Source organism: Bombina bombina, chromosome 7, assembly GCF_027579735.1.
Source record: "Bombina bombina isolate aBomBom1 chromosome 7, aBomBom1.pri, whole genome shotgun sequence".
Lineage (NCBI taxonomy): Eukaryota > Metazoa > Chordata > Amphibia > Anura > Bombinatoridae > Bombina > Bombina bombina.
In genome coordinates this window covers 89,901,744-90,190,101 of record NC_069505.1, presented here as the reverse complement: position 1 = coordinate 90,190,101, position 288,358 = coordinate 89,901,744, and the positions used below count along the sequence as shown (strand labels likewise).

General features: G+C 37.8%; 1 protein-coding gene across 2 annotated transcripts; it reads right to left on the bottom strand.

The window, feature by feature from the left end:
* Positions 1-96,610: 96,610 nt before the first annotated feature.
* Positions 96,611-247,089, bottom strand: LOC128665906 (synaptotagmin-A-like). Of its 2 annotated transcripts, none has more exons than XM_053720154.1 (8): positions 247,001-247,089; positions 166,390-166,462; positions 159,307-159,480; positions 140,587-140,699; positions 137,785-138,174; positions 108,826-108,945; positions 103,078-103,189; positions 96,611-98,582 (listed from the first exon to the last, which is right to left on the bottom strand). In XM_053720154.1, the coding sequence occupies exons 3-8, from the start codon at positions 159,473-159,475 to the stop codon at positions 98,281-98,283; spliced, it is 1,206 nt and encodes a 401-aa protein (XP_053576129.1). In that variant the 5' UTR covers positions 159,476-159,480; positions 166,390-166,462; positions 247,001-247,089; the 3' UTR covers positions 96,611-98,280. The 2 variants fall into 2 exon arrangements, with proteins under 2 accessions (XP_053576129.1, XP_053576130.1); XM_053720155.1 differs by lacking the exon at positions 247,001-247,089 and adding an exon at positions 172,696-172,714.
* Positions 247,090-288,358: the final 41,269 nt, after the last annotated feature.

The window sequence follows — 288,358 nt, the reverse complement described above, 5'->3', positions numbered from 1 at the left end:
TTCTTGGGCACAGACAGCAGCCATGGTTTTACAATTGTCCCTCACATACAAATGAAATGGTTTACAATAATCAGGTAGTCCTAAAGCAGGGGCACTAATAATACTGGTTTTAAGTGCAATGTAGGATCTAGTCATGTCTGTGGTCCATTGTATGCTTTCTGGGCTATCGCCTTTTTGTGGCTTGTCTTAGTATGGAATCATGATGGGAGCACTCAGGAATCCATTGTCTGCAATAGTTTATTATGTCTAAAAAAAGTGAGCATGTCTTTTCTAGTGTTAGGTTTGGGGACCCTTTGGATTGCTTCTATACGTTTAAAACTAATGGACCTGTGGCCCTGGGAAAGTACAAAACCCAAGTATTCTACTTCTTTCACTCCTACTTGTAACTTGTGTTTAGCTATTTTGTGACCTTCAGCAGCGAGGAGTTTAAGCAGACTGATAGTGTCTGCTGTATTTGCCTCCTGATTAGGACTACACAACTGTAGGTCATCGACGTACTGAAGGAGGATGGAACCTTGGCTGGGTGTCCATGATTGCAAGTGATGTTGGAGCACCAGCGAATAAACTGCAGTGATGAGACATAGCCTTGAGGAAGGCGAGCCCACATTAGTTGACACCCAACGTAACAAAAAGCCATAAGTAGTTGTGTCTCAGGGTTCAACGAGACCGAGAAAAATGCATTAGCTAAATCAATTACTGTAAATATATGGCCATTGTATGTTATGTTTGGGGGCATCCAAAGGCTGTCTGTTATACTGTTGGGGATTGTAAGGGGGGGGCCTGAATTACTGGGGGGGGGTTGGGCATTCATTTTTCCAGTGACCCTGCTCCCCACAATTAAAACATTGTGTCCTGTTTGAGTTATAATTACCCCATCCACATACCCTTCCTCTACCTCGTCCTCTCCCATACATTCTATGACCTCCTGCATTGTCTCTTTCTCTGGCTTGGAATGGGTCACAGTGCTGCAACCCTTGCTTTTAAAAAAGCAAATTTTTTTCCCTCCAGTTTCTTGATGTCAAAACAGCCTGCCCCCTCTTTTTCATGAATTCTCTTCAAGAATTCACCGGGTTTTAACTCCGGCCATTCAGAGACAAGCTGTTTCACCAACAAAGAAAGTTGAGGCTGCATATTGCCTATGCAAGTCTGGACCTTTAACAAGCCCATTCCATTGTCTGACTCCATTCCAGCCTCCTCCTTCCAGCATTTATAAAAGCGTTTAACAAATTTAACCAATGTTTCCTACTGACCTTGTTTGCAACTTAAGGCAATGGACATACTTTGCTTATCTTTCCATACTTTATGCATTTCTACAGACAATTCTTCCCACATCTCTGCCCTTTTTGCAGGATTATTTAATGAATAATTTGTAGAGGTATCTGTATCACTGTCACAAATGGTTTTAACCTTGCCCCAGCCCCCCACCGATTCAGTGTCATGATCTAATAGTGCGTCTATAATAATACATATGTCTGTTTGTGTCATATTCTGTCCTTCTAACATGCATTTCAAATATTGGATGCATGTGGACGGGTGCTGGTGGGGGTTAGGTGCTCCTTTAGTAATTTTGCGCAACTCACTAGGTGTCAAAGGTTTAATTATGAGTTGGTCACCCACAGTAATGAAAGGAAGTAATTCTTCATCTTCATCTTCTATTTTAATATCCTTTCCTTGTCTTTCATATCTCCTAAACCCTGTAGCCTGTGCTCCTGTTAAAGGCATCAGAGGGGGTGATATGGCAGGGCATGGGGGAGATGTGGGGTGGGGCATGGTTGGTGGGGACATAGGTGGTAAATTTGGTGAAAGGAGGGAACTACTTGAATCAGAGGGAAGGGGTGGGTAAAGGCCTGGGCTAGAGGAGACAGAGGGTATTGGCATTAAGGGTGTAGAGAGGTGATATGGGAGGGTAGAGGGAGTAGATGGATCAGACATTACTGAAGTACTTGAATAATTTTGATTTTGTCTTGGTTGGAGGGATGCTACTGCAATAGTCTGTAGTTCATCATCTGGGGGGGGTCACTAAACTAGTATATAACTTATTATATGATGGTAATGGAGGATGGGACTGGGGTGGGGCCGAGGGTCTTAAATACACTACTTTCCTCTGTTTATCCTTGTTCCACTTCTTCTTCCCTTTTATATCAGTATACTGCCAATGTGGGGCAACTGTTAACCAATTCTCACCACCCTTTCTCATATATTCCATATCCCAGCCGGGAACAGCCTTATACCAAGGAAATGCCTCTACATCACCTAGACACAACCCTTTTATCATATTCATATGAAATTTATCATTATCCCCATCTCTAGGGAATGGATCAGAGCTTCTCATGGCCTCCGTCCATCCCGCTATATTGTCCACCCAGGGAACGACATATATGTATCCCTCAGGCGATACTCTTCCCACATAATCTTTACAAGTTACCCCTGGCCTAGGTGATGGAAAGTCTTTAGACTGGGATTTGCCCATACTCAACTCTTAACTTGTCAACTCTTATGTTATCGTATAGGTAACAACATTTTAATACACAACAACTAAATGACAACAGCAAGGTTAGTAATCTATCCTTTTGCAAAAAAAAACAAAATATATTTAGCTCGGCTGTACTGAACCGTCAAGGCTCCGACAAGATACCGTAACCAAATATTGGGCTAAATGCTTAATTGTGCAAAAGGGTACATTTTTATAACAGTTAATCTATCTTCCATTCAGTAACCACCATGCTTTCGATTTTACTTGGTGCATCTTGAAACGTCACAGAAGATTTCATAACTTTATTCTATATATTACATATAAACAGTTTTATGAAAAATATGGCAGTGAATGCTAAGTATGCAGTATTAGAGATATAAATATAATACATCAACCAGACAACTTAGTATCCATAAAAGAATGATACACCATATATACAAAAAAAGCCTCAAATCCGGTTACCAGTCTCCCAGTCAGTACCCCATATTTTCCCTATGTTTCTACCCAAGAAACTTTTTAAAACCTCAAAAAAACATGGGTCTTACCAAAAAGACTAAGTCTACCTTAGACTACAATACAAATTATTTTACCCCTAAATTTAAGTAGGATGGGATATTTGTGGATCCCGGAATAAGTGAAGGGATTATATATATAAAAAATAATAACACCATTCAACTTACCTCACAGGGTCACGTATCCCATCCCTCCGCTGCTGCCAAGTTTGTAGGGGTATTTCCTCCGGCCAGGGGGTCCCTGACTGAGACTTAGCTGGTACCTTCCTTCCCAGAGCCCTGGAGAGACCACCAAGAAACATGACGCATACACAAAATAATTTCTTAGCAGCTCTGATTTATTTGTAGCAACACAAAGGTTTTATAGTATAACAAAAAGCAGAAGTAAGTCTGATTTTGCCATATATGGTTGTATCACATTTGGATATATCATGTGAGCTTGTCAGCAGTACATAATATCATTGTCAGCAGTAAACAATATATTCTTCTCATCAGCACCTGACATACAATTAGTAATATGTGGTTGTCAGCAGAACAGATCATTTAGCAATACATATGCAAATACAAGCACAATGGATATGATACAGAAAAGTTACAGTAATAGTGAAGTAAGACAATGTGGGGTTGCAGTAATACAAATATGAACCTGTAACAGCATACAGTAATATACCATAGGAGTAAGGCACAGTACAGGGCATAAATAATATAGCCCTACAATTCTCTGTTAAAGTAAGATTGTCTGTTTAAGTATAATAGTTAGCTAACCAAGGTAGTTAGGCAAACAAGGATTTGGAGTAAAAAAGGGGAAATATAATTATTTTATATTTTTAAGTTAAACATTTTATTAAGAATGTGTGAGAATCTCATTCAGTGTACAGCTTGCCACATGCTTGCATCACTGGAGCAGCCACTTCTGGGATTATATGTTTATGGTAAGTGTGAGCATATTGTCTCTTTAGAAACTCGTATTGGAGTTCTGGAGGAACGAATTGCAACACTGCATGAAATTCAGACACTTTAAAGGGAAATGAATAGGACTGAGCTGGCTGTTAATGGTTCTAGCAGTGGGAATGGGGAGGATTCAGATGAGGAGACTTCAGGATGTAGCTGGGTCACAGTTATAGGGCAAAGTAAAGGTAAGCGGAAGAGACAGGCCAGTTCTGAGCTGGTACACCCCAATAGATTTGCCAGATTAAGTGAAGATGTTGGGGATATCATTTCGGGGGTGGCAGTCTCAGAGAGGGCTGTTTTGCCTAGTATAGTGAACAGTCCTTTAGTTGTGGAAGAGCAGCATACTATGGTGAGCAGTCCTTCAGACATGGTAGAGGGGCATACTATAGTTAAAAGTCCTTCAGTTATGGAAGAGGGGCATACAAGTCAGGGCCTGAGGCAGATGTTGGTGGTAGGAGACTCTATTATTAGGGAGGTTGATAGGGTAATTTGTAATCCAGACCATTTAAATAGAACAGTTTGCTGTCTTCCAGGGGCTTGTGTTAGGCATATTGTGGAGCGTATTGATAGATTGTTAGAGGGATGTGGGTCTAATCCTGCAGTCATGGTGCATATTGGTACTAATGAAGGAATTGGCGGGAGATGGAGAGTCCTAAAAAATTACTTCAGGGAGTTAGGTAGCAAGCTTAACCCCTTAACGACCGAGGACGTGCAGGGTACGTCCTCTTAAAAAAGTCACTTAACGACCAAGAACGTACCCTGCACGTCCTCGGTTTGGAAAGCAGCTGGAAGCGATCCTGATCACTTCCAGCTGCTTTCCGGTTATTGCAGGATGCCTCGATATCGAGGCATCCTGCAATAACAATTTTTGCCCCTCCGGTGCAGAGAGAGCCACTCTGTGGCCCTCTCTACACCGGACATCGATGGCCGCATTCGTTGGTGGGTGGGAGCGTAAATGGGAGGTGGGTGGGCGGCCATCGATGGCTTCTTAGTCAGAGAGGGGGGCGGGATCGGGGGCGGGATCGCCGGGGGCGCGCACGGGTGCGCGCGTGTGCACAGGGGGCGGCGGGAGGGCGCGTGCACGGGGAGGGAGCGGGTGGGAACCGCTTACACTACAGAAACTATTTTGGATATTATTGTAAAAAATAATTAAAAAAAAACCTAATGGAAATCATCTAAGGGATCTGGGAGGGGGTGGGGGATTGATCTGGGGGGGGGAGAGCTACACTACAGAAAAAACTAAAATAAATTGTAAAAAAAACATTTTTATATGCAAACTGGGTACTGGCAGACAGCTGCCAGTACCCAAGATGGCCCCCAATAAGGCAGTGGGGGGGGGAGTAGAGAGCTGTTTTGGGGGGGATCAGAGAGGTTGGGGGCTAAGGGGGGATCCTACACAGCAGCATATGTAAATATGCTTAAAAAAAAAAAAAGTAAAAAAAAAAAAAACTTTTATTTTAGTACTGGCAGACTTTCTGCCAGTACTTAAGATGGCGGGGACAATTGTGGGGTGGGGGAGGGAAGAGAGCTCTATGGGAGGGATCAGGGGGTCTGATGTGTCAGGTGGGAAGCTGATCTCTACACTAAAGCTAAAATTAACCCTGCAAGCTCCCTACAAGCTACCTAATTAACCCCTTCACTGCTGGGCATAATTCACGTTTTGTGCGCAGTGGCATTTAGCGGCCTTTTAATTACCAAAAAGCAACACCAAAGCCATATATGTCTGCTATTTCTGAACAAAGGGGATCCCAGAGAATCATTTACAACCATTTGTACCATAATTGCACAAGTTGTTTCTAAATAATTTCAGTGAGAAACCTAAAGTTTGTGAAAAAGTTGACTATTTTTTTTAATTTAATCGTATTTGGCGGTGAAATGGTGGCCTGAAATATACCAAAATGGGCCTAGATCAATACTTGGGGTTGTCTACTACACTACACTAAAGCTAAAATTAACCCTACAAGCTCCCTACAAGTTCCCTAAGTAACCCCTGCACTGCTGAGCATAATACACTTGTGGTGTGCAGCAGCATTTAGCGGACTTCTAATTACTTAAAAACAATGCCAAAGCGATATATGTCTGCTATTTCTGAACAAAGGGGATCCCAGAGAAGCATTTACAACCATTTGTGCCATAATTGCACAAGTTGTTTCTAAATAATTTCAGTGAGAAACCTAAAATTTGGAAAAATTTTACTTTTTTTTTTATTTGATCGCATTTGGCGGTGAAATGGTGGCATGAAATATACCAAAATGGGCCTAGATCAATACTTTGGGATGTCTTCTAAAAAAATATATATACATGTCAAGGGATATTCAGGGATTCCTGAAAGATATCAGTGTTCCAATGTAACTAGCGCTAATTTTGAAAAAAAGTGGTTTGGAAATAGCAAAGTGCTACTTATATTTATGGCCCTATAACTTGCAAAAAAAGCAAAGAACATGTAAACATTGGGTATTTATAAACTCTGGACAAAATTTAGAAACTATTTAGCATGGGTGTTTTTTGGTGGTTGTAGATGTGTAACAGATTTTGGGGGTCAAAGTTAGAAAAAGTGTGTTTTTTTCCATTTTTTCCTCATATTTTATAATTTTTTTTATAGTAAATTATAAGATATGATGAAAATAATGGTATCTTTAGAAAGTCCATTTAATGGCGAAAAAAACGGTATATAATATAAGTGGGTACAGTAAATGAGTAAGAGGGAAATTACAGCTAAACACAAAGACCGCAAAAATGTAAAAATAGCCTTGGTCCCAAACGGACAGAAAATGGAAAAGTGCTGTGGTCATTAAGGGGTTAAAGCAAGGACCTCCAAAGCAATATTTTCTGAGATATTACCAGTGCCGTGTGCTAACTCAGTAAGGCAAACGGAGCTAAGGTCTGTTAATTCATGGTTTAAAACATGGTGTAAAAAAGAGGGGTTTGACTTTTTAGAGCACTGGGCTGTTAGAACACAATAGAACAGAGATCAGTCTGTGAATATGTCACTCCCTCAAGGAAGGGATGTTTTAAGAAATGTCACATTAGAAAGTATAGAGGAAAGCATACCAAGTAGCAGCAGAAAGCACATGAAAATTAAATGTATGACAACAGAAGCATGACAGGTAAAATCGGGGAGCTGACGCTCTTAGTTGCAGAAGAGGACTATGATGTTATCAGTATAACTGAAACTTGGTGGGATGATTCACATGACTGGGCAGTTAACTTAGAGGGGTATACTTTATTTAAGAGGGACAGGAATAATAAAAGGGGTGGAGGAATCTGAATTTATATTAAACCTAACCTTAAACCTACAATAAGGGAAGATATTTATGATACAAGTGACAATGTAGAGACCCTGTGGGTTGAAATAAAGAGTGGGGGGAAAAATCCTAAAAAAATATTACTAGGAACATGCTACAAGCCCCCCAACATTAGTGACCTGGAGGAAACTCAACTACTTATCCAAATAGGTAAGGCTGCTAATAACAGTGCTGTACTTATGGGAGATTTTATCTACCCTGATATAAACTGGGCCAATGAAACTAGTAATTCAGCTAAGGGGGATAGATTTTAAATGTTCTCAGGGATAACTTCTTGTCACAATTAATAGAGGAGCCAACTAGGAGTAAAGCTATATTGGATTTAGTGCTATCAAACAATACAGATATAGGGCTCTAGTTATTAGGCTCCGTATTTTTCTGCATTCGCCGGCCCAATACACTTACCTAAGCTCGCCTAACATCGCCGCCAAGGACCTGAATACACTCGCCAAAGTTATCAATAAAGCTGTTAAAAAGCCGACTTCCGGTGGGCGGGCCAGCAAAGCAGACGCACTCAGGCAGAGCTCCGCTGGTTGGAGTGCATATACCACAAAAATTACTTTATTTCTGCTGGGCCCCGCATGACAGACTTATTGGGCTAACGCTGCATAGTGCCAGTTGTCTACCTAAGTGCGCGGAGCATTTGCCATCAGCTCTGGCAACCGGAGGACACTATCTGTTAGAGCGGTCACATACCGCCAGCGCCATCTTGGATCCTGTCCGTCCTTGGGGAGGAAGGAGAGAGGGGGAGGATTCCGACCTGAAGGGGCTGAAAAGGTGGAGGGGACATTGACTGCATGTTGCTTACCTGTGGGTATACAACCAGCACACCGTGGGCAGCTGTAAGTAAACTTCTTTGAAAAGGCTGGGAACAGTGTTTGAAAGGGGACAGACCGCAGTGAAAAGTATAACTCAGGGAAAGAAGGGGGAAACACAGCAGGGTGAACCACAATACAGAAAGGTCAAAAAGTACAACGTAATTGTGCAGGCAGTATATCACTCTCTCTCTGGGGAAAGGTTTAAAAGGACTGTTATTAGAGAAGAAACCTGTGCAGCAACGCATGTCCTTTTTTTTTGTGTGACTTTCACTTTCACTAACAGCTCATTCTGACTGCGCCACGCTGCCCTGGAGCGGGAAAAGTGTTGCTCACATCTTAGCAAGAGCCTGCAAATTCCATGACCATATTAAAGGCCCCCTAAGACCCCTACATTTAACGGCTTCAGGCATCTCCCACACCTCACAAAGTGCACAACATAAAGACACAGCTACAGATATACTTGTGCCTGTATTGATTCTGGCTTTGCCATTTCCATCTATGGCAGATTATAACAAGACAGGACATACCACTTAAATAGTCAAATAGAAGCTGCATAACAACAGGGAGGGTCTGATCGCACACCTTTGCCCATTACTATACATCCAGGGTACCCTCCTGTATTGTCTACAAGTGGCACCTGCCAGAATATCTGAATATTCCACCATCTAATTTGATTGCTCTGCACTCAGAAGATTTTATACCCTACTCTAATGAAAGTGGACAAATACTTTCACAAACTGTCTCCCTCCACCAAACCAGATATGTCTCACAGATCAAAGACCAGTGAAAAGAGACTTAAACACCTGCAGAGGGCTCAGTTATGCTGGACCCAGCAGGGGTCTCAGACCCAGTTTCACACTCTGCTCTTCTACAAGAACTAAAATCCTTCTTCCTCCCAAGGATGGATTCCCTGCAAACAGGGGTGGATACGCTAACAAGTGAAGTACAGCAGTTCTCCACACGATTAAACACAGCCGAAACCCGCATCTCTGAAGTAGAGGATAGGCAATTTGCCTCGGATACCACAGTCAAGCAATTAGTGAAGAAAACTCAAATACTCCAAGACTGCATAGATGATCTGGAGAACAGAAGGAATTTGCACCGCTTTGCTCCCAACTCCACGAGCAAGGATGTCAAGTAGCACTCCTCTTTCCTGCGAAACTTTGTCTACAAACACCATATGGTGTTAAATTCTTCCACTCACCACAAGCGGTGAAAAGTTATCTGGCAACAGAAAACCAGCACCCCCCAACCTGAAGATCGTATGCTCAAATTGGGGAGGTCCTCTCCTTTTGGCTCCTTCTTTTGCTCTTTTAGGCCATAGAAGATAAAAGATGGCTGAACCTTTTTGCTACTTTTTCAGGAATGGAAGTAACCTTGTTCCCAAAGGTTTGATGGACTCCAAAGAGAGGCGGGACAATGCCTCTAGGGTAATATTGAAAAGTAATCTGTTTTTTATGTTCTATTTGTTCTACTTGTTTTTCTTATTGTTCTGTTTGTTTTTAATTTGTTTACAGTTCTCATTAGGTTCTAACATAGGGTCAATAATGCAATCAATCTCTCTCGGGGGTGAGGAGTCACAACATGTTGGGTTACTTACTGGTCATGATAATGTTGAATCACCTAACATAGGCCATAATGTATACACATATCTAAATGCTTTGATAACGTATGTTGACAGTTATATTGAGGCATGCACAGAGATAGACACAGACATCCCACTTAGGAGGGAAACCAAACAGGAAGATCCAAACCCAGAAAGGTTTTTCAGTCATCTGAGAGGCAATAGAGAAAATCCAGATTGTAATATACGACACCCCAAACGTATTGCCTATAGAGACCCATACCGCCTTAACCTAGTCTTAATTTCATCCTCTCCCGAAGGGAATGCTCCTTCTACCTGCACCCCTACAACTGCTAATTCCGCAGAAGCCCCCACTGCTTGTATGTACCTAACAGGCAAAAGACATATCACTGAGGTGTCCTGTTCACCTCTCATCCAAAGGGCACCCCTTATATTCAAATCAGGGAGTCAGGCAGGCACAAACCCATCAGCAATTGTATCTATCTCTCCTAGGGGTAAGGGCATGAATCAATTGTGCTTGGTTAAAGTTAGAACTGATATACTTGTAGCCATGGCTGCCAATGCCTATGTTGGGAATACACCATGTATATGGTTCAACTGTGTATACGCTAAAGTTAATCTGTACTCATTGAATGTAAATGACTCTGCTGAAGGCCCGGAATGTCTAGCATTTAATGTTAGTTGTATTAAAATAACTCAAGGGATTGTCTTACCCTTTCAGTGTCCCTTCCCGCTCCCTCTTTCTTTTCTCCCCCCCCTTTTTTTTCTCCTATCTATCCTATGTAACTGGGAATGTCGCTTAAGATAGTGACCTGGAACGTGGTTGGAATACACTCGCCCATAAAACGTAAATTGATACTCACTCATCTTAGGAAACTGGGCACAGACATAGCTTTATTGCAGGAGACGCATATGACAGACCCAGAACACCAGAAACTGCAGAGGGATTGGGTGGGACAAGTGGTCTTTCTATCTTATACAAGCGCCAGCCGGGGTTTAGCTATTGCATTTGGGAAAAGGTTAACAGCTAGGGTAGACACCACCTATCTAGACAAAGACGGACGGTTCATGATAGTGCAAGCTACGGTAAATTTCGTGAAATATGTGTTCTGCAACCTGTATGCCCCCAACCATAGAACAGCAGGTTTTTGGTCAGATAGGCTCAAACTTAATAATTGGTGGAGATTTTAATATCTCACCCACACACATTCTGGATAGGCTCTGGTTGGCACCTCACTCTATTAGGGACCCAAAGGTAAACTATAAAGCTAGATTTGAAACAAAAATCTTTAATATGTTGGAAGCAGATCTAGGGGTCTGGAAGCAGATCTAGGGGTCTGTGATATCTGGAGGTTGCAGAATCCAGAGGGGAAGGACTATACCTGCCTGTCCAAAGCCAAGCATACCCTTTCCAGAATCAATTTATTTATGATTGCTGGGGAATTAACCACGCAGGTACACCATTGCAGGATACACAATATTCTGAGAGCAGATCACGCACCAGTAGAATTGTCACTTGGAACTCAGAGAAGGTACACCAACAGAAACACTCTTAGATTTCCGACTTACCTGACCACCTCAGAGGCATTTACTAAATATCTACAACACACTTGGACGGACTTTCTCACTGACAACGCAGTACATACTGAAAACACCCAACTCCTATGGAAACGGCTAAGACAGTGTTCGCTGGCTCTATAATCTCATACGTCTCTAAGTTAAGACACAAGACGCAATATAAATTAAAGAACCTACAAAAACAGCTGGGACTAACATACCAAACCTATCTACAGGTTAGGATGAAAACAAGCTATGAGACCTATTTAGCGGCAAAAGCAAAGCTTGAGGCTTTTATGAAACAACAAACGACTGCTGGGCTGTTAAAGACAGCAGGAAAATTTTATAGATTTGGTGGAAAGGCAGGCAAGATGTTGGCTACTTTGTCAAAACCCCAGACAGCAAGAGCCAACATAACAGCAATTAGAGCGCATGGCCTAACGTACACTAAGCCAGAGGACATAGCACAGTGCTTTGCACAGTACTATGCGAAACTCTATACCCAACAGGACGTGGCTCCGGAAGGAGCCAAGACGCAATTCTGGCACTCACTGGGCTAACCTCCCTTTGGGCTTGTCGGGTCGTATTGGTCTGATCAAGATGACAATACTGGCCAAAATTTTATATCCACTGCTTATGCTACCGTTTCTGATGTCCAGAAGGGACCTGAAGATGCTCGCACGTGCCATGTCGCTATTTATCTGGAAGGGAGGAAAATCCCGAATAGTAGTGGACAAATTACATCTCCCATACTTGGGAGTGGGTCTGGGCTTGCCAAACCTCAAATTATACAACTGGGTGGTCTTAGCCAGATTGGTCACCGACTGGCAGCTGAATACGAAACATTTCACCGACACGACACTTGAAGAGGTGATCATTGCACCTCTGGCGCCAGCCTATCTCCCCTACACGAAATTAGCATCCCTACCACCTATAATTACCAACAGTGTACTATACCGTGACCCACTGAAGGCGTGGCAACTGATTCACAAATTCTTGAAAAAAGATAGCCCCCCCCAAGATATATAACCATCCGTGGGAACGCAGACTTCCCAGCAGGTAATGAGCATGCGCCATTCCACATATGGGAAACCCTTGGTATCAGGGCAGTGGAAGACATCCTGGACCCGTTGCTCCACACAATACACTCTTTCCAGGAGCTAAAGATGAAATACCAGCTCCCGAATCAACATTTTTATGCTTACCTTCAGTTGAGGCATTATGTGGTGTCTCTGCAGGCATCCCATGACAGCTTCTGGGACAAATCACCCTTTGCTATCGCCCAGACATTATTTCTAGTGGGACGGTTCTCTCTCACACATTTCTATACACAACTAATAAGGCATACTGAGGCTACAATACAAACTAACATGCTGACAAGATTAGCTACAGACATCCCTATTGCGGTGTCGGTACAAGATTTGAAAGACAGCCTGGACAGCACAAAACAAGCAACTCTCGCAATAACTTACAGGGAGGCCCAAACTAGACTATTACACAAGGATTATATTACTCCCAATAGATTAGCAAAATGGAACAACTCACACCCCAACCAATGTATTAAGTGCAGCAGTGCAGCCCCCTCTTTCCTGCATTATTTCTATGCCTGTCCAACTGTCAGACGTTTTTGGGGTCATTTCCAATATTGGGTAAAAATCACGTTTAAGGTTGAAATAGAGCTCACTACGGCCGAGATCTATCTCTTCAAGTGGGAAGATACACACCAACGGCATCATAGGATACTTACGATGTGCACCATACTAGCAAGACACTGTATTCTAACAAGGTGGATATCTAAACACCCCCCCAACAATAGCACAATTTAAACACTTACTGATAAAACAACTTTATATAGAACAATATGACGTGAGGTTGGATGTGACTCGACGATTGAGGCCCTTCTGGAAAAAGTGGTGCTCTCTTATTAATACGTTCAACATAGATCTGAAATAGCAGATCATGAGACCATTTCTTCAGTCTGAGGTAATGCCCCAGCTTAATCTTAACTTTAATCTCAGTGAGACTGACCACTCTTTAGAAGACCAAAGGGATACCCTTAATAATATCAAATACCCGACTGAGGAAATGCTTTTCTAGGCAACGGGACCCAATCTACCCCCCTCCTTTTTTTTTTTTTCTTTTTTCTCTCTCTTCTGTCTTTTCCCCCTTCCCTTCCCCCGCTCCCCTCCCCCGCTCCCCTCCCCCGCCTCAAACCCCATCCTATTATTACAATGTTAGTATGTTATAGTTACTGTTATTGTTGTATGTAATGTTATACAGTTATTTATAAAGTGGAGACAGATGTGGCATACAAAGCTTGCTGGACGGACTCTACTGCGCTACTGAATCACAGGTCACAACTTGTAAAGATGCCATTTAGCCCTCACTTCTTATGGACTAATCTGGACACTTGGCATTGACAGGCCATCTGCAGTGTTGTAATCAATATGGATGTGCAATACTCTTGCAATTTCTATGTTATCTATTGTAATGCCTGATTTTCTGTTGTGTCATATTTGTTTCCAGTAATAAAAAAAGAATTTAAAAAAAAAAAAAAAAAGCTGTTAAAAAGCCGCCCACCAAGTATAGGGCGATGAGCAGTGGACTGTGATAGTTATCACTCATCAATCTCGCTGCTCTTCGGCTTTTTTACAGCTTTATTGATATCCCTGTCACTAAGCACTCACACTATACTATACTGTTATACCCCCTATACCGGCGCCCCCGGAGCCCCCACAACTAAATAAAGTTATTAACCCCTAAACTGCCGCTCCAAGACCCCGCCGCAAATATAATAAATATATTAACCCATAAACTGCCGCTCCCGGACCCCGCCGCTACCTACATTATACCTATAAACCCCTAATCTAACGCCCCTATACCGCCGCCACCTACATAAACTTATTAACCCCTATCCTGCCGCTCCCGGACCCCGCCGCCACCTACATAATATCTATTAACCCCTATCCTGCCCCCCTATACCGCCGCCACCTATAATAAATGTATTAACCCCTATCCTGCCCCCCCTACACCGCCACCACTATAATAAAATTATTAACCCCTAAACCTAAGTCTAACACTAACCCTAACACCCCCCTAACTTAAAGGGGCAGTCTAGTCAAAATTAAACTTTCATGATTCAGATAGGGCATGTAATTTTAAACAACTTTCCAATTTACTTCTATTATCTAATTTGCTCAATTCTTTAGATATCCTTTGTTGAAGAAATAGCAATGCACATGTGTGAGCCAATCACAGGAGGCCTCTATGTGCAGCAACCAATCAGCAGCTACTGAGCATATCTAGATATGCTTTTCAGCAAGTGATATCAAGAGAATGAAGCAAATGAGATAATAGAAGTAAATTAGAAAGTTGTTTAAAATGACATGCTCTTTCTAAATCACGAAAGAAAACATTTGGGTTTCATATCCCTTTAAATATTAATAAAATAAATCTAAATAATATAACTCTTATTAACTAAATTAATCCTATATAAAACTAAATACTTACCTATAAAATAAACCATAATATAGCTACAATATAACTAATAGTTACATTGTAGCTATTTTAGGATTTATTTTTTATTTTACAGGCAACTTTGTATTTATTTTAACTAGGTACAATAGTTATTAAATAGTTATTAACTATTTAATAACTACGTAGTTAAAATAAAGAGAAATTTACCTGTAAAATAAAAACTAACCTAAGTTACAATAACACCTAACACTACACTATCATTAAATAAATTATTCCTACTTAAAACTAAATACTTACCTGTAAAATAAACCCTAAGATAGCTACATTGTAATTAATAATTACATTGTAGCTATTTTAGGATTTATTTTTATTTCACAGGTAACTTTGTATTTATTTTAAATAGGTACAATAGTTATTAAATAGTTATTAAATATTTAATAACTACCTTGCTAAAAGAAATACAAAATTACCTGTAAAATAAATCCTAACCTAAGTTACAATTAAACCTAACACTACACTATCATTAAATTAATTAAATAAATTAGCTACAAATAACTACAATTAAATACAATTTAATAAACTAATCTAAATTAAAAAAAACCACTAAATTACAGAAAATAAAAAAAAATATTACAAGAATTTTATCTAATTACACCTAATCTAAGCCCCCTAATAAAAAAAATAATAATAAAAAAATAATAAAAGTCCCTACCCTATTCTACATTACAAAGTAATTAGCTCTTTTATCTGCCCTTAAAAGGACTTTTTGCGGGGCATTGCCCCAAAGTAATCAGCTCTTTTACCTGTAAAAAACAAATACAAACCCCAACATTACAACCCACCACCCACATACCCTTACTATAACCCACCCAAACCCCCCTTAAAAAAACCTAACACTAACCCCCTGAAGATCTCCCTACCTTTAGCCGTCTTCACCCAGCTGGGCCGAAGTCTTCATCCAAGGGGCTCTGAAGAGGTCCTTCATCCGGGAGAAGTCTTCATCCAGGCGGCGTCTTCAATCTTCATCCATCCGGAGCAGAGCCATCTTCAAAGGAGCTGACACAGAGCCATCCTTTTCAACCGACGCCTTCCCTATGAATGAAGGTTACTTTAAGTGACGTCATCCAAGATGGCGTCCCTTCAATTCCGATTGGCTGATAGGATTCTATCAGCCAATCGGAATTAAGGTAAGAAAAATCTGATTGGCTGATTCAATCAGCCAATCAGATTGAGCTCGCATTCTATTGGCTGATCGGAACAGCCAATAGAATGCAAGCTCAATCTGATTGGCTTATCCAATCAGCCAATCGTATTGAACTTCAATCTGATTGGCTGATTCCATCAGCCAATCAGAATTTTCCTACTTTAATTCCGATTGGCTGATAGAATCCTATCAGCCAATCGGAATTCGAGGGACGCCATCTTGGATGACGTCCCTTAAAGGAACCTTCATTCTGTTTTAGGACGTCGGAAGAAGAGGATGGATCCGTGCTGGAGGTCTTGAAGATGGAGCCGCTCGTCATCGGATGGAAGAACATAGAAGATGCGGCTTGGATGAAGATGTTTGCCGGTCCGGATCTACTCTTCTGCCCAGATAGGATGAAGACTTCTGCCCGAAGATGGGATTCTTCAGCCGCCACTTGGATCAAGACTTCAGCTGGAGGATGGACATCACTCTTCAGCCCCTGCTTGGGCTTGGATGAAGACTTCGGGAGGGTCCTCTGGACCGATCGTGAACCCGGTGTGGTGAAGATAAGGTAGGGAGATCTTCAGGGGCTTAGTGTTAGGTTTATTTAAGGGGGGTTTGGGTTAGATTATGGGTATGTGGCTGGTGGGTTTTAATGTTGGGGGGGTACTGTATATTTTTTTATTTACAGGCAAAAGAGCTGAATTCTTTGGGGCATGCCACGCAAAGAGCCCTTTTAAGGGCTGGTAAGGTAAAAGAGCTTTTCTATTTTAATTTTAGAATAGGGTAGGGCATTTTTTTATTTTGGGGTCTTTGTTATTTTATTTGGGGGCTTAGAGTACATGTAATTAGCTTAAAATTGTTGTAATATTTTTCTAATGTTTGTAAATATTTTTTTTATTTTTTGTAACTTAGTTCTTTTTTATTTTTTGTAATTTAGTTTAGTTTATTTAATTGTATTTATTTGTAGGTATTTGTATTTAATTAATTTATTGATAGTGTAGTGTTAGATTTAATTGTAGATAATTGTAGGTATTTTATTTAATTAATTTATTGATAGTGTAGTGTTAGGTTTAATTGTAACTTAGTTTAGGATTTATTTTACAGGTAATTTTGTAATTATTTTAACTAGGTAGCTATTAAATAGTTATTAACTATTTAATAGCTATTGTACCTGGTTAAAATAATTACAAAGTTGCCTGTATAATAAATATTAATCCTAAAATAGCTACAATATAATTATAATTTATATTGTAGCTATATTAGGGTTTATTTTACAGGTAAGTATTTAGTTTTAAATAGGAATAATTTATTTAATAAGAGTTAATTTATTTTGTTAGATTTAAATTATATTTAATTTAGGGGGGTGTTAGTGTTAGGGTTAGACTTAGCTTTAGGGGTTAATACATTTATTAGAGTAGCGGTGAGGTCCGGTCGGCAGATTAGGGGTTAATACTTGAGGTTAGGTGTCAGCGATGTTAGGGAGGGCAGATTAGGGGTTAATACTGTCAGCCGCTCTGGAATCAATCCGGGATGTAACCCAACTGCTAGCGTGAATTGAAAAGCACACGCTAGCACACTGAGAAATATCCAGGACGTGACCCACTCAGGAAGCAGATTAGAAGATAACAAAAATGAATATTGTTCCAGAATGCAGGAAAGCCACAAAGGATAAAACGTCCCTTTAAGTAGTAAAAAGAACAAAAAGGAAATGCTCTTACTTGAAGCTTCTGAAACAGGTCCTCTTTAACAGGCTTGTAAAACAAAGGAAAAGTTCTCTTTTGCAGCTTGTAAAAGTAAAAGTTCCTTTTAAGCAGGTGTATAACAAACAGAAAGGTAAAGTTCTCTTTTGCAGCTTGTAAAAGTAAATGTCCCTTTTAAGCAGGTGTATAACAAACAGAAAGGCAAAGTTCTCTTTTGCAGCTTGTAAAAGTAAAATGTCCCTTTAAGCAGGTTTATAACAAACAGAAAGGCAAAGTTCTCTTGTGCAGCTTGTAAAAGTAAAATGTCCCTTTAAGCAGGTTTATAACAAACAGAAAGGCAAAGTTCTCTTTTGCAGCTTGTAATAGTAGAATGTCCCTTTAAGCAGGTTTTGTTTATCAAAGATAAGGTTTAAAGGTAAAGGCAAAAGCAAGGTCAGGCAGGCAGAAGTCGGCATCCAAATATCAGCAAAAGGTATAGGCAAAAGGCAAGGTCAGGCAAGCAGAAGTCGGCATCCAAGTATCAGCAAAAGGGTAAAAGCTACAGGCAAGGTCAGGCAGGCAGAAGTCTATGTCCAAATATCAGCAAGTAGGGATTAGGCAAGAGGCTTGGTCAGGCAGGCAGAAAATCGGTACACAAAAGATCAGAAAGATACGGTACTCACAATCCAAAGGTAGCAAACAAACGGGCCCAGATTCAGATCTCCCGCCGTTGTTTAAAGGGCAGGAGCGTAACCGTCATCAGAGGGGTGTGTTGAGAAAGCGTCATGTTGCTAAGCAACATGACGTCAGACACACAGAGCAGTTCCGGGAGCCGCGGCGACACGGCGATGAACGGATGCAAACATGACAGCACCCCCCTCCTCAAGGACCCCTCCGGGGGACAGGACCAGGTCTATCAGGATGAGTCTTGTGGAAGGTCTTGACCAAAACAGGAGCATTTACTTGATGAGCAGGTTCCCAAGAACGTTCCGTGACTGGATAACCCTTCCAATGAATGAGATAATACAATTTCTTGCCCCGCAACTTGGAATCTAGAATATGGCTGATTTCAAACTCAGGATGTCCATGCACCAATAACGGTGGAGGTTTAGAAAAAGGCTTAGAATACCTGTTAACCATCACAGGTTTTAAAAGAGAAACATGGAATACCGGATGGACTTTGAGAGACTTGGGTAAAGCTACCCGATAAGCAGTGGAACACACCTGACCCAGTATTCGGAAAGGACCCACATATCGTGGTCCCAATTTGTTAGAAGGTTGTTTCAGGCGAAGAAATCGAGAGGAAATCCAAACTTTATCACCAGGGCGATATTTGGGAGCCTTCTTCCGTCGAAGATCTGAAAAGAACTTGTAACGTCTAGAAGTTACAGAAAGAATACGATGTATCTTCTGCCAATGTCGAGTTAATCTTCGGGCTGTAAGATCAGAAGCAGGATTCACTGTGGAGGAAGTATGCAAAGGGAATGTCCTAGGCTGATATCCGTAAGCTGCATAAAAAGGAGAAGTCTGAAGGGAGGAATTGTACCGGGCATTATGAGCCAGTTCAGCCAAAGGAAGGTAAGAAGTCCAGTTAGAGTGATAATGATCCACATAATGTCTAAGATATGTTTCAAGACACTGGTTTACTCTTTCAGTCTGACCATTCGATTGTGGGTGGTGAGAAGTAGAGAGAGATATAGTAGTACCAAAATGTTTACAAAGTGACCTCCAAAATCGAGAAACGAATTGTACCCCTCTATCTGACACAATATCTAGAGGAAATCCATGGATTCTTACAATATGTAGAATAAAAAGTTCAGAGAGTCTTTTGGCAGATGGTAATCCTGGCAAGGGTACAAAATGAGCCGTCTTAGTGAACCTGTCGACCACCACCCAGATAGTATTGTTCCCAGTGGACAAGGGAAGATCAGTAATAAAGTCCATGGATACATGAGTCCAAGGCTGGTGAGGTATAGGCAATGGTTGGAGTAATCCTGAAGGAAGTTGTCGTGGAGTTTTGTTCATGGCACATTGTGTGCATACTGAGACGTAATCCTTCACATCTTGAGAGAGTGTAGGCCACCAGACATGTTGTTTGAGGTTTCGAGTGGTAATACTGATGCCAGGATGTCCAGAAAGGGGACTATCATGAGCCCAAAATAAAATCTTGGAACGAAGGCGTTCAGGAACAAAGAGTAAACCATAGGGAGGTTTACAGGACAAAGGAAGATGCTTTTGAGCGGACTGTAATTCTTGTAACCAAGAAGTTGTTAACTGGGCAATGACTTCATGAGGTTGGAGAATGGTACCAGACTCAGGAACTGGGGTATCTTGAAATTGTCTGGAAAGTGCGTCTGCTTTAATATTTTTTGAACCAGGTATGTAAGACAAATTATAGTGAAACCGAGAGAAGAATAATGACCAGCGTGTTTGCCTGGAATTTAATCGTTTGGCTGTTTGGAGATACAGAAGGTTCTTATGATCAGTAAGTATAGTAAATGGCAAAGAAGTACCTTCCAGCCAATGTCTCCATTCATCCAATGCCATTTTGATGGCAAGCAGCTCTTTATTCCCTACGTCATAGTTAAATTCGGAAGGAGTGAATTTTTTAGAGAAAAAAGCAACAGGATGAATCCTTCCAGTCTCTGGTATTCGTTGAGACAGAACAGCTCCAGCAGCAACAGAGGAAGCATCTACCTCCAGAATAAATTGAAACTCAGGATTTGGATGACGAAGGATAGGAGCTGAGGAAAAAGCTTCTTTGAGAGATTCAAAAGCTTCTATAGCCTCAGACGGCCATACTTTACAGTTTTGTCCTTTTCTAGTGAGAGAAGTAAGAGGAGAAGTAATAGTAGCAAAATTCTTGATGAACTTTCTGTAATAATTGGCGAAGCCTAGGAAACGTTGTAAAGCCTTCAAAGAATCAGGTCTAGGCCAATCCAATATGGCAGAAAGTTTAGTAGGGTCCATTTCGAATCCAGATGCCGATATTACATAACCCAGAAAGGGTATGGATTTTTGATGGAAGGAACATTTCTCCAGTTTAGCAAACAGATGGAATTCTCTTAGACGTTGAAGTACTTTCTTGACGTGGTGCACATGATCTTGGAGGTTCTGAGAAAAAATTAAGATGTCGTCCAGGTATATGATAACAAATATATTCAAAAAATCACGAAAGATCTCGTTTACAAAATGCTGGAAAACCGCCGGAGCATTGCATAGCCCGAAGGGCATGACCAAATATTCATAATGCCCAAATCGAGTGTTAAAGGCAGTCTTCCACTCATCTCCTTCGCGTATACGGATCAAGTTGTATGCACCACGTAGGTCGAGTTTGGTGAAAATGGTGGCTCCCTGAAGATAAGTAAAAAGTTCAGGAATAAGGGGCAGAGGATAACTGTTCTTGATGGTAATCTGATTCAATCCACGATAATCAATACAGGGTCTTAATCCGCCATCCTTTTTTCCCACAAAAAAGAAACCAGCCCCTACGGGGGAAGAAGAGGGTCGAATAAATCCTCTAGCCAGATTGTCTTTTATATATTCTTCCAGAGCCATGTTTTCTGGTTTAGAAAGTGGATATGTCTTGCCACGAGGATAGGCAGCCCCAGGAAGGAGATCAATGGGACAATCAAAAGGGCGATGAGGAGGAAGACGTTCAGCTTCTTTTTTGGAGAAAACATCCACAAAGTCATGGTAATGCATAGGTAAGGATTCCGGAGTTTCAACTGTGAGAGCAATAGTGAGTGGTAACTTAGTAATCTTTTGAAGACATTTAGTCTGGCATGTAGATCCCCAGGAAGTGAGTTCACCGAAAGTCCAAGAAAAAATGGGATTGTGAATCTGGAGCCAGGGTAATCCCAAGATAATGGGAAATTGTGGAGTGGGAATGACATCGAAACAAATTGTCTCGGAATGAAGTATTCCTACGGTGAAGAGTAAGGGTTGAGTAGAAAACTGAATGTATCCAGAACCCAAAGGATCTCCACTGACCGTAGAAACTGAAATGGAATACTCCTTCTTTAGTAAGGGTATAGAATGAGTAGAAACAAATGTAGAGTCAATGAACACACCTCCAGCACCAGAATCAATTAGAGCTTGGGTATAGATCTTCTTATGTCCAATTAGAAGAGTTACTGGAACAAAGAGTTTCTTGTATAGGGAATGACCACTATTTTGGCTTAACTCAGTTCCCTGGACTAGAGTTAAGCCCTGGCTTTTACTGGCCTAGTAGGACAATCCCTTAATAAATGCCCTTTAAGGCCACAGTACAGACATAAGCCAAGAGTCCGTCTTCTCAAGCGTTCAGTCTCAGTTAATTTTATACTTCCTACTTCCATGGGTTCAGCCTGATCAGTAGTAGGAGAGGCTGGAGTGACTGGATTAGAAAAACGAGGAGCCAAACGAAAAGGAGTTCGAGTTGAAGTCCTCTGTGTTCTATCCTTTTCTTGTTGGCGTTCACGAAACCTGGCGTCGAGACAGATACAGAGATTTATTAAGGCTTCTAAGGACTCTGGAAGTTCACGATACACCAATTCATCCTTGAGACGCTCAGAAAGTCCTTTACGGAAAGCGGCTCTGAGTGCTCCCTGATTCCAAGTGGTTTCAGAGGCAAGGGTGCGGAACTCAATAGCATATTGAGAGACTGGTTGATTTCCTTGACGTAAATCCAGGAGAGTAGCTTCAGCAGCGGATGACCTTCCAGGTTTATCGAATACGTTTGAGAATGTAGATAAAAATGTATCAACATCCAACAGTATAGGATCATTCTTTTCTAGCAAAGGTGATACCCAAGCCAAGGCTTTTCCTTTCATTAAGGAAATAAGAAATGTGATTCTAGAAGAGGCAGTAGCAAAGAGAGTAGGGCTATTTCGGAAATGAAGACGGCATTGATTCAGAAAGCCTCTACATTCTTCAGGATTCCCATCATATTTATCGGGAAGAGGTATCCTGGGACTTAGTTGTACCTGAGACTGATTGTTAGGAATCGGAGGAGGTAATGCCTCAATCGGATTTGGATTGGGAGGTGCGGTAGCAACCAAATTTTGTAATAGAGCAGTAATTTGATCAAGTTTAGTGTCCAGAGACTGCAAGTGAGTGGCATGAGAACCCAAGAGCTGTCCCTGGTGAGCCACGGCCATAGATAATTCAGTGGGGTCCATTTTAGTGGCCCGTTTGTAATGTCAGCCGCTCTGGAATCAATCCGGGATGTAACCCAACTGCTAGCGTGAATTGAAAAGCACACGCTAGCACACTGAGAAATATCCAGGACGTGACCCACTCAGGAAGCAGATTAGAAGATAACAAAAATGAATATTGTTCCAGAATGCAGGAAAGCCACAAAGGATAAAACGTCCCTTTAAGTAGTAAAAAGAACAAAAAGGAAATGCTCTTACTTGAAGCTTCTGAAACAGGTCCTCTTTAACAGGCTTGTAAAACAAAGGAAAAGTTCTCTTTTGCAGCTTGTAAAAGTAAAAGTTCCTTTTAAGCAGGTGTATAACAAACAGAAAGGTAAAGTTCTCTTTTGCAGCTTGTAAAAGTAAATGTCCCTTTTAAGCAGGTGTATAACAAACAGAAAGGCAAAGTTCTCTTTTGCAGCTTGTAAAAGTAAAATGTCCCTTTAAGCAGGTTTATAACAAACAGAAAGGCAAAGTTCTCTTGTGCAGCTTGTAAAAGTAAAATGTCCCTTTAAGCAGGTTTATAACAAACAGAAAGGCAAAGTTCTCTTTTGCAGCTTGTAAAAGTAGAATGTCCCTTTAAGCAGGTTTTGTTTATCAAAGATAAGGTTTAAAGGTAAAGGCAAAAGCAAGGTCAGGCAGGCAGAAGTCGGCATCCAAATATCAGCAAAAGGTATAGGCAAAAGGCAAGGTCAGGCAAGCAGAAGTCGGCATCCAAGTATCAGCAAAAGGGTAAAAGCTACAGGCAAGGTCAGGCAGGCAGAAGTCTATGTCCAAATATCAGCAAGTAGGGATTAGGCAAGAGGCTTGGTCAGGCAGGCAGAAAATCGGTACACAAAAGATCAGAAAGATACGGTACTCACAATCCAAAGGTAGCAAACAAACGGGCCCAGATTCAGATCTCCCGCCGTTGTTTAAAGGGCAGGAGCGTAACCGTCATCAGAGGGGTGTGTTGAGAAAGCGTCATGTTGCTAAGCAACATGACGTCAGACACACAGAGCAGTTCCGGGAGCCGCGGCGACACGGCGATGAACGGATGCAAACATGACAAATACTATTTATTATAGGTTTATTGAGGCGGGAGTGAGGCGGATTAGGGTTTAATACATTTATTATAGTGGCGGTGAGGTCCAGTCGGCAGATTAGGGGTTAATAATTGTAGATACGTGGAGGCGACGTTGGGGGCGGCAGATTAGGGGTTAATAAATATAATGTAGGGGTCGGCGGTGTTAGGGGCAGCAGATTAGGGGTTCATAGGGATAACGTAGGTGTCGGCGGTGTGCATTTGGCAGATTAGGGGTTAAAAAATTGTATTAGAGTGGCGGCGATGTGGGGGGACCTCGGTTTAGGGGTACATAGGTAGTGTATGGGTGTTAGTGTACTTTAGAGCACAGTAGTTAAGAGCTTCATGAACCGGCATTAGCCCAGAAAGCTCTTAACTCCTGACTTTTTCTGCGGCTGGAGTTTTGTCATTAGATTCCTAACGCTCACTTCAGCCACGACTCTAAATACCAGCGGTAGAAAGATCCCATTGAAAAGATAGGATACGCAAATGGCGTAGGGGGATCTGCGGTATGGAAAAGTCGCGGCTGGAAAGTGAGCGTTAGACCCTTACCTACAAGACTCTAAATACCAGCGGTAGCCCAAAACCAGCGTTAGGAGCCTCTAACGCTGGTTTTGAAGGCTAACACCAAACTCTAAATCTAGCCGAATATTTATAAGGAATGTAACAATACATGCAAAAAAAGCAATCAAATTAGCCAAAATTGAAAATGAAAAATTAATTGCAAAGGATTCTAAGTCTAACCCTAAAAGGTTCTTTAAGTACATAAATAGCAAAAAATCTAAGAAGGATAATATAGGTACATTAAAATGTGTGGAGGGTAGCATGATAAATAATGACAGGGAGAAGGCTGAGGTACTAAACCAGTTTTTTTCTTCAGTATACACAATAGAGGAACCATTTGATGATACTTTGGAACAAAATAGAACATGCCAGTCCATACAATTAACTGGGTTATGTTTAGAGGATATCAAAAACTGGATAATATTAAGGTAAATAAAACTCCAGGCCCAGATAGAATACACCCAAGGGTGTTAAAACAAACCTCTACTCTTAATTTTTCAAGACTCATAATCCTCAGGCATGGTACCCCAGGATTGGCGTAAAGCTGATGTGGTGCCACTCTTCAAAAAGGAAATCAGGGATGATCCAGGAAGCTATAGACCAGTTAGTCTGACATCAATAGTGGGGAAGATATTTGAAGGGATTATAAGGGATTATATTGATGAGCATATTCATGTAAACAAGATTATGAGTTCTAATCAGCATGTTTTTAGGAGAAATAGATCATGTCAAACTAATCTAATTAGATTCTACGAGGAAGTAAGTAAAAATATAGATAAAGGGGAATCAGTTGATGTGATATACTTAGATTTTACAAAGGCATTTGATACAGTGCCACGTGAGAGATTAATGCACAAAATTAAGGGACTGGGAATAGCTGAAAATGTTAGCTCATGGATAAATAACTGGATAAAAGATAGGGAGCAAAGAGTAGTAGTAAATGGATCATACTCAGATTGGACAAAGGTAATCAGTACTGGGCCCTGTTATTTTAAATATTTTTATAAATGACTTGGAGCAAGGGTTAAATAGCGACATCTCTATTTTTGCAGATGATACTAAGTTAAGTAAGGTTATTAGGTCAGAGCAGGATGAACTTTCATTACAAAGGGATCTGCAAAAATTAGAAGTATGGGCAAGTAAATGGAAAACGAGGTTTAATACGGGAAAAATGCAAGGTTCTACATTTTGGAAGTAAAAATAAGCAGGCAACGTATTTTTTAAATCAGACAAGACTTAGCCAAACAGAGAAGGAAAGGGATTTGAGAGTAGTAATAGATAACAAGCTAAAGATGGGTGCACAATGCAGGGCAGCGGCTTCAAAGGCTAATAAGATACTAGCATGTATTAAAAGAGGCATTGATTCAAGGGAGGAAAGCATAATTCTTTCACTATATAAAGCCCTGGTAATACCTCACCTTGAGTATGGAGTGCAGTTCTGGGGACCGATTGCAAAAAAAGATATTGCAGAACTAGAAAAAGTTCAGAGAAGGGCCACAAAGCTAATAAGGCGATGAGAAATTAGCCTGCGAGGAGAGGCTAGCCAAACTGGGTCTGTTTTCCTTAGAAAAAAAGGCGCTTGAGAGGTGACATGATTACTTTATATAAATATATTCAAGGCCCATATACAGAGATGGCAGAAGCTCTGTTTATTCCAAGAAAATTGTTTCTGACAAGAGGTCACAATTTAAGGTTGGAGGAAAGGAGATTTAATCTCCTGCAACGGAAATGTTTTTTCACTGTAAGAGCAATACAATTGTGGAACTCATTACCAAAGGAAGTCGTGAATACCAATACCCTAGATACATTTAAAAATAGTCTGGATACATTTCTGTATATAAACAAAATTCATGGATATGATTGCTAGTATTAAATGGGCCACCTTTTAGTGGGGTTATTTAAGCTTAACTGGAGCTTTTTGTAAGTACTTTAGATTTGTATAGGTTGAACTCGATGGACTTCAGTCTTTTTTCAACCTTATCTACTATGTTACTTTGTTACTTTTGCCGCTTCGTTGAGGATAGATGTCCGGTCTTCAAAACTGTAAGTGGATCTTCGGGGGTTAGTATTAGGTTTTCGTAAGGGTTTATTAGGTGGGTTTGAATTTTAGATTAGGGGTTTGGGCTGAAAAAGAGCTAAATGCCCTTTTAAGGGCAATGCCAATCAAAATGCCCTTTTCAGGACAATGGGGAGCTTAGGTTTTTTAGATTAGGTTTTTATTTGGGGGGTTGGTTGTGTGGGTGGTGGGTTTTACTGTTGGGGGGGTATTTGTATTTTTTTTACAGGTAAAAGAGCTGATTTCTTTGGGGCAATGCCATGCAAAAGGCCCTTTTAAGGGCCATTGGTAGTTTATTGTAGGCTAGGGTTTTTTATTTTGGGGGGGCTTTTTTATTTTCATAGGGGTCTTAGATTAGGTGTAATTAGTTTAAATATTTGATCATTTCTTTTTTATTTTGTGTAACTTAGTGTTTATTTTTTTTAACTTAGGCCTAGATTTGGAGTTTGGAGGTAGCCGTGAAAACCAGCGTTAGAGACTCCTAATGCTGGTTTTAGGCTACCTCCGGTATTTGGAGTCACTCAAAAAAGGGTCTAACGCTCACTTTTCAGCCGCGACTTTTCCATACCGCAGATCCCCTTACGTCATTTGCGTATCCTATCTTTTCAATAGATACAAACTCCAGCCGCAGAAAAAAGAGCTTTCTGGGCTAATGCCGGTTCATAAAGCTCTTAACTACTGTACTCTAAAGTACACTAACACCCTAAACTACCTATGTACCCCTAAACCGAGGCCCCCCACATCGCCGCCACTCGATTTAATTTTTTAACCCCTAATCTGCCGACTGCCACCTACGTTATCCTTATGTACCCCTAATCTGCTGCCCTAACATCGCGACCCCTATATTATATTTAATAACCCCTAACCTGCCCCCCACAACGTCGCAGCCAGCTACCTACAATAATTAACCCCTAATCTGCCGACCGCAAAGAGCCGCCACCTACATTATAGCTATGTACCCCTAATCTGCTGCCCCTAACACTGCCGACCCCTATATTATATTTATTAACCCCTAATCTGTCCCCCTCAACGTCGCCTCCACCTGCCTACACTTATTAACCCCTAATCTGCCGAGCGGACCTGAGCGCTACTATAATAAATTTATTAACCCCTAATCCGCCTCACTAACCCTATAATAAATAGTATTAACCCCTAATCTGCCCTCCCTAACATCGCCGACACCTAACTTCAATTATTAACCCTTAATCTGACGACTGGAGCTCACCGCTATTCTAATAAATGTATTAACCCCTAAAGCTAAGTCTAACCCTAACACTAACACCCCCCTAAGTTAAATATAATTTTAATCTAACGAAATTAATTAACTCTTATTAAATAAATTATTACTATTTAAAGATAAATACTTACCTGTAAAATAAACCCTAATATAGCTACAATATAAATTATATTTATATTATAGCTATTTTAGGATTAATATTTATTTTACAGGTAACTTTGTAATTATTTTAACCAGGTACAATAGCTATTAAATAGTTAAGAACTATTTAATAGCTAAAATAGTTAAAATAATTAAAAATTTACCTGTAAAATAAATCCTAACCTAAGTTACAATTAAACCTAACACTACACTATCAATAAATTAATTAAATAAAATACCTATAATTATCTACAATTAAACCTAACACTACACTATCAATACATAAATTAAATACAATTCCTACAAATAAATACAATGAATTAAACTAACTAAAGTACAAAAAATAAAAAAGAACTAAGTTACAAAAAATAAAAAAATATTTACAAACATTAGAAATATATTACAACAATTTTAAACTAATTACACCTACTCTAAGCCCCCTAATAAAATAACAAAGCCCCCCAAAATAAAAAAAATGCCCTACCCTATTCTAAATGACTAAAGTTCAAAGCTCTTTTACCTTACCAGCCCTGAACAGGGCCCTTTGCGGGGCATGCCCCAAGAAGTTCAGCTCTTTTGCCTGTAAAAAAAAAACATACAATACCCCCCCAACATTACAACCCACCACCTACATACCCCTAATCTAACCCAAACCCCCCCCTTAAATAAACCTAACACTAAGCCCCTGAAGATCTCCCTACCTTGAGTCGTCTTCACCCAGCCGAGCCAAATTCTTCATCCAAGCGGAGCAAGAAGAGGTCCTCCATCTGGTAGAAGACTTCATCCAAGCGGGGCAGAAGAGGTCTTCCATCCGATTGAAGTCTTCATCCAAGAGGCATCTTCTATCATCATCCATCCGGAGTGGAGCGGCAGCATCCTGAAGACCTCCGACGCGGAACATCCATCCTGGCCGACGACTGAACGACGAATGACGGTTCCTTTAAATGACGTCATCCAAGATGGCGTCCCTCGAATTCCGATTGGCTGATAGGATTCTATCAGCCAATCGAAATTAAGGTAGGAATATTCTGATTGGCTGATGGAATCAGCCAATCATATTGAGCTTGCATTCTATTGGCTGATCGGAACAGCCAATAGAATGCGAGCTCAATCTGATTGGCTGATTGGATCAGCCAATCGGATTGAACTTGATTCTGATTGGCTGATTCCATCAGCCAATCAGAATATTCCTACCTTAATTCCGATTGGCTGATAGAATCCTATCAGCCAATCGGAATTCGAGGGATGTCATCTTGGATGACGTCATTTAAAGGAACCGTCATTCGTCGTTCAGTCGTCGGCCAGGATAGATGTTCCGCGTCGGAGGTCTTCAGGATGCTGCCGCTACGCTCCGGATGGATGACGATAGAAGATGCCTCTTGGATGAAGACTTCAATCGGATGGAAGACCTCTTCTGCCCCGCTTGGATGAAGACTTCTACCGGATGGAGGACCTCTTCTTGCTCCACTTGGATGAAGAATTTGGCTCGGCTGGGTGAAGAGTAGGGAGATCTTCAGGGGCTTAGTGTTAGGTTTATTTAAGGGGGGTTTGGGTTAGATTAGGGGTATGTGGGTGGTGGGTTGTAATGTTGGGGGGGGGTATTGTATGGGTTTTTTTACAGGCAAAAGAGTTGAACTGCTTGGGGCATGCCCCGCAAAGGGCCCTGTTCAGGGCTGGTAAGGTAAAAGAGCTTTGAACTTTAGTAATTTAGAATAGGGTAGGGCATTTTTTATTTTGGGGGGCTTTGTTATTTTATTAGGGGGCATAGAGTAGGTGTAATTAGTTTAAAATTGTTGTAATATATTTCTAATGTTTGTAAATATTTTTTTATTTTTTGTAACTTAGTTCTTTTTTATTTTTTGTACTTTAGTTAGTTTATTTCATTGTATTTATTTGTAGGAATTGTATTTAATTTATTTATTGATAGTGTAGTGTTAGGTTTAATTGTAGATAATTATAGGTATTTTATTTAATTAATTTATTGATAGTGTAGTGTTAGGTTTAATTGTAACTTAGGTTAGGATTTATTTTACAGGTAAATTTGTAATTATTTTAACTATTTTAGCTATTAAATAGTTCTTAACTATTTAATAGCTATTGTACCTGGTTAAAATAATTGCAAAATTACCTGTAAAATAAATATTAATCCTAAAATAGCTATAATATAAATATAATTTATATTGTAGCTATATTAGGGTTTATTTTACAGGTAAGTATTTATCTTTAAATAGTAATAATTTATTTAATAAGAGTTAATTAATTTCGTTAGATTAAAATTATATTTAATTTAGGGGGGTGTTAGTGTTAGGGTTAGATTTAGCTTTAGGGGTTAATACATTTATTTGAATAGCGGTGAGCTCCAGTCGACAGATTAGGGGTTAATGTTTGAAGTTAGGTGTCGGCGATGTTAGGGAGGGCAGATTAGGGGTTAATACTATTTATTATAGGGTTAGTGAGGCAGATTAGGGGTTAATAACTTTATTATAGTAGCGCTCAGGTCCGGTCGGCAGATTAGGGGTTAATAAGTGTAGGCAGGTGGAGGCAACGTTGTGGGGGGCAGATTAGGGGTTAATAAATGTAATATAGGGGTCGGCGGTGTTAGGGGCAGCAGATTAGGGGTACATAGGGATAATGTAAGTAGCGGCGGTGTACGGAGCGGCAGATTAGGGGTTAATAATAATATGCAGGGGTCAGCGATAGCGGGGGCGGCAGATTAGGGGTTAATAAGTGTAAGGCTAGGGGTGTTTAGACTCGGGGTACATGTTAGAGTGTTAGGTGCAGACGTAGGAAGTGTTTCCCCATAGCAAACAATGGGGCTGCGTTAGGAGCTGAACGCGGCTTTTTTGCAGGTGTTAGGTTTTTTTTTCAGCTCAAACAGCCCCATTGTTTCCTATGGGGGAATCATGCACGAGCCCGTTTTTGAGGCTGGCCGCGTCCGTAAGCAACTCTGGTATCGAGAGTTGCAGTTGCGTTAAATATGCTCTATGCTCCTTTTTTGGAGCCTAACGCTGACATTCTGTGGACTCTCAATACCAGAGTTATTTTAAAGGTGCGGCCAGAAAAAAGCTAGCGTTAGCTACGCTGGTCCTTACCGACAAAACTCTAAATCTAGCCGTTAGTGTTTTAACTATATAACATATTTAATTTAATTTGTAGTTTAATGTAATTTTACTATAATAGGGTAGATTAATTATTAGTTTAATATAGTTTAATGTACTTTTAGTATAAGATTTAGGGTAGGTTAATTAATAGTTTAATATAGTTTATTTTAATTCTAAAGGTAAGTTTAAATTTATTATAACATTGGAATGAGTTAATATTTAATATAAAGTTAGCGGGTTGTTAGGTTTAGCTTAATTTAGTTTTGGCGATGTGGGGGGCTGGCGGTTTATTTGTTAATAGGTTTAGTAAGTGGTAGTGATGTGGGAGGCCAGGGGTTAATACCTTTATTAGAGTTGCGGTGGGCTCCGGGAGCAGAGGGATAGGGGTTAATACATTAAGTTAGTTGCTGCTGTGTCGGGGAGTGGTGGAATAGTGGTTAATAAGTTTATTAGAGTTGTGGGGAGCAGCGGGATAGGGGTTAATAACTTTATTTAGTTGCGGCGGAGTCCGGGAGTGGCGGGATAGGGGTTAAACAGTTTAGTATAGTGGCAATGTTTAGTGACAGGGTATAAATAAAGCTTTGAAAAAGCCGAATAGCAGCGAGATCGAAGGCTGTTAGTTAACAACAGTCTGCTGCTCATCGCCTCGTACTTGGTGTGCGGCTTTTTGACAGCTTTTTTAATAAATAAGGAGAGCGTATTCTGGTCCACAGCCGCGATGTTAGGCGATGTCAGGCGAGTGTATAATGCAAGAAAGTTGACAGCTTGATAAGTAGGCCTCAACATGTGATTTTAAACAACTTTCCAAGTTGCTTCTATTATCTAAATTTCTTCAGTCTATAGTTATCCTTAGTTAAAAAGCATATCTAGGTAGACTCAGGAGCAGCAATGCATTACTGGGAGTAACCTGCTGATTGGTTGTTGAACAAAATTGCCTATTTTCAATTGGTTCAACAGATGTCTTCAAATAACTCCCAGTAGTGCATAGTTGCTCCTTTAAAAAAAGATTCAAAGGGGGGGGGGGGCGGGGCTGGCCAGCAACAGAGCCGGTCGCACGATCTGGGAGCTCTGTTAACATAACAACTAAGAAAGCTCAAAACTGTGAATATACCCCAAAAAAAGAAATGCTGAACTACTGAATGATCATACTAGGTGCAGTCCTGGATATGCTGATGAGGGCCTAATAACTTGTTGTCCTACACTGAGCTGAAATCTGTTTAGGACTGGGCCGCGACACCAAGCGGCGCCATCTTGGCATGTTGTTGCACCCGGTTGGGATATTGCTCACTACACTCTGAACCACCTAACAGTTCTTTAAACGTGTGGACTATTCTACGCCTGAGGTGTGTCACAGCAAGAGCCACTATGGGATCGCAGCTATTGTACTCCGCTGTCAAAGATCTCTTAGAAGAGTATGGGAGTAAGCTCTGCAAGAGACTGGATGCCCTTATATATAGGTCTCAAGCCATCCATACAAACAGTCACAGCCTCAAAGTGGAGCGCAGGATGGTGCAAGAACCGCGGTGCAACATGGCCCTGGCAGTTCCTCAAGTGCGCTCTTCTCCGCTACTGCCATCAGTCACAAGCCCGGGGATTCCGTCTCTTTCAACTAGCTTCCATTTGCGGCCACAAGCAGCTTACCCCACGGAGGAGGAGAACTGCGCGATGAGAGTCACAGAGATTTCAGTACTGCAGTGCGCCATGCTCCTCATGGCTCTCCACGCAGGCCTCCCTCAGCCGCCGGCTCGCCCGGCTCTCAGGGTGCCTGTGAGGTTGGACTGTACACATTCGTTCCGACTAGACAGCTGTGTGAGCTGGCGGATCCTACAGACTCTCCTTGTCAGAGCACTATGGCATTACGCTTCCCAGGGACCCCGAGCAGGCATTGGATAGGTGATGGGTTATAACTCTTGGGATGTGATGTAGACTGAGGGGATTGCTGTTGATCAGTCGCTCTCTATTTGTATATCGCAGCGGTCCCCAAATAAATAAATTAAGATGTCCGTTGCAGCTTGTTATGATGGCCCTAAGGCCTGTTACTTGGACTCCCACACTGTATTTGCTTATTTACCCAGATTATGCTATTATGCTATATAATTGTATTGTTATTGTTACCATGTTTTTCAATTTTATATGTCTTGTTCTCAGTGGATTATGATCTTCACTGTTGGGAACTCTTATTAAGAAAGCAACTGCTACTGTATGTAATTTTTTCCCACTCCCGCTTTTTTGCTGCAGTTTATTTACACCCTGTTAGGGGAGGAATGGGCTTTGCTCTAGGGAACTACCTGACTAACTCATTTCCCTATCGGAAACCCCAATAGCTTATTAATATATAGTACCTGCAGAAACCTTAATGCATGGGGTATTAATCTGAATCAGGATCCATTGTCTATGATTTTTTATCCCACACAACTAAACTTTATTTGGACTATGTGATGCAAAACTTTATTCTAATCTTACTAAGCATATCGATGTGAATCTCTGGAATTTATCTATTGTCTCCCTCATATCAGACTTGATTCCTTTAATATATCAAGCTTGGAGAGCTGTATTGATGTAATGGGTCCCTGACCATTATGGTCCTTTAAGTGACGTGGGGGGACAATCTGCACCTTTAAGTCTGCACCTTTAAGCCAGTATTATTACATCTTTGTTGATAGTTCAAGTGTATTTAAGGGTCCTACCTATGCTCTTGTGTTTGGTGTGCTTTCAGGATACCCTCAGAGACATATATATTTAGCTCTTATATATATACTACTTATTTCACTTATTATTAACTTGGAGAACATGTCTCAATATGTATTTTCTTAAACATTCTACTGCCCACACGTGCTAGTTTATGTAGGGAACTGAGCTGGGAAAGGCTCAACACATCTGTGCACTGCAGTAACTACGCTACCTATATGTGTTTAAAAATATCATAAGCCCACAAGTATGTCTCCATAGATGCAATACCATCCTAGCCCCCATACAACTTTTACTAGTTAACCAGTTTGCTCTTAACCTGTGTCCATCCCCCCCCACCCTCCCCCCCCCACCGTTTACCTTTATGATAGCTATGTGCCTCCTTAACATGAGAGTTTTTGACAGTTGACATAACGCAGAATAGGGGTCAGGGTATATTATCTCAATCTGGATGAGAGTGCATGCTACAAGCTATGTCATATATATGTAGCCTGCTTGGCTAGTTGAACAATAACCGTATGGGAGTGTTATGCCCCATGCAACATTTAGAATAAAGGTACACACATGCATACCACTCATCGCTGACTAATCTCTCATATGAGCTTTCTTGTATTTCCCTCAGTGTGTTTCCCAGTACGGGGTTATGTCTGGAAGACATGTGTCTCGCTGGCTGACCTCTGGTTTTTCATGAAGAATTGCAAAACCGCCTACCTTAGAGTGTGTGGTATCTTAGGGATATTGCCCTGGCCCTGAACCTAGAACTAGAAAAAAGCAGCTAACGCTAATGATACTGTATTTGTTTTGGCTACAGTGTAGTGGTCCCCAGTTACGCAGGGTTACACTAGATACTAATTTTGAGTAATTCTTAAAGCCCAGTGTGTTTTTATGTAAATCCAACAGAGAGGTTAATGATAACTATAGGGGATGAGCATATATTCTCTTTCACATGTTTCCCTTATATATTCATTTTGATTGTCAAGTACTGCATTCCTGGATATTTCTTATTCCCCCCATGCTTCAGTGTAGCCATGTAAGTGAGTAAGCCAGTATTGAAGGAGTGCACTACTATTTGAATAACTCCCCTCCCCATTTAAGTATCCCTATGCGGTAAGGGTTGAATACCTCCTCCTCCGCATTGCTTTTTGGCAGAGTTAAGCAGCCTCTGCCCAGCCTGTAGTGCCATGTTAGGTTCTTCAGGATCTAGTAATACTATTGTATATACTATTACCAACGCTCAATGTTATCATTTAAATATGTTTAAGTGGCAACTGAGGACTGTTTCAATTTAGCATTTTTATCTGTGTACTTTGTTTGATGTTAATTGACATTATTCAATAGTAATTTAGATATTTTTTTTTATACTTGTTTGTATTGATATTACTTATGATAACCAAAGTTGACTGCTACTATCTCCACACTGTCACTGGACTTCTTGATATAAACTTATCTGATGTGTCCTCAGCGGTAGATCGCACTTTTGGTCTCTTAAGGAGACTGTTTGTCTGGAGGACATTGCGAACCAACAAAATCAAAAATGAGGTTTTCAGAATATCATGTCATGTCGCTGTGTTATGGACTGGTCTCCATATGATGTATTGTAATGAAAATTGTATCTTTTCAGATATGACTGTGCTGTCAAAGCTATTTTTACCTCAATAAAAATAAAGTTTATAATAAAAAAGAAAAAGATTCAAAGACAATGAAGTAAATTAGATAAAATAAGGAAATTGGAAAACTGTTTAAAATCACATGCCGTATTTGAATCATGAAAAGTAATAAAATTACAAATTTGGTGTTTCATGTCCCTTTAAGAGAGAAGGATAATTAAATATTCTTGATGATAGCATGAAATTATATATTTGATTGTAATGGCATGCTCTATCCAATTCATTACATCAACATATGGACTAGACAATTCATTAACAGTGACATTGTCAAATAAAGATATTTATTTTTAATATAAATATAAAATATCTTCATTAATCCTTACACTCTTTTGATGAAACAATATTGATATATAAATCACATCTTTCACTCTTGGACTACCTTTATATATGTAAGCATATTCTAACAGCACCATGATGACATAGTTTTAACCCCTTAATGACCGGACCATTTTTCAATTTTCTTACCCTTAATGACAATGGCTATTTTTACATTTCTGCTGTGTTTGTGTTTAGCTGTAATTTTCCTCTTACTCATTTACTGTACTCACACATATTATATACTGTTTTTCTCGCCATTAAATGGACTTTCTAAAGATACCATTATTTTCATCATGTCTTATAATTTACTACAAAAAAAATAATAAAATATGAGGAAAAAATGGAAAAAAACACTCTTTTTCTAACTTTGACCCCCAAAAATCTGTTACACATCTACAATCACCAAAAAAACACCCATGCTAAATAGTTTCTAAATTTTGTCCTGAGTTTAGAAATACCCAATGTTTACATGTTCTTAGCTTTTTTTGCAAGTTATAGGGCCATAAATACAAGTAGCACTTCGCTATTTCCAAACCACTTTTTTTCAAAATTAGCGCTAGTTACATTGGAACCCTGATATCTGTCAGGAATACCTGAATATCCCTTGACATGTATATATTTTTTGTTAGAAGACAACCCAAAGTATTGATCTAGGCACATTTTGGTATATTTTATGCCACCATTTCACCGCCAAATGCGAGCAAATAAAAAAAAAACTTTACATTTTTCACAATTTTAGGTTTCTCACTGAAATTATTTACAAACAGCTTGTGCTATTATGGCACAAATTGTTGTAAAAGCTTCTTTGGGATCCCCTTTGTTCAGAAATAGCAGACTTATATGGCTTTGGCATTGCTTTTTGGTAATTAGAAGGCCGCTAAATGCTGCTGCGCACCACACGTAAATTATGCCCAGCAGTGAAGGGGTTAATTAGGTAGGTTGTAGGGAGCTTGCAGGGTTAATTTTAGCTTTAGGGTAGAGATCAGCCTCCCACCTGACACATCCCACCCCCTGATCCCTCCCAAACAGCTCTCTTCCCTCCCCCACCCCACAAATGTCCCCGCCATCTTAAGTACTGGCAGAAAGTCTGCCAGTACTAAATAAAAGGAGTTTTTTTTTTTTTAATAAAAAAAAAAAATATATTTTAGCTGTGATGGACTCCTGCCTTAGCCCCAACCTCCATGATCCCCCCCCCAGCTCTCTAACCCTCTCCCCTATCTAATTGCGGCCATCTTGGGTACTGGCAGCTGTCTGCCAGTACCCAATTTGCCCAAAAACAAAAGTATTTTTTGCTCTTTTTCTTTTTTTTAGGTTTTCTGTAGTGTAGCAGCCCCCCACAATACCCCTACCCCCCTCCCCCTCCCAGATCCTTTTATATTATTTTAAAAAAAAATCTTTTCCCCCCCCTTCCCTCCTCATTGGTGTCAGTGGCCAGCTAATGCGCGCGCATGCTCGCACACCCACGCGCACGCGCGCCCCCCGCACGCTCCCGGCACCTGGCGTGCACATTGCACTTCTAGGAACCGGATGCCGGGTAGCGATGGGCCGCCCACCCGCCTCCCTGTTGCGCTCCCACCCACCAACGAACCGGCACCATCGCTACCGGTGCAGAGAGGGCCACAGAGTGGCCCTCTCTGCATCGGAGTCTTCTAAAAAGGTATTGCAGGATGCCTCCATATGGAGGCATCACTGCAATACCCTGAGAGCTGCTGGAAGCGATTGTGATCGCTTCCAGCACTCTCTTAGACAACTGACGTACCAGGTACGTCCATTGTCATTAACTACTTGTTAATGCATGACGTACCTGGTACGTCAGTTGTCATTAAGGGGTTAAATATATCTTATGTTTTGCATTGGGATCAATATGTGTTGTGTCTTAAAACAGATTACTATACATTGCACAAATGAATCTATGTGCCACATGGATTAGGATCTAGTTGTCACCAGTTATTCAAAGTGTTGTGTGTCTGTCTGTATTATTTTTAAAACAGGGAACAATAGTTATATTTAGATATGCCATTGATTAATATGATGAGAATTGGCTGTCTAATATAGTAAGAAATCCAACATATGTGAAAGACATAATTTTCTTTACAATCACCTTGCAGAACTAATAAATGTATTGTTCATATTAGTGCTCTAGTCTTCACATTTCTAAAGATATTATTTAGAATATTTTAGACTAATGTGATTTAGTGATGTTCAAACTGTGTTCACTAATAATTTTTAATATCATTAATAGAACTAGTTATTGTGACGAGCACAGAGGGATCCAGCACTGATGGTGACCTGCCTTTGCAGGCTTCTGGTAAGTCCATTGACTCATTCATATGTCATTAAAGGTGTCTTTTTCATAAATATTCTGATCATGATTCTGATGATGCATTCCATTTGATTAAAACTTATAATGTACTCCTCTAATGATATATATATATATATATATATATATATATATATATATATATATATATATATATATATATATATATATATATATATATTTAATATTAAGATCTCAAAGCTTCTTAGTCTACACCTTTGTGCTTCAGAATATGGCTAGCACATGTTTATATTTAGTATAAATTTAGACAACAATCATCAAGCGATACACTCATGAGAACTATTAAATGTTCCATGTACTTTGCTTTTGTGAATATTTTCAAAATACAGACAATAAATTTAATTATTAATCATCGATAATTATAAATTTTATTTCATTTGCATGCTCCATTAAAATGATGTAATTCCTAACTTTGGTTCAGTATCTCTTGAATGCAACATTGATGTGTGTCTTTGAGCACCAGTAACACGTTATAATATTTGTTGTTAACGTGTACACAACATAATATGTTTTACAGAGATTGATGTAACATGTGAGATGGAGGAGGAAGGGGCTCCTTTAGAGTCTGATGGTACATTAAATATTCATAACATGTATAGAATGTAGGTTGACCATATTGCCGCTTTAAAAAGGGACACATATGAAATACATAGGTCAAGGCTGTTTTCAAGGCTGTTTCAAGAAATGTTTTGTATAAGAACCCTCACCTATGTATTTTTCATATGTGTCCATATATAAAGCGGGAATTTGATCACCCTAATATACGTATATTGTTTCTAAATCATACTATTGACGAAAAATAAAGTCTACACCTTTGTACCTTTCAAATATATTATTCATTTCTTTTCAAATACACTACTGCCCCACTTTCTATATCATGCAGCATAAACATATGTTTTTATTTTGTTTCAAATGTACGTATGATTTGTCATTAATGACATCATGATGTCACATGCACATTACAACCAAACCCCAATAATCATCTTCTGATTGTACAGACAGTCATTGCTATTCATCTGAGTGCCTAGATGCAGACCATATCATTATGTCATCATTGTTTTGAACTTCTAAGCCACTTCTAAGTATACATAAAACATAATCGTGTTGAAATTCCTTGATTTAACTTCATGATGTATGATATGTAAATGGATTTTAAAAAGATTTATGTGTAGACTGTCCATTTGAATCAAACAAACATTAATATTCCTTAAAACTAAAGCATGCAATTCTGAATGTGTCTATTAATATTGGGATGACATACATTTAGTCCTAATGTAAAAGAGAGATTCACAAAACATACTCTGAAAATATAATGTCAGATAGATAAAATTATATTCTTAATATTTAATATGAATGGTAGTATCTACCGTGTATATATTCTGAATAGTAATTGATTGAACCATCAAGCTTCAAATTATTCGATTTAAGATTACAAAGGCAATCACCAAAATATATATGTAAATCAGTGTTTACTTGGTTTCAAAGGTTAGATGGAGTGGCCATTTAGATTTGATCATATTACACACTCCCATATTATTCAATTGTTGAATTTTAAAAACTCAATCCATGAGCATGTGTCTAAAAGAACTCTATTGCATTTCAATCTCAAATGCATACATGCCTACCAAAATATTATCCAAAAGATAAATATATTATAAAATCATAAAGATTAGCACATTATGTTGACTTTGAAAAATATGATTTGTAGTGTATTTATGAAATCTTACATTAAAAATAACAGTGAACAGTCCGAGTTTAAAGGATCAATTAAATCTTCTTATTAATTATATTTGATTCAAATCAATCAATAACTTAAAACATAGTCATTATTGTGACTTTGTCTAAATATTTTATGAGAAAATGGTGAATATTGATTTATTTCAATATAATAATATATTTTCATATAATATATGTATTTATAAAATTGTATTATATATTTCGGGTGGACCTTCCAAATCTGGGCATCAGCCTCCCGCCCCTTCCCATCCAGAAGCCCCCCGCCCCTTCCCAGCCAGAAGCCCCTACCACACCCCCCGCCCCCCCCCAGCAAGAAGCCTCTACCTCCTCCCCCCAGCCCCTTCACAGACAGAATCCACTCCTGGCCCTTCCCAAACTGAACCCGCTCCTGGCCCTTCCCATTCTTACCCCTGTGCTGTCCCTCCAAAGAAAAGATTCCTTGCCCCCACTCGCCGCTCTCCCCATTTGGCCCGCCCTGCTTCTACCCCACCTGCACAGCCACCAACTCCCCAGGCCCCTGACACCCCAGCTGTGCATGCTCCACCAGATTGGCAACCCAATCTCCCACCTCACCCCATCCCCCCTATCAACACCTTTACCCGAATCCTAATCCCCACCTTCATTATCCTGGGTGTCATGTCCTCCTTCCCAGCCACCGATGTAAGTATCATTACGTATCAACATTAGAACATACATTCTTAAAGGGACATTATACTGATCTAATTATACATAAAATGATTTTGAAGAGGAAATTGTATTTATCAAACTTTTATTTATTTCATTTATGTAAATGTTTACAGTTTACATTTCATGAAATCAACATACTGATTTTCTAATATCTAAGTGATATTGCCTATATATATAATGTACATATGCCAATATTTTGTATTTGTTATCACCGCCATTTTCACAGTGTGTCATAAGCCAAAAATATTTTTTTTAACAGATTGTTTATTTTTTTAATATCATCTTAATTGTTTATCGATCAAGAACATATTTAATGTTGAATTTTTCTTCTCTATAGTATCTTTTATTATAATAATGATTATATATAAATTTGTACAATGTCTCTTTGCAATATTTTTATTATGTTCTGTAATTCTTATCAATTTTTAATATTCATTTTTGTTTAGGTTGTGACTCAGCAGCATGGTTGACGCTAGAGGCTCTAGCAAGGATAGAGCAAACCATGCTGAGTTCCTATCGGTTGCTGGGAAGGATGCATGACACCATGCTTAGCTAGCAGCGGCTTCATCGCATCACTCTAGCCTGAAAAAATGCGGCTAGAGGCAATGCATGAAGCGGCAGCTGGAGAGGCTCAGGACGATGAAGGTGATTCTGATGCCCCAGTAAGTAAGGAAACAGATATGAATCTTCCATCCACATGTTATGTTTTTTATGTTTTTATTGTTGATATTTGTTGCCATTTGGCCAATTTTCTAGTTTTTGTTGTGCCTGTTGCACTATTTCACTTTGTCCGATTTATACTAAGGGCTATGTTGGCCTTTTTTTGCCTTGTCAACTCCCTCCAAGGACTGTGATGCACTATGTCACCTTGCCAGATGGCTCCAGTGGGGCTGATTTCTTATTATGACTTGTTTTAAAGTTATCTTATTTCTTTATGTTTTATGACATTCCAATATCATATTTATCATAATAAAAAGAATGCCATTAATATGTTATTTTCTTCTTTATTTATTCATGTCATTTATTTAAAAAAAAAAAAATATTGTATGTTGTTAATCCTTAAAGGGACATGAAACAAAAGCATGGTCTTTCATGATTCAGATATATAATACAATTTTTTATAAACTTTCATATTTACATCTATTATTTAATTTGCTTCATTTTCTTGATATACTTTCCTGAAAGTTTATCTTTGCAAGATCAAGAGTAGCAGAGAACCTAGTTTTTGAGATGTTGATTGTTGGTTGTATATATAAATATATATATATATATATATATATATATATATATATATATATATATATATATATATATATATATATATATATATATATATATATATATATATATATATATATATATATATATATATATATATATATATATATATATATATATATATATATATCTTGGTTGTTATTGGCTCATCCATGTGTTCATTTAGAAACCATTAGTGAATTGAGCACCTTTAACAAATGATACCAAGTTTATTAAACTAATGAGATAATTGATGTAAATTATGAAGTTTATAGAAATAGTATCCTCTCTGTGAATCCTGAACTTAATTGTTTGTATTTCATGTCCCTTTAAGTGATGCTGACCACAATTCTTAATTTATTGATATGCATTTCTAATGTATTTATTTTCTTTTGACATCAACATACACATATAATATGTTTAAAACAGACTATTAGTTGAATGTTGACAGCATATCTATTCCAATTTCACTTACATCTTATTGTAGTAGTATAACAAAATAAATCACTGTGTGTAATGCACATATTTTAGATGATTAATATATTTCTATTATTATAATCACTTTGTGTAATGCACATATTTAGATGATTAATATCTTTCTATTATTATAGATTATATTTAATTATCCAACAATATATTGCTATAGGTAGGCTGACCATATTTCTGCTTTAATAAGTGACACATATGATAAATACATGTCATTGTTCTTATTAAAAAAAAATCTTTAAACAGCTCTGAAAACATCCCTGACATATGTATTTCTCATGTGTCCCTTTTTAAAGCGGAAAGATGGTCACCAGAGCTATAGGTAACATATAATGTATAACCAATCCACATTTTCATAATGTATCTAGTAGCATTATTTCTCAGTTAAAGGGGCATGAAACCCAATAATTTATTTTATCATTTAGGTATAACATACTATTTTTAACAAATGTAAAATGTACTTCTATTATCAAATTTGCTTCAGTCTCTTGGTATCATTTTTTTATGAAGCAGCAGTGTACTACTGGTTTCTAACTGAACACATGAGCCAATGACAATTGGTATATATACAGTATATATGTATGCAGCCACCAATCAGCAGTTAGAACATAGGTTATTTGCTGCTCTTGAGATTACCTCAAAACACATTTCATCAAAAGATAACAAGAGAATGTAGCAAATTAAAATAATATAATTACATTTTAAAGGTAGTTAAAATTGCAATCTCTTACATAATAGTGAAAAATAAAATGTGGGTTTCATGCCCATTTAAACCCTGCTGCTTCAAAAATAGTTCATAATCTTCCTATTATAATGAAATATATAGTTATTACCAACAATGAACTATATTTTATATATCACTGTATTCTGTTATCTAGCGTTACATTATGTGAAGCTGTGCATTACATGAAACAAACACGCTTCATAGATAACAATATAGCACATACTAGTTTTTAAAATATAAATAAGTTTCTTATTGACATGCAAAGCTGTAAAATCCATCCTTTAATTGGATTACGTTTTTACGCGATCTTGGATGCGCCATGTTGCTTAAGATGTCACATGCAAAGCTGTAAAATCCGTCCTTTGATTGGATTACGTTTTTACACGATCTTGGATGTGCCATGTTGCTTAAGACATCCCATGCAAAGCTGTAAAATCCGTTCTTTGACTGGATTACATTTTTACACGATTTCGGATGTCCCATGTTGCTTAAGATGTCACATGCAAAGCTGTAAAATCCGTCATTTGATTGGATTACATTTTTACGCGATCTTGGATGCGCCATGTTGCTTAAGACATCACATGCAAAGCTGTAAAATCTGTCCTTTGATTGGATTACGTTTTTACGCAATCTCAGATGCGCCATGTTGCTTAATACATCACATGCCAAGGTGTTTAATCCATCTGATTGGATTACGTTCTCCCGCAATATTTGATTTTCCATGTAACCCATGTTTGCGAATGAGAACACAAGTTAAAATCCATGACTTTCTTGGATTATGGATTGTGTCAATCATATACATTGTTGTTGAACCATAGCTGATAAAGAACACACAATATCTTTTGATGGCTGTCTTATTGAAGAAACGAATGAAGGCAATATGTTTTTCATGCAGAATAATTTTTGAGGCAAGTGCAAATCTATGAATATACTCCATCTTGTTTAATATGTTTGTCAACAATATTTTCACTTTACTAAATAATTAATGTGTTGTATTGATTTTTTTACATATATAATTCCTAAAGATGCGCTTTTGTATTTGAATAAAATAATCAATATGCATTGACCTTATCATATGATAAATATATGAGATGTCTACTTATTCTAGATGTTATGTCCTGATATTTTTTCTTAATGTAAATGCTCAGTATCATGTCATGTATGGCTTCCACATCGTTGATCTCCAAATATAGTACTGTTAGCATATATTTCTAATGTAACTTTTAAAAGGACATGAAACCAGAATTATTATTTATTATTTAACATACATTTTTAACCAGGTTTGCAATTCTCTTCTATTCTCAAATGTGCTTCAGTCTCTTGGTATAATGTGTTGAATGAGCATCAATACACTACTATATTTTAAGTAAACACATGGGTGAGTCAATGACAATTGGTAGGTATATGCAGCCACCAATCAACAGAGAAGCCCTAGATAAACCTTTCTGCAAAGGATAACAAAATAACGAGTAAGTGGGGGACGTGTCCGGGCCAGGGCCTAAGATTGCTGCTAAATTGGGAGCTCTCTAAAGTAAAATTACAATCCGCCTTGTAATTAGGATAATTTCATTCATCCAGATAAAAACTGACTCTCATGAAGTAGAGAATACGTTGCAGGGCTGGAATATATTTATATTTACAGAAAAAGAAGCTTCCCAAACTGGACCGCAGGGATTTCTTGGCGGCCTACAAGGAAGGAAAACCCAGCACCCCCCCCCCCCGGGGAACCGGGGTAAGCAGAGTAAGAATTGTACCTCTGCACTTACTCAGAGCTGTATTTATATTCACCTCCATTAAGCCATCATAGAAGATTTATACCTTGTTGTTAAGGCTTTGATGGATAAGCGGGAAGCATTGATATGCGAGAATAGTTGCGCAACAGTCCGCGCCACCCCTGGGGGAAACCACAGCTGAATATAGTGAAGCATCATAGAGTGATACGCTACCATTTTCACCTCGCTATCCGAGCCCTAAGAGCAAAGGAAAGCAAGCACGGAACATACCCGAAGCTACTCCACTTGCCTCGGCTTCAGAGCGGCATGAGCGGAGGGTGCCTGATTGCGCTGGGAGGGACTGGAGCCTTGAAGATATGAACCGGCACCTCTTGGTTTGGTGCGATCAGTGGAACTACCTGATCAAGGGTCAAGTATGGAGATCTGGTCCGGGATCGTCCCTGTTCATTGCCTGGGGGGATGCGGCCGGCCTCCCTGGGTGGTGGATGGAGCCCCCTGGCATGGTCTCCCCTACGTATAGCAGCGGCCTATTCTGGGAGTTCAGCGGCTGGCTTATAGGCAAGATATGTCCCTCTTACCCACTCAACTGTCCTAGCCCCGGGGAGACCGGGAGTTTTTTAATTCTACTGTGCTGCCAAGATCAGGCAGGCATTGGGTGATGCTACAATAATAAGAGATGAGGTTGGACTCCTAGGTCCGGCATAAAAAACTTCACCCTTACCTGAACCGAGAACTTGGGCCTCCTCATATAAACAGCGTACGCTGAGGTCTGATCCATATTACATCCCAGACACTTTGGTAAATAAATGACGGTCTCTGGGCCTGAGATCTTACTTATTAGATTTTTGGGATGTTTCCGTTGAGAGGGATTTGACTTTAGTACTTGGACAATACCTAAAGTAGAATAGCCTAAATTGCTAATCTTTGATCTTATAATTTCCCTCAGGGTGGTATCATCTGATATATACACCTAGATATACACACAAAGTCAGTTATTATTACTATAATATAGAGGCCTCTTTACCCCATATATGTGCCTTACACTTGGGCCAGTCTCCACCTGCAATAGGTCTGTGAATCCTACTATATTGTGTAGAAATTCGTAGGGGCTGATTGTATTGGTGCCTCATACACTCCCCACTCTTATCTAAATTGCATTTTCTTAATTTAACTCGGGTTCTAGCAAATGGAAATCAGTGCGGTGTGGGTTACTAAATAAGCTTGAGCCCTGCAAACACTATATGGATATACACACAAGGTACAGTCCTCCCTCGCTCATCTATGGTTATATTATTATGGCGCCTGTATTTACATTGAGACTGCTTGTACTATATTTGTTAAGCAGATAAGCTGATTTGTGAAGCATAATATTGTCTCTAGACATGAATCCTTTCTGATAGCAGCCTAATCTGTTTAATTGCAGAGGCCCAAAAGGGGCCCGTGAGTATACCACTACAATATACAACCAGTTTATCTAAACACCCTATATGTGGCTATTTACATATATATGGTTGAGACAGTATAATGTAAAGAAATTGTTGATATAATAAGGCTGTAGGTCTCAACAATAGTTTCTGTTCCACGGAGAGGGGCTACTAGCTTAACAGTTCACAAAGAAAAATTTATAATCAAATAAAGCAAGAAGTATTGTAGCCAGGGATGAGGGGAGGTATTGAACACGCCTAATTGTATGTAACACTGACTTTATGCCTTTTCGTCTCAACTTGTACTTAATATGTTATGTAATGTTTGATTAACCTTAACTGATCTGAAGTCTGTGATGTGGACACATAAAGACCTACCTTTTCTATTTCAGAGATATTACAGGAAAGCTAGGTCTCATAATCATTACGTACTAAGTTATTTTTAATTTGTCCAAGCTAAAATGCCTATATATAAAAAGAGGTACTCCTCATGGCTTATTGTATTTACCTCTAGTGAGGAATAACTGATGATTATAGTTCCTAAGACATACCTATGTATTAACTATATGAGCTTGAATGTATGCTTATAGGCGTGTGGCCATGATTACTGTTTGATTTTGTTTCTGTATGTCCTTGTTACCTGAATAAAAAGTATTAAAAAAAGAATGTAAGCGTGAATGTTGTTTAAAATGTTAGACTCTCTCAAAATCATGTAAGTGAATGTTCTTCTTTCATACACCTTCTAAATGAAATGTCTTTCTTAAAAAAATCAGACACTATAATGTAGCTTTAAAAAAATACACTTTATTTAACACGTTGAGAGAAATATGGCATTTAGACTTAGTATCCTATTCAAATATTTTCTTGTTTTAACAAGTACGTGTAGATATACCATCATGTTTGTCCTTCGTGAATTTCATTCAGTACTCCTGTCAGGTACACTCTGTATTCCACCTGTTCCCTCCGGGAGGCACGCATCTCCTCAAGGAAATCAGTCAAGATCTGTACCTCTGGTATCTCTGAGGGGGATGTTCTCCTGAGGAGCTGCTGCACAGGGGGCTGCTGCAGGAATCTCTTCTGCAGCGGGGGCATCTTCAGGGGGGATAGTGCCGGGATATCTCCCATGTCTCCCAGAGGTGGCGAGTCATCTGCACCCCTCTCATGCCTGGGTGAAGGAGCCCAGCCTTGGACTCTGTATATTGTAAAAAGAAAGAAACCGAGATATTAGCATAGTTCCAAATAAAGATGTAAATGTTCTATTTGAAAGTGTATTAATGAGGCTGCCCTCGTAATTCTATTGTAAGCAAAAGCAATCAATACGATTTCAACATTTGCAAACCCGTCTTTCTGATATCTATGTGGTCAATCTGAATGTCTTTTTGCATTTGTCTTAAATCTGTTTAAATGCACACCTAATCTGTAGACTAGATACTAATGTGATGGCTTTTCTTGAAATGCAACTTTTGCAAGTTAATTGTGATTGCGTTTACGTAATAATGTATAAAAAAGCGTAATTGCGTAAGTCATATCCTTAAATAATTTTTGTGTGTGAATTGGTTATGAGTTGGATGTAAAGAGATTAGTAAATGAGCTTACCGGCAGATGAGAGGGGCAGGTTCCCGGTATCAACTCCTCCGATACCGACTATGGCCACCTCGGAGATGTTGGGACGAAACATTTCCTCCCAGCGGAAAAACTCAAATATTATTTCCGGACTGCCACTGGTCCCTGCTAGGTATTCCCTCTCCCTTGTGAATCGACTCAACATCCCTGTTATAGACCCCCACTGCATTTACGGCATCCCTGATCTCCATCCACAACTTCCTCTTATCTGAAGGGGTGGCCCTCGGTGCCTGCAGCCTCCTAGCCCTCTCCATATAAGCCTCTATGAGGGCCTCCTTCTCATCCATAGTATATCTCTCCTCCCTCTGCCTGGGCTTCCCATGCGATGTGAGCCTCTGTTTCCCGGACTGTGAAGCTCCCTGTCTACACTGAAGACCACTGGACCCAGCCACTTGTTCATCTTCCACAAAGTGGCCGGGTTCCACCCACCCTTTCCTCTCCCCCTTCCTGTCCCCCTTCCTCTCCAGTTCCTCTCCCCCTTCCTCTCCCCCCCTTCCTCTCTCCTGCCTAAACTCCTGCCTAACCTCATCTACAAGCTCATCCCTAAACTCAGCCCTAGCCTCCTGCCTATTGACCTCTAATAGCTATGGGCTAATCTGCCCCTATCCCCCCTCCTGACATACTCAAACAAAATGGGAAGGTGCCCAAATGAAAGGGGGTCAAAATAATGATCAAAAAGTAAAAAGTGCTCAAAGTGTGAATGGTATATAAATAAAAAAGGGTAAGGGGTATTAAAAAGACAAACGTATATGATGAAAAAGACAAAAATGAAGATATGTTAACAAAAAGTTTTTGCAAAACAAAACAAAAATAAAACTATGGGATGGGAATGGGATGAAAGGGAATGGGGAATGGGATGAGGTATGGGATGAAATGGAATGGAGTGTATGTAGGGTTAGGGATGAGTGTATGTATGTATTGAATGTGTTTGCGTGTTAATGTGTTAATATAATGAATGTAGGAACAAAACACTTGCACACTCACCCAAACAAACTCTCGCTCACTAACTCATTCTCTCACTACCTAACTAACTCTCACACTAACTCACTCTCTCCCACTAACTCTCTTATACTAACTAACTCTCACACTAACTCTCACACTAACTCTCACACTAAAACAACATTTGAAAATCTGGACCTGGTCTAATCCTCTAAGCCTCTCAAAGTAGACAGTGATCTCTCCACACGGTTAGAATAGGGTAAATAACTGAAAATTGGGTTGAGTGGCACTAATACAAGCTGAGGATATAGAAATAATTGGATGAATATATCAAATGTAATAAAATAATTTCACCCAAATGTAACAACTAAGTAAAAGGGTTTATTAGCCTTAATTATAAAGTCTGCGCAATACAAATACAATGACACAGGTTATTAAAAAGAATTGATAAAAAAGTTGTGGCCACAACTATATTAATTATATATTCTAAGAAGCATAAAAAAACATAATCCAATATTACTGGAAAAGGGAACTGGATCTATGTCTCAAGAAGGTGTACACAATATTCTAAAAAATCACATTAGTTAAATCTACTGTGGATAGTACCTAATAGATCATAGTTGATATATGTGCAATCAAAACATTGACAAATAGATTAATAACCAGTGATATGCTAGTTACTGAAGTGAAAACAAATATCTGAAACAAATATGTAATATTATAACATCAAGTGATATGAAACAATGTCTTCAAAATTGCTTGTAACTTTTTAGTGATGTCCCAAATGTATCAAAACAAGGGATGCTGATTAAGGTGAATGTACAATTCAAAGAATCAAAACTTTATATCCTTCTGTGCGGATTTTGAAAAAAAAGTGTCTATGCAAATAAAAGTGATCTTTAGATTAGTGAGAACAGTGTGTGGTTAAAAATTGTCAGGTAGAAGATAATGTCCTATATAATTATAGGTATGCTGCTTGGCCGGTCAAGTGTAGTCTCGGGTCTCTGTTTTAAGCTTATCGGCTTTGTATAGCTTGTCAGCTGTTTGTTCCGCTGTGTGGCAGACTTACCTGGCTGTGTTTCCTGGCCAGCGGCATTCGCCGTGTGTGGCGGAATACTCAAAGCGTCTTCACTGCCTTGATATCACAGCTCGGTCATTTGACTTGAAGCAGCCTATCAGAGAGTCCCATCCACGTCTTCTTCTTTGTATGCTATCCTTAAAAAAAAAAATGTATTCTTGGCTCTGTTGTTATCAGATCATGTAATCTGTTTTCCAAATATAGTATAACTCCACAGTTCAACTTCTACGTGTTTCGGCACTAGAGTGCCTTTATCAAAAGTGCCACTCAACCCAATTTTCAGTTATTTACTCTCACACTAACTCACACTAAATCTCTCTAATCTCTCCAAACCCTTCAATGCCTAGACCTGCACCTAACTGGAAAAAGAAATACAGTCAAAGAAGCCATGCTTAGAGCGTGCTTATATACCCTATGTAAATGTTTAATGCTGTACCGGTTTTGCAAAGTAAAGGAGGTTCAGGTGTGCTTTCTTTCTAATTAGTATGTGTGCAATGTGGAGTAGTTGTTTGAATTTGCGCATGCTCATATTGAGTTTGTAAATGCACCTATGTATTTGTGTAATGTGTATAATGCGGTGATGTCATAGTGATCGTTTGCATAACATTCTCCAAAAGTAGTATCTCTAAATGTAAATGCTGATTTGTGATGGTATTTGTCAAGTACTGTAAATGTTTATTTATACTAATGTTATGAAATCGGCAATGCAAATGTTTTGTTTGTGTATCAGTGTGCAATTCTTTTTTCATGTTGTTTTGTTCCGTGTTGCAAGATCTCAACGCATTTAGCGATTCCTCATTTAGTGTAAATGCTGTGCATTATTTTTTGCTTACGATTGTGAATGTTGAATGCGTATGTGCTATGATGCGTGAGCGATTGTTGTTTGTACATTTGAGTTGAGTGTTTTTGTTGCACATTATTTCGTATACGTAATATGACAGAGCAGTGTGTATTTCTCGCGAGATCGAGTGTTAGATGAAAAATCCGTGATTAGTTCATTTAGCATTGATCTCTATGGGAGAATCTTTAACGCGCCCGTGATTACGCTTATTAAATAATCGCAGTACTCGTGCTCCTGCGACATGTTACAAGGTTGTTTTCAGACTGGTAATGCCTATGTTATAAAAGATACGCAATGGAAATAGCGTACACAATATTAGCGAGCAGTCATAACGCAAAACTCGGAATCTGGCTGAGAGAAAGTAAATATAAATACTATGATAATTTTCAATTTGTCTGATGTAACTCTATCATTCAATGAACAGACATTACTCAGCAAAGAATATCAATTTGCACCTAAAGCATAGTCCAAACAATTTCTACACATATATGGACCTCCAGAAATGTATCAGGAAATTGACACTAACAAGATTCTTCACTAGTGATGTCACGAATAGTTTGCCGGTGAATAGTTCCGGCAAACATAGCTTGTTCGCGTTCGCCGCGGCGGGCGAATATATGCAATGTTCGGTCCGCCACCTATTTGTCGTAATTGAGTAAACTTTGACCCTGTACCTCACAGTCAGCAGACACATTCCAGCCAATCAGCAGCAGACCCTCCCTCCCAGACCCTCCCACCTCCTGGACAGCATCCATTTTAGATTCATTCGGAAGATGCAATCTTAGTAAAAGGAGGGACAGTGTAGCTGCTGCTGATTTAATAGGGAAATCGATAGCTAGGCTAGTGTATTCAGTGCCCACTACAGTCCTGAAGGACTCATCTGATCTCTGCTGTAAGGACAGCACCCCAAAAAGCCATTTTTAGGGATAGAACATCAGTCTGCTTTTTTTTTTTCCTGTGTAATCTAATTGCAGTTGCCCGCCTGCCAGCGTGTGTGTCAGGCTCACAGCGTATACTGTGCCCACTTGCCCAGTGCCACCACTCATATCTGTTGTAACAGTAGTGTACATTTAAAAAAAAAAAAAAAAATTTGACTGTAAAATAATAGCAGTCAGTTTCCTTCACACGTGTGCGTTTCAGTGCCTGCCAGGGCACAGTGTCACACCAGTTTAACTCATATCTGGTGTAACAGTAGTGTACATTTAAAAAAAACAACACTTTTTTGACTGTGAAATAATAGCAGTCAGTTTCCTTCACACGTGTGCGTTACAGTGCCTGCCAGGGCACCGTGTCACACAACTGGAACTCATATCTGGTGTAACAGTAGTGTACATTTAAAAAAAAAACAACACTTTTTTGACTGTGAAATAGTAGCAGTCAGTTTCCTTCACACGTGTGCGTTTCAGTGCCTGCCAGGGCACAGTGTCACACCAGTGCAACTCATATCTGGTGTAACAGTAGTGTACATTTAAAAAAAAAAACACTTTTTTACTGTGAAATAATAGCAGTCAGTTTCCTTGACACGTGTGCGTTTCAGTGCCTGCCAGGGCACATTGTCACACCAGTGCAACTCATATATGGTGTAACAGTAGTGTACATTTAAAAAAACAACACTTTTTTTGACTGTGAAATAATAGCAGTCAGTTTCCTTCACACGTGTGCATTTCAGTGCCTGCCAGGGCACAGTGTCACACCAGTGAAACTCATATCTGGTGTAACAGTAGTGTACATTTAAAAAAAAACAACACTTTTTTGACTGTGAAATTATAGCAGTTAGTTTCCTTCACACGTGTACGTTTCAGTGCCTGCCAGGGCACAGTGTCACACCAGTGGAACTCATATCTGGTGTAACAGTAGTGTACATTTAAAAAAACAAAAAAACACTTTTTTGACTGTGAAATAATAGAAGTCAGTTTCCTTGACATGTGTGCGTTTCAGTGCCTGCCAGGGCACAGTGTCACACCAGTGCAACTCATATATGGTGTAACAGTAGTGTACATTTAAAAAAAACAACACTTTTTTGACTGTGAAATAATAGCAGTCAGTTTCCTTCACACGTGTGCGTTTCAGTGCCTGCCAGGGCACAGTGCCACACCAGTGCAACTCATATCTGGTGTAACAGTAGTGTACATTTTAAAAAAACACTTTTTTTACTGTGAAATATTAGCAGTCAGTTTCCTTCACACGTGTGCGTTTCAGTGCCTGCCAGGGCACAGTGTCACACCAGTGCAACTCATATCTGGTGTAACAGTAGTGTACATTTAAAAAAAACAACACTTTTTTGACTGTGAAATAATAGCAGTCAGTTTCCTTCACACGTGTGCATTTCAGTGTCTGCCAGGGCACAGTGTCACACCAGTGGAACTCATATCTTGTGTAACAGTAGTGTATATTTAAAAAAAAAAAAAAAAAAAAACTTTTTTTACTGTGAAATAGTAGCAGTCAGTTTCCTTCACACGTGTGCGTTTCAGTGCCTGCCAGGGCACAGTGTCACACCAGTGCAACTCATATCTGGTGTAACAGTAGTGTACATTTAAAAAAAAAACCACTTTTTTACTGTGAAATAATAGCAGTCAGTTTCCTTCACACGTGTGCGTTTCAGTGCCTGCCAGGGCACATTGTCACACCAGTGCAACTCATATATGGTGTAACAATAGTGTACATTTAAAAAAAAACAACACTTTTTTGACTGTGAAATAATAGCAGTCAGTTTCCTTCACACGTGTGCATTTTAGTGCCTGCCAGGGCACAGTGTCACACCAGTGCAACTCATATCTGGTGTAACAGTAGTGTACATTTAAAAAAAACAACACTTTTTTACTGTGAAATAATAGCAGTCAGTTTCCTTCACACGTGTGCGTTTCAGTGCCTGCCAGGGCACAGTGCCACACCAGTGCAACTCATATATGGTGTAACAGTAGTGTACAATTGAAAAAAAACAACACTTTTTTGACTGTGAAATAATAGCAGTCAGTTTCCTTGACACGTGTGCGTTTCAGTGCCTGCCAGGGCACAGTGTCACACCAGTGCAACTCATATCTGGTGTAACAGTAGTGTACATTTAAAAAAAACAACACTTTTTTACTGTAAAATAATAGCAGTCAGTTTCCTTCACACGTGTGCGTTTCAGTGCCGGCCAGGGCACATTATCACACCAGTGCAACTCATATATGGTGTAACAGTAGTGTACATTTAAAAAAAACAACACTTTTTTGACTGTGAAATAATAGCAGTCAGTTTCCTTCACACGTGTGAGTTTTAGTGCCTGCCAGGGCACAGTGTCACACCAGTGCAACTCATATCTGGTGTAACAGTAGTGTACATTTAAAAAAAAACAACACTTTTTTGACTGTAAAATAATAGCAGTCAGTTTCCTTCACACGTGTGCGTTTTAGTGCCTGCCAGGGCACAGTGTCACACCAGTGCAACTCATATCTGGTGTAACAGTAGTGTACATTTAAAAAAAACAAAACACTTTTTTCACTCTGAAATAATAGCAGTCAGTTTCCTTCACACGTGTGCGATTCAGTGCCTGCCAGGGCACAGTGTCACACCAGTGCAACTCATATCTGATGTAACAGTAGTGTACATTTAAAAAAAAACAACACTTTTTTGACTGTGAAATAATAGCAGTCAGTTTCCTTCACACGTGTGCGTTTCAGTGCCTGCCAGGGCACAGTGTCACACCAGTGCAACTCATATCTGGTGTAACAGTAGTGTACATTTAAAAAAAACAACACTTTTTTGACTGTGAAATAATAACAGTCAGTTTTCTTCACACGTGTGCGTTTCAGTGTCTGCCAGGGCACAGTGTCACAACAGTGAAACTCATTTCTGGTGTAACAGTAGTGTACATTTAAAAAAAATATACAATTTTGACTGTAATAGATTGAATAGCAGTTAGTTGTCTGCAAGCGTGTGTGTCAGGCCTACAGCGTCTACTCTGCCAACTTCTGCCAGTGCACAGTGCCACTCATATCTGTTGTCACAGTAGCTTGCACGCATAGTACCACTAATCGAAAAAAAATGACAGGCAGAGGCAGGCCACCCCGCCGGGGCTGTCGTGGTCATGGTGCTGTGATTCCCTTTGGCCCTAGAATAATTCCCAGTGTTCAGAGGCCACGTACCCTGAACTCGAACAGTTCTGAGGACATATTTGACTGGCTAACACAGGACACCCAATCTTCTACAGCTTCTGCTCGGAACCTTGACGTACCATCCTCCTCCAGCTTAGCTTCGGGCACCTCTCAAGTTACCACTTGCCCGCCTGATGCCACCACCAACACTAACACCACAGCCGCTTCACTTGATCTGTCAGAGGAGTTATTTACACATCAATTGGAAGAAATGAGTGATAGTGATGCACAACCATTATTGCCAGAGGATGTAGATAACAGGGATATGTCTCAGTCAGGCAGCATTACACACATCGACGTACGGTGTGATGATGATGATGTTGTACCTGCTGCTGCTTCCTTTGCTGAGTTGTTAGATACAAGTGAAACGGTTGATGATGACGATGCGTCCGTAGATGTCACGTGGGTGCCCCCTAGAAGAGATGAAGAACAGGGGGAAAGTTCAGATGGGGAGACAGAGAGGAGGAGGAGACGAGTTGGAAGCAGGGGGAGGTCGTCGCAAGGAGCTAGTGGCACAGTCAGACAGCATGCTTCGGCACCCGGGGTCAGCCAGACAGCACGCCAATCAATGCATGCTGTTGCCACCACCAGAATGCCGTCATTGCAGAGCTCAGCAGTGTGGCATTTGTATGTGTGTCTGCCTCTGACAACAGCGATGCCAATTGCAACCTGTGCCAAAAGAAGCTGAGTCGTGGGAAGTCCAACACCCACCTAGGTACAACAGCTTTGCGAATGCACATGATCGCACATCACAAACGCCTATGGGATCAACACATGAGTACAAGCAGCACACAAACTCAAAGCCGCCATCCTCCTCCTGGTCCAGCATCTTCAGCCACGTCAACCACTGCTGTCCTCTTTGCCCCCTCTCAACCATCCGCCACTCTGTCTCTCACCTTGAGCAGTTCCTGCTCATCTGCCCACAGTCAGGTGTCTGTCAAGGACATGTTTGAGCGTAAGAAGCCAATGTCACAAAGTCACCCCCTTGCCCGGCATCTGACAGCTGGCTTGTCTGAACTCTTAGCCCGCCAGCTTTTACCATACAAGCTGGTGGAGTCTGAGGCATTCCAAAAATTTGTAGCTATTGGGACACCGCAGTGGAAGGTACCCGGACAAAATTTCTTTGCACAAAAGGCAATCCCCAACCTGTACTCGATTGTGCAAAAGGAAGTATTGGCATGTCTGGCACACAGTGTTGGGGCAAAGGTCCATCTGACCACTAATACCTGGTCTGCAAAGCATGGTCAGGGCAGGTATATCACCTACACTGCACATTGGGTAACCTGCTGATGGCTGCCAAGCATGGAATGCGTGGCTCTGCAGAGGAGTTGGTGACACTGCCTCCTCCTACTCCATCCTCTTCCATAACCTCCTCGGCTGAGTCCTCTTCTGCTGCTGCGTCTTGCTCCACATCAACAGCACCTTCCCAGCTCCGCAGGTACTATTCCACATCCCGGATATGGCAGTGTCACGCCGTCTTGGGGTTGACTTGCCTGAAAGCAGAGAGTCAAACCGGACCAGCACTCCTGTCCGCCCTGAATACACAGGTGGGTCAGTGGCTGACTCCCCACCAACTGGAGATCGGCAAAGTGGTTTGTGACAATGTAAGAAATTTGTTGGCGGCTTTGAATTTGGGCAAGTTTGACACATGTGCCGTGCATGGCACATGTGTGTAATCTGATCGTACAATGCTTTGTGCATAAGTACCCAGGCTTACAGGACGTCCTGGAGCAGGCCAGGAAGGTGTGTGGCCATTTCAGGCGTTCCTACACGGCCATGGCACACTTTTCAGATATCCAGCTGCGAAACAACATGCCAGTGAGGCGCTTGATTTGCGACAGCCCGACACGTTGGAATTCCACACTCCTAATGTTCGACCGCCTGCTCCAACAAGAAAAAGCCGTTAATGACTATTTGTATGACCGGGGTGCTAGGACAGCCTCTGCAGAGCTGGGAATTTTTTTGCAACGTTACTGGACGCTCATGCGCAATGCCTGTAGGCTCATGCGTCCTTTTGAGCAGGTGAAAAACCTAGTCAGTCGCACCGAAGGCACCATCAGCGACATCATACCATTTGTTTTCTTCCTGGAGCATGCCCTGCGAAGAGTGCTGGATCAGGCCATAGATGAACGTGAAGAGGAAGAGTTGTGGTCACCATCACCACCAGAAACAGCCTTATCAGCATCGCTTGCTGGCCCTGCGGCAATGCTGAAACAGGATTGTGAGGAAGAGGAGTCAGAGGAGGAATGTGGCTTTGAGGAGGAGGAGGAAGACCAACCACAACAGGCATCCCAGGGTGCTCGATGTCACCTATCTGGTACCCGTGGTGTTGTACGTGGCTGGGGGGAAGAACATACCTTCAGTGAGATCACTGAGGACGAGGAACGGGACATGAGTAGCTCGGCATCCAACCTTGTGCAAATGGGGTCTTTCATGCTGTCATGCCTGTTGAGGGACCCTCGTATAAAAAGGCTGAAGGAGAACGACCTGTACTGGGTGTCCAGGTTACTAGATCTCCAGTATAAGCAGAAAGTGCCTGAAATGTTACCGAATTACCGCAAGTCGGAAAGGATGAAGCAGTTCCAAAATAAATTAAAAAGTATGCTTTACACAGCGTATAAGGGTGATGTCACAGAACAATGGGAATCTAACAGGGGAAGAGGTGAAAGTAATCCTCCTCCTCCCACGACCATGCCGGCAAGGACAGGACGCTTTACAGATGTGTTGTTGATGGAGGACATGCAGAGCTTTTTAAGTCCTACGCATCGCCACAGCCCTTCGGGGTCCACCCTCAGAGAACGACTCGACCGACAGGTAGCAGACTACCTCGCCTTAACTGCAGATATAGACACTCTGAGGAGCGATGAACCCCTTGACTACTGGGTGTGCAGGCTTGACCTGTGGCCTGAGCTATCCCAATTTGCGATAGAACTTCTGGCCTGCCCCACTTCAAGTGTCCTGTCAGAAAGGACCTTCAGTGCAGCAGGAGGTATTGTCACTGAGAAGAGAAGACGCCTAGGTCAAAAAAGTCTAGATTACCTCACCTTTATTAAGATGAATGAGGGATGGATCCTGAAGGGACTGACAGTGGGCGATACATTCAACTAAAAAAGGCCTGATGAGATGAGCTGCCTTGGGCTAAAAATGGTCCATACACTGCTGTATTTTATCTCTGAATGCCAAATGACTTGCGTGACTTATCCGCCACCAACTAGGGTTCAAGCCACAATGTTTTAGGGCACTTTCTGTCTGGGAAACAAACATCAATTTTTCTGGCCGCTGCTACAGCAGCGGCTGCAACAATACCTAATTTTTCAGGCATGTGTACGTGCCTAATTTTTCTGGCCTCTGGTGCTGCACTGTGGCTTCAAAAACCAAAACAAAAAAAAGGCACATAACAGGGATTAAACTGATAGGAATAGTACTACTTAACACACCACTCCTATCTGGTGGCACATTAGATTGCACGCACAGTGCCCCAAATTTGAAGTAGGAGGTCCGACCAAGCATCTTTTTCCATCTCCCGGTTCCTAAAATCGATGCCATATACATGTCCCCTGATAGGGGACGTAACAGGGATTAAACTGATAGGAATAGTACTACTTAACACACCTTATAATAACGCAGAGAGAGGCAATGCAGAGAGAGGAGTCTGAAGAAGAGGAGTCAGAGGAGGAAGGTGGCTTTGAGGAGGTGGAAGACCAAACACAACAGGCATCCCAGGGGGCTTGTTGTCACCTTTCGGGGACCCTTGGTTTTGTATGTGGCTGGGTAGAGGATGAGACCTTCAATGACATTAGTGAGGACAAGGAACAGGACATGGCTAGCTTGGTATCCAACCATGTGCAAATGGGGAGTTAGCGGATGTGCAAATGGGATGTTTGCGGTTGTTTGTGGTGCATTAAACGGGAAGTTTGGTCTGTCACTATGAAGTGGGCGTAACCCTTACACTACCTGATCGATACAGCATCATACCTGATTTTTTAAAGCACGTTATTCCAAACAATTTAGGAATGTTAGGTGATTTATGCCCTTTATGGATTAAAACCAGACTTTGCATCAACTATGTAATTTTCTATGGGAGTTTTGCGATCCCCCTCCGGCATGCCATAGTCCAGGTGTTAGTCCCCTTGAAACAACTTTTCCATCACTAATGTGGCCAGTAAGAGTCCCTGTGGGTTTTAAAATTCGCCTGCCTATTGAAGTTTATAGTGGTTCGCCCGGTTCGCCCGTTCGCGAACAGTTGCGGAAGTTCAAGTTCGACATTCGCAAACGCAAAATTTTATGTTCGCAACATCACTACTCAGGATACGTATTCAACTACACTGGCATGCAATTTGGGCTTAAGTCAGGTACCAATTGTTCCTATATAGCATTGGAATTTGACATTGTGTTGTAATCAATGTTTAAGTGCTATGTGTCCTGAGTATCTTTATGCTGCAGTCTAAGTTAAGATAAGTTATGCCATTTTTAGGGTTATCGCACATACCTGTAAGATCTCTGTTTACTATCACATTTGTTCCAATACTGACTATTCATAATTTTGTAGTTTTTGTTACTTTTACATGTCACAATTATTTATTTATCACTATGCTCAGACTGATTTTTGGCATTATGAGATACACATTGTTTGTTTACTATCGCCTAGATTTAGAGTTTTGCGGCCAAAGGGGTGCGTTAGCTACGCTGGCTTTTTTCTGGCCGCACCTTTTAAATACCGCTGGTATTTAGAGTTCACAGAATGGCTGCGTTAGGCTCCAAAAAAGGAGCGTAGAGCATATTTACCGCAACTTCAACTCTCGATACCAGCAGTGCTTACGGACGCGGCCAGCTTCAAAAACGTGCTCGTGCACGATTCCCCCATAGAAAACAATGGGGCAGTTTGAGCTGAAAAAAAACCTAACACCTGCAAAAAAGCCGCGTTCAGCTCCTAACGCAGCCCCATTGTTTTCTATGGGGAAACACTTCCTACGTCTGCACCTAACACTCTAACATGTACCCCGAGTCTAAACACCCCTAACCTTACACTTATTAACCCCTATTCTGCCGCCCCCTCTATCGCTGACACCTGCATATTTTTTTTTAACCCCTAATCTGCCGCTCCGTAAACCGCCGCTACTTACATTATCCCTATGTACCCCTAATCTGCTGCCCCTAACACCGCCGACCCCTATATTATATTTATTAACCCCTAATCTGCCCCCCACAACGTCGCCTCCACCTGCCTACACTTATTAACCCCTAATCTGCCGTCCGCACGCCGCCGCTACTATAATAAAGCTATTAACCCCTAATCCGCCTCACTCCCGCCTCAATAACCCTATAATAAATAGTATTAACCCCTAATCTGCCCTCCCTAACATCGCCGACACCTAACTTCAAGTATTAACCCCTAATCTGCCGATCGGAGCTCACCGCTACTCTAATAAATTTTTTAACCCCTAAAGCTAATTTTAACCCTAACCCTAACACCCCCCTAAGTTAAATATAATTTTATTCTAACGAAATAAATTAACTCTTATTAAATAAATTATTCCTATTTAAATCTAAATATTTACCTGTAACATAAACCCTAATATAGCTACAACATAAATTATAATTATATTATAACTATTTTAGGATTAATATTTATTTTACAGGCAACTTTGTATTTATTTTAACCAGGTACAATAGCTATTAAATAGTTAAGAACTATTTAATAGCTAAAATAGTTAAAATAATTACAAAATTACCTGTAAAATAAATCCTAACCTAAGTTACAATTAAACCTAACACTACACTATCAAATACATTAATTAAATAAAATACCAACAATTATCTACAATTAAACCTAACACTACACTATCAATAAATTATTTAAATACAATATCTACAATTATCTACAATTAAACCTAACACTACACTATCAATAAATTATTTAAATAAAATATCTACAAATAAATACAATGAAATAAACTAACTAAAGTACAAAAAATAAAAAAGAACTAAGTTACAAAAAATAAAAAAATATTTACAAACATTAGAAAAATATTACAACAATTTTAAACTAATTACACCTACTCTAAGCCCCCTAATAAAATAACAAAGCCCCCCAAAATAAAAAAAATGCCCTACCCTATTCTAAATTAAAAAAGTTCAAAGCTCTTTTACCTTGCCAGCCCTGAACAGGGCCCTTTGCGGGGAATGCCCCAAAGAATTCAGCTCTTTTGCCTGTAAAAAAAAACACATACAATACCCCCCCCCAACATTACAACCCACCACCCACATACCCCTAATCTAACCCAAACCCCCCTTAAATAAACCTAACACTAAGCCCCTGAAGATCTTCCAACCTTATCTTCACCATACCAGGTTCAATGATCGGTCCTCGGAAGTGTTGATACAAGCCCAAGCGGGGGGCTGAAGAGTGACGTCCATCCTCGGGCTGTAGTCTGGATCCAAGCGGCGGCTGAAGAAATCCATCATCGGGCTGAAGTCAGAAGTCCATCATCGGGATGAAGTCTTCTATCAAGCCGCATCTTCTTTCTTCTGGAGCGGAGCCATCTTCTTCCAAGCCGACGCGGAACATCCTCTTCAACCGACGCCTACTCGCCGAATGACGGTTCCTTTAAATGACGTCATCCAAGATGGCGTCCCTCGAATTCCGATTGGCTGATAGGATTCTATCAGCCAATCGGAATTAAGGTAGGAATATTCTGATTGGCTGATGGAATCAGCCAATCAGAATCAAGTTCAATCCGATTGGCTGATCCAATCAGCCAATCAGATTGAGCTCGCATTCTATTGGCTGTTCCAATCAGAAGAAGATGGCTCCGCTCCGCTCCAGAAGAAAGAAGATTGAAGATGCGGCTTGATAGAAGACTTCATCCCGATGATGGACTTCCGACTTCAGCCCGATGATGCATTTCTTCAGCCGCCGCTTGGATCCAGACTACAGCCCGAGGATGGACGTCACTCTTCAGCCCCCCGCTTGGGCTTGGATCAACACTTCCGAGGACCGATCGGTGAACCTGGTATGGTGAAGATAAGGTAGGAAGATCTTCAGGGGCTTAGTGTTAGGTTTATTTAAGGGGGGTTTGGGTTAGATTAGGGGTATGTGGGTGGTGGGTTGTAATGTTGGGGGGGGTATTGTATGTGTTTTTTTTACAGGCAAAAGAGCTGAATTCTTTGGGGCATGCCCCGCAAAGGGCCCTGTTCAGGGCTGGTAAAGTAAAAGAGCTTTGAACTTTTTTAATTTAGAATAGGGTAGGGCATTTTTTTTATTTTGGGGGGCTTTGTTATTTTATTTAGGGGCTTAGAGTAGGTGTAATTAGTTTAAAATTGTTGTAATATTTTTCTAATGTTTGTAAATATTTTTTTATTTTTTGTAACTTAGTTCTTTTTTATTTTTTGTACTTTAGTTAGTTTATTTCATTGTATTTATTTGTAGATATTGTATTTAATTAATTTATTGATAGTGTAGTGTTAAGTTTAATTGTAGAAAAATGTAGGTATTTTATTTAATTAATTTATTGATAGTGTAGTGTTAGGTTTAATTGTAGATAATTGTAGATATTGTATTTAATTAATTTATTGATAGTGTCGTGTTAGGTTTAATTGTAACTTAGGTTAGGATTTATTTTACAGGTAATTTTGTGATTATTTTAACTATTTTAGCTATTAAATAGTTCTTAACTATTTAATAGCTATTTTACCTGGTTAAAATAAATACAAAGTTGCCTGTAAAATAAATATTAATCCTAAAATAGCTATAATATAATTATAATTTATATTGTAGCTATATTAGGGTTTATTTTACAGGTAAATATTTAGATTTAAATAGGAATAATTTATTTAATAAGAGTTAATTTATTTTGTTAGAATAAAATTATATTTAACTTAGGGGGGTGTTAGGGTTAGGGTTAAAATTAGCTTTAGGGGTTAAAAAATGTAAAAGAGTAGCGGTGAGCTCCGATCGGCAGATTAGGGGTTAATACTTGAAGTTAGGTGTCGGCGATGTTAGGGAGGGCAGATTAGGGGTTAATACTATTTATTATAGGGTTATTGAGGCGGGAGTGAGGCGGATTAGGGGTTAATAACTTTATTATAATAGCGGTGCGGTCCGCTCGGCAGATTAGGGGTTAATAAGTGTAGGCAGGTGGAGGTGACATTGTGGGGGGCAGATTAGGGGTTAATAAATATAATATAGGGGTCGGCGGTGTTAGGGGCAGTAGATTAGGGGTACATAGGGATAACGTAGTTGGCGGCAGTGTACGGAGTGGAAGATTAGGGGTTAAAACATTTTTATAGAGTGGTGGCGATGTGGGGGGGCCTCGGTTTAGGGGTACATAGGTAGTTTATGGGTGTTATTGTACTTTAGAGCACAGTAGTTAAGAGCTTTATAAACCGGCGTTAGCCCAGAAAGCTCTTAACTACTGACTTTTTTCTGCGGCTGGAGTTTTGTCGTTAGATTTCTAACGCACACTTCAGCCACTACTCTAAATACCGGAGTTAGAAAGATCCCATTGAAAAGATAGGATACGCAATTGACGTAAGGGGATCTGCGGTATGGAAAAGTCGCGGCTGGAAAGTGAGCGTTAGACCCTTTCCTGACTGACTCCAAATACCGGCGGTAGCCTAAAACCAGCTTTAGGAGCCTCTAACGCTGGTTTTGACGGCTACCGCCCAACTCTAAATCTAGGCCTATGTGACTGGGTTGCTATCATGACTAGCATTTGGCGTTTTTTTGGTCCTAATTGGGGGTAGGGTTTGATATGTTTGCACTATAAGTTGTTTGCAATTGTTATACACTGTGTCTGAGGAAGGGGATACTTTGTCCCCGAAACGTCACTGCTTTTCACAGTAAAAGATTGAATTTGAAAAAGACCAGAGAGTGCAAGTTGTTGTTTTGCTTTATATATATATATATATATATATATATATAAATAAGTAAATTATAGCCCTTTGACATTAAGTAAATGAAAACATGATAAAGCATATTCATATTTAATAAAGATTTTAACTATGTATTTACTGTAAATAATTCACATTTTCTAATGTGAATATGCTATGTTTTTTGCACAATGGGTGTTTGTTTGTTTTTTTCAACAATTATTTTTCTCCATTGAGTAATGCAAAAATGCGATGGCGTTCGCATGATCTTGGGTGTTAGGTTTTTTCCCCCCCACTTTCCTTCTCCATAGTTTTCTATGGGCAAGCAAAAAGGGAACGTGCCGGGACACTAAAAGTACTGGAAGGCTTCATTGTTCCCCCCACTGAAGCCGAACTAGCACAAAGGTGCGAGGTGAAAGGATCAGCTCTGCACCCGTGGCCATATTGGCCCGTAAACACGCCACTGCAGAGGATTTTGCAGGAGACAAAACGGAACGGCACAGGTGGCGGTTCATTGGGAATCTGTGACACCTACTGTGCCTTGCAGCTAAGGGTGATCTTGCTCAACTTGTGTGAAGTGCAGGTCGTGAGTCACTGCAGAGCTTACCGGATAGTGATCTGTGCCATACTGGGGAGTGGAGTCACTTAGGTTTGACCACAGAACTGGGATTCAGAGGCCTTGAGGCCCATGGCACAGACATCTGACCCTCACTGAGTGAAGTGGGATGGATCGAAGTCACTGAGACAGCTGCTGGGACAAAGGGAGACAAGTCTTGACTGAGACTCCTCAGCGCTGAAAAAGTGCGCAAAGTTATTTGTTTGGCTGGCGCCATCTTAGAGTCCTGCCACTACAGTGTTCAGCCCTGAGGAAGATAGAGGACTACAGTACGTCGTTTTCTTGGCATTCTCAACCCCACAGATGCTAAGTGGTAAAGTATTACACGCATAACATACACAAAGGGACAAACGTTACTTCAAGAGACTTGAAATATATACCCCTTATCTTGCATTGATACCAACAGATATAAAAGAAAATGACTCCTGATCAAGTATCTGTTTATACTGCCCTCAGGAATATACAACTTATTTTTTTCTGGTGCCCTATACTGGGGAGCTACTGGTGCCACACAAAACCACTAATATCACATTATGTGTACTTTCACAAAGGCACTCTTGATTATCTAATTTTGTTATGGGTGGTTGTGTAATCTAATACTCATACACCTTAACATAACACTATACCCAGACTGCATCTGCTGGTGGAATTGACTGATCAATACAATCCAGGACCTAAGTGTATAATCAAAAGCTTGCAGTGTAGTCAAAGAAAACACCCAGCTGAGAAACTTTATGTTACTTATATTATGGAAACTTAAATGCGTTTTGCCTGTTCTTTATATGTGGATACTGCATGGGACATACATGAAGGTCATGTTTACTGTATGCGCTGTACAACACTGAAATAGACAGGATTTGCATTGCTCTGTCTTATTATTGACTGCTTTTCTTTTGTTTCTTCCTCTTGGAATAAAATTTTGGCAAACCTGCAAGACATATTTCTGTATCTTTAATTGTTTATGGATACATTTCTGGAACCCTCTAAAATCTCTGGTAAGGGAAGAGATAAGAAGCAGAAAGCCAGCTCAGATAATTTAGCCAATGTTGCACACACTAAAAAAGTAGAGGATTTGACACATCAGAATCAGCTGTTACATCAGCGCTTAGAGGATTAGAGAATAGATCCCGGCGGAATAATGTACGCCTGGTGGGCCTTCCTGAATCTGTCAAACCCTCAGAAATAATACACTTTGTTGAACAGATTCTTCCGGCCTTACTAGGTATAGCAGCAGGCACCCTTAGGGGAAGTGTGGAAAGAGCACATAGAGTGGGCCCAGAACGACAGAATATCAGAGAGGAACTACCCCTAGACAAATAATGATTAAGTTCCTACACTTTCAGGTTAAAGTCCAAGTGCTTCGAGCTTATCGCAGACTCCCTTCGCTAATGTTTGAAAATGCCAAACTTCTACTTTTTCAAGATTACTCCGCGGAGTTGATGAGGAAGCGGAGGGAGTTTTCTGCAATTTGTTCTACCTTAAATAGGGAGGGCCGTAAAGTTTACTTACTGTACCCTGCTAGGCTGAAGCTCCTAACTACTAATGGTGCCAAGTTTTTTGACTCACCCTTAGCGGTCCAAGACTTTCTGAGAAAGACTCAATCTAGGCCACATATCCCTGCTAATGATGCAATGCACATTGACCCAGATTGAAAATAGAAAGGACTACCTGTGGTTTATGATACAAAATTTAAACTACAATGCATATTTCACTTGTTTATTTCAATTTTTGTATTGCCATTTTTACTGATTGGGCACGATTGGGGGCTTCACACAATGTTGTTGCTTCCTTTCAGGATGAATGCCCGATATTGAAATTGTGGCAATATCAAACATTAAATAATGAGTGCTTGACAAAGGGATTATTGCAAGGTTGTGCACTAATTAAGGAGATCCAGCCTACATTTAACACTATACTAAGGTTAACTATTTTATGAGAATCCTTGCTTATAACACTTACTATGAAACTATTTAAGAATTGGTTTACAAAACAATGTAAGTTCTCACTGTCAGCCGTGAAAGATCAGCCCAGGATTCAACCCAACTGTTAGCCTGAAAAGTAAAACACACGCTAACACACTGAGAAATATCCTGGATGTGACCCACTCAGGAAACAAAATAAACAGGATACAATGTACTCACAAAGAAATAGAATCTCTGTAACTTCTTGAGGTTTGAAGAGATTCTGAATGAATCCTTTAAGCCAGGATAATACCCTTAGGTAGTAGGAAGGTAAAATGATAAATATCCCTTGAAGCAGGTTTGCAAACAAACAAATGTAAAATGTCCCTTTAAGCAGATTTGTCCAACAAATGAAAAATGTCTCTTTAAGCAGGATAGGAACTGGTAAATGAAAATGTCACTTTAAGTAAGGTTGTAGCAAACAAATGATAAAGTTCCTTTAAACAGGTTTCCAGCAAACAAATGATAATGTCCCTTTAAAATAGGTTTTGCGGCAAACAAATGATAATGTACCTTTAAACAGGTCTTGTAGCAAACAAAAGATAATGTCCCTTTAAACAGGTTTTCAGCAATCAAATGATAATGTCCCTTTTAATCAGGTTTTCAGCAATCAAATGATAATGTCCCTTTTAATCAGGTTTTTGAGCAAACAAATGATAGTGTCTCTTGAAGCAGGTTTTCTAGGGTTAAAGCAATAGCATAGTCAGGCAGGCAAGGGTCAATAAATCCAGTAGACAGTTTGAGGGTTTAAGCAATAGCAAGGTCAGGCAGGCAAGGGTCAATAAATCCAGAAGTCAGATTTGACAAAGTACTCACACAGCTCTGAGTCAGGAAGAACAAACGGGCCCTGAGACAGATCTCCCACCGGGTTTTGAAGGCAGAGAGAGACGCCGACATCAGGAGGAGTGTTCAGACAACCGCGTCACGTTGCTAGGCAACGTGACGTGAGACACAGAAGAGATCTGTGAGCCACGGCGACACGGCGATGAGCGGATCGAGTGTGACAACAACCCCCCCTCAAGGACCCCTCCGGGGGACAGGACCAGGCCTAGTAGGATACGTTTTGTGGAAGGCCTTAATCAAAGCAGGGGCGTGTACTTGTTGGGCTGGTTCCCAAGTCCGCTCCGTGACTGGATAGCCCTTCCAATGGATGAGATCGTATAATTTCTTGCCACAAAGTTTGGAATCCAGAATGTGAGCAACCTCAAACTCAGACTGTCCCTGAACCAAAAGAGGTTGAGGCTTGGGCAGAGACTTAGAATACCTATTAGATATCACAGGTTTCAGAAGAGAAACATGGAAGACAGGGTGAGCTTTGAGAGTTTTGGGAAGAGCAACACGGTATGGAGTAGAACAAACTTGACCCAGTATTCAGAAAGGACCCACATATCGTGGACCCAATTTAGTAGAAGGTTGTTTGAGATGAAGATAACGCATAGAAATCCAAACCTTGTCCCCAGGACGATATTTGGGAGATTTCTTCCGTCGGCGATCCGCAAAGAGCTTATATCGATTAATGCTTTGGATAGAAGACAACGTATCATCCACCAATGGCGAGTTAATCTCTGAGCAGTTTGATCAGAAGCAGGATTTTCAGTGGAAGTAGTATGCAGAGGAAATGTTCTGGGTTGAAATCCATAAGCTGCATAAAAGGGAGAAGACTGAAGAGACAAATTGTATCGGCATTATGAGCCAACTCCGCCAAAGGAAGATAACGAGTCCAATTAGAGTGATGATGGTCCACATAATGTCTAAGATAAGTCTCCAGACACTGGTTAACTCTTTCAGTTTGGCCATTAGACTGCAGATGATGTGAGGTAGACAAAGAGACAGTAGTACCAAAATGTTTGCAGAGCAATTTCCAGAACCGAGAAACAAATTGTACTCCTCTATCGGAGACGATATCCAGAGGAAACCCATGTAATCTCACAATATGCAAAAGAAAAATCTCAGAAAGTCTTTTGGCAGAGGGTAGGCCAGGCAAAGGAATGAAATGAGCTGTCTTAGGGAACCTGTCGACAACCACCCAAATAGTGTTGTTTCCAGCAGAAAGAGGAAGGTCAGTAATAAAGTCCATAGATAAATGGGTCCAAGGAATGGGCAAAGGAATGGGCAAAGGCTGAAGCAAACCAGAAGGGAGTTGACAAGGAGTCTTATTGGTAGCACAAACGGAGACATAGTCTTTAACATCTTGAGTGAGAGTAGGCCACCAGACATTCTATTTGAGTTTCCGAGCAGTGTTACTGATGCCTGGATATCCGGAGAGAGGACTATCATGGGCCCAATGTAGGATCTTGGAGCGAAGGCGTTCAGGGACAAACAGTAAACCATCAGGAGGTTTGCAGGACGAAGGAAGGTCCTTTTGAGCAGTCTGCAAATCCAGTAAGCAAGAAGTTGATAACTGAGCTATGACTTTATGTGGTTGAAGGATGGTACCAGATTCAGGAGTAGAGGTAGATTGAAATTGTCTGGTAAGAGCATCTGCTTTTATATTCTTAGAACCAGGTATATAAGAAAGATTGTAATTAAAATGTGAGAAGAATAGAGACCAACGAGCCTGCCTGGAATTCAATCGTTTGGCAGTTTGGAGATAAAGAAGATTTTTATGATCTGTGAGTATGGAAAATGGTAAAGCAGTACCCTCCAGCCAATGCCTCCATTCGTCCAGAGCCATCTTGATGGCAAGTAACTCTTTATTGCCTACGTCGTAGTTTAATTCAGAAGAGGTAAATTTCCTGGAAAAGAAACCTACAGGATGAATCTTTCCTGTGTCCGGTATTCGTTGGGAGAGAACAGCCCCAGCAGCAAAAGAAGAAGCATCCACTTCTAGGATGAATTGCAAATCCGGATTTGGGTGGCGGAGTATGGGCGCAGTCGAAAAGGCTTCTTTGAGAGACTCAAATGCCTTAATAGCCTCTGGAGGCCATTCTTTACAGTTTTGCCCCTTTCTAGTGAGTGAAGTAAGAGGAGTAGTAATAGTTGCAAATCCTTTGATAAATTTCCTGTAATAACTGGCAAAGCCAAGAAAACGTTGTAGAGACTTAAGAGAATCAGGTCTAGGCCAATCCAAAATGGAAGAGAGTTTAGTTGGATCCATTTCAAATCCAGATTCAGATATTACATTACCCAAGAAGGGTATGGATTTTTGATGAAATGAGCATTTCTCCAATTTGGCAAACAAATGATTGTCTCTTAGCCGTTGCAAAACTTTCCTGACGTGGTGCACATGATCTTGATAATTTTGAGAAAAAATTAGAATATCGTCACGATATATGATGACAAAAGTGTTCAAAAAAATCCTGAAAGATCTCATTCACAAAGTGTTGAAACACAGCAGGGGCATTACATAGCCCAAAAGGCATGACCAGGTACTCATAATGCCCAAATCGAGTGTTAAAGGCTGTTTTCCATTCATGACCATTGCGCATACGGATAAGATTGTACGCACCACGAAGATCCAGTTTGGTAAATATTGTAGCTCCTTGAAGATAGGTGAACAGTTCAGGAATAAGGGTTAAAGGGTAACTATTCTTGATTGTCATTTGATTCAAACTCCTGTAATCAATACAAGGTCGTAGACCTCCATCCTTTTTTCCTACAAAAAAGAACCCTGTTCCTACAGGAGAAGAGGAGGGTCAAATAAATCCTCTAGCCAAATTGTCTTGAATATATTCCTCCAAAGCTACATTCTCAGGCCTAGAAAGTGGATACATCTTGCCACGAGGGTAGGGAGCCCCAGGAAGAAGATCAATGGGGCAATGAAAAGGACTGTGAGGAGGAAGACGTTCTGCTTCTTTCTTGGAAAAAACATCAACAAAATCTTGATAAGGTGTGGGTAATGACCCAGTAATGTCAGAAGTGAGAGCAATAGTAAGAGGTACTTTAGTGGGTACTTGAAGACAACTATTTTGACAGGCAGATCCCCAGGAGGTGAGTTCAGCTTGTGTAATGAAAGTTTGGGTTTATATTTAAAGATACTACACTCGGATTACCCTTAAGCTTAACCCTGTGTTTTGTGATTAGACCTCCTGACTAACCAAAAGAAAGTTCATGGAAAAAATGTGTTTAGGGTTAGCGCTAAATTAAAGCTTAAAAAGGTATAGAGATAACTATTCTGTAAGATTTATATTATTCTTATATAATGATATTCATATCAACAATGTGTTTCATATAGAAAATTTTTTAATAAAAATTAAAAATACAAATAAAGATGGATGCCGGCATCAATTCTAAATGGAAAATTATATACAATGTATCCAAGATTGAAACGTTATGTTTTAAAACAATGTCAATATAGCAAGATAAATAAAAGCAAAATAAAAGCAATTTGAACAGGTTTTGAGTAGTATACTTTAAAGAAAAATAACGATTGTCACCGTGCATATAGGTGTTAGATATTTACATTGATATTAGCTTATATGCAGAGATTTGTGTGTATTCGCTATTTCAATGGACCGGGACTCTCAGTGTTTAGTCCTGTATTGATTATGTTTTTTGAAACAGTTTCTATTTCTCGGTAGTTCTCTCAAAAGAAAGGCAGGTCAAAGTTCCAATTATATTTTTCCTTGCCGTATGGTGTCCGTGTCCTGATATTTTCCTTAGTATCAACTCTGTAGTTTGAGATGGCTTTGTATGCGTATCATATACGCCGTATTGGATGTCTGTGTGACAGTGAAATCTCTGTTTTGTTGTGGGGAGTTTTCTCCCTGTGGTCAATTTCCTCCAAGTGGTTCCGGAGTAAAGTTGAAGAGAAATAGCTTGTTTGTTGAGTCTCCGCTGTCTTATTTCACAGCGGTTAAATTATAAGAAGGATAGTGATCAGATCATGGGTTAGGAATTATACTTATAGAACTTCACAAGCTTTTGTTTAGTTCAAAGTACCCAACCTACTGCACTACAGTTCAGCTTGTGTCCAAGAGAAGACTGGGTTATGTAATTGGAGCCAGGGGAGACCCAAAATTATGGGAAATTGAGGAGTCGAGATAACGTCCAAACATATTGTCTCAGAATGAAGAACTCCTACAGTAAAATGAATGGGTTTAGTAACAAACTGGATAAGTCTGGAACCCAAAGGCTCTCCACTAACAGTAGAGACAGGAGTTGAATAGTCTTTTCTAAGTAAGGGTATAGAGTGAGTAGTTGCAAACGTGGAGTCGATGAAAACTCCTCCTGCACACGAGTCAATAAGGGCTTGGGTAAGTATCTTGTTTCCTCCAAATTGAAGAGACACTGGAACAAAAAGTTTATTATTGAGGGAATGAAATCCTATTTGGCTTAACTCAGTTCCCCAGTCAGAAGTTAAGCCCTGTATTTTACTGGTCTAATAGGACAATCCTTTAATAAATGTCCTTTAAGGCCACAGTACAAACATAGGCCAAGAGAACGTCTTCTCAGGCGTTCAGTTTCGGTTAGTCTGATGGTGCCTACTTCCATTGGCTCAGCCTGGTCAGAAGGTGGAGAAGCTGGAGTTATAGGGTTAGAGAAGCGAGGAACCTGACGAAAAGATTGATTTGAAGATTTCTGACCTCTTTCTCTTTCTTGTTGGCATTCGCGATATCTGGAATCGAGACTAATACAGAGATTAATCAAAGCCTCTAAGGATTCTGGAAGTTCCCAATACACCAGCTCATCTTTGAGACGTTCAGAAAGTCCTTTATGAAAAGCTGCTCTAAGAGCTCCCTGATTCCAAGTAGTCTCTGATGCTAGGGTGTGGAATTCAATGGCATATTGAGACACAGGTTGACCTCCTTGTCGTAGGTCTAAGAGGGAAGTGGACCTTCCAGGTTTATCAAAGACATTTGAAAATACAGAGAGGAAAGAATCCACATCCAGGAGTATTGGATCATTCTTTTCAAGCAAGGTGATACCCAGGCTAAGGCTCTACCTTTCATTAAGGATATAAGAAATGTAATTCTAGAAGAGGGAGTAGCAAAGAGGACAGGGCTGTTCCGGAAGTGAAGGTGGCATTGATTCAAAAATACCCTACAGTCTTCAGGATTCCCATCATATTTGTCTGTAAGGGGTATCCTAGGACTGAATTGACCTTGCGACTGGTTGGTAGGATTCGTAGGAGGAGGGGGCTCCAAAGGAGTAGGATTAGGAGGTATAGGAGCAACCAAATTCTGAAGTAAAGTAGTTATCTGATCCAATTTTGAGTCCAAGTATTGCAAGTGGGTAGCATGAGATCCCAGTAATTGTCCCTGGTGGGCCACGGCCATGGATAATTTAGTGGGGTCCATTTATGGCCCGTTTGTAATGTCAGCCGTAAAAGATTAGCCCAGGATTCAACCCAACTGTTAGCGTGAAAAGTAAAACACACGCTAACACACTGAGAAATATCCTGGATGTGACCCACTCAGGAAACAAAATAAACAGGATACAATGTACTCACAAAGAAATAGAATCTCTGTAATTTCTTGAGGTTTGAAGAGATTCTGAATGAATCCTTTAAGCCAGGATAATACCCTTAGGTAGTAGGAAGGTAAAATGATAAATATCCCTTGAAGCAGGTTTGCAAACAAACAAATGTAAAATGTCCCTTTAAGCAGATTTGTCCAACAAATGAAAAATGTCTCTTTAAGCAGGAAAGGAACTGGTAAATGAAAATGTCACTTTAAGTAAGGTTGTAGCAAACAAATGATAAAGTTCCTTTAAACAGGTTTTCAGCAAACAAATGATAATGTCCCTTTAACATAGGGTTTGCGGCAAACAAATGATAATATACCTTTAAACAGGTCTTGTAGCAAACAAAAGATAATGTCCCTTTAAACAGGTTTTCAGCAATCAAATGATAATGTCCCTTTTAATCAGGTTTTTTAGCAAACAAATGATAGTGTCTCTTGAAGCAGGTTTGCTAGGGTTAAAGCAATAGCATAGCCAGGCAGGCAAGGTCAATAAATCCAGTAGACAGTTTGAGGGTTTAAGCAATAGCATTGTCAGGCAGGCAAGGGCCAATAAATCCAGAAGTCAGATTTGACAAAGTACTCACACAGCTCTGAGTCAGGAAGAACAAACGGGCCCCCGAGACAGATCTCCCGCCGGGTTTTGAAGGCAGAGAGAGACGCCAACGTCAGGAAGAGTGTTCAGAAAACCTCGTCACGTTGCTAGGCAATGTGACGTGAGACACAGAAGAGATCTGTGAGCCGCAGTGACAAGGCGATGAGCGGATCGAGTGTGACACTCACATACATATAACTTCAAAAGGTTCACTGTGTAAATCACGACTGTATACTTTGCTGTTTATATTTATGAATGTTTACTTGTGCTTGCTGCTTAAAGTGGTTACAGGCTGCTATCCGTGCCAAAAAAAATATCCTGGATGGCCTATTGCCTCATAACATGGGACTCCCCCCTACAGGAGTGTGTAGCTATGGAAAGGCGCTTGGTAATTTGCCATATGTGTGGTGGCAGGTGGTTTGGGAATTCTGGCAGTGAGCACATGTTTTTTTTTTTTTTTTGGGATTATCCTCAATCATCTGTAATTTTTTGTTTGATGTTTGTGTTATTAGCTGTTTTTTTGGAAACTAAAAGGTCCTTGTCTCTGGGATCTGAACCTTTTGTGTAATTTTTTTTGGGTAACTGATGTATATCATCATACGAGTAGTGATGTCCCGAACTGTTCGCCCGCGAACAGTTCACAGCGAACATAGGTTGTTCGCGTTCGCTTTTGTGGGTGAACACATGGCGATGTTCGATCCGCCCCTATGTGTCATCATTGTGGAAACTTTGACCCTTTATGTCACAGCCGCCTGACACATTAGAGCCAATCAACATCAGACACTCCCTCACAGAAACTCCCAGCTACTCGGAATCCGCCATTTTAGACTCATAACGAGCTTGCTTTTTTAATGAGAGGACGTGTTGTGTTTTTGCTCCTGACATTAATAGGAAAAACATAGCTAGGCTAGTGTATTTACAGTCCAGAAGGACTCCACTCATCTCTGCTGCAAGCACAGCACCCCAAAAAGCCCTTTTTAGGGCTATATTTCGTGCCGTTTTTTTTTTTTTTTTCTTTTTTTATTAGCATTTGCCTGGCTTTCAGCTGTGTGTTTAAGGCTCACAGCATATGCTGTGACTACTGCCACCACTGATATCTCCCTAACAACATTAGTTTAAATTTAACTAACCCAAAAATATAATTATTTTTCTAGTGTAATTTTTTTTCATTTTCTATCAGGCCAGTGTCACACAGCATATACTCTGGTTCATTGATCTGTGCCAGCCAGCAGCCAGCAGTGTTAATATCCGTTTATAACATTATTTTTAATTTAAAAAAAAAACACCAAAAAATATTTTTCTAGTGTAATCTAATTACATTTACTATCATGCCTGTGTCTGTCAGGCTCACTCAGCATTAATATACCTCTTTTTTTCAGTCTTTTGGTTAATTGGTCTGTGCCAGGCAGCCACCCAGCACTCATATCTATTTTTCTTTCACCTTAATTTTAATATAAAAAAAAAAAGTTTAAATTTGTTTGCTAGTGTAATCTAATATAATTTTCTATCCGGCCTGTGTGTTTTGCTGACATAGAGAGAGCCTACTGTGTTTACTTGCTGCCCTCCCTAGTCTATGAGCCACGACTCATATGTGTTTAACCTTTTTTTAATTCCCCCCCCCCCAAAAAAAATAATTTCAATCATTTTTCTAGTGTAATCTAATAGTATTTTCTATCAGGCGTGTGTGTATCCGACATACAGAGCCTACTGTTTTTAATAGCTGCCCTTCCAAGGCTATCAGCCACGACTCATATGTATGTGCTTAACCTTTTTCTTAAAATTTCCAAAAAAAAAGTCTTTAAATCATTATGCTAGTGTAATCTAATTGTATTTTCTATCAGGCCTGTGTCTAACTGTCTATCTGACTTACACAGCATACTGTTGTTATAATTGCTGCCCTACGTAGCAGCCAGCCAGTGCGACCACTCATAGAGTCATAAGTGCATTGCACTTCTTAACATAATTTTAATATTAAAATCTAAAATTTTAAAATATTTTGCTAGTGTAATGTAACTTAATTTTCTATCAGTCCTGTGTTTTTGTCACTTACACAGCATACTGTGTTAAATTGCTGCCCTACCTACCATCCACGACTCATATCTGCCAGCCTGTCTGCCAGGCCCAAGTAGCCAATTAGTGGCACCAATCACAATTCTTGTAACAGTAATAAAAAAAAAAAAAAAAACATAATTTTTTGGACTGCAAATATTCAGTCTCCTAGGGCCATTGAATTTCATTTACCTCCTGCCTGCCACTGCCAGCCTTTTGTGTACCTCCTGCCTGCCACTGCCAGCTTTTTGTGCCAGGCCGTCTAGCCAACTATTTACACCAATCATAATTGTTGTCACAGTCAGACAGTATAGTTATTAATTTAAATAAAAAAATTTTTTAGTGTTGATCTTAACCCTCAGTTTGCTCGTGCCTTTGAATTGCACTTTTCTACAGCCTTCCAAGCCTGTGTGCCAGGCCTACTTAAAAAATATTTACACCAATCATATTTGTTGTGACAGTATTCTAATAATTAAAAATTAAAATTTTTGGTAATAGTTGCTGTGATTTAAATCCTCAGTTTGCTGGTGCCATTGAATAGCACTTTCCTCCTGCCTTGCAGCCTGCTGTGAGCCAGGCCCACCTAGCCAATTGTTGTCAGCAATCATATTTCTGTTAACAGTATTGCAAAAATTGTCAATCATCACTGTTTAGACTGTCAGTAATCAGTCTCCTAGTTTCCTTGAATTGCATCTCCCTCCTGCCTGCCATCCTTTTGTGCCAGGCCGTCTTGCCAACTATTTACACCAATCCAAATTTTTTGTCACAGTATAGTTACTAATTAAAATAAAAAAAATCTTTATTGTTGATGATCTTAACCCTCAGTTTGCTCGTGCCTTTGAATTGCACTTTTCTACAGCCTTCCAAGCCTGTGTGCCAGGCCTACTTAAAAAATATTTACACCAATCATATTTGTTGTGACAGTATTCTAATAATTAAAAATTAAAATTTTTGGTAATAGTTGCTGTGATTTGAATCCTCAGTTTGCTGGTGCCATTGAATAGCACTTTCCTCCTGCCTTGCAGCCTGCTGTGAGCCAGGCCCACCTAGCCAATTGTTGTCAGCAATCATATTTCTGTTAACAGTATTGCAAAAATTGTCAATCATCACTGTTTAGACTGTCAGTAATCAGTCTCCTAGTTTCCTTGAATTGCATCTCCCTCCTGCCTGCCATCCTTTTGTGCCAGGCCGTCTTGCCAACTATTTACACCAATCCAAATTTTTTGTCACAGTATAGTTACTAATTAAAATTAAAAAAATCTTAATTGTTGATGATCTTAATCCTCAGTTTGCTCGTGCTTTTGAATTGCACTTTTCTACAGCCTTCCAAGCCTGTGTGCCAGGCCTACTTAAAAAATATTTACACCAATCATATTTGTTGTGACAGTATTCTAATAATTAAAAATTAAAATTTTTGGTAATAGTTGCTGTGATTTGAATCGTCAGTTTGCTGGTGCCATTCAATAGCACTTTCCTCCTGCCTTGCAGCCTGCTGTGAGCCAGGCCCACCTAGCCAATTGTTGTCAGCAATCATATTTCTGTTAACAGTATTGCAAAAATTGACAATCATCACTGTTTAGACTGTCAGTAATCAGTCTCCTAGTTTCCTTGAATTGCATCTCCCTCCTGCCTGCCATCCTTTTGTGCCAGGCCGTCTTGCCAACTATTTACATCAATCCAAATTTTTTGTCACAGTATAGTTACTAATTAAAATTAAAAAAATCTTTATTGTTGATGATCTTAATCCTCAGTTTGCTTGTGCCTTTGAATTTCACTTTTCTACAGCCTTCCAAGCCTGTGTGCCAGGCCTACTTAAAAAATATTTACACCAATCATATTTGTTGTGACAGTATTCTAATAATTAAAAATTAAAATTTTTGGTAATAGTTGCTGTGATTTGAATCGTCAGTTTGCTGGTGCCATTGAATAACACTTTCCTCCTGCCTTGCAGCCTGCTGTGAGCCAGGCCCACCTAGCCAATTGTTGTCAGCAATCATATTTCTGTTAACAGTATTGCAAAAATTGTCAATCATCACTGTTTAGACTGTCAGTAATCAGTCTCCTAGTGTCCTTGAATTGCATCTCCCTCCTGCCTGCCATCCTTTTGTGCCAGGCGGTCTTGCCAACTATTTACACCAATCCTAATTGTTGTCACAGTATAGTAACTAATTAAAATAAAAAAAATCTTGATTGTTGATCTTAATCCTCAGTTTGCTTGTGCCATTGAATTGCACTTTTCTACTACCTGCCAGCCTGTGTGCCAGGCCCAACTATCCAATTAGTGCTAGCAATCATATTTCTTTTAACAGTATTGCAAAATTTGTCAATCAACACTGTTTTGACTGTCAATCTGCAGTCTACTAGTGCCCTTGAATTGCATTTTCCTCCTGCCTGCCTGCCTGTGTGCCAGTCCCAACTAGCCAATTAGTGCCACCACTCATATTTATTGCAACAGGATTGGAATTTTTGTTAATCATAACTGTTTTGACTGTGATTCTTCAGTCTCCTAGTGCCATTGAATTGCAGTTTCCTTTATCCCAGCGTGTGTGCCAGACAGGCTCATTTGCCAAATAGTGCCAAACAATCATTTTTGTTGCCACAGTACTAGTAATATTTCAAAAAATTAACAATTTGTGATTTTTAAAACATCTGTCTTTTTTGTTGTTGTCAGTCTCACAGCGTATACTGTGCCCACTTTCACAATGCCACCACTCAATTGGTGTAATAGTATTGTTAGTGTCCATTTAAAACAAAATGACAGGCAGAGGCAGACCACCCCGCAGGTTCCGTGGTCGTGGTCGTGGTGCTGTGATTCCTTTAGACCCTACAAATATGCACATTGTTCAGACGCCGGGTGCCAGGGGGGATGCAAAAACTTCTGAGGAGGACCTAGTTGAATGGCTAACACAGGAAACCCAATCTTCTTCAGCTTCCGCTGCTAGTCCTCCTAACCTTGACACACCATCTAAGTCCAGCTGTGCTTTGGGCAGGTCTCAAGTGACCAGTGCCACTCCGCCGCCTGTCGCCACCACCAACACTAGCACCACAGCCGCTTCACTTGATCTGTCACAGGAGTTATTGACACATCATTTTGAAGAAATGAGTGATGCGCAACCATCATTGACAGAGGATGTAGATAATAGTGATCAGTCTCAGTCAGGCAGCATTACCGACATGGAGGTACGGTGTGATGATGATGATGTTGTACCCGCTGCTGCTTCCTTTCTTGATGTTTCAGATACAAGTGAAGCGGTTGATGATGATGTGTCGGTAGATGTCACGTGGGTGCCTGCTAGAAGAGAAGAAGAAGAGGGGGAAAGTTCAGATGGGGAGACAGAGAGGAGGATGAGGAGACGATTTGGAAGCACGGGGAGGTCGTCTCAAGGAGCTAGTGGCACAGTCAGACAGCATGCATCGTCACCAGGGGTCATCCAGACAGCCCGCCGATGCCCATCAACGCATGCTGTTGCCACCACCAGAATGCCATCATCGCAGAGCTCAGCAGTGTGGCATTTTTTTTGTGTGTCTGCCTCTGACAACAGCGATGCCATTTGCAACCTGTGCCAAAAGAAACTGAGTCGTGGGAAGTCCAACAGCCACCTAGGTACAACTGCTTTGCGTAGGCACATGGTCTCCCATCACAAAGGCCGATGGGAAGAACACATGAGTAGAAGCAGCACACAAAGTGAAAGCCGCCCTCCTCCTCCTGCTCCAGCATCTTCAGCCACGTCAACCAGTGCTGTCCTCCTTGCCCCCTCTCAACCATCCTCCACTCAGTCTCGCTTACGTAGCAGTTCCTGGTCATCTGCCCACAGTCAGGTGTCTGTCAAGGACATGTTTGAGCGTAAGAAGCCAATTTCTCAAAGTCACCCCCTTGCCCGGCGTCTGACAGCTGGCTTGTCTGAACTCTTAGCCTGCCAGCTTTTACCATACAAGCTGTTGGAGTCTGATGCTTTCAAAAAATTTGTATCTATTGGGACATCGCAGTGGAAGGTACCTGGCAGAAATTTCTTTTCAAAAAAGGCAATCCCAAACCTGTACTCTGTTGTGAGAAAGGAAGTTATGGCATGTCTGGCACACAGCGTTGGGGCAAGGGTCCATATGAACACGGATAGCTGGTCTGCAAAGCATGGTCAGGGCAGGTATATCACCTACACTGCGCATTGGGTTAACCTGCTGACTTCTGACAAGCATGGAATGCGTGGCTCTGCAGAAGAGTTGGTGACACCACCATGACTTGCAGGCAGGCCTGCTGCTACCTCCTCTACTCCTCCTACTCCATCCTCTTCCATAACCTCTTCCTCGGCTGAGTACTCTTCAACTTCTGTGTCTTGCTCCACATCTATGGCACCCCCCCAGCTCCCCAGGTACTATGCTACATCCCGGGTACGGCAGTGTCACGCCGTCTTGGGGTTGACTTGCCTGAAAGCGGAGAGTCACACCGCACCAGCACTCCTGACCGCCCTGAACGCACAGGTGGATCAGTGGCTGACTCCGCACCAACTGGAGATTGGCAAGGTTGTTTCTGACAATGGAAGTAATTTGGTGGCGGCATTGAAATTGGGCAAGTTGACACATGTGCCGTGCATGGCACATGTGTGTAATCTGATTGTACAACGATTTGTCCATAAGTACCCAGGCTTACAGGACGTCCTGAAGCAGGCCAGGAAGGTGTGTGGCCATTTCAGGCATTCCTACACGGCCATGGCGCACTTGTCCGATATCCAGCGTCGAAACAACCTGCCAGTGAGGCGCTTGATTTGCGACAGCCCGACACGGTGGAATTCAACACTCCTAATGTTTGCCCGCCTGCTCCAACAAGAAAAAGCTGTTAATGAGTATTTGTATGACCGGGGTGCTAGGCCAGCCTCTGGGGAGCTGGGGATATTTTTGCCAAATTACTGGACGCTCATGCGCAATGCCTGTAGGCTCATGCGTCCTTTTGAGGAGGTGACAAACCTTGTCAGTCGCATGGAAGGCACCATCAGCGACATCATACCATTTGTATTCTTCCTGGAGCGTGACCTGCGAAGAGTGCTGGATCAGGCAGTAGATGAGCGTGAAGAGGAAGCGGGAGATTTGTGGTGTCCATCACCCCCGCAAACAGCCGAATCAGCATTGCTTGCTGGACCTGCGGCAATGCAGGAAGAGGATTGTGAGGAAGAGGAGTCAGAGGAGGAATGTGGCTTTGGGGAGGATGAGGAGGAAGACCGAGCACAACAGTCATCCCAGGGTGCTCGTTGTTGTCACCTCTCTGGTACCCGTGGTGTTGTACGTGGCTGGGGGGAAGAAGATACCATCAGTGAGATCAGTGAGGAGGAGGAACGCAACATGATTAGCTCAGCATCCAACCTTGTTCAAATGGGTTCTTTCATGCTGTCGTGCCTGTTGAGGGATCCTCGTATAAAAAAGCTGAAGGAGAACGACCTGTACTGGGTGTCCACGCTCCTCGACCCCCGGTATAAGCATAAAGTGCCTGAAATGTTACCAAATTCCCGCAAGTCGGAAAGGATGGAGCATTTTCATAATAAATTAAAAACTATGCTTTACACAGTGTATAAGGGTGATGTCACAGCACCACGGGAATGTAACAGGGGAAGAGATGAAATTAATCCTCCTCCTCCCACGACCACGGTGGCAAGGACCGGGCGCTTTCCTGACGTCTTGTTGATGGAGGACATGCGTACCTTTTTAACTCCCATGCACCATCAGAGCCTTTCGGGATCCAGCCTTAGAGAGAGACTCAACCGACAGGTAGCAGACTACCTAGCTTTAACTGCGGATCTCGACACTCTCAGGAGCGATGGACCCCTTGACTACTGGGTGTGCAGGCTGGACTTGTGGCCTGAGCTATCCCAATTTGCAATGGAACTTCTGGCCTGCCCCGCTTCAAGTGTCCTGTCCGAAAGGACTTTTAGTGCAGCAGGAGGTTTTGTCACTGAGAAGAGAAGTCGCCTAGGTCAAAAAAGCCTTGACTATCTCACTTTTATAAAAATGAATGAGGGCTGGATCCCGAAGGGACTGACATTGGGCGATACATTTGAATAAAAAACTACTGATGATGATATGAGCTGCCTTGGGCTACAACTGGTACACAGGCTGGCCTTTTTTTTTTGGTTATAAAGACGGAGGACTTGCTTGACTTATCCGCCAACAACTAGTGTTCAAGCCACAAGCTTTTAGGGCACTTTATAAATGTTTTACAAACATCGATTTTTCTGGCCGCTGCTACAGCAGTTGCTCCAACAATACCCCAATTTTTCAGTCATTTGTACATTCCTAATTTTTCTGGCCTCTGCTGCATCTCTGTGGGTACAAAACTCAAATAAAAAAAATAATGCACATAACACTAGTGATTAAACTGTTATGAATTGTACAACTTTACACACCACTCATATCCAGGGTACCATTCAATTGAACGCAAAATGCAACAAATTTGAAAGAGTAGGACCGACCAAGCATCTTTATCCGTCTCTTGGTTGCTCTAAATTATCTCTGTGTTCCATCTATGACATACCTGTACTCTATTGTGCAAAAAGGTGGCATATGTTGTGTTTCATGCTGTTGTGCCTGTTGCGGGTCGTGGCCCATGATATAAAAAGGCTGAAGGAGAACGACCTGTAGTAATGGGTGCCCCATCCAGTTTTTAGAAAAATGTTCCTGGTTCCTCTCAATTATCTTTGGGTTTCTAAAATGGATGCCATACCTGTACTCCCTTGTGCAAAAGGATGGCATATGTGGTGGTGTTTCCTGCAGTTGTTTCTGTTGAGGGTGCTGGACCCTCTTATAAAAAAGCTGAAGGAGAACGACCTGGAGTGGGAGTCCAAGCATGGTTTTTGGTGCTATTTCACTTTTACAAAAAATTATCTTTGGGTTTCACAAATCAATGCCGTACCAGTACTCTATTGTTCCAAAGTATGCCATATGTTCTCTTTCCTGCTGGTATTTTGTTTGAGGGTCCTGGACACTCTTATAAAAAGGCCTAAGGTGAAAGAGGTGTACTGGGTGTCCACTCATTTTTATTTTCTATTTCTCATTTGACCAAAATTATCTCTGGTTTTGTAAAATCAATGCCGTACCTGTACTCTATTGTTCAAAAGGATGGTGTTTTTTTTTGAGTGTCCAGGACCCTCTTATAAAAAGGCCTAAGGAGAAAGAGGTGTACTGGTTGGCCACTCATTTTTATTTTTCTATTTAACAATTGAACAAAATGATCTCTGGGTTTGTAAAATCAATGCTGTACCTGTACTCTATTGTTCAAAAGGATGCCATACGTCCTCTTTCCTGCTGGTGTTTTTTTTGAGGGTCCAGGACCCTCTTATAAAAAGGCCTAAGGAGAAAGAGGTGTACTGGCTGTCCATCGAATCATTTTTTTTATTCAAATTTACATTTTAAAAAAAATTTCTATGGGTTTCTAAAATCTATGCCTTTCCTGTACTCTATTGTTCAAAAGTATGCCATATGTCCTCTTTCCTGCTGGTTTTTTGTTTGAGGGTCCTGGACCCTCTTATAAAAAGGCCTTATGGATAAAGAATTGTACTGGGTGTCCATCCAATCATTTTTTTTTATTAAAATTCACGGTTGCAACAAATTATCCCCGGGTTTCTAAAATCAATGCCTTTCCTATAATCTTTTTTTCACAAAGGATGCCATATGTCCTCTTTCCTACTGCTGGTTTTGTTGAGTGTCCTGGAGCCTCTGCTAAAAAGGCCGAAGGATAAAGAAGTGTACTGGGTGTCTATTCAATGTTTTTTTAGATTTCACGGTTGTAACAAATTTTTTCTGTCTTTCAAAAATCAATGCCTTTCCTGTAATCTATTTTTCAAAAGGATGCCATATGTCCTATTTCATGCTGTTCTTTCTGTTGAGGCTCCGGGACACTCTTATAAAAAGGACTAAGGATAAAGAAGTGTACTGGGTGTCCAATCAATGTTTTTTTTCTATTTCCCGGGTCATATAACTGATCTCTGTGTTTCTAAAATCAATGCCTTTCCTGTAATCTAATTTTCAAAAGTATGCCATATGTCCTCTTTCCTGCTGGTGTTTTTTTTTGAGGGTCCAGGACCCTCTTATAAAAAGGCCTAAGGAGAAAGTGGTGTACTGGGTGTCCATCGAATCATTTTTTTAATTCAAATTTACATTTGCAAAAAATTATCTATGGGTTTCTAAAATCAATGCCTTTCCTGTACTCTTACTCTATTGTTAAAAAGTATGCCATATGTCCCCTTTCCTGCTGGTGTTTTGTTTGAGGGTCCTGGACCCTCTTATAATAAGGCCTAGGGAGAAAGAATTGTACTGGGTGTCCATCCAACCATTTTTTTTATTCAAATTCACGGTTGCAACAAATTATCCCCGGGTTTCTAAAATCAATGCCTTTCCTATAATCTTTTTTTCACAAAGGATGCCATATGTCCTCTTTCCTACTGCTGTTTTTGTTGAGTGCCCTGGAGCCTCTGCTAAAAAGGCCGAAGGATAAAGAAGTGTACTGGGTGTCTATTCAATGTTTTTTTAGATTTCCCGTTTGTAACAAATTTTTTCTGTCTTTCTAAAATCAATGCCTTTCCTGTAATCTATTTTTCAAAAGGATGCCATATGTCCTCTTTCATGCTGTTCTTTCTGTTGAGGCTCCGGGACACTCTTCTAAAAAGGCCTAAGGATAAATAAGTGTACTGGGTGTATAATCTATTTTTTTTAGATTTCACGGTTGCAACTAATGATTTCTGTGTTTCTAAAATCAATGCCTTTCCTGTAATCTAATTTTCTAAAGGATGCCATATGTCCTCTTTCATGCTGCTGGTTTTGTGGAGGGTCCTGGAGCCTCTGCTAAAAAGGCCTAAGGATAAATAAGTGTACTTGGTGTATAATCAAAGTTTTTTGTGATTTCACGGTTGCAACTAATGATCTCTGTGTTTCTAAAATCAATGCCTTTCCTGTAATCTAATTTTCTAAAGGATGCCATATGTCCTCTTTCATGCTGCTGGTTTTGTGGAGGGTCCTGGAGCCTCTGCTAAAAAGGCCTAAGGATAAATAAGTGTACTTGGTGTATAATCAAAGTTTTTTGTGATTTCACGGTTGCAATTAATGATCTCTGTGTTTCTAAAATCAATGCCTTTCCTGTAATCTAATTTTCTAAAGGATGCCATATGTCCTCTTTCATGCTGCTGGTTTTGTGGAGGGTCCTGGAGCCTCTGCTAAAAAGGCCTAAGGATAAATAAGTGTACTTGGTGTATAATCAAAGTTTTTTGTGATTTCACGGTTGCAACTAATGATCTCTGTGTTTCTAAAATCAATGCCTTTCCTGTAATCTAATTTACAAAATTATGCCATATGTCCTCTTTCCTGCTGCTGGTTTTGTTGAGGGTCCTGGAGCCTATGCTTAAAAGGCCTAAGGATAAAGAAGTGTACTGGGTGTCTAATCTATGTTTTTTTAGATTTCATGGTTGCAAAAAATTATCCACGGGTTTCTAAAATCAATGCCTTTCCTGTAATCTATTATTCACAAGGATGCCATATGTACTTTTTAATGCTGTTTCTGTTGAGGCTCCGGGAGCCTCTTAATCTTATTAAAAAGGCCTAATGAAAAATAAGTGTACTGGGTGTCTAATCAATTTTTTTTTCTATTTACCGTTTGCAACTAATGATCTCTGTGTTTCTGAAATCAATGTCTTTCCTATAATCATTTTTTCAAAAGGATGCCATATGTCCTCTTTCCTGCTGCTGGTTTTGTCGAGGGTCCTGGAGCCTCTGCTGAGCATAAAAAAAAAAAAAAATCTATTTAACTTGACTTAATAACTGAAGCATGACTTCAGGAGTCAGGTGTGGTCGTAGGTAGTGGTTGTTGTTAGCAGATTATTTTTATTGCAAATTGCAATTGCCACAGCGTGCATAAAATGTGCGTCACTAGTTCAAATTTTTTTTTTTTTCATTCAGGATTAGTTTGGGGTACGGCGCAATATTGGGAAGGCAAAAAACAGGTCTCGGTACCCAATGATATAAGGGGTGACTACTACTGCTTTTACCAGGCTCCTCTTGGATAGCCCCAGAAAGTGTGACTATGAATCCCAAAAAGAAAATTAAATTAAGGTTGAAAACTAACTCCAAAGTAACTTGTAAGACCTGGAGCTCCTCAAACACACGTCCTACCTTAACAGCTATAAGCTCCCCAACCCACAAATCTTAACTTTTTCATGCCAATTGATATTGCCACAGCTGGAACAACAGTAAATAACATGTGCGTCACCACAGTCTCCGAAGCTGATAAAGTATTCCTTTAGGAGCGCAAAGAGATGGCTACCGGAACACTGCAGGAACTTCACAAGAGTGGCTGTATTGTGTTTCTGGTGATGTTTGAGACATCTGGGTAGTGTACAGGGAGGGCAAAAAACATCTCCATCTCTGTGCACCAAAGGACATGACGTCCTTGTTATCCATAAGCACATGAAATTGCTGGCATTTTTGTTGCTTCAAGAAGTTCATTTTTTGTGGTGATAGATAGTACAGAATTAAATAAACTTTGGTTTCCTACCATACTCAAGACAATCTTGTATTTCAAAATTCGTACTTGCTGTGGGAAACAGTGGCCTGTCCATACCAGGAAGATGATTTAGACAGAAGTAACGAGCTCTGCTTGCAGGTGACACATGTTTATCGTCAATCATCAAAGGGGTTGCGTGCAGAATATGGCTGATGGCCCCTTATTCACATATTTGTCCAGAGCCACAACATTTGCAAACAGCCAGAAGAAAGGTCGTTTCTCACCAGCCTTAAGTTGAGCTTCATTTACCAAATGCTGATATTCAAAAAAATAGACAAACAGTGCCTTAAATAACACATTTGCGATATGGATTCACCAGAGCAAGGTCATTGCAAGTACTAAGTTCCCACGATAACAAAATTAAAATGCCACAACTATGCAATCTTCACCTTCAGATTATTATTGTCACACTCCATTGTACTCCTATGCCCAGCTCCCTGCTCTTGTTTTTGTTGAGGGTCCTGGAGCCTCTGCTGAAAAGGCCTATGGATAATAAAGTGTACTGGGTGTCTGTTCAATGTTTTTTTTATTTCCCGGTTGCAAGTAATTATCTCAGTGTTTCTAAAATCAATGCCTTTCCTGTAATCTATAATTCAAAAATATTGACATATGTCCTCTTTCATGCTGTTGTTTCAGTTGCGGCTCCGGGACCCTCGTATTAACAAGGCCTGAGGATAAATAAGTGTAACCGGTGTCTAATAAATGTTTTTTTCTACTACACGGGTCATATAAATGATCTGTGGGTTTCTAAAATCAATTCCTTTACTGTAATCTTTTATTCAAAAGGATGACATATCTCCTCTTTCATGCTGTTGTTTCGGTTGAGGCTCCGGGACCTCGTATTAAAAAGGCCTGAGCATAAATAAGTGTCACGGGTGTGTAATCAATGTTTTTTTCTAATTTCACGGTTGCAAATAATGATCTGTGGGTTTCTAAAATCAATGCCTTTCCTGTAATCTTTTATTCAAAAGGATGACATATCTCCTCTTTCATGCTGTTGTTTCGGTTGAGGCTCCGGGACCCTCGTATTAAAAAGGCCTGAGCATAAATAAGTGTCACGGCTGTCTAATCAATGTTTTTTTCTAATTTCACGGTTGCAAATAATGATCTGTGGGTTTCTAAAATCAATGCCTTTCCTGTAATCTTTTATTCAAAAGGATGACATATCTCCTCTTTCATGCTATTGTTTCGGTTGAGGCTCCGGGACCCTCATATTAAAAAGGCATGAGCATAAATAAGTGTCACGGCTGTCTAATGAATGTTTTTTTCTAATTTCACGGTTGCAAATAATGATCTGTGGGTTTCTAAAATCAATGCCTTTCCTGTAATCTTTTATTCAAAAGGATGACATATCTCCTCTTTCATGCTGTAGTTTTGGTTGAGGCTCCGGGACCCTCGTATTAAAAAGGCCTGAGCATAAATAAGTGTCACGGCTGTGTAATCAATGTTTTTTTCTAATTTCACGGTTGCAAATAATGATCTGTGGGTTTCTAAAATCAATTCCTTTACTGTAATCTTTTATTCAAAAGGATGACATATCTCCTCTTTCATGCTGTTGTTTCGGTTGAGGCTCCGGGACCCTCGTATTAAAAAGGCCTGAGCATAAATAAGTGTCACGGGTGTGTAATCAATTTTTTTTTCTAAATTCACGGTTGCAAATAATGATCTGTGGGTTTCTAAAATCAATGCCTTTCCTGTAATCTTTTATTCAAAAGGATGACATATCTCCTCTTTCATGCTGTTGTTTCGGTTGAGGCTCCGGGACCCTCGTATTAAAAAGGCCTGAGCATAAATAAGTGTCACGTCTGTCTAATCAATGTTTTTTTCTAATTTCACCGTTGCAAATAATGATCTGTGGGTTTCTAAAATCAATTCCTTTCCTGTAATCTTTTATTCAAAAGGATGACATATCTCCTCTTTCATGCTGTTGTTTCGGTTGAGGCTCCGGGACCCTCGTATTAAAAAGGCCTGAGCATAAATAAGTGTCACGGCTGTCTAATCAATGTTTTTTTCTAATTTCACGGTTGCAAATAATGATCTGTGGGTTTCTAAAATCAATGCCTTTCCTGTAATCTTTTATTCAAAAGGATGACATATCTCCTCTTTCATGCTGTTGTTTTGGTTGAGGCTCCGGGACCCTCGTATTAAAAAGGCCTGAGCATAAATAAGTGTCACGGCTGTGTAATCAATGTTTTTTTCTAATTTCACGGTTGCAAATAAAGATCTGTGGGTTTCTAAAATCAATTCCTTTACTGTAATCTTTTATTCAAAAGGATGACATATCTCCTCTTTCATGCTGTTGTTTCGGTTGAGGCTCCGGGACCCTCGTATTAAAAAGGCCTGATCATAAATAAGTGTCACGGGTGTGTAATCAATTTTTTTTTCTAAATTCACGGTTGCAAATAATGATCTGTGGGTTTCTAAAATCAATGCCTTTCCTGTAATCTTTTATTCAAAAGGATGACATATCTCCTCTTTCATGCTGTTGTTTCGGTTGAGGCTCCGGGAACCTCGTATTAAAAAGGCCTGAGCATAAATAAGTGTCACGTCTGTCTAATCAATGTTTTTTTCTAATTTCACGGTTGCAAATAATGGTCTGTGGGTTTCTAAAATCAATGCCTTTCCTGTAATCTTTTATTCAAAAGGATGACATATCTCCTCTTTCATGCTGTTGTTTCGGTTGAGGCTCCGGGACCCTCGTATTAAAAAGGCATGAGCATAAATAAGTGTCACGGCTGTCTAATGAATGTTTTTTTCTAATTTCACGGTTGCAAATAATGATCTGTGGGTTTCTAAAATCAATGCCTTTCCTGTAATCTTTTATTCAAAAGGATGACATATCTCCTCTTTCATGCTGTTGTTTCGGTTGAGGCTCCGGGACCCTCGTATTAAAAAGGCATGAGCATAAATAAGTGTCACAGCTGTCTAATGAATGTTTTTTTCTAATTTCACGGTTGCAAATAATGATCTGTGGGTTTCTAAAATCAATGCCTTTCCTGTAATCTTTTATTCAAAAGGATGACATATCTCCTCTTTCATGCTGTAGTTTCGGTTGAGGCTCCGGGACCCTCGTATTAAAAAGGCCTGAGCATAAATAAGTGTCACGGCTGTGTAATCAATGTTTTTTTCTAATTTCACGGTTGCAAATAATGATCTGTGGGTTTCTAAAATCAATTCCTTTACTGTAATCTTTTATTCAAAAGGATGACATATCTCCTCTTTCATGCTGTTGTTTCGGTTGAGGCTCCGGGACCCTCGTATTAAAAAGGCCTGAGCATAAATAAGTGTCACGGGTGTGTAATCAATTTTTTTTTCTAAATTCACGGTTGCAAATAATGATCTGTGGGTTTCTAAAATCAATGCCTTTCCTGTAATCTTTTATTCAAAAGGATGACATATCTCCTCTTTCATGCTGTTGTTTCGGTTGAGGCTCCGGGACCCTCGTATTAAAAAGGCCTGAGCATAAATAAGTGTCACGTCTGTCTAATCAATGTTTTTTTCTAATTTCACGGTTGCAAATAATGATCTGTGGGTTTCTAAACTCAATGCCTTTCCTGTAATCTTTTATTCAAAAGGATGACATATCTCCTCTTTCATGCTGTTGTTTCGGTTGACGCTCCGGGACCCTCGTATTAAAAAGGCCTGAGCATAAATAAGTGTCACGGCTGTCTAATCAATGTTTTTTTCTAATTTCACGGTTGCAAATAATGATCTGTGGGTTTCTAAAATCAATGCCTTTCCTGTAATCTTTTATTCAAAAGGATGACATATCTCCTCTTTCATGCTGTAGTTTTGGTTGAGGCTCCGGGACCCTCGTATTAAAAAGGCCTGAGCATAAATAAGTGTCACGGCTGTGTAATCAATGTTTTTTTCTAATTTCACGGTTGCAAATAATGATCTGTGGGTTTCTAAAATCAATTCCTTTACTGTAATCTTTTATTCAAAAGGATGACATATCTCCTCTTTCATGCTGTTGTTTCGGTTGAGGCTCCGGGACCCTCGTATTAAAAAGGCCTGAGCATAAATAAGTGTCACGGGTGTGTAATCAATTTTTTTTTCTAAATTCACGGTTGCAAATAATGATCTGTGGGTTTCTAAAATCAATGCCTTTCCTGTAATCTTTTATTCAAAAGGATGACATATCTCCTCTTTCATGCTGTTGTTTCGGTTGAGGCTCCGGGACCCTCGTATTAAAAAGGCCTGAGCATAAATAAGTGTCACGTCTGTCTAATCAATGTTTTTTTCTAATTTCACGGTTGCAAATAATGATCTGTGGGTTTCTAAAATCAATGCCTTTCCTGTAATCTTTTATTCAAAAGGATGACATATCTCCTCTTTCATGCTGTTTTTTCGGTTGAGGCTCCGGGACCCTCGTATTAAAAAGGCCTGAGCATAAATAAGTGTCACGTCTGTCTAATCAATGTTTTTTTCTAATTTCACGGTTGCAAATAATGATCTGTGGGTTTCTAAAATCAATGCCTTTCCTGTAATCTTTTATTCAAAAGGATGACATATCTCCTCTTTCATGCTGTTGTTTTGGTTGAGGCTCCGGGACCCTCGTATTAAAAAGGCCTGAGCATAAATAAGTATCACGGCTGTGTAATCAATGTTTTTTTCTAATTTCACGGTTGCAAATAATGATCTGTGGGTTTCTAAAATCAATGCCTTTACTGTAATCTTTTATTCAAAAGGATGACATATCTCCTCTTTCATGCTGTTGTTTCGGTTGAGGCTCCGGGACCCTCGTATTAAAAAGGCCTGAGCATAAATAAGTGTGACGGGTGTGTAATCAATTTTTTTTTCTAAATTCACGGTTGCAAATAATGATCTGTGGGTTTCTAAAATCAATGCCTTTACTGTAATCTTTTATTCAAAAGGATGACAGTACTACCAAAATACAGCCAATGAAGGGCCTTAGGAAGACTGAGCCAAGGTTGGATTGTAGTATTTGGTTAGGCTAATCATGATGGCCATGTAGACCACCACCACCGAGAGTCCTGGAAGTAACAGGGATGATGAGATGAAAGAGCTAAGAATGGTAGAACTTGAAACAACAGAGTTAGCCATGGGTTTTAGTGCAAAACCGCTTGGCTTTTTTTTGCCTTTGGGTGCGGCTATTCATGCAGGCCATATAGAGCTGAAAACATTCGGTGTCGTATCAGCTATTAAACTAATAAGAACAATACTACCAAAATACAGCCAATGAAGGGCCTTAGGAAGACTGGGCCAAGGTTGGATTGTAGTATTTGGTTAGGCTAATCCTGATGGCCATGTAGACCACCACCACCGAGAGTCCTGGAAGTAACAGGGATGATGAGATGAAAGAGCTAAGAATAGTAGAACTTGAAACAACAGAGTTAGCCATGGGTGTTAGTGCAAAACCACTTGGCTTTTTTTTGGCTTTGGGTGCGGCTATTCATGCAGGCCATATAGAGCTGAAAACATTTGGTGTCGTATCAGCTATTAAACTAATAAGAACAGTACTACCAAAATGCAACCAATGAAGGGCCTTAGGAAGACTGGGCCAAGGTTGGATTGTAGTATTTGGTTAGGCTAATCATGATGGCCATGTAGACCACCACCACCGAGAGTCCTGGAAGTAACAGGGATGATGAGATGAAAGAGCTAAGAATATTAGAACTTGAAACAACAGAGTTAGCCATGGGTGTTAGTGCAAAACCGCTTGGCTTTTTTTTGGATTTGGGTGCGGCTATTCATGCAGGCCATATAGAGCTGACAACATTCAGTGTCGTATCAGCTATTAAACTAATAAGAACAGTACTACCAAAATACAGCCAATGAAGGGCCTTATGAAGACTGAGCCAAGGTTGGATTGTAGTATTTGGTTAGGCTAATCATGATGGCCATGTAGACCACCATGTAGTAATAAGAAGAGTACTACCAAAATACAGCCAATGAAGGGCCTTAGGAAGACTGAGCCAAGGTTGGATTGTAGTATTTGGTTAGGCTAATCATGATGGCCATGTAGACCACCACCACCGAGAGTCCTGGAAGTAACAGGGATGATGAGATGAAAGTGCTAAGAATAGTACTACTTGAAACAACAGAGTTAGCCATGGGTGTTAATCCAAGACCGCTTGGATTTATTTTTGTATTGGGTGCAGCTAATCATGCAGGCCATATAGAGCTGACAACATTCGGTGTTGTATCAGCTATAAAAATAATAAGAACTGTACTATCAAAATACAGACAATGAAGGGCCTATGAAGACTGAGCAAAGGTTGGATTGTAGTATTTTGTTCGGCTAATCATGATGGCCATGTAGACCGCCCGTAACAGGGATGAAAGTGCTAAAAATAGTACTAATTGAAACAACAGAGTTAGCCATGGGTGTTAGTCTAAGACCACTCGGCTTTTTTTTGGGTTTGGGTGCAGCTAATCATGAAGACCAGATAGACCTGCCAACATTTGGTGTTGTAACAGGTATGAAAATGCAAAGAACAGTACTACTTAACACAACCTACTTACCATGTGTCCCAGAGCATATGTTTGGTTGTTATATTTTGTAAGGGTAATCATGCAGGCCATATAGACCTCCACCAATAGGGTGAGTATGAGTAACAGCTATTAAAATGCGAAGGACATTACTAATTAACACAACATAGTTACCATGGGTCGCAGACCAAGAGCAGATGTCTTATTATTATATTTTGTATGGGTAATCATCCAGGCTGTATAGACCTCACCAAATAGGGGGAGTTACAGAGATTAAAGTGCTAAGAATGGTAGTACTTAAAACACAACCTCGTTAAAATAGGTAGCAGACCACATGTCTTATTATTATAATTTTTTAGGGTAATCTGGCAGGCCATATAGAACTCCCCCGATAGGGGGGGTGACAGGGATTAAAGTGCTAAGAAAAGTACTAATTGACACAAGCTAGTTGGGTCCAAGAACGCATGTTTGATTATTAGAATTTATTAGGGTAATTATATATCTAACAAATCTATCTATTTCTCTTCTATCGATTCTATCTAACTATCAATCTATGTATATCTATCTATCCTATCTTTCACTATCAATCTATCTACTGTCCGGGATGTTTTGAGACAGCCACTTTGGGAATGTTAGTTGATTTAGACACATTATGGCTTAAAAGCAGACTCTGCATCAACTATGTAATTTTCCATGGGAGTTTTGCCAGGGATCCCCCTCCAGCATGCAAAAGTTCAGGTGTTAGTACCCTTGAAACAACTTTTCCATCACTATTGTGGCCAGAAAGAGTCCTTGTAGGTTTTAAAGTTCGCCTGCCTATTGAATTCAATGGCGGTTCGCGCGTTCGCGAACAATACCAGAAGTTCGAGTCCGCGGTTCGCAAACCGAAAATTTTAGGTTCGCGACATCACTAGGTTTCACTGGGGTCTGCATTTACATGGTTTTTTTTTTCTTTTTAGTCATGTGATACTTTGGAAGGGAACTGCCTATGGGGAATGCCTTCCTTGGGACTTGGGCCTTTTGCCTCTGTTTTTAACTGTTGGGTAATTGATGTACACCATCAGACTCTTACTATTTTTCTAATTTTGCAAGAGATGAATAGAGCTGACCCTCCAATGGTTGGATGCAAGCAGAAGGCACTTTCTACTTGGTGGACCAATATAGGTCTGAAGCACTTTTTTTTTCTTTTCTCATTCTCTCCCCCTGGCTCTCTACCCTTGCTCCATAGCTTTGCAGATGACAATGTAGATGTCAGCTAAGTTTTTTACTTGGAATGTGGGGGGGATTCATTCACTGATTAAAAGAAAGGCTATACTGACGCACTTACGTAGACTGCCTGCTGACATTGCTTTCCTACAGGAGACACATGGGGAGATCCCATCTTGAAAATATCCATTATATAGGGCCAATAGGGTCCTGGAGACATTAGGCTGCAGCAAACGGTATAATTTAATGGGAAGGACATCCGGGCCTGGCGCCTTACCCAAAGCCATATTTGATAGTACATTATTTAATTCCACAATGGTAATTTTTCAGCAGCTAATATAACGCTCATTCCCAAAGCGGGAAAAGATCATACTATGCCGGATTCTTACAGACCCCTTTCGCTATTGAATGCCGATTATAAGATCTTTATGGCTGTACTGGTGGGACTTCTGAAAATTCTTCTCCCTTCGCTTCTTCACTCTGATCAGATGGGTTTTGTCTTCAAACGGTCATCGGCAGTCAATCTAAGAATAGTGCTGCAGGTCATTGATTTCTGTTGGAGAAGGGGAGGAGGGAATCACAGAAATGATTTGTTGGAGGCCTTCCTGTTATCCTTGGATGCAGAGAAGGCATTTGACCGTGTGGAATGGGACCATCTAAGCAATACTATGGCTTGTTTCCATATCAGTGGAGCATTTGCGCAAACTATTCAAAACAAATATTCAAAGCCGGTAGCTTGGGTCCTTGCTAATGGAATTTTTTTGACTGATATTACTTTGCAATGGGGCAGGAGGCAGGGCTGCCCTCTGTCCCCACTGCTCTTTGACTTGGCCCTTGAACTGCTAGCCACCAAACTGCAGCAAATTTTCCCAGGAATCTTGGTGCATGACAGACCCCAAAAGTTGGCCCTCTATACTGAGGTATGTTGCTATTTGTAGAAGATCCTGCTAGGCATATACCCAACATCCTTAAAACCATCCAGGACTTTGATGCCTTTTAAGATTACATGGTTAATGCATCAAAGTCGGAGATCCTTTGGTTGAATAAGCACACCAATAGTCAAGGGAGTTACCCTTTTACAGTAGTGGGGAACAAACTCACATATCTTGGTATACATCTGCACAGGAATCCTCAAAGTCTATATGATTCTAATATCTCAAAGCATTGCATCAATCTATGTAGTCAGCTACAGCAGTGGAGCTCTCTGCCGCTATTCCTCATGGGATGAATCAGCCTTATTAAAATGGTAACTCTACCACAAATTCTATACCCATTGCTTATGCTACCTTTTCTAATCAATAAGAAAGATCTGAGAGCCTTGTACATGGTCATCAGGAGGTTCATATGGCGTGGAGGTAAATCTCACATAGCAGTTAAGCTGCTGCAGCAATCTTTTTGTGATAGGGGTTTAGGCCTTCCGAATCTTAAAATGTACAATTGGGCAGCCTTAATTAGACTCGTACTAGATTGGCGATTGAGAACCTCCCATTTTTGCAATGCTGACTTAGAAAATTCAGTCTTGAAACCTATAGACTTATCATACTTGCCTTATCTGAAGATGAGTGAGGCTCCACCTCACATTAAATCTTCCATTCTCTATAAAGGTCCTTTGACAGCGTGGCACTTGGCTAACAAATTCCTGGGATATCGCCACCCCTCCCCTAAATTGCTTCCCCTAGTACGTAATTTGGATTTCCCAGCAGGCACTGATACCTTACCGTTTCATCAGTGGAAAGAAAAAGGGATCAGAGTAGTGGGGGACCTTCTGGACCCTCTGTCACACACAGTTAAGATGTTCCCCGAACTGAGTATTACAAATTTCATTCCAAATAAGCAATTATATGCATACCTGCAGGTGCGCCATTACATTGACAATCTTAAGCAGAATCATCCAAACTTCTGGGACACTTCGGTATTTGCTATTCTGCAAACAGCTTTCACAGTAGGGAACTTCTCTGTGTCTTGTATATATGGAATTCTAATACATAAGACAGCAATTGACACTCAGATGCAGACTCTAGACAGATGGGCAGCAAGGGGGGTGGATGACTTCTCCTACAATGACATTCAGAAAAGTCTAGACCTAACTAAAAAAGTGACATTAAGTATACCTTTACGTGAGGCACAGGTGAGAATGATACATTTTGACTACATAAGCGCCAATAGACTCTCTAAATGGAACCCTCAGCAACCAAATAGATGTGGGAAATGTGGAGTGATGGCCCCTAATGCCCCACACTAGTTATACAACAATGCTGGGCCTGAATCCAACACTGGCTCAAATGCACATTTGGAGTTTCCATCTAGAACAGGTGTGCATCTTTCGCTGGACTGAACAGCCTCGCAGGTACCACAATCTGTTGACATTATTTATGTTGATAGCCAGAAACTGCATACTTTGTATGGATGAATAGGAAACTTCCATACTGTCCAACAGTTTAAACATAAGCTCTATAAACACCTGTTCACTGAACAATTTGATGTTACACTTGACATAACACGAAGATTGCAACCTTTTCTGACTAAATGGGAACCTTTCTTACGCACCCAAAATCCTATGATACGAAGGCAAATATTTGGACCGTTTGCACTGATGGAAATACTTCTATCTGCATCATTAAGGCGAGAATGGCCATTACTTTAGGAAACTGACGAATCTGCAGTGGACGGGGGGGGGTGTAAGTTTCTAATTGTGCAAATTTTGAAGAAAGCTAAGCGGAAGACATATAAAATACATGAGTGGGGGGGGTGGGAGTTGAGAGAGTGTTTTGTTTTTTTTGTCTGTGCGGGACATCATGGACATCTGCTCTTTTTTAAATATTCCCATGTCACACATGGTTATGGAATGTTAAGTATTGTTTTCCTATGTTTAAAAAAAAGTAATAAAATCCAGAGAGAGAAAGGAATATCAAGAAACCAACATCAGCATTGTTAAAGTTTATTTTATCATTGGCTGGTACCACTGTGACGAGTCAAAGACAAATTGTCTCCATATGCACTAAATGGTTTAGAGCACAATGTATAAAACTTAAAATGGTGAATGTATTGCTGTAATGTTGAAAATTTGACTTTGCTCTTGTCTGGAATTATGTACCCATTCCTGATCTCGCATTATAAAAAAAAAAAAAAAAAAAAAAAAAAGAAGTAAATTGGAAGCTTTTTAAAAATGATTTGCTCTGCATCAGTCACAACATTTTTTGGGGGGTTTCATATGCCATTAATAAATGGGTAAATATATTTTTTATCTGTTGACCTTACAAATTGCTCTAGTAGTTTTCCATCTACTAGTGTGTCTTATCATGTGGCTGGTATAATAATTACAAATGATTAAACAAAATTGTCAATAAAAGTTGAACAGATGTTTTGAGCATTTTATTTTATTGTTATGACATACAGCTGACGTGTTCTTCCAGTAAGCGCCTGGGACTAGTAATAAAACATATTATCTGTACAACTCATACATTTGCATGTTAGATATGTTTCTTATATTAAAGCCTAAATAAACAATATTAACCAACTGAACGGCTTCCTCTTGCTTCCCTTCCATAAACAGCTTTTCATTTTTAAACTTGACTATATAAGACACAGCTATTTCTACTTTATTTAGACCTTTTTTGGTTTCTTACTTTTTACATTAGGTTGTGTAGACAAATAAAAGGCAGTGAAAAATATGTACATCTAAAATACAGAAAAATATGATCCACTTATAATATCTTCTTTTTTTCCAGTTTGCTTATATGTACTTGCATGATTCAGATAGAGCATGTCATTTTAAGACAATTATATTATCACATTTATTTTGTAATCTTGGTATCCTTTATTGAAAAATAAAATGTGTACATATTCTACAGTACTGGGAGCTAGCTGGTGATTGGTGGCTATACACATTTGTTTCTAGTCATTGGCTCACTAGATGTGTTCATCTAGCTCCCATTAGTGCATTGCTGCTCTGGAGTAAACTTTAACTTTGTGTTTAATCCCTTTGCTGAGGTTAAACACACAGTTATTTACAAGCAATTGTGTGATAATAAAATACTCTAAACATATTAGAGCATTTCCTTTTTGCATATGTATATCCCTTTAAATAAACATAAAAGTGCAAAACAGAAAATACTGTGGTATTGATTTATTTTATTGATTTATTTTATAAATCACACTATTGCTTACTTATAACTATGTATTTAAACAGATAATTAAAGTGAGCTTCAAAGCAGCAACAAATTACTTGGCCTAGTTCAGGGGTCAGCAACCTTGGCTCTCCAGCTGTTTTAGAACTGCATTTCCCATGATGCTTAATTGTTTTTAAGTGGCCTATGCTTAAGTGTCTTTAAGCTGCCTAAGCATCATGGGAAATGTAGTTCTAAAATATCTGGCCTAGTTAAACATTTCTGGTTATTTAATTACAAAGGGCATATGTGTGCAGCCACCAATCAGTGGTGCATTACTGCTCCTGAGCCTACCTAGGTATTCTTTTCAACAAAGAATCAAGTAAAATCGATAATAGATGTAAATTGAGAAGTCTCTTAAAATTGCTTTCTGTATCTAGGGTTGCCACCTGTCCCTTAAAATACAGAACACTTATAAGTTACACATGCTGCAGGGTGTGCGGGGAGGAATATAAATAGTGCTGTCCAGAAACACAATACATGTTCCTCCCTGCACACCCTGCAGCATGTGCAACTCATAAGTTTCCAGGAAAGCATGGCCGAAGTGGCAACCCTATCTGTATCTGAACCATGAAAGTTTAATTCTAACTTTCCTGTCACTAATTTATTTACAGTGCATATTAACCAAGGATGCCACTTTCATCCAATCTGAGCTAAACAATAGCACAAGTACAAATATATCAGTTAACTGAATTCCCATCCACATGTGGTAACTTCCTCTTTTGCAGGTTCTAACAAGGAGGCGGGGCCATAATATAACCAATGAAAATGTGTCAAAAGAACATTGTTCAATGGATCTGTGCATCTTGGTTATTTTATTATATCTGAAGATCGTCAAACATTTCAGAACCTTTATATTTTTTAAATAAACAATGGATGCCACTTAGCCACTGGTTGTCGTAGTGACTTCATCATAAGGTCCCAATGATCATCATCTAAACGAGTGTTCTGGTTTCCTAAAGTGGTTTGTCCAATAAGCTGCCGCCCACTTTCTATGGTTTCATAGAGTGATATGAGGATCACACATTGTGTTTTGTTGGGATCAGGTAGGTTATATAAAAATGTCTCATTGAATACAGTAACTTTGGATTTTGCTCGCAGGCTGGATTTCTGATGTTTCTGTTTGTGATGGTTGCTAAAGACATCTATTCTTGCATAGACATCTGAAAAATAAGGAAAGAGAAACAGGTAAAATCTAAATTGTTTAATAAATTGTCATGTCATGCTTCATAAGACCACTTATATACCAACTGTAAGACAGCATATGTGGTACCTATTAGACTTGTGCAGCTAAGACAATTTTGTTTTGGATTAAATTTTCATTCTGAATATTCAAAGAAATTAATTTCCATGAATATTCGTTGGCTACACTATTCGGTAGTTACAAAAAAGAAGAAAAGCCGCTACCAAGCAACATCATAAAAAAAAAAAAAATTTATTCCAAAAAATAAAATGACACACCTACCAAAATGAGGAGAGCTCCACTGTCTTACGCATTTCACGCCGCAAGGCGCTTACTCATAGACTTGGAGCACAAGTAAAAGACCACAGCATTTGAACTTGGAGACGCATCCAATCAGCCAATGAGTCAAATAATGACATCAGCGATACGTATCACGTAACCACAGCCTTTAATTGTTGGTGCAGCACTTTCATAATGCTGCAGAATTTAAAAACATACATTAGTTAAAGGGATATTTCAGCCAAAATTGGAAACCACAAGGGTACATTTCGGTATTGAACAGAAGAAATTTTGTAATATGCATGCATTAGCAAAAATGCTTCTAATAAAAGCTATAGCTGTTTCAAAAGTGTATTTAAGTATGCACCGTGCACCAGCATTTTAAACACATCACTTGCTCAGAGAGCCTAAGGTGCTTGTACCATCTGGTAATGACTCGATTTGTTAATTGCTGACATGATACAAGCCATAGTGATGATCTGAGCAGCTGCATTATTTAAAATGTGGGTGCAGTGACAATATCTAGCTATGCCTCACATGCACGCGCAGAGAAAAATGTTAACACTAAAACAGTGATAACTCTTACTAGAAGCATTTTTGCCAATACATTTATATTGCAAATATGTTTCTATTCAAAGATGTAATAAATCTATGTGCATTTAAATTTTGGCTTTAATGTCCCTTTAACTTGTGGATGGGGGCAAATAGCACAACACATTATGATAACAGAATTTCACTAACATTAATTAAAATAAGATGAATTTGAATGAGGAATTAAATGTGAGAAATTATTACAATTATATGCTAAAGATAATGTATAAAACATTATTATTATTATTAATATTATGCATAGGTACTGTGACAAAAACATCATTCACTAAAGAATGAATTACCCATACAAGACAACCCACACAAATATAAGATAATGCAGGATTATTACACTAAATTACTATAGAGACTAGCACCATAAATCATATGATATCAAAAATGCCAGAATTGCGATATAATATCAGGTGTCAGAACTATAGAATAATCATGTTTAATGCAATCAATACAAAACTGCATTACTGACTTATACACAATATGTACACTGAACAGTCCACAAGATATAACTGTGAAATCAATCCACACAGTTATTCTACAAAATATCTCATGTCCCATTCTAAATTCATACCATAAGGTGATTTCGTTTTCAATTTATAAATCCAAAACAGTTCTTTCTTGTCTAATATTTTGGCTTTATTGCCCCCCCTTTGTGGAATTCTGACTAAATCTATGACTTTCATTTTGAATTGTGGTAGTTATTTAGTTTAAAGCAAAATTAATTTTAATTAAACAGTTAAGTTTGTTTTGGTTCAATTTTGCTGGATTCATTTGGATATTCCCTGCACATCCCTATTACCTATACTGCTATCCTTTGTATATTGGAATATAATTGCTGATTATAATGAATACAAAGACAACGTAGAAACAATAATGCATTTAAATTGGACTCTGTACTGTAAAAATGTGTTTTCCTTAAAGGGACATAAAACACTAAATAAATGCTAGATAGAATGATGCATTTAAAGAAAATATTAGACTGAGAATAACAACATATGGCTGTGGCCAATTAAAGTGAATGTAAATTTTTATTCTAAAGTGCCCGTTTTTTAAAAATTCGATTAAAAACAGGGCACTTTAATTCATCAAAATTTACATTTCACTCGTGTTGTGAAAAAAAACTTACCTTTTAATCTTGACAGCAGCTTCAGCTTCCTTCCGGTCGTTGCAAGCCACTTCTGACATCAGAAATGATGAATAGGTCATCCTCCAATCACGGCTTCCCCCCCGGGGGAATCAGTGTCTGATTCAACGCCGTGATTGGAAGAAGCCGGATTCCTCATTTCAGACCCAGGAAGAGGCTTTGCGACGGGTGGAGGCAGCTGGAGCTGCTGTGAAGATTAAAAGGTACGTTTTTTTTCTCAACAGGAATGAAATGTAAATTTTGATAAAATTAAAGTAACCCTGTTTTTAATCAAATTTTTAAAAACCGGGCACTTTAGCATCAAAATTGACATTCACTTTAAGGACAGTTATAAATAGTTCACGTGAGTGTTTCAGCCATTGGCTGTGTGGAATAAAACTGCACTTCCATTTCTAACAGGAACTGAAAACCTCACAATTTCAGAATGGAATTACAGAAAAAGGGGTAAAAATAAATAATGAAAGTATATTGCAGCGTATATATATATATATATATATATATATATATATATATATATATATATATATATATATATATACACAATTTATCATTTTATATTACCATCTCATAGTGTTTAATGTCCCTTTAATGTGTACTTTTTATTTCTGCTGCAGAATATTTAATGTACAAGACATTGTCCCTAAGTGTTTGTTTTTGTATTTTAAATTGCTGTTTTTTCTCATTGAAACCATCATCCATTATTCTCAAGGACATGTCCATTTAAATCTATTAATCCTGCAATAAGAGCTGACCTGCTCATATCAAATCTCCCTCTACACAAAGGCCAATAGTTAGGTAATGAAATGTGAATTATGGGTGGGGATTCAATGATAAAAACAGTTATTTCAGATACAACAATTCCTCTCCTCAACAACCACTAGGAGAATGATTTCTCTTGACACATCTCATTTGCATAACTTTTCTGTAGGGAATACTGCAGTGTTCAGATTTTTCAGTGTAGATGGTTGTTTTAACATACAAACGCAGCCATTTCAAATGTCAAAATAAAAGTTAAGGAGCTGATTGTAAACTATTTAATACATGCCAACAGCTATAATGGATCATTTTAAAAAAAACATTAAAGGGTAGAAAATTTGACACTACAAAACCTGGTTAAGCAAATTTTTAATAAAATAAAAAAAACGCACTGCTATAAGTATAAATATAAAAAATATATATATTTTATTAAACAGAGAAATGCGTATAAGTAAATTATAACTGTATCTATAACAAGCATATTGACAAGGTCAAAAAAGTTGCTTGAACATTTTTCCATTTGCCTATATTACTGTTGAAGTCATCTAGATGTGTCTAATAAATACCTGTGCAGTGAGAAGTGAGAATTTAAGAGACAGGTAAAGGTCCATTGTTTATAATGGAACTGAACTCTCAACTTTGCGGCTGCTATAAAGAGAGGGTACAAATTACTTTTTTATTGGTTTTCTAGGCACTGATTTACCCCCTTAGCTCACAAGTGAACCATTTGGCCACTTGTAACGCTATGTACATACTGCAAAACTGCCTTTAAGTGTTTTGCCCCACAATGCTTTGCAAGTGACTTCTTCAAGATTGGACAAAATATGTTTAGGCAATTTTCCTTTATGGACAATTTCATTTAATCCAAAAGATTTGTTACAGAATTTTCCCAACATTTGGTTTAGCCAAATTTGGTCAATAAGGACATTCTTTTAGGATGTATATTAGAATTGTTACTGTTATTTCCAATGTGAACAGAAAAAATATAAAACTAATTTTAATGAACAAACATCTTACATATCTTTCAATGTTAACAGAACATATAACTTGCTGATTGAAACAAAAAAAATCACACAACTTCACGTTCCAATAGCTCAAGTCAAAGTGATTAAAAATGTCTGAACTTCCCCTAGTCTCTCATCTCCTTAAGCTAGGTTAAGGCTTGACTGGGCAAGCATGTATGACTAAAATCCAACATTTAGTGCCTGGCTGTTCCTAACTTCAATTATTAGGAATGCTATGATGGGATTGGATAGGGGACGATGAACACATGAATGGTTAGACCTCCTGTACATCTTTACAAACAAAAGAGCTAATTAGCCAAACAATATACCTCCTTCCCACCCTTCCTGCACCTTTTTTGGCAACAAACAATAGAAACAAATGAACAATTCAATTTGGTCAAGCAATCATTCATTCTTCATCTGTTGTAATGTATTCAGCTATTAGTGTATTTGCATTTGTCCGAAGCCAGAATGCACATTTTTAATGGACATTGCCTTCTAAATTGCCACAGAGTAGTATTTTAGTGGCATTTTCTTATGAGATAACAGCCTTTAAAGGTACATGCATTAAAACGTTTGATGGATGCATTTAGTCTGACTTATTCATTCACTAAATACAATTCCTGTATTCTGATTTTTAATTTACAGAAAATTAATGTTAGAAGACATATACCAGGAACCATACATACCTCTGTCCTGGATTTTACTTAGTGAAGAAGTTCTGAATTTCAGTATTCCAACCTCTATCTTCTGAGATGTAGGAAGACATTTAAGTGACACAAGAACCTCACCGATGATATCCTGCAATAGGCAACAGAAAAATAAATAAATATATGAACCTGATATTTAATTTATTAGTGAATATTTTCCTGGTAAATTGTGAGTATATTAATATGTAAACACTTGTATATAATCTAAGCAAATATGCACTCAAAGATGATTGTGTCTGAGTTCACTCCTATTCAGTGAATATCTGGTTGCATTGTATTGGGTACTTGTAAAGCACGGCTAATCACCCGTAAGGGTCTCAAGGAGCTGCTCATTTGATCGACCTCGGAAGGATGAAATGCTGAGTGGACCTTGCCGGGAATTGAACCTGCAACCCTTGAGTTGCTACAGAGTTCAGCCACAGTGCCTTAGCATGCTGAGTTAGCTGTCTGGCCGGTTATATTCCTATTGGAAATAGTATTGTATAATATTTATTTATAGTCAAGCATGACTAAATTATTGTACCTCTGCAACATTGGATTCATATATTAAATTGTCATTACATTTATTAGCAAAATACATTTTTATTTCTGTAATATTATACTTCATATTTGTACAATCAAATACAATTTTTTGAAATATTTTTCTCTCACACCTTTTTCTATATATTGTACTCAAAATAATTTACAAGATTTGAGACCATTTCTACTTAAATATTATAGGTAGGGTAGGCCTGAAATTAAGAAGTCAGAATTATCTCTTTCTCTATTGCACTAAAAGGGGCTAAAGGTACAAACGGTTACAAAACTACTAGGTAAGAATATAAAGTAACATACATTTTAAACATAACTAAAAAGAGAATTGTTTTCCTATGGCATTGAAATATTGTCCCATACATATATATACATACATAAAGTATATGTTAGCTATTAATGCTGCTACAGTGTTGAGATACGATTTGGAGATGCTGGAGCATATATCTATATATAAAATAAATAAATAGAATTCCTGGACCTAAAGATCTATAAAAAAAAAAAAACAACACATTGCAGACACCCTCTATAAAAAGCCCACAGATAGAAATTCACTGCTGGAAGCTTCAAGCTGCCACCCTCCAGCTTTGAAGAAAGCACTCCCGAAATCGCAGTTTATTAGAATGACAAGAAATAACACCAAAAAAGACACTGCACAGATCCAGCAAAAAGAGATGGAACAGAACTTTAAAGACAGAGGATATAAGGTCCTGAGAGAACAAAGGATTCAGACAGGGATGGTAAAACAGAAGAACAAGGAGTTAACAGAACCAAACAAAAATAGACTGACATTCACAACAACATATACAGCAGACAAGAATGAGTTTAACCGCATCTTGAAGCGCAATTGGGAAATACTACAAAGTGACGACATGTTACCCTTCAAAAATATGGAGGTATCATGGATTGGATACAGAAAAGGGAAATCACTCAAAGTTAGCCTTCAGATGACAGACCCAGTGCACTGCTGCTCAAAAAACTGGTTGAATAAGCAAACGACTAAACCGGGTTGCTACAGAAGTAGCTGCTGTACAACACGTAACAGATTACAGGTGGGTAGATATTTCAATCACCCCAGGCACAAGAAGAAGTATTACCTTTAACACAGGGTCACCTACACCACCCCATATATCGTATACCTGCTTTACTGCCAGTGTAGTTTGTTTTATGTGGGTAAAACCTGTGACGACTTAAGAACAAGAATGGCCAACCATCGGAGTGCCATACAACAAGCATTATGTATAGGAGACTCTAACCAACCGGTAGCATGACATTTCCTAGAATGAGGTCATAACGTATCAGACTTACGATATCATATTATAGACCATGTACCTACACTCAGCCATGAAGGAGATAGGAATAGGATACTCCTACAGAAAGAAACAAGTTGGACCTTTGAATTGGACACTATTACCCCAAAGGGCCTTTGGCATAGTTTCCTTTAAAGCTCCATTTGGATAATATAGCCTAACTGTTGCTCTGATAGTGGCAGACTCTCCTTCTCTCTCTCTCTCTCTCTCTCTTTCTCTTTTTTTTTTTTTTCTCTTCCTTCCCCTTATCTTTTTCTTTTCTTTTTCTATTTTTTCTTCTTATTCTAAGTTTCCTATCTTCTTCCTAGTCTCACCTATTTTCAATCTCCCTATAAATTTTGTGTATTTTTTGTATTTTTTTGTTTTTTCTATATGTTTCTTGTTGTAGGCTCTTTAGTTTTATTTTTGGTTTAATTTTTGCCCGTTTTACTTATGTTTTTATTATTAGTTATTTTTTTTTTGTTTATTTATTTTCTATTTATATATTTTTTCTTAGTTTATTTCGGATTTACTTCTTGTTCCTCTGCATATCTATATTAGTATTTTCATGCTATACCTCCTTTAAGCATATGTGAAATATGAGATGCCTTGAGAGCGTGCAGCGAATATTATCAGCATAGTTATTAGCATTCATTGCTTAACATATTTATTAGCGAATAGACGGTATAACTGTTCTGCAAGTGATTAGTTGATCTCTTGTATGGTTTGCAGACATTTTTAACATTGTTTAGTATTTACTTATTCAGACATCCCAACCTGCAAAAACTCATTTCAGGGAGGTGGCTTCACCCGCTACTGCGCCGCCACCCCAGTTATACATTGGACACCTTGAAACCCTAAATAAGATAGAGACTTATCATTAAAGTAGCTTCCCACTAAAGTCACATTAAAAAAAGTAGCTTTATTGCACAACCACATACAACAAACCTATTTTCCAGTGATCGTACGCTTGTTGAATGCTTAAATATTTTAGAATACGAAGTTTAATTACGTGCAGTAAATAAGATAGTATTTGTGTTTTTATTTTGTTAAAATCAGTGGGGGCTTTTTGGTTACTGATGCATGCTTTAAGGGTTTTATAATGTCCCAGCAACTAAAGGCATTCCTTAAAGAAACACTTTTCTGTATTTGGGCCACATTGGATCATGGTACTTGGAGTTTCAGGGAGATTGCATTCCATTTGCTGGCATCAGGGAGCTGCTATTACAATCAGGGAGACTCCCTGAACTTCAGGGAGAGTTGGGATGTCTGCTTATTTAAAGTACAGTCTAGTCAATTAGTTGTAGTGCATACTGATAGTATTTAGTAATTTGTTTTTAAGTAAAGTTTTGTAGCACAGGTGTTAGTTATGTCTAAAATTACATGGTAATGGTTATTGACAAATGCTGGCGGGTTGCTATGCAACGGACACCGTCTGATGACACGGGTACCGGGACACACACTTTTAGGACTTTACATGTGGGTTGATTGTTAGTGAGGTAAGAGGGTATTTAAATCCTTGCTTAAGGTTTGGTTAAATTGATTGTCTGAAGACGTGGAGGGAATAAAGTGTATTCACCCCTTGTTAAATCCGGTGAGTGCCTTCTATTTTTTGTTATATTTATACAGGGAGTGCAGAATTATTAGGCAAATGAGTATTTTGACCACATCATCCTCTTTATGCATGTTGTCTTACTCCAAGCTGTATAGGCTCGAAAGCCTACTACCAATTAAGCATATTAGGTGATGTGCATCTCTGTAATGAGAAGGGGTGTGGTCTAATGACATCAACACCCTATATCAGGTGTGCATAATTATTAGGCAACTTCCTATCCTTTGGCAAAATGGGTCAAAAGAAGGACTTGACAGGCTCAGAAAAGTCAAAAATAGTGAGATATCTTGCAGAGGGATGCAGCACTCTTAAAATTGCAAAGCTTCTGAAGCGTGATCATCGAACAATCAAGCGTTTCATTCAAAATAGTCAACAGGGTCGCAAGAAGCGTGTGGAAAAACCAAGGCGCAAAATAACTACCCATGAACTGAGAAAAGTCAAGCGTGCAGCTGCCAAGATGCCACTTGCCACCAGTTTGGCCATATTTCAGAGCTGCAACATCACTGGAGTGCCCAAAAGCACAAGGTGTGCAATACTCAGAGACATGGCCAAGGTAAGAAAGGCTGAAAGACGACCACCACTGAACAAGACACACAAGCTGAAACGTCAAGACTGGGCCAAGAAATATCTCAAGACTGATTTTTCTAAGGTTTTATGGACTGATGAAATGAGAGTGAGTCTTGATGGGCCAGATGGATGGGCCCGTGGCTGGATTGGTAAAGGGCAGAGAGCTCCAGTCCGACTCAGACGCCAGCAAGGTGGAGGTGGAGTACTGGTTTGGGCTGGTATCATCAAAGATGAGCTTGTGGGGCCTTTTCGGGTTGAGGATGGAGTCAAGCTCAACTCCCAGTCCTACTGCCAGTTTCTGGAAGACACCTTCTTCAAGCAGTGGTACAGGAAAAAGTCTGCATCCTTCAAGAAAAACATGATTTTCATGCAGGACAATGCTCCATCACACGCGTCCAAGTACTCCACAGCGTGGCTGGCAAGAAAGGGTATAAAAGAAGAAAATCTAATGACATGGCCTCCTTGTTCACCTGATCTGAACCCCATTGAGAACCTGTGGTCCATCATCAAATGTGAGATTTACAAGGAGGGAAAACAGTACACCTCTCTGAACAGTGTCTGGGAGGCTGTGGTTGCTGCTGCACGCAATGTTGATGGTGAACAGATCAAAACACTGACAGAATCCATGGATGGCAGGCTTTTGAGTGTCCTTGCAAAGAAAGGTGGCTATATTGGTCACTGATTTGTTTTTGTTTTGTTTTTGAATGTCAGAAATGTATATTTGTGAATGTTGAGATATTATATTGGTTTCACTGGTAAAAATAAATAATTGAAATGGGTATATATTTGTTTTTTGTTAAGTTGCCTAATAATTATGCACAGTAATAGTCACCTGCACACACAGATATCCCCCTAAAATAGCTATAACTAAAAACAAACTAAAAACTAATTCCAAAACTATTCAGCTTTGATATTAATGAGTTTTTTGGGTTCATAGAGAACATGGTTGTTGTTCAATAATAAAATGAATCCTCAAAAATACAACTTGCCTAATAATTCTGCACTCCCTGTATATATATATATATATATATATATATATATATATATATACAAACACACACAAATATATATGCTGCCAAACCTCAGCATACTATGTAAGTAAACTGTTATTTGGCAAAAAGTTTAAATTGCTTTAACTTCTTTAGTACAGGGGAAATATCCCCAGATGTACCCTTTTATCTAGTACATACTTGTCCTCAAGCAGCAAATTTACATGAGTTCCCCTGTCAGCCATGTTCCTGCTGATATGAAAGTCCTATGATGTCATCTTGTGGTGTTTGTGATGGCCTTTCTTGCAATCAGGAAATGACAGACAACACATATATTTCCTCCTTGTTTATGCTGTGGGGAAGTATAGCTCATATAGAACCCTTATGTCAGCCCCAAAGCACTTACTGGATTGTGACCCATTATTTAAAAAAAAAGGCAAATGTTCTTTCTGTTAGACGTAGCATAACCCTATAAAATGCAGATGATCACCATAAATTACTTATAATGATTTACTGCTGTGGGCACTAAGGAGTTTTTCATTCTCCCTCCATTATGATCTAGAAGGGCAGGTGAGTTCTTGATTGGAAAGAGGAGATAACCCCTTTTGAATAATGGTTGTTTTATTTTCGGTGGGATACAGGCAATCAACATGATGATTATCTGCACCACTAGATACCAGAGAGGGGCAGCAATAATAATAGACAAGGTGTGTTTTTTTATTGTGATTTGATATTATACCTTAGTTTTTTGTTGCAGATCTTCACAGAATTCAAGTGTTTCAGATGCTTTCAAGTCTTTGAGTGATGTTCTTGTCTCTCCTATTAAAGTGTGCCTTGAATATTTGTCAAAATCTTTTACCTGTATGTAAGAAATGTATGTTTGTTTAGAAAAGCTGAAAAAATAAAAACATACACACAAATGGTAAATATATCACATTGTGTAAACAATTAAAATGGAAAAAAGACAATTAAAATAAGTAATCAATAAACACGTAAAACCAGTGTTAATATCAGTGTCTTCCCCCAACACTATACTAGATATCCTTAAACAAGGTAGCTACAAATGTCAATGCAACACAGTTTTGCAGTACCCATAAGGCCTCAGCTTAGTAAATAGCTGGATAAATAACAATATAACGTAGAAAGACAATAATTAATGTGAATAGATAAATATGAGTATAGTAAGCTTTGCACTGCTGGATCTCTGCAATTATGAAAATCCATTTAGATGCTAGTTCTAAAAACAATTTTCTCTAGTAATTTCACATTAATAAGAGATACTCTCTACACCTGATGAAGAGGTGCGTCCTTGAAACATGTTGTGTTCCTGTTTAGTATGGCCAGACATTAATCTAGAGTTTGGAGAGATTCAAAGTGATCATAATTAATGTTTAATCATTTAAAGCCCAGTATCTAAAAATAATCTTAAAAACATGGGCACTCTAAGGGGCCGAATTATCAAGCTCCGAATGGAACTTGATGCCCCTTGTTTCCGGCGAGCCTTCAGGCTGAGGCCGCGGACAGAAATCAACCCGAATATGATTGTGTTGATTGACACACCTTGCTAGCAGCCAATTGGCCGTAAATCTGCAGGGGGCAGCATTGCACCAGCAATTCACAAGAACTGCTGGTACAAAGATAAATGCCAACAGCGTATGCTGTTGGCATTTATCGATGTGCGGCGGACATGATACGCTACATCATATCATGTCCGCTCGCACATTAATAAATAGGCCCCTATGTCATTAAACTCTACAAAGATGCTTATTTTTTAATTTTTCATTACGGTAAACATACCGCCGATCCTCCGCCCACATTTCCTTCTGTATTTAACATAACGATGACAAATCTGTCTTCCTCCCATTATTGCGTGACCCATGAGCTGGACGCCAAAGTGAGCACACATCGTTCAAAGGAAGCCGGATTCATCATCAATATGCTCAGTACAGAAGGAGATGCGGGCGGAGGATCGCCGGTATGTTTACCATAACAAAATGGTAAGTATTTTAAAAAAGAAGTGTCTGTGTAAAATTTTATGACTTAACCTCTTAAGGACATATGACAGAATTTTTTCGTCATAAAACAATTGAGCAAACTGAAAGCTGTGTCCTTAAAGGGTTAAAATGCCCATGTTTTTAAGATTATTTTTAGATAATGGGCTTTACATCATTAAGTTTTATAATCACTTTAACTGGGCAAGAATTTTTGCTTTTAGTTTGTGCTAGGAAATAAATATTGTTTTTGCTTTGACATTGGATCTGTATATGTAGCTCTGTCTGTTCTTTGTATCTACATTGTAATATTGTTACCTAGGTAAAAATAGTTGTTTTAAAATTACATCTATAAAACATTTTTTGGTACAGTATCTTTTGTCTCTTTTGGAGTTTGCTGATACATATTTGCTGTGCAATAATATTCTATATACTAAGGATAAAGTATCTTTTGTCTCTTTTGGAGTTTGCTGATACATATTTGCTGTGCAATAATATTCTATATACTAAGGATAAAGGGTGTCTGCTACAAGTATTCAAATCTTTTAAAGAGGTTGCAACATACCTGTATTAAATCTATATTTATGTATTTTATTAACGTTCCAACTGTAATAAGAGAACCACCTATGAATGGGATTATTTTGATTTATTTCATGATGTAAAAAAATCACTTTTTCCAATAATCTGTGAAAAAACATCAGAACCTCCAAAAAAGATTATACTTCTTTACACGCCCAAAACATCAAAAAATATACTTAAATTGTACTTGAAAATGCTTTACATTTTATAGTGCCCTAGATGTAACAAAAACTACCTATATGCAACTGAATATGAACTCTCAACTCTCCGTTAAATGTGATGCCATCTAGTGGTCATCTAGAATAATACATTTTCTAAGTATATTTACTAAACTGATGGTAGACCTTAACAATTTCTTTATTCATTCTCATAGGATATAAAGTATTCAACTTTTCGATTTAAAAGTCTATTTTCCCTTAAAGGGACAGTCAACTCCGAAATTGTTATTGTTTAAATAGATAGATAATCCCTTTATTACCCATTACCACCCAGTTTTGCACAGCTAACATGGTTGTATTAATATACTTTTAACCTCTGTGATTACCTTGTATCTAAGCCTCTTTTGACAGCCCCCTGATCACATGGCTATTTATTTATTATGTATTGACTTGCATTTTAGCCAATTAGTGCAGTGTCAGCCACAACTCCACAGGTTTGAGCACAATGTTATCTATATGGCCCACATGGATTAACAATCTTTTGGTGTTAAAAGCTAATAAAAAAGAATGTGATGGGGCGGAGCCTATAGCTGTTGTTGTAGGACGTGTGTGTGAAGAGCTCCTGGACTTAACTAGCCTTTTTTTATTTATTTCCTAACTTATTTTTGCCCGACAAAATCAAGCTAAACTGCCTTGTGCTATTCCGGAGGAGGCTAGGGATATCTAACATAACACAAACTTACCTATGTTCCTCAGCTAACTTCACTGTGACTAGCCACAAGGTTGAGAGACCTTACATGTCTGACTATCAGTGTTGTTGAGGTTACCGGCCCGCATATATATACCCCCCTTGGGTTACCAAACCAGTTTGATTATAGCTGGACAGCTCTTTGTTCTATTGTTCAATCACTGGACTAAGATATTAGCCACTATCATCAAGAGAGAAAAGTGCATAACAACCGTTAAACAAACATGGATGCCCTCGATGCATGGGAGACAAGAATTCATCAGCTGCTCCACATTAATTTCCCTATTCTGGAACAACAACTTTTTCAGGTCCTTTTTCCTAAAGATGAGAATCTACTCCCAGCTGACGCTGAAAATGGAGAGCTAACTCAGATTGTCTGGAGTTCCAGGGAGTGCGAGAGAAAGACAGGTGCTTCTCCAACCACATCCATTAACTTCGATCCCAACACTCAACTGCTGCAACCTCTAGTGGCATTACCAAGAGAAAAGAGGGGAGAATCAGCCCCAAGCTCATGCTCCCCCTTCAGACCATGAGCGATGGCTGTGCCGATCAGGAGATGCAGACCTCAGTGAGATGTGTAGTTGCATAGATAGAGACGCTGGCACAGGGTGATGTCTACGGCAACATGACATCCACTGCGCAGATCAGCGTTGGCTTTGTTTAGCAAGCCCTGAACCCTGTTGTCTAGGACTCTCCAGAGAGTACTTTTCTACAACCGCCTTACCTTTCTGCCCCCTCAGGGGATCTGGACAAGGGACTTCTGTTCTATTAGGTAATGGCTGGTTGGCGAGGACACCCTGTCAAGTGCACGAAACCCGATCCAGTGTGGGCTAAATGCATAGCATGCAAGATTTCTTTACTTTATAGTAAATTAAGAACTATGATCAATACTCCAATAGGAATTACTCTTGCAGTTTAACGTGGAATCCACATATATTAGTAAGGGTCTTATATTACAACACCGAACAATGGCACTACAAGGGCTTTTCCCTTTATTCTTTACTGTGAAATATTGTGTCGTATATCTACTAATCACACATATTAACAAAAGGGAATGATGCTAGGGCATAAAATAATAATTGGACAAAAAGTAGAATGTTGCTGAAGAGTTGCGAATATCTACTTGAAAGTATGCACACAAAGTACTCTGGGCCCAGACTAGTGGGCAGTTGTTATGGTACAAGGTTTTTTAAAATATAACTTTTATTAATTTATATACTTAAAATAAGGGTAACACACAATTAAAATCGACACAGACACTGACTCATGTGATATTGCAATATATGTGTCGTTGGGGAATTAATTATATATCTATGCCTCTCAGTGAATTTATATATGATTCCCCCAACTCACTTTGAATGACATGTCGTTCTGTATATTGTAGATTATTTATTATTATTGTCAACAAATTGCTTGTCACAATATTGTAGTATTATCATCTGGGTTCAAATATACAGTTTGATTAGCTCTGGTCTGGGTTTGAATACATCCTAAAGTGCGCTGAGTCATAGTATGTACTGTCTGTTATATTGCCCCCACTAGTGTTGTGAGGTTACATATTATTATTGAGTCATGTAGATTCCCTCCTGTATTATATTATATAGCTACATAAACGGCTAATGCGTAACCTAAAACCACAATAGTGGTCTTTGTAATTAGATGGTACATGTTATTTGATCTAAATACATTAATAAATAATAAAATGCTGATGCTGAATATTACTCAGATATTTATGACATTTATTCATCTATTCCTTGCTCATAACGTTAATATTTAATTATTCACTTGTATATTGTTTAGATTTCTATATAAGTTATAATCCATTCTTTGTACATTCTATATGGAGATAAACAAGTGATAAAGTATTAAGCATGACAATTGCCAAAAATAAGGCTGCTAATCTACCTGTGTAATCAGCAATATATACCAGCTGGTGGCTGTATTTATAGATGCAGGATTGATTGGCCAACTATTGGATTTTGAATTTAAAGTGAAAATACCATAACATAGGTAGTTGTGAATAACTTCTCTGTGTGGTGTGTAATGTTTTCACTTATACAGAGTTGAATCAAATTTCCTCTGCGCTACCCTAACTTGGTTAGTGATATATTATTATTGTATCAGCAAGTTCAATTTAGGTCACATGAATCATTTCAACTCGCTTATTTACAATGTAGCATATATTAAAAAGTCTAGCAGTTAGTTCTTAGAGAAATCTATATTGCTCTGTGACTCTAGCTAACTCTGGCATAACCCAGACATTACAACAAGTTAACTGTTTTGAGCGAAAAATATTAGGCTATATCACAAACGAGTTTGTATCTGGCAAGTTAAAATTTGAGTGCCCAAACGCTCACGATAGTCCCCTAACTAGTTTCGCCCATCCGGGCTTTGTTAAAGGCAGCGAGTCGCCGTTTCTGGGGGGATATAAACCTTTCATACCGGAAGTCCCACCCTGTCTCATCCGTGATAGGTTGGGAATGAAAAACTCTGACTGATTGACATATTCAATTCCGGCTGAATGTTCTAATGTGAAGAATTCCTTTGTGTTATATAATTCGATTCTGATGCTACCATTTACCATTACGGTATATATTTCTTCACAATTAGAATCCTAATTTACAAATTTCGTTAACCTTATTGAATGCCGATATACTGTTCAGATCTATTGTGGAACATCTCAAATTATTATATGTGCACATTACTTTTGCACCACTAAAGGCTATTAAAGTTATTTTGTATTCTTAAACCTTACAATCTTATATGTAAAGTTTCTCAATGATCTGGATATGAGAGTGAATTGGTGCATTGCAGAGCAATGAAGTGAAATGAAAGTGCTTTAATTTTGAAATGAAACTAGTTGTGACTAAATTATTCTACTATATATAATATTACTATTCTAGAAATTGATATTTTGGTAAAAATAGTGAGAATTGTGAGTGATGCTCCTGGTAAGCAAACCTCTATGGGGTTGTGAGTTGTGATAAGATATTTCCACACCATTCTTTTAGAATATGGGAATTATACCATGTGATGTGAATGAGTGAATCTGTGTGAATCACATGTGTATGTATATTTCTGTGGTAAAGCAAGGGGAAAAGAAAAAAGAGTGAATTTGATTGTGTTGTGAATTCAATTCTTGAGTGAAATACAATGATGGAGTGTTGTTTTTATTGTGGAAAATAATTAATTAAAATTGAATAAACTTATAAAATACCAAAGTTGCTAAGAAATACTTATAAATTAATAGATTAAAAAAATATATGATACAAAATAAGAAAACTGTGTATTGGTGCTGTGCTCTTTAACTTAATATAGTTATGTTAAAGATTTTATAGAACTATATTGTGATGTATCATCCTATTCACTGAGTTCTTATACATTTGTGGTTCTAATTCTGTATTTTGTGCTGAACCTTATTAGTAATCATATGTTGACTAGTATCTTTTATTTGGTTCTCGTGTGTTGGAATAAGGATGTCCAATTCAGAGAAATTAAGATCTTAAAATAACAATAGTTCTTAATGATCTGGTAGTGTGTACATTGAATTCTTATCTCATCATTTATAGAAAAACATAATAATTATTATGTTCATTCAGCCCATAGGGTTGAACTGCATTTAGTAAATAAATCCAGCGGCTCTCTGATTTTAATAAGGCTGTTTCTAAGTTGCCTCCTCTCATGCCCAGGCTGACTTTCTCAATGCCCCAGCATTGCAAATCATTTCGATTGGAGTTATGGAATTTTAAAAAAATGTGCAGCTACACTTGTTAAAGGTTTAAGTTCTTCTTTGTCTTTGGCTGTATTTTTTATATTTCTCAGGTGTTCCATGAGTCTCAAACGTAGTTTCCTTGATGTCATACCAACATAGAATAAATTGCACGTACAGTATAGTACATAGATAACGCTTTCAGTATTACAGCTGATATAACGTTTGATTTTATGATTGTTCCCAAATCTGTCAATGATGGTTTCAGTATTGCGCATATATTTGCATGCACTGCAATTCCCACATTTGTATGCTCCTGGGTTGAATGCTGACACTGTTCTTTTCTTCTGAAAGTGACTACTGCTTATCAGTTCTTAAACATTTCGGTTCTCCTATATCCTATTGAGGGTCTTTCCCCTAAGGTAGTTTTAGTGTTGGATCTATAATCAAGATGTTCCAATGTTTTTTTATGATATTTAAGATCTGAGGAGTTTGAATATTATAAGTCATAATCAATCTAGGTATATTTGGGTTACTTTTAGTCTTTTTAAAAAGTAAATTCTGTCTTTGTGTATGTAGGGCTCTATATTTGGCCCTTTTGATCATCCGTTTACTGTAACCCCTTTTCAATAATCTCTCTTATAGTTCTTTCGCCCTGATGTTATATGTGTGTTCCTCAGAACAATTCCGGCATAATCTCAAAAATTCGCCTGTGGGTAGACCTCTCATTGTGCCAGGGGCATGTGCACTCATGTTGTATGGTAAGCTGTTTGCAGCTGTCGGTTTCCTATACAGATCTGTGGTTATAAAACCCTCTGTATTTTTGCAGATCGTTATATCCAAAAAATTTAATTTTGGATAAACTCTCTTCATGCGTCAATTTTATGTTTATTTGGTTCTGATTTAAATCTGTGAGAAACTTTTGTAATTCTGTATGTGAACCCTCCCAAATTAAGAAAATATTGTCGATGAAACGAATCCAAAGGGGATATGGTCTGTATATTTTTGATTGTCTTCTGTGAACACAAATTCAGTCTCCCACAAGCCAAGAAGTAAGTTGGCATATGTAGGAGCACAAGTAGTGCCCCGGGCTGTACCTGGTTTGGAGAAAGAATTAACCATCAAAAGTAAAACAGTTGAAGTTTAATGCAAAATCTAACAGTTTTAAAATAAAATTGTCATGTTCCACATTTTCTTCTGAATTACGTTCCAGAAAATATTTTATGGCTTGTAAGCCATGTTTGTGATTTATTGATGTGTATAGGGACTCTACATCTGTGGTGACTAACCAAGTGGTATCATTAAGAGTTAGATTTTCTATTACATGCATCGTGTCTTGCTTATAGGATGGTAATTCTTCCACATATTGACGTAATCTATGATCTATGTATTCACTTGCTTTTTCGGTTAGGCAATCTATGCCCGATACTATTGGTCTACCAGGTGGATTTTGTGCATTTTTGTGTATTTTGGGTATCATATAAAATGTTGCCACTTTAGGTTTTTCTACACTGAGGAATTTATTTTCCTTTACCGTAATCACCCCTTCTTTGTAGGCTTTATTGATCATGTTGGAATAGATTTTTAGGTAGCTTTCCATAGGGTTATAGAGTATAACATGTTTTGTCCTTTAGTTGTGTATGTGCTTCTTTTAAATACATGTCTATCGGCCAGATGACAATATTACCCCCTTTGTCAGATCCACGTATCACCACTTTGTCCCATTGTTTCATTTCCTGTACTGCCCAATATTCTTTATATGATAAATTATGTTTTTTTGGAGATAATTTCAGAGATGTAATGTCACGACAGACAAAATCTCTAAACATCTTCATTTGTGGAGTATTGATATTTTTAGGTACAAATGTGGATTTATTCTTCACTTTATCCCTCCATTTATCTGATGTTTTGGATTCTGAATCACTTAATAAATCTTCTAAATCCTTTAGAGTTACAAGTTCTTCTTCTGACCATCCTTCTTCATTACAGTGAGATGAGAAATGTTTCTTAAGTAATAATTTTCTTGTGTATAACTGCACATCTTTAATGACTTTGAATTTGTCAATATCACTTGCTGGACAAAAGGATAAACCTTTGTATAGTACTGAAATGTGATCTGTTGTTAGCGTTAGTTTGGACAGGTTAATTACTCTCAATGATTCAGTCTGATCTGCTTGAAGGGACTCTGTTCACTCCTGGGTGGTCTCCAATGGCCCTGCTGGCCTCTCTGATAGCGAGTTCTGCCTCTGGCAGGTTTTTTGTTGTAGTAATGTGTTGATTTCTATTTTTCTATATGATCAACTATTCGTTTGTTGATAAAAAAAAATTTTGAAACAAAAAATCATAAAATAACGTTTCACACTTTGGAAATAAGCTAATTGATGAATGAATAGATTGATAGTAGAATGTGATTGGTGATACTGTTTAACCAATAGGATATTGGTCCAAACAACCAATGAAAATGCAACTATTATGGTTTAAAAAAGACCACAAAAATCCATTCAAGCAGTTTGTTTGAAAAAGGCTGTAGCTGACAGCTGAAACGCGTTACACAATCTGCCCTCAAGACCAACAATCTAACATTCCTACTGGGATTTACAAATGCTTTACCTCAAGCACAAGCAATAAGGATATCATTGCAGGAGCAATAAGGATATTGTGGCAGGACACAGAGGGATATCGTTGCAGGAGCAACAAAAAGACATTGCTACAAAAGCCAAGAAAGGTTACGTAGCCCCATATCAAGGAAACAGCACAAGAAACATCCTATCACCTGAATACTGCGGAGAAGCACTCTCTTTTGGCGTGCAGTGGAATAGGTGAGAAGAAGATTGCCACAGTAGAGAAGAACACACCCAGCTTTATATCTGTATATCAGGCATATACAGACTCACATGAAGGTATGATTAACATTCTCTAAAGTCCCGGGCGGAAAAAAAACCTTCCAGGACCACAAATAAATTAAGGTCAAACAGACACCGGATTGACTGTTTTCAATAAAGATAGCCTGTGATATAAGAGTATAAGCCATTGTATATCACTTGAGCCTCTCCCTAATCTGACAGTTAGCCACTACACATTTGCAACCATAACCATATGAATACTTTTAATATTTTTAATCAACAAGTAGAATCTATAGTTAATTTTTTTTAAAAACGGATCTGTTTAACTTTTTTTCTTCAGGTTTTTTTAACACAAACGAATAGATCGTCTTTTATATAATATTAATCTGCATTTTATATTGTACCAATTGAATATACCTGTGTATGTTTTTTATTTTTTCTTATTTTAATAATTCATCAGTAAAAAACATTTTAAATATATTGAACTTATACTAGTATTGGTCTCCTTTTTATTTTATACATCGTTTACTGAATACAATACCCTCCCTAATAATTGATAGAATATTAGCCAACGATTCATTTATTACTCATCCATTACTCATCCATTCCTCAAATAACATCTGAAGCTCAATTAGGACAACTCAGTATAAGTGTAAGACTTAACATTACATTATTTATTCATTATAGCACTTTTGCTGAGTATCAATTAGAATACTTATATATAATGCACATTTAGACTAAGATCTTCTTAAGACACTTGGGCGCACTCAAGATTCCTTTTTTGCCTATTAAATATGAGTATTTCACCTTCCAAAGTTCTTCACGTAGAAGAATGTTATATTTATTCTTAAATACATCTTTCTACAATTATCTGATGGTATTTTGGTACAATATATATTTATATTTATACTTATATTTTTATATATATATATATATATATATATATATATATATATACATACACATGCTTATATATAGGTATATATACATATACACATATACTGTATATAGGAATATATTTTTAAAAATACTTAGAACGTATTCTGCTATGTGGAGAACATTGCAATATGAAATATTTAGTGTAAATACATAGTTAAAACCTTTATTAAAAATTAAATTTGCATAAATATGGTTTTACATGTTTTCTTCAACTTCACTGCAAAAGGCTCCAATGCACTTCTTTATATGTCTATATATCTATACATTTGTATTTATGTGTTTATATATCTATATTTGTCTGTAAATACATATATACACATATCAATACATAAATACAACTGTACATATATATAGACATTTATATATACATACATATCCATCTTTAAACATGTATATGTATGTATCTCTATGTTAAAGCCCTTAGCCTGTCTGCCTTTTCTAACCCCCTAATATCTTTTGTGTGCAATCATTTTTAAAATAATTGTTATTAGATGGTGTTATTATGAGTGTAACTGTACCTTGTAATGTATTTTTATGTGTTTTGTGCAACTTTTTTGTTTTGCAAACAGTTAACCACAGCTCTGAAGTCGCTGTAATCATTCTAGTATAAATCGGGATTGCGCTCAAGTGATCGTGTTTACTTTCAACAACTATCAACTAATGCAAGCAGTAAACCCTCGTGATAAGCCACTTTTTTAAAAGCAGCATTCAGTATTTTTTAGTTTCTGCTGCTTCCAATGGTTGAAAAAACAAAAACAAATTAACAATAAATTTAAAAATAGTAAAACTCTATTAAGGGATGTTACTTTAAATGATAATGGGCTAGATTACAATCAGAGCGCTACTTTATTATGCTCCAGTGAATGGGCAAATTTGCCAGTTTGCAGGCGCAGGATAAATAATCAGCCATTACAAACCAGACTTTAGCAAATTAGTTGTCGCACACAGCAAATTTATTGACAAAATGTATTGCCTTGGAGTAGATGCTAAACCTGTTAAGTTGGTATAATGCTGGCTTAACCCCTTAATGACAACTGACGTACCAGGTACGTCATGCATTAACAAGCAGTTAATGACAATGGACGTACCTGGTACGTCAGTTGTCTAACAGAGTGCTGGAAGTGATCACAATCACTTCCAGCAGCTCTGAGGGTATTGCAGTGATGCCTCGATATGGAGGCATCCTGCAATACCCCTTTACAAGACTCCGATGCAGAGAGCCACTCTGTGGCCCTCTCTGCACCGGTAGTGATGGTGCCGATGGTGCCTTTGTCCGGTGGGAGGAGGGAGCGTGTGCGCGCGCGTGCACGATGCGGGCGTGCATGTGTGTGTGTGCACGTGCACATGCGCGCATTAGCCACACTGACACCAATGAAAAAGGAAGGGGAAAAAAAGTTATTTTTTTTTTTTTACATTTAAAAGGATCTGGGAGGGGGAGGGGGTGGGGGTATTGTGGGGGGGGGGGCTGCTACACTACAGAAATAATTAAACATACAAATAAAAGTTATAAATAAAATTAAAATAGTTTGGTTTGTGGGGCCAAACTGGGTACTGGCAGACAGCTGCCAGTACCCAAGATGGCGGTAATTAGGTAGGGGAGAGGGTTAGAGAGCTGGAGGGGGGGATCAGGGAGGTTGGTGCTAAGGCAGGGGTCCATCACAACTAAAATATTTTATAATTTTTATTTAAAAAAAAAAAAAACTCTTTTATTTAGTACTGGCAGACTTTCTGCCAGTACTTAAGATGGCGGTAACAATTGTGGGATGGGGGAGGGAAGAGAGCTGTTTGGGAGCGATCAGGGGGTGGGATGTGTCAGGTGGGAGGCTGATCTCTAAAATTAACCCTGCAAGCTCTCTACAAGCTACCTAATTTAACCCCTTCACTGCTGGGCATAATTCACGTGTGGTGCGCAGAAGCATTTAGCGGCCTTCTAATTACCAAAAAGCAACGCCAAAGCCATATAAATCTGCTATTTCTGAACAAAGGGGATCCCAGAGAAGCTTTTACAACAATTTCTGCCATAATAGCACAAGCTGTTTGTAAATAATTTCAGTGAGAAACCTAAAATTGTGAAAAATGTAAAGTTTTTTTTTTTATTTGCTCGCATTTGGCGGTGAAATGGTGTCATAAAATATACCAAAATGGGCATAGATCAATACTTGGGGTTGTCTACTACACTACACTAAAGCTAAAATTAACCCTACAAGCTCCCTAATTAACCCCTTCACTCCTGGGCATAAAACATGTGTGGTGCGCAGCGGCATTTAGCGGCCTTCTAATTACCAAAAAGCAACCACAAAGCCATATAAGTCTGTTATTTCTGAAAAAGGGGATCCCAGAGAAGCATTTACAACCATTTGTGCCATAATTGCAGAAGCTGTTTGTAAATAATTTCAGTGGGAAACCTAAAGTTTGTGACAAAATTTGTGAAAAAGTGAACTTTTTTTTTTTTTTTATCGCATTTGGCGGTGAAATGGTGGCATGAAATATACCAAAATGGGCCTAGATCAATACTTTGGGATGTCTTCTAAAAAAAAATATATACATGTCAAGGGATATTCAGGTATTCCTGACAGATATCAGGGTTCCAAAGAAACTAGCGCTAATTTTGAAAAAAAGTGGTTTGGAAATAGCAAAGTGCTACTTGTATTTATTTCCCCATAAATTGCAAAAAAAGCAAAGAACATGTAAACATTGGGTATTTCTAAACTCAGGACAAAATTTATAAGCTATTTAGCATGGGTGTTTTTTGGTGATTGTAGATGTGTAACAGATTTGGGGGGTCAAAGTTAGAAAAAGTGTGTTTTTTTCCATTTTTTCCTCATATTTTATCATTTTTTTTTTAGTAAATTATAAGTAATAAACGAGTAAGAGGAAAATGACAGCTAAACGCAAACACTGCAGAAATGTAAAAATAGCCATTGTCATTAAGGGTAAGAAAATTGAAAAATGGTCCGGTCATTAAGGGGTTAAGGACAGAAGGCAGAGGGTCTCAATGCGGTCAGGAGGAATAAGATTGCAGATATATCAATAGAACCCTCTTCAGAGCCCCCCACACCTTCTTTTGATACTTAGTCTTTAATGTTGCAACTGGTCTATATGTTTACACCTCAGTTTGATATGATCAAAAAGGAGCTTACTGGTATTTCTACCAATATTGTCTCTCTATTGAATGAGGTAAGGCAATTTGCGACAAGAATCACTGAGGCGGAAAATAGAATTTCCAATCTTGAAGACCTGGTTAATTCACAAGATGGCTTAGTTCAAAGACAAGAGGTTAAAATTTCAAATTTACAAATGCGCCTAGAGAACCTGGAGGATCGCTCCAGGCGTAATACTATCAGAATTGTAGGCCTCCTGGAAACTCAAGAATATGAAGACATTAAAAGTTACATCTACTTTACTCCAATAAGCGTTGGATTTCCCTGCACATCAGATGCCTTTAGCAATAGAGAGGTCACAAAGGATTGGACATAGGAATCCTAATGCTAATCCTTAAGGAAGAAATAGGATGTGTATCTTCAAATTACTTAAATATCAAGACAAACTTGAACTCAGCTAAAATCATAGTGGAAGAAAATAGTACTAGACTAGTTTTTAAATAATCTGCAGGAAGCACAAGAGTCTACTGCCACTAGGTAGGGATGGCCCTTAGGCCTATGTTAGTTTTTGTTCTGAGGTCAGCAAATCAAAAAATGGGTAATAACAATGATGATGATTTTTGTGTGTGTAATGTGGGTCTTGTTTAGTCTGGTTCTCTCTGTAACAAAAAGGATTGGATCCTTATACATTCTGTATGAATAATATTTGGTTTTTAGTTGGGGGTTTTCTTTTTTTTTTTTCTTTACCTCACATCCCTTCGGCCTTTTGTTCATCGCTGGTGTAGAGGCATCTTAGAAGGGAGGAATAAGGTTGTTTAAGAAATAATTGTGATGGTTGTAACTGACAATTTTAATATTCTTTCTTGGAATATTGGGGGTATAACTTCCCAGAGGAAGCGTAAGATTGTTATTAAATATCTAGCTAAATTTAAACCTGATTTGGTAATTTTGCTGAAACCCATATGAAAGAAGCAGAATTCCCTAACTTTAAATGTAAATGGGTGGGTGAAGTAGTGGACCCCCGGCGGTCAATAGGAAATCTGGTGTAGCTATCCTATTACAAAAAAAAAAAATGGATTATAAGATTATAAGGGTTGAGACTGATTCAGAAGGAAGATTTATAATCTTACAAATTCAATTTAATGGTTGTAATTATTTGATCTGCAATATATATGGCCCCAATGGGTTTTCCCCCACATTTTGGGATAATATCAGGATTAAATTATTCCCTTTTATTAGTGGGTATCATATTTTAGGGGGGATTTTAATATTTCCCTGTGTCCAGAGCTGGATAGGTTTTCAACAAAAAAATTAAGATAATATTATAGAATAATACTTAAGCTGGTCGACATATGGAGATTAAAATATCCAGATTCCAGGGTATATACATGTGAATCAAAAGTCCATAAGACTTTTTCAAGAATTGATATGATCTTAGTGTCAAAATCCTTGTCTATTATGAAATCTGAAGCGGTTATTGATGACATTGTGATATCGGACCATGCTATAGTATCAGTTGCTTTTTTAGCCGTACCCTTTATTAAAGATAAAAATGCCTCCTTTTTTTCCCCCTCGGTTTCTTGTAAATAATCCGAGATTTATGTGCTGGTTAAGACAAAAATTTAAGGATTTTGCTACATATAATATCTCCTATTTTTATAAAATATAGACCTTTTGGGAAGTCTCAAAGGCTTTTATGTGAGGTGAAATTAAGGCGTATCTTTGTAGCTGGAGGAAGAAATGCGTGAGTACAGAATCCCAGCTAGCTGGGCAAGTTAGTAATGCATAAAGAAGATATTATAATTTTTTATATTATAAATTTGTTCATAGTATGGATAAATACTGTAAGGCAAAAAGGGAAAGGGATATTTTCTTAAAACAGAGATCGCAGGGAGAAGCGCTAAAGATCAATATGCAGTTTAGAGGTACCTATGGGAATTCTGCTAAATATCTGGCAAAATTAGTAAAAAAAACAGGAAGAAATAAGAATTTTGTTCTGGCTAATAAGGTAGAAAATAAGAGATATATGGATACCAAGAATATTAGTAAAGCTTTTTTTTTGTTCTATGAGAAGTTGTACTCTGAACCGGATGTAGATTTAGATAACCTAGTCAGTTTCTGGTCTAAGATAAAAGTACCCAGGATCTCAGAAGAGGAACTATCGGCTGTGAACCAGCCAATTACAGCTGAGGAAATTTTGGAAGCTCTTGTATCAGCTAGTAGAAATAAAGCGCCGGGTCCAGATTTCCTTTCGATAGAATATTATAAAGTTTTACAGGATGAAATTAAAGACATATTAGGAAATCTATTTAATTTTTATTATTGTTCTAATAATGCAGTATCTAGTTATTTGTCGACAGCTCTTATATTGTTAAAATTAAAGAAAGGTAAGGACCCGGATGATCTAGCGGCACATAGACCTTTATCGATTTTTAATGCTGATTATAAATTATTAACGATCATTAGTGCTACTAGATTATCAATCTGTCTAGAGAAAATTATACACCCGGATCAGACGGGATTCATGAAAAGAATACATTCTTTAAAAAATATCTGAAAAGTTACTTCTTTTTTGGATTTTGTCTGGAATCTAGAGCTGGATAACCCGGAATATAAACGGTAGGGAAATGTGGCTATTTTAACAGTAGATGCCGAAAAAGCATTTGATGCAATCAATTGGGAATATCTATTTAAATCAATAGATAAATTTGGATTTAAAAGTAGTTTTTCGAAATTTGTACAGAAACTTTACAAAAACCCTATGGCCTCTAGTTATCAAGCCGTCAACCTCAAATACGCGTATTTGTGGCGAGGCTGATTCGCCTAAGTTATCAAGCCCTACACACCAGCAAAAGTAGAATATAGTGACGTAAGCTTCGAACCGCTGGACTCAGTCCGACACAGATCGATTCGTACGTCACTCCAGATGTTCCGAACACAATTTCGGCACAATCTGACTACTTTTGCTAGTTATAAAAAAACTAGCAGGTATGCTCGGCACTTTTCCGGCCCAGCGTACCTGGTTTCCTATATTAGGGTTTATTTTATAGGTAAGTATTTAGCTTTAAATAGAAATAATTTATTTAATAAGAAATAATTTATTTCGTTAGATAAAAATTATATTTAATTTAGGGGGGTGTTAGAGTTAGGGTTAGACTTAGCTTTAGGGGTTAATAACATTTTTAGAGTAGCGGTGAGGTCCGGTCGGCAGATTAGGGGTTAATAATTGTAGGTAGGTGGTGGCGACGTTGGGGCAGCAGATTAGGGATTAATAAATATAATATAGGGGTTGGCGGTGTTAGGGGCAGCAGATTAGGGGTACATAGGGATAATGTAGGTTGCAGCGGTGTGCGGTCGGCAGATTAGGGGTTAAAAAAATTTAATAGAGTGGCGGCGATGTGGGGGGACCTCGGTTTAGGGGTACATAAGTAGTCTATGGGTGTTAGTGTACTTTAGAGCACAGTAGTTAAGAGCTTTATGAACCGGCGTTAGCCCAGAAAGCTCTTAACTCCTGCTTTTTGCTGCGGCTGGAGTCTTGTCATTAGATTTCTAACGCTCACTTCAGCCAAGACTCTAAATACCAGTGTTAGAAAGATCCCATTGAAAAGATAGGATACGCAAATGGCGTAGGGGGATCTGCGGTATGGAAAAGTCGTGGCTGCAAAGTGAGCGTTAGACCCTTTCTTGACAGACTCTAAATACCAGCGGGCGACCAAAACCAGCGTTAGGAGCCCCTAATGCTGGTTTTGACGGCTAACGCAGAACTCTAAATCTAGGCATTTGTTACAAAAAATAAAAAAATATTACAAGATTTTTAAGCTAATTACACCTAATCTAAGCCCCCTAATAAAATAACAAAGCCACCCAAAATAAAAAATGCCCTACTCTATTCTAAATTAAAAAAGGTAACAGCTCTATTACCTTACCAGCCCTTAAAAGGGCCTTTTGCGGGGCATGCCCAAAAGTATTCAGCTCTTTTGCATGTAAAAAAAATACAACCCCCCCAACATTAAAACCCACCACCCACATACCCCTACTCTAACCCACCCAACCCCTCCTTAAAAAAACCTAACACTAACCCCCTGAAGATCATCCTACCTTTAGCCGTCTTCAGCCAGCCGACCACCGATGGAACAGAAGAGGACATCCGCAGCGGCTGAAGTCATCATCCAAGGGGCGCTGAAGAGGTCTTCCATCCGATAGAAGTCTTCATCCATGCGGCGTCTTCAATCTTTATCCATCCGGAGCGGAGCCTTCTTAAAATGAGCCGACGCGGAGACATACTCTTCCAACGACGCCTACCCGACAAATGGATATTCATTTAAGTGACGTCACCCAAGATGGCATCCCTCGAATTCCGATTGGCTGATAGGATTCTATCAGCCAATTGGAATTAAGGTAGGAAAATCTGATTGGCTGATACAATTAGCCAATCAGATTGAGCTTGCATTCTATTGGCTGATCGGAACAGCCAATAGAATGCGAGTTCAATCTGATTGGCTGATTGGATCAGCCAATCGGATTGAACTTGAATCTGATTGGCTGATTGCATCAGCCAATCAGATTTTTCCTACCTTAATTCCAATTGGCTGATAGAATCCTCTCAGCCAATCGGAATTTGAGGGACGCCATCTTGGATGACATCACTTAAAGGAATATCCATTCATCGGGTAGGAGTCGTTGGAAGAGGATGGCTCCGCGTCGGCTCGTTTGAAGAAGGCTCCGCTCCAGATGGATGAAGATTGAAGACGCCGCATGGATGAAGACTTCTATTAGATGGAAGACCTCTTCAGCGCCCCTTGGATGATGACTTCGGCCGCTGCGGATGTCCTCTTCTGTTCCATCGGTGGTCGGCTGGCTGAAGACGGCTAAAGGTAGGGAGATCTTCAGGGGTTAGTGTTTTTTTAAGGGGGGTTGGGTGGGTTAGAGTAGGGGTATGTGGGTGGTGGGTTAATGTTGGGGGGGTTTTATTTTTTTATACATGCAAAAGAGCTGAAAACTCTTGGGCATGCCCCGCAAAAAGGCCCTTTTAAGGGCTGGTAAGGTAATAGAGCTGTTAACTTTTTTAATTTAGAATAGGATAGGGCATTTTTTTTATTTTGGGGGGCTTTGTTATTTTATTAGGGGGCTTAGATTAGGTGTAATTAGCTTAAAAATTTTGTAATATTTTTTTATTTTTTGTAACTTATTTTTTTTATTTTTTGTACTTTAGTTAGTTTATTTAATTGTATTTAATTGTAGCTACTTGTAGTTAATTAATTTAATTTATTTAATGATAGTGTAGTGTTAGGTTTAATTGTAACTTAGGTTAGAATTTATTTTACAGGTAATTTTGTATTTCTTTTAGCTAGGTAGTTATTAAATAGTTAATAACTATTTAATAACTATTCTACCTATTTAAAATAAATACAGTTACCTGTAAAATAAATATAAATCCTAAGATAGCTCTAGCTATCTTAGGCCTAGATTTGGAGTTCGGCGGTAGCCGTCAAAACCAGCGTTAGAGGCTCCTAACGCTGGTTTTGGGTGCCCGCTGGTATTTGGAGTCAGTGATTAAAGGGTCTAACGCTCACTTTTCAGCCGCGACTTTTCCATACCGCAGATCCCCCTACGCCATTTGCGTAGCCTATCTTTTCAATGGGATCTTTCTAACGCTGGTATTTAGAGTCGTTTCTGAAGTGAGCGTTAGAGCTCTAACGACAAGATTCCAGCCGCCTGAAAATAGCAGGAGTTAAGAGCTTTCTGGCTAACGCCGGTTTATAAAGCTCTTAACTACTGTACCCTAAAGTACACAAACACCCATAAACTACCTATGTACCCCTAAACCGAGCTCCCCCCACATCGCCGCCACTCGATTAAAATTTTTAACCCCTAATCTGCCGACCGCCACCTACGTTATACTTATGTACCCCTAATCTGCTGCCCCTAACCCCGCCGACCCCTATATTATATTTCTTAACCCCTAACTTGCCCCCCACAACGTCGCCGCAAGCTACTTAAAATAATTAACCCCTAATCTTCCGACCGCAAATCGCCGCCACCTACGTTATCCCTATGTACCCCTAATCTGCTACCCCTAACACCGCCGACCCCTATATTATATTTATTAACCCCTAATCTGCCCCCCTCAACGTCGCCGACACCTGCCTACACTTATTAACTCCTAATCTGCCGAGCGGACCTGAGCGCTACTATAATAAAGTTATTAACCCCTAATCCGCCTCACTAACCCTATCATAAATAGTATTAACCCCTAATCTGCCCTCCCTAACATCGCCGACACCTACCTTCAATTATTAACCCCTAATCTTCCGATCGGAGCTCACCGCTATTCTAATAAATGTATTAACCCCTAAAGCTAAGTCTAACCCTAACACTAACACCCCCCTAACTTAAATATAATTTACATCTAACGAAATAAATTAACTCTTATTAAATAAATTAATCCTATTTAAAGCTAAATACTTACCTGTAAAATAAACCCTAATATAGCTACAATATAAATTATAATTATATTATAGCTATTTTAGGATTAATATTTATTTTACAGGCAACTTTGTATTTATTTTAACCAGGTACAATAGCTATTAAATAGTTAAGAACTATTTAATAGTTACCTAGTTAAAATAATAACAAATTTACCTGTAAAATAAATCCTAACCTAAGATATAATTAAACCTAACACTACCCTATCAATAAAATAATTAAATAAACTACCTACAATTACCTACAATTAACCTAACACTACACTATCAATAAATTAATTAAATAAACTACCTACAATTACCTACAATTAACCTAACACTACACTATCAATAAATTAATTAAACACAATTGCTACAAATAAATACAATTAAATAAACTATCTAAAGTACAAAAAATAAAAAAGAACTAAGTTACAGAAAATAAAAAAATATTTACAAACATAAGAAAAATATTACAACAATTTTAAACTAATTACACCTACTCTAAGCCCCCTAATAAAATAACAAAGCCCCCCAAAATAAAAAATTCCCTACCCTATTCTAAATTAAAAAAGTTACAAGCTCTTTTACCTTACCAGCCCTGAACAGGGCCCTTTGCGGGGCATGCCCCAAGAAGTTCAGCTCTTTTGCCTGTAAAAAAAAACATACAATACCCCCCCCCCTCCAACATTACAACCCACCACCCACATACCCCTAATCTAACCCAAACCCCCCTTAAATAAACCTAACACTAAGCCCCTGAAGATCTTCCTACCTTGTCTTCACCATCCAGGTATCACCGATCCGTCCTGGCTCCAAGATCTTCATCCAACCCAAGGGGGGGTTGGCGATCCATAATCCGGTGCTGAAGAGGTCCAGAAGAGGCTCCAAAGTCTTCCTCCTATCCGGCAAGAAGAGGACATCCGGACCGGCAAACATCTTCTCCAAGCGGCATCTTCGATCTTCTTCCATCCGGTGCGGAGCGGGTCCATCTTGAAGCAGGCGACGCGGATCCATCCTCTTCTTCCGATGTCTCCCGAATAATGACGGTTCCTTTAAGGGACGTCATCCAAGATGGCGTCCCTCGAATTCCGATTGGCTGATAGGATTCTATCAGCCAATCGGAATTAAGGTAGGAATTTTCTGATTGGCTGATGGAATCAGCCAATCAGAATCTAGTTCAATCCGATTGGCCGATCCAATCAGCCAATCAGATTGAGCTCGCATTCTATTGGCTGATCGGAACAGCCAATAGAATGCGAGCTCAATCTGATTGGCTGATTGGATCAGCCAATCGGATTGAACTTGATTCTGATTGGCTGATTCCATCAGCCAATCAGAAAATTCCTACCTTAATTCCGATTGGCTGATAGAATCCTATCAGCCAATCGGAATTTGAGGGACGCCATCTTGGATGACGTCCCTTAAAGGAACCGTCATTAGTCGGGAGACATCGGAAGAAGAGGATGGATCCGCGTCGCCTGCTTCAAGATGGACCCGCTCCGCACCGGATGGAAGAAGATCGAAGATGCCGCTTGGAGAAGATGTTTGCCGGTCCGGATGTCCTCTTCTTGCCGGATAGGAGGAAGACTTTGGAGCCTCTTCTGGACCTCTTCAGCACCGGATTATGGATCGCCAACCCCCCCTTGGGTTGGATGAAGATCTTGGAGCCAGGACGGATCGGTGATACCTGGATGGTGAAGACAAGGTAGGAAGATCTTCAGGGGCTTAGTGTTAGGTTTATTTAAGGGGGGTTTGGGTTAGATTAGGGGTATGTGGGTGGTGGGTTGTAATGTTGGGGGGGGGGTATTGTATGTTTTTTTTTACAGGCAAAAGAGCTGAACTTCTTGGGGCATGCCCCGCAAAGGGCCCTGTTCAGGGCTGGTAAGGTAAAAGAGCTTGTAACTTTTTTAATTTAGAATAGGGTAGGGGATTTTTTATTTTGGGGGGCTTTGTTATTTTATTAGGGGGCTTAGAGTAGGTGTAATTAGTTTAAAATTGTTGTAATATTTTTCTTATGTTTGTAAATATTTTTTTATTTTCTGTAACTTAGTTCTTTTTTATTTTTTGTACTTTAGATAGTTTATTTAATTGTATTTATTTGTAGCAATTGTGTTTAATTAATTTATTGATAGTGTAGTGTTAGGTTAATTGTAGGTAATTGTAGGTAGTTTATTTAATTATTTTATTGATAGGGTAGTGTTAGGTTTAATTATATCTTAGGTTAGGATTTATTTTACAGGTAAATTTGTTATTATTTTAACTAGGTAACTATTAAATAGTTCTTAACTATTTAATAGCTATTGTACCTGGTTAAAATAAATACAAAGTTGCCTGTAAAATAAATATTAATCCTAAAATAGCTATAATATAATTATAATTTATATTGTAGCTATATTAGGGTTTATTTTACAGGTAAGTATTTAGCTTTAAATAGGATTAATTTATTTAATAAGAGTTAATTTATTTCGTTAGATGTAAATTATATTTAAGTTAGGGGGGTGTTAGTGTTAGGGTTAGACTTAGCTTTAGGGGTTAATACATTTATTAGAATAGCGGTGAGCTCCGGTCGGAAGATTAGGGGTTAATAATTGAAGGTAGGTGTCGGCGATGTTAGGGAGGGCAGATTAGGGGTTAATACTATTTATGATAGGGTTAGTGAGGCGGATTAGGGGTTAATAACTTTATTATAGTAGCGCTCAGGTCCGCTCGGCAGATTAGGGGTTAATAAGTGTTGGTAGGTGTCGGCGACGTTGTGGGGGGCAGGTTAGGGGCTAATAAATATAATATAGGGGTCTGCGGTGTTAGGGGCAGCAGATTAGGGGTACATAGGGATAACGTTGGTTGCGGCGGTGTACGGAGCGGCAGATTAGGGGTTAATAATAATATGCAGGGGTCAGCGATAGCGGGGGCGTCACATTAGGGGTTAATAAGTGTAAGGTTAGGGGTGTTTAGACTCGGGGTACATGTTAGAGTGTTAGGTGCAGACGTAGGAAGTGTTTCCCCATAGGAAACAATGGGGCTGCGTTAGGAGCTGAACGCTGCTTTTTTGCAGGTGTTAGGTTTTTTTTCAGCTCAAACAGCCCCATTGTTTCCTATGGGAGAATCGTGCACGAGCACGTTTTTGATGCCGGCCGCGTCCGTAAGCAACTCTGGTATCGAGAGTTGCATTTGCGGTAAAAATGCTCTACGCTCCTTTTTTGGAGCCTAACGCAGCATTTGTTTGAACTCTCGATACCAGAGTTAAATTTATGGTGCGGCCAGAAAAAAACCCGCGGAGCGTTAACAGCCCTTTTACCGCCGAACTCCAAATCTAGGCCTTAGAGTTTATTTTACAGGTAATTATTTAGTTTTAAATAGGAATAATTTATTTATTGATAGTGTAGTGTTAGGTGTAATTGAAACTTAGGTTAGTTTTTATTTTACAGGTAAATTTGTCTTTATTTTATCTAGGTAGCTATTAAATAGTTAATAACTATTTAATAGCTATTGTACCTAGTTAAAATAAATTTAAATTTGCCTGTAAAATAAAAATAAATCCTAAAATAGATACAATATAATTATTAGTAATATTGTAGCTATATTAGGGTTTATTTTATAGGTAAGTATTTAGTTTTAAATAGGAATAATTAATTTAATAAGAGTTATATTTATTTAGATTTATTTAATTAATATTTTAGATAGGGGGTGTTAGGGTTAGTGTTAGACTTAGGTTTAGGGGTTAATAATTTTATTATAGGTTGCGGCGGTGTAGGGGGGGGCAGGATAGGGGTTGATAAATTTATTATAGGTTGCGGCGGTGTAGGGGGGGCAGATTAGGGGTTAATAAGTTTAACATAGGTGGCGGCGGGGTCCAGGAGCGGCGGTTTAGGGGTTAAACAATTTATTTAGTCGTGGCGGGGTCCGGAATCCGCAGGATAGGGGTTAATAAATTTATTATAGGTGGCGGCGGTATAGGGGGTGCAGGATATGGGTTAATAGGTATTATGTAGTTGGCGGCGGGGTCTAGGAGCGGTGGTTTAGGGGTTAATAACTTTATTTAGTTGCGGGGGGCTCCGGGGGCGCCAGTATAGGGGGTAGAACAGTGTAGTTTAGTGTGGGTGCTTAGTGACAGCTTATCAATAAAGCTGTAAAAAAGCCGAAGAGCAGCGAGATCGGATGAGTGATAACTATCACAGTCCGCTGCTCATCGCCCCGTACTTGGTGCGTGGCTTTTTGACAGCTTTTTTTATAACTTTGGCGAGCGTATTCAGGTCCGAGGCGGCGATGTGAGGTGAGCTTAGGCGGGCGTATTGGGGCCGGCGAAGGCAGGTAAGTAGACACGTTGATAACTAGAGGCCTATATCTTATCTTCTTATTAATGGGACTCTATCATCTAAAATATCTCTTAAGAGAGGTACTAGGCAGGGTTGCCCGCTTTTCCCACTGCTTTTTAACGTAGCATTGGAACCATTTGTCATATGGTTAAGGGATAGTTTAACAGGAATTCCTATGTGTACGCATAGTTTAAAAATTTTACTCTACGCAGATGATCTTCTTGTATTCTTGGATAATGTGCAACAATCAATACCGATAATTCTGCATTTATTCTCGTTTTTCTCTTCTTTTTCAGGGTATAAAATTAATTTTGATCAAAGTGAACTGTTATGGGTTAGTAAAGCGGTGATCAAATATAAGGACCACCTTTTTAAAGTGGTAGATTTGTTCCGATATTTAGGTAAAGTGCTTCTTAGATATCCGGAAAAGTGGTACAAGGTAAACTTTTCCCCTTTTTTACAGAAAATTGAAATGGAGTTGGAAATGTGGTCGTCCTTCCCAATTTCTATCTCAGCACGAGTTAATCTAATAAAATCAATTATTTTTCCCTGGATACTCTATCTACTTCAGAATTTACCAGTGCTTTTAACTAATAGAGACCTGCGTGATTTACATCATTGGCAGTCCAAATTTATCTGGGATAATAAGAAGCCGTGTTTCTCATTAAATAGGCTAATGCAAAAGAAAGCAGTGGCGGGTCTGGCTTTGCCAGATTTGAGACTATATAATTGGGCCTCCATGGTTAAAATTGCCTTTGATTGGTTTACGGAGTTGAATCAGTTTACAACGTTTGAACTAGAATCCTTTATGATTGCACCTTTTGCATTAAAAGCTATTCTCCATTGCTCAGTGAAAAATCTACCCTCTAATATTCTGGGGTTGATATCTATAAAAAATACAATTTTAGCATGGCATAAACTTTGTGGCTTGCTGGAGGTTTCTCCAGCTTTTTCTGATTTTCTTCCAATAATTGGTAACACAGAATTTATCAGGAGGTATTTAAGCTATGGGCGGATCAAGGGCTGATATATGTCTCCCAAATATTGTCAGAACAACAGATTATGAGTCATTTTTTCAAAAGTTTAATCTTCCTAGGGTTAATATTTATGCTTATTTTCAGCTGCGGCATTTTGTTTTTACACAGAAGTGGGTCTATGAGGCGTTAGCTTCATTGCCCGATATCAAGATAGTCATTCAAAGAGAGGGTTTTTTGATGTTTTTAATTTTAAATGTACCTTGGTGTCCTTCACTAAAGTCTGTACTTTTGAAAATGTCCGCCATAGCCTTGGTCCGTACCTATCCCTGGTTCAGCTCCTAACGCAGCCCCATTGTTTCCTATGGGGAAACACTTCCTAAGTCTGCACCTAACACTCTAACATGTACCCCGAGTCTAAACACCCCTAACCTTACACTTATTAACCCCTAATCTGCCGCAACGTCGCCTCCACCTACCTACAATTATTAACCCCTAATCTGCCGACCGGACCACACCGCTACTCTAATAAATGTATTAACCTAAAGTTTTGCTAATGGTAATGCTTCAATTTCACTTATATATGATATTATGCTGGCCAAACAGGGCATAATACTGATAAATAAACTATGTAATTTTTGGGGAAGGGCTTTTCCCAACTTTGAGGAGGATAGGCTTAGACAAAGTTTTGCGGCATTAGATAAATTGCAGATTTCTATGACGTGGAGAGAATCACATATAGAATTAATTAATAAGTGTTACTTATCTCCACTGAAAATGTCTTGATTTTACCCGTTGCAAACTTATGCTTGTCCACGTTGCACATCTAACAGGTTTTGATTGTCTGATAATATGACATTTATTAATTATTATTTATTCTCACGATTATGATATATACATATGTATGATATATACATATATGAATTTATCTTCTATTTTATTTGCATCCTGCGAGATGCAAGCAAAAATCTTGCTAGTATATTTGTTTTACTTGTGTTTTTTTGTCTCTCTCTTTGTTATTACACTGTTGGATTATAAATAAAATAAAGAAAAAAAGAAAAAGAAATAAGTATATAAATCGATGTGAAAGTCTCATATCAATTGACGGTATATTATAATAAGCACCCAGGATGTGTGGGTAAAGTCCAGGTCCAGGCAGCCGTCTGAGAATGGCCAAGATCCAGGGGTCAGTAATCTGTAGAAGATGAAAAGATGGCCTCGTATTGTATGTACTTGTGTGAAGATGTACATAAAATGTTTTACTCACATTTAATTAAGCACCCCTCTTGGTGCAAATAGTTCAGGTTGTAATCAAACAGTCACCCAGCAGACTGGCCTCCGAAACAGTCATTGGTTGGCTGAGAAATGCGTTGCTGTTTTTATTTCATTTTATTAAAGTAAGTTTTGAACTTACCACTTGCTGCCATATTATCATTTATCACCACTACCACCTCATATGGTGCAAGAAATCTTTTTTGGGACACAGTATCCTGATCCATTCCACTGCGGCTGGAGTTGTATCAGAGGCCATTCTGCTGGGTGTCTGTTTGATTCCAGTCTGCACTATTTGCACCAAGAGGGGTGCTTAATTAAATGTGAGTGAACCATTTAATATACATCTTCACACAAGTTCGTGCAATACTAGGCAATGTGGTGCTTCTGTTTCATCTGCTACAGATATAATAAATGACCATCATATATGTCCTTTCAAAACAAGATGCACTGATTATAGCAAGCATAGAGTGGGTTATCACTCTCTATGTTGCTTGTCCATAGTATTGTTGCTTGAGTAAGTAATATATTTGTTAAGATGTGTGCTGTGATTATATATTGGCAATGTCACCTCTAACTAGTGGTAGCCATTTTGGAAATGTTGCCACCATATTTATTACAGCTAGCTTATTGTTCTTCTATGTAATGTCCTCCTGTAAATTCTAAAATGTATACAACTGATTCCATCACTTTCTACAACTATGGTCACAAACACACATATGTATAAGCAACCACAATGCATCATACAGAATACTGAGAACATTGTTATATTACTTTTCTCATCATTTTTTTTATCCATCTATTACTTTTTTCTTACTATTTTTTTTTAAAATAGCTTTAGTAAACCTGATATCTTTATGCTACTTCTTCTCTTTATCCATCTATTATTTGTTTTTATTTAGGTTCCTTTCATTAAACTATAACCAAAATCTATCCAAATTATGTGATATATAAAAATTTACAGAAGTTCCTATAAAAATAAAAACTATTAAATGAATGACCTTTTATTCTTTACTAGTCCTAAAGCCCATTCACACAGGCCATTTTTTGCAGTACAGCGGTCCCACCCCTTGCGCTCTCTCCCTCCCCCTCTCTTTTGCACTCTCTCACCCCCCTCTCTTTTGCTCTCTCTCCCCCCCCCCCTCTTTTGTGTGCTCTCCCCCTCTCTTTTGCTCTCTCTCTCGCTCCACCTCTCTTTTGCTCTCTCTACCCCCTCTCTTTGGCTTTCTCTATCCCCCCTCTCTTTTGCTCTCTCTCCCCTCTCTTTTGCCCTTTCCCCTCTTCTTTACTAGTCCTAAAGCCCATTCACACAGGCCATTTTTTGCAGTACAGCGATCCCACCCCTTGCGCTCTCTCCCTCCCCCTCTCTTTTGCACTCTCTCACCCCCCTCTCTTTTGCTCTCTCTCTCTCTCCTCCCCCCCTCTTTTGTGTGCTCTCCCCCTCTCTTTTGCTCTCTCTCTCACTCCACCTCTCTTTTGCTCTCTCTACCCCCTCTCTTTGGCTTTCTCTCTCCCACCTCTCTTTTGCGCTCTCTCTCTCCCCCTCTCTTTTGCGCGCTCTCTCTCTCCCCCTCTCTTTTGCGATCTTTACCCACTCTCTTTTGCGCTCTCTCTCTCCCCCCTTTCTTTTGCGATCTTTACCCACTCTCTTTTGTGCTCTCTCTCTCTCCCCCTCTCTTTTGTGCTCTCTCTCTTTTCCCCCTCTCTTTTGCACTCTCTCTCTCCCCACTCTATTTTGCTGTCTCTCTCCCCATCCCTCTCTTTTGCTCTTTCTCCCCCTCTCTTTTGTGCTCTCTCTATCTCCCACCTCTCTTTTGCACTCTCTTCCCCTCTCTTTTGCGCGCTCTCTCTCTCTCACCTCTCTTTTGCGCGCTCTCTCTCTCTCACCTCTCTTTTGTACTCTCTCCCCCCTCTTTTGCTCTCTCTCTATCCCCACTCTCTTTTGCATGCTCTCTCTCCACCCTCTCTTTTGCACTCTCTCCCCTCTCTTTTGCTCTCTCTCCCCCTCACTTTTTCTCTCTCTCTCTCCACCCTCTCTTTTGCACTCTCTCTCTCCCCCTCTCTCTCTCCACCCTCTCTTTTGCACTCTCTCTCTCCCCCCTCTGTCTCTCCCCCCTCTCTTTTGCGCTCTCTCTCCCCCCTCTCTTTTGCGCCCTCCCCTCCCTCTCTTTTGTGCTCTCCCCGCTCTCTTTTGCACTCTCCCCCACTCTCTTTTGCTCTCTCTCCATCCCTCTCTTTTGCTCTCTCTCCCCCTCTCTTTTGTTCTCTCTCTTTCCCCTCTTATTTTCTATCTCTCCCCTCTCTTGCTCTTTGCCATCTATTTTGTTCTTTCCCCCTCTCTATCTCTCTCCCCTTCTCTTTCTTCTTCTCTCCCCTCTATCCCTCTATCCCTCTTGCATGCTCGGCCATGCCCCTGTCATACCCGGGCACGCCCTGCCACGCCCACTTTTGCCAGCACCAGCTTTTCAGGTAGGGACTCTAAGTCCAGATGTGTTTGTCCTCTCTACTGCGCATGACAGCTTCGGACAAACACACTTGGCCTTTTATTATATAAGATGTTAAATGATTATTTGATAACAGATTGTTATTCTGTATTGCACATACCTCAAACTTAACAGTAATCTTTGACAGAGGGGTTTCCTTCACAGACCAGGAGAATTCCTCATCAAACAAAGGGTTTCTGCTATTCTTTACTACTTTGGTTTCCCATTCATGAAGAAGAGATTGTACTTCATATTGCTGTTCATCTTCTCTAGAAAAGACCTTGATTTTGACAATAGGGTCCCTGCTATGTTCTGGAAGTTCCATGGCTTCTATGACTTTGAGAAGAATTGTCAGCTTCTTTTTATCATAAAGAAGAGAAAATTTCAACTTCCCCCGTGAACCCTGTAGCTGGTCTGAGTCACTGCCCACATCATCTAAACTCTCAGTGCTGGGTGGTGAGGGAGTCAGACGTACTTCCAGCTTCTCCATTTCTTTCTGCATATGCTGAATCTACATTCAGAAATCGAAAAGCATTATATATGATGAAATGTCATACTTGGATTCTGTAGTACATTCAATGAAATATGATTAGCATTTATAGACCTGTATTTGCCTACTGAATCATAAAATGTTATTTTCTTTAAATTTTATTCTGAATACAAAAATAGTCATTCACTGAATAAAATGGATATTAAACACAAAATTAAGTCACTCATAAAATCATTAATTTTGCATAGTAAACAAGTAAAACTATGCAAATTACCTTAGTGCATGTAGGTGGTATTTGTGTGTGGTCTGACTACCAGTGGGGCATGAGAAAAAAAGTATAATAAACAAAAAAATTGGGAAAAATTTCACAGACTCCAATAAATAATTTATTGAGACATTTTGGGGAAGACCCCCCCCCCCTTTTGCATATAGTAAATTCCCTTACACATACATTTGACACATTTTATTGTGATTTTACCACCATCACTGAATTACTAAACCAATGGTTAAACATAAAAAAGTGACATATTTTGTCACCAAACAAAATTTTACTGATAAACTGGATGTGACACGTGTGTTTCATTATGTGTTTCATTTCATTACATGTTATTTGTATTCCACTACAAACCACCAATGAAAATCCATTAAACATACTCTCCATGTAATGTGGTAGTGATATATAAACAAATATTTGCTCTTGTATAAGATATTATAACTTTTTTTTATAAACAATTTCCCAATAAATAGAAAAAATCAACAGTCCAAATATCATTCACATTCAGATTCTTCTCATATGGACATTATCCTCACATAAACAGACTTTACAATGCAAAAGTGTATACACTCTTATCAATGCACTTTAAAGGGACAGTCTACTCCAGAATGTTTATTGTTTAAAAAGATAAATAATCATGATGGAGTTTTATTTATTAGTTGTAATGAAGATGAGCTACAACTTACTTTTTAGTATAGATATACAATTCAAATACCCCACTCTTTGCCTCCCACTTCAAAAGTTAATTTTTCTGAGAGCTAACGGTTTGAACTATTCTCCAATCAGTGTTTTAGCTACAACAAAAGTGCCATATGGGGAGAGCACTGATTGGACAACAATTCAAACCGTCAGCTCATAGAAAAATTGACTTTTGAAGTGGGTGTTTTTGAATTTCATATCTTTATTAAAAAGTGAGTTATACCACATCTTCATTACAACTGATGAATAAAACTCCATCTTAAATATCACTAACATTCCGAATCGGAATGTTTTTGGTTGATTGGCCTCTTTTTTAATGGTGTGGAATTATATATGTGCATTGTTCTTATTTTTATTTAGCTTGACAAAGGGCAGAAGCCCTGAAACATTTTTAATGTTTTTAGCTTAAAGGAGTTTTTTTTTTTAATTCACAGAGAGTGCCACCTTCAAATGTTTAGATAGCTGTATGGGTCCAAGTGAGAGACCTAAAAAGGTGTTGCACCGACATTGAAGAATATATTGAAAAGACAATGTTGAAGGGAAGTGCTGGTCTATGCTTACAGATATAGCAAAAATAGTGCCATGCAGAAGCATTTTATACAATAATATCAAGGTGTTTACTGCTAGGGATGGGCGAATGTGTAAATTTCCGAGTTCGAATGTTAGAAAGAATGTTATTACCAAAATTCAAATTATAAATCCGAATGTTGAGAATATTCTTAAAAATTCTATAATCGAATGCTATTTACAGTTTTTGAATGTCACTTTTGAATTTGAATGTTTATAAGTATATTGAATGTCCACAATCAAAATTTCGAATTTAACATTCTATTTAACAAATACTATTTAGAAGTTCAATAGTTCATGTGGTAGGGAGGGAATCTAGTAAACTGATAGATAATAGATACAAATATATAATTTTGAATGTTTCTATATAGAATATTGCATAATTTGAAAATTACATTTAAAGAAAGCGTTAGAAATAGTATTACAAATATAAATTTGAATTTTTCTAAATGAATATTTTCGAATGTAATCGTAAAATTCGAAACCGAACATTTGAAAATTGAATGATAGAATGTTATGTAAACATTCGAAATTCGATTTGAACAAACGAATGTGTTAAAATTCGTTTCATTTTTCGAATGTTGCGAAACATTTGCCCATCCCTATTTACTGCTCCTTCTAGACTGAAGGCTTCTTACTGGCTAGAGAGAATGGAGATACAGTAGCTTGATGACAATGTAAATTCATTAACATTCTAGGGATTAACTTGTAATTGTAAAATATAGCTGAATGGCTTTTTCTTTCTGAAAGTCCTGTTTGTTTAGAGAAAAAGTAATTCCAAGCCAAAACATTTTCAGAACAATACAGAATAGTTGTTACGATTAGAATATTAGTGTAACAGATGTATATATATATATATATATTCAACATTGATTAAACAAATGAGCACTTGCCTTTGAGTCTTGTTCTTTCTTTGATATTTCCAGGAAACTCGGAGCTAAGCTTTTCACCAGGATTTTACCATCTGCTTTCTTTTCATGATTTCCTTTTCTCACAAATATTTTCTCTGAAGAAAAAAAAAAGTCTAAGTTTAAAAAACAAATCACAGATTCCTACAAGAAATAAAAGTCTCCATAAATATGAATAAATAATTCATCTGGGAGAGTATTAATATATCTTAAAAATGTAATAAAATCGGTTTTGCTAAAGATGTCCTTAGAAGTCAGGGTTTTTTCAGGTATTGATTTGTCTTTAAAAAGTTCTAAGCTATCACAATCCAAGCAATAACACTTAAAATTAGGCCCAGCTGCATGATAGAATACAATAGTATTCTAGCAGCATTGTGCCATGGGTAATATTATTATTCAACTTAAACCTCTTATGTAACAACTGAGAATATGTAGAGCCATTTTGTCAAACTGAAATCACCTTTTTCTCAATTCCACAGCATGTTTGTCAAACCTTTGACTGGTTGTGGGAAAGTGAAGTGTAGTAACATGGCTGATCTTTGTTCCAGTCATGACATGGCTGATACTGCTTATATATTAGTTTTCTCAAAATGTTGGAAAATAGCACACCTGTATCACAGTGGTGTGGAATTATAGACTCTCGGAATCATACACTCGCCAAATCTGCATCACAAATATCAAACAGTAGATTCCAGCCTCCAATTTCTTTAAATGACCTTTATTCTATCATATAAACATAGAATTTGACGGTAGATAAGCACCAAAAGGCCCATCAAGTCTACCCGTTTAACATGTTACTTTTTCCTTAGGATAGCCTTATGCATGTCCTAGGCATTTTTTAATTCCTTTACAGTCTTTTTGTTTACCACCTCAAATGAAAGTTTATTCCATGAATCCACCTCCCTTTCTGTAAAACAATGCTTCCTCAAATTTCCTGAATCTGCTATCCTCTAACTTTAGATTGTGACCCCTTGTTTTGGCATTTAATTTTGTTTGTGAAAAATGCTTTCAGCTTCTATTTTATTAAGTCCCTTTATATATTTGAAGGTTTATATCATTTTATCTCTTTCCCTTCTATCCTCTAAACTATACATATTTAGGTCATGGAGTCTTTCTTTGTATGTTTTTTATTTTAGATCATGTACCATTTTAGTAACCCTCTTTTGGACAGCTTCTAGTTTATTTATATCTTTCTGAAGATATGGTCTCCACAACTGTACACAGTATTCCAGATTTGGTCTAACTAATGATCTGTAAAGTGGTATAAGAACCTTGCTATTTCTGCTACTAATACCTCTTCCAAAGCAACCAAGTATTTGACTGGCCTTACTGGCTGCACTGCTGCATTGTGTACCAAATTTTAAAATTTGAAATAATAATTCCCAAGTCCCTTTCTTCTTTAGTTACAGTCTGTAATGTACCATTGAGGCTATAATTGGCCTTTGGGTTTTTGGATCCTATATGCATAATTTTGCTCTTGGTAATATTAAATTTCAGATCCTATTTATTTGACCAGTCCTCTAGTTTTTTAATATCACTCACTGTTCATTTGATCAACCCCACCTGGAACATCTACCCTGTTATAAATTTTTGTATCATCAGCAAACAAGCAAACCTTCCCCTTAAGCCCACTTCCAATATCACTTATGAACATGTTAAACAAAACAGGGCCAAGAACTGACCCTTAGGAAACACCACTAGTAACTGACACCTCTTTTGAATGTACTCCATTAATTGAAACCCTCTGTTGTCTATCTTTAAGCCAGCATTCTACCCACTTAACAATCTTAGCATCTATTCCAAGGCAATGCATTTTATGAATAAGTTTGTTGTGTGGGACAGTGTCAAATGCTTTGCTAAAGTCTAGATATGCAACATCTATCACAGGGTCAATGGAAAAAAGCTTCAGGCCTGCACTAGGCCCTTATTCATGTATGTTTGATTATACACAGGTGTGTGCCTTATATACTATCACCTATTACAATACATAGAAGCACTTTTTGCATACTAATGACATCTTGTGGACAAAAGTGAATATTACACTCAAAAACATTTTTTTACTATATTATTAATGCAAAGAAATCCTAAAGATATAATTTATACCAACAAGCTTCTTAAAACTCATAAAACCCATAAATACAATTAAAAAGGGAGAATAGCGCACAACATATAGAACATACCAGGTCCACTTAAAGAAACATGGCCCAATCAAAATCTTTGTTAAGGCCCTTTGGGGTTAATGCCTCCAATGTCTGTATCCAGAACATCTCTCTAGTTTTCAAAATATGTTCTCTATCACCACCCCTTCTTGGCCTAACGACTTGCTCTGGATTTGGTACCTCAGTTGACTGATATTATGACCCATAGAGTGGAAATGAGAGGAAACAGACGCCTCCTTGTCTTTTTGTCTGATATTAGATTTGTGTTCTGTTATCCTCTCTCAAACCTCTCTACAGGTCTCGCCCACATAAATTATTCCACATGGGCATTTAATTATGTAAACAACAAATGAGAATCTACATGTTAAATACGTCCTTATCTGGAATTTCTTACCATTTGTGGGATGGTAAAAAAAATCACCCTTAATCATGTGACTGCAGTTCAGATATGGATAACAGCCAGTCTTAGTTTGGCATATAGTTCTTTGGATGGCCCTTTTACCACTACCCATGTAAGCATGTACCAACTGATCTTTTAGACTTTTGTTCCTCCTATAAGCAACCATTGGTTCATTTTTAAATTCCTTCACTGAAGGGTTGTAGTCCCTTAACATGTGTCAATACTTCTTCAATGTCTGCATAATCTTATAGCTTAATCTATTGTATGGTGTCACAAAGATAATTCAGTCTTTTTCTTGTTTCCTATTCCTTATTGGTCATATCCTCATGGATCACTATATTAAGTTGTTCTGCAATCAATTGTGTTGGATAACCCCTGGTTCTAGATTTCTTTGCCATCTCCTGCAACCTATACCCACATTTATCATCATCTGTTACTATACATTTCAGTCTCATAAACTGGCTTTTTGGTATTGCTTTGAAAAATCTCTTTGGGGGACAACTACTATATTTCAACAAGTTATTTTTATCGGTGGGCTTAGTGTATAAATTTGCGTTTAAAAATTAATTTTCAATATAAAACTAGGTGTCCAGGTATTGTATACCTTTTTCACTCATATTCACAGTGAAGACCCCTCACAGCTTCATTTAGATCTTGAACACATGTTAAAAGGCTACCAACATCCCCATCCACACCCAAAACACATAATTTATGTACCTCCACCAGGAGGCGCCATAGAGTTGAAACAACCTATGAGGATAAACAAAATGTTCCTCAAAGTTGTTCATAAAGATGTATGCGTATGTGGGGGCGACATTGGAGCCCATAGCTGTTCCTTGTTTCTGTAAAAAATAAGAGTCCATAAACGGAAAGTGATTTTGATATAATATTATTGTTAGCAAATCTAACAAAAACTAAATCTTTCTTTATGTACAGTACATTCCCTGTCTGTTCTTAATAGATTTTCCACCGTGGCTATGCCCCTAGTATACTTAATGGAAGTACATAAACTGGAGACATTCAGAGAGAACAGAATAAAATTCTCACCAACATAACCTATTTTTTTAATTTTGATAAAAAATTATTTGTGTCTTTCAAGTAAGATTTGTTTTATGTTATCAAAGGTTGCAAGACCTTATCCAAAAAATGGCAATTTGCAAAAATATGGATACACTGGGGGGTAGTTATCAACGTTATCAAGTTATCAAGTAAAGCTGTCAAAAAGCTGCGGGGTGATGAGCAGCGGACTGTGAGAGTTATCACTCATCCGATCTCGCTGCTCTTCGGCTGTTTGACAGCTTTCTTGCTAGCCTGTCACTAAGCACTCACACTAAACTACACTGTTCTACCCCCTATACTGGCGCCCCCGGAGCCCCCCGCAACTAAATAAAGTTACTAACCCCTAAACCGCCGCTCCTAGACCCCGCCGCAAGTCTTATAAATGTATTAACCCCTAAACCGCCGCTCCTGGACACCGCTGCCACCTACATTATACCTAGTAACCCTTATCCTGCCCCCCCTATACCGTCGCCCTCTATAATAAAGTTATTAACCCCTATCCTGCTGATCCCGCACCTCGCCGCAAATAAATAAATAGTTTAACCCCTAAACCGCCGCTCCCTGAACCCGCCGCAACCTATATTAAATTTATTAACCCCTATCCTGCCCCCCCTACACCGTCGCCACCTATAATAAATTTATTAACCCCTATCCTGCCCCCCACTACACCGCCGCCACTGTAATAAAATTATTAACCCCTAAACCTAAGTCTAACACTAACCCTAACACCCCCTAACTTAAATATTTATTAAATAAATCTAAATAATATTTCTATTATTAACTAAGTTAATCCTATTTAAAACTAAATACTTACCTATAAAATAAACCCTAATATAGCTACAATATAAATAATAATTATATTGTAGCTATCTTAGGATTTATTTTTATTTTACAGGTACCTTTCAATTTATTTTAACTAGGTACAAAATCTATTAAATAGTTATTAACTATTTAATAGCTTACCTAGCTAAAATAAAGAGAAATGTACCTGTAAACTAAAAACTAACCTAAGTTACAATTACACCTAACACTACACTATACTTTAATAAATTATTCCTTTTAAAACTAAATACTTACCTGTAAAATAAACCCTAAGATAGCTACAATATAATTAATAATTACATTGTAGCTATCTTAGGATTTATATTTATTTTACAGGTAACTTTGTATTTATTTTAGCTAGTTAGAATAGTTATTAAATAGTTATTAACTATTTAATAACTACCTAGCTAAAAGAAATACAAAATTACCTGTAAAATAAATCCTAACCTAAGTTACAATTAAACCTAACACTAAACTATCATTACATTAATTAAATAAATTACCTACAAATAACTAAAATTAAATACAATTACATAAACTAACTAAAGTACAAAAAATAAAAAAAGCTAAGTTAAAAAAAATAAGTTACAAACATTTAAAAAAAATTACAACAATTTTAAGCTACTTACACCTAATCTAAGCCCCCTAATAAAATAACAAACCCCTCAAAATAAAAAAATGCCCTACCCTATTCTACATTAAAAAAGTTCAAAGCTCTTTTACCTTACCAGCCCTTAAAAGGGCCTTTTGTGGGGGCATGCCCCAAAGAATTCAGCTCTTTTGCCTGTAAAAGAAAAATACAACCCCCCCAACATTAAAACCCACCACCCACATACCCCTAATCTAACCCAAACACCCCTTAAAATAACCTAACACTAATCCCCTGAAGATCAGCCTTGAGTCGTCTTCACTCAACCGAGCAGCGATGGAACCGAAGAGGACATCCGGAGCGGCAGAAGTGATCATCCAAGGGGCGCTGAAGAAATCTTCCATCCGATGAAGTGATCCTCCAAGCGGCGCTGAAGAAATCTTCCATCCGGGCGAGGTCATTTTCCAAGCTGGGTCTTGAATCTTCATCCCGCCGACGCGGAACATCCTTCTTTCCCGACAGACTACCGACGAATGAATGCTCCTTTAAGGGACGTCATCCAAGATGGCGTCCCTTCAATTCCGATTGGTCAATCAGATTGAGCTCGCATTCTATTGGCTGTTCCGATCAGCCAATAGAATGCGAGCTCAATCTGATTGGCTGATCAGATTGAGCTGATCGGAGTCAGCCAATCGGATTGAACTTGAATCTGATTGGCTGATTCAATCAGCCAATCAAATTTTTCCTACCTTAATTCCGATTGGCTGATAGAATCCTATCAGCCAATCGGAATTGAAGGGACGCCATCTTGGATGACGTCCCTTAAAGGAGCCTTCATTTGTCGGTAGTCCGTCGGGAAAGAAGGATGTTCCGCGTCGGCGGGATGAAGATTCAAGACCCGGCTTGGAAGATGACCTCGCCCGGATAGAATACTTCTTCAGCGCCTCTTGGAAGATGACCTCGCCCGGATGGAAGATTTCTTCAGCGCCGCTTGGAGGATCACTTCATCGGATGGAAGATTTCTTCAGCGCCCCTTGGATGATCACTTCTGCCGCTCCGGATGTCCTCTTCGGTTCCATCGCTGCTCGGTTGAGTGAAGACAACTCAAGGTAGGATGATCTTCAGGGGATTAGTGTTAGGGGTATGTGGGTGGTGGTTTTTAATGTTGGGGGGTTGTATTTTTCTTTTACAGGCAAAAGAACTGAATTCTTTGGGGCATGCCCCCACAAAAGGCCCTTTTAAGGGCTGGTAAGGTAAAAGAGCTTTGAACTTTTTTAATGTAGAATAGGGTAGGGCATTTTTTTATTTTTGGGGGGTTTGTTATTTTATTAGGGGGCTTAGATTAGGTGTAATTAGCTTAAAATTGTTGTAATATTTTTAAAATGTTTGTAACTTATTTTTTTTATTTTTTGTAACTTAGCTTTTTTATTTTTTGTACTTTAGTTAGTTTATGTAATTGTATTTAATTGTAGTTATTTGTAGTTAATTTATTTAATTAATGTAATGATAATGTAGTGTTAGGTTTAATTGTAACTTAGGTTAGGATTTATTTTACAGGTAATTTTGTATTTCTTTTAGCTAGATAGTTATTAAATAGTTAATATCTATTTAATAACTATTCTAAATAGCTAAAATAAATACAAAGTTACCTGCAAAATAAATATAAATCCTAAGATAGCTACAATGTAATTATTAATTATATTGTAGCTACCTTAGGGTTTATTTTACAGGTAAGTATTTAGTTTTAAATAGGAATAATTTATTAAAGTATAGTGTAGTGTTAGGTGTAATTGTAACTTAGGTTAGTTTTTATTTTACAGGTAAATTTCTCTTTATTTTAGCTAGGTAAGCTATTAACCCCTTAACGACCAAGGACGTACGCCACACGTCCTCAAAAAAAATACAGTTAATGACCGAGGACGTGTGGCGTACGTCCTTGGTCTGGAAAGCAGCTGGAAGTGATCCTGCTCGCTTCCAGCTGCTTTCCGGTTATTGCAGTGATGCCTCGATATGGAGGCATCCTGCAATAACCCCCCTTGGCCATCCGATGCAGAGAGAGCCACTCTGTGGCCCTCTCTGCACCGGACATCGGTGGCCGGTATCGTTGGTGGGTGGGAGCTTACGTGGGAGGCGGGTGGGCGGCCATCGGTGCTCAGTGTGGAGTGGAGGGGGGGCGGGATCGGGGCGGGAGCTACGGGGGCGCGCACGTGCACGGGGGTGGTGGGCGGGCGCGTGCACAGGGCGGGAGCGGGTGGGAACTGCTACACTACAGAAAAAAAAGGTTAAAAATTAAAAACACAGTAAAATATAATCTAAGGGACCTGGAAGGGGTTGGGGGTTGGTCTCGGTGGGGGGGGAAAGCTACACTACAGAAAAGGGAATTTTTTTTAAAAAAAAGGCACATTTTGTTACAAAACTGGGTACTGGCAGACAGCTGCCAGTACCCAAGATGGCGCCCATTATTGCAGAGGGGAAGGGTTAGAGAGCAGTTTGGTGGGGGATCAGTGAGATTGGGGTCTAAGGGGGGATCCTACACATCAGCATATGTAAATATGCTTTTTTTTTTTTTTTTTAAAAAAGGGCCAAATACCTTTTATTTTAGTACTGGCAGAGTTTCTGACAGTACTTAAGATGGCGGGGACAATTGTGGGGTGGGGGAGGGAAGAGAGCTGTTTGGGAGGGATCAGGGGGTCTGATGTTTCAGGTGGGAGGCTGAGCTCTACAGTAAAGCTAAAATTAACCCTGCAAGCTCCCTACAAGCTACATAATTAACCCCTTCACTGCTAGCCATAATACACGTGTGATGCGCAGCGGCATTTAGAGGCCTTCTAATTACCAAAAAGCAATGCCAAAGCCATATATGTCTGCTATTTCTGAACAAAGGGGATCCCAGAGAAGCATTTACAACCATTTGTGCCATAATTGCAGAAGCTGTTTGTAAATAATTTCAGTGAGAAACCTAAAATTGAGAAAAAATTAACGTTTTTTTTAATTTGATCGCATTTGGCGGTGAAATGGTGGCATGAAATATACCAAAATTGGCCTAGATCAATACTTGGGGTTGTCTACTACACTACACTAAAGCTAAAACTACCCCAAAAAGCTCCCTACATGCTCCCTAATTAACCCCTTCACTGCTGGGCATAATACACGTGTGGTGCGCAGTGGCATTTAGCGGCCTTCTAATTACCAAAAAGCAACACCAAAGTCATATATGTCTGCTATTTCTGAACAAAGGGGATCCCAGAGAAGAATTTACAACCATTTATGCCATAATTGCACAAGCTGTTTGTAAATAATTTAAGTTAGAAACCAAAAGTTTGTGAAAAAATTTGTGAAAAGTGAATGATTTTTTTTGTATTTGATTGCATTTGGCGGTGAAATGGTGGCATGAAATATACCAAAACGGGCCTAGATCAATACTTTGGGATGTCTACTAAAAAAAAATATATACATGTCAATGGATATTCAGAGATTCCTGAAAGATATCAGTGCTCTAATGTAACTATCGCTAATTTTGAAAAGAAATGGTTTGGAAATAGCAAAGTGCTACTTGTATTTATGGCCCTATAGTTTACAAAAAAGCAAAGAACTTGTAAACATTGGGTATTTATAAACTCAGGACAAAATTTAGAAACTATTTAGCATGGGTGTTTTTTGGTGGTTGTAGATGTGTAACAGATTTTGGGGGTCAAAGTTAGAAAAAGTGTGTTTTTTTCTATTTTTTCCTCATATTTTATAATTTTTTTTATAGTAAATTATAAGATATGATGAAAATAATGGTATCTTTAGAAAGTCCATTTAATGACGAGAAAACGATATATAATATGTGTGGGTACAGAAAATGAGTAAGAGGAAAATTACAGCTAAACACAAACACTGCAGAAATGTAAAAATAGCCTTGGTCCCAAACGGACAGAAAATGGAAAAGTGCTGTGGTCATTAAGGGGTTAAATAGTTAATAACTATTTAATAGCTATTGTACCTAGTTAAAATAAATTGAAAGTTACCTGTAAAATAAAAATAAATCCTAAGATAGCTACAATATAATTATTATTTATATTGTAGCTATATTAGGGTTTATTTTAAAGGTAAGTATTTAGTTTTAAATAGGATTAATTTAGTTCATAATAGAAATATTATTTAGATTTATTTAATTAATATTTAAGTTAGGGGGGTGTTAGGGTTAGTGTTAGACTTAGGTTTAGGGGTTAATAATTTTATTACAGTGGCGGCGGTGTAGTGGGGGGCAGGATAGGGGTTAATAAATGTATTATAGGTGGCGACGGTGTAGGGGGGGCAGATTAGGGGTTAATACATTTAATATAGGTTGCGGCAGGGTCAGGGAGCGGCGGTTTAGGGGTTAAACTATTTATTTATTTGCGGTGAGGTGCGGGATCGGCAGGATAGGGGTTAATAACTTTATTATAGAGGGCGGCAGTATAGGGGGGGCAGGATAGGGGTTACTAGGTATAATGTAGGTGGCGGTGGGCTCCGGGAGCGGCGGTTTAGGGGTTAATATGTATAGAGTAGCTTGCGGTGGACTCCGTGAGTGGCGGTTTAGGGGTTAATCATTTTATTTAAATGCGGCGGTGTAGGGGGGGGGCAGATTAGGGGTGTTTAGACTGGTGGTACATGTTAGGGTGTTAGGTGCAGACAGCTCCCATAGGAATGAATGGGATGTCTCGCAGCAGCGAACTTGTACTTTCGCTATGGTCAGACTCCCATTGATTCCTATGGGATCCGCCGCCTCCAGGGTGGCGGTTTGAAAACCAGGTACGTTGGGCCGTAAAAGTGCCGAGCGTACCTGCTAGTTTTTTGATAACTAGCAAAAGTAGTCAGATTGTGCCGCACTTGTGTGCGGAACATCTGGAGTGACATAAGAATCGATCTGTGTCGGACTGAGTCCGGCGGATCGAAGTTTACGTCACAAAATTCTACTTTTGCCGGTCTCTAGCCTTTGATAACTAAGGCGAATCAGCCTCGCCACATATACGCTGCGGAATTCAAGCGTATTTGAGGTTGACGGCTTGATAACTAGGCCCCAATGTCTGCCACTATAGGGTGGCCTGGTGGTTTATCTTGGTTCTTATGTATTTTTGGGAGTGTTTATAGGACTGGTCTGATATGTTTTTGAATAATAAGGGAGTTTTAAACTGTTCAATTAGTATCCCCATTTTTAATGCCTGTTTCATAATATGTTCTATTTCTTTGCTAATAGTTGGATCTCTTGGTAACTCTTGGTATATCTGATCATCTGCCAATTTTAATTTGATTTCATCTACATAGTCTGATTTATTTAGTATAACAACAGCCCCACCTTTGTCTGCCTCCTTAATGACAATATTTTTGTTATTCCTCAAGGATTGAACTGTTTATTTTTCTTTCTTGTTCAACTGTACAATTTTTCTCTTTTTCTCTTTTTTAAATAAATTATCTATCTCTTTTTGTACTAAGTTCCTATATGTGGCTACACTGTGAGTGGTTGCTATTGTTAATTTACTCTTCGCTACAATACCATATGCTTAATGTCTCTAAACTTAAAGGGCCATAATACCCAAATGTTGAAACACTTGAAAGTAATGCAGCATGGCTGTAAAAAGATGACTAGAAAATATCACCTGAACATCTCTATGTAAAAAAGAAAGTTATTTTAAATCAAAAGTTCCTGAGTAGCCACATCCCATTGTAAAAGACTTCTAAGCAGCACATTAGTATGTCTGTCCCGGAACAGCTAAGGGATTGAGCCTTGTGCACTCTCATGATATTTCCCTATTCAGTTTAAGGTAGTTTACTATGAAATCTCATAAGAGTTAAGTGAAATCTCAAGAGATCACAGTAAAAGAGTTCATGACATGCTGTTGGCTGCTTTCATTACTTCATTTTTTTTTTACCTGCAACTGAGCAACAGCTGAGTATAACTTTTTACACAGAACTTACTCTGCTGAGCTGAGGAGATTTTGAGGTTTCAAGTGATTTAGAATATTAGTATTATGTCCCTTTAATATTACTTACATTAGTGTTGGTGTTAGTGGAGTGAGTCATACCCTTATTCATAGCAAAATATGTTTTTAATTTTCTAAAAAAAATCTGTAAATCTTTCTGCACCATGAAATTATCACAAAAATCACCCAAACAGAATGCCAGACCTCTGTTTAATACATCATACTCTTCCTCTTTCAAAACATAATTCAAAATATTTGCCTAGATTTAGAGTTTGGCGTTAGCCGTCAAAACCAGCGTTAGAGGCTCCTAACGCTGGTTTTGGGCTACCGCTGGTATTTAGAGTCAGTCAGGAAAGGGTCTAATGCTCACTTTGCAGCTGTGACTTTTCCATACCGCAGATCCCTCTATGCCATTTGCGTATCCTATCTTTTCAATGGGATCTTTCTAACGCCGGTATTTAGAGTCGTGGCTGAAGTGAGCGTTAGAAATCTAACGACAAGACTCCAGCCGCAAAGAAAAGCCAGGAGTTAAGAGCTTTCTGGGCTAACGCCGGTTCATAAAGCTCTTAACTACTGTGCTCTAAAGTACACTAACATGCATAAACTACCTATGTACCCCTAAACCGAGGTCCCCCCACATCGCCGCCACTCTATTAAAAAAATTTTAACCCCTAATCTGCCGACCGCACACCGCCGCCACTTACGTTATCCCTATGTACCCCTAATCTGCTGCCCCTAACACCACCGACCCCTATATTATATTTATTAACCCATAATCTGCCGCCCCCAACGTCGCCGCCACCTACCTACAATTATTAACCCCTAATCTGCCGACCAGACCTCACCGCTACTATAATAAATATATTAACCCCTAAAGCTAAGTCTAACCCTAACACTAACACCCCCCTAAATTAAATATAATTTTAATCTAACAAAATAAATTAACTCTTATTAAATAAATTATTCCTATTTAAAGCTAAATACTTACCTGTAAAATAAATCCAAATATAGCTACAATATAAATTATAATTATATTGAAGCTATTTTAGGATTAATATTTATTTTACAGGCAACTTTGTATTTATTTTAACCAGGTACAATAGCTATTAAATACTTAAGAACTATTTAATAGTTACCTAGTTAAAATAATTACAAAATTACCTGTAAAATAAATCCTAACCTAAGTTACAATTAAACCTAACACTACACTATCAATAAATTAATTAAATAAAATACCTACAATTATCTACAATTAAACCTAACACTACACTATCAATACATTATTTAAACACAATACCTACAAATAAATACAATTAAATAAACTAACTAAAGTACAAAAAATAAAAAAGAACTAAGTTACAAAAAATAAAAAAATATTTACAAACATTAGAAAAATATTACAACAATTTTAAGCTAATTACACCTACTCTAAGCCCCCTAATAAAATAACAAAGCCCCCCAAAATAAAAAAATGCCCTACCCTATTCTAAAATAAAAATAGAAAAGCTCTTTTACCTTACCAGCCCTTAAAAGGGCCTTTTGTGGGGCATGCCCCAAAGAATTCATCTCTTTTGCCTGGGAAAAAAAACAAACAGTACCCCCCCCAACATTACAACCCACCACCCACATACCCCTAATCTAACCCAAACCCCCCTTCAATAAACCTAACACTAAGCCCCTGAAGATCTTCCTACCTTATCTTCACCACGCCGGGTATCACCGATCGGTCCAGGCTCCGAAGTCTTGATCCAAGCCCAAGCGGGGGCTGAAGACGTCCATCCTCCGGCTGAAGTCTTGATCCAAGCGGCGACTGAAGAAGTCCATCATCGGGCAGAAGTCTTCATCCTATCCGGGCAGAAGAGGAGATCCGGACCGTTAGACATCTTCATCCAAGCGGCATCTTCTATCTTCTTCCATCCGACGACGAGCGGCTCCATCTTCAAGACCTCCAGCGCGGATCCATCCTCTTCTTCCGACGTCCTAACACAAAATGAAGGTTCCTTTAAGGGACACCATCCAAGATGGTGTCCCTCGAATTCTGATTGGCTGATAGGATTCTATCAGCCAATCGGAATTAAGGTAGGAAAAATCTGATTAGCTGATGGAATCAGCCAATCAGATTCAAGTTCAATCCGATTGGCTGATCCAATCAGCCAATCAGATTGAACTTGCATTCTATTGGCTGTTCCGATCTATCAGCCAATAGAATGCAAGCTCAATTCGGAATTTGAGGGACGCCATCTTGGATGACGTCCCTTAAAGGAACCTTCATTCTGTGTTAGGACGTCAGAAGAAGAGGATGGATCCGCGCCGGAGGTCTTGAAGATGGAGCCGCTCGTTGTCGGATGGAAGAAGATAGAAGATGCCGCTTGGATGAAGATGTCTACCGGTCCAGATCTCCTCTTCTGCCCGTATAGGATGAAGACTTCTGCCCGATGATGGACTTCTTCAGCCGCCGCTTGGATCAAGACTTCAGCCGGAGGATGGACGTCTTCAGCCCCCGCTTGGGCTTGGATCAAGACTTTGGAGCCTGGACCGATAAGTGATACCCGGCGTGGTGAAGATAAGGTAGGAAGATCTTCAGGGGCTTAGTGTTAGGTTTATTTAAGGGGGTTTGGGTTAGATTAGGGGTATGTGTGTGGTGGGTTGTAATGTTGGGGGGGTATTGTATGTTTTTTTTTCCAGGCAAAAGAGCTGAATTCTTTGGGGCATGCCCCGCAAAAGGCCCTTTTAAGGGCTGGTAAGGTAAAAGAGCTTTTCTATTTGTATTTTAGAATAGGGTAGGGCATTTTTTTATTTTGGGGGGCTTTGCTATTTTATTAGAGGGCATAGAGTAGGTGTAATTAGCTTAAAATTGTTGTAATATTTTTCTAATGTTTGTAAATATTTTTTTATTTTTTGTAACTTAGTTCTTTTTTTATTTTTTGTACTTTAGTTAGTTTATTTAATTGTATTTATTTGTAGGTATTGTATTTAATTAATTTATTGATAGTGTAGTGTTAGGTTTAATTGTAGATAATTGTAGGTATTTTATTTAATTAATTTATTGATAGTGTAGTGTTAGGTTTAATTGTAACTTAGGTTAGGATTTATTTTACAGGTAATTTTTTTTTTTTTTTATTTATATTTTTTATTGAGGTTATGAAAATAGTACAACCAATATAAAATTCCATGCAAAAAAGGTAGTATAACATATATAGCAAACAGGTACATTCATGGTAAAGCGAAAGTATTACAGTGGGACTACATGGATAATCATCTTGAACCTCATTTTTATATTTATATTATGTTCTATAATGGGTTCCTCGAATGATAAGGAAGGCTACTCTTGAACCTTACATGGCTTATTGAGATTTAAGGAGGAACTTGGCATTTGAAGTGGTCACGTTTGGACCTAGTATGGGGATAGGAAGATGAGGAAAGTCAGCAGATCAGAACTGCTTTTAGAGAATAAAGAGAAAGGGGAAAGAGAAAGAAAAAGAATGGGGGGGGGGGAGAAGATTGGGCCTCCGTTGCAGATGTATTTTATCTAAGGGTGGAAGAGTGAAGAAGGGGTAGTGAGTTGGTGGGACACATGTAGGGGAATACGATAGATGATGTTCTAAGTTGAACCTAGGTCTGGAGATATCTGTACTACCTGTGGAGTTGCCATTGAGGCATATATATTAAGTATCAGTAGTGTATGAGTCGTTATTTAGCTCAATATTGCATTGAGCATCCCTATGTTGTGGTGTTTGGTCTAGTTAGGGTTTGGACTTAATGTGTCTCTATGTGCAGCATGTACAACTATGATTCTAATATTAATACTGGTGGATATAACCAGGTCAGCTCTAGACAGGGGGAAAATATATAGACTGAATCTATGCTATCGTAGAGATTACTTGTAATTCCTTCTTGTCTTCTGACATATTTAACTGTATATATATGATATGTATCTAGGAATCTAAGTGAGATATACACATAGGAGATTTACTGAACCCTAATATGCGGCAATAACCATGGATGCAAATAATATTATTCCCTGCGTTAGCTGGGTGTACTATAGGAGCAACTGTGACATCATTTTAAACTCCTCACACGAGTGGCTGAGTTCCAACAGTGTGTAGCTTGTATGTCCGTAGAATTTTCTGTATGAGAGCATAAACATAACAATAACAGCGATGAGACACACTATAAACATAACTACATTGAAACAACATGTGGAGAATGTTAGTTGGAAGATCTGTTCTCTAGGTCTATATAAGTTTAAAGAAAATAGTGCATGTCAGAGATACTGAGACGAGGTTCTCCCCTTTCCTACATGTATACAGAGATGCTTTAGCACCATTTCCACTTCTGGCTAAAGTAGGGGACAGTGTTAGACTACTGTAAAACAAAGTGCAGTCACATAGAATAACTATAATAAAGGCAGTGAAACTATATTCTCTCCATCTATCTTATATGGCTATGGGAACATGAATTTCTAGTATTTACCCAATTACAGGCCAACTAGGATGTTGCCTACCAGACAGATTGTAATGAGGATCTCATTTATCTTGTGCGTATGTATGAATACAGTAGTATTACATCCAATTCCAACATAAAACTAGTCAGATAACTCCCTATCTAATGGTGACCATGCTAATGGTAGGCATGATAGAAAAGTACATAACTTGGCTAATGCGTTTAAACTGAAAACATCCTACCAAACATTTAATGGACTAGCAGAGTTAGTTCATGTAGTCCACTGTGTGTCCAGCAGATGAGTGATAGAAATGGCCTCCCGGATTAAATGCTATTCTGTGACACCCAGGTTGCAGCGTGTTTTGAGCAAGCTGTATTGGCGTGGAAAGGTTTAGCCGTGGATTGAGCTTATGCGGATACAAAAAAGCAGACAACAGATTAAAGGCTTCTTCCAAGCTATAACTCTGGCTAAGGTAGGATGCCTCTAATGACTGGTTCATTGTAATCAGTGATAGATGCTCCTGTCTACTGGGGACCGGGATAGTTCCTGCAAGCTGTGTAGTCATCATGAAGCTCAGAGGGCGCTGCAACTGTCCCAAAAGTGACCTTACTTTGCGAGATGACAAGGCTGGTGTGAGCGGGTCAGCGGGTACTATGGCTAACGGTCTGCACCGGGTTAAGCTCAGGTCTGTGTCTGTGTATCTCATGCTGTCTCTACTTACTCTAATCTCTGTGTGGCGATCAGAGTACATGAGAGCTGTAGTAGGAGGTATGATGGCTGCTGGATGCGGCTTACTATGAGGCTGGATTTGTCGTCCTTCAGTCAGGGGATCAGATGACTGCTCCCAGGTGCTAACTGCAGTGCCCCCTTCTACAATCAGCGCAGACTTAAGTTCTTGGTAGGACCTCTCCCGCCTTTGCAGGATAGCGCTAGGCTGAATTTGATCTGTAGGGACAAATTCCTCCATGTTTCTTGCCTGTAGTTTGTCCCTTAGCAGTATATCCTGTAGTCTACAGGAAGTCTGTGCCAGTAGACACTCCGTATATCCTGCTGATATGCCGTGGCGGTCATCATGAATACTGTGCAAGAGAGACTCAAACTGTCTCTCCATCTTATCAGCCAGGAGTCGGAGCACATCTGTCATGGTGGTTGCCATCATGTGGCTTGAAGGTGTATTCTGGATATTGGTACAATCTTATGCCTACTGATATGTTAGGTCCTTATAATCACCCGGTGTGTCTGGGAGCCTGGGAGGGGTGCCGGCAGAATAGAATAAAGATGCTGTAGAGTTAATACTGGAGTCGTCTGGTTAGAATGTCAGTTTCCATGCGGTCTACAAGATGGCCGCTCCTCATGCAGGCAGTATGTGAATAGCGTGTAGTATGAGGAGATTCTGTGCGGGCGCTTTAGGTTCTCCTGTCTCCACCAAAACTTGTATAGTTGCTCTTCGTGTTCTCTATGTCACTAGAGGATTATTTAGTAGTTTCATGGGCAACCCTGAGCGGTCAAGCTGATAAATATTAATAACTTGTGAGCTGAGCTCTCTCAGAGTGAGACCGCTCAGGTGCCCGGCTTGCTCCGCCCCCCTACAGGTAATTTTTTAATTATTTTAACTAGGTAACTATTAAATAGTTCTTAACTATTTAATAGCTATTGTACCTGGTTAAAATAAATACAAAGTTGCCTGTAAAATAAATATTAATCCTAAAATACTACAATATAATTATAATTTATATTGTAGCTATATTAGGGTTTATTTTACAGGTAAGCATTTAGCTTTAAATAGGAATTTATTTAATAAGAGTTAATTTATTTCGTTAGATTAAAATTATATTTAATTTAGGGGGTGTTAGTGTTAGGGTTAGACTTAGCTTTAGGGGTTAATACATTTATTAGAGTAGCGGCGAGGTCCGGTCGGCAGATTAGGGGTTAATAATTGTAGGTAGGTGGAGGCGACATTGGTGGCGGCAGATTAGGGGTTAATAAATATAATATAGGGGTCGGCGGTGTTAGAGGCAGCAGATTAGGGGTAGCAGATTAGGGGTACATAGGGATAATGTAGGTTGCGGCGGAGCGGCAGATTAGGGGTTAATAAGTGTAAGGTTAGGGGTGTTTAGACTCGGGGTACATGTTAGAGTGTTAGGTGCAGACTTAGAAAATGTTTCCCCATAGGAAACAATGGGGCTGCGTTAGGAGCTGAACGTTGCTTTTTTGCAGGTGTTAGGTTTTTTTTCAGCTCAAACTGCCCCATTGTTTCCTATGGGGGAATCGTGCACGAGCACGTTTTTGAAGCTGGCCGTGTCCGTAAGCACCGCTGGTATTGAGAGTTGCAGTGGCGGTAAATATGCTATATGCTCCCTTTTTGGAGCCTAACGCAGCCCTTCTGTGAACTCTAAATACCAGCAGTATTTAAAAGGTGCAGGGAAAAAAAAGCCAGCGTTAGCTGCGCGGGTCGTTACCGACAAAACTCTAAATCTAGCCGTTAGTGAACCAAATTAGTGTTACTTATATGTGCATCTATTAGTGTTACTTATATGTGCACTATTTGTGTTACTTATATGTGCACTATTAGTGTTACTTATATGGGCATCTCACATGTATTAGAGAAAATATCAGCTCCTTCATTATAAGCCACATTTAGAGATGTACTTTGCAAGATATTTATACATAGTCCTTGTCCCTGCCCTCATATAAAGCAGCAGAACCATTATGCTGTATTGAGCTCTGCTTTGAAATGAAGGATAGTTTTTGGCCTTCTGTATTTTTTATTTGCACTAGATTAGTTCTGTTTCCATTTATTTCTATTCATCCCTTCTCAATATCCATCAGAATCAATGACACACACTGTATATACAATACAAACAAAATTACAAGCAATATTCTTCGCTGTAAAAAGATTACAAATATTTATAAGTAGATACAATAAATATAGCTGGTGTCTAAAAGTATTAAAATGATCTATCTAAATGTACACTTAAAAAAATATGGGGTTGATTACAATTTTATAAGCCGCCTACTGTTTTCACTTGTAATTCAGCATTGCTTGGCGAATTGTTAGATTTTAGATTGCACTAGAGGTCCCCTGTGCAATCCCACCACGTGCTACTTTGCAACCAATCATATAAGAGCATGGCCTGAAAATCCTCCCATGAATGAGCCATTGGCACCACATTCAATAATCACCAAATACTTCACCACCACAAATGACCAAACATTTTAGCCCCCTATTTGTGTTAATGTACAATATGTTGATCCAAGACATTTATAAGAAGCTCTGTAGATCATACCTTTCATACTGACAGATGATTTGTACTTGTAATACTGGTGCACCTTGCAAGCTAGAATCAATAGTGCTGTCAGAAACAAGAAAATGGATAGAGCCAAAAGTCCATATTTAAGTGCTTCAGGAATAGGTATAACAATTTGATAGGTTGAATGATGTGCTTCGTTTACCATGGTCCCTAAGTAATAATAAAAAAAAAAAACATTAATTAAAGGGATAGTAAAGTCCAAATTAAACATTCATGACTCTCTTAGTAATCTTAGTTGAAAGCTAAACCTAGGTAGGCCCATATGCTAATTTCTAATCCCTTGAAGGCAGCCTCTTATCTGAATGCATTTGACAGTTTTTCACAGCTAGAGGACGTTAGTTCATGGGTTTCATATATGTTTCATATAGATAACATTGTGCTTACTCCCGTGAAGTTATTTATGAGTCAGCACTGATTGGCTAAATTGCAAGTCTGTCAAAAAAACTGAGATAAACGGACAGTCTGCAGAGATTTAGATACAAGGTAATTACAGAAGTAAAAAGTATATATATATATATAACAGTGTTGGTTATGCAAAACTGGGGAATGGGTAATAAAGGGGTAATCTATCCTTTTAAACAATAACATTTTTTTTATTTTTACTATCCCTTTAATACATTTTAGTGAAAAATACAGAACTTTGGCAATCACACTTAAAAGGACAGTAAAGTCAAAATGTGTATTTCATTGATCAGAAGATTCCGTTTTAAACAGCTTTACAATTTACTAAGTGCTAGCTACTGTTGGTGCTGCACATATATCCCTTTTTTATTGGCTGACCAGATATTCTCAGCTAGCTCCCAGTAGTGCATTGTTGCTCTAGTTATATTATCTTATAAAGATTAATAATAGAAGTAAATTGGAAAGTTGTTTACCATTGTATGTTCTGTCTGAATGATGGAAGACAAAAAATTGTGTTTCATGTCCCTTTAATGAAGCATACATTTCATAAAACATTACACAGTGTATTCTAAACACTTGGAACTGGAGCTTTTATGAAATGAGCTTCCACCAGACGTTATTACAGCATAACCCATCTTGTTTACAACTGCTCCATAATAAAGTGTATATATAAATATATAATGAAGAAATAGATCCAAACTCACTGGACTTTCAAACATCAGGTGTGCTTTATTGTGACGTTTCGGGGATCAAACTGTCCCCTTCATCAGACCAAACATAAATGAGCATTAGTGTGGGCTTATATAGGCCAATAACCCCTCCCCCGAGGAGTGACATAATAAGGTATCTCTATGTAATCACCATAGTATAAATATATAGTGCACAGATCAATCAAAAATACATTACGTATCATATGAAAAGTGCTAATAAGAGAAATCAACATAATCAAATAATGCATATATAACACAGATACTGGGTATCCATACAAATCAACACATTGTCTTTAGTATAAAGATGCATTTAGGATCGGATTGTATGAGATCGTCATCAGATTATAATTAAATTACCCCCCAGAGTAACCATTTGGCTATACTGGGCATTGTTAGATGTATTTCGTTATACACATATAAGATATGCCCAGTATAGCCAGATGATTATTCAGGGGGGTAATTTGATTATATTTTGATGACAATCTCATACTATCCGATCCTAAATGCATCATTATACTAAAGACAATCAGCTAGATTACGAGTTTTGCGTTGTGAGGGGTGCAGTGTTAACTTGCAAGTTAGTGTCACCGCTCACTTTCCTAAATCGCTGGTATTACAGGTTTTCCTAAACCCGGCTTTAACAGGCAAGAAGTGAGCATAGAGCAAACTTGTGCTCCATACCGCACTCCAATACCAGCACTGCCTAAGTCAACAGTGAGCTGGTTGTACGTGCTCGTGCACAATTTCCCCATAGACATCAATGGGGAGAGCCGGCTGCAATAAAGCAGCGTAAAGCTCAGTAACGCAGCCCCATTGATTCCTATGGGGAAACACATTTTATGTTTACACCTAACACCCTAACATGAACCCCTAACACCCCTAATCTTACACTTATTAACCCCTAATCTGCTGCCCCTGACATCGCCGACACCTACATTATACTTATTAACCCCTAATCTGCCGCTCCAGTCATCGCAGGCACTATAATAAACATATTAGCCCCTAAACCGCCGCACTCCCGCATCACAAACATTAGTTAAATATTATTAACCCCTAATCTGCTGCCCCTAACATTGCCTCCACCTACCTACAATTATTAACCCCTAATCTGCCGCCCCTAACATCGCCGCCACCTACCTACAATTATTAACCCCTAATCTGTCGCCCCTAATATCACCGCCACCTACCTACAATTATTAACCCCTAATCTGCCGCCCCTAACATCCTATCTACATTTATTAACCCCTAATCTGTCGCCCCTAATATCACCGCCACCTACCTACAATTATTAACCCCTAATCTGCCGCCCCTAACATCGCCGCCACCTACCTACAATTATTAACCCCTAATCTGCCGCCCCTAACATCCTATCTACATTTATTAACCCCTAATCTGCCGCCCCCACTACACTAAATGTAGAGTAATAAGACAAGACTGTTAGAACACATCAGAAATATAGAGAGCGGTCTAAAAAAATATAGTGTATCCAATCACTTCCATCTAACACATAATCTAGATCCAACAAGTCTGAGAGGTACAGTGCTTGAACATTGATATAGCTGCATTTTTGGTATAACAGTAAACTCATACCTGCTAAAACATTCTGTAACATATATTTTTATCCCCCCCCCCCCCATTTTTTCAACTACTAAATAAAAAATTTGGGTTGATTCCCTTTTTGTATAGATTTTTATACATGTATATATGTATATATGTGTGTGTGTGTACACACATGTATACATATGTAAAACTTGCTGGATTTACATACATATATTTTTTATGGTAAAATAAATTACACATTGTAAGATCCCCCATAATCAAATATGTTAATAAAATGAGATATAATGGAGATTACCTAAAATAATCTCCTGGGTTCCCATCGCCTCATTTATATATTATCTATTATTATGATTATAGATTGTAAAACAAGAAGTTTGCTAATCATCATTTCTCATTTTCCTAGGATATTAAATAATTATGTATATACACATCTTTTAAACATTGCATTAATTAGTGCTGTATGATTTTATTATTTATCTATTTTATGGTACTAATGTATTTTAATGTATGTGCTTATGTATTGAGCAAAGTATTTTATTATCATCAATCAGGTTTTTACTTGTCTTTTATATTTGCTAAGTAGTTATTTATTTATTTATTTACTTAATGTATGTATATAAGGGATGTCTATTAGGGACTCATTTCTACAACTTTAGGTGTGAAATATTATGTACAAAAAAATAGACATTATGACCAATTCCAGTTCATTCCTAACTTGACGAAATTGTCACATTTTATACAGCCGGTCTATGAACATAGTCTGCTACACTAGACCCCAAGGGATGCGCATCTGTGCATGCGCAACTACACAAATCCACTAGAACTACTAGACGTTTATGCTATACGTCACACGTCCTCTGTATCCACACAATTGAGCATTAGAGCCTCTAGATACCCCTTTTATCTAATGTTAATAGAACGTTATGACGCTTGACGTCATACGTTGGATCACATGATCAGTAATAGCCCATTAGACGTTGGGGGCATGCCGCCGCTCTTCGTGTTTAAATGGACGCTATCTGTTTGAGAAGTTACCCCTCTGAGGAAGAAGGAGAATCTACATCCTTTGAAACGCGTCAGGGTATTGTTATAGGGTATCTGACTACCCGATTTTAGCACTCTTTGTATATTACTTATTGCCGTATTTTTATTACTCTAACATTGCTTTGCGGTACTCATACCGGACTTGTGCTTACTTGAAACCATTGTTTGCAACAAATTGGAAACATTATCCTTTGCATCTGCAAAAGGACAATTTGTACATTCTATGTTGTTATCATACCTCACAGTGTTTGAGGACATTATATGTGAGTTTAATGTGTGCTTGCTTTTACCTTTGGTTATACAATAAAAACAGTATTACACTATACAGGTATACCTCACTTTACAGCGCTTCACTTTACAGCGATTTGCTAATACAGCGCTTTGTGGAGCTGAAGTTCAACCTCCATGGATTTTGAAACAGTGCTGTAATCATCGTGAGATTGCGAGAAAAGTGACTGGCACTATTTTGTTATGCTTAGTTCACTCTGTTAACAGCATTGCAGTGCAATCTTTGTCTCAGTGCTATAGTCTGGCAAATTTTACTACAGTAATTGTCACTATTTTACAGGTACAGTATTTATTGAATACTTGCTGTGCTAGTGTTAAACTAAACGTAGCACTATTGCACCCATAATATATGTTAGTTCAAACATGTTTTCAAGATTTTAAACACTGAAAAGAAAGCTAAAACTGCCTTGTTTCACTTTAAGGCGGTTTTCACTTTACAGCGGGGCTCCGGTCCCTAAACCGCTGTATGAGCGGGGTATACCTGTATATGACCTTTTGTCTTTTTGGGTACATCTGTGGATGAGGAAGTATATACCAAGACCTCATACTCCAAGAGGCGGCGAGCACCTCCACACACAAAGTTTTGGAGACTACTATTGGAAGAACCAAATCCCCACATACTCCAAAAGGTGGATGAAACCATAGAAGCATACACTGGTATCCAGAATTAATCTACCACAAAGAACCAAGCATACCTTCCAGTGTGGCAACTTACCTCATATGATTGAGGTAAATTCTGGTAAGGGTATTCATTACATTCTAAGATCATAAAATGGACCCTCTATGACATTTTTGTTTTATATCTAAGGAATATTAGTTATCAATATCATTGATATTGTATACACATACACATACACTGCATACTATTCTGTTTATATAAGGACTTGAGAGCACTGTTAACCCCTTGTGTATTCATATATATATATAAATAGCATCACTGCCATAAGAATATGAAATGACTCAGAATCCTATCAGCCAATCGGAATTCGAGGGACGCTATCTTGAATGACGTCACTTAAAGGAACCTTCATTTGTCGTTAGTCCGTCGGTGAAGAAGGATGGCTCCGCGTCGGCTGCTTCAAGATGGTCCCGCTCCGCGCCGGATGGAAGAAGATAGAAGATGCCGCATGGATGAAGATGTCTGCCGGTCCCGATGTCCTCTTCTTGCCGGATAGGATGAAGACTTTGGACCCTCTTCTAGACCTCTTCTTGCCGGATAGGATGAAGACTTCGGACCCTCTACTGGACGGATCGGTGATACCCGGCGTGGTGAAGATAAGGTAGGGAGATCTTCAGGGGCTTAGTGTTAGGTTTTTTAAGGGGTGTTTGGGTTAGATTAGGGGTATGTGGGTTGTAATGTTGGGGGGGGGGTATTGTATGTTTATTTAAATGCAAAAGAGCTGTTTTCTTTGGGGCATGCCCCACAAAAGGCCCTTTTAAGGGCTGGTAAGGTAAATAAGCTGTTAAATTTTTATTTTAGAATAGGGTAGGGCATTCTTTTTTTATTTTTTGTAATTTAGTGTTTGTTTTTTTGTAATTTAGTTTAGTTGATTTAATTGTAGATAATTGTAGATAGTTTAGTTAATTAATTTATTGATAGTGTAGTGTTGTGTTGTTAATTGTAACTTAGGTTAGGATTTATTTTACAGGTAATTTTGGAATTATTTTAACTAGATAGCTATTAAATAGGTATTAACTATTTAATAGCTTTTGTACCTAGTTAAAATAAATACAAAGTTGCCTATAAAATAAATATAAATCCTAAAATAGCTACAATATAATTATTCATTATATTGTAGCTATATTAGGGTTTATTTTACAGGTAAGTATTTAGCTTTAAATAGGAATAATTTATTTAATAAGATTTAATTTATTTCGTAAGATAAAAATTATATTTAACTTAGGGGGGTGTTAGTGTTAGGGTTAGACTTAGCTTTAGGGGTTAATACATTTATTAGAGTAGTGGCAGATTAGGGGTTAATACTTGAAGTTAGGTGTCGGCGATGTTAGGGAGGGCAGATTAGGGGTTAATACAATTTATTATAGGGTTTTTGAGGCGGGAGTGAGGCGGTTTAGGGGTTAATACATTTATTATAGTGGCGGCGAGGTCCGGTCGGCAGATTAGGGGTTAAGAAGTGTAGATAAGGTAGCGGCGACATGGGGGGGGCAGATTAGGGGGTAATAAATATAATATAGGGGTCTGAGATATTAGGGGTAGCAGATTAGGGGTTCATAGGGATAATGTAGGTTGCAGCGGTGTACGGAGCGGCAGATTAGGGGTTCATGTTAGGGTGTTAAGTGCAGACTTAGGAAGTGTTTCCCCATAGGAAACAATGGCGCTGCGTTAGGAGCTGAACGCTGCTTTTTTTCAGGTGTTAGGTTTTTTTTCAGCTCAAACTGCCCCATTGTTTCCTATGGGGATATCGTGCACAAGCACATTTTTTAAGCTGGCCGCGTCCGTAAGCAACGCTGGTATTGAGAGTTGAAGTGGCGGTAAATATGCCTGTACGCTCCCTTTTTGGAGCCTAACGCAGCCCTTCAGAGAACTCTCAATACCAGCGGTGGGGAAAAAACACACGTAGCTAACGCACCTATTCTAACGCAAAACTCTAAATCTAGGTGAATGTGAATATCTGATTTTGTAAGTAAACATTATTAAATGGAGTTGTTAGGTTTTTCTCACAACACTTAAATACTTTTTTGTAGTCAATCTTCTATTTTTCAATTGCTACACATTATGGGCTCTATATTAAGCTGTAAGAGCAGCTTCAGAACCCCAGCATTTAAGGCTCACAGTTAGATGTGGTCTGAAGACCACTGCTACTTAACCTATCCACCACCTAAAGTGTGGCAGATTTCAATCATCTCACTCCAATTTGATTGGGATGATTTGGCGTGCACGAGCAGAGGGTAGTATTGAACAAGCAGTGGGTGTTAAATACCCATTAGGATGGATAAGGTTCAGGAGAGTAAACCTTGTCCGCTCTGCACTTAATAAATGGAGCCCTACATCTACACATACTATACATTACTTCAAGAGAACATATTTACATACCTCTGAGACGGCACAGCCTGGATACAGGGGATAGACTTCAAAACTACTTACTGGGATCGTATGTTGTTTAGACCTAAGAATATAAAAAGGGAACGCGTTAATAAAGCAACACTTAATTTAAATAGTGCAGCAAATATTGTACCCATTTAATAAAGTAATATTTTCCAGAAAAAAATGTAATCCTAATAAAAGCATAGCCATAAATTAAAGTGACAGTAAAGTCAAAATTCAACGTTCATGATTCAGCTAGAGCATGTGATTTAAACTTTAAGCTTTTCAATTCACTTCTATTATCAAATTTGCTTTGTTTTCTTGGTATCCTTATTTGAAGAGAAAACTTAGCAAGGCTGATAGGAACTTAGGAGCGTGCATGTATATATAGCATTCTATGGCAACAGTGTTTGCAACTATGTATAACATTGCTGTAGACATTGTTGCCAGATGGCTAGACATGTGTATGCTCCTGAGCTCACCTAGGACTTTTCTTTAAAAAAGGATACCAGGAGAAGTAAGCAAACTGATAAGTAAATTAAAAAGATGTTTAAAATGTAACGCTCTATCTTGTTCATTTAAAGGGACATTATACACTAGATTTTTCTTTGAATAAATGTTTTGTAGATGATCCATTTATATAGCCTATACAGCTTTTGAAAATTGGTGTATACTGTCCCTTTAAGGTTAAAGCAAAAGTTTATTCCAGAATTGTTATTGTTTAAAAAGATAGATAGTCCCTTTATTACCCATTCCCCAGTTCTGTATAACCAACACTGTTATAATAATATGCTTTTAACCTCTGTGATTACCTTGTATCTAAGCCTCTGCAGACTTCCCTTTATTTCAGTTTGTTTGACAGACTTGCATTTTAACCAATCAGTGCTATCTCCTAGGTAACCATCTACATGAACTAGCACTGTCTAGCTTTGAAAAACTGTCAAAATATACTGAGATAAGAGGCAGCTTCCAAGGGCTACCTAGGTTTAATTTTCAACAAAGAATAATAAGAGAACATAGCAAATTTGCTGATAAAAGTACATTGGAAAGTTGCTTAAAATTGCATGCCCCATCTGAATCAGGAAAGTTTAATTTAGACAAGACTGTTCTTTTAAAATTTACTTTACACTTACTTTAAAAAAAATTGTGACAAAAGTTAAAAGATGCTAAAAAATAGATTGAAGATACTGGGAAATGCATTTTTCTGCATTACCAATACTTCTGTATTAAAGAGACATAATGGTCAAATATGAAATGTGCATAGTTACATTTTAATTTTGAATTTTTTTTTTTGCAATATATTTTCTTTAGCAAAAATTCTTCTAGTAAACTTTGTGATTGTTTAAAGCAGCCATATGCATATATGCTGTGCATACCCATGCGCCAGCAATTGATACCAGCTGAAAGAGCCAACAGTGTTTTACATTGCGCCAGTGAATTCGCGTCATATAAACCACTGCTGAATCTCAGATCAGGGATAGTGCTTGAATGCTGGTGCATGTGGTCATACATTTAAATAGAAAACTTTTTGATAATAAAAGTAAGTTTCAAAAACATATATTCAAAATTGAAATCAATCTTGTGCACATTTCAATTTTATCTATTATGACCCTTTAATACTCAATGGTTGATAAGAAAAATTCCAGAAAGAAAAAGTTGGATTATTTTCCACAAAAATATATTTTGAAATCCTTATAAGATAATTATCTTATCACATACGTTCCATATACATAATGGAACAAGACAGGGATGCCCCCTCTCACTGATTCGCTTTATTCTAGATATGGAACCCCTAGCCGCACATATTAGACAAAATACAAGCACTAAAGGTTACGAGTACAAGATTAGTTTGTGCGCAGATGGCATTCTACTCCCCCTCAAGTCTCCTCACACCTCCTTAGCATCCCTAGCCGAAGAAATTAAAATATGTGGCAAACTTGCACATTTTCTTATCAATAATCAAACGTCAGTGGTGCTAAACATCAATAAAAATCCTTTCTTAGTCAAAGGTCTAGTTCCTATAAACTACAATAAAATTCCATTAAATATTTGGGGGCCAATATTTCTTCCATTCTCCACAAACTATTTCAATTTAATTATAAACCCCACCTATCGAATATACAATTGGATTGCCGTAATTGATAGCATAATCTCCTTTTGTAGTAAGGGTGCATCCAGGCTAGCAACATGAGAGTCTTGCCAAGAATATTTTATGTTTTACAGACAGACCTCACACTTACTACATCTACAATCCACTCTTATTGCTTCTATTTTGGCAATTGGAAGACTAAAATAGACAGGGCTATGTGGTGTCACCAAGGGATAGGGGAAGTATGTGCCCCATATATACAAGTATTATTAATGAACGGTGCTACAGAGTGTTAGAAAGGAATACTAAAGCAAATGACAAAGCTTGGGATGCTATAGACTCCCAGATCCTTAAACCACCAACAGTGAGACCACTTTCCTGTATACCAGCCATGCAATGCCAGATAATAGCTAGATATTCAAGGTTTTACCATGATATATTTTCTATCTGGGATAATAATATCAAACATATTAAAGGAATATCTACTCCTAGCTCTCTCCTATAACCTGTATATCATAATGCAGAATTTATTGGAGGAATAAATTCCATCCCCAGTTACCAAAACAATACTGAAGCAGGGTTTTCTACATCAGGGGAAACTTAGACCTAGAAAAGATTTACAAAATATAGCAGGAGGATTTCTTACATCTTGGCTGAAATATGCACAGTTGCATCACTTATTGCTAACTTCTCCATACAAGCTCAATTCTTTTCAGAGATTTAACCCCTTTTAAGTAAGCACCGGTGTGGGCAGCAGGATGTCATCTTCAGAGGCTCCTTAGCCTTGGTGAGAGGGGTTTTAGGAGATTGGTTGTATAATTCATTGCCTAACTATACCCAGAAGTGGCAAACAGAACTACCACTAACCCTAACACACCAGAAATGGTTGAGACTATTTTGCAACACCTTGCATATCAGAAATTAACTTTAAAGTACTGTCACAATGGTAACTAACACCTAGACATCTTAAAACTATATTTCCTAGATCTTCTCTTAAAAATAGGTAGTATGGCCCACAAATTACTTGAGCAAAGAATGTGTTACCTTTTAAAAAAAAACTTTTGGGTGACTCATTTTCCCTTACACCTTTAATTATACTGTTTAATGACTACTTAAACATGATTGTAATCTTAGATTAGCCTTTCTTCAAATTGGCGTACATAGCATCCTTTCCCTGAAAGCTCGACATTGGAAGTCAATCTCAGTTCCCAGCTTAGCGGAATGGAAAACAAAAAGGCATACTTAAAAAAAAACAGGGTAACTATATTACAAGACTTCAAGTTTTATTGGGAAACTTTACAAGCACAAACAGGATTTTAGATCTTAAAGGGCCCCTTATCCAAATAGAGATAGTAAATAGTCATCACATTCCACTCCTTCAATTCCTCTACTCCATCTTCTCTCTTATAATTTCTTTCTTTGGACCAGTTTTCCTCTTTTCTTGTTGTTCAGTGTACCCTTTTTCTTCTTCTTATATTCCTTTCTTTTTGGTTCGCATAGTTATTAACTGTTTTTGTATTAACATCATGCATACTTAAAGGGAAAGTAAACACCAGAATTGTTGTTGTTTAAAAAGGTAGATAATCCATTTATTACCCATTCCCCAATTTTGCATAACCAACACAGTTATAATAATATAATTTTTACCTCTGTGATTACCTTATATCTATGCCTCTGCAAACTACCCCCTTATTTAAGTTCTTTTGACAGACTTGCATTTTTAGCCAATCAGTGCTGACTCCTAGGAGCTTCACATGTCTGAGCTCAATATTATCTATATGAAACACATGAACTAACACCCTCTAGTGGTGAAAAACTGTCAAAATGCTTTCAGATTAAAGGTAGTCTTCAAGGTCTAAGAAATTAGCACATGAACCTCATAGATTTAGCTTTCAACTAAGAATGCAAAGACAACAAAGCAAAATTGGTAATAAAAGTAAATTGGAAAGTTGTTTAACATTGCATGCCCTATTTAAATAATGAAAGATTTTTTTTTTCTTTACTGTTCCTTTTAAAGGGCAGTTTAATCAAAAATTGTCCCCCCTTTAATTTGTTCCCAATGATCCACTTTACCTGCTGGAGTGTATTAAATTGTTTACAAGTATTTCCATTACCCTTATATTGGCATTTGAAATAGTTTATTTAGCCTGTGGTATCCCCACCCATCCTCAAAGTTTTTGGCCTCAAGGCCAAGCTGTGTTATTACAGTCAGTAGAAGAAATTACACTCCCAGTTAATAAAATATTATTTTTTCATTGTTCTCTCCAAGTATTGGTGATTGGTTTATGGGCAGATATAAGATAAAGAAGCATGTATATGTACACAATGTGATAAAGTAATGATATCTGATTATACTTTATATACTGATTATACTTTATTATATTTTGTTAGGTTGTGGCTTCAAAACACAAAATCAGCTAATTCATATACACAAATAAACCTTACAAAAGCAAATCTCATACATTTTATACTCTGCAGTGTGTAAAAAAAGTAATTGGAAACACATTAAGGGGAAAACAATGTTATAGTATACTGTCCCTTTAAGTAACACCTTCATATTATGCTTACTTTGGACCATTTTGACTATTGTAGTCATTCTAACCCTTGAGGTCTGGTGGGACATCATCAGACTTCTAGTTCTACCTGAAACTGCACTTACAGTTCCAGTTATAGTACAGATTGTCTTATTCCTTGCAAGACTGAGTTATGCTGTAACTTATTTTTCTATGCATCAAGCTACTTATTATTTGTATGTACTGAATATTGGCTTATTTGCATTGTGATACTTATTGTTTTGTTCAAGCTTGAATAAAACTCAATAAATTAAAAAATATATATTTACTTCAACAGATTCCTTGAATTTAATTTAAAAATGTTTTTTAAGCATTTATTTTTTTCTCTTGCATTATAAGTTTGCTTAATGACATTGACATAAAGGTGTGCCAGTCAAAGTTAAACAATTCATGGCAGAGTACCAAGATTGTTGTAATATTTATTTATTCAAGTTGCTTTGTTTAATAATCTCCACTTTGCTTTCTAGTTGGTTTGATCTCATTATCGCAGAAAGGCCTAAGTCCTACATAATATTGTCTGCATTACAACATTTTTTTTTCATTCTTCATGTAACACAATTGTTTATGTCCTAAATTTGAGCAATAAGGTCAGGGGACAGGTCCAACAAAAAAAAAGTGTGGGAACTCACCAAGACTTTCTACCCCCTCACAATTAATATTGTTTTGTACACACACACACACACACACACACACACACACACACACACACACTGTATTTATATGTATATAATCTATATACATTGGTTAATGAAAGCAAATTAAAGTTTTGAATTTGGGCCTGAGACGACTTCTTTGTCACAGAGTCTAACCCACTTAAAGTGCAATAGTCCTATTTCTGCTGAGGAGAGCTAAATAACAACATAACAAGCCACACAGAAATGTACGCACCATGTGTTCCACACAGTGCAGGGTGATCACACAGCAGGACCGCTGACAGACTTGCATTTAGTGTATTGTAGGAAGTGTTACTGCCCATTACTAGAGGATCTCACTGTCCCTCTAACCAGACTGTGCTCCAGCCCCTACCACCAGCAGCAGCAGCAGCAGTGTTTACTGAAGAGTTCATGTTCTCTTTCCAGGGGTAACTTAGTTCCACCTGCAAAAATAGTACAGGTACTCCATTCCCATGCGTTCCTGCTGGACTTGACCCCTGAATAAGGTAGACTTCTCATACCTTCGCCTAGAGTCTCAAGCTCCTGAATGACTTTCTTACTGGACAACCTGAAGGTGACTGGGCACAGGTGGTAGGCGGGGTTTCACAAGAGCCCCTCCCCTTAGCTCTACCTTAGGCTGGGATTGCCACCTTTTCTGGGAAAAAATACCAGCTATGCTCATTAGCATACATTAGCATAAATAATTATACAGCATAAATAAGAAGCTAAAGCTGCTATGACTTTACATGATCAGTAGTTTTTTTTAATTTGATTTCAACACCCTTAGAAGGTATTTCACCATGATAGCATCTTTATTTCAATATTTAAATTTTGACCTGAACCATAAAAATACCGGCCATGTCTGTAAAATACTGGCTGTGTGGCAAACCTTCCTTCAGCCCAACATTAGACATCACTCACTTTTTATATTTTTCACAACTGCAGTTTTCTTTATTATCAATAATAACTTCATGCACATAACTTTGATAACCATACTTACTTTTAATATATTGAATTGTTAAGTGAACCCACTATAGTATAGCAGATTCATTGTGAATTGCTATCGCATCCAGGCTCAAAGCAGCAGGCTGAAATACTTAGGGCGTGTGGTGCCTTTTCTAATTGGCTGCACCCCACACCTGCATGCTAAAAACAAAAAAGAGGAACTTATTGAAGGAAAGAAAAATCTTAGCTTATAATTGCTTAAAACATATTCTAAGAATAAAATGTTGCTAAATGAATTTATGAAGATGTCCACTAACATACGTATATTAAATTACAAAAGCATTGTATCTACCATCACTTTAAGTACCACACAGCAGTAGTATACGTGCCATGCCACTTCTTCTGACATATTTATAATGGATTGGGGCATAGGATGTCTATAAAACTCAAATTCTCAAATGGATTTTAGTCCATATAAACTCCCCCCTTATTTTGCATCAGAAAACAATTGACAAATCAGTCAGAGATCTCATTTTCAAATAATGATAAACTTTTTAAACTCTGCACCTCAGTCCAACATTTTTTAGGGGGTATCTAGGTAAGTATAGTGTGCATGCAGAACATTTCTGTTTTTTCTTATGGGGCGAGAAAATTTAATTTTGTAACATTTTCTCTCAATTTCGTGTTGTTTATCTAGGAAAATTAAAAATGGTGAAGCAACTAACAACAATTACTGGACCACTTGAGATGAATTGACCCACTAAGCCCTTTTACACAAAAAAAATAGCCAAAGCAATAACCCAACAAACAAACACATTCACTATACAGATAATGCCCTGTACAAATCCCTTAAAAGAATCTCTTTGGTTTTGAAGCACAATATGTTAATTGCACACGTCATTTATTGGCTTCACTACCCACAACTAGAAGGGATCATTGAACATACAGTTCCATTGAGCCTGTGATGTAATCACTAAACCCACAAAATCACCTTTTTTGTTTGTCATTTTATGTGCTCATTTATGATTTGGAACAGGAAATTGGGGAGATTAAAAATACAGATAAAAATGTTATGTTGTTTTCAGGAGTCAACAACAGAACCATTTTACTGAAAAAAACACACTGGTAATACCGGCTGAAATTCACAAATATTTATTTTCCAAAGAACAAGTGCAATACTTAAATAAAAGCAGGCTGAAAAGAACTAAATAGAAACACTGGCTTATTTTAAGACTTAAAGACCAATACATACAGTAGAATTGCAAAATCAACAAATACATAATAAAACAAATGAAATAGAACTTACTCTGAATTTTAAATGAGCAGCATATTTTTTTTCTGACAATTTACTTCTATTATACTTGCCCCCTGTATCAAGTGACAGCCATTAGCCAATCATTATTATTATCGGTTATTTGTAGAGCGCCAACAGATTCCTCAGCGCTATAAACATAGGCGGAATACAAGGAAACATTTATAGTGATGAGACGGGTAGAGGGCCCTGACAAGAGTCTCACTGTTGTAGTCAGCTCTAAAGAAGATGATCTACAAACAGCATGGCTCTTAGGTTTACATGCTAAGGGGGTTCAAGGGGATAGCAATGGAGGAGAGGAAACGTTATAAAGAAAGGTTAGTGTAGGTTGTATGCGCCCCTGAACAGAAAGAGTCTTTAGGGAGCGCTTGAAGTTTTCAAAACTAGGGGACAGTCTTGTGGAGCAAGGCAGAGAATTCCACAAGATGGTATCCAGTCTGGAGAAGTCCTGTAAGCGGGAGAGTGAGGAGGTAACAAGAGAGGAGGAGAGTAGGAGGTCATGAGCAGAGTGAAGGGGATGGGAGGGAGGGAGAGTATCTGGACACAAGGTCTGAGATTTAGGGGGGAGCAGTACAGTTAAGGGCTTTGTATGTCAGAGTGAGAATTTTGTGTTTAATCCTGGAGGCAAGAGGAAGCCAGTGAAGGGATTGGCAGATAGGTGCAGCAGATGAAGATCAATATGTAAGGAAGATGAGCCTGGCAGAGGCATTCATTATGGGTTGTAAAGGAGCTAGGCGGCAGCTGGGGAGACTAAAGAGGACAGGGTTGCAGTAATCAAGGCGGGAAAGGATGAGAGAGTGGATTAAAATCTTAGTTGTGTCTTGTGTAAGGAAAGGTCTAATTTTAGAGATGTTTTTAAGGTGGAAGCGGCAGGATTAAGCCAAGGACTGAATGTAAGGAGTGAAAGAAAAATCTGAGTCAAGTGTGACCCCAAGACATCGGGCATGCGGGGTAGGAATAATGATGGAGTTGTCGACAGTTATAGAGAGATTGGGGGTGGAGATTTTGGAAGAAGGAAGGAAAATAAGGAGCTCAGTTTTGGAGAGATTTAGCTTGAGGTAGTGAGAGGACATCCAGGAAGAGATGTGAGAAAAGCAGTTAGTGACACGGGTTAGCAAGGAAGGAGATGGGTCTGGTGCAGAGAAGTAGATTTGGGTGTCGTCTGCATACAAATGATATTGGAACCTGTGGGACTTTATTAGGGAACCTAATGATGACGTGTAGATTGAGAAGAGAAGGGGACCGAGGAAAGAGCCTTGCGGTACCCCAACAGAAAAGTGGTGACGGGGCAAAGGAGTCCCCAGAGAAGGCTAAACTAAAGGTACGATTTGACAGGTAGGAAGAGAACCACGAAGGGACTGTGTCACAAATGCCGAAGGATTAGAGGGTTAGGAGCAAAAGAGGGTGGTCAACAGTATCAAAGGCTGTGAACAGATCAAGGATGATAAAGCAGAGAGAAGTAGCCTTTTGATTTTGCTGTAAGTAGGTCGTTGGTAACCTTAACGGTTGCGGTCTCTGTGGAGTGATGGGGATGAAATCTAGATTGCAGTGGGTCGAGGAGGAAGTTTAATGTAAAGAAATGGGATAGGCATGCATATACTAGCTTTTCAAAAAGCTTTGAGGCAAGAGGGAGTAGGGAAATAGGGCCGTAGTTGGATGGGGAGGTTGGATCAAGAAAAGTTTTTTTGAGGATTGGTGTGACCAGTGCATGTTTCAGAGATGATTAGTTGGTAGTCTTTTTTAATGTGCGCTTACATTTCTCAGCATTGGAAAACTTTTAATTTTCCGATTTAAATTATAGGAAAAAAAGTAAAATAAATAATAAAAGTATTTTGCATTTTAATTTTTACTATACCCAATAAAAAATTCTATAATACAATATCAAAGTCTCCCTTTAAAGTAAAGGTTTTCATCTACATTAGGGTAACTGTTTTTTTGCAAGGTGTCCAGTATTCAACTAGACACTTAAATGTCCATGAGGTTTGTTAAAGGTAAAAGTCCTCCTATGCATTACAAACATGGAGTAGAACGATATGAGTAACAGTCAAGAGGCTCAAATCATCACTACTATTTTTGTGTGGTGCATCAGCTGAAGAGATATAATGGTTGATTAATATGTTAATGGAAGCTAAGAAGTAAAAATTAATTGTGTGGCCCCCGTTCTACCATTGTGCCCAATAACCTAAAGTCTGTCCAGTATTTTACTGTGGACAGCTGGCAACCCTATTTTTCAAAGGGCTAATTATTTATAGCATAGTCCTTTTTTACTTGTTTATTTATTTGTGTGTGCTTGCAGGGCCTGGATCTTGGCAGGCACCATAGCATATTTGTATTGCATTTAACCTCATGTTCTTGCAGGAAATGGAGGAGAGAGCTGCATGATTAGGTAAGAGAAATGAATGAGAAAACTGTCCTCCTTCCATGTCACTTTAAGTTTTACATGTTGTTCAAATGTCCCATTTTTTCATTTAAAAATGTTTATATTTCTTTTCAGTGGATTTATCTGAATTATTTTATATACCTTTTGGTGTGGTTAATACCTACTAAGTGATCTAGAAGGTTGAGGGCCATGGTGGCCCATATTTGGAAAGGATCTCAACAACCAACCCCCCATCATGGGGTTAGCAATGTAGAATCACTGTCCAGATTTGATTTCCAGGCTATAAGGCTTCAAAAATGTTTTATGCCATACTACTTTAACTGTATTGAGGAGGAGCTGAGTGTGCAGTTTAAAGCAACTTCTTCTATGTTTTCTACAGAAAAATGTTCTGGTTAAATGTCTATGTCTTAAGGGAATCTGTGCACTGCCAACAAAGCTCATCTCCCTGCTACAGCGCTAAGTATCTGGGTTATGCCTACACCTCATTATTGGATATCGAGCATAATAAAGGAGATCTGCCAGCTCATTTGACAAGTAGGGAGGGAGTAGCTGATGGGTTCATTCCTGCATAGGATAGAGATGAAGTAGTTGAGGTATTCAAAAAATGGCCCTAATCATAGAGTACTTTGGCTGCTGGCGGCAGAGAGAATGACTGTCAATGATCAACTGCAAGGGTGAGATGTTGCAACAAAGATTTAAGCCAATCTATACTTTTTTATGTAGAATTTGGATAAATTCTGGTTTCTGAAAGTGATGCAGATTTGCTATCTGAAAGGTATAATAAATAACCTTTCTCTTTAATTCTATCTAAAAGATATGCAAATGAAAGGGTTTCACAATACACACCACCCACACCAATCATTCTAAACAATGACATTTAGCAAATCTGGCAACATCACTTATTTCCCAAAATATTTTCTACCTGTAATTTGTGGTTAAGAAAAATACAGAACGTTTCTCTTGAAGCCTATATACAAGATATGCAAATGAAAAGGCTTTACAAGGCACACTACCCATAAGGTATGAGGAGGACACAAAACTGATCAGTCAACATATTTTTCATGCCAAGTTTTTTTTTTTTATCTACCGTAGATGTGGAAAAGAACAATATAAAACAAAATGTTCCCAATGCTGACATTTAAAGGGACATGAAACACAATTTTTTGTTGTTGCTGATTTAGATAAATAACATTTTAAACAACCTTCCCAATTTATTTTTTATCTAATTTGCTTAATTCTCTTGGTTTCTTTTGTTGAAGGAGCAGTAATGTAATACTGGGATCTAGCTGAAAGTCAATGGAAATCTGCATATATGTGCAGCAACCAATCAGCAGCTTCTTATCCTACCTAGGTATACTTTTCAACAAAGGATACAAAAGGAACAAAACAAATTAGGTCATAGAAATACAGTGGGTATTGAAAAGAATTGCCCCTCCCCCTTGAAAATAATCACATTTTGCTGTTTTGCAGCCTGAAATAAAGACAGACACAATTTTTGTTTAAAGGACCAGTAAACACAGCAGATTTGCATAATCAACAAATACAAGATAACAAGACAATACAATAGCATTTACTCTGAATTTCAAATTAGTAGTAGATTCTTTTTTAACACATTTTAAAGTTATGTATATTTCCACTCCCCCTGTACCATGTGATAGCAATCAGCCAATCACAAATGCATATACGTATAGTCTGAGTTCTTGCACATGCTCAGTAGGAGTTGGTGACTCAAAAAAAGTGTAAATATAAAAGACTGTGCACATTTTTTCTAATGGAAGTAAATTGGAAAGTTGTTTAAAATTACATACTGTATCTGAATCATGAACATTTAAAAAAACCTGAGTGTCCCTTTAACCAGTTGTAATTACTCAGTGCAACTTATAACATCCAAGTGAAATATATAACACCAACATGTCAAGCAAAAATAAAGACAATTCAAAAACGGAATCACTGAGTTAGAAAAAGGATCACCCCCTCCTAAAATTACTTGTAAACTCATTCAGCTGGAGCTAATCACCTTCTCAACGCTACACACAAAGCTATTTTTCCTTCAACTGAGATCAGCTGTGGGCATATTGATTAGCTCAGCATGAAAATAACTTTCCTGCAGCATCTCAGTCCCTGGTAGTGAAACTCAAGTAAACAATCAACTATGGGTGACAAAGCACTGTCAAATATCTCCGAGATAATGTTGTGGACAGGCACAAGTCAGGAGATGGATACATGAAAATATCAAAGGCTTTATCAATGCCTAGAAGCATGGTGAAGTTTTTTATTAAGAAGTGGAAGGTATTTGGTACAACACAGACCCTCTCTGGATCAAGACATCGCTTCAAACTGGTTGAAAGAGCCAGGAGAGCCAGGAAAATGGTCAGAGTGGCTACCAAAAGGCCCACAGCAACTCTGAAGCAGTTGCAGGAATTTATGACAAAGAGTGGTCATTGTATTGACAACAATATCATAAATTCTCCAAAAATGTGGCTTGTATGGGAGGGTTGCAAGAAAAAAGCCACTCCTCAAGAATAGCCACATGCAGTCACCACTGAGCCTTGCAGTAACACACCTAGGAGATTCTGAGACCACATGTAGAAAAGGTGTTATGGTCAGATGAGACTAAAATTGAATTATTTGGCCTCAACAACAAATGATATGTCTGGAGGAAATCCAATACAGCTCACCATCTAAATAACACCATACCTACAGTAAAGCATGGAGGTGATAATATCCTGTTATAGGGGTGTTTCTCTGCAGCAAGCACTGGATCACTTGTTAGGATAGAAGGAATAATGGATGGGGCAAAATACAGTCAAACTCTTAAGGAAAATCTGCTGCCCTCTGCCAGGGAGTTGTCAATGGGGAGAAGGTTTACCTTCCAACATGACAATGACCCAAAACACACAGAACAAATGACCACATAGTGGTTGAAGGAGAAAAGGGTGAATGTCCTTGCATGGCCTATTCAAAGCCCAGACTTAAACCCCACTGAATATCTGTGGCATGACTTGAAGACTGCAGTCCACAAACGGCCACCATCAAATGTAACAGAACTGGAGCAGTTCTGCAAAGAAGAGTGGGCAAATATTGCACAGTCTAGATGTGCAAAGTTAGTAGAGACATATTCAAACAGACTAAAGACTGTTATTAGAGCAAAAGGTGGTTCAAAAAAATACTGACACAAGAGAGTAATCCTTTTTCCAACTCAGTGATTCTGTTTTTGAATTGTCTTTATTGTTGCCTGACATATTGGTGTTATATCTTTCACTTGGATTTTATAAGTTGCACTGTGTAATTACAACTGGATAAACAAAAAATGTGTCTGTCTTTATTTCAGACTGCAAAGCAACAAAATGTGATTATTTTCAAGGGGGTGATTCTTTTCAATACCCACTGTACTGTACATTGGACAGTTATTTAAAATTGCATCATATCTAAATGGATATCTGAAAATCACCTATACCATGCACTGACAATATAAAAATCCATTAGACCTCAAGTTATGGAATAAATAATGAGCACAAAATAATCACACTGAGTTTAACAACCAAAGGCATTTGATAAATGTTCAAAAAACACAGATCAACACATAAAACATTTGGTACAACGATCCTGGCATTTCAAGCCAGGAAAAAAAAGAATGGAGGAGCCTATGCCAACAATATCAATAGCCCTTTTTAAGGACAATAGATTTGTGAGAAATAAATTATACTGAATAGTTCATCAACCTCATCAATATGTAAATGTAAAAAATAAATAATGATATCAATACCAATATATACCTATCAGTCAACATTAAAAAAAAAGTTATTTTGATAAAAAATAAACATCAATCTATACAACTGAAACACACACACACATACTCAGTTAATTGAATTAAACCACTTTAAAAGGAAGCACTCATAGAATCACTGAATGGAACCACTGATAGAAGCTTTGTTGCATGTTGATAATGTTTCTTATTATCTGTGGAGGCAATAGGAATGTGATTTAAGGTAAAAAGCAGGTGGCAGTTATCCAGCTTCTCAGTTTTTTTTTTTTTTTACTTTGGAGATTTAACAAAATAAAATCTGTTTTCATTTAAATAAATTTGAAAGATTGGAATCGACCCAAGTATGACATAAAATCTCTTAGCCAACAGAATCCTTTCCAAATCCTAAACTCCCTAAACAGATAGATGATATATTTATAGAAAAACTTACCAACAACTAAAGGTAAACTCATACATAATACCCTACTATGATCACAAACCTTCCATTTTGTAGCTCCTCATTTGAAATGTCCTCACTTTCAAGCCAGCTATGAACTTATAAGGGTAGATTTATTAAGCAGCGGATGCTGCAATCTATCCCCGAAGTTTCTGCCTCACCGGAAACTTAATTTAAGAAGCAGCAGTCATAAGAAAGCTGCTCCTTAACTCATCCTCCACCTCTGATACGATCGGGATGATGTGCAGGGGGTGGCATTGCACAAGCATTTCACAAGAAATGCTTGTGCAATGATAAATGCTGAGAGCATATGCTGTAGGCATCTATCGATGTCAAGTTGATAAATCGACCCCCTAGTCTCAACTATCTAGATGATCATACTCAAAAATGCATCTTTATTACCATTTTAGAAAGCCCACACATTTACAATTGCTGCTTCATAACGAGGCTCTATCCAGTAATGCCTAATAATGACAAATCATCCATTTGCTATTACAAATGATGGCAACTATTTGCATGTAGTATAAAGATCAGTTTCTGCTCTACCCTGAATCATGTTGCCCCTTAAGAATTATATCTAGATAGAGAAAACTCTGTTGATTATAAACTTGTAAATATTTAAAGTCAGAGATCTCAAGTCATATGCATATCATTTACCTACCTGCTATAGTTCAGACTAAAAAACAAATCTGTATTGCTAAAGCGTAACATATCAGTCAAGTATAAAAAAATAACAAATTAACATTGTTTTTCAAGCAACTGGTAGCTAAACTTTACACACTATTTTCATTATTGAAGGGAGCCAGTCCTGGCATGGGTATGCAGGCAAACAAGGCTAGCCAAATTCATTATGGTCTTAATTACAATCTTTTGGCAAATTGCTCCCAACAAAAATGGTCTCCGAGTTTCTCACTGTCATGATTGTCACTGACAATACTAGTGCTATTAAAATCATATTTTAAAAGAGAACAATTAATCAGGACATTTATAGGAATCTACTGCAATCCGTTTCCATCTACACCACTGCTAAATCATCTAAATGCATTATTTATGTTTGTTCCGGATGGGTAGACCGTGCAACTGTGTACTATTTTTTTACCACTATGGGGATTGCTTGTTTAAGAACCTTTTTCATTTTAGCTTCAACTGAAAGCAAACTGGCTACTATGAGTTTCTATACAAAATACTTATCTTCCTATACTGGATTTTAACATTGTTTCAACTGTAAAGCATGACACCGCTGCCTTGCTATATTGTATCTTCCTTGGAGACACTTAAAATGAGAATGTGCCTTTAAGACCATGTTTTTTTAGGGGACTCGTCTCTATATATGCTGAGACAAAGCTTGTTCACAAGAGTGACTTTCAAAGCGCCTGTACGGACACAAATGCTTGTTCCAGTTTACCAGGTTACTAATGTATGGGCAAACACTTTGAAAGGCACTCTCATGAAAAAGATTGTCCTATAAATTTAAAATTAATATGAGTTGCAATATTTTAATTAAAGTGAAATATTCATATTTTTCATGTATTATTACACTTTAGTACAATATTATTATATTTTTAACTTAATATTATTATTGCATTTTGAATAAAAAGTCACGTTCATTAAGGTTTCAGCAAGGTACTGGCAACTGAGCTAGTTCACAACTTAAATTATTTTGCACCATTTAAAGTTGTTTTAAACTAAGCCAATGGTTTGTAGCTAATAGGAAATCAGTTTTAGAGAGCTAAGTAAGAATAGAAAAGAATGCATTATAACAGAATAGAATTAAATTGAATTAAAGGGACATTTTGCGCAGGACATTTTGGTTCTGATATGCCATCAATTTTTTTTTTCTATAATCTGATAATTATTCACGGAGAACACAAAAATGTTTATATCAAATAAAATATAGTTGTAGCCCAGTTTATTATTTTTTAATGGAATAATAATGAACAAAAGACAAAAATGTTTCTTTAAATCCATGTCAGAAGTAGATAAAAATAACACATTTATTTTAAACCCACTCTAAGTGCTGGTTGAATATATTAGATCAAACACCTTAAAAATTAGACATGTTGAAAATGTACAAGAACTGTCATGCTTTGCCTGAATTTTCTGCCTAGAGAATAAATATATAGATTTGTTGCAGGGTTTGCATGATGGTGAACCTAAGTCAGTGACTCATGAGAATTTTTCTGTGCACATGCTCAGTAAGTTCATGAGACCTCACTTTAACTTGAAGCTGATTGGCTAAGTAGCTCCACAGCTGCAGGGTGTGAAAAACAGGTAGTTATTGTAGCATAAAATGTATTTTAATCATACCTTTTTTGTATATTTTTAATTCAAAAGGTTCTATTAATTTGCAAAAGCCTTATGTCTCTTTAAAGTTGTTGCCGGCATAAATACGCATCAGGGTTGCTTGTGAGAAGGAAGTAGTAGTAGAACCAGTTTATTCCAAAAGCAAGGAAACTATAAAGGTCAACATTGTTGTTGGGATTTTATGATTATAAGGCTGATGATTTGTATTATTAGTAGTAGTATGGTAATGATTGTAATTGTACTGGATTATACGTAGGTGCAGTTTGTGATATATTAGGAAAATAAAATTGTTGAGTTGCGTGGAAATGTATATGATTTTTGGGTTTATTTTCAAGCGTGCATGTGACTTAAACACTATATGCCAGTGGAGTTTGCAACGATGTATAACATTGTTTCTCAAACAGTTGCATACATTGTACCATTTAGCTTTTAAGATACAAGCCTAGGAACACACATGGTAAGGAGATAATTTTTAACAAAAAAACACTAAAGAAAGAAAAAAAGTGAAATCCAAGTGATAACAACATTTCTGTATCAGAAAAAGGTTCAGATCGAATCTCATCAGATAGTAGGAAAACGAACCATATGATGCATGGACAGCAATGGTTTTAGCAATCAGAATTCTTCCAAGCATGGATTTTGGCAACAAAATTGACACATCAAATTCAACACACAAAGGATGTTACTAAAGTGTTTTTTTTTTTTTAAACATATTATTTATTGGTCAACATCGGGTATAATTATACAGGCGATTGACGCATAATCCTGCGACAAAGCATAAAATAATAAACAATATACATCTTGTAGTTTTATGTACATTTCTTCCTGTACAGATCATTATATATTAAGCCTTTATATATCAAATCTGTAGTAAAAAAAAAAAGATGATTATGAGTCAAAATCATAGTCAATGTTTGAATCTAACATGTCATGTCTTGCATATATATGAAATGAAGTTCACTATAATACCCTTGTTGAATTTTTCTTACTACCTGTTACTGTATTATCTAGTAAAAACAAATAACTAACACAAAAAAGAAAAGGGAAAATAGAAAAAAGAAAAAAAAAGGGGATAATCTCCTCTCTCTCCCCAGTCCCCCAAGTGTCAATCAAATTTAAACTGATATTAATATTCCATAGGATTAATTGTTCTAAATGTTCTGTTTTACGGTATTGGTGTGTCAATGTAAATTGGATTGACGGTGGGTAAGATAAAATAACTCTTAGCCACTTCGTAAAGAATTCTTGTATCTTTTTATTATGTAAGGGTGAAATCTGTTTTCTAAATTTTTATTGAGACAATATTCCACTTTGCTCCAGAACTGAGTAATTCTAGGACAAGACCAGAAGCAATGCAAAATATCAGCAATTGGATTATTACTAGTTGTATTTACATTCCACTTAGCCATTTTCAGAGGTGTAATGTAGGTTTTATTAAGTAGTTTTGTATGAGATTCTTTCCAGGCTGTAGAGCTGGTGCACTCTGGATCCATTTATAACTTGCTTTCATTATATCTATAGATATATCACTGTATTGAGTACTCAATTTCTCTAATAGTTTATTTAAAATTAGTTGACCCTGTTTTGCCAGCATAATTTTATATAGTAAATCAATATTGTGATTACCAACCTTATAGCTAGCCATGTATATGTTGATTTTCCCCCAGCCATCTGTTTCCTGATTTATTTTTATAATCCTCCTATAAAATGTCTAATCTGTAGATAGGTGAAGTTCTTATTAGATAAATTATATTCTCTAGAGATGTTTTCAAAGGATTTCATTTGATACATATTATCTAGACATTGATGAACGTATGACCGTCTTTTTTGGGTCCAGATTTTAAAGACCTCTGAGGATAGGTTGGGGACACATTTTGGACTACCTACTATAGGAAGGGGGAAAGTTTAAAATGTGCATTTAGTGCTAAATTAAGTTTTTGCCAGGCATCAACAACATTTCATAGTATGTTCATATTTTTAATGTGACTTGGCAATTAAGACGTTGGACAGTGTAATAATGCTTTTAATAAAATAGGTAAAAATAGGTAGATTGTTTCCTCTTCCAAAGAGAGAGACTTGAGGTAATTAGCTTCAGTTAACCAATCAAATGCAAAGTGCACCAATGTTACAATGTTATACTTTTTAATATCTGGGAAGGCCAGAACCCCTGTCTTCAGGACTAAGGGCTAGATTTATAAAGCTGAAGCACACAGAGGCGCATATACGCTTCCCTGTCCTCCGAGGAATTTGCCATTGCACACGAGTGCTATTTTACGCTTGCGTGCAATCCCGCGAACAGCCAATCACACGCGGGCTGGAGCTGTCAATCTCCCCGGTCGGACTAGAACACGGAGATTGAATTTTGCCACCTTAGAGGTGGCAAAAGGATGGAAAGCAGTGATCTGATGACCGCTACTTGTTAAATACGGCAAGAAGGTTCTCTTGTGAGAACCTGCAGCCATAGGGGCTCAAAGACTGGCGAAAGCCTTTGATAAATCGACCCCTAAGTGTTAATTTCATTATTGACATCATGTGTCTCTTGTTACTCCATACAAATATGGCACATACTTTGTTGAAACCCTTTATGTCTTGTTTAAGTATAAAGAGAGGAACATTTTGCATAATATACATTAGTTGTGGGAATAAAATAGTTTTAATAATCATAACTTTAGCTGAGAGAGAGATTGGGAAGACGCTCCATCTTTGAAGTTTTATGGTTGCTTTCCTAAAGAAAGGTGTATAATTTACCCTATACCATTGACTTGGATACACGTGTAGATATACTCAAAGATATTTAATACTGGGGGTCTCTATAAATAAATGTTCTTTGAAGCTCTTTTTATTTTTGTGAATTCATAAAATGTCATATTTGTTGACATTAATTTTATATCCAGAGAAAGACCCGAATATATCCAAAATATTCATAGCCTTAGGTATGTTCTCTTTAGTATTTTTTAGAAAAAAAAAAGTATGTGCATATAATGATAGAACTAATTTTTGCTCTCCTAATCTAATACCTTGAGGCCGAATTATCATATGTCTGTCGGACCTGATCTGACAGTGCGGATCAGGTCCGACAGACATCGCTGAATGCGGAGAGCAATACGCTCTCCGTATTCAGCATTGCACCAGCAGCTCACAAGAGCTGCTGGTGCAATGCTGCCCCCTGCAGACTCTTGGCCAAAGATTGGCCGCCAGCAGGGAGGTGTCAATCAACCCGATCATACTTGATCGGGTTGTATTGTGGTGATTCCTGTCTGCCTCATCAGAGCAGGTGGACAGGGTTATGGAGCAGCGGTCTTTAGACCGCTGTCCATAACTTGTGTTTCTGGTGAGTCTGAAGACTAGCCAGAAACATGGCCCTTCAAGCTCCATTCGGAGCTTGATAGATAGGCCTCCTTGTATGTCTTTCCGTAAAAGAATGACAAGAGGTTCTATTGCAATATTGAACAGTAGCGGGGAGAGTGGACATCCCTGTCTGTTTCCCCTACTTAACATAAAGTTAGGTGTCTGACTACTGTTTATATCATAATAGAAGATATTGGATGCTCATATATAAGGGCTGATTTATGAAAGTACCAGCAGACATGATACAATGTATCATGTCCGCCATACATCAATAAATGCCGACAGCATACACTGTCAGCATTTATCATTGCACAAGCAGTTCTTGTGCACTGCTTGTGCAATGCCACCCCCTGCACACGGCCGCTAGCAGGGGGTGTGAATCAGTCAGATCGTATAGGATCAGGTGGATTGATTTCCACAGGATGGTCTGAGTGAGCCCCTACACGCCAGAGGTACGCTTCGCTATTTAAGCAGATGTATACAGAAACGGGGGTAAGCTTGTATTGATATATCCCCTGGTTACCTGCTTTTTTGTAAGCTTTGTACTCACTTCCCAGGACTCTGTAAACACGCAGGGAGAGAACTGTGTTGTGCTTTAATATTCAGAATATGGCCATATTGTGTGAATAGGATTCCAGTTGTGTTATAAAAGCATGGGTGTTTTTTGCAGGCAAATTTTCGAGCATTTAAAAATATTTTCTTTATTTGTAATTAGATGTGCCCCAATACCCCCTGTTTTGTTTAACTATATGGTCTCATTGGCTGTACCCCAAAGACATATTTAAAAGAACATAAAAAAACCCAAAAATATTTCATGATTCAGAAAGAACATGCCATTTTAAACAACTTTCCATTTGACTTCTTATATCAAATTATCTTTGTTGTCTTGTTAACCATTGTTGAAACGCAGGAAGAGAAGTATAGGAGTGTGCACGTATCTGCAGTATCATATGGCAGCAGTTTTGCAAGAATGTTATGCATTAGCAAGAGCACTACATGGCAGCAGTTTTATAAGAATGTTATACATTAACAAAAGCACTAGATGGCAGCAGTTTTATAAGAATTGTACACATTAGCAAGAGCACTAGATGGCAGCAGTTTTATAAGAATGTTATATATTAGCAAGAGCACTAGATGGCAGCAGTTTTATAAGAATGTTACACATTAGCAAGAGCACTAGATGGCAGAAGTTTTATAAAAATTTTACACATTAGCAAGAGCACTAGATGGCAGCAGTTTTATAAGAATGTTATACATTAGCAAAAGCACTCAATGGCAGCACTATTTCATTTCATGTAGTGCTGCAGACATGTGCAAGCCACCTACCTATATATTTCTTCAACAAATAATAACAAGAGAACAAAGCAAATTTAATAATAGAAGTAAATTGTAAACTTTTCAAAATTGTATTCTCTATCTGAATCATGAAAAAAAGGTGTGCTAAACCAAACTTTGTGGATATGCCCTAAAATAATGTCTGCTGCATTAACATTCTTAATGCAATATAATGCACCCTGTGTAATGGATTGCACTCCATTGTTATGTAGCTCTATATGTACAACATTGTTACAAGCATTGTTGCAAACTATGTTTCACAGTGTTTAAAGGAACGTTAAACACTAAACACATTTTACAAGCATAGTATTGAGATTATTCCCTGCCTCCCTATAGTCATGGGTGCTTCTATGTGGAAATCTATCATTCACTACTTTCTAGGTCTGGAAACTGCGGAAATGTATTTGCATGTCCCTTTAAGAAACAGACTTCTAAACTTGAATAGATCAAGCATACACTTATTAAAATGCACTTTTTCACCACATATTACCTTTGAAGTCTGTGCTCAACAACATAATTTAGAAGAAATTTTAGTTATTATTGCTTCAATTTTTACAAAAGCCTATTTTATACAAAACCACAACTACAACATTAGAATGCTTATTATCGATGGATTGACATGCAATGGTTCACGTGATTGTGGAGAACAATAAGAGGATCCGGAATCAAGGTGACAATATCACCCAGAAGAATCTCCAAGCTGCCTTGGAGGAGGAGCGAAACCCGCAAAGGGACGCATTGTTTTTTTTGTAACTTTCCATACATGTGATCCCCCATGAACTGCTAACCCATTAAGGTACCACACTAAGAAGCTCTAGATGACGTGATGATTAAAATACAACCATATAAACATATAGAAAAATGGATTAACTGAAAAAAAAGTATTCAATTTAGGGTTGGTCAGTTAACAAAGGAATTACAAAATAACAAACAAAAGAAACTAAGGAGGGATATTAAAAACTTTAAGGACAATAAAATGTATATGTATAAAAAGCAAACAAAAGAACATAACACAATGAATAAGGAAGATATAAGTAAGAGGAAAGTTAATAAGGTTAATATTTTTCCTCAAGATCTTTCAAAAAAATAATTCTGTTTATTATCATAATAAAACCCAGAAAACACACTATACTCATTATAATCATAAACAGAGCTATTTTGATAAAACAACTAGACAGGATTCCAATCATTACACAGTGCATGGGGGGAAACAAGATAGGATTTTGGATAAGCAACATCCTTATAATCCCAATAGGGACTACCAGAACCCTCATTTAAAGGAGCATTACAACTATTCCAGACAGGGAAATTACAATCAACATCCCCAATGCAGAAGAAGAAATAGTACCAGAGATAGTGATTATAACGGTCCTAACACACAGGTAGAAGTAATTACTACTAATAGATTTGAACCTTTGAAACAAACCACACATTTTCAGAATCCATCAGTTTTGGAAACTAGAGGGGCAAGATCTAAAGCCATTAATGAAAATATTTTTTTAGGGGTAAGACAAGAGCCAAGACCAAACACACAGGGACCAGGGCAAGACAGAACAAGACAACAAAAAAGGTTATTAGAAAGAGAAGAATAGAAACTAGAGGAGGAAAACGTATACAAACAAGGAGGAAGAATAAGGAGAGACTAAGTCAGGGGAAAGGGATATTTTCAATTTAGCTGGATTGGATTTGGATTCAAATGATTTAAGTCTCCTCCAGAAAGGTCTGAAATTTGCTCCAAAGTCAAAACCTAACAAGTTTGAAATGTATGTAGATGTACATAAGTATATACGTAAACTTACACTTAAGAGATATTTAAAAAAAAAATCCAGAACATAGAACTACACAAAATCAGGTCTGGGAGTTCTCAATATTCTTAAAAATCTGAAGAAGGAAAAGGATAGACTTATAATAGGAGATACAGTAAATGATATGTCAAGGTATATGTGAAGATTAATATATATATTATTATATATTTGGCTATCAGTACCAAATGATTCATTCATTCATAAAGCATTAAATGCATTAGACTTGAAACCCATATTCAATACTCCCCCATTCAGTATGCAAAGTTAAAATGCATCCAAGTGAGGACAATAAAACATTTGGTTTACTTAATTTAAACAGCCACTTCAAAAGACCATATGGTCACTACCTGGAAATGTGTGATAAAATGTCCTACTCCTTACAAAGTAACCTAGAAGTCTGGCATAAGTGATATATTTTGTGGGAAAGTAACCATTTACATTTCAATACAAATTAGTCCCTGCTGTTTGACTTGCTAAAAACAAATGTTTTAAATTATACTCTTAAACCCATTGTTAAAATACAGCATAGAAATGGATATATATATATATATATATATATATATATATATATATATATACACATACATGTACATATGTATTTAGACAAAATATTTAATATATATACCTTAGACTGTATTACATGTCTATAATGAAATTTAGATTGAAGTAAATTAAATGAATAACTGCATTAGTAGATATAATATGTTTAAGTTATTCCAAAATTAATAAAATTTCTCTGTGTTCCAGGAAGCTAATGGAAAATGAAAATTATAGGAACAACTGATGTAATGGGATATCTGAATGAATATCTGTAAAATGAATGTATAAATGCTGGGTTTCATATCAATACGGATATTTGTGGACCTATAAAGCAATGATTAATAGGAACATTTTAGATAAATGCTGCAAATAGATTTATACATATTTGACCATTTTTCAGGTAAACAAGATATCTTTAGCCATAAAAACAGACATGTGGATATTTTATATTTTTACATAATGATTAATAACACTATTATTTTATTTCAGATCTGCATAGACAAGATTCATACATTCAGGATTTATTAGAAATATGAAATATATTATATTCATATTGGGATGTAGTGCAGTACTGAATATGAAATACGCTGTGGTTTTTATATAAATGTGGGGAAATGACCTGGTGACATTTTTAAATGGATTTTAAGCTAATCAGTTAGCAGTATAAATTACTTTGATATAATATAATGTTAAAAACATAATGTGTTTGGTATTAGAATAATCAGAAGAAATAAAGTGACATAGTCCAGTACATGTGAACATGTAACTTATTAATGTAAAGAAATTATGGCATTTTGAATATATATTTTAAAGAAATATTTTTACTGTCTAGAAATTTTTAAATGAATCTGTTTGTTTGTCACGCTGCCCCCCAATGGCCAAAATTCGGTATTACAGCCAAAAGATTTGACTATTAAAAAGATACATCTCCAAAATGAACCAGGGACAAGGTTTTCAAAGGGCCTCCCATATTTCTCACCTATGATTAGACAATATAAGCTGGAATGCAGGATGAGAAGGGGACTGAGGCTGATTTTTGCTAAACTGACTGATAACTGGTTGCGTGGGAGACAGTCAAGACTCTAAGCAAATTTTGGCTATACCTTCCTTATCTATTGCAAAGACACTTATTTTTATATGAGGTGGGACAAGTTTTGAAGCTGAATATCATTTTGGTAAAGTATATATATAGAGGTTGCTAAAATATAGGTAAACATTTAAGATAAGCATTCCTTGTTGCTGTAGTAAATAAATTTAAAGAGCATATGTGTATTTTAAAACTAGTATTTCATAGTCTGTGTATTTTAAACTAATCATTAGTGCTAAGCAATTTATCCTGGAAAATTTACACATATATATTCTAGAATTGTCTTAATTGTAGATAACTAAGAATTTATTTCAGTTAGATAAATTGGCATAGAGTTTGGTTATTGGTACAAATAATATATATAATTTCTGATGTTTTAAATTGTAATTATATAGGATAAATTGTGGCTCAATAGCTGAGTGTATTGCTTGAATGTTAGTAGCTAAATATCTTGGAATCTCATTGTGTTAATTCAATGAAATCCTATTGTGAATAAGGCTAGTTAAACAGTTACAATTTGGTTTGCCTTGTAATATAATTTGACTCATATTCTGGTTCTTACAAATATATTTCACTGTGTCTATAAATATCAACTAATAAAAATAATTTAGGAATTTATAATAATTTTATTGTCTTAGTATATGCATATTTGATTGTGTTTTTTTTTTAAAGAATGATTATTAAATATATTGTGTTATAACCCAGCCATATACTGACAGATAGCATAATTACCAATATAGATAGGGAATCTGATTTATATACAGTTATAGATATACTACTTAATTTATCTCAATATGAAGTAGACCCAGATATACATCATTCGAGCTTTAAAGGGAAATCAACATTTTATCCGGGTGGAGCTAAGGGAAAACAGCTATCTATGTTTTCAAAACTGGTGCTGAAAGATATAGAAGAACATTTTTCAAAAGAAGAGAAATTTCTGAATAAACATAATGAGAATTTCTCAATATTAGAAAGGAAATTCCTTAAAAAATTAAGGAATAATGAAGATATCGTAATATGCTCCACCGATAAAGGTGGGGGTATAGTGATACAAGGAAAGATAGAATATTTATTTGAAGCTATGAATCTTTTAAATGAGATACATATAAAGTACTTGGTAAAGACCCTACTGAGGATTTTGTAAAAGAATTAAACAAAATGTTAACTTCATCCAAAATAGAGGGTATTTTGAATATTAATGAATATAAATTTCTCTTTACCCCACAGCCCAATCTATCATTTTTTTATCACCTTCCCAAGGTGCATAAAGACTCTTAATCCCCCAGGAAGACCGATGGTGTCAGGGATCAGGTCCATATGCGATAATATTTCTAAATATGAAGATTATTACTTACAACCCTTAATTAAAAAGACTATAACTTATATAAAGGATACAACATCAGTGATTAAGGAATTTGAAGTTTTAAAATGGGAAGAAATTTTTTATTGGGTTACTTGTGATGTAGCGGCCCTTTATACATGCATACCACATGAAAAAGGCGTAGATCGAATAGAGAAATAATTATTAAGGTGGCAGATGCCAATTATCAGATTACATTTTTATGTGAATGTATCAATTTTATACTGAGACATAATTATTTTATATCTGAAAATAAATATTATTTACAAATACAGGGGACAGTGATGGGGACTACTTTCGCCCAATCATACGCAAACCTGTATGTAAACGACTTTGAAAACTAATATATTTGGAAAAATAATTCTATTTAGTAAGAACATCATTAAATATGTGCATTATATAGATGATATTACAATATTATGGAAAGGTGGGCAAAAGAAATTGAGAAATGTTAAGAATATATTAATGAGAATAACTATAAAATGAGATTTACTTAATCTTTTTCTAATACACATATATAATTCCTGGACCTTATTTTATTTAAAGATGCAGAAGGGAAGGTGGCAGTAAAAAATTATAGAAAACCCACTGACCGAAATAATTTTATCCAGATGAAGAGTGCCAACAAAAAAAGTTGGATGAACAATATGCCCTACAGTCAATTCCTTAGGTTAAAAAGGAACTGTACCCATCCAGTGGATTTTTAAATAGAAGCAAATATTTTGGAAGATAAATTTATGGAAAAGGGGTACAGTCCCAAAATTATAATACAAGCAAGAAATAAAGCAATGTCTAAGGAAATATATTATTTTTTTAGAAAAGAAGGGATAAAAGCAGAGACTCTAGGTATGAAGATACACAATGAATTAGTAACATCACATTTAAGGAAAGAAAATCCTATAAGATTCATCACAACATACAATGAAGGATCTAGAACATTAGAGGGTATTTTCAAAAAACATTGGCCGCAACTTAAGGCCGACCCCCTTTTGGGGTCAGATCTCAACAATAAACCCAATTTTACATACAAGAAAGGAAGGAATCTTAGGAACCTTTAAGCACCCAGCAAGTTACATTCTAAGAAAATAATAAAAGATAAAGATAGCAATCCAAGTAGTAACTAGTTAAGTGAATGGAAGGGAAGGTGCAATATGTGTAAACACATCAATAAGTCTCCCACATTTACTAATTCAGATTCATATGAAACTTTTAATATTACTTTTAGAAGTAATTGTGACTCCACCTATGTGGTTTATCTTTTAGAATGTGGGTGTGGCCTATTATATATAGACCGCACGAAACGTAAAATAAGACTTAGGGCCAATGAACACATTTCACACAGTGTATCAAAACATTTCTTAGACCATCATTGTAATAATCCAGCTTCTTTAAAGATTCAGGTTATAAACTGGGTACCCCCTACACAACCAAATAGACTCCTTGAACTAAAAAAATTAGAAAACAAATGGATCTATAAATTAAGAACACTACATCCATTAGGTTTAAACATAGACATAGATGTGGCAACCTATATGTGATCCTTCAAATTTAAATTTTTAATTATTTATTAAATCTTTAAGATATTTTACATTTTCTTTATTAAAATTATTTATAAAAGGTTTTAACATTGGGTACTGTTTAATTTTAGGTTTCATATATTTGGTGTATATGTATAACATGTAAGTAAATAATTCATATAATCTGGTTTTCCAAATATATCTTAAACAAAAGCGTAGTTCTATGGGGTCTATTTATCAAGCTCCGAACGGAGCTTGATGCCCTGTGTTTCTGGCGAGCCTTCAGGTTCGCCAGAAACACCAGTTATGAAGCAGCGGTGTAAAGACCGCTGCTCCATAACCTTTCCGCCTGCTCTGAGGTGGCGGACAGAAATCAACTCGATCGAATACGATCGGGTTGATTGACACCCCCTGCTGGTGGCCGATTGGTGCACAAGAAATGCTGTTGCAATAATAAATGCCGACATTGTATGCTGTCGGCATTTATCAATGTGCGGCCGACTTGGTTATCGGATCATGTCTGTCCGCACAATGATAAATGGAACCCTATGTATTTTCCTGTTAGAATTATTTCTTCTGACATATCCTCTTGTCTCACAGTATGTTTAAAATTTCAGGTAAAATAAGGTGGGGTATAATATGGCTGATTTTAATGAATGAATCAAATATTTTTACTTTGTGTACATTTTACAATTGATTATATTTTTTATCATTGATATTGAGTCTTTTAACTAGTAATTAGAATATCGTTAGCACAGGGTCGTTTTTATTTGTGCAATGAGATTGTATCATTGTATATTTATCATGTGTATTATGATGTTCAATTTACGAACTTTAACCAATCAAATCATCTGAACTGTTAACACCCCCCCCCCCCCGTAACTTGGGAGGTGTGTTTCACGCTCTCCTTTAAATCAGGAGGAGATGGTCTGTTTACCATCAGTCTTCAAAACGTCTTGAAAAAGCCCAGCCGTAGACCGGGGGCAAAGCATCAAAGGAAGTCATATATCAACAGCTGATAGAGTACGAGCTGACTCCTGACCTGATCCACAATGGCTGTTCCAGTAGGGGATCCGGAATCCTTACAGTGACTGCTGTTAGTGAGGAGGGACGTTACCAACTACGCCCAATCACGGTCCTAAGGGGAATCACCATCCTTGTACATTCTACATGCTCATGTTACTTTTTAATCTAGTAAGTGCAACATTGTACGTTGCCTGTGTTATTGTATAATAAATCTTCACTTGAGTTGTGCTTTGTGTGCACCTTCTCTCTTTTTTCTTTTATATGTTCACCACACTAAGAAGCGGTGTATACATTTTGGGAGGATTAACTACGTGTTGGAGTTACGCTTCAAAGGCAGTCAAACCTGTAGATACGTGTGACAGTGCTCCTCTCTTTCTGCTAGTGTGTTTGTATTGCCTGTATACTTGGGTAGAAGCTTGTACATTATGCGGATGTAACTGGCAGTTTGTGTACATGAATCTTAAAGTGACTATGCTATTCAGCTGATACTTTCTATCTTGGATACAACTGACATAGACTATGCTCTGTGGTGCACCATATTACCTATAGCCGGCTTTAGATCTAAGTTACTTTGAATTGTGGGACCCTCTATGTGTGTTTTTTTAAAATTGTTATTATTTGATTACATGTGTGTTTCAGCAGACTAATGTCCCATTGCTGTTTTTTACTTTTCAGTATGTGTGCCTTATCCTAGACTTTCAGACACTCCTTTTTTGGAGTATCTACTTCTCTTTTTAATATTTTTATATTTAATTTTTTTCTAGGCTGCACCAACTATAAAAAATATGGTTATCTGGAGTGAGTGAACCAACCCCTACAACTAAGCTGTGGTGTCTGCAGGATGAGGAAATGGAACAATCACCTCTTTAAACATAAACCATTAGTCACTAAGACTTGTGATCACACTAAATTGATAAGAAATAATAGAACAGGCAAACTATAGCTGCTGTACAATAATGAATATTACTCTGTACAATTTAGTTTGCTTATCACAAATCAAACTTCATGTTGATTTTGCAGTATATTTTCAAGCATAAATTGATATGTACCATATCTGCTGAACTATTATACTGTTTACAGAGTGTTAAATAATCTACAGGCACAAAAAGGAAACACCTCCTAAACACGAACATTCAATGAACAGTATTTTATTTCTGCTCTGGACGCCCTTCATTTACTGACAAAGTCAATATTTCTGGGGAAAAAATGTATTCTTTTGACCTTTAGTTTTATTCTTAGGTGAATAATGTTGCTCTAAGTAAAAAAAAGTCAATAGTAAAGCAATGTAATAAGACAATTTTGTTTAAAAAATGTATAAAGTCCAATAGCCTGCAATTTTATATTTACATATCAATAAATAAATTTATATATATATATATATATATATATATATATATACACATATATATATATATATATATATATATACACATAGATACTGTATGTATATGTATATATATATATATATATATATATATATACACATAGATACTGTATGTATATATATATATATATATATATATATATATATATATAAATATATATACTGTACATTTAATTTTTTATTTGAGCATGACTAAGGATCAGATGGATCCGAAACTTTGCTGCTTTTTGTCTTCTATGTCACTGTAAAATAAAGTAAACACTTTGATGAACTGTGGGTGCTGACGTCTTCCTTTTTGGATTCCTTTATATATATTTTAACACACACATATATGCATATATTTATACCTATATACATATACATACAGTATTTATGTGTGTATGTATATATATATATATATATATATATATATATATTATTCTTTATTTGTAAAGCGGCGACAGATTCCGCAGCGCTGTCCATGGGTACAAGGATAACAGTACAATGGAGAAACAATACGATAAAAGACAAAATTTTACAGACAAATACAGGGGGAATTGAGGGCCCTATTCCCGTGGGAACTTACAATCTAGATGGGTAGGAGGATGGGAAACAGGAGGTGGGGATGATATGTAAATATAAAATTGCAGGCTTTTGGACTTTATACATTTTTTAAAACAAAATTGATGTGATGTGTACAGGCAGAATTTGAAAAAAGTGATATAAGAAAAATAAGTGTTTGCGCTAAAGTGTGACTCACTGCCTCTCCTAGGTACCCCTTCCACAAGAGCAACCAGAATAGATAAAAACACAAAAAACACACAGGAGGGCGCTGAAAGGGGAGATAAATAACAATAAGTGATCAAAAAATGATATACATATATATTGGTGAAAATGGTGATGAATTAAATAATTACGGGTTATTCAAATCTTAATATCCAGGTGCTAAACAGAGAAATGACTCATAAAAATATCAAAAAGATCTAATGAATAAAACATACAATATAAAAATCAGACCAAATATCCTGAAAATATTCAAATATCCAGAAAATAAACGTATAAAAAGTGGGCGTTAAGTGTGATAAAAGAGTAGCTACAAATATATACAATACGTTCAATAAATCAGAGTGTTTAGATACACTTAAGTTTTACACATGATAAAATACACATTGCAAAAAATCCAAAATAATATTAGCAAATAAAATACTTAGATAACACATAAAAATTATACTGAGCAAGCCTTATATTAAACCTGACTATAAAATCAATAAAGGGTCAACCTATTTTGAAATAATGTGGGACATCTCCCATAAACACCACCTCATAGATGTTAAAAGTCCAGAGCAGGTAATAACAAACACATTCAATAGCGTGTGCGTAATGTCAGTTCGAGTATATGTTCACAATATCTTCAATAACAGCTAATAGACAATAGTGATCTATAGTAATACTGCAAATCTGGAGCAGGAGTAAAGTACTCACCCTCTCGATCTTTGATAATAAGTTAGGGTGTGTGGTGTTAAGGGAAAATGCACCTCTTACAATGGAATCTTCCCAGACACTTTGATCCGGTCCTGCTTACACTATAGGTATATTCACCACAAGGATTCCATTGTTGGCGTCACATATGCTAGAAGCGCTTGGATCCGAAATCAGCTGTGGGACTCCTCTGCTAATCTCTAGGTGCCTGCACTTAGTGCATTTGCATGCAGGTCAATGTAAGATTGTTAAATCCTCTTTAAGTACATGTGATCGCAGAAATCAGTCCGATAATGAGTTTGGCCAAACTCTCACTTCAGAAATGATGGATTGCTGGAACAAATGTTTCAGATCAAACTGGCAGTGCTTAAACGCATTTCACCCACAACTCTGGCTTTCTCAAGACCTTCTTGACCTGCGTGCAAATGCACTAAGTGCAGGCACCTATAGATCGGCAGAGGAGTCCCACAGCTGAAAAGAGGATTCAGCAATCTTACATTGACCTGCGTGCAAATGCACTAAGTGCAGGCACCTATAGATCAGCAGAGGAGTCCCACAGCTGAAAAGAGGATTCAGCAATCTTACATTGACCTGCGTGCAAATGTACTAAGTGCAGGCACCTAGAGATCAGCAGAGGAGTCCCACAGCTGATTTCGGATCCAAGTGCTCCTAGTATATGTGACGTCAACAACGGAATCCTTGTGGGGAATATACCTACAGCGTAATCAGGACCAGATCAAGGTGTCCGTGAAGAGTCAATTGTAAGAGTTACATTTTCCCTTATCGCAACACACCCTAACTTATTATCAAAGATCGAGAGGGTGAGTACTTTACTCCTGCTCCAGATTCCCAGTATTACTATAGATCACTAATGGCTATTAGCTGTGATTGAAGATATTGTGAACATATGCTTGAACTGACATTACACACACGCTATTGAATGTGTTTGTTATTAAATGCTCTGGACATTTAACATCTATGAGGTGGTGTTTCTGGGAGACGTCCCACATTATATCAAAATAGGTTGACCCTTTATTGATTTTATAGTCAGGTTTTATATAAGGCTTGCTCAGTATAATTTGTGCGTGTTATCTAAGTATTTTATTTGCTATCTAATAATTTTTTGGATTTATTGTGATGTGTATTTTATCATGTGTAACACTCAAGTGTATCTAAACACTCTGATTTATTGAACGTATTGTATATATTTGTAGCTACTCTTATACCGCACTTAACGCACACTTCTTATACGTTTATTTTCTGGATAATTGAATATTTTCAGGATATTTGGTCTGATTTTTTTAATAAATATTATATTTTTTATTCATTAGATCTTTTTGATATTTTCTCCTTAGCAACTGGAAATTGAGATTTGAATAATCCGTAATTATTTAATTTATCAGCATTTTCACCAGTATATATGTATATAATTTATTGATCACTTATTATTTAACTCTGCTTTGAGCGCCCTCCTGTGTGTTTTTTGAGAATTTGAAAGAAGGAAAGGTGATGGCCCTGCAGTGTGCATGCAACATAGATGAAGAGAGACAGGACACGTTATACACTGGCACTGAGAAAGTAAAGGAAAATACTTACCAGAGGGAACTATGGGATTTGACAGGTGGATTATGCAGGATGAATCTCTTGTTTAACGCTCCTAGATATGGAGAATGTATCCTTTTAACACCTACAGGAGAAGGATCCCCTGGTAAGACAGTCGAGCACAGGGAACAGATCGTTACCATTGCTATGGCAGACAGTCTTATGGGCATCCTTACAATATTACTGTTTGTATTGGCAGATGACAATATCTTGAGTGTGAATCATAAGCGACAAGGTGAGCCAGCACAGGCTATAATTTGCCACCTTTGTCAGGTAGTAAAAAACTCTGGAGTCCTGCAGCAGAGCACTGGCTTGTCTGCTTGCATGTTAAGAATCGTCTTTACTGGTCTCTATATCCAATGATCCAATAGTAACCCGGTCATTTTATTACAACCGCTCTAATATATCGGCCTTGGGATTACCACCTTTTACTTTTTACTATTGTATGTTGTATTGTTTTTTGTGACTATTCCAGCTTGTACTCAAAATAATTTACTATTCTGACATTTTAAAGACCTATAGCATCATGGATCCCATTTAATGTAGCTTATACTTGGAAATAAATGTGTTACTTTTTCACTCATAATCTAGTGAAAGTAGTCTATGTTCTGTGAGTATAATGAAAAGGTGAAAGGCGAAAGCAAACATGCAAGTAGCTTAGCCACTGTTAGTACCACGTTTATTAGTCATAGGGCATATAATCATTTAGGAACGATCCCAAGACATCTGACGCGTTTTGTGCATGCGCACATGTGCTTTCTCAGAGATTATCAGATAATGAGAAGGTGGTATGTGTCACTGCTCTCTCCGATTTTGAATGGGAGCACATTGTTTGAATGATAACTAAGTATATATGTATTAGTTAGATGGTAGAGCTTCTACTAGCAAAAGCTGTTTGCTCAGTTAGATGTCTTTTTATTTTGTTCACTATTAGTTTTCTACAACATAAATATAATATTCCTCAGATTTCTTATATATGTGTCCCTTGTAAGCTTGTGTTGACCAGTCAAACACTGTATAGTATATAATTGCAGCAGCTGAAAATCCTTTATCAGTTTAGGATGTATGTGATTACTTCATCTGGTCCTACTATTAGGTTCCAATATTAGTTTTAGCACACCTACACCATAATAATGTTATTATACAGAGTCAATATCACTTGTATTATTAATTATTCTAGTTTATAAGATCTTTCTCTAGCATTACAGCTTGAAACAATATCTATACCTTGTATTTTCATGCTGCTCATTCTCATATACATTCTATTAGTTTGCCTATTAATTGGAAATTTCTAATATTGGTTATCTAAATATTTCTATATTTGTGAATCAAGAATATTCATCATTATTTTAATAGTCTCTTTATTAGTAGCCTTTATAAGCAAACTTACATTGTGCAATACTGAATATAAATAGATAAAAGTTTCAAAAAGTCTTTTATTATTGCTTGTTATCTTGCAGTGTGTAGTCTAAATAGTATTGTTTAGGCAACTAATAGTTGTATACGTTTATTATTGCCTATTATGTTTCATCATATAGCTTAAATATTATTGTAATCTTCTTAGGGACCACAAGTGTCACAGAGACACACTAGAGCTCCTCCACCAAGTTATATGAGTATACATTATTATTATTATTGTTTATTTATAAAGCGCCAACAAATTCCACAGTGCTGTCCATGGGTACAAAGATAAAAATACAACAATGATACAATACAAGACACCAGATGAAATTTAACAAACAAATACAGGGGAAATTGAGGGTCCTATTCCCGTGAGAACTTACAACCTAAATGGGTAGGAGGGTGAGAAAAAGGAGGTGGGGACTGCAAAGGTGATAATGATGTTAGTGCTGAGATAGATGAGGGCAACTATAAGACACGTGGAATTCATTTGTTACTTATTTGGGTGAAAGTAACACCCAAATAGTTAGGTTTGCTTTTTGGTTTGGTAAGGTTAGGGAAAAGTGGTACTGCTTGAGGAAGTGCATTCCAGAGGGTTGGTGCCACACAAGAGAACTCATGCAGTCTAGCGTGGGAGGAGGTGATGGTGAAAATAGGCCAAAGCGTGGCCTTTCAACCAATAAGAGGTCCTTTAATTGTAAAATAGAAGCTTCTGTTATATTTGTCCATCTCTTTATAGACTTGCCTGTATACTGAGGATTTTGCTGCTACTACTCAGTCCTGAGTATTGTATTTGAGAATATTCTTATTGTGACCTAGCAGACATTGTTTGTAATAATTTTCTAAGTGAAATGCTTGTGCAATGCTACCCCTACTCAATAGTGGCCAATCTGCCACTAGGAGGGGCTGTCAATCATCCTGATCGGATCGGGATAATTTCAATCTGCCACCTAAAGTATGTCCGCTGCTTCAAAACTTCTGTTTCAGGTGAGCATGAAATGATGGGGCTGTGAAGCAGCATCCGCTGCTTAATAAATGGAGCCCAGAGGCTGCAGAGGAGGACAAACCAAGAGAAAATTAATCAAATGCCCTACGCATCAGATTACAACACTTACACTGGAAATAAAATGTTTCAATGTGGTTCCAAATTAAAAATTGAAGATTAACAAATTAACTTTCAGCCAAAACCCCATCAAAGATCCTCCACTAATTACAAAGAACAAACATTAGTGCATTAAAGTCATTGTAAGCTTTCTGAACGCAATGTATAGCAAATACAATTATTCTTAAAAACAGTGGCACTTTCATTGATTAAATTTTTTTAAGATGCTTTATTTGTAAAATATTTATCATTTTGTGATGGTAAACATTGCTCCGTTCATCCGCCCTCATCTCATACTTCATTTATCTGAGCGATAACAAACCCAACTTCATCCAATGGTTGCATGCCCCATAAGCTGGACGCCAAGTGCCCCCGTTTTGAAGAATAATTGTATTTACTTTGCATCATATTCAGAAAGTTTACGCTTACTTTACGACTTTAGTCTATGACCATTATCTATGACCTTATTAAATCAGCAGACCTAGGGTGCATCATAGAAACTTGGCTTGATTGAAATGCAGGCTCAATTCTAAAATCAACAGTACCACCAAATCATTCAACAACCCACTGCCAAAGGCAGGACAGAAAAGGGCGAGGTGTATCAATCTGTGGTGTATCAATCTGTTTCAAAACAAGCTTAAACCTCAGGCCCTTTTCAGTTGGGTAACCAAAATCACTAGAATGCAACAGGCATGGGGCTTAAAATGATCTTGATATATCACCCACCTGGAGATGGAAATAAATTACTGAATTATCTGCATTCATTTTAGAACATCACAGATGGCTTATACTACAGGATTTCAATGCATGGTCGGGTGATAAGTTTTCACAGTTAGGACAAAACTTTCCAAGCTGTCTCTTCTGCTACCCACAAGAGCGGTCCCACATTAGACCTTGTATTCACCACTGAAATCTCAAAATTTATAATAAACTCAGTTATGTGGTCTGACCATCATTCTATTAAAGGGACATTATACACTCATGTTTTCTTTCCATACATGTTTTGTAGATGATCAATTTATATAGTCCATAAAGTTTTTTTTTTTTTTTTTTTTTATGTATAGTTTTGCTTATTTTAAAATAGCATTGCCCTGATTTTCAGACTCCTAACCAAGCCCCAAAGCTTTAGGAGAATACTGACAGATACCTACTCCAGTTTGCTCCTGTTTGTGTAAAGGGTCTTTTCATATGCAAAAGAAGGTGGAGAGGGGAGGTTCTTATTTCCCACTTGCAATGGGTTTTTCAGCTACCTCTTCAACAGAGCTAAACTGAGAGCTTCTAAGTAAGTTTTTAAACTGTTTTATACTGGATTTTTATAAGTATCTGTGAATCTTATTCTTTATAGTACTGTCTATTACATGCAGTTATATGAAAATTGGTGTATACTGTCCCTTTAACTTCCCTATAACAAGTCAATCAAATACCCATGCTCCTGTAAAGATTACTAGTTTTCATCTACTAGAACATTCCAATAAGATTGTGAAGAATGCCTGGACTTTATTGCTCCAATATGCAGTGGACCCCTTAAAACTTATCATCAATCTCCGTTGTTTGTCAGTACTATCAGAGAGATGAAAAAGAGAGGGAATGCTCTTGATCTGAGATAGAGGAAATCCCAGACAGTCGAGAATAAACTTAAATTGGCAGAACACACAGAATGATCTAGATTTCCTCTCTCAAGAAATCACAAAGGCAAAAAATAGACCATCTCAGCTTTTTCGCACAGTTTAAAAACTTTGTAATTCAACTTGCCTAAATAGTGTATCAACCCTCTTTAATTTCCTCCCCCTTCCTGAACTCCAGTGTGGTACAGGGTAACAGCACATTGCAGAAAAGGTACGTCAGGGCTTAACAAATTTATTCCAAGTCTAGGAGCCAACCGAATTACAGATTTTGTTTTTTGTTCTTTAATAAATGTGTGTGTGTGGGTATATATGTGTATGTGTATGTGTGTGTGTGTGTATGTGTGTATATGTGTGTATATGTGTCTGTATATATGTGTGTATGTATGTCTGTTTATGTATATGTGTTTATGTGTGTGTGTGTGTGTGTGTGTGTGAATATAGAGATCACAGAGACTGAAACTTTCCCAAATAAGTTAATTGGATATGCACAGTATTGTGAAAATGGGGTTGTGGACCCTTAGAATGCTATTTTCAGAATACTGTGTATATTCCATTAACTCATTTGGGAAAAGCTTCAGCATTTGTTATGCATAACAAAGAATTTTTTTTAAATGGGTGTGTATTATATTATTTGTTCTTACAGTGTTCTTTTTTTTAAGATCTCATTACTAGAATTAACTCTGAGATTGTAATAAATAAATATACACAGGTAGCCCTCAGTTTACGCCAGGGTTAGGTTCCAGGAGGAATGGTTGTAAATCGAAACCATTGTAAATTGAAACCCAGTTTATAATGTAAGTCAGGGAGTTAGGTTCCAGGCCCCTCTCAAAATTGTCATAAGTAACACCTAATACATTATTTTTAAAGCTTTGAAATGAAGACTTTAAATGCTAAACAGCATTATAAATCTAATAATATATATTGTATCATCATCAAGCTAAGTTTAATGAACAAAAACATTTGCTAAATATCACCTAATAAAATAATTACACAACAGATTGCATCATCATCAAACAAAGTTTAATGAACAAAAACGTTTTTCTATTTGCATTTTTCTGCAATCAGTTCTCGGCATTGTTAGCATATTAGATAATATTGGGTCTGCACCTATTCTATGCATTTCAATCTGCAGTGATTAAGCAGTTAACCTCACCTCAAGCTGCTGGACAGGAAGATAATAGGGAAGTGCCTGCTAAATTTTGCTCGATAGATCTTGTCTGATCTGTGTACACAGATCAATTTAAGGCTGTTAAGTTGCATAACTTTGCTGCAAAGCAAGCAGACAACTCCACCTACTGGCTATTTTAGTTAGTGCATTGCTTTCCAAAAGCTTTTCAATAGCAATCACATGACTGAAAAAAAAGGTTGTTATTCTGAAACGGCGCAAATTGAACCGGCGTAAACCGAGGGCCACCTGTATACTGAGACTCATTTCTAAGTGCCATCCTTTAGAAAGCAAATAGTATAAATCAGCAGCATAAGCATGAAGCAGCAGCCCTTCCAAAATAAGCATATAGACCCCAGCAGTAAAGTAGAACCGGTTTGCAGACAGACTGACACTGTGGGAACGTACAGCAGATATCAGCAAGGCTAAATTAACCTGTTTTCATGCACACTGAGTAAGAGCAAAAATCGCAGCAACAGCGGCTCCTCAGAGACTGCATAACATTTTTCACTAAAAAATCTCATCACAGAAAATGAAAACAATTTCTGCCTCTGGGTCTCAACTCTCTGTCAAAATGTGAGGCATTTGAGGTCTTCTTTGCCAACAAAGTGTCAAATATCCATTCTAACATACACAGGACTTAGAAGACCCCAAAGCATTTCCTCATCATACTGGACAAGCTTTGTTTACATATATAAATACATCATACAAACAATAAAAAAGCTGCATGCCACAACTTGCAACCTGGATCCAGGCTCATCACACCTTTCAAGAGGATGCATAGACCACATTGCACCAGTCTTCTTCAAAATTACTCACTTCTCTTTGCAGACAGGGACATTTCCAACGTTATTAAAACAAGCAGTTCTCCGTCCTCTCTCTCAAACCTTCCTTTCTTAGGGAAATCATTGAGGAAGTTGTTGTAACCCAACTTAGTATGGCTGTCAAAAAACAATATTTTTTGCACAAGAGAATTGTGGGTAAGATATGCAAATTAGATATGCAAATTCTCAGTTTTTTTGTTTGCTGTCATAATCCTGTTTAAAAGGATCGCTGTGTCAAAACAGTATTTTTGAAGCAAAAAACCTGAGAATTTGCACATCTAATTTGCATATCTTACCCACAATTCTCCTGTGCATTGGAAACATTGTATATTGAGAATTTCTGGGGAAAAGCAAGAAATTCAGGCATATCTCAAACCTTCCTTTCTTAGGGAAATCATTGAGGAAGTTGTTGTAACCCAACTTAGTATGGCTGTCAAAAAACAATATTTATAACTCAAACCATTCAGGTTTCAGGACACGGTATAGTATTGAAAGTGCACTGGTACAGGTACTAAATGATCTCTTGATGGCAAAAGACAGGGGTGAGTGCTCAATAATAATCCTCCTTGACCGCTCTGCTTCATTTGACACTGTGGACCATGACATTTTACTAAACTATTACAGCAATAGCTTATTACACAAAGTAGATACAAAACTTATTGAATAATATAACCTATCACCTTAACCAAAATCATTTATAGAATGAAACAACTTAAATAGTAAAATATGAGGAAACCATTAAAAAAATAACTAAAATTAATATATTTTAAAAAGAATATAAAACTTAAAAATAATGCAAAATAAGGACAAAATATGAGAGACAACTAAATATAAATATGCATATTAGATTTAAAATAGCTATAACAAGTTCATTAAAATTATGGGGGGGGGGAGATAAAAAACTGAAATTAAAATTCTCCATGTCTCAAAATTAAATCTATGTAAATATTTGCATAGGAAATTAGTACATCTAGGCAAGTATCCCCACTTGCTTCTCCCCAGAAATTCTTAATATACAATGTTTCCAATGCACAAGAGCATTGTGGGTAAGATATGCAAATTCTCAGTTTTTTTGCTTCAAAAATACTGTTTTGACACAGTGATCTTTTTAAACAGGATTATGACAGCAAACCAGAAATCACTCACTAGACAAGCCTGTTTCGTTCTTTTTGGAACTCATCAGTAGGAGATAGATTTCTGGTTGCTGCATTGGTAAAGCTATTTTCATGGTTAAACCAAAATTCATTAAAATTATGGGGGGAGATAAAAAACTGAAATTAAAATCCTCAGTCTCAAAAACAAATCAATGTAAATATTTGCATAGGAAATTAGTACATCTAGGCAAGTATCCCCGCTTGCTTTTCCCCAGAAATTCTTAATATACAATGTTTCCAATGCATAAGAGAATTGTGGGTAAGATATGCAAATTAGATATGCAAATTCTCAGTTTTTTTGTTTGCTGTCATAATCCTGTTTAGGATCGCTGTGTCAAAACAGTATTTTTGAAGCAAAAAACCTGAGAATTTGCACATCTAATTTGCATATCTTACCCACAATTCTCCTGTGCATTGGAAACATTGTATATTGAGAATTTCTGGGGAAAAGCAAGTGGGGATACTTGCCTAGATGTACTAATTTCCTATGCAAATATTTGCATTGATTTAATTTTGAGACATGGAGGATTTTAATTTCAGTTTTTTTTATCTCCCCCCATAATTTTAATGAATTTTGGTTTAACCATGAAAATAGCTTTACCAATGCACCAACCAGAAATCTATCTCCTACTGATGAGTTCCAAAAAGAACGAAACAGGCTTGTCTAGTGAGTGATTTCTGGTTTGCTGTCATAATCCTGTTTAAAAGGATGGCTGTGTCAAAACAGTATTTTTGAAGCAAAAAAACCTGAGAATTTGCATATCTAATTTGCATATCTTACCCACAATTCTCTTGTGCATTGGAAACATTGTATATTAAGAATTTCTGGGGAAAAGCAAGCAGGGATACTTGCCTAGATGTACTAATTTCCTATGCAAATATTTACATTGATATAAAAAAGTTCAAATAGGTGATAGAAAGATCTTCCCCATGAAATGGATAAGAAAGAGTAAAAACTTTCTATCTTTCTATTTGAAATAAATTCATAATAAACAAAAAAGATCACAAAGTCATATAAATTAGAATATGATTTTATTTATTTCAAAACGATGAAAGGGACTAAATCAAATTATTGAACACATATTGTGAAATAAAATAAAACATATAGAAAAGCAATATATGTAATTATTGCGTATATTGCAAGTCCATCTTAAATAAACATACATCTTATAATAAAATAAACACTCAAAAAAAGAGACTGAGAAATATATGGTAATGGCCAATACCTCCTTAAAGAAACTAAACAATTCAACACAGATCCCAGTAGGCTGTACTAGCAGAGACTAGCCGCAGTACTAGCAGAGACTGGCGGTACAACAACAGGGGCGGTATTCCTCGCTGTAACTAGTAAAGAGAGTTGAGCGGTTATAGCCTCTAGCTTGGAATCCATATTCTGCAACTGTGTGGTATGGGTTCCCAACATCTGTCCCTGAAGATAAACTGCTCTTGCCACCTCATCTGGCTCAATGGCCCAAGTATAATGTAATGCTCGTGGGATACTCCTCTATCAGACTGAACTCGGCCAGTAGTCTTGTTATCCCGGCATCAAGCCGGAATGATAGGGAATATCCCAGAGCAGAGTAGGTTTGCAAGATGAGATAAATGGCACTCACCACTGGCAGGACAGTCCTTGGTGGCAAAAGGCAGAAAACCAGAGACAAACAACTAGGGTGGTCAGGCAGGCAGGTTTCGGCAACAGTAAAGCAGTCCAGGGGTAAACTACTAGGATGGTTAGACAGGGATCGACAACAGTAAGGTAGTCCAGGGGTAAACCACTAGGATGGTCAGACAGGCAGGGTTCGGCAACAGTAAAGTAGTCCAGGGGTAAACCACTAGGATGGTCAGACAGGCAGGGTTTGGCAACAGTGAGGCAACCCAGGGCAGATAGGGGTTTAACAGGTAGAGTGGTCAGACTGGCAGAGTTCAGCAACAATATCAATCAAGCAGTTAAGGGTTAAAGAGGCAGAGTTGTCAGACAAGCAAAGTTCAGCAGCAGTATCAATCCAACAGTTAAGGGTTAAAGAGGCAGAGTGGTCAGACAAGCAGGGGGCAGCAACTAAATAACAATCCAGCATACAAATAAATAACACTCAAGAGAACAGTAAGTAACACCTATACTTGGGCAGTGATAGGTAGGACTGAAGTTACTTACATACTGTAGGTGCAGGATTCACGTCACAGGAGATCCAGACCGACATCTGCAGGAAGAAACATGCGGTGATGACGTCACTGCCGCACGCAGAGAGGAGCCAACTGCCACCTAGGCAATGAGCAGACAGCAGACGTCGCATCCCTAGCAACAGCTAGAGCGGCCCGGCACCACACTAACCATCTTATTTAAATCTACTTTGTGTAAATCGCTTTGAGTCCAACTTGGAGAAAAGTATATAAGTTGTTGTTATTATTATTCCTAATATTATTGATAACATATACGTAAATTAAATTATTATTTGTAATATCTATTTGATTATTGCAGTTGAGTAGATCACAGTTGAAAATTTAAAGTGCAAAACAAGTATTTTATGCCATTAGACTAATTTTCTAAACATTTAATGAAGATGAGGGTAGCTTTACATTGACTCTTAAATAACTCCACTGGAGTGAGCACAATGATATATATATATATAGCACACATTAACTAGCACTGTGAAAAACTGTTAAAAATGCACTGAGATAAGAGGCAGCCTTAAAGGACTTAGAAATTAGCATATGAGCCTAACTAGGTTTAGCTTTCAACAAAGAATACCAAGAGAACAAATCAAATCTGATGATAAAAGAAAATTGGAAAGTTTTTTTTTTATTATTGTATGCCCTAGCTGAATAATGAAAGTTTTTATTTTGACTAGACTTTCCCTTTAAGTTATGTTCCCATTCCCAGTACTGTATCCTTTTGCAGGTAAGGAAAATAGACAAGTAGTGCAACATTAATACATACAGAAATTAAATAAGGAACAAGGGAGAAAATGTTAGGTAATAATGAAGGTTAATTTGTTTCAAAAGTACTTTTTAAAATATATATATATATATATGTAGAGAGAATATCAGAAATAATATATGTTTGTAACAATGCTATACAATGTTGCACATGCTGCTGCCCCACACTTCTAAAGACACAGGCACCCTCCTATGGTTCTATAAGTCCACCAACGTTTACAAGATGACAAAGCAAATGTAAATCTAGAATTAAATTGGAAACTTGTTTCAAATTGCATGCTGTGGGGCAGATTTATCAAGCTCCGTATGGAGCTTGATGCCCCGTGTTTCTGGCGAGCCTGCAGGCTCGCCAGAAACAGCAGTTATGATGCAGCGGTCACAAAGACCGCTGCTCCATAACCTGCCCGCCTGCTCTGAGGAGGCGGACAGACATCGCCGGAAATCAACCGGATTGAGTATGATCGGGTTGATTGACGCCCCTATGCAGGCGGCCCATTGGCCGCGAGTCTGCAGGGGGCGGCGTTGCACCAGCAGCTCTTGTGAGCTGCTGGTGCAATGCTGAATATGGCGAGCGTATTGCTCGCCATATTCAGCAAGGTTAGCGAGGTCTGGCAGACCTGATACGCAGTGTCGGATCAGGTCCGCCAGACCTTGATAAATATGGGCCTAAGTCTGGAACATAACAGTTTAATTTTTACTTTACTGTAATTTTAAGCATTGCCAAGCTGAATTGGCAGGGATGGCATACAAAATATTTCGTTCAACATGTTTTTTGTTTTTTTACATTTAAAATTAAAGGAACATTGTTTTGTAAAATTTTCTCCACTTTAATATTTTCTCAATGGTCTCATTTACAAACTAAAGTGTATAAATTTAAATTATTAATTACCTTTATTTTGTCATTTTAAACAGCTGATTGTACCACCACATATACTGAAACTATGAATATGTGAGTTTTCTCTATGGAAAAGTTTTGTAAACCAGAGGCAGCAACGCAGCATTCAAGTTCCTCAGGGGGGTGGAAGTGATAGGTAATACAATTTAAAGCATACAGGGTGGAGAAGGTAATAGGTAGACTACTTATATAATAGCAACAACACCAATCTGCCCCCAGAACAAGCTACTCCCTAGTTAATAATCTGCAAAGGAGAATCTATATGAGAATAATGGTGCATACCCTTTTAAGCGTTTAAACTAACATATAGAGAAAGAACAAGATACATTAATCTATGTGTCACAATAAGACAGGGACTACAGCATTCTTTTTAAAGTATAATTGTATGCAATGATCAGATTAGAAACAATGTACACTTCATGAGTGATATAATTGATGCAACATTCGAGATAGGTACCAGACCCTCCTTGTAAGCATACAATGTGCAACAAATTCAATATACATCAAAATTTAGAATAGAAAACTCTAATATAAGAGTCTATACAAAGTGACCGGTCACCATTATTATAATCACCAAATAATGAGAGTGTATAAAAGCTGTACATAACAGCTAGCATATATAACGCAGATGTGATCAGCTACACCCCATCGGATACCTGGACCCCCCAGTAAAAACCAAGGGGGTATAACCAGGACATATATACACAGACCCAGGACAGATATAACCTGCTGATAAAAGTGGGAATCTGGTAATATGGAATGAGAAAAAAATATGTCCTAGAAGTAAGAGGTCAAATACTTGATAAGGAGTAATATTTGAGATTAATGACTAATCCAACTATCTGCCTTTAAAATGAATTATTTAAGATGATAAATTAGGCTAAATTGAATAATGTTATCACCTTGAATGAATTCAAAAATCTCTTTCCTGAATTTCCGGTGATGCCAGTATTTTACTACATCCCAAAAATCCATAAGAACCCTGTCAATCCCTCGGGACACCCAGGAATAGGAAGCTTAACTGAAAATTTAGGTAAATATGTTGACTTCTTCCTAAAACCATTCCTAATCATTATGCCATGATACGTAATTGATACTACGGATTTATTGCACAAATTTTTACGGGATAGTTGTTCCTGATCATGCTCTTCTGGTCTCCTTAGATGCAGAGGACTTGTATTCCTCAATCCCACATAGAATAGGCATAAAGGCTTGCAGAAATTTCCTAGATAGTAGAGGACCTATGTTTAAAAGTCATACAGACTTGATGGTAAAATCTACAAACGAATAAGGGGAACCACAGTGGGGGCTACTTGTGCCCCTACATACGTCTTTCTCCATTTGGGAGCGTGGAAGATGGAAAAGTATACCCAAATGAGCTGTACGAAATACATGCGTTGTTCTGGCTAAGATATGTGGACGACATACTCCTCATTTGGGATGGCTCTGTGGAAACCCTGCAAGCCTTTATAGCTAATCTAAATGACTACCAGTATAATATTAAGTTAACGTTTAGTTTTGATTGCAAAGAAATATCCTTTTTGGACATTAATATCTAAAAAAGAGAATGGATTTCTGACAACAGAAGACTATTGTAAAAGTACTGCAATGAATAGCCTCCTACTGGCATCAAGCCATCATCCAAAGCATCTCAAAAGAGGTATTCCAACAGGTCAATTCCTGAGTTTATGTAGGAACTGCTCTTCTAGAATTAAATGTGAGCGTCATGCAGAAAAAAAGGAAAAAAGATTTCTAGAAAGAGGGTAACCTAAGAGAGTCATAGTAGGAGCCAGGAACACATCAAGGAAAACATATAGGGTATCCAATAGTAATATGCGTATAGTAACTAAATTTAATTGCCTTTGGGAGATATTGTGAAATATTCTCAAAAACCACTGGAGGATCCTCACTAGAGATGAAAATGTAGCTAGAGAGGTAGGGGAATTTCCCCTTTTTACAGCCGGAAAGGTACTGAATTGCAGAGAAAAACTGGTATAAAGTACATATGTAGCTAAACCACCAGTATCAAACTGGCTGCCTAATCAGAAAACAATAGGGAATTTCCTGTGTGGAAAATGTGTGGCATGTAAGTTTATGGATAAAACCAAACAATTTAATGCCAAAGGTGGGAGGATCTATATGATTAGAGAATTTTTTCAGTTGTAGTACTATGGGGGTAGTGTACCTTCTGCATGGTTCATGTCCATGTTACTATGCTGGAAAAACTAAAAGAGTTTTTAAGAATAGGATTACTGAACACAGAGATGACTTTAAGCAGAAGGTGCAGACCAGCAGTGTTGTAAACCAGTTTGTAGTATTTCATAACAGCAATCCAGACTGTTTGAAATGTATTTATAGACAAAGGCATCCTCCATGGAAGAGGTGGAAATAATGACAAAGTCCTTCTGTAAAAAGAAAGCAGTTGGATGTATAGATTATCCACCCTAAATCCAAATGGACTCAATGAAAAATTGGACTATGCCTGTTTTCTAGGCTAAAAAGTTAAATAGGATTGTGTAATATCCATACTCAGTAATTTCAAGTGAATAAGATCAGGTATTGGACAACCCATGCACTATAAGTTCTGTATATATTGACACTTACTAAATATCAAGTGATACAGAATTTTGTGCAATTCAATTAAAAAATGTTTTGGTTTCAAATGGAATAAGATATAAAGAGAGGGGAATAAGGTAAGGCCGTCGGTTGTATGTCATCATATGTTGCACAAATCTAAATGAGTGTAGCTATGTGCAGCTTTTTTGTGCATAAATTATTGGACATATAACTTGCTATGTATTTAATCAAAATGTTAGTCTGGCAGAGTAAAAACAGACTCACTGTATTAAATTTTATGAAAACTAACACAAGTTGTATTGTGATTGAAAATAAAATGTACACAAATAGTAAATTTAAGCACAACGAAACGCAATCTGGTGGATCGTGCAAAATAATTTGTTTAACGAATATAATGCTTTTGTTTTAATTTTCATTCACCAATGGGCGGAGTTAGTAAGCAGCACTTAAATAGTGCAAATGTGGTTACCAAACTAGCCCTGAGGAAGCCCCGTCCCACTTTATGACGAGGGGGTACAAACGTTCGTTGGCATTGGCTGATCATGTCACGTGATTCTTCTGACCGGGTGTTTGGTGCCCTGAGGCGCCAGTTTCGAATTAAAGGAGCATACAAGGATTGAATACAACAACATCCGAAGAGAACGTTTATGAACCGGAATGGTGTGACAGAACTAACAAAGTTTGTGGCATGTTATTCATATGGTCTTGCGGTAGAAACAGTAAAAGTGATATAACTCATATGCAATATGTATTGCTGCTAAAAGTGCATAAAGAAGATTGCAGCAAGTACAGTTCCAGTTGAGCTACAAACATGGTGATTGTGTTCTCTATCTATACTGCCCTATGTGGACTGTGATTTGATACCTTAACATTCTGGTTTCAGTTACTTCGATATTAACCGTATTGTACATGCCGCTGTTTTAAGATCATTCATATGCTATTACATGCTGTTTGTTGTTGCAGGGAGAAATTACTGAGACACTTAGATCCCCAGGTATCATACTTCCCAGGTACAGCTCCCTTGGTTCTCTCAAGGGGGTCTTAGGGTAAGTAGGGGTGTAGTGTACTCGGCTTCATCTCCCATATGAATATGTCTGTACCGTACTGATGTCCTTAGTGTGAGCTCATGTTATCCTCTTCACTACACACTTAACAAGTCCTATCTATATTTGAGTTGTTTGGATCCTTCTCGGGTTATCGGAATTATTATGGATATACAAACCAGCTCAGGTAATAAATCATCCGTTTCATGAAACTGCGGGCATACAATATCTGGGCATAAGCTTGAGTAGAAACCCCAGGGACTGGTATGGATTGAACTTTCCTAAATGTATTAAAGAAATACAAGAAAAAGTCCAAATTTGGTCCAATTTACCACTGAGCATCTCGGCTAGAATTATGCTCATAAAAGCCATCATATTCCCGAAACTGTTATACTTCCTCCAAAATTTCCCATTGCTACTATATAATAAAGACATTCTAACGCTACAAAGGGCTTTTAATAATTTTATTTGGCGAGAGAAAAAGCCCCGAATAGCATTTGCAACACTAACACTCCCAAAACAGTGCGGAGGGTTAGCATGCCCAAACATTAGAACTTACAATTATGCAGCAGTGGGCAAATTTGCGTTAGATTGGATCACTGAGAAAGGCCACGTTACATTGTATGATATGGAGTCACACTTAGTAGCCCCCTTCAACTTAAAAGCAATTCTACATAATCCAGCGATCAAACTCCCAACTAATATAACACAATATGTCACTATTAAAGATATTGTAAGGACATGGCAAAAAGTGTGTCTAGGAATTAGGACTAATTTTCGTAAATCGACCTTTCTCCCATTAACAGGAAATCCAAGTTTCGCGCCAGGGCTGAATATGTCAGTTTTCTCTAGATGGGCGCAAGCCGGCCTTCACTCTCTAGGGCAAGTATGCCAGGAAGATAAGTTGATAGTAAGACCCTTTGAAGAGTTGAAAGGTAAATATAACCTAGAAAGGTCATCTCTATATGCCTACCTACAAGTAAGCCACTGGATAGCGAACTTAAGAACTGAAACAGGGATGGAATTGGAAAAGGGAGAATTAGGCAGAGTAATTCAATGTTATACTGATGGGGTCAACAGAATTTCACAAATATATAGAATGCTAATTAATGCTCAAGGAGAAATCCACATGAATAGATTAGTTGGGAAATGGGAAAAGATTTTGCCAGCAGTTGAAAAAGAGTGGATTTCCGCCAGTGTCAGGTTAACAATGAAAGCAACTACTTTAGTTACCTGGTGGGAATCCCATATAAAATTATTGAATATGGCATATCTCTCCCCTGACCGTATATCTATATGGAGTGATAATATAACATCAGGAGAATGCCCTAAATGTAGACAAGAAAGGGCAGATTTATTTCATTGCTTATGGAAGTGCCCGAAAGTCAGGCAATTCTGGAATAAAGTTAACTATTGGTGTAATAAGGTTATGGGAGTCCAGATGGAATTTTCACAGCTTGAGATATTTCTTTTAGTTCATTACAATAACATTAAATCTGGAATCAACCATAAATTCCTGAACGCAATGATATTAGTGGGAAGAAATGTGATCTTCACTAATTGGAAGGGTAGGGGTGACCTTAAGCTTTCTGAATTTATCAGGAAAGCCCAGCATCAAATAATATTAGATCAGCACAATATAAAAATTTCTAATAACAAACAATTAAGGCAATTTTTTACTAAATGGAAACTGATGATTCTTTCTCTCCCTTTAACCAGCCAGAGACAAATAGTGATAGTCTTTAAGAAATCCGAGTGGTTTTTGCAACAAATACAGACAGGAGAGTTCCCAAGAACATGGTCATTCGACTAAGCTGACGGTGGGAGGAGGGATTTATTAGATTTCTCTACCCCCTTCCCTTTCTCCCTTTTTTTTTTTTTTTTCTCTTTCTCCTCCTCTTTTTATGTGGTTGTTCTCCCAGAACTGTCAAGATACGGTTATAATGTAAATATGGAATGAGATCTAGTGAAGTAAGATATACTGTACTGGATTATATTATGGTCCTATGTTTGTTTTGATTTTGGGTAGGAATCTACCCATAGACTGTTGAGCTTGTAATTGTCATTATTTCTGATTTAAAATCATTAAATAAAATGTTAAAAAAAAAAAAAAAAAACACTTGTGTATATCTGTCCTGGTTATACCCCCTTGGTTTTTACTGGGGTGTAGCTGATCACATCTGTGTTATACTGTATATGCTAGCTGTTTTGTACAGCGTTTATACACTCTCATTATTTGGTGAATATAATAACGGTGACCGGTCACTTGGTTTGTATAGACTCTTATATTAGAGTTTTCAATTCTAAATTTTGATGTATATGGAATTTGTTGCACATTGTATGCTTACAAGGAGGGTCTGATACTAATCTCGAATGTTGCATCAATTATATCACTCATAAAGTGTACATTGTATCTAATCTGATCATTGCATAAAATTTAAATTTAAAAAGAGTGTTGTAGTCTCAGTCTTAATGTGATACATAAATTAATGTATCTAGCACTTTCTCTATATGTTAGTTGATAGGTAATACAAGTGTCCGTTTTAATTGTTCTCTCTAAATGTTGGCCAATGTGTAGAGGCAGAGATAAAAAGACCTTAATGAATAGAGATAGACAAGATTAGGAGGTCTGCCATTTATATGGACATTTCTGAGAGCAATGGATTGAGGCTTCAATCAGCAAAACACATACCAAACTAAACCTAAATGAGTAATTTCCCAAACATTGCATATTCCGCAGCTACTATAACAACTCATTGGGAACACAGTAAGGGAAATCCAATGCTATTGTACAATGTCCCTTTAATAATGTTTCTGTCTTACTTCATTTACTTATTCTGTATCAGTATTAAACTCTTTGATCCCTTCATGCCAGGGGGCAAGTGCTTAGATCAGAAAGAAGTTAAATTGTAAACAATTTCTGGAAAATAATATCACACAATCGTCTATGCTATCACGTGATTTTAAGGCTGGGATAGGATCATGGGGGACTGCCTATGCTGCTAGGCACCCCCCAGTCTAATGTTTCATCAGCTAAAATGAGGAGGCTGTAGTGCGCCATATAAGGTATGACATTCCATGCCATCCTAACGGCGTTAAAACCCAATGCTGTTAAGACTGCATGGAACCTTCCACATTGGATCATCTGGCACATACAATCTCAGTATTTTGCTATATTTAGTCCCCCCCCCCCCCCAAACATATCTCAGTATATAAATAGAAAATAATTTTTTAATAATTTCATGTTCATTATATCATTGAAAAAAACGACAAAAAAATCTAACATTAAATATATTTATTCTACATAATAAACACCCTCCATATGTTTTAGAACTACATTTCCCATGATGCTCAAACACTTTAAGCTGACTGAGCATCATGGGAAATGTAGTTTCAAAATATCTGCAATGCCAAGGTGGCTGACCCCTGCTCTAAATCATTACTAAACATTTTATGTAATTCTACCACAAATTTAAACAAAAAATATCAATTAAGAACACTTTTTAAAATAGGAAAAGAACATTAAATACAAATTAAAAGCTAAATGAATGTACAGCTTTATATCAGAGAAGCATTTTAAAATTATTGATTCATCTGTTACATTTTTTCTTGTAATACTTTTCTTGATCACAGTATAAAAGAGCCATTGCCAGTCACATTCCTTTCTGTATAAATGTGGTATGAAGGTGCATTGTGTTTCACACATTTAAAGTAATAGAAAGAAAGAGGGGAAACCCTCCCTCTTATTTCCCTAAAGGAGCTGTAAACAATGTTTATTTGTAGTGATACCATTTTCAAATTGTTTATTTTTATTTTTGTTTCTTTTTACTGTATATCAAGTCTGAAAATGGTGGGTTTTCCAATTATAACTGTAAAAGCACGTGACAGGCTTCACAAGCCAAACCCTGACACATATCATATCTTTCTTGTCTATTCCAGTAACAATTCTGGATTGGCTCTTCCAAATAAGATTAGTGGTGCGTGGAGTTTGGCTATTGATAAAAACAATAGAGGAAAATAAAGTGTTAAAGGGGCAGTCTACAGTATATTTTTTATTAGTTTAAAAGATAGATAATCCCTTTATTACCCACTCCCCAGTTTTGCATAACCAACACAGTTATATTAATATACTTTTTACCTCTGTGATTACCTTGTATCTAGGCATCTTCTGACAGCCCCCTGATCACATGACTTTTTATTTATTATCTATTGACTTGCATTTAGTACTGTGTTGTGCTAACTCTTAAATAACTCCCCGTGCCTGAACACAGTCGCCTAGATTTAGAGTTCTGTGTTAGCCGTCAAAAGCAGCGTTAAGGGGTCCTAACGCTGCTTTTTACCGCCCGCTGGTATTTAGAGTCAGTCAGGAAAGGGTCTACTGCTCATTTTCCAGCCGCGACTTTTCCATACCGCAGATCCCCTTATGCCAATTGCGTATCCTATCTTTTCAATGGGATCTTCCTAACGCTGGTATTTAGAGTCTTGGCTGAAGTGAGCGGTAGACCCTCTACCGACAAGACTCCAGCCGCAGAAAAAAGTCAGGAGTTAAGATCTTTCTGGGCTAACGCCGGTTCATAAAGCTCTTAACTACTACAAAAACTACCTATGTACCCCTAAACCGAGGCCCCTCCACATCACCACCACTCTAATAAAAAAATTGAACCCCTAATCTGCCGACCGCACACTGCCGCCACCTACATTACCCTATGTACCCTTAATCTGCTGCCCCTAACATCGTTGACACCTACATAATATTTATTAACCCCTAATCTGCCCCCCCAACGTCGCCGCTACCTTACCTACACTTATTAACCCCTAATCTGCCGACTGGACCTCGCCGCCACTATAATAAATGTATTAACCCCTAAACTGCCGCACTCCCGCCTCGCAAACCCTATAATAAATTGTATTAACCCCTAATCTGCCTTCCCTAACATCGTCGACACCTAACTTCAAGTATTAACCCCTAATCTGCCGACCGGACCTCGCCGCTACTCTAATAAATGTATTAACCCCTAAAGCTAAGTCTAACCCTAACACCCCCCTAAGTTAAATATAATTTTTATCTAACGAAATAAATTAAATCTTATTAACTAAAGTATTCCTATTTAAAGCTAAATACTTACCTGTAAAATAAACCCTAATATAGCTACAATATAACGAATAATTATATTGTAGCTATTTTAGGATTTATATTTATTTTACAGGCAACTTTGTATTTATTTTAACTAGGTACAATAGCTATTAAATATTTATTTACTATTTAATAGCTACCTAGTTAACCCCTTAACGACTGAGGACGTGCAGGGTACGTCCTCAGAAAAAAGGCAGTTAATGCCTGAGAACGTACCCTGCACGTCCTCAGTGTGGAAAGCAGCTGGAAGCGATCCTGCTCGCTTCCAGCTGCTTTCCGGTTATTGCAGTGATGCCTCGATATGGAGGCATCCTGCAATAACGTTTTTAAGTCATCCGGTGCAGAGAGAGCCACTCTGTGGCCCTCTCTGCACCGGAGATCGGTGGCTACCTGCGTTGGTGGGTGGGAGCCGGACCGGGAGGCGGGTGGCGGCCATCGATGGCCATGTGGATGTGAAGGGGGGCGGGATCGTGGGCGGGGGTGGCTGGGGGCGCGCACGGGCGCGCGCGCGTGCACGGGAGGGTGGGGGCGGGCGCGTGCACGGGGAGGGAGCGGGTGGGAACCGCTACACTACAGAAAATGGGAAATAAAAAATATGTTAAAAAAAAAATGTTAAACAATAAGCAAGGTGGTGGGGGTTAGTCTGTGGGGGGTGGGAAGCTACACTACAGAAAAAAACCAAAAAAAACAAAAAAAAAGCATTTTTTTATTGCAAACTGGGTACTGGCAGACAGCTGCCAGTACCCAAGATGGCCCCCAATAAGGCAGAGGGGAGGGTTAGAGAGCGGTTTTGGGGGGGATCAGGGAGGTTGGGGGCTAAGGGGGGGATCCTACACAGTAGCATATGTAAATATGCTAAAAAAAAAATTCATTTTTTTTTAAAAACCCTTTTATTTTAGTACTGGCAGACTTTCTGCCAGTACTTAAGATGGCGGGGACAATTGTGGGGTGGGGGAGGGAAGGGAGCTGTTTGGGAGGGATCAGGGGGTGGGATGTGTCAGATGGGAGGCTGATCTCTACACTAAAGCTAAAATTAACCCTGCAAGCTCCCTACAAACTCCCTAATTAACCCTTTCACTGCTAGCCATAATACACGTGTGAGGCGCAACAGGATTTAGTGGCCTTCTAATTACCAGAAAGCAACGCCAAAGTCATATATGTCTGCTATTTCTGAACAAAGGGGATCCCAGACAAGCATTTACAACCATTTGTGCCATAATTGCACAAGCTGTTTGTAAATGATTTCAGTGAGAAACCTAAAATTGTGAAAAATTTTACGTTTTTTTTTAATTTGATCGCATTTGGCGGTGAAATGGTGGCATGAAATATACCAAAATGTGCCTAGATCAATACTTGGGGTTGTCTACTACACTACACTAAAGCTAAAATTAACCCTACAAGCTCCCTAAAAGCTCCCTAATTAACCCCTTAACTGCTGGGCATGATACACTTGTGGTGCGCAGTGGCATTTAGCGGCCTTCTAATTACCAAAAAGCAACGCCAAAGCCATATATGTGTGCTATTTCTGAACAAAGGGGATCCCAGAGAAGAATTTACAACCATTTATGCCATAATTGCACAAGCTGTTTGTAAATGATTTCAGTGAGAAACCTAAAGTTTGTGAAAAAATTTGTGAAAAAGTGAACAATTTTTTGTATTTGATCGCATTTGGCGGTGAAATGGTGGTATGAAATATACCAAAATTGGCCTAGATCAATACTTTGGGATGTCTACAAAAAAAAAATATATACATGTCAAGGGATATTCAGGGATTCCTGAAAGATATCAGTGTTCTAATGTAACTAGCGCTAATTTTGGAAAAAAATGGTTTGGAAATAGCAAAGTGCTACTTATATTTATGGCCCTATAACTTGCAAAAAAAGCAAAGAACATGTAAACATTGGGTATTTCTAAACTCAGGACAAAATTTAGAAACTATTTAGCATGGGTGTTTTTTGGTGGTTTTAGATATGTAACAGATTTTGGGGGTCAAAGTTAGAAAAAGTGTGTTTTTTTCCATTTTTCCTCATATTTTATCATTTTTTTTATAGTAAATTATAAGATATGATGAAAATAATGGTATCTTTAGAAAGTCCATTTAATGGCGAGAAAAACGGTATATAATATGTGTGGGTACAGTAAATGAGTAAGAAGAAAATTACAGCTAAACACAAACACCGCAAAAATGTAAAAATAGCCTTGGTCCCAAACGGACAGAAAATGGAAAAGTGCTCTGGTCACTAAGGGGTTAAAATAATTACAAAATTACCTGTAAAATAAATCCTAACCTAAGTTAAGAATAACAAGAGAACAAAGCAAATTTGATGATAAAAGAAAATTCGAAAGTTGATTAAAATTAAAAGTACTATCTGAATAATGAAAGTTTAATTTTGACTAGACTGTCCCTTTAATACATTAAAAAATCACACTCATAATATGTTAATTATCTTTTCATCTATTGCAAAATGTTTAAAGGGACATTAAACCAAAAAAATGTTGTTTCATGATTCAGATAGAGAATCCAATTTTAAACAACTTTCTAATTTACTTCTATTATCTAATTTGCTTTATTCTCTTGATTTTCTTTCCTGAAAAGCCTAACTAGATATGCTCAGTAGCTGCTGATTGGTGGCCTCACATAGATGCCTCATGTGATTGGCTGACAAATGTGCATTGCTATTTCTTCAACAAAGGATATCTAAAGAAAGAAGAAAAATAGATAATAGAGGTAAATTGGAATGTTGTTTAAAATTGTATTCTCTGTCTGAATCATGAAATAAAAATGTGGGTTTAATGTACCTTTAAGCACTGATCCTGTTCAGTAAATTAATTATAACTTTTTTAATTGTTTAGAAGATAAATATGTCTCTCTTCAACAAATAACTCAATAAATACAATTCTGAAAAAAACATTTTCTAATATTGATCTGACCCATTTATATACCTCAGGCTCACAGTCCATACAAGTTGAAAGGAAGTCTACTGCTTATGAGTTATTGTACAAGCACACGATGCTGATTTCTGGTTAAATGTCTTACAATAATATTATCTGTACCTAAACCACTTAGTATTCTCAATGCCATTACAGTGTTTTTCTTGCCATGAGAAACAACACAGATAACCCACTTTAAAAGAACCTGAAATTAAGTAGCGGGTGGGGGTTATGGGTTAGGGTGTGAGCTACTGGTGCATGATAGGCCTGAGATTATAATATAAAATGTTTGTTTGTGTTATTCAAACAAGAAATACCATATACTTTCATTATTTATTGTATCCCCTTTTCTAGTAATTTAATTCTGAAAATTCTGGGTTTGCCAATTCCTGTAAGAAGTGGAAGTGCATGATTGCTTGTATAACTATGTGTTTATCCTCTTTTAAGGGTTAAACACATAGCTAGCATCATCTTTATAGCAGAGAGGAACCACTGAGACCTAGTTCAACACATCTGGTGAGACAATTACAAGAGGAATTTCACCAGCTAACTCCCAGTAGTTCATTGCTGCCACTGGCCCTAACTAGCAGGGCCAGTGGCAGCCCTTAGCATGTGTAGGTCCCTCAGCCTAGCGCCCTTATTCCCCTCCCCTTTTATGTCCTGCTACCCTGTATGATCTGCCCCTATCTAAACATTCAGTCTTATCTACATAAAGAATAACACTGTCTTTAAGTTGCATGCTATGTCTGAACCAAGGTTTTATGTTTGACCAACATGTCCCTTTAAATCAAACAGGAAGTGAAAAACTGGCCTGTGAAATAGGAAGTATCTGACTAAAAAGGCACATGCATAAAACTTTATCAGTGGACAGTGACACATCTCACAAACATAAGAACACAAAATGTCTATGTTTTAGCACAGGGATCTCAGTTTTGCCAAAAATAAATGAAAAATGAAGACATATGTTAATCTTAAATTGCTGCAAAAAGAAAAAATATGGTTTTAATGGTCCTCTAAGTTAAATTTTTAAATTGATTTTAAATAAACAAAGTGCATCATGTTTAGAAACATACTGTTCATTGGATCGAGACACTGAGGCAATAGATGGTCAAAACAATCAAAGTACAATCAATAGTGGCCCAAATTTAACTAAAGTTCCAGCAGTCTCAACATTTGTAAAATTGGTGGAGGGTGATATTATGAATTTAAATAATAATGGTCCAATATCTGATAACTTAACCAAAGGAGAAAGGAATGCACTCTGTGAGTTAGGATGTAACAAGAACCTCACTATCAAGCCATCTGATAAGGGAGGTAATTTGGTGGTACAAGATACCTCCAGATACAGAGAAGAATGTAACAGACAATTAAATAATACGGCACAATATAAGAAACTCCAAAGTAATCCAATTGAATCAATCTTAGCTAACTTAAAAAGCATATTAGAACTAGGCTTAATTAATAATATAATTTCTAAAGATGGATTTGATTATCTGCTTCCTAAAAGCCCAAAAATATCAACTTTCTATACCATCCCAAAGATCCATAAAGAAAGCTGTAAATATCTCCCAGGGAGACCTATCATTGTGGGAATTGATGGACCTTTGGAAGGTATAGGACAATATATAGATCACTTTCTAAAACCCTTTGTCATGTATTTGACTACTTATGTACAGGATACACCGGATTTTCTAAGGAAGATAAGTGGTCTTAATATTGATGATGATATGATGTTGGCAACGATTGACATTGAATCGTTGTACTCGAGTATCCCCCATACCAAGGGACTACAGGCTACACAATATTTTTTGCAACAAAGGGGTGGATCATTCCAGCAACACACAGATTTTATCTGTGGTTTGTTGGAGTTTGCATTAACCAACAATTTATTTGTATTTGATGATAAATATTTTCTCCAGATGCGAGGCACGGCTATGGGGGCGAAATATGCGCCCTCATATGCGTGCCTCTATTTGGGATTCTGGGAAAAAATATATGTGCTGGACTCAGCCACAGTCAGTAGTCATGTTTCTATGTGGATTCGCTACATAGCTGACGTGTTTCTCCTGTGGAGGGGTACAGCACATCAGTTATTGTCCTTGTTATTGTAGATTCTTTGAATAATGAGACATTTAATCTTAGATTCACTGTAACTTTTGACTTGAAAAAATAAACTTTCTGGATGTAACTGTCACAGCACATGAAGGCAATCTGATAACGAAAGTTTATCGAAAATTAACTTCTACTAATAGCATATTAAGAGCTGACAGTATCCATCCTAAGCACCAAATTAGAGGCATCCCTGTGTCACAATTTTTTCTGGCTCGAAGAAATTGTATGACACATGAAGATTTCATCAGGGAATCTAAAGAGTTAACAAACGGTTCACTGAAAGATGCTATCCAAGGAAATTGATCAGCCATGCATACCAACACCAACATGATCAGACTCAACAAGATAGCATTTTCAGTGTTTATAGAAATAAGAAAAACAACACGGCAGGACAACAAGGGAAGATAAGGTTTATAACAGGCTACAATGAAAATTGGGAGGATATAAGGAAGATAATGAAACGTTATTGGCATATTCTTCAAACAGATACCAAATTAAATAAGATTTTAACATCTCAACCTATCATGACAGCACATAGGGCACCAAACCTACGTGATAATTTAGTACATAGCCATTTTATCAGACCGCAAAATAGTTCCAATTGGTTAAATAAAGCAAGTATAGAACCAGGTTGTTACCCTTGTAAACAATGTAAATCTTGCAACTATATAGATAGAATACAATTTTTCTCTGATAGAAATGGCAAGATTTACAGGATTAGGAGTAAAATTACTTGTAGGACTGAAGGACTTGTATATTTGGCTAAATGTAGCTGCCCCCTATATTATGTGGGTAAAACCACTAGAGCCCTCTGTGACCAAACTCTGGAACACATACGAGACATTGAACATGAAGTAGCAACGTCAAGTATAGCAAGACATTTTTTGGAATACCATAATTCTTCCCTGTGTGACTTTAGGATTATTGGAATAGATAGGGTTAACTTGGGAATCAGAGGGGGCAATAAGGATAGAATATTGCTCCAAAGTGAAAGCAAGTGGATCTTTAATTTGGGGACGCTTACACCCCAAGGCCTCAATGAAGAAAATAACTTGGGTACTTTTTTATAAACCAGTAACTTCACTTATATAGAGTAGAATGAACAAACTAAAAAGAATATTATCACTGTCACTTTAAGGAAGCCATACAGCTATAAATGAATATGCACCAAATATCAATATAAGTAACATGTATGCATATAACATTACATTGTAGTGAGGTTTACATTAAGTATCTTTTCCTTGCTACAAATATGGTACATTTTGTTAGACAGGAACCTATATTCACAGTCCAATATTCCGGAGGCAGTTACGCATTGATCAACCTTAAAAAAGGGAAATGATGAACTTTTCAATATACTAGCCCGGATGAAGCCGAAACTTTGGTGAAACGTACGTCGGCAAACAACTCAGTCTGATTCTGAGTGTCAAGAGGAATAACACAACCTATTATTGCAGTCGGAGTTCTTGACCAATTCCTTACTGGATAGCCAGGCAGAGTGTGAATGTAGAAGGAGAGGGTGTCGGGACTTTGACACTTATTTTCTCCACGGTCAGCTTTTTCCGGGTTGACCTGGTTTCCAGCCGACATTTGAAGAGCTCCTTCCAGGATCACTTCCACTTTAAACTGCAGGACAGCGACTATTAGAACTGGTTTGTGAGACTTTATAATGAAGGATCAATAACTACGTGGAGGGAAATATATACAGATTTGCTTGTATTTGTCACCTCACGGAATACGGGACTCACATATTAACGGGTGGATTTTACAGCTCTATGCCTTTACGCTACTGATTTAGTGGACACTGAATGATAAGTATCCATATTATTGCTAAGATCTTTGTTTACTGACAGTTTATGGATGTTGGCTGTGAGAAATTACTATCTATTGTGTTTATTTACCTCATTGTAATTTATTTGGTGCATATCAGGTAGGAGATTTATGTATCCACCTGATCATTATGATGTAAATATTAGTATTATGTTCACTGTGCACAGTAGGATTATTATAGTGTATGCATACTATATAATCATAGTAAAAAGTGTATTTGACTAAGAGTGCTGTTATAAGGTATCTATTATTTTCTTTGTATTATCATATTTGTATTTTTTTAACTTAGCACCGATATTATTATATATCCTAAGTCTTAACCACCTATTTGACCTGAGCAAAGTATAAATTGTGAGTACATAAGAACACAACATGTCTATGTTTTAGCACAGGGATCTCAGTTTTGCAAAAAATTAATAAAAAATGAAGACATATGTTAATCTTAAATTGCTGCAAAAAGAAAAATATGGTTTTAATGGCCCTTTAAGTTAAATTTTTAAATTGATTTTAAATAAAAAAAATTAATGTTTAGTCGTGTTTAGAAACATACTGTTCATTGGATCATATGGACAACTCCTACATCTCCCATATCTACTGTCTAGAATATATTACAAAACAGACAATTGCATTTCTGTCAGGCAATCAAATTTATAATAGATTAAATATTTGTTGGCCTGCATGAGGTTTGTGTATGTAACAAAGATCCTGTCACAGGAGTCAATTGTGAGTAGTTTTAGCATCATACAAACTCTGATATTAACAAGGACAGTGTAATGGTAAGATAATATTATTTTGCCTTTTTTCTAGACAAAAATCTTATAGCGTAGAAAGATATCACAAAATATAGATATCCCTAATGATCCAAAATTTTGTGGGATTCCCACTTCTCTTTCCTGCATCATTTTAACTTATTTAGGTATCTATAAATAAATCCTGGGATGGACACAGCTAGAGATGTGCAGCAGTGAATAGTTTGTTTTGAATAAATTATTTGCAATGAATATTCTCTAGTAGTTTGTTGATCAATATGTGGGACGCGATCAAATATACGGCGCAGGTTTCGGCGCAAGTGTGGGAATCTGCGCCGCCCGTAATTTTACCTCGCACATCAGGATATTACATATACCCCACCGGCAGTTCATAAAGTGCCGTAAGTCTGATAAACTAGCGATGTCCAGAAATGAGCATAAATACAATTTTCTGTAGTCACCAGTGACTTACGGCACTTTAGAAACTGCCGGCGCCTAAGAAAAGTAAAGAAAATAACAAATCTCCCGTAAAAGTCTAACATGCCTCCCAAAAATAAGCCCAACACGTAAAAACCCCTATATCCGCAATCCCCCCTCTCATTACAAATATTAAATATATTAACCCCTAGACCGACAACCCCCCACAACGCAATATGCCTTTTTAAAATATTAACCCCTATATCCACCATCAAACCCACACCGCAAGTAATAACTCAATTATTAACCCATAAACCGCCATAGCCCACAACGCAATTAACCTATTCAAGTATTAACCCCTAAACCGCCATAGCCTACAACACAATTAACCTATTCAAGTATTAAACCCTAAGCCGCCATAGCCCACATAGCCTATTAAATGTATTAACCCCTAATCTGCCATCGCAAACGTCGCCACCACTATAATAAAGTTATTAACCCCTAAACCTAAGTCTAACCCTAACCCTAACTCCCCCCAACTTAATATTATTTAAATAAATCTAAATAAATTTACTATTATTAACTAAATTATTCCTATTTAAAAATAAATACTTACCTATAAAATAAACCCTAAGATAGCTACAATATAATTAATAATTACATTGTAGCTATTTTAAGATTTATTTTTATTTTACAGGCAAGTTTGTATTTATTTTTACTAGGTAGAATAGTTATTAAATAGTTATTAACTATTTAATAGCTACCTAGTTAAAATAAATACAAATTTACCTGTAAAATAAATCCTAACCTAAGTTACAATTACACCTAACACTAAACTATCATTAAATAAATTTAATTAATTAACTACAATTACCTAACATTAAATACAATTAAATAAAATAAACTAAAGTACAAAAAAAAAAAAAAAACACTAAATTACAGAAAATAAAAAAAGTTTAAACTAATTACACCTAATCTAAGCCCCCTAATAAAATAAAAAAGCCCCCCAAAATAATAAAATTCCCTACCCTATACTAAATTTCAAATAGCCCTCAAAAGTGCTTTTTGCGGGGCATTGCCACAAAGTAATCAGCTCTTTTACCTGTAAAAAAAAGAAATACAACCTCCCCAACATTAAAACCCACCACCCACACACCCAACCTTACTCTAAAAACCACCCAATCCCCCCTTAAAAAAAACTAACACTAACCCCGGGGCAGAAGTCTTCATCCGATCCAGACAGAAGTCCTCATCGAATCCGGGCAGAAGAGGTCCTCCAGACAATCAATCAGCCAATAGGATTGAGCTCGCATTCTATTGGCTGATTAGAAGAGCCAATAGAATGCAAGGTCAATCCTATTGGCTGATTGGATCAGCCAATTGGATTGAACTTCGATCCATTGGCTGATTGCATCAGCCAATCGGAATTGAAGGGACGCCATCTTGGATTATGTCATTTAAAGGAACCTTCATTCTTTGTTAGGACATCGTAAGAAGAGGATGCTCTGCGCCGGATGTCTTCAAGATGGAGCCACTCCTCGTCGGATGGAAGAAGATAGAAGATGCCGCTTGGATGAAGACTTCTGCCCATTTGGAGAACCTCTTCTGCCCGGATTCGATGGAGACTTCTGCCCGGATCAGATGAAGACTTCTGCCCGGCTGGGTGAAGACGGCTCAAGGTAGGGTGATCTTCAAGGGGTTAGTGTTAGGGTTTCTTTAAGGGGGGATTGGGTGGGTTTTAGAGTAAGGTTGGGTATGTGGGTGGTGGGTTTTAATTTTGGGGGGGTTGTATTTGTTTTTTTACAGGTAAAAGAGTTTATTACTTTGGGGCAATGCCCCGCAAAAAGCCCTTTTAAGGGCTATTTGTAATTTAGTATAGGGTAGGGACGTTTATTATTTTGGGGGGCTTTTTTATTTTATTAGGGGGCTTAGATTAGGTGTAATTAGTTTAAACTTCTTGTAATTTTTTTTATTTTCTGTACTTTAGTGGTTTTTTTGTACTTTAGTTTATTTTATTTTATTATATTTAATGTTAGGTAATTGTAGTTAATTAATTACATTTATTTAATGATAGTGTAGTGTTAGGTGTAATTGTAACTTAGGTTAGGATTTATTTTACAGATAAATTTGTATTTATTTTAACTAGGTAGCTATTAAATAGTCAATAACTATTTAATAACTATTCTACCTAGTTACAATAAATACAAACTTGCCTGTAAAATAAAAATAAATCTTAAAATAGCTACAATGTAATTATTAATTATATTGTAGCTATCTTAGGGTTTATTTTATAGGTAAGTATTTAGTTTTAAATAGGAATAATATAGTTAATGATAGTAAATGTATTTAGATTTATTTAAATAATATTTAAGTTAGGGGGGTGTTAGGGTTAGACTTAGGTTTAGGGGTTAATAACTTTATTATAGTTGCGGCGACGTTGGCGGTGGCAGATTAGGGGTTAATACATTTAATAGGCTATGTGGGCTATGGCGATTTAGGGGTTAATACTAGAATAGGTTTATTGCGTTGTGGGCTATGGCAGTTTAGGGGTTAATATTAGAATATGTTTATTGCGTTGTGGGCTATGGCGGTTTAGGGGTTAATAGACTTTATTAGTTATTGCGGTGGGGGATTGCGGTTGACAGATAGATAGACATTGCGCATGCGTTAGGTGTTAGTTTATTTTTGCAGGCATTAGCGGGAGTTACGGTGCTCCCATACTCAGTGCAAGGCTTGCTACAACTGCCTTTTATGGCAAGGTAAAAATGGAGTAAGATTTCTCAATTTTCGCCACGTAAGTCCTTGCACTGGATATTGGATACCGATTTACGACGCGGTCCCATGTTAGCCTATGGGAGTAATAATTGCGAGCGACGGGTTAAATATACGCGTGTAACTTGTATGCTACGCTGTATATGTAATACCAAAATCGCGTAAAATCTGGCGCCGGAGGATTTTGCGGGCGACGCTGCATATGTAATGGGGCCAGTGTAAGGAGGTAAGTCAATTACTGTAAAACAGAACAGTTCAAGGAGCTTTGCCAACACTCTATAAGATGGAACAAACTTATGTTACACTGGGTCCATAGGCTTCATCAAACTGCCAAAGGGATCTATTTCACACAAAAGAATAAATACAACTATAATCTAGATTTACAAAGAGCCTCATGGAGTTGGCTCTGTACCCCCTTCACTATCGGTAGTTACTTCAATGAGTACAATCACTGAGGTCCAGATAGCATCCAAAACATAACCAAACCCAGTCTAAGACACATTGATGTCTTGAAAGATTTTAGTGTCAGGAAAAACTAAGAAGAAGGAGAAAAAAAATACACACCGTCAGGACTATCTGCAATCAATATACAAAAACAGAGCACAAAACACCAAAGTGTAGAATTAAAATTATTTTTGACAATTTAATAAAAATTTCCAAAAGTTACACTCACAAGAACAAATCTCAAACATATGAAGTATGTGTACAGCACATGTAATATAAAACATCATACAGCACAGTGAAAACACATTATATACCTTTACAAAAGTGCATGTGTAATGTCAAGGTTCAGAGTTCAAGAAAAACTACAAAATACAAGAGTGAAATTTGATATTGTTAAATACTGCTACTAACAGGAAGGACAGTGTATAGATAAAAGGAAATGTAATTAAAGGTGTAATCTCTGTGTTGGATTTGTGATAAGAATAGGAACATAAAGCAGAAGAAGAAAGTCAAATTTAAGCAGTAGTTGATTTAAAACATTTTTGCAGGACGTATACCCTCAAAACTGGATTAAAGGGATGATAAACAGGTTGTAATTGCAACAGCTTCTGAAGTCTTTCACTAGATTAACAAATCAGCAGAATTAACACCTTGTTTGCCTCAGTCTTTTTTCAATTGCCAAACTCCACCTCCTCTTTCCATAAGAAGATGAACGCGCTTGCTACTATCATTGTGTTAACAACATTGTCATTGTTTGGTTTAAGCAGAAATGATAAGATAAGACACTGCAAATCAAGGACAGAAATGTGGTAAGGTTATACTGCCAGTCAAGTCCAGTTTAAATAATAGATTTTCCACTTCAGAATAGGAGGACAAAATAAATTTACATTTTTTTTAACTATATTGCAATGTTTTTTTTACTATCCATAATTAAACATTTTAAATTACAATCTCAAAATGTTTACTGTCCCTTTAAGTGTAATTTAGTGTAATAACAAAAGCTGTGTTTGTTTCACAGTATAACCTGTTTAACAACAACATTTCTTTCTGGACAGCAAAAGTGTACTGTAAAAAAAGAATTTCCCTTATTGTGTTCTCAGTAACTTGTTTTACCAGCTGCAGAGTATTAAATGTAATGTAATTACTCATTAACATTTATTTTTGTATTTAAAATAGCTGATTTTGCTAAATGAAACCACCACCTAAAATGAACATTGAAGTGTTGCTTTTGTGTACAGTGAGAGGGAGATAAGGAGATCTGCTATTTTTGCAAACTCAGCCCATTTAAATGGACATGTTCTCAGAGCACTTCTAACTAAAGCTGAATATTTGATTTTACTGTTTATTAAACAAGTTTTAATTCTATTTTTCATCAACGTAGTTGATATTATTCCTTTAACAACTAGGATCATACCTTGCATATTTTTGTGTATCTTTTACAAAATAGATTTCACATTGTATTTGCTCTATGTAAAATAAAACTGAGAGTTTCAGAAAATGGAGTTTCCTAAGTGTGTTTGAATCGCACAGTTCTCATGATATTCTCTAAGCATTTTACACCAGCAATTCCCACTGAGTTACCTTGCCAGCTGTATGCAGGTAAAGTTTGCTCAAAATTCAAAATACACTTATTTACCTGATATAAAATTAATGTGTACTAATAGGGATGGTCGAATGATTTGCAACTTTAGAAAAATGAAACAACTTTTAACACATTTGTTTGTTCATTTATAATTTCAAAAATGTAAAACATTCTAACATTCGTTTAATTTAATAGTATTTCTAATGCTATCTTTAAATGAAATATTCAAATTATGCAATATTTGAATAAGAAAAATTCAAATCGATTTTATTTGTATCTATTATGTATCATTTTACTAAATTCCCTACTACATGAATTATTAAACTTCTGAATAACATTTGTTAAACTGAATTTTAGATTCATCATTTTAAATGTGGACAAAAAATCTAATTATGAACATTGAAAAATTAAAGTAACATTCAAAAATCGGAAATAACATTTGTGTAAAAATTTGAAGGGGATTGCTTCCTTATCAACATTCGTTTGTCCAAAACAAATGTCCACATTTTCACTGATTTCCCTGTCCCCCTGCTAACCAATCACAAACTAATATTCAGATATAGCAAAAACTTTGTTTGCACATGTGCAGACTGGGTAGCCTGCCATCTTGTATTCCCTTAAAGGGACACTGAACCCAAAAAAATATTTAGTGATTCAGATAGAGCATGCAATTTTAAGCAACTTTCTAATTTATTCCTATTATCAATGTTTCTTCGTTCTCTTGCTATCTTTATATAAAAAAGAAGGCATCTAAGCTTTTTTTCTTGGTTCAGTACTCTGGACAGCAGTTTTTGATTGGTGGATGAATTTACCCACCAATCAGCAAGGACAACCTAGGTTCTTCACCAAAAAGGAGGCCGGTTTCTAAACTTACATTCTTGCATTTCAAATAAAGATACCAATAGAATAAAGAACATTTGATAATAGGAGTAAATTAGAAAGTTGCTTAAAATTTAATGATCTATCTGAATCACAAAAGAAAAAAATTGGGTTCAGTGTCCCTTTAAGATGGTTTAGCACTGATTCAACTTAGTTACTATGGCAAAGAATGATTTTCTTATGATTGTTGATGCAAAACTAATAATCCACCTTTTAAAAGCATGTGACACCATTGAAGCTTAGGGAGGGAGGAAAAAGGTAAACAAAAGCTCGTATAAATTGCCTAAAAGTATTAACCCAAGCGTCCCTGGGAGAAAGTGAAACAAACACATTTTTAAGATGTATTTTACAGCAAAAGGCTACAAAATAAAGAATGAATGTATATTGCAATAATGTTTAACTTGCAATAAATAAATATTTTATGTGTTGTTGAATTGTGAAGCTTAATGGTCCTTTAAGAACACAGGTGTGCCATAACAGAAATCTGCATTGGCAAATTTGCCATAGTGTGAAAATGTTTGAGAGACGCTGTTATAAAGCTTCCTCTTTATTGCTGTGTTTTCAGATGTTGGAATTCATTTCTTAGATGTGTTTTTGTCATTTCGCTGTCTCCTGCACGGCTACCCCCTTGAGAATTTTGCTTTGTCCCTATCAGTTGTGAGTCTTAATTCTGTGAAGAAATTTGCTGCTACAGTTTATGACTTTTGCACTGACAGTCATGTGTTCTTGTTAATGTATCTGTATCCAGCCAGTTCTGCATCCTGGTTCCTTATCTTTCTCAAGCTATGTCTTTGTGTCTGGTTTTGTTCTTTCTAAACAAGTACTGCCTGATTCTCTGCTCCAATAGAGTTTTATTGTTTTGCCTGTTCAAACTTTTCACTTTTTATTTTTGTTCTTTGCCTGTTGCATCTAGCGATCACCATTTCTTTACATGGATAATCTTCGATAATCTTCTCTTTAGCCCTCTCTTTACTGTGGGTCAGCTCTTTTTTTTTTTAAAACTGGTGTTGTCTAATCTTCTCTGAACCAGCCAGGTTTTTGCAGCTAATAATTTCTGGGCCAGCCCTGATTTTAGGCAGCTGCCCTTTTTCTGGTTCTTGGTTTAAATTTATATTTAAATGTGTGTGTGTTTAAGGAAACATAAAAGGAAAATTTGAAAATGTACATTGGTGTATTTCAAATTCCATCAGATTCATTTTTGCAACATTCTTATGTTTTAAATGTGTTTATTACTAGTAAGTTATCACTGTTTTATTAAGTTTCAGATACTAATGTAGGATGTTTACTGATGTATTTTCAGTGGTCTATATATGCAAGAATATGTGTCTTAAAGGGACATAAAACAAGTTGGGATAGAGACAAAAAAATAATAGGATGTTCTTTAATTACTTTACCTGCACATTTATACTACAATGCCTAAGTTTCTGAATTGTACAGCTCCAACTCCGCCCACACAATTCCTTTTATGGCTGTATCTATATCCATATTTGACTTGGTTGAATGCAAGACTTTAACACTCATTATCTGCTAGAGCATGCCTAGACGCAAATAAGCAGCTGTGAACTTAGTTGAAATACAATGCCTGTGTTTCTGATGCTAAACACTGATAAGGGGGTGGAACAGACTACTCCAGACAGCATGGATATGTAACTAATTTTGCTTACTTTTGAAAATTATTTTAAATACTTGCCAGCAATTTTTAAACAATTTTTTATGCAAACTATTTTTACTTAATTAGCTCTTTTATTGTATTGGATATACCCTGGAGATTGGAGTGCTGGGCCACCGGCTAGTTACTATATATATATATATATTTTTATACACACTCATAGCCACTTTATTAGGTACACCTGTTCAATTGCTTGGCAACACAAATTGCTAATCAAGCAACTCAATGCATTTAGGCATCTAGACGTGGTGAAGACAACTTTCTGAAGTTCAAACCGAGCATCAGAATAGGGAAGAAAGGGGATTTAAGTGACTTTGAACGTGGCATGGTTGTTGGTGCCAGATAGGTGCGGAATGAAAAGCTCCGTAACGCAGCCCCATTGATGTCTATGGGGAAATAAAAAGTTACGTTTAAACCTAATTATTAACTAACACCCTAACATAAACACCCCTAATTTGTTGCCCCCGACATCGCTGCCACCTACATACAGTTATTAACCCCTAATCTGCCGCCCTCGATATCGCCGCCACCTACATACAGTTATTAACCGATAATCTGCAACCCCAGCATCGCCGCAACCTACATAAAACTATTAACCCCTAATCTGCCGCTCCCATGTCGCTGCCACTATACTAAAGTTATTGACCCCTAAACCTCTGGCCTCCCACCTCACTACCACTGAATAAATCCATTAACCCCTAAACCTAACCCTAACGTAACACTAACCATAAGGTAACCCTAAGCCTAACACCCCCTAACTTTGACATAATTAAACTAAAGTTACAATTATTAACTAAATAATAACAATTTAAAACTAAATACAAACTTACCTGTAAAATAAAACCTAAGCTAGCTACAATATAACTAATAGTTATATTGTAGCTAGCTTAGGTTTTATTTTTATTTCACAGCTAAGTTTGCATTTATTTTAACTAGGTAGACTAGTTAGTAAATAGTTATTAACTATTTACTAACTACCTAGTTAAAATAAATACAAACTTACCTGTGAAATAAAACCTAACCTGCCTTACGCTGAAACCTAACATTACAAAACAAATAAACACTAAAATTACTAAAAATAAAAATAACTAAATTACATAAAAAAACACTAAATTACAAAAAATAAGAAACAAATTATAAGAAATAAAAAAGAATTACACCTAATCTAATAGCCCTATCAAAATAAAAAAGCCCCCCAAAATAAAAAAAAACCTAGCCTACAATAAACTACCAATGGCCCTCTTCTAAAGATTATGCACAAGAAAGCTCACAAACAGTTTGCTGAAGATGAGCAGACTAAGGACATGGATTACTGGAACCGTACACTGTGGTCTGATGAGACCAAGATAAACTTATTTGGTTCAGATGGTGTCAAGCGTGTGTGGTGGCAACCAGGTGAGGAGTACAAAGATAAGTGTGTCTTGCCTACAGTCAAGCATGGTGGTGGGAGTGTCATGGTCTGTGGCTGCATGAGTGCTGCCGGCACTGGAGAGCTACAGTTCATTGAGGGAACCATGAATGCCAACATGTACTGTGACATACTGGAGCAGAGCATGATAACCTCCTTTTGGAAACTGGGCCACAGGGCAGTATTCCAACATGATAACGACCCCAAACACACCTCCAAGATGACCAATGCCTAGCTAAAGAAGCTGAGGGTAAAGTTGATGGACTGGCCAAGCATATCTCCAGACCTAAACCTTATTGAGCATCTGTGGGGCATCCTCAAACAGAAGATGGGGGAGCACAAGGTCTCTAACATCCACCAGCTCAGTGATGTCATCATGGAGGAGTGGAAGAGGACTTCAGTGGCAACCTGTGAAGCTCTGGTGAACTCCATGCACAAGAGGGTTAAAGCAGTGCTGGAAAATAATGGTGGCCACACAAAATATTGACACTTTGGGTCCAATTTGGACATTTCCACTTAAGGGTGTACTCACTTTTGTTGCCAACGGTTTAGACATTAATGGCTGTGTGTTGAGTTATGTTGAGGGGACAGCAAATTTACACTGTTATACAGGCTGTACTCACAGTACATTGTAGCAAAGTGTATTTTCTTCAGTTTTGTCACATGAAAAGATACAATAAAATATTTACACTGTTATACAGGCTGTACACTCACTACTTTACATTGTAGCAAAGTGTCATTTCTTCAGTGTTGTCACATGAAAAGATATAATAAAATATTTACAGAAATGTGAGGGGTGTACTTACTTTTATGGTATACTGTATATAACCTAAGTGCAAATAATAGGATGCATATATTAAAAACACATGCACACATGAGCTCTGCTTTATTGCTACCTGCATATTAACTCTGGCTGCTTGTTGTGTGGCAAACGTCTGTGAAGCTGAAAATGTGGTGCACTTTATACCTATACAGAACTTGCTTGCTTTCTTCTCTTGCTGTCTGGGGCTGCAAATTGTTCTTTAATGCATGGATATTTAAAAAAACTAAGCAGAACTGCTATTTGGATTACCATATCGAGTATTGGCTGGCCTTACAGTGGGAGACCCCTTTAAACTGTATTGAGACTGATGTCTGTGTATTTTAATATGACTGTGCATCCTATTCTTTGCACTTAGGTTATATATGTAATACAATTGTTTCAAATTTTCTTTGATTCATTGGTGTAGATTTAGTAAGGGTCGAGCGTACATGATTCAGCATTTATCATTGCACAAGAGTTTATAATTGCACAAGCATTTCTAGTGAAATGCTTGTGCAATGCCGCCCTCTGCTCACCGCTGGTTCTTAACTTACATTTCAGGCTCGATGGTAGGAAGCAGCATCCGCTGCTTAATAAATCTACCCCATTATTTTAGTTTTGCAGATATTTTCTATTTGAAGTGCGGGGATACCTATGATATATGTATTGTATTTATGTTCACCTAGTATGGAGGGAATGATTTATCCTGTGCACTTCATATTTAAGATATTAAATTCTTCATTATAGTTACATTGAGATTACTATAAGGTGCTATCATTAGATATACTTTTTGGTATATATACACACAGTATATACTGGATTTTATACATCTGTTAGCAATGAGTGTGGCTGAAACATCTAAACTGAATAATTAGTAGTGTTTTGGACATATTTATGGTTGGATCATGCAGAGGGAGTCAGAAAATCAAGTTATTTTTAATTAAAGGGACACTGAACTGAAATATTTTTTCTTTCTTTCGGGATTCAGATAGAGCATGCAATTTTAAGCAACTTTCTAATTTACTCCTATTATCAATTTCTCTTTGTTCTCTTGCTATCTTTATTTGAAAAAGGAAGTCCAGAACCCTGGACAGCACTTGTTTATTGGTGGATGAATTTATCCACCAATCAGCAAGAACAACCCAGGTTGTTCATCAAAAATGGTCCGGCATCTAAACTTACATTCTTGCTTTTCAAATAAAAATACCAAGAGAATGAAGAACATTTGATAATAGGAGTAAATTAGAAAGTTGTTTAAAATTGCATGCTCTATCTGAATCACAAAAGAAAAAATGTGGGTTCAGTGTCCCTTTAACTGTTTCTAGCAAATATATTTATTATTAAACAAAAGTTTACTATTCTTTTGCATTTATATGCCTGGCACATTGGTTCAATAGGTGTCTGAAACGTTTCAGTCCATCTGTACAAAGGAGCTGTTCTAAATGGCAATTCTTATTTTGGTTTTGCAATACATCTGATATATAGATATTGGGCTTTTTTAAACAGAAAATGATTGATATTTAATGTCTTTATAATACATATTTTTTGTGATAATTTTAAATTGTTGTGCAAAATTTAAAATAAAACTTTTTTTTTCCTTCACTATTAATGGGACTTACAGTTTTAGAGATTAACGGGACAGTTTACTCAAAATATTTCTCCTCTTTAATTTGTTCCCAATTATCCACTTTAGCTTCTTGAGTGTATTCAATTGTTTTTAAGTATTTCCTTTACCCATATAGTGGCATTTTAAATAGTTGATTTAGCCTGTAGTATCCCCACCTATTCTGAAAGTTTCTGACCTTAGGTCCAAGATATAGATAAGCTGTGTAAACACAGCCAGTAGAAGAAATTAAACTCCTGGTGGGGTATAGCAAAGATAAGGTTATAAAATGTTAATTTTCCATTGTTCTCTCCAAGTATTGGTCTTTGATTTATGGACTGATATAAGATAAAGAAGCATGAATATGTGCTCAAAATGATATATTAATGAGATCTGATTATACATATAAGCTCAACCCATTTTATTACGTTGTGGCTTCAAAACACAAAATCAGCTTTTTTATATACACAAATAAACCTTAAAAAGCGAATTCTCATACATGTTATACTCTGCAGTTAGTAAAAAAAAAGTAATTGGAAACACATTAAGGAAAAAACTGTTTGAAAGTATACTGTACCTTTAAGCTGTTCATGATAAGTGGGGTGCAGCTCTATATTACAAGAGACTATTAATCTGCAAAATAATCCTCGCTAAAACAAACAGAACAAATGTATGCACCATCAGCAATTCTCAAACCTTGGTCAGTGCATATAGACATATGGATTGAACTATACATATATGATATAAAAGTGGCTTTGACATTTTACTGTGTATTTTGGAACACACTCAGAAGGGATTATTCCCCACCCTTGACTGTCAAAATACCTTGAGGTTTATATTCATAAGTAGCCATTTCTTACAATTGTTCTGCTGACATAAAAACGTACTACACTATTATGGGATACTTCTCTCTCATCTCTGTGTTCTCTGGTGCATTTCCTCACCCCTTTTCATTCATATTTAATTAGAATTTTAACATTCAAAAGCAAGGAATTCCTAACTTAAAGTCCCAAAAACCCAATGATGGTCATAGAAGAAAACAGCTTTAGCGGTACAAACACTTCAATGGACAGTATGTAGGGGTCAGGAAGCTAGAGACTAAGTCAGGGGGGTTCCTGGGTGGTCATAGGTTTTCAATTGGTTAAGTTAGGGCTGGTTGATTTGAAGATGTACATATACTGTAGGTAGGTGGGTGGATGGTCTGGGGGTATGGCTAGACGTAAAGGGACAATGTCACAGGGGCAATTTTCCCATTTCTCTACAGCCAAACCAGCCTAGTGATGGTGCAGATAAAAAATAAAATTAATTGATTTTTTTTTATATAAGATGATATCATAAATGTCATCAATTTATAAATAGCACAGTTGTCATTGTACAATAATAAAAAAGAACAATATTCATTCTTATATATCATAAGTGTAAAATAAAGCTTAAAATGTGTTTTGATTTATTTTAAAACTGTAATGTATACAATAATAGATTTGACAATTACATACTGTATGTACTAATGTGAAGAACCCATTAATCTTACATTTAAGAAACAATACCTATAAAAAAACAACTAAATCATAGTAATAGAATAATGAAATACTGTAAATGTTCATAGTTAGAAAAACATATCTGATTTATTATTTCATTGATATAAAATTCTTGGCATTGTATATATTTCCGATAAACATATTGTTTATCTAGAGAAACTATTAGGTCTTATCACAGTGGTGCCACTATGCACTGATTGTAACACGAATTAGCCAAAAAAAATTAAAATCTCTAAATTGGCTATTCTGTAAATAGGAAATGGTTATAAAGTATTTCTTTATGTATGGCTTGTATATCCAGTATTTAGTTTATCTTTTACTTTATTTAAATAGATTTATTTAAATAGCTGACTTGCAATTATAGCTATGGTGAGTTGGCTATCCACAAATAACTAGCTTGAAGCCATGTTGTGTCACTTCCAAATGATTTTAGAAGTACATTTTGTGATTTCAAGTTACATATCTTTCACCTGCTGACCTACTATGTTAAGTACTTAAGTACATAATTATATCAAGACATTAATTAAGGTAATTTTCATGGATAAATACAATGATTAAAAGCCAAACACACCCTTTCCATTTTTTTTTAAACTTGTAATATATACACAATTTTAAATACATGTTTATTTTCTAATCTTTTAAAATTATACATTTTTAAAATAATTTCCCTTAAGAAACAAAACTATCTTTATTAAAATAAAATAGCATTATATAACATGGCTTTAAATCAACATCTAGTAAGTTAACTTGAAAATGTATGATTTCACTTTCCATAAACAATGAGTGGGCATTGTGTGATGTTATTGTTGCTGTAGGAGATACCATTTGTTACTTCCCAAACCTTGGGGTTGATCAACATTTATTGGCTGATTTATTTTCCTAAAACTTTGTGCACTGTTCAATTCAATGTGATCACAATCACAAGATTTCTTAGGGAAAAGGGCTTATTTTTTACATGGAGCCAACATTTTCTGGGTGATTACAATCCATTTTCGTGATACTTTTCAACAGGTTTTGAAGACCATTATAAACTTATCTAATCTTATATGTAAAGACACTTAATAAAGTCCCAAAATTACATTTTTTACATATTTAAAAGTATTACAAAACTATTCGGAATAATTCTATTATGATGCACATGTGCAAGACACTCTGAACTGGCCACAGACGGAATTCTAAAGATGTATTTTCATATCTGATCTAGACTTAATAAAGCTCTTTTTATCGCTATTGTATAGTTTATCTGCAGTGGGCAGGAGCTAACTTTACATATGTATATATATTTGATGTAATATCCTGTACAGATAATGGGATCTTCAGGAAAACTGAGAAAACAGAACTCAAAACCACTACATCTATAAATGTTGTGAAGCAAAGATAAAACTCGGTTTTGACAGTGCGGTTTTCTAGTTTAAGGCATAAGTTTTACAGATACATTATTACATTAAAGGAAACTTTGTTACTTAGCAGTTTCATGATTTACAATAGAAGAACTGTTAAAATTCGGTTGCGCCCACTTTCTTCTAATAGAAGCTATTTTCCTACAGTGTTATTCGTGATTTCTGATGTCAACCTTGCCAAACTGGAAAACAGTGCTCTCTCATTCATGGCTTTGAGGTTTTAGTGTCAGAATCCATTTTTGATTGTAATCACCCATAAAACACGTTTCCCATAGCTCCTGAAACTGAGACCTAATTATTGGGAGCAGATATTGGAATGCTTGTAATTGACCCCTATATATAAATGATAACTTAAACACTGGCATTAAAGGGACAGTCAACACCAGAATTTTTGTTCTTTAAAAAGATAGATAATCCCTTTATTACTCATTCCCCAGTTTTGCATAACCAACACAGTTATAATAATACATTTTTACCTCTGTGATTACCTTGTATCTAAGCCTCTGCAAGCTGCCCCCTTATTTCAGTTCTTTTGACAGACTTGCATTTTAGCCAATCAGTGCTTACCCCTAGGTAACTTCACGTGCTTGAGCTCAATGTTATCTATATGACTCACATGAACTAATGTCCTCTAGTGGTGAAAAACTGTCAAAATGCATTCACATAAGAGGCGGCCATCAAGGTCTAAGAAATTAGCATATGAACCTCTTATGTTTAGCTTTCAACTAAGAATACCAAGAGAACAAAGCAAAAATTGTGATAAAAGTAAATGGGAAAGCTGTTTAAAATTACATGCCCTATTTGAATCATGAAAGTTTATTTTTATTTTAAAAAAGCCAGGACATTGATAGGCATAAACATTTAGTACATTGGAGTAAATCCAGTCTCTTGGATTTTCTTTTTTGATATAAAAAAACAGAATCATCCATTTTCCCCCCTTATAATTTAACACTGATAATTGAGTTTTCCAATTCTGAGAATTAAAAGTGCACATGGTAAGCTTCAGAATCCTAACTCTGTCATAAAGCTGTTCCTAGTGGGCCTCAGCAGAGGTCATCAGATAGCAAATAGCAAAGTAATGTAGTTTTTGTTAGCCAAATGGCATCTGCAAACCTTGTCTACTCCAGTAACAAGTGAAGGATGCATGCAAAAGGAACCTTTTATACCATAAAATTCATTAGAGCATGCAATTTTTTACATTATGAACCTACTAACATATATGTTTAATCCTGGCAAATTGTTAAAATGTGCTTTTAAGGTAATACACTTTAGAACATTTTAAAAATTAATATAGCCGTATGTGAATAGAATAACAAAATATTATAAACAAATTCGTATTTCCTTCCAACACAAAATGTTTCAAAAGCTAGACCAATACAACCATTTTAACAATGTTGAAAATAATATTGTGGGAAAGGAATATGATTCTTCAACAAAAAGTAGAAAATATATGTTACAAGGTATATATGACAATTGTTTTAAGACTTTATTTTATTATATATATAAAAGTGAGAAGATAGATCCGCACTCACTGGACTTTTCAAAAACAGGTGCCAATTTATTGTGACGTTTCGGAGATCAAAGCATCCCCTTCATCAGATCTTTGGTCTGATGAAGGGGACGCTTTGATCACCGAAATGTCACAATAAATTGTCACCTGTTTTTGAAAAGTCCAGTGAGTGCGGATCTATCTTCTCATTTATAATATTTCTGTTCCTGACACCCTGGCTGTTGATTTAAAGTGAGAGTGCTTATCCTCATGCTCCTTTTGATATATATATATATATATATATATATATATATATATATATATATATATATACTGTGTATATATATATATATATATATATATATATATATATATATTATAACCCATTACCCACAGTTTAGTAAATATAATGCAATGCAAATAAATATAAACACATATACATGCGAGAATAAAATGTATTAGATGCTAATTTCCTGAGGCTAATACAAAACATTGTTTTTAGTTCTACCCCAACATTAAAAAAAATTGGACTAGGGTGAATTTTGGATGAATCATTTTTTTGCAAAAAAAGACTTTTAAAAATATAATTTTACTATATAATAAGCATAAAACAGAAAATGCTGAGTTAATTAACATAGTACTATTTTTAGCCCAAAATGTAATCTTTAAAACATGGAAGTCAAAAATCTTGCCAAGCCTGGAGGCTCTTTTTAAGGAAATGAGGTTGGAATTGAGTAGAGAACAGAATGATTTGTTCATCCTCTTTGAACAAAGGATAACATTTTTCTTTAAAAAGTGGGGTGAGATTATTAAAACTTTACCATGGGACTTAAAAATGAAGATTATATATCCTTTCCAAGAATCATTTTATTTAAACAAATTGATTATGAATGGGCAATATACATTATGCTGTCAGAGGTCTGGTTTACAGAATGAGTAAAATGCATTTAGGGGCAGATTACAAGCGAGGCGCAAATGTTTGCACGAGAGCGATAAGAGGTTTATCACGAGTGTTTACACTCGTCTGGCTTATTGCTCATATTATGGGGCATATTTATCAAGCTCTGTATGGAGCGTGATGCCCTGTGTTTCCGGCGAACCTTTGCGATTTACGTTAGAATGATTATCGTGACTTCAGAGCTCCGGTTAACTGTTTAGCAAAACTAAAACATTGCACAAAACAAATCAAAAATACATTTCAAAGTAGACTTACACTCATAATAACACTATCTAATAAAATGATTAAAAAAAATATATTGCACACAAAAGTTATAAAGGCTCAAAGATATGAGATCTCAGGTGTTAGAGAAAAAAAAAACATAGAAGGTAGGGAAATGACTTTAACATAGAGATACACAATTGTCTAACAATGTATATGTATGAATATATATGTATACTTTTATATTTATATGTGTATATATACAGTATGTATTTACATACATATATACACATATAAACACAAATTAATATGTACAAATTTATATATATGTGCATTGGAGCCCTTTTTCAGTTAAGTAGATGACAACATGCTAAAGCACATTTATGCAATATTCATATTTAAAGGACAAGTAAATACAGTAGATTTGCATAATCAACAAATTCATGATAACAAGGCAATGCAATAGCTCCAAGACCGCTGCTCCATAACCTGTCCGCCTGCTCTGAGGAGGCGGACAAACATTGCCGGAAATCAACCCGATCGAATACGATTGGGTTTATTTACACCCCCTGCTAGCAGCCAATTGGCCGCAAATCTGCAGGGGGCGGCATTGCACCAGCAGTTCAAAAGAACTGCTGGTGCAATGATAAATTCCGAGAGCGTATGCTGTCGGCATTTATCGATGTGTAGCAGACATGATCCGCAATATCGGATCATGTCCACTCGCACCTTCTTAAATATGCCCCTAAGTTTGAACTTCAAATGAGTAGTAGATTATTTTCTGACAAATTTCAGTTATGTCTATTTGCCCCACTCCTGTATCATGTGACAACCATCAGCCAATTATAAATGCATATACATATATACTGTGAATTCTTGCACATGCTCAGTATGAGCTGGTGACTAAAAAAGGGAAGATATAAAAAGACTGCACATTGTTTTAATGGAAGTAAATTGGAAAGTTGTTTAAAATTGTATGCTCTATCTGAATCTTGAAAGTTTAATTTTGACTTGAGTGCCGCTTTAAGGTTTTATCTATGTATTTACTGTAAATATTTGACATTCCAACTTTCTGCACATAGCAGAATATGTTCTGTGTTCCTAAATAGATATTCCTATAGATATATCTGTATATTTCTATATATAATCATGTATATTTTTAAGTATAGATATATATTGCACAAAAAAAACATCAGATATATGCAGAAATATTTATTTATGAATAAATATAAAATATTCTGTTATGTGAAGAAAATTGGAAAGTGAAAAATTAATATTTTCATGAGAATATACAATCAGGTTTGCACGAGAGTGTTTTTTCCCCACTTTTTTTTTTCATTTATGGGGGAATATGTGAATGCGCACGTGATATTCTAAGTTCGGCTTTTTGTTGTCGGGTTAGCGCACAAGGGAAAACAGTTTACTTTTAACTCATAATACGAGCGCAACCCGACGAGCAAAAAAAAGCTTACTTCTAGTGCAATTAACACTCGAGTGTGAGCGTTTATTAGCGCCCCACTTGTAATCTGGCCCATAATAGGCTTTCGGCATTTATCATTGCACAAGCATTCCTTGCGAAATGCTTGTGCAATGCCGCCCCCTGTAGATTTGCAGTCAATCAACCCGATCGTATACGATCGGGTGGATTGCTGTCCGCTGACTCAGAAGTGGTGGAAGAGTTAAGAACCAGCGGTCTTAAAGGGACATTAAAACCCAATTTTTTTCTTTTATGATTCAGATAGATTATACATTTTTAAACAACCTTCCAATTTACTTCTGTTATCAATGTTGCTTTATTCTCTTGGTATCTTTTATTGAAGAAGCAGTAATGCACTCCTGGGACTGGCTGCACACATTTGTAAGCCAATGAAAATTGACAATACAAGTTAAGCCACCAATTAGCAGCTAGCGCCAAGCTCCTGAGTCTATCTAGATATGCTTTTCAACAAAAGATATCAAAAGAATGAAGCAAATTAGATAACAGAAGTAAATTGGAAAGTTATTTAAAATTGTATGCTTTGTCTGAAAAGTGAAAGAAAAAATGTGGGTCTCATGTCCCTTTAAGACCGCTGCTTCTTAAACAGCTGCATACAGCTCCATACGGAGCTTGTTAAATCGGCCGCATAGTCATACATTATTTGTATCAGTAGGACAAAACGAAAAACTGAAGATTACTTTTGACTTATATAATATTTGCTTTTTGTGCTGTGACTTTATAAAATAATTAAAAAAATATTTAACCCTTTCATGGCAGGGTTATAATGTCTACACCAGAACAACGTTCCGATGTAGACAAATTAAAATCCTGCGATCGTGCACGTGATCGCGAGATTTGAATTATGGGATCAGGTCAGGGGGGCATCCCTATGATGCTAGGCACGCCTTCCAGACTGCGATCGCATCAAGAAAGCACCGTTGGCTTTAGGACAGCCAAATGGCTATGATGTTGTATTTCGTCCTAACGGCGCTAAAGCCCAGCGCCGTTTGGACGGAATACAACACCTTAACAGCAGTAAAAGGTTAAAAAGCACACATATACATAAAATAAAGGTGGACACGTTTTTTTTTTAAAAAAAAATATTGTAACATAGAAGCTACAATGAAAATAATAAATAAATTATGCATTTGTATAAAAACATGCAAATTTAAAAAGTATCTGGGATTTTAAGCAAATGATATTTATTTTGTGTAGCCATATATTTCCTTTTTTTTTCTCTTTTTTCATTTTAGCAATGTAAATTTTAGAGATCACAAGTAATGCAAATATTTCTGGGTTTGCTTAAAAAAAACCTACAAACCCTCATAAATAAATATTTCATCATTCTGTAGTCCTCATTCTTAAAAAGAAATACTGTACATGTTAAATTTTAGATTCTTCCAACAGCAGCTGCATAAAATCCTATTAGTTACTCTACCGTTTTAAAGCCATTTTAACCTGAAAAAACGATTTCATTGAATAATAATAATAATAATAATAATAATAATAATAATAATAATAATAATATAATCTAAATATGTACAGGGTTGCAAACATATAAAAAATAAGTACATTTAAATACCTTTCCATCTGTTACTGCATAAATATCCACCAGCCAGGTCTCAGATCAGCTGCCCTTTCAGATGTATAGAGCTTCTGGCACACTGCACTAGTCAAACAAGTTTGTACCTGCCCTGCTTAGTTAAAACACACATCATTAGTTTTAACACCTTCCCTGCCAGCTACACCTGCTATACAATGCAGAACAAAAAAAGCTTGTAATGTATGAAACCCAACATTCCATTTATAAGGAACTGTTTTAAAAACTCTTACTTCTGTGCTGTAATATGATTGTTGAGAAACTCTAGATTCAAAGCAGACATGCAGTATTTAAAGGACCAATCAATGCAGTAAAATTGCATAATTAACAAGTGCATAAAAAAGATGATTTAACACCTACTCTGAATTTCAAATAAGCAGTAGATTTTGTTCTGACAAATTTATGTTTTCCTCCCATTTTCCGGCCCCCTGCATCATTTGACAGACATCAGCCAATCATAGACTAGTATACGTATACCCTGTGAGCTTGTGCACTTGCTCAGTAGGATCTTGTTCCCCAGAAAGTGTGCATATAAAAAGACTGTGTAAAATTTGATAATGGAAGTAAATTGGAAACTGTCTTAAAACTACTGCACTATCTGAATCATAAAATTTTCTTTTGAGTTGAGTGTCCCTTTAATTCTTAAGTATTGTTTGCCTTTAAGACACATGTGGAATACACATAATGGTCTTATTTTGTCCCCAGTTTGTCTCATACATAAATAACAGTAATGCCTGGAGCAAAAATCACTGTAAATGAAAAAATAAAATGTTAAGTGAAAAGCCTGTAAAAAAAAAATGTATAAAGTGTCTAATAGCAATGTGCAAAACCTAAACAAAGTGTATAAAGTGTCTAATAGCAATGTGCAAAACCTAAACAAAGTGTATAAAGTGTATAATAGCAATGTGCAAAACCTAAACAAAGTGTAAAAAGTGTCTAATAGCAATGTGCAAAACCTAAACAAAGTGTATAAAGTGTCTAATAGCAATTTGCAAAACCTAAACAAAGTGTATAAAGTGTCTAATAGCAATGTGCAAAACCTAAACAAAGTGTATAAAGTGTCTAATAACAATGTGCAAAACCTAAACAAAGTGTATAAAGTGTCTAATAGCAATGTGCAAAACCTAAACAAAGTGTATAAAGTGTCTAATAGCAATGTGCAAAACCTAAACAAAGTGTATAAAGTGTCTAATAGCAATGTGCAAAACCTAAACAAAGTGTATAAAGTGTGTAATAGCAATGTGCAAAACCTAAACAAAGTGTATAAAGTATGTAATAGCAATGTGCAAAACCTAAACAAAGTGTATAAAGTATGTAATAGCAATGTGCAAAACCTAAACAAAGTGTATAAAGTGTGTAATAGCAATGTGCAAAACCTAAACAAAGTGTATAAAGTGTCTAATAGCAATGTGCAAAACCTAAACAAAGTGTATAATGTGTCTAATAGCAATGTGCAAAACCTAAACAAAGTGTATAAAGTATGTAATAGCAATGTGCAAAACCTAAACAAGGTGTATAAAGTGTGTAATAGCAATGTGCAAAACCTAAACAAAGTGTATAAAGTGTCTAATAGCAATGTGCAAAACCTAAACAAAGTGGCACCATTACCCTAGTCAATACACAGGCACAGGTTATTGCAATATCTTTAGAGAACACGTTGCAACAACTTTGTTTTATGGGACAATGGACAAAAAATATTTTGAGACATTCTTTTAAATAGCGACTTTCTTTCTTTCATCTGTCTATTTATCTGTCTATCTGTCTGTCTATTTATCTGTCTATTTGTCTGTCTATTTATCTGTCTATTTATCTGTCTATTTATCTGTCTGTCTGTCTATCTGTCTATTTATCTGTCTGTCTGTCTATCTGTCTATTTATCTGTCTATCTGTCTGTCTATTTGTCTCGACAAAAAAGAAAAGAAACAATGGCACTACAAGTTTTGCGTCCCTCTTGTTCAATTAGATTATACCCTTGTATATATAACAGGGGTTTATAGGTAATGGTAATCAGGGGTCAGGGTGCTGTACATAAACAGAGACAAAGACTGAAAGGGTTTCTAATGCATAGCAGAAGAAAAGTATGTACATAAATAGCACTGCACAACACGTTAAATACTAAACAGAGGAGTTCCCAAGAAACATAAGAAATCCTCCAGTATATGGGGTAAAACTTAGCTTTTATTGTTTATTGAAATTAAAATGACTGTGTATGTTAAAAGCACAGAGAAGTAACGAGGGTGCATCTATACTGTAAATGAATTCTCAGAGGTACGTGAGTAGCTAATCAAAGCAAATAATACTACAGCAAGTTAGTGATGTCGCGAATAGTTCGCCGGCGAATAGTTCCCGGTGAACATAGCTTGTTCGCGTTCGCCGCAGCGGGCGAACATATGTGATGTTCGATCCGCCCCCTATTCGTCATCATTGAGTCAAACTTTGACCCTGTACCTCACAGTCAGCAGACACATTCCAGCCAATCAGCAGCAGACCCTCCCTCCCAGACACTCCTACCTCCTGGACAGCATCCATTTTAGATTCATTTGGAAGCTGCATTCTTAGTGAGAGCAGGGACAGTGTAGCTGCTGCTGATTTAATAGGGAAATCGATAGCTAGGCTAGTGTATTCAGTGTCCACTACAGTCCTGAAGGACTCATCTGGTCTCTGCTGTAAGGACAGCACCCCAAAAAGCCCTTTTTAGGGCTAGAGCGTATACTGTGCCCACTTGCCCAGTGCCACCACTCATATCTGGTGTAACAGTAGTGTACATTTAAAAAAAACAACAGTTTTTTGACTGTGTTAAATAATAGCAGTCAGTTTCCTTCACACGTGTGCGTTTCAGTGCCTGTCTGCCAGGGCACAGTGTCACCCCAGTGCAACTCATATCTGGTGTAACAGTAGTGTACATTTAAAAAAAACAACACTTTTTTGACTGTGTTAAATAATAGCAGTCAGTTTCCTTCACACGTGTGCGTTTCAGTGCCTGCCAGGGTTCAGTGTCACCCCAGTGCAACTCATATCTGGTGTAACAGTAGTGTACATTTAAAAAAAACAACAGTTTTTTGACTGTGTTAAATAATAGCAGTCAGTTTCCTTCACACGTGTGCATTTCAGTGCCTGCCTGCCAGGGCACAGTGTCACCCCAGTGCAACTCATATCTGGTGTAACAGTAGTGTACATTTTAAAAAAAAACAACACTTTTTTGACTGTGTTAAATAATAGCAGTCAGTTTCCTTCACACTTGTGCGTTTCAGTGCCTGCCAGGGCACAGTGTCACCCCAGTGCAACTCATATCTGGTGTAACAGTAGTGTACATTTAAAAAAAAAAACACTTTTTTGACTGTGTTAAATAATAGCAGTCAGTTTCCTTCACACGTGTGCGTTTCAGTGCCTGCCTGCCAGGGCACAGTGTCACCCCAGTGCAACTCATATCTTGTGTAACAGTAGTGTACATTTAAAAAAAACAACACTTTTTTGACTGTGAAATAATAGCAGTCAGTTACCTTCACACGTGTGCATTTCAGTGCCTGCCTGCCAGGGCACAGTGTCACACCAGTGCAACTCATATCTGGTGTAACAGTAGTGTACAATACATTTAAAAAAAACAACACTTTTTTGACTGTGAAATAATAGCAGTCAGTTTCCTTCACACGTGTGCGTTTCAGTGCCTGCCTGCCAGGGCACAGTGTCACCCCAGTGCAACTCATATCTGGTGTAACAGTAGTGTACATTTTAAAAAAAAACAACACTTTTTTGACTGTGTTAAATAATAGCAGTCAGTTTCCTTCACACTTGTGCGTTTCAGTGCCTGCCAGGGCACAGTGTCACCCCAGTGCAACTCATATCTGGTGTAACAGTAGTGTACATTTTAAAAAAAAAACACTTTTTTGACTGTGTTAAATAATAGCAGTCAGTTTCCTTCACACGTGTGCGTTTCAGTGCCTGCCTGCCAGGGCACAGTGTCACCCCAGTGCAACTCATATCTTGTGTAACAGTAGTGTACATTTAAAAAAAACAACACTTTTTTGACTGTGAAATAATAGCAGTCAGTTACCTTCACACGTGTGCATTTCAGTGCCTGCCTGCCAGGGCACAGTGTCACACCAGTGCAACTCATATCTGGTGTAACAGTAGTGTACAATACATTTAAAAAAAACAACACTTTTTTGACTGTGAAATAATAGCAGTCAGTTTCCTTCACACGTGTGCGTTTCAGTGCCTGCCTGCCAGGGCACAGTGTCACCCCAGTGCAACTCATATCTGGTGTAACAGTAGTGTACATTTAAAAAAAAAAAAAACACTTTTTTGACTATGAAATAATAGCAGTCAGTTTCCTTCACACGTGTGCGTTTCAGGGCCTGCCTGCCAGGGCACAGCGTCACACCAGTGCAACTCATATCTGGTGTAACAGTAGTGTAGATTTAAAAAAAACAACACTGATAGGGGACGTAACAGGGATTAAACTGATAAGAATAGTACTACTTAACACACCACTCCTATCTGGTGGCACATTAGATTGCACCCGCAGTGCCCCAAATTTAAAGTAGGAGGACCGACCAAGCATCTTTTTCCATCTCCCGATTCCTAAAATTGATGCCATATACACGTCCCCTGATAGGGGACGTAACAGGGATTAAACTGATAGGAATAGTACTACTTAACACACCTTATAATAATGCAGAGAGAGGCAATGCAGAGAGAGGAGTCTGAAGAAGAGGAGTCAGAGGAGGAAGGCGGCTTTGAGGAGGTGGAAGACCAAACACAGCAGGCGTCTCAGGGGGCTTGTTGTCACCTTTCGGGGATCCTTGGTGTTGTACGTGGCTGGGTGGAGGAAGAGACCTTCAATGACATCAGTGAGGACAAGGAACGGGGCATGGCTAGCTTGGTATCCAACCTTGTGCAAATGGGGAGTTTGCGGTTGTGCAAATGGACTGTTTGCAGTTGTTTGCGGTGCGTTAAACGGGGAGTTTGGTCTGTCACTGTGAAGCGGGCGTAACCCTTACACTACCTGATCGATACAACATCATACCTGATGTTTTAAAGCACGTTATTCCAAACAATTTAGGAATGTTAGTTGATTTATGCCCTTTATGGATTAAAACCAGACTCTTCATCAACTATGTAATTTTCCATGGGAGTTTTGCCATGGATCCCCCTCCGGCATGCCACAGTCCAGGTGTTAGTCCCCTTAAAACAACTTTTCCATCACTATTGTGGCCAGAAAGAGTCCCTGTGGGTTTTAAAATTCGCCTGCCTATTGAAGTCTATGGCAGTTCACCCGGTTCGCCCGTTCGCGAACAGTTCTGGAAGTTCGCGTTCGCCGTTCACGAACCCAAAATTTTAGGTTTGCGACATCACTACAGCAAGTTATTAATAACAGGTGGTTATTATAGTATGAGGAGATATTGTTAAACACAGGTGAGGCAAGGGGGCATATTATACCTAGTCCCCCCGTAATTGCACTGGTAGCTGGTGAATAAACCAGAGGTAAAATAAATTGTATAGAGCTCCAGAGAGAGAGTATTAACTGCTAGTTGGTGGTATTAATGATTGTACTTAGTAATATATTATATGTAGAGATATAGCAATGGGCGCAATATAAATAAGTATAAATTATAAGCATATCATTCCTTTATACCACTAGCGTTGCACTTTTAACTTTACTTGTGTTCTTAGACTATCTAGATAGATTATTACAAAAGGTTGCTGGTATCTCCAAGAAGCATAATTAGTTAAGTAAATAAGTGCTCTGCTATATTGTCCCACTGTGGGTCAGCTGGACAGGTGAAACTTAGTGATTATTTTATCAAGTGAACATTTGTGCTAAAGATATATTTTTTGGGGTATCTTAACTAACACTGGAAATAATATATTTTTATATAATCACTAAGTTTCACCTGTACCTAAGTTTCTGTCTTATCATTAAACAGGCTTTTCACTTAATATCTTCAACTTAAAATCACCTGAAATTAATATGCTCTCATTGGGCTCATAACATGAGAACTTCTATGCACCCTCATTTACCCTGTAGCACAGGAGATTCGTCACTTTTTAGCCTTTAGGTTCACAATTTTTATGTTAGTTTTTTCTTTTTATTTACTCACAATGTCCCTCTTCACTTTTTGATATTCTATTGTGTCCCTGGTTCTATCCAGGTTAACCAGTATCTCAATTTACATTCACAATAAAGTTAGATTCTTCAACTTGTATTAATATTTCGAGGATAATTTGCATCACAGTTGTACACTTAAAGGGACAGTAAACCTTAAAAATAATGTTATATAATTCTGCACATAGTGCAGAATTATAACATTATTTAGGTGCTATAGCCATAAAACCCTTTTTTACCTTTAAAATGTAAAAATGACAGCGCTTTTACAGACCCGCTCTCTGCTCTCTGCTGAGCTGGTCTGTAATATTTAGTCAGCGCAACGGGCCAGCTGTATAGTCACAGCCCGGCCCGATCGCGCCATAAGACTAAGTGCAGCTCGCTCCTGTCACAGATCAAACGTAATGATGATATCCAGCCTATAAATATCCGGTATGATGGCGGCCGCCCTACCTTTGACAAAGCCGAAAGGCGAAACATGTCAGGGCGTTTGGGGACGTGTTGTCTCCATTTTTGAATAGCAGAGTGTGCAAGAGTGTTATCTATACATAATAATATACATAATAATAATGTTATCCTTTTACAATATAAGTAGTAATCTTTGGCGGATATGGGGGGGTATTTTCCATACAGAAGAGAACAAGTGCAGGACCGTTTTTTAGACATACACCCCAGAGACCCTCCCCACGAGGGGAACCGAAATCCCAAAAGAAGAATAGAGCACGAAGAAGGGGATGCAGAGGAGGGGTGGTTTGTAGAGTCAAAGAACAAAAAAGGAAGAGACAGGCAATATTAAAAACACATGGACAGAAGATTTTCAGCATCTCACAGAGAATACTTACTGGAGATGAGGAAAGACTTCTGGAAAAAGGCTTGTCTTTTTCACCTGACATTACCCCCAATGATTTCGAGCTATTTATAGATATGAAAAAACTAATAAGAAAATTGACTCTTGCTAGACATTTTCAACTAAAAGCAGGACAAAGTGTGGAATCACAAAGTAATGAATATGGGGACGAATCTCTACTGGTTCTAGAAAGTTTAGGGGCAGAAAGTGATGTTCCAAATATAATCAGTGAGGGAGATGTCCTGGAGGCTTTACAAGATCTAGAAAATGAAGCTAAAAGTATACCAATAAATCACAGCTCCCTAAAGAAAAAATCCTCCTTTTATCCTACACAGTCCAAGGGTCACTGTATTCCAGTTTTTGAATCCCTAATGGATAAGGAGATTAGAGAAATTTGTATTAGAAATAAACAAAGGAGACATAGGAAGGGAAACTTATCAAAACATGAACAACAAGCCCTTAAGAGACTTAGTGAAGATCAGAATATAGTGATACGCAATGCTGATAAAGGAGGAGGCATTGTAATACAAAATAGACAGGAATACGTTAAGGAAGCCTATCGCCTTCTAGCAGATAAAGATACATATTGTGTATTGGATAGAAATCCCACAAAAACATTCATAGAGGAGTATGGGACACTTATCAGGGATGGGAAAAAATCAGGAGTTCTCACTAAAACAGAATACGACTACCTGGTGGTGGAAAACCCTGTCCTTCCCATTTTTTATCATCTCCCAAAAATTCACAAGGGTCTCACAGATCCCCCAGGGAGACCCATTGTATCTGGGATAGGGGGACTCACCACCAGGCTGTCAGAATATGTAGATATCATTTTGAAACCTATGGTACCATGTTTAAGATCCTATGTGAGGGACACACCACATCTGTTAGAGCTAATTGAGGGAATGGAATGGAAGGAGGATTATTTATGGGTTACAATGGACGTATGTGCACTATATACATCCATACCCCATTCACTAGGCATAACAGCTGTAAAATATTTCTCAGAGAAATGTGGATATATAAATGAAACACAAATTGCCTTTCTGGATCTAGCTATGAACTTTATCCTAACCAGGAACTATTTTGTGTTTGAGAACAGGTACCTCCTACAAACAAGAGGCACCGCAATGGGGACTAAGTTTGCCCCCAATTTTGCGAACCTCTACATGGGGTGGTGGGAGGACCTGTTCATACATAGTGGTGGGAACCCATATAACAGCCACATCATCAGATGGCATTGGTACATAGATGACATTCTGATGGTGTGGCAGGGTTCAGTAAGGGACCTGGAACTGTTCGTGGATTATGTAAACAAAAACACCATGAACTTAAGATTCACAATGGAGCACAACATGGAAAGGATTATCTTTTTAGATTTATTGCTAGTACAGGAAGGTGCAAATATATACACCTGCCTGTATAGGAAGCCCACCGACACAAATGGGTATCTACATGCCCAAAGTGGACATCACGACAAATGGAAGAAAAACATCCCTTTTGGACAGTTTCAAAGGGCCAGACAAAACTGTTCAAGAGAGGTGGACTTCCTACAAGAGGCGGAAGTAATTAAAAATAGATTCCTAGCAAAAGGCTACCCTGAAACTATGTTAGTGGCCACTCAGGAAAAAGTAGAAAAGATGGATAGAGGTACCCTTTTAAGAGGGAAAATGGAGAAAAGAGAATCTGTCCCTTCACGGAAATACACAAAGAAGAGAGAGAATGAAACGGGTAGGAGGAAAATACAGCTAGTGACTAGATACAACAGAGCTGCTAGGGATATTGAAAGCACTATGAGGAAACATTGGCCGATTTTAATGCAAGATCCACTGTTGAAAGAATCCATTAATGAAAGGGGACAGGTAGTGTTTAAAAGAAACGTCAACATAAAAAATAGAGTTAGTCCCAGTATGTTGAGATCTTCACACACAGATACCTGGTTGAAGAAACACGCAAATGGCTTCTTCAAATGTGGTAGGAGAAGTTGTAAATGTTGTGCTCATATAAGCCCACAAAACAAATCCTTTGGTATTTCAAAGGGGGACAATGACTATAAAATTAAAGACCTGATGACATGCAAGACATGCTATGTTGTCTATCTCCTGAGATGCTCCTGTGACAAAATCTATGTGGGTCGTACTAAACTAAACTTGACAGTCATGGGGTCTCGGCTCACTTTTTAGAGCATCATAATAGAGATAGTAAAGGGCTCACCATTGTAGCCATTGAACATATTAAAGGCAAAGTGAGAGGAGGGGATCGTTTATTGGAACTGAGGAAAAGAGAGACATACTGGATCCATAGATTAAATTCTATGGGTCCAGGAGGTCTCAATCGTGATATTGATCTAGCAGCCTTTTTGGACACATAGGAATGAGGGATTGTTTTCTCTTCTTATTTATAATGGCTAGCTTTCCTATTTGGTTACTATTTTAGGGTTATTACATAAGGACATAATATGTGTATGTACATGTGCTAATTTATTATCCCACAGTAGTGATACAGGGAAGTGTGAGTGTATGTATGTATTGGAAACAGTTTTTCAAAGGGTTTACTATTTATTTTATGATAGTTTTTTTTAAGTCTTTTTTATGTGTTTTTTAGATTAAACATATTCACACAAATTACGCTATTTTAAGTATATGTGCCAGTCTGGAATAGGGAAAGTTTTTTAAATATGCTTTTTTGTTCACTATTATCTATTTTGTTCTGAATAGGAACAATATTGCTCATTGATTTGTTTTCTTAAATTACGGCTGTGTATTGTCAATGGCCGTTACTATGGCAATCGATATATGCGGGCGTGTCTTTTGTAGGTAGGCCTCTATTGGCAGAATATTAGTCTGGGTCTCCCTATAAAGGACACTCTAGGATGATGGATGGGTATTGCCTCTGACGAAGCTGGGAGGAGCCCAGCGAAACGCGTAAGGCCACGCCCATCGTATACACGGAGGAATCTGGTAAGCCGTGAGCAGCGGCGGATCCAAGCCGGCTTTCATAGGATACACGCTGCCGTAGTATATTTTACCTCCTCCTGTGTGCTCTACACGCTATATATAGTGTCCCCTTTACCATACACTAATCTGTGAACTTTTGCTATGTGACTGTGGGGTTTTTTATGCTATGGTATTTTTGAAGTAACTACCAGCATAAAGAGAGAAACCCCATTTACTGTTATCATACCACGGGCAATTCACACACTGTTTGACAAGGGGAATTCAAAGTTTCACCACAACTGTGGATGTGGAGTACTGTTTGCATGGTGGACAACTATATGAAACTGTATACACATACCTCATATGTTTGAGGGCTCAGTCTGTAAGTGTGCATTTTAATGTGTTATCTATGTGAATAAAGTGCTAAGTGTTTTAAATCATCTGCACTTAGATTGGTGTTTTTCCCCTGGCTGCGCTCCATCCCCCTTTCTGTATCTACAGATTGTTTTGTCTTCTAATCTTTGGCGGAGTATTAGTTTCGCCACATAATGATATTTACAACTACTTAAAACTAACAATTAATTAGTCTTGTGGTTAACACAAACTGGGTTAAGTGGTTTTCTCAGTGGGGAGTGTTACGATTGTGGCTACAGGCGGAACACTAGTTTCACAGTGGAATGAGAGAGATACATATATTTATTTACCCAAACCAACCATCATTTCTGTGATTAGCACCAACTGGGGCAAGTGATTTTCTTAGTAGAGCAAATACAATTCCAGCTACTGACTTGAGTGGACACACTTGTACATAATGCCATTGATGTACCATTAATTGCAAAGACAAGAAGAGATCTTGCATGAAAAGGGCATAATGCATTAAAGGCAATTTATTATTACTACCGCAATCATATTGCAACTAGGGATGGGCGAATGTTTCGCAACATTCGAAAAACAGCACGAATTTTAACACATTTGTGCGTTCGAATCGAATTTAGAATGTTTACATAACATTCTAACATTCGATTTTCGAATGTTCGGTTTCAAATTTTACGATTACATTTGAAAATATTCGAATTCGAAAAATTTGAATTTAGATTGTAATAGTATTTCTAATGCTTTTTCTTTAAATGTAATATTCGAATTATGCAATATTCGAATTCGAAAAATTCGAATTTAGATTGTAATAGTATTTCTAATGCTTTTTCTTTAAATGTAATATTCAAATTATGCAATATTCGAATTCGAAAAATTCGAATTTAGATTGTAATAGTATTTCTAATGCTTTTTCTTTAAATGTAATATTCAAATTATGCAATACGTGTATTCGAATTCGAAAAATTCAAATTTAGATTGTAATAGTATTTCTAATGCTTTTTCTTTAAATGTAATATTCGAATTATGCAATACGTGTATTCGAATTCGAAAAATTCGAATTTAGATAGTAATAGTATTTCTAATGCTTTTTCTTTAAATGTAATATTTGAATTATGCAATACGTGTATTCGAATTCGAAAAATTCGAATTTAGATAGTAATAGTATTTCTAATGCTTTTTCTTTAAATGTAATATTCGAATTATACAATATTCGAATTCAAAAAATTTGAATTTAGATTGTAATAGTATTTCTAATGCTTTTTCTTTTAATGTAATATTCGAATTATGCAATACGTGTATTCGAATTCGAAAAATTCGAATTTAGATTGTAATAGTATTTCTAATGCTTTTAAATGTAATATTCAAATTATGCAATATTCGAATTCGAAAAATTCGAATTTAGATTGTAATAGTATTTCTAATGCTTTTTCTTTAAATGTAATATTCGAATTATGCAATACGTGTATTTGAATTAGAAAAATTCGAATTTAGATTGTAATAGTATTTCTAATGCTTTTTCTTTAAATGTAACATTCGAATTATGCAATACGTGTATTCGAATTCGAAAAATTCGAATTTAGATTGTAATAGTATTTCTAATGCTTTTAAATGTAATATTCGAATTATGCAATATTCGAATTCGAAAAATTCGAATTTATATTTGAATTCGAAAAATTCGAATTTCGAATGTAGACATTCGATATAATTATAAACATTCGAATTCGAAATTGACATTCGAAAACTGTAAATAACATTCGATTTTCGAATTTTTAAGAATATTCGTTCTTATCGACATTCGAATTTAGAATTCGAATATCGGTAATAACATTCGTTCTACATTCGAAATTCGAAAATTTGCACATTCGCCCATCCCTAATTGCAACTTCAGTGGGAAAGGGTGCAAAATAAACTACTTATTTTGAACAGTTTGTACAAGCACCCGGTCAATATACTATTAGTCCAGCTGACCCACAGTGGGACAATATAGCAGAGCACTTATTTACCTAACTAATTAAGCTTCTTGGAGATACCAGCAACCTTTTGTAATAATCTATCTAGATAGTCTAAGAACACAAGTAAAGTGAAAAGTGCAACGCTAGTGGTATAAAGGAATGATATGCTTATAATTTATACTTATTTATATTGCGCTTTATTGCCATATAACTATTATAACTATATATATATTATTATGAATAATTATTAATACTACCACTGGCAGTAAATACTATAACATTTGGGTCAAAAAGTACTCATTTACTTAAGTAATTATGCTACTTGGAGATATTAGCAATCTGCTATAATAATCTATTTAGATAGCCTAAGAGCATAAGTTAAGCTCAAGTGCAAAGCTAGTGGTATAAAGAAATGATATGCCTATAATTTTTACTTATTTATATTGCACCCATTTCTATATCTCTACTAGTGATGTCGCGAATCTAAAAATTTCGGTTCGCGAACAGCGGACTCGAACATCCGCTACTGTTCGCGAACCGGCCATTGACTTCAATAGGCAGGCAAACTTTACAACCCACAGGGACTCTTTCTGGCCACAAAAGTGATGGAAAAGTTGTTTCAAGGGGACTAACACCTGGACTGTGGCATGCCAGAGGGGGATCCATGGTAAAACTCCCACAGAAAATTACATAGTTGATGCAGAGTCTGGTTTTAATCCATAAAGGGCCTAAATAACCTAACATTCCTAAATCGTTTGGAATAACTTGCTTTAAAACATCAGGTATGATGCTGTATTGATCAGGTAGTGTAAGGGATACGCCCGCTTCACAGTGACAGACCAAACTCCCCGTGTAACGCACCGCAAAAAAACGCAAACAGTCCATTTGCACAACCACGAGATAGATAGATTTAATAGATAGATACATAGATTACATAGATCAATAGATGCAATATACATATGATAGATACAAATTACATAGATCAATAGATGCAATATACATTTGATAGATACAAATTACATAGATCAATAGATGCAATATACATTTGATAGATACGAATTCCATAGATCAATAGATGCAATATACATTTGATAGATACAAATTACAAAGATCAATAGATGCAATATACATTTGATAGATACGAATTACATAGATCAAAAGATGCAATATACATTTGATAGATACGAATTACATAGATCAATAGATGCAATATACATTTGATAGATACGAATTACATAGATCAATAGATGCAATATACATTTGATAGATACGAATTACATAGATCAAAAGATGCAATATACATTTGATAGTTACGAATTACATAGATCAATAGATGCAATATACATTTGATAGATATGAATTACATAGATCAATAGATGCAATAAACATGTGATAGATACGAATTACATAGATCAATAGATGCAATATACATTTAATAGATACGAATTCCATAGATCAAGAGATGCAATATACATTTGATAGATACGAATTACATAGATCAATAGATGCAATATACATTTGATAGATATGATTGATAGTTAGATAGATTTGATAGATAAATAGATAGATTTGATAGATATATAATTTCCCAGACAGAGAATTACAAAAACATGCGGTCTGGGACCCATAGTAAGGTTAGTTCCTTTTGCACAATCAAATACAGGTTGGGGTCCGGGATTGCCTTTTGTGCAAAAAAATTGTGGCCGGGTACCTTCCACTGCAGTGTCCCCTATCAGGGGACGTGTATATAGCATGGATTTTAGGAACCGATGCTTGGACACCCAGTACAGGTCGTTCTCCTTCAGCCTTTTTATATGAGGGTCCCCGACCCTCAACATGCACGACAGCATGAAAGACCCCATATGCCATGACTTCCTTTTGCACAATCGAGTACAGGTATGGCATCGGTTTTAGGAACCCGGAGATAATTTTTAGGAACCGGGAGATGGAAAAAGATGCTTGGACACCCACTACAGGTCGTTCTACTTCAGCCTTTTTATACGAGGGTCCCCGACCCTCAACAGGCACGACAGCATGAAAGACCCCATATGCCATGACTTCCTTTTGCACAATCGAGTACAGGTATGGCATCGATTTTAGGAACCCGGAGATAATTTTTAGGAACTGTGAGATGGAAAAAGATGCTTGGACACCCAGTACAGGTCGTTCTCCTTCAGCCTTTTTATACGAGGGTCCCCGACCCTCAACAGGCACGACAACATGAAAGACCCCACCCCATATGCCATGACTTCCTTTTGCACAATCGAGTACAGGTATGACATCGATTTTAGGAAGCCGGAGATAATTTTTAGGAACCGGGAGATGGAATAAGATGCTTGGACACCCAGTACAGGTCGTTCTCCTTCAGCATTTTTATACGAGGGTCCCTGACCCTCAACAGGCACGACAGCATGAAAGACCCCATATGCCATGACTTCCTTTTGCACAATCGAGTACAGGTATGGCATCGATTTTAGGAACCCAGAGATAATTTTTAGGAACCGGGAGATGGAAAAAGATGCTTGGACACCCACTACAGGTCGTTCTCCTTCAGCCTTTTTATACAAGGGTCCCCGACCATCAACAGGCACGACAGCATGAAAGACCCCATATGCCATGACTTCCTTTTGCACAATCGAGTAGAGGTATGGCATCGATTTTAGGAACCCGGAGATAATTTTTAGGAACCGGGAGATGGAAAAAGATGCTTGGACACCCAGGACAGGTCGTTCTCCTTCAGCCTTTTTATACGAGGGTCCCCGACCCTCAACAGGCACGACAGCATGAAAGACCCCATATGCCATGACTTCCTTTTGCACAATCGAGTACAGGTATGGCATTGATTTTAGGAACCCGGAGATAATTTTTAGGAACCAGGAGATGGAAAAAGATGCTTGGACACCCAGTACAGGTCGTTCTCCTTCAGCCTTTATATACGAGGGTCCCCGACCCTCAACAGGCACGACCGCATGAAAGACCCCATATGCCATGACTTCCTTTTGCACAATCGAGTACAGGTATGGCATCGATTTGAGGAACCCGGAGATATTTTTTAGGAACCGGGAGATGGAAAAAGATGCTTGGACACCCAGTACAGGTCGTTCTCCTTCAGCCTTTTTATAAGAGGGTCCCCGACCTTCAACAGGCATGACAGCATGAAAGACCCCATATGCCATGACTTCCTTTTGCACAATCGAGTACAGGTATGACATCGATTTTAGGAACCCGGAGATATTTTTTAGGAACCGGGAGATGGAAAAAGATGCTTGGACACCCAGTACAGGTCGTTCTCCTTCAGCCTTTTTATACGAGGGTTCCCGACCCTCAACAAGCACGACAGCATGAAAGACCCCATATGCCATGACTTCCTTTTGCACAATCGAGTACAGGTATGGCATAATTTTTAGGAAAACAGGAGATAATTTTTAGGAACCGGGAGATGGAAAAAGATGCTTGGTCGGTCCTCCTACTTCAAATTTGGGGCACTGCGCATGCAATCTACTGTGCCACCAGATATGAGTGGTGTGTTAAGTAGTACTATTTTTAGCATTTTAATCCCTGTTATGTGCCTTTTTTTTGTTTGGGTTTTGAAGCCACAGTGCAGCACCAGAGGCCAGAAAAATTAGGCATGTACACATGTCTGAAAAATTAGGTATTGTTGTAGCAGCGGCCAGAAAAATTGATGTTTGTTTGACAGTTAGAAAGTGCCCTAAAACATTGCGGCTTGAACTCTAGTTGTTGGCTGATAAGTCACGCAAGTCATCCGGCATTCGAAGATAAAATACAGCAGCGTGTGTACCATTTTTAGCCCAAGGCAGCTCATCTCATCAGGCCTTTTTTACTCGAATGTCAGTCCCTTCGGGATCCATCCCTCATTCATTTTAATAAAGGTGAGATAATCAAGACTTTTTTGACCTAGGCGACTTCTCTTCTCAGTGACAATACCTCCTGCTGCACTGAAGGTCCTTTCTGACAGGACACTTGAAGCGGGGCAGGCCAGAAGTTCCATGGCAAATTGGGATAGCTCAGGCTACAGGATTGCTATTACCCCAGAGATCGTTTACATTCCGCTCCTCCCGAAATCAGCTGGACATTTTCAGAAAGGGTGATGTAAGTGGACTACGCTAGGAGTACACACCCCCCTCCAGAAGACCACCCACATACAGGACGAACAATATTCAATCTGTGCTCCACAGATTAGCGCAAGGTACCTCACTCGCCCATTAGCTTGATCCAATGCTAATAGTAAGATCATCTAGTCACGAGTGTTTTTGTTCACTATAGTGCACTTTCAGGTTAATACTGTTTTAACCCCTGGTTTTTATGCTGGACGTCCAGTTATTTAGTCTGTTTGTATTGCTATTTGTTTTTATTTATACTGTTTGAATATCTCTGTCCTGTTTATACTTATATTTATTTGAGTATAGTTTTCTTTTATCATAAATCACAGTATATATACTGTATGTATATATATATATATATATATATATATATATATATATATATATATATATATATATATATATATATATATATATATATATATATGGTTAATCTTTCCCCTTTCTGTATGTTTTTTCAAACTAATTTAAAAGGCCCCATTAATTACTTTTTAGTATATATGTACTGATTTTATAATCTTGATTGTATTGTAATTTTACACTATTAAATATATTTATTTTTTAAGATATTTTGGGCTATCACCATTTATTAACTTTTATAACTATTAGATTTCTGCCTAGGTAGACCCTTTTAGGTTACCCTTATATTGTATTTGTGTACTACCCTGCTTTCAGCGCCAGTATTTCCGCTTAAATTATTCTACTATCCTCCTCAGGGTTCTTAGAGAGAGACCCTTCTATACTTGGCATTAGGGTTGATATAAGCGCCAATTCTCACCTATCCTCCTTAAAATGGGATAGCTCAGGCCACAGGTCAAGCCTGCACACCCAGTAGTCAAGGGGTCCATCGCTCCTCAGAGTGTTGATATCCGCAGTTAATTTGAAGTAGTCTGCTACCTGTCAGTTGAGTCGTTCACTGAGGCTGGATCCCGAAGGGCTGTGGCGATGCATAGGAGTTAAAAAGGTCCGCATGTCCTCCATCAACAACACGTCTGGAAAGCGTCCTGTCCTTGCCGGCGTGGTCGTGGGAGGAGGAGGATTACTTTCATCTCTTCTCCTGTTAGATTCCCGTTGTGCTGTGACATCACCCTTATACACTGTGTAAAGCATACTTTTTAATTTATTTTTGAACTGCTCCATCCTTTCCGACTTGCGGGAATTCAATAACATTTCAGTCACTTTATGCTTATACCGGGGGTCTAGTAGCGTGGACACCCAGTACAGTTCGTTCTCCTTCAGCTTTTTTATACAACAGCATGAAAGACCCCATTTGCACAAGGTTGGATGCCGAGCTACTCATGTCCCATTCCTCATCCTCACTGATCTCACTGAAGGTATCTTCTTCCCCCCAGCCACGTACAACACCACGGGTACCAGATAGGTGACAACAATGAGCACCCTGGGATGCCTGTTGTGCTTGGTCTTCCTCCTCCTCCTCAAATCCACATTCCTCCTCTGACTCCTCTTCCTCACAATCCTCTTCCTGCATTGCCGCTGGTCCGGCAAGCGATGCTGATAAGGCTGTTTCTGGTGGTGATGGAGACCACAACTCTTCCTCTTCACGCTCATCTATGGCCTGATCCAGCACTCTTCTCAGAGCATGCTCCAGGAAGAAAACAAATGGTATGATGCTGCTGATGGTGCCTTCAGTGCGACTGACTAGGTTTGTCACCTCCTCAAAAGGACACATGAGCCTATAGGCATTGCGCATGAGCGTCCAGTAACGTGGCTAAAAAAATCCCCAGCTCCCCAGAGGCTGTCCTAGCACCCCGGTCATACAAATACTCGTTAACAGTTTTTTTCTTGTTGGAGAAGGCAGTTGAACATTAGGAGTGTTGAATTCCAACGTGTCGGGCTGTCGCAAACCAAGCTCCTCACTGGCAGGTTGTTTCGCCGCTGGATATCTGACAAGTGCGCCATGGCCGTGCAGGAATGCCTGAAATGGCCACACACCTTCCTGACCTGCTTCAGGACGTCCTGTAAGCCTGGGTACTTATGCACAAAGTGTTGTACAATCAGATTACACACATGTGCCATGCACGGCACATGTGTCAACTTGCCCAATTTCAATGCCGCCACCAAATTACTTCCATTGTCAGAAACAACTTTGCCAATCTCCAGTTGGTGCGGAGTCAGCCACTGATCCACCTGTGCGTTCAGGGCGGACAGGAGTGCTGCTGCGGTGTGACTATCTGATTTCAGGCAAGTCAACCCCAAGACGGCGTGACACTGCCATATCCGGGATGTTAAATAGTACCTGGGGAGCTGGGGGGGGTGCCATTGATGTGGAGCAAGATGCAGCAGCAGAAGAGGACTCAGCCTAGGAAGAGGTTATGGAAGAGGATGGAGTAGGAGGAGTAGAGGAGGTAGCAGCAGGCCTGCCTGCAAGTCGTGGCGGTATCACCAACTCCTCTGCAGAGCCACGCATTCCATGCTTGTCAGCCTTCAGCAGGTATACCCAATGCGCAGTGTAGGTGATATACCTGCCCTGACCATGCTTTGCAGACCAGCTATCAGATGGACCCTTTCCCCAATGCTGTGTGCCAGACATGCCATTACTTCCTTTCGCACAATCGAGTGCAGGTTGGGGATTTCCTTTTGTGAAAAGAAATTTCGTCCGGGTACCTTCCACTGCGGTGTCCCAATAGATACAAATTTTTTGAACACCTCAGACTCCACCAGCTTGTATGGTAAAAGCTGGTGGGCTAAGAGTTCAGACAAGCCAGCTGTCAGACGCTGGGCAAGGGGGTGACTTTGGGAAATTGGCTTCTTACACTCAAACATGTCCTTGACAGACACCTTACTGTGGGCAGATGAGCAGGAACTGCTATGGAAGAGAGACTGAGTGGCGGATGGTTGAGAGGGGGCAAGGAGTACAGCAGTGGTTGACATGGCTGAAGATGCTGGACCAGGAGGAGGATGGCGGCTTTGAGTTTGTGTGCTGCTTCTACTCATGTGTTCAGCCCATCGGCGTTTGTGATGTGAGATCATGTGCCTTCGCAAAGCAGTTGTACCTAGGTGGGTGTTGGACTTCCCACGACTCAGTTTCTTTTGGCACAGGTTGCAAATGGCATCGCTATTGTCAGAGGCAGACACACAAAAAAAATGCCACACTGCTGGCTCTGCGATGACGGCATTCTTGTGGTGGCAAAAGCATGCATTGATTGGCGTGCTGTCTTGCTGACCCCGGGTGCCGATGCATGCTGTCTGACTGTGCCACTATCTCCTTGCGACAAACTCCCCCTGCTTCCAACTCGTCTCCTCCTCCTCCTCTCTGTCTCCCCATCTGAACTTTCCCCCTCTTCTTCTTCTCTTCTAGAGGGCATCCACGGACGCATCATCATCAACCACTTCACTTGTATCTGACAAATCAACAAAGGAAGCAGAAGTGGGTACAACATCACCATCATCATCACACCGTACGTCCATGTCTGTAATGCTGCCTGACTGAGACATATCACTGTTATCTACATCCTCTGTCAATGATGGTTGCGCATCACTCATTTCTTCCAACTGATGTGTCAATAACTCCTCTGACAGATCAAGTGAAGCGGCTGTGGTGCTAGTGTTGGTGGTGGCGGCAGCAGGCGGGCGAGTGGCACTGGTCACTTGAGAGGTGCCCGAAGCTAAGCTGGAGGTGGATGGTGCGTCAAGGTTCCGAGCGGAAGCTGTAGAAGATTGGGTGTCCTGTGTTAGCTAGTCAACTAGGTCCTCCTCAGAACTTTTCACGTTCATGGCATGTGGCCTCTGAACACTGTGCATTATTGTAGGGTCAAAGGGAATCACAGCACCATGACCACGACGGCACCTGCGGGATGGCCTGCCTCTGCCTGTCATTTTTTTTTTTAAATGTAGACTTACACTACTATTAAACAAAATATGAGTGGTGCCACTGGGCAAGTGGGCACAGTATACGTTTTGAGCCTGACACAAAAAAGCAGACTGATGTTTCACAATCCAAAAAGTTTATTTTATTTAAATGTACACTTACACTACTATTAAACAAGATATGAGTGGTGGCACTGGGCAAGTGGGCACAGTATACGCTGTGAGCCTGACACAAAAAAGCAGACTGATATTTCACAGTCAAAAATGTTTATTTTTTAAATATTTACACTACTGTTACAACAAATATGAGTGGTGCCACTAACTTAGCAAGTGGGCCTGGCACACACGCTGGCAGGCAAGCAACTGCAATAAGATTAAACTAGCAGACTGATATTTCACAGTCAAAAATTTTTTTTTTTAAATATTTACACTACTGTTACAACAAATATGAGTGGTGCCACTAACTTGGCAAGTGGGCCGGGCACACACGCTGGCAGACAGGCAACTTCAATTAGATTTCACTAGCAGACTGATGTTTCACAGTCAAAAAAGTTTTTTTTTAAAAATATTTACACTACTGTTACAACAAATATGAGTGGTGGCACTAACTTGGCAAGTGGGCCTGGCACACACGCTGGCAGGCAGGCAAATGCAATTAGATTACACTAGCAGACTGATGTTTCACAGTCAAAAAAGTTTTTTTTTAAATATTTACACTACTTTTATAACAAATATGATTGGTGGCACTAACTTGGCAAGTGGGTCTGGCACACACGCTGGCAGGCAGGCAACTTCAATTAAATTACACTAGCAGACTGATGTTTCACAGTCAAAAAAGTTTTTTTTTTAAATATTTACACTACTGTTACAACAAATATGAGTGGTGGCACTACTTGGCAAGTGGGCCTGGCACACACGCTGGCAGGCAGGCAACTTCAATTAGATTATACTAGCATACTGATGTTTCACAGTCAAAAAAGTTTTTTTTTAAATATTTACACTACTGTTACAACAAATATGAGTGGTGGCACTAACTTGGCAAGTGGGCCTGGCACACACGCTGGCAGACAGGCAACTGAAATTAGATTACACTAGCAGACTGATGTTTCACAGTCAAAAAAGTTTTTTTTTAAATATTTATACTACTGTTATAACAAACATGATTGGTGGCACTAGTTGGCAAGTGGGCCTGGCACACACGCTGGCAGGCAGGCAATTGCAATTAGATTACACTAGCTGACTGATGTTTCACAGTCAAAACATTTTTTTTTTAAATATTTACACTACTGTTACAACAAATATGAGTGGTGGCACTAACTTGGCAAGTGGGCCTGGCACACACACTGGCAGGCAGGCAACTTCAATTAGATTATACTAGCAGACTGATGTTTCACAGTCAAATTTTTTTTTTAAATATTTACACTACTGTTACAACAAATATGAGTGGTGGCACTAACTTGGCAAGTGGGCCTGGCACACACGCTGGCAGGCAGGCAGGGAACTGCAATTAGATTACACTAGCAGATTGATATTTCACAGTCAAAAAAGTTTTTTTTAAAAAATATTTACACTACTGTTACAACAAATATGAGTGGTGGCACTAACTTGGCAAGTGGGCCTGGCACACACGCTGGCAGGCAGGCAACTTCAATTAGATTACACTAGCAGACTGATGTTTCACAGTCAAAAAAGTTTTTTTTTAAATATTTACACTACTGTTATAACAAATATGATTGGTGGCACTAGTTGGCAAGTGGGCCTGGCACACACGCTGGCAGGCAGGCAACTGCAATTAGATTACACTAGCTGACTGATGTTTCACAGTCAAATTTTTTTTTAATATTTACACTACTGTTACAACAAATATGAGTGGTGGCACTAACTTGGCAAGTGGGCCTGGCACACACGCTGGCAGGCAGGCAACTTCAATTAGATTACACTAGCAGACTGATGTTTCACAGTCAAATAAGTTTTTTTAAAAAAATTATTTACACTACTGTTACAACAAATATGAGTGGTGGCACTAACTTGGCAAGTGGGCCTGGCACACACGCTGGCAGGCAGGCAACTTCAATTAGATTACACTAGCAGACTGATATTTCACAGTCAAAAAAGTTTTCTTTTTTAAAATTTACACTACTGTTACAACAGATATGAGTGGTGGCACTAGTTGGCAAGTGGGCCTGGCACACACGCTGGCAGGCAACTGCAATTAGATTACACTAGCATACTGATGATTCACAGTCAAAAAAGTTTTTTTTTTTAAATATTTACACTACTGTTATAACAAATATGATTGGTGGCACTAGTTGGCAAGTGGGCCTGGCACACATGCTGGCAGGCAGGCAACTGCAATTAGATTACACTAGCTGACTGATGTTTCACAGTCAAAATAGTTTTTTTTTTAAATATTTACACTACCGTTACAACAAATATGAGTGGTGCCACTAACTTGGCAAGTGGGCCTGGCACACACGCTGGCAGGCAGGCAACTTCAATTAGATTACACTAGCAGACTGATGTTTCACAGTCAAAAAAGTTTTTTTAAAATATATACACTACTGTTACAACAAATATGATTGGTGGCACTAGTTGGCAAGTGGGCCTGGCACACACGCTGGCAGGCAGGCAACTGCAATTAGATTGCACTAGCAGACTGATGTTTCACAGTCAAAAAAGTTTTTTTTTAAAATATTTACACTACTGTTACAACAAATATGAGTGGTGCCACTAACTTGGCAAGTGGGCCTGGCACACACGCTGGCAGGCAGGCAACTTCAATTAGATTATACTAGCAGACTGATGTTTTACAGTCAAATAAGTTTTTTTTTTTTTTAAATATTTTCACTACTGTTACAACAAATATGAGTGGTGGCACTAACTTGGCAAGTGGGCCTGGCACACACGCTGGCAGGCAGGCAACTTCAATTAGATTACACTAGCAGACTGATATTTCACAGTCAAAAAAGTTTTCATTTTTAAAATTTACACTACTGTTACAACAGATATGAGTGGTGGCACTAGTTGGCAGGTCGGCCTGGCACACACGCTGGCAGGCAGGCAACTGCAATTAGATTACACTAGCTGACTGATGTTTCACAGTCAAATTTTTTTTTAAAATATTTAAACTACTGTTACAACAAATATGAGTGGTGGCACTAACTTGGCAAGTGGGCCTGGCACACACGCTGGCAGGCAGGCAACTTCAATTAGATTACACTAGCAGACTGATGTTTCACAGTCAAAAAAGTTTTTTTTTAAATATTTACACTACTGTTACAACAAATATGAGTGGTGTCACTGGGCAAGTGGGCCTGGCACACACGCTGGCAGGCAGGCAACTGCAATTAGATTACACTAGCAGACTGATGTTTCACAGTCAAAAAAGTTTTTTTTTTAAATATTTACACTACTGTTATAACAAATATGATTGGTGGCACTAGTTGGCAAGTGGGCCTGGCACACACGCTGGCAGGCAGGCAACTGCAATTAGATTACACTAGCTGACTGATGTTTCACAGTCAAATTTTTTTTTTTTAATATTTACACTACTGTTACAACAAATATGAGTGGTGGCACTAACTTGGCAAGTGGGCCTGGCACACACGCCGGCAGGCAGGCAACTTCAATTAGATTACACTAGCAGACTGATGTTTCACAGTCAAATAAGTTTTTTTTTTTAATTATTTACACTACTGTTACAACAAATATGAGTGGTGGCACTAACTTGGCAAGTGGGCCTGGTAGACACGCTGGCAGGCAGGCAACTTCAATTAGATTACACTAGCAGACTGATGTTTCACAGTCAAAAAAGTTTTTTTTTAAATATTTACACTACTGTTACAACAAATATGATTGGTGGCACTAGTTGGCAAGTGGGCTTGGCACACACGCTGGCAGGCAGACAACTGCAATTAGATTGCACTAGCAGACTGATGTTTCACAGTCAAAAAAGTTTTTTTTAAAATATTTACACTACTGTTACAACAAATATGAGTGGTGCCACTAACTTGGCAAGTGGGCCTGGCACACACGCTGGCAGGCAGGCAACTTCAATTAGATTACACTAGCAGACTGATGTTTCACAGTCAAATTTTTTTTTTTTAAATATTTACACTACTGTTATAACAAATATGATTGGTGGCAATAGTTGGCATGTGGGCCTGGCACACACGCTGGCGGGCAGGCAACTGCAATTAAAGAACACTAGCAGACTGATGTAAAAACATTTTTTAAAAATAAAAAATTTACACTAATGTTACAACAGATATGAGTGGTGGCACTGAGGAAGTAAGCACAGTATATGCTGTGAGCCTGACACACAGGCTGGCACTAGTGGCAGGCTGGCCTGGCAACTAAAATTAAATAACACTAGCAGACTGATGTAAAAGTTTTTTTTTTTTAAATTTACACTAATGTTGCAACAGATATGAGTGGTGGCACTGAGGATGGAAGTAGGCACAGTATATGCTGTAAGCCTGACACACAGTCTGCCACTAGTGGCAGGCTGGCCTGGTAACTAAAATTAAATAACACTAGCAGACTGATGTAAAAATTTTTTTTTTTTAAATTTACACTAATGTTACACCAGATATGAGTGGTGGCTGTGAGCCTCACACACAGGCTGAGAGGCAGGCAAATGCAATTAGATTACAAAAAAAAAAAAAAAAAAAAAAAAACGACTGAAGTTCTAGCCCTAAAAAGGGCTTTTTGGGGTGCTGTCCTTAAAGCAAAGATCAGATGAGTCCTTCAGGACTGTAGTGTACACTGAATACACTAGCCTAGCTATCAATTTCACTATAAAATCATCAGCAGCAGCACTATCACTCCTCTCACTAAGAATGCAGGATCAGAATGAATCTAAAATGGCTGCTGCCCAGGAGCTGGGAGGGTCTGGGAGGGAGTGGCTGCTGCTGATTGGCTGAAATGTGTCTGCAGACTGTGAGATACAGGGTCAAAGTTTACTCAATGATGACGAATAGGGGGCGGATCGAACATCGCATATGTTCGCCCGCCGCGGCAAACGCGAACAAGCTAAGATCGCCGGGAACTGTTCTCCGGCGAACTGTTCGCAACATTACTAATCTCTACATATAATATATTACTACCACCAACTAGCAGTTAATACTCTCTCTCTGGAGCTCTATACAATTTATTTTACCTCTGGTTTATTCACCAGCTACCAGTGCAATTACGGGGGGACTAGGTATAATATGCCCCCTTGCCTCACCTGTGTTTAACAATATCTGCTCATACTATAATAACCACCTGTTATTAATAACTTGCTGTAGTATTATTTGCTTTGATTAGCTACTCACGTACCTCTGAGTATTCATTTACAGTATAGAAGCACCCTCGTTACTTCTCTGTGCTTTTACCATACACAGTCATTTTAATTTCAATAAACAATAAAAGCTAAGTTTTACCCCATATACTGGAGGATTTCTTATGTTTCTTGGGAACTCCCCTGTTTAGTATTTAATGTGTTGTGCAGTGCTATTTATGTACATACTTTTCTTCTGCTATGCATTAGAAACCCCTTCTGTCTATTTGTCTATCTATCTAACTATCTATCTATCTATATATTTGTATATCTGTCTTTCATTCCATCTGTCTGTCCATCTGTCTCTTTTATTTAGCAATCCCTAGATATCTTTTATTGATCTATTAATCTATAATAATAATAATGTATTAAAAAACCAAGCAACAATACTTTACTTTAAAAAAATGTTGATTTGCACCTTTTATTAGCAACTTAAAATAAAAAAACATCTGCACAAGTTGTCCATATATTATGTTGATTTTGTGCAGTCACATATTACAATTCATAGCAGTAAGTTGAACATTTGCCAACTTTCTGAAGAATTGAAAAGCTTACCAGACGTCAACAGATAATAACTTTGTTCCTCTTCAAATAGAAATACTGTATGTCACAGAAAAAAAGAAATGTATTTGCCTAGGGCTGCATCTATTGTGTAAAATAAATATTATGTGCATTACATGGAATCAGATAAAAATAAGCTTTTTATTTACTACACGGTAAATTCAATAAAGTACTAAAAATATTTTCACATTTTTTTGCATCCTCTCTTGGAAAGTCCAGGAATATTCAGAGAAAACTATTTACCTTTCAAAAAAATAATAAATATATATATACAGTATATATATATATATATATATATATATATATATATATATATATATATATATATATATTTAGTAGACAACCCAAGGTATTAGTCTACTGATTTTCAAACATGTCCCCAGGACTTCCTAACAAGTTAGGTTTGAAAATCAGTGATCTAGACCCATTTTGGTATATTTCATGCCACTGTTTCACTGCCAAATGCGATCATATTATTTTCTCACTGAAATTATTTACACACAACTATTGCAATCATAACACAAATGGTTGTAAAAGGTTCTCTGGGTAGGCTTGCCACCTCGATCATGTTTTCCTGGACACTTATGAGTTACACATGCTGCAGGGCGAGCAGGGAGGAACATGAATAGTGCTGTCCAGGGTCACTATTTGTGTGCTGTTTAGGTGGACAATGCCTGTTGTCCTCTGCACACCCTGCAGTATGTGTAACTCATAAGTGTCCAGCAAAACATGGCTGAGTTGTTTTTTTCCTCTCAAATAAATTAATTTTATTTATTTAATGATTTTCTGCAGTGTAGGATCCCCCCTTCACCTCCCTGATCTCTCCTTAACAGCTCTCTAACCTCCCTCCTTTCAATTGTGTCTGCTATCTTAGGTACTGGCATCTGTTTGCCAGTAACTAGTTTATAGTTTTATTTTTATATTTATTTCTATATTTATTATTTTTTCTGTAGTGTAGTCCCCCCACAATCGCTACTGAAGGCCCCCACCCTGATTCCCCAATTTATTTCTGCAGTGTAGTGTCCCTACCCTCCCTCTCCCTTAAAAATATTTTCTTTAGTGTAGGAACACACACATTCCCCTCTCTCCCTCCCCCGCATTGACGCATATATAAGTCAGATTTGCGCAAGGGGTTAAAGGGACTTTAAATTATTTGATGTATGCATAGCATATATGAATAGTTAAAGGTATATGAAACCCCAACATATTCGTTTGTGTTTCAGACAGAGCTTAACATTTTTAAAACCTTTCCAATTAACTTGTATTATAATATGCTTTGTTCTCATGTTATTATTTGTTAAAGAGATACATAGGTAGGTTTTTGGAGCACAACATCATAGGAAATTGTGCTGCCACCTAGTGGTCTTGCAAATGAAAAACATTCTTGCAAAACTGATGCCATATAGTGCACCAATCACATGCACTGCTTTTCAACAAAAGATACCAAAAGAATGAATAACATTTAATAGAAATAAATTTGAAAGTTGTTTAAAATTGCATGTTGTATCTGAATCATGAAATACAATGTTTGGGTGTAATGTCCCTTAAAGTGCCATTAAACCCAAATTTTCTCTTTAATGATTCAGATAGAGAATACATTTTTAAACATCATTCCAATTTACTTCTATTATCTAATTTGCTGCAATCTTTGGATATCCTTTGTTAAAGAAATAGCAATGCACATTGGTGAGCCAATCACATGAGGCATATATGTGCAGCCACCAATCAGAAGCTACTGAGCCTATCTAGATATGCTTTTCAGGAAAGAATATCAAGAGAATGAAGCAAATTAGATAATAGAAGTAAATTAGAAAGTTGTTTAAAATGGTATTCTCCATCTGAATCATGAAAGAAAAAAATGTAGGTTTAATGTCCCTTTAAGCGCATCATTGCAAAAGCTCTGCATACAAAATAAATTTATTATGAGCAGTTAAAGGGATACAACTTCAACAGAATCGTTACTACAAACCATACTACAGTTTTTCCTATTGTGCTTGTAGCTCTCTTCAGAACTGTTCTCTTATTTGATCCCATTTGAAGTGGCAAACACTCACAGATTAGTGATGTCACTGGCTTTTTCCCATACATACAATATATAAAATAAAAGTCACATGATTAAAACAGAGCAATGCAGGCACTCTGTATGATGCATGGTAACCCAAAGTATACAATACAGTTAATACATATGAAAGAGATTCTGAACTAACCAACCAATCAATATAATATGTATAGTGCACTGTTTTCTGCTTACCCAGAGAAGCAGCAGTATATATTTAATTGTAGGTTACGGTTTTTCTTAAAGGGACATAGAAAAAAAATAAACTTTCATAATATAGATAGAGCATAGAATATTAAACAACTTTCTAATTTAATTACCATCATCAATTTTGCTTTTCTTTCTTTTGGTATCTTTTGTTAAAGAGTAAATATACGTAGAGCTTAGAAATGTGCATATGTCTTTAGCATTCTATGACAACAGTGTTTGTAACAATGTATAACATTGCTATACACATTGCTGATGGGAGTATTATTTAGCCTATCCCTTAGAATAGAGAAGCAGATATTATATCTGTTCTGTAATACTTTTTGCAGGAACAATTAAAGGGGAAATAGCTAGTTATAGTAGAATAAGGCTTACACAAAGAGAGAGGAAATATTTTCCCCCCTACTTAAAGGGACAGTCTGGTCACAATTTAAAGGCACATTGATTAATTGTATATTTAAATAGAAACATATCTGCAATATACATACATTAGCAATAATGCTTCAAGTAAAAGGTATCACTGTTTTAGTGTTAACATTTTTCTCTGCACGTGCATGTGAAGCATAGCTAGATATTCTCAGTGCACCAGCATTTTAAATACTGTAGCTGCTCAGAGAGTCAGTGGGACTTGTATCATGTCAGCAAGTAACACATTGAAGCATTACCAGATGGTACAAGCACCTTAAGCTCTCTGATCAAGTCCTGTACATGAAATGCTGGTGCACAGTGCATACTTAAATCTAGTTGAAGGTGAAAACATTCCTGTTGAATGGATCTACCTACCTAGGAGATATGCTTCTCAGATTTCCTTTCTGGGATGCAAAATAGAAAATGTTTCTGTGTCCAATCAAAAAACCCTGAGACTTCCTAAATTATTGCCAAGGAACTACGATAATAGGTATATAGTGGCTCTCTGCATGCGTAAGAAGTAGCGCACATATTAAGGGTTAAATGTAAACACTTGGGTGCAATTTAATTTAATGTGGGTTGGGTTAGCGCAACTTCATAGCTTGTTACGCTTAACTAAAAAGTTGCACAAAATACAACAAAAATACTCTGTACAGTAAGTTACACTCGTAATAACATTGTCTAATAAAAAGCATAAAAAAAAAATATTGCATAACAAGAGCTAAAAGATCTGAGGTCTAAGGTGTTAGAAAAAAAAGTCACGCAAAGGGCTTTAACATAGAGATACATACATATACATGTCTGCATAAGTGTATGTGTATATATATATATATATATATATATACAGTATATGTTTATATATGTGTACATATGTATTTATATGTGTATATATGTATTTATATGTGTATATATGTATTTATATGTGTATATATGTATTTACAGATATACATACACATAAACACATAAATACATAAGTAGCTGAAAACATGAAAAATAATATTTATGCACTTTTCAGATTTAATAAAGTATTTAACTGTGTATGTACTGTAAATATATTCACATTCCAAAGTTCTTCACATAGGGAAATATGTTCTAAGTATTTTTAAATAAATATTTTTATATATAGCTATACCTGTATGAAAGTATATATATATATATATATATATATATATATATATATATATTTATTTTACTAATAAAAAATCATATATATATATATATATATATATATATATATATATATATATATATATATATATATACTATATATATATATATATATATATATATACTGTATACATATATATATATATATATATATATATATATATATATATACATATATAGGATATATATAGGACATGTCATAACATACTGGTGTTTTACTTAACCTTGTATACTTTACTCCTGCTGTATCTTGTTTTACATAATTGGTGATACATTGTTACATATTTGTCTTGACCATTAACACTCATTGCTAGGGATGATGATGTCACCATATGGGTGGCACCCTACCCTTGAGAGCGTGTGATTGGATGGTCGGTCTGTTATAAGTATGTCTGGTGTTGGAATTTGCACTCTTGTTTTTGTATGTCTGAGGAAGGGGCTAATCCCTCGAAAACGTTCACAACCTAGGAAATAAACTTTTGAAAAGTCCTGGTGAGTGAACTCTTCTTTTGCTTCTACATATCCTTTCTGTTGCACCCCAGGTATTTGTGATCTGATCTCTGGAGTGCTTGTCTTCTCTACAATCTATATACATATATATATATATACACAAAACACAATGGAGGAACCAGCACAGCTGTGGAAATTTTTTGGCAAGTTTACCAAGACTTTGTCTGCATGGGGTGCCCGTACGTCAGAGGGTCCTGCACACCTCTCATACATACATAGAGCAAAATCCAAAGAGGAGACGTCTGCACCACTACTTCATCAAGGTGCAGGGGCCCATTTTTCAAGCTCCGAATGGAGCTTTAGGGCCTGTGTTTCTGGTGAGCCTAAACAGCAGTTATGAAGCAACAGTCTAAAGACCACTGCTCCATAACCTGCTCAGAGCAGGCGAACAGACATTGCCGAAAATCAACCCGATCGAGTACGATAGGGTTGATTGATACCTAAGTAAAATATATAGATCCCAGAGAGGGGATCTAATAGAGGAGCACTCTCTGAAAGAATAATTAATAATGAATGGATATGAAATAATATACCAACAAAATGTGTGACAATAATGCGACAATAAAAATTGCTGTAAACCAAGAAATCAGTACGGTAATTGATAAGCAGATCAAAATCTAAAGTTAAAATGAAACAAAGCGTTCATATGTAGAAACTTGCTTGTTTTCCAATGCAGTTAAAAAATCCTCTGCAGACGGTTGAAGTGATCCTCTGTAGGCAGTGAACGTGATTCGTTCAGGCAGCTCCTCTTAACCCGGTGGGAGGTAATTCTATGAGAATAAAATAAGAAGAGGGCGCCTCATAGTGTAATGCGGCCTTTGTAGTCAGGTGTGTAATAATGGTAAAAAGAGGCTTACCAGAGATTGTGGCACTGTACTATGATCAGTGCTAACAGACGGACTAGCACTTTGCAGTGGCTAGCACACTGTTTCCCCGTGTTCCTCGTCAGGTGCAAGATCTAGCGAGTGTGACAACTCAGAATGTGAAGACGGACAACACCGGAACAGCAAACAGGCTGACAACTTCGTTAATGTTTAAAAGGTAAACGCTTTATTCACATGCAACGCGTTTCTCGACCACAGACTGGTCGTTTCATCAGGCAATGGAAAAAGCGGATACAAAGTATAGTAATTGCTACAATTAAATACATTTTCAAGGTAAAAAGCGGAAGTTGTCAGACTTAGGTGTGTCCAATGGGCACAGGTAATACAAATGAGTGCGTGATACTGTGAAACAAGGAGGTATAATCAGTAATGCAGATGGTAAAACATTCAAATGTGAGCCACAGCGTATGATTGGTACATATTCTTCATTAGAAACGTCTATCATGAATATGAAGATCGTACATAAATACACAATAAAAATCTTTTTTTATAAAAACAACAAGAAAAAATGTAGTGTTTCTTATGAACCATTATATTCAACATATAAATCTTTATAGTACGGAATAAGAAACTTTTATGGCATTTTTGGAGGCTTACATGCCCGAATGTCAATCAATTGCTTTATAGATAATGGAACAAAGCACGTCGAAACCAACTAATACAAAGAGAAAGAGAGAATCAGGATATTACTCTATATGAAAAATGATAATAATCTGTATACATACCTCCCTGCTGGCGACCAATTTGCAGGGGGCGGCGTTGCTCTCCGCGATCTTCAATAACAATAGGAATTTCAATTATCATTTCTTCCCATCTAATCTTTATATCAAGTTATCGCTGCTATTATTTTATTGTTGACACTAGCCAAATTCAACCCGTCTTTTGTTTTTTTTTAGATGTGGGTCACGTTTTTTAGATACCCAATTGAAACTTTGGCCGTTACAATTCTGCTTTTTAAAAAAGATTTTAAAAAAGATTTTAAAAAAGATAGCAAGAGAACAAAGAAAAATTGATAAGACTAAATTAGAAAGTTGCTTAAATTACATGTTCTATTTGAAACACGAAAGAAAAAAATATTGGGTTTAGTATAACTTTAACCCCTTAAGGACCAGAGCACTTTTCCATTTTCTGACCGTTTGAGACCAGGGCTATTTTTACATTTCTGCAGTGTTTGTGTTTAGCTGTAATTTTCCTCTTACTCATTTACTGTACCCTCACATATTATATACCATTTTTCTCGCCATTAAAGGGACAGTAAACTGTAAAATTCTTTTTCCATTAATGTCTTTTAAATAACTTGTTATACCACCTGCAGAGTATAAAATATTTGAGAAATTGCATTTTCAGGTTTATTTGTGTATATGAAGTAGCTGGTTTTGTGCTTTGAAACCACAGACTATTACAAGGGGTTGAACTTAAAGGTAATATCATAACATGTACATATTTTTTTTTTTTTCTTTTAACCTCTTAAGGACATATGACGGAATTTTTCCGTCATAGAACAATTGAGCAAACTGAAAGCTGTGTCCTTAAAGGGTTAAAAGAGCTTTATTGAAAAAAGAAAAGAAAATTAGTTGTACAACAGACCAATGATACAATCAACAATCCAGGGAGGCCGAACAGTGCACAGATAAAAGTCTGTAAGAAGGAATCTAGTCCATTTTTGTTGTTGGCACAGCTCCCCTGTAAAAGGATAATACAAGAAAAAAGAACAACATCTGTGTACTACTAAGTGGCATATACATTTTTAGCTCTATTTTAACATTTTAAAATTTTTCAGATGAGCTAGCCATGTCATTCTATGAACAACATGGCATTTAAAGGAAAACAGTGATAACAACAATAATCATATTGCAAGTTGCATGGGTATAAACCAGAGCATAGTCGTGTCCAGTGACACACATCTAGAGTGAAGGTCGGTCACTTTAGAGGGGGACCGACAACAGAGAGAGAGCAGAGAAGGAGAAAAAAAAAAAAAGTTAAAAGAAGGGGAGGAGGGAGGGGTCTTGGGGAAGGGGAAGCACAGCATTATTCCTCTAGGAAAGATTACCAAATGAGGGCTTTACCATTCAAAGAATAGTATAGTCTCCTTCCCACATTTGCATCATCACCTCATATGCGTCAAGTCTAGAGGACCTGACGTAGTGAAGTTTTTCTAGGAGCAGAGCGTGTTGTACATTCCGCTTCCAATCCCCTAGGGAGGGGATCTGAGCAGTCTTCCAACGAAGTGGGATTAGGCTCTTTGCTCCTGTCAACATTAACATTAGAAGGGACTTTTTTAGTGGGTTCTGAATTTTTTCTGGGAAGTGGAAAAGTAAAGTCTCAGGGGACTTTGGGATCTCCATATCGAGAACCCTCTGCATCTCATGCCAAATGGAGGACGAGAAGCCCTCCAGCAAAGGGCAGTCCCACCATATATGTAGTATTGAGCCCGTCTCCCCACAGCCTCTCCAACATTTATCAGATGCCTTAGGGTAAATCTTTTTCAATCTGGAAAGTGTGAGGTACCAACGGCTCAGTAGCTTGTAGTGAGATTCTTGCAACTTTGCCGATACTGATAGAGTCTTAATGGCGTGGAATATCCGTTACCATTCGACCCTCGTTAGTTCTGAACCCAGTTCTCTATGCCACATTCTAGTGTAATTTGGAAGAGGGCTATCGGCAGGCAGTAAAAGGAGCTTGTACGAAAAAGAAGTGAGGTGTCTTGAAGTAGATCGCTGCATGCATAATGATTCAAAGGGTGTGGGATCCTTCATGAATTGTGTTTTATACCTGTGTGTGGTAATGTAGTGACCTATTTGCATATATATGAACCATGAAATTTGTAAGTCAGGGCAGTCATTCTGTATTTCCTCTCTAGTCTTTATTCTCCCCATTGTCACAAAACTACCCACTCGGTTGAAGTGGGGTTCAGTCAAGTCAGATATTAGCTTAGCTTGTAATGGTAGGTCGGGATTTCCGTATAATGGAGTCAAGGGGGAACAAGGGGAAGATATATGGGGTTCTGTTTTTATTGTCTTGTCCCATATGCGAAATAGCTCCTCTAGAAGGGGGAAGCCAGTCACATCAGGTGATCTGCATTTACTGCTTTTCCATAACAGAGAAGCTAAATCTTTCACCTGCAGAATGTCCCTGTACACCTTGATCCAATCTTTCTGAGGGCTTCCCTTACACCACTCAACTACCCTCTGCAGGGCAATAGCTCTCCAGTAAAGTGTAAGGTTCGGGAGACTCAGGCCACCAGCATCCCTCGGGAGGTACATTGTGGTCCTGTTGACTCTAGGCCTAATATTTTGCCAGATGTAATCCTCCAGCAAACTCTGTAGGGCTGGAAGAAATGAATGCGCTAGTGGAATGGGCAGGGTCTGGAAAAGATACAGTAGTCTGGGGAGGACATTCATCTTTACAACGCTTATCCTCCCCAGCCAGGAGATCGTCTTGTGTCTCCACGAGGAGAGGTCAGCTGTGATAGCCCGTTTAAGGGCAACATAGTTCGCTTCAAACAGCTCTGTCTTGGAAGAACTAAGGTTTAATCCAAGATATTTAAGCTGTTTATTATTTATCACAAATGGGCTATGCTCTTTTAACCAGTTCTCGGTAGTGGGACTCAAAGTGACTCCCATAATCTCCGAATTAGTGGCATTTAGAAGGAAGTTAGAGACCTCCCCGTATCTCATGAATTCCTGCACCAAGGCAGGCACCGAACTTTCCAAATCAGACAGGGAGAATAGCAGATCATCTGCGTACATCATCAGTTTGTATTCACTATCTCCTACTGTGTAACCGACAATCCGGTTGTTTGCTCGTATGTTACATGCTAGGGCCTCAATTGAAATGGCAAACAGTAGGGGGGACAAAGGGCACCCCTGCCTGGTCCCATTGGCAATCGTAAAATAGTCTGAGAAGACGCCATTCACCCGGACTTGAGCACTTGGCATAGAATAGAGGCTAAATACTGTATTGACAAATTTTTCACCGAATCCCATTTTGACTAAGGTGCATCTAAGAAATTGCCAGCTCATCCTGTCGAACGCTTTTTCAGCGTCTGTGGACAACTGGGCAAGCTGGATCCCCGTGTGTTCGGCATGTGCAGACAACTGTAACACCTTAAGGGTATTGTCTCTCGCCTCCCTCCCTGGGACAAACCCTACCTGATCCAAAGAGATCAAGACTGGCAGCAATTTATTGACCCTATTCGCCAAAACCTTGGCAAGAATTTTAAGATCAGTATTGAGCAGTGAAATAGGTCTATAATTCTGAGGTTTATCAGGAGATTTACCTGGCTTAGGAATTACCGTGATGTGCGCTAACAACATAGAGGATGGCAAGGTCCCTGTGTCAGGCAATGAGTTAAACAAGGCCTGGAAATGTGGCATTAAGATAGATGAGAAAGACTTATAGTACTTTGCCCCTAGTCCGTCCAGACCAGGGCATTTCCCGCTCGGGAGGCTCTGCAGCGCATCTTTAATTTCCTCTAGAGAGAAAGAAGACTCCAAAAAGTCTTTAGACTCCTTGTCCAGTGTCTTTAACTGAGTATTCTCAAGATATTCCTGTATTTGGCTCTGTAAGCAGGACCCCTCCATGGGGTCTTCAGTTGTTGAGGGGGTTAGGTTATAGAGACTGCTGTAATAAGTGTGAAAAACCTCCGCGATGGCTAAACTATCCTTACGGATCTTGTTCTTGTTGTCCCTTATACCATATACATATGATTTCAGTTGATTACGTTTGAGTTTCCTGGCCAACAACTTCCCAGCCCTGTCCCCCCCTTCATAATATTTCTGCTTAAGCCAGATTGACAATCTGTGATTGTCATCTTGAAGTAGTTGCTTAAAATCCAGTCTAGCTTGTGTCAGTTTTGTTTCAATGTCATTATTTGAGGGATTTCTTTTATGCAATTCCTCTAAATCTCTAATGCTGCTAAGCAATGTGTTATATTTTTCCCTTTTTTGTTTCTGTAGCTTGGCCTTATGTTTTATCAAGTGGCCTCGAATGACGCTCTTATGGGCCTCCCAGACAGTGGACAAGGGCATTCCGTCAGTCAGATTCAGGTCAAAGTACTCAGTCATGATAGAGGAAATGTCTTTAAGTATAATGGGGTCATCCAGAAGCATGTCATCTAGGCGCCAGGCAAATGGGGGTAGAGGGCATATCTGGCCACATCATATCAAACATGACCGGCGCATGGTCAGAGTCTGTAAAGAAGTAATCTATACGGGAGTACTTCTTGTGTGGGTATGAATAGTATGTGTATGCAGTCTCTAGGGGGTGTAGCGTACGCCAGATGTCATGCAGCATGTGGGTTTTGAGAGTCGTGTGGATATGTTTAAGTATATGGTGTGAAACACTTGAGTGACCATTGGAAGTGTCTTGTCTTGGAATGAGTGGTGCATTGAAGTCCCCACTGAGAACAGTCACTCCCCTGGTATGTTCTAACAGCTTACTTGAGAGAGTTTTAAAAAAAAGTGTGCTGTGCAGTATTGGGTGCATACACGTTCACCAAAGTTATTTGATTACCATAGAGGAGCCCAATTACAATAAGGAAACGCCCTTCCCCATCGCGTATGACCTCTTGAAGCTGAAAAGGTACTCTGCGATGGAACAGGATACCAACCCCGTTTTGTTTGTGAGGGCCAGAGGAGAAAAAGGCCGTCGGATAATTGTGATTATGCCAGTTAGGCTCTTTGTGTCACCCTGCATTTTCTTTAACTCTCGGGTGACAATTGAGCGCTTTCCAGGGTCATTTAGACCCTTAACATTGATAGTCAAAAATGTCAATGGATGGCTCTGCGGTTTGAGGTATTGTGGAATCATATTGTGGGGCTAGAGGGGGAGGTAGGGAAAAAAAAATAATAAAAAAAAAATTATAAGGAAAGAGAGAGAGAGAAAGAGGAAGGAGAGAAAGAAAGACACTAATGCTCTGTAACTTTGTGGTTGGAAACATCCCTATATAACTGTTATCTGTGTTAATGCAGACAAGACTTTACTATATATATATATATATAAAAAAAAAAAGAGTAGGATTATTTACTGAGTCTACAATTAAATAAATGAAAAAGGCTTGGCGGTCCAAAAAAGAAGTGACCAATACACCCTAGTGTATTCTAAACTAGAGGGAATATGCCGAGGGCTGACCTGGTGAAAAAAAACATTATATCATGTCTAGACATTATTTAACCTCACAACATGTTGACAATAACATTTGCATTTTATAGATACTGTGACATTATGAGGTACAGTGATATAGCAATAATTAAAAATAATAAAAAAGAAACAAAAAACAAATAAGAAAAGAACCTTTGTGTAGAACCGAGGGGGGGGGGTGCATGTGTTCAGACAGGGTACAGGGGAGAGAAAAAAAAAAAAAGGACCTCTCTGTCCCAGTCCGAAACCATGCATCAGTGTGTGATAAAGCTTAGAGATTGTTGATACATATTATACCAAAAGAGAGGGAAAGACCTCTCTGCAAGACTGCACCTATAGCACTCTGTGCCTGGACTAATGATGGAGAAATTGGGAATTTTTAAAATATAACTTTTATTGGATATATTAAAATAAAACAAAACACTCAATTAAAAACACCCTGTAAGTGGAAGGCCTATTCCTTGATCTACTATCAGCCTTTGATATGTTGTAGGTACTTAGAAGGAAATTGCTTAGGCAGGGAGTTATAAAATGTGACCACTTGTACAATAATAATTTAAATACTCCGTCTTGATATTTATGTGTCAAATGCACTTATATCTGAGTATCTAGATATATTATTAGATTGTGCTGGGTATTGGAATTAAATTCACTGCTAGTAATGTTCAATGAACTCCACAGTGTATATCAGGAGTAATGTGAAGAATTTCACTTTATTACTGTCTGTTATTCCTGTTTCTTCTTTTATTGAAGTATAGAGAGTTAAGATATTCAGAATAATCAGGTCTCACATGACAGTTTATGATCTTGTGTTATTAGTTATATTAATGAAAATTGAGTATTTTCTTTATTCAACTTTTTCACAGTTGCTAGGTTTATTTATTGCATTAAATTATTTACAACCTCTGTGTGATTCAATTGACTCATTTGTATCAGATTATTCACAAGATCTATTTTTGTTTACTAGCTGGATATACGTCTAAATATTAGTAATTCTGTGTTTGGTGTACATATTGTTTTCCCATTGTAGCGATACCACTTTCTCATATGGGATTCTTGTAGGATTGTATTGTTGTATAATAGGAAGTATATATAAGACTTCTAATAAGATCAATCCTAATAGTTGTTATGTATCTTTTTCAGTAACAGTGTATAGTATAGTTCTTACACCTAGTGACTCAGTCAATCTCAGTGTATTTTAATCTTGATGGATGTTGTAACACAAAGATGTATTAGCTGTTACATTTGAATATTTATACTTAAAAGATGGGGGAATTCACTTAACTTGTGAGTGCATAGCTACAGTATTATGCAGCTATGTGTATAGCTATTGTGGTAGAAAGTTCTGTTTGCCTGCTTGGCTGTAATATTGAGTGTATCCTTCCTTACAATAATTCCGTTTCTTATGTGACTCAGTATCACACTAATAGTGCAACATGGTGCTTGGTGTACACTACTATAGGATCAGATACAAACTTGTAGAAATATTATCTGTAACTTTAAAGTTATCAACTACTGCAGCAAACATTAAATAATTCCCCCAGTAAGATAAATTCTATATCACTGAGTACTGTTATATTTACAATTCCCCCAAAGCGGTATCAATGGGTTGCCTGCTAATAAGTAGCTTAATGCTAGTGACTCTCTGTCAGTTCCAGTAGCATGTGGTCATAATTATAACTAAGTTGTACGATTCGAGTAATAACTGTTAGTTATATATATAGAAGGCTCAATGCGTTTGTCTCAATTGTTCCCGCCTAAACAGGCCAACTACTACAGGTAATTTTTTAAAAATTATATAGAGCTCCCATCTGCTCTATAACCCCCTGACCGGTTTCGCCCGTATCGGGCTTTTTCAATACATAGTTGTACTTCTATTATTAGGCAAAGGTAAAGCAAACTGTGATATGAGTTGGCTGCACTCATTTAAAAATAAGTTCCAAAGATATACAAACTAAACTAGGAGTACACATGTATAACTTATCATGACATCTCTGCTATATTTTATAGTCATTTATAAGTAAACAATAACCATTTACGCTATGATTAGAGGACCATGCCTCCATATCTAACAGTCTGTTTGTTAGTGAAAAGTCAAAATTGATGTTACACAAATACACCCCATCAGGGCCAACCAGGTGGACCCAGGGGGTATTATCTTACCAGACCCCTGTTATTAGCCTTCTGCTGCGGTTGAAGGAGAGTTCATCTCATTTTCGGGTTGGGGTGTATCAATGCCCAGTGATGAACAAAAAGTGCCCAGGTCTGCCAGTGACCTGTATACAGCCGTCTTGGCACCTCTTGTTGCCACCAGGCAGGATGGGAAACCCCATCTGTACACTATCTTGTTATCCTGCAGAACAGACGTTAAGAAGCGAAGTTCTCTGCGTTTCTGCAGAGTGGCAGGGCAAAGATCAGAAAAGATTTGCAGAGTGATACCAGCATGCTGCAGTGGGTGTTTGTTTCTGCTATTGCGGAGGATCTCCTCTTTATCTCTATAGTTCAGCAGTCTGAGAATGACATCTCTTGGGGGAGCTTTCATTGACGGTTTTGGTCGCAGAGCTCTGTGGGCCCTTTCAATTGGCACTTCAGGTGCAAGTGGGGTACCTTTAACAGTCCGAAAGAGGTCTTGCAAGTAACCCAGCAGGGCAGTTGGGCTAATGGATTCCGGGATTCCTCTGACCCTGAGGTTATTTCGCCAACTGCGATTGTCCAAATCCTCAATTCTTTCAAGGAGGTTTGAAACTGTATTGGAGTTTTGCTGTGAGCGTGAAGTGTTCTCCCTTACTTGTTCCCGTAGTGTGTCATGTGAAGTCTCAACTTTAGTGACTCTTTGAGATAGGTCTGTAACCTCGCGCTTCAATTCATGAAACAAGGTTTTGATTTCCTTAGTAATGCCCTTGATATCCTCCTTAGAGGAGAGACATTTCAAATCCTCTTTAGTAACGTATTGTGAAGGAACAGGGGCAGGCTGATTAGTGTCATCCTCCCTTGAGGTTGTCTGTGCTTGAGAGTCGTCACCTGCATGAGAATCTGTAGTTTTAATGTAATAATTCAGGTTTCTCGTCTTGGAACCTTTCTCCTGGGCACTCAGCTTTTTTTGGGACATTTTTGCTTGTGTTATAAGGTGTCTTGCAAGTTAACACTAAGCTGTGCACAATTCCAGTCGTTTGAACAAGTAAAGTTTTAAACAGATAGCTTTGAACTGTTTTAATAATTCACAAGTTATCAGCACACCTGTTAATTGTATATATGTAGAATAAAGTATGTTTCCAGGGACACAACCTCTTGGTACTGCCAATCTAATCTGCAGCAACAGCACACTATGGAACTGTGAAATAAACTCACAGGTCCCTGCTCTGGCCTACACTTCTGTTTACTGTGTGCGTCACATCAGGCCCTCTTTGAAGCGTTGACACATTAAGGGGTAAAATCACAGTCACAAGGCCCCCGGTATAGGTAATTCTTATTGCAGTTAATGAGCACGACTTACCCTCACCTATTCCTGCTCGGGTAAGAGAAAAATAAAGAGGTCCCAGTAGTTCTTTTGAAAAGCAACCAGCGGTGCTTACTCTTTCACTGGGATGGTGCGCCCAGAGTTGCGGCAATAGCTACACTAAAAGCCGTGTACACTTCTCACCCGATCAGCTCTTAGGTTGCTTCAGGCTCCGTTGGCATGCGTAGTTCACTGCTCTAAAGTGTGGATCGATGTTCCGCCCTGCTTGGTAGGTGTCACGCTGTGAAAGGGTTGAGGCCCGTTGTGGAAGTCCGCGGCTGTAAGTGTCTACTTGTCCATAAACCGGACACAGAAGTCCTCTGTTATATCCCCTCGGTTCTAGGGCATAATTCAGCTAAAAAATCTAGACATGTTAAGCACTTTGTACATATTAGGTCAGCCGTTGGCTCAGGAGCACTAAC

Excerpts from the sequence above, each read along its gene's own strand:
- LOC128665906 (XM_053720154.1), bottom strand. The coding sequence starts at position 159,475 with ATGGTAAACGAAGCACATCATTCAACCTATCAAATTGTTATACCTATT. Across the intron at positions 140,700-159,306 it reads ATCATCTGTCAGTATGAAAG|AGAAAATATTTGTGAGAAAA; the intron begins GTATGATCTACA and ends TTTTTTCTTCAG. Across the intron at positions 108,946-137,784 it reads AGATTACTGTTAAGTTTGAG|GTAAAAGATTTTGACAAATA; the intron begins GTATGTGCAATA and ends TCTTACATACAG.